Here is a 233,188-nt window from a genome sequence, read left to right on the forward strand (position 1 = left end):
ACTTGCTAAAGCATGGATGCATTTTACATCACCATGCAGTCACTACAGCAAATCGTCACGGGAGAAACATGACACAACCCTGTGCCCAGCGAAATAAGCTGATTTTTCTCCCTTGCCTGCCTTGGACTTGCACAGAAAAATCCATTAGGTTTCAATATTGCCGCGGGGCAATTATTTTTTCCAGGGCACTCTTTGGTGATGCTCTGTCACTGTGGAACATCCTTGCTTCACTTGGACGTTTTGCAGAGTTGCTGATGTCTGTTTGAAAAAGCCAGGCTGCCAACCGCTGACCCTCCCCGAGTCTGAGCACCAAACCTCCCAGGACCACCAAGGCCACCGGCAAAAATGCCTCCATAGACCCGCAGCGTGCAAACTCTGTCAGGACTTGAATCGTTAGTCCTTTTCTAAGCTACCCCTTCTCCGAATTTGGATGTGGCAAGCAATTTACTCTGAACAAGATTGATAAGCCCTTGAGTTTGTTGGTTTAGTTTTGTTGTTGTTGGGTTTTTTTGGTTTTGTTTTTTTTTAAGTAGTCAGATTATTTCAAATTGCCTTTATCATTTTCACATAAGGTCTCGTTTCAGGTTGTTCCATCCAGTAACTTCTTTCCCCCAGTTGCTGTATGGTCTCTGCTCTGCACCAGACTCCCTTCCCACCCACATTTCAACCCCACAGACATGACCACATCAGGAATCAGCAAGAGGAAAAACAAGTTCTTCACCTTTGACTGCAAGATGCTTGGGTCCCAGCTACATCTGCCTGGGTTCAGCTTGATTTTGGAAGCAGACTGCCACCACCTCACATTTCTCATGTCCAGCACTCTACCCCCAACTTTCTCCTTTCTTAATCATCATTCAAAGAAAATTCTGAAGCTCAGTAAGGATTTCACAGCCACTCCAGCACCCTGATGGGAAAAGCTGAAGATGACCGTGTTAAAACTTGGATACCTGCTCATCTACGGTAAAATTTGGATATATCCGCACATCAGCCAGCGTGCCTCCGAGTACTGCCCAACCTATATTCCTTCTGTAAAAAACAACCAAGGATGTGAAAAAAACCCTTCATTTGGGTGGGAAGTGGTCCTTCTTGAACAAGGACCTACCTCCTGGCCATTATCAGCTTTCGGGGCTGCACCGCTATCTGCCAGCAGGGGCTTTTGGGTCCTTCCCATACCCCTGAATGAGGCAGCTGCGGGAAAACAAAGCGTTCATAGGCCAAGATACATCTCCTGAACCCACCAATGAAGCATTTTAAAGACACAGACAAGAGCAAGATTATGGCTAGCAGAGCAGAGGCCAAACAAGCATACCCAAGAGTTGGTTTTATTAAATCCCCCTGGCTCTGGTACTCCTACAGATACTTCCTTCAGTAGCATTTCGGATGTACAAACTTCATTTTAAAAGGCCATCGGCCTTGCAGTGAAAAGCATAACAGAGTTGTCCACAACCTGCCATTTTTTTTTGTCTTTTCAATTATTCATCCCTTGCGTTACCAGTGGGGTTCAATCATCCGATGCTCCTGGACTGCTTTTTCCATGATGAATTCATGTTTTGACAGGCTTAAAATTTGAAAGTTTAATTCTTCCACAAGAGCAGCAAATAAAATCAATAGCAAACATAGCATATTTAAAAGACCACAGCTTGATAAAAAAAAGTCCAAATTCAGTTATTTTCCTGTTCCAGAGAAAAAGCAGTCAATTCCCAAGAAAGATGTCATTGTCGCTGCCAGAGATTTGTTTTAAAAGGGATGCGTAACACCACTGGCAGCCACCCATCGCCCAAGGTCTTTGCTTGTTCATGAGAGACCATAGGGCAAAAAAACAAATCTAACCACGGCACGGCTCCGATCTGCGCTTTTAATGCCAAAGCTTATCGTTCCCTCTTATTGCAGGATCTGTTGTCGACAACTCTCTCTGCTTTTTGTTAAATGTCAAGGCCCCACGTCGTGCGAGAACAGCAGCAACCAGCGACAGGAGTCTTGGCACAGGTTTAAATTCCTATCGATTTATTTTCACATATATACCAGAACTGCAGCAGGACCGGGCGGGGACGGTGCAGATGAAGGTTGCCAAGATGCGAAGCCTGCCCGCGCGGAGCTGGGTGCTTCGCCCTGGGTCAGAGGAACGTACGCACGGAGCAACCTTCACCAATCAATGCAGATTTAATGAACATGATTTGATAAAAATAAGCAAAATGTGATTTTTTTTTTGTCATCATTTTTATCTCCTTGCCTTGCAAACTTTAAGAATTTATTAAAATATATTTTAATTTATCTTAGGTCAAAATACACAGACAACCTGGCAAACTGCTTTTCCCACACTTTGGGGGTGAGGTTCAAAAAGCATTTGGCCTAGCCTTTGCCTGCAGAAAAGACTGATTTCTTTGCTAGTTTTGAAAAATCTGACCTTTCTTCCCAGCCACAAAACGAGAAGCATGAGCACTTATCGCATAAATGGGTCTTAAAAGATATCCAGAGAGTAGAAACCCCAAAATGATGAATAGTCTCATTGCCTTCTTCAATTCACAGACAGCATGAAGAAAGCATCATGAGAAATGGAAAGATATTTCTGTAATTATCTAAACGCACCCAAAAAAGGGCTTATTCTGCCAGCGAGAACATAGGTGTCATCCTGGGGAGAAACAGCAAGACCCCTGGCAGCTGCTGAATATTGAAATTAATTTTCCATCAGAAGGTGACACACAAAATATCCAGATAACAGTCTTCTGTTGGGCATGGGAGCATCATATTAGCCTCATTAGAGCTGCAAAATTAACTTGAAATCCTGCAGATATGACAGGTTTACCGCTGGCCTGTGGGATTTTGGAACAAAACAGCAAATGGAGCGTAACACAACAGCAAACAGCCCAGGCACGCACTGAGCATCTCCATCCCATGGGCAGCAGTGGCTGATGAGGAGATTGCGCGTTAAGCTGCCCCATCCTTCGTGGAGGGGGCTCAGTACACCAAACAGGCTAATTTCTGCTGATGGAAAACGCTCCATTACTGTGGAGCCCTGGTTGCCTTTGCTGCTTCCAGTAAAAGTTTCCAAGGATAAAAATGAAGCTAAATTTCGTATTAACTATGACCTGTTGTGGGCAATGGGTATTGGCCACAGGCACTTGCCTGCTGCTGCCCAGCTTGTAGGTGCTGGGGAGGCGTGACAAGTCTTCAGTGGCTCTGTCCCAGCTCTAAAGTGAGGCTGAACAGTCTTCATATACAATTTAAGAAATTAAAAAAAAAATCTATTGTCATGATTTAACCCCAGTCAGCAATCTAGTACTACTCAGGTGCTCGCTCACCCTTCCCCTCCTCAGTGGGATGGGGGAGAGAATTGGGAAGAGAGGAAAACTCATGGGTTGAGATGAAGACAGTTTACTAGGACAGCAAAGGAAAATTATGATAATAATAAAATATACATAACTAACAATGCACAATTTCTCACTGCCTGGTGACCCAATGATGGATACATCCCAAGCAGCAATCATGGAACAAAACCAAAAGCAATCCCGGAATGATCCCAAGCAGCAAGAGAAAGAGCAAGAGGGCACCCCCACGCATTACAAAATCCTGCTGGGAGCCCTCAATCCAGCAAACCAGGACAGGGTATTTTCCATCCAGTGCTAATTGATGTCCTACCCTGTTATTTGAATGTTATGGACCACGGAGATACCATGGGTCCATCCAGTGCTGATCTCCAAACATGAGTGCTTGGAAGAATACTGAAAGTAGAGCAAACAAGAACAACCTGTTTATGTGACATTAAAAAAAAATACCCCATACCTTAAAAATAAAATGTATTTTTAGAAAGTCTTTACATTTACAGAGTACAACAGTACAGTCATTACTGAAAAAAACTTCAAGAGTGGTTCCTTTCAGCTTCAGCAGATTTCTGAATAAATAAATATGAGGCTTTAACCTTTACTTCAGTTTTTTTTTTTTTTTTCTACATTTGGTAGAAATTTATTTACATACACCCAGTAAGTTTCTAAGCTGTTGGCTATGGGGGTTTGGGGTTGTTTGGGTTGTCCTGCCCCGGCAAGACCACAATTTGCATTAGAGCTGGAGTGTCTTACAGAGGTTCTCGTTAGAGACTTGAAGGTTTGCGTCATCCACCATGCAGTGCTGGTTAATTATGCTCACCCCTAAATGTTGCCAGTGCCTCTACCGCTCAGTTTTCATTTTCCATTTCCCATAATTTCCAAACATTTCCATTTTCTGCACGCTCAAAGCCCTTTTCTTTATACCAATATCTTCTCATTTTACCTGAGTTTTTCCTTAAGGAAAATATTCCTCTTCTAAGTAAGATAAAGTTAGATGAATTTTTTTTTCAATGGAAATAATTTGGGCCACTGAGCAGCAGTTTAGCAGCTCATAAAAGGCACAAGCGGGAGAAAACAAATTGCGCTATTCTAAGATCAGCTCTCTGTGCTGCAGTTAAGGCATAATTTAGTTTTATAATAAAGCTAAATTCTTATCACACTTCGTGAAGGTTTTGAGAAACAGTCGGACAACTCTACCAATTTCCATTCTAGTCTAATTGCAAGCCAACTGCATTTATTCTGAACACTTCATTTAAAGAATCATAACAATTAGCTGGATGGGAGTGAAACGGACATCCAACTCGGCATGGATGCGCTGGACCGCGGCTGAACCAAGAGCAGGTCCTGTGCCAAGCCATACGCCAAATCCCCAGTCACAACTGCCAAAGGCAGCCAGAAAAACCACCACTTATTACCAGGGGCTCCCTGCCTCAGTTTGCCTTTGTACAACAGCATAAGGAATAACATCAGCCACCTCTGCAAAACAAAAATTTAAAACACACAGAGAGATTAGGGGTAAAAATATTATTTAAATTAAGCACAAAAGTATACATGGTACTGTTGGACTTAGTGAAAAATTCATATTTCAGTTTAGGAGCAAGAGGAAGCAGACCGTGATAAAAACTATTTTTATCCCTGCACCAATTAATTTTTCTGTTTTATTTGATCTGAGCATATTTTATTTGGAAAATAAAACATTTGAGTTTAGACTTAAACTGTTCGTACTCTCTGTCCTTAGGATCTAATTGCTACTGTTTATCTGGCCAACATTTTTCAATACCACGAGCCTACTGAAATGCTATTTTTTATTCTTCAAATCAATCCAGTATTCGTTGAAATAAATGCAATAGCTTCAATTCTATTTTTGCTTATTTTATATTTAACCCCATGATTAAACCAAAATTCTCCAGTCATTGGAAGCCAAGTTTCCACGAGGAAATGTAATGCGTTTCTACACAAGGAAGTTAATTCTTGCCCAAATATCAAAGCACAAAGCATAGTTGCTAAAGCTCTTCATCAAAGAGCATTATTTTGGGCCAAATACATTTTTGTAAAAATATGACTAATGCACCAAGGGTGACCTTCACCACAACTATTGGTGGGTTTGAACGTTGTTAAAGCTCTCCAAACCATGCAAAGTGGAGCTAAGCAGCCTGGGGAATTGCAGTATGAGCTGTACCCGCACCCCACCGTGAGATCTTCACCCCAGCCACCGGCTCAGCCCCACCCGGCACGATGCAGCCCGGCTTCGCAGCCACACCTTGCCACAGCCCTTTTGTCCACGCTTGCTACAGCAACGTTGGGGCATTCCCATGAGCTGCACATCCAGTGTGTGAAAAATGTGGTTTTCTTTCTTTCTGTCGTTTATGGCACAGGAAATTCAAGGACCAGAAGCCAGAAAGAAGAACCTCTCTCTACTCTTTGCTAATGCTGTCCATCCTCCCAACTATAATTTCCTTATGGGGGACAAATTTGCCAAAATCCCATCTTCCCCATCCACTTGCAGCTCCTAGCAGCCTGCAGGCTTTTTTGGGGATGAGTCTTTAATTTAATTTCCATGGTTGATTCCAAACTGAAGTAATGCAACAGGACACGAGAGCCCCCAAACTGCACCCAGTTTTGAGGAGCCTGGAATGGTGGATCCCCAAAGAGGTCAGGGTGCAGATGACACCCAAAGACAGACACTCCCACCTCCCCCCTCCATCCTTCTTCGTTATAACCCAATAACGAGGCTTCACATGGAGAAGACAAAGCGATTTTCGCAGCTCCTACACTGGTCTATTATTCATTGCCATATTGGATAGAGGGTTACACAACTCCCTAGCCTTGGGTACCTTACAACACAATAATAAAATACAATAAACTCTGTAAAGTACTTTTCCTGCCTCACATCCCAAGGCACCATACAAATAAGATTTAAGAGGTAAGGGCCATCCTCGTTTTATGAGGAGAAAGCGCAGTAAACCGAGACTGAAAAAGGAACCATGACATCAGCCATATGTTACTCTAAATCTACATGGAGCAAGGATGGGGTTTTGTTTTAAAGTGTATTTCAAGTCTTTTTTTCCCCGCACCTTTTTTTCTTTAAATAGGGAAAAATTAGGAACTTGCCATAACCAGCATGAGATCGCACGAGCACACAGACAGCATGAAGCATCTGCCCACAACAGAAATTGCTCAAACCTGGCAAAGTTCCCAGGTGTAAAAGTAAATTCTTCAAAAATTGTCAGTCAAGTCTCAGAGGGCGCAGAGGGGTAGATAGGAAGATGGCTAAGATGCTAACTAGAAAAAAAATAGCTTTATTGAATTGATCTCTATTAAAGGGAAAATGACACCTCAAGGGCAGCAGACGCGCAGCACCGTCTGCGGCAGGGCTGTTTTCAGAATTAGCCTTAACCAGTTTTGAAACACACAACTTTGAGTGTCCTTGAGCAGAATCACAGTGTTTTGATGCCACCACGCAGATCAGCAGCAAAAGCCAGCCACATGAAATTAAGGCTTAAAAGTTCATACGTGGGTTACGATGGGTTTCTTTTGGAGGAGACCAGACCAAATAAATAAAATAAAATAAATCCCTCAGCCTCCAGCGGATAAGTCCTTTGTAAATATGGGAAGGAGCGATTGGGCAGCTTGGGACACAATGAATAAGCAAAGCCAGGTGCTGGGGCCAGAGTCTTGGGGACAGCAAGCAGCTCCAGCATGACGGTGCTAACAGTAGGGCAATTAGCCTAGTCTTAATGAAGAGCAATAGCAATACAAGTGTCAATGTTGCCGATCCATCTGTCAGGGGATACTTTGTGCTCTGAGCAAATGCCCTGTGTGTGTAAGAGATGGAGCAGGACCACTCCTAAACACCTAATCCCTAAATTTAGAGCTGCCATGGCACGTCTATGCAAAGCACGGTGCAGGGAGGGATGCCAGCAGGCACAGAGAGCTTCCCAGAGGGGAGAAGGGAAAAGTTAAAAAAATTAAAAAATTTAAAAAATCACAACATAAGGGTCGAAACACACAAATAATAGGATGAGAAGTTTAGGATATTTAGGATTCTTTCCCCCAGCGATAGCCAGTTTTCATGGTATATAATAGAAACAGTTATCTTTGAGAAACACAGACCTCTTTCCAGTAGGTCTAAAATTGGACCATGTGTCCCAAAGTAGAGAATGAAGAGCTGGGACAATATTATCCCACTGAAAATTAATATTTAGAGCCATTAATTTGCAAGACAAAATACATAAGAGCTGGGCTGGGTTTACTGCTTTTCAAAAATACTGCACTACAGTTAACAATGTAGGTTACTTATTTTCAAGTCAAACTCAATGTCATCTTAGATTTTAATTAAACAAAATGCAAAGATAAAGCATGTGTGAAAGCGCTGCTCACCTGATATCTTCAACAAAAGGTGTTTCTGTTTTGACCACAGTGCAGAAGTGTTTTCTGTCACCATGACCCTCATGGGACAGAGCTTTCAACTGAACGAGCCCAACCTCAAGGTTCTTCTCCATGTGTTCTTGTGAGCTCGGGGGTACCAGCACCTGGGGCCAGGGCAGAGCGTACCCCCATCACTCCCTGTGTCCCATCTAGTGGTTGGTTTCTGCTCTGAACCCTCACTTCGAGCTAAGCAAAACCCACAGCCAAGCCCCATGAGTTTGGGGAGAGACCTGGAAAGCACTGCACACTGCCTTCTGTCGCTCTCCCTACCCCCGAGGAGGGATGTATTTAGAATCATAGAATAGTTAGAGTTGGAAGGGACCTTCAACGGTCATCTAGTCCAACCCCCCTGCAAGAAGCAGGGACATCCCTGACTAGATCAGGTTGCTCAGAGCCTCATCCAGCCTGGCCTTGAATGATTCCAGGGATGGGGCATCCACCACCTCTCTGGGCAACCTGTTCCAGTGCTCTACAACTCTCATTGTAAAAAATTTTCCTCATATCTAATCTAAACCTACCTCCTTCTAATTTAAACCCATTACCCCCTGTCCTATCACAACAGGCCCTACTGAACAGCTTCTCCCCATCTTTCCTGTAGGCCCCCTTGAGGTATTGGAAGACCGCTATCAGGTCTCCCCGGAGCCTCCTCTTCTCCAGGCTGAACAGCCCCAACTCTCTCAGCCTGTCCTCATAGGAGAGGTGCTCCAGCCCTCTGATCATCTTTGTAGCCCTCCGTTTAGGATAAATGCACCTCCCCTTTCCAACTCTGCCAAGCCAGGTTGAAGCAGAGCTAGCAAAAACCAGATTAGATTTGAAAAGCGTCTTTTTCCGCAAACTCTAGCACGGGAGACTGGAATGGGAATAACAAAACCAGTAGTACGTTGTCATTGCGCTCCCAGGGTTTGATTTATACCGTGGCTTTATGGTGTACGTTGCTCAGAAATATGCGTAAACACAACTTAGAATTGCCCTGTGAAAGTAACCGAGCAAGAAAAAAAAAAAAAAAAATCGAGCACATTATCAGAGCTGCAATACATGTTGGCACTGCACCGCTGAGAGCAATTTAAGGGTTGATACCTATTTGTGTCACTATACAAATTACATCTTAGCAGCAAAAAAAGCAAAATAGGAGACACTGTGATAAACCAGTATTTTGTTCCGATTTCTTTACTACCTTTAGAGGTGAATAAAACCAGAGAACTGTGGTTTATTTTCTGCATTAGTTTTACTTTCTTTTTCTTTGCTAAAAAAAAAAGTATACTTCAAATAAGTCAATAGATCTAAGAACTATTCCCCTCCTACACTGATTTTCCTTTACAGCATTCAAAAACATCACTTTTGTGACTGGTCACAGAAACATAGCATGGTAGTGTTCCCACCATCCTGTTTAAAGAGCAAGGATATCTTCAGTTTTTGCTCTTCAAATTTAGCAAATCAGCAATAAACACCAGATCAAGTAGTGTATTGTTATGACAGATGACTCCTTGCGCCTCTACTGAACGTTACTTTTCAGGGTTTTTTAAAATTATGAGAAGTCAAACATCAATGACAAGCAGAAACCAAACAGGATGACCACCTTTTTCAGTTTCATCAACCATTTCTGATGAATAAGGAGTCACAAACCTTAGGCTCATCTTCTGTGAGAAAACCTTGAAAACTAGGTTCCAGGAGGACCAATCTCACAGACCAGCAACAATCAGCAGCGAGAGGTACGGAGTGAGTTTTCCTTCACTTTTCTGTAGCCACCTATGGCAGAGAACGTACCTAGCCGCTCCATCACACATGTCTGTAAGCAGTTGGGAACCCATTTCCATGAGCACCGTGCGTGGGGTTTTTGAGTCCGGGAGAGGGAGAAGGAGACAGGAGAACCATCTGCCATGGAGCACCTGGTTGACCTTGGACCAACTCCAGCTGCAGCAAGCGCACAGCTCCCACTTTTTTTATAAAACATCATCTAAAGACAGAGTCATATGCCCATCAGGCTTCCCTCCAGTTATCTCACTGCAAATACTGTCTTTATTCCACTTTTATAGCACTTCTGGAGTGAGTCTTAGACAACACCAATGATCTGTTTCAAGAACTTCTGTCATGGTTCTTCTCAGCCTGGCAAACCCAAGCCCTGCTAGCAAACAGAGCTGCCGAACTCACGGCCACAGCTTCACAGCTTTCAAACCATCGCTGCTGGTGTTGACTACAGGCCATTTGCCTTTGCATAAATCAGAACAAAACCCTACAACTACAGCTGTGCGTGTGTGAAACATCACATTCCAGTTTTACATCCAAAGCAGTGTCAGTCATCCATCCAAAGTCTCCCAGGAGCTCCAGTTTACTTGCTCAAAGGCCAGCTTAGTGCCCACAAAATTAACACATTCTGGCTTATTAAACAAATAAATTCATGTTTTTATACCACTAGGTCCAGAGGGCTTTAGCCTAAGAGTGATGAAAACCTTGCTCAAAAATGTTATGAGCCACTTGTGTTTAATTTAAAGAAAATACTTCTTCTGGATACACAACATTTTCAGTCATAAGAAACAGGCATGTCAAATAAATCAAGTAAATTTAAGAAAAGTTGAAGATAGGAAAAAAGAGATCATGATAGCTAGAAATCTACACTCTTTCATACAAGTTGAGAGTTAAGGGAACAGGTTAGCTCAAAAGCTACATTTTTAAGTAGACCAGAAATCTCAAATTTTCCATCTGTATTTGATTTTTGGTCACAAAATGGTGAAATAAATACAAGAAATCCCAAAGGAGAGGTATACCAAGATTAAGACACATTGAGGTGCTACATTTGACATGAAAGATGACTGACCGTATAACCATTGATCTATTCACCGAATCAGCCTGGCTTGGCTGGGAGTTCACCACATGATTTTGCTTCCAGAATGACTCAGGGGATTGGTTTTGTTTGAGAGTTACATGCACAAACAGCAGTAAACGCATCCTGAAGTAAGTTGCTTTATTGTACTGTTAATCAACGTAAAAAGACAGATATACTGTTGCGACAGACCTGAAACAGGCAGGCAGGCGCCCTGAGAGATGCCAGGCAGCAAGTGCGAGACACCCAGGAGGAGCCGCGTGCATGCATCCCACTCAGCAACACCCACGCGATTGCGCGGAACGTCGCACCGGCATGCTCCAGTATGAACCATCTAACGCAGCCCGTGCTTGGAAGCCTGATTGAACACTTTGAAGACGGGCATTTCTAGGCTGGTTCACGTTTCCCATGGGGCTGGCAGCGATGGGAGGCGTTAGCGGAGTATTTACGGCCTATTTTACATTACAAATTGCCAACACGGTAGAAGCAGAGACGCAAGCCTACCAAAGCATGCTTGGTTTGGACCAACACTATACGCTACTGCGTCCCTTGATGCGTTTTGTCTATCCTCTGCCATGCCATGGTTCTCCAGCATTTATTGGAGTTGCTAGCACTGCAAATGGTCACACAAGGACTCACCATGGGACATCATCTGTAGAACAGGAGTTTTTAAAAAAAAAAAATAAATAAGTGTTCCAACTGATGCAACTCCATAACGCAATTCTAGCTCCTAAAATCTGTCCAATAAAGCCACCCATATCAGCTGTCCCCAGGCTGACCAAGGGAGCAAGCAAATGAGAAAGTCTATCGGCTCATATATACATGTACATATATATTTCGTTAGGTGAAACGGGCTGGCAGCTGGGGTGAACACTCTCTCAGACATGCTCAAGCTCATCCTTTTGCACGAGGACAGATGTTGCAACAGGGCCTAAGTACTTTTCCTAAGCCAGTTGTCCAGCCCTGTACAGCTACCGCTTCAGGTAGCAGCACCTCACAACAAGGCACAGAAAAGGGAAAATGCCGTTGGCGATGGACGGAGGTAGCAGGAGGAAGAAGGTTTAAAGCAATCAATGGCAGATTGATGCAACGGAGCTGCGACGCATTTGCAGGCGACATAACAAAAGGAATAAATTCACCTGTGGCCTGGTTGCAATGTTTAGACAATAACGCTAAAAGAGTTCAGAAGGCAGTTTTATTACGGCATAAAATAATATGATAGGAGAGAGCCTTCTTTTTTGCACATAACTTTTAGCTGGGTAAATCAAATTTTTAAAGCCTGGATCGCTACTGCCAAGAGTATTATCTGCACAAGATCACGGTCCGTCAGCCCTGTCACGCGTGCAGCTATTAACTGCCTTCCCTTCATTTTTAAGCTTTTAAACTGTCTGCTTCGCGTTGTACCTTTCATCTTTACCCTTTGGAAAGACATGCCCTGTATCTTCTGGCACACCGCAGAGATTCACAGCTGACATGCGGTCCCTAATGCCAATGGATTTGGGACCCAAAAACCCAATGGAGAGCACAGCACCCACCCTGCCAGAGACACGCAGGCCCAGCTCCGGCACTGCACCGGATGAAAAGGTGTGGTGCAAGGGTAGGGTGCCCACAGCACCCCCAAAATTCTCCTTCAAACCCAACGCCAGCAACAGGGAAGGCTGAAGGAGCCCACATCAGTCACTGCCTCCATCCAACCCCAAATATTTAAGTATTTCCAAGAGATAAAGGTTGCCTTTGTGCTCACATTCAAGGGTCCCTATTTATAAAAAGCAGGAATTTACTCCATGGTTTGGAGATCATCATTTTTCACGGGAAAAGCTACTTTCACTGCGTACATGTAGCATTTTCTCGGTACCACCGCTTGTATTAAGAGAATTAAAGCATTTGTTTGGCAAAACAAGTGAGCTATTAATCAGTGGTGGTGACAGCCACTGTCAGCCAGGTAACGATGAGGGAACCTTATTTGCATTACCCAATGTGAAGAGGAAGGGGGGGGGGCGGGAATCAATATATACTTCTCTAAAATGGCATCCTTTTCCTAAAGTGCCATTTTGACAGTACATCGTTCTTAATATTTAGGACAAGAGAAAACGGCCTCAAGTTGCATCAGAGGAGGTTTAGGTTGGATATTAGGAAACACTTCCTTACTGGAAGAGTGGTCAGGCACTGGAACAGGCTGTCCAGGGATGTGGTGGAATCACCATCCCTGGAGGTGTTCAGAGAACGTGTAGATATGGCACTGCAGGACATGGTTTAGTGGCCATGGTGGTGTTGGGTTGATGGTTGGACTTGATGATCTTGGAGGTCTCTTCCAACTTTAAAGATTCTGTGATTTATTTTACCCCCAGGTTAAAGGATCATCACCCACCTCACGTGACTGGGCTAGAGGAGCTAACAGCCCCCTTGAAGTCCTGCGTGACACCCCAGCCCTTCTCCCACACCCCCAGCCTCCCAACCCCCTTCCCCTGGTCACCCGTAGGTAATTAGGTGCAACATGGCTTCCTTGGGGCAGAGACTAAAAGTCAGCTATGTTGCAACAATTCAAAATGAGACAAGGTGTGAGAGCGCGTGGACATCTTTCCTATTGATGTGGAACAAACTCAACACGCTAAACCAACTCCTTGGTTAAAAATCATTATGGCACTCGTCTCTAAGGCGCTCCAAACACACCCGCTGCCTGCAAGGAGGCCCTGAACAGGCACAGCAGTTTTTCAAAGCTGCTTCTTTAAACAATTGACTTAATTAACATCTATTAAGTACCCAACATCGAGTTGGCAAACAGGAGTCACGCTCTCCTCAGAGGAGTCTGCAGTGTGCTCTCCAAGCACGCCCATGCACATCCCTTGGTTGCTCGGCCGTCAGCTCGGTGACAGTGTCTGCAGGGGAAGGAAAACTCACGGGAAAGGTGCGGAGGAGAGAAATCCCTCCCTGGAGCCAAGCAGGACTCGTTAGGACCCTGTGCAAGGCTTTACTTTTATTTATGTCCAGCAATACGTTGTTCTTTAAACAGCCTTTTATCTCAGAAGTCAAGGAAGCTGCACATAAAGTGAAAAACATTGCCCAGCGCAAGAAAGGGTGGTGAAGCCTTGTCCAAGCCCAGCAAACGTGGCGGTGTGGACTGAGCCGCCATCCATCAACGCTGCGTCCAATCACACACCACCAGTTAACGGGGTGGCAGGGTCGCAGTGCCTACCTGGCTTACAACAAGGCGGCAAAAGCACCAAAACGTTTCCAGCTTTGCTTCAGCCTTAGCGTTTCTACGGAATGGAGCCCTCCATGCCCCTTTTCCTGGGAAGGAAAGCTGGCAGAGGGGAACAGAGCTCGGCACCAAGGAGGCACCGCTGCTGCAAGGAGCAGCCTGGAGAGCAGAGATTAAAAAGCAGAGATTGTTTTATAAAAACGGGCTGTGGCGGCAGGCTGGGAGCTGTGGGGACCAGAGGGGCGATGCCAGAGCTGGCTTAATTTTTAGTAGAAGATACAGGATGAAAGGAGGGGAAAAGAAAAAGAAAAGAAAAAAAAGGAGATAGCTGTTCAGTCATTTTCACAGCTTAATTAAAATGAGAGTACAATTGTTCAGAGCTCAAGTCATTTAGCGCATGTAATTAAGCTCTTTGGTCTTACCTTGGGAACGAACAATTGTTAGAACAATTCCAGATTTTGGTCTGAAGAGCTGCCTGTTAGGCTATTCCTGCGCTGCAGCTCGGTGAACAGAATGGTTACTTTTGTAAAATGGAAGCCCTTGCAAAAATCTGACCTACAGAACATTCAGATAATGAGAGTTATTTAAAAAAAAAAATGAATAATGTTTGTGGATAGGCACATATCTTCATTGCCACGGTTATGTAGAAAAAAGGGTTCCAAGTTGTTTTAGTAATGGCACTTTTCACAATCTGAAATACTTCTGGTACTACAAAAACAAACAGTTACAATATTATCCTCTACCATTTTAATGAAAGCCAAGAGCTTTTTACAAAGCCCACACAACAGCAAGATACTAGGTGCTGCAGAAAAGAAGCTGCAAAAGTAGAAAATTACCAATTATATCGTGCCGGCACCTAAGGGCTCACATCCAAAAGGTGTGTTCCACTGTGCTAGCTGCTGTACCAATGTATCAAAACAAGCTTACCATGAGGAAACTACAATTAAAAATTAAAAAAATTCCTTGGGGTGAACCACACTGGTTTTTAGTTGGAGGTGTAAGACAGCGACTGTTGGCCATCTGCACAGAGATGGCGGGGAGACATGCCAAAGCTCAGCTTGGGCAGGAGTCACGTTTGCCAACGGCACAGCCTAAAATCAGGAGTAACCCCTGGAGCTGGGTGACGTACCCAGTTTCCATCATCGCTAAGACAAGCCGGGAGCCTAGTAACTTGGCACAGACCGGCGCGTGCAACAGGTAACCTGGAAAGAATCCTTTAATTACTAAAAACTTCTTACTCCCACAGCAAACAGCAGTTTGCATACCTATCTGCCATGGGATTTTCTGGAAGTCGCTGCTGTGATGTTTCCCACTTACTGCCAACGTAGCGCTAAGAGATTATCAGCCCTGATGTGTTTGTACAACATAAGTCATTTTTCATCACGCACAGCAGGAGAGGAGCCCTACACACAAGGGTGATGGGAAGAACCTGCAAAATGGCAGGAGGAGGGCATTCCATCTTTGTGGTCAAAGAGCCCTGGAGCTTCCTTCCTCTTTGCCTGGATGCAGCCCCTCGTTCTTCACCAGAGCATCGCGTGGTCTTCAGACACCAGCGTACGGGAGCTGGATAGGGTAAGCGTAAAAATGCAAATCACCATGCTCAGACAAGGCTGCACTCATTGGGCTATTTTTAGTTTCACAGAGCACTTTAAATCCCCTCTGGGTTCAGCATAACACACCAGCGATCTTTCAAACAGGCTCATTCACCGCATATCATCAACAACAGCCGATGGCCCTGCGGGGCTCCGGCCAGCCCTTTGCAACACGGGCACCCATAGAATCACAGAAGGGTTTGGGTGGGAAGGGACCTTCAAAGCCCACCCAGCCCAACTCCCCTGCCAGGAGCAGGGACATCTTCAACCGGATCAGGTTGCTCAGAGCCCCGGCCAACCTGGCCTGGAATGTTTCCAGGGATGGGGCATCCACCACCTCTCTGGGCAACCTGTGCCAGCACTCCACTACCCCCTCAGCATAAAGAAATTTTTGCCCACCTCCCACCAAGTCACTTTTAGGTCCTCCCTCACCTAACTGCTGGTCCTTCACCAGCCTCACATAATTAACAGGAAAGTCAGCCTCAACTGGTTGTCAATACACCTTCTCCCGATAGCATCGAAGCAACAGGCCATCATCCCTGAAGCCGTTTATCGATGTGGCGCAGGGCTGGCACGTGGCTTGGCCGGGGCTGAGGGATGCACTGTGTGATGGACACTGCCGTGCAGAGCATCCCCCAGTGCCACCATCCCCACATGGGGCCGTGGCCTCGTACACCCCTCCCAGCCCCACTGCAATTGCAACCACCCAAAGGAGGAGCAGGAGTGTGGTGGGGTCAGTTTGGTCTCATTTTCATCCAAAGACCTCAGTCACATCTGGTGATTCTTTTTGTGGCTTGAGACGTCACTTCTCCATACAGCAGAGGCCTTGGGGAAATTTGCTGTTATCAGAGATTATTTTTAAGAAATACCTTTTAACCTGTGTTATTCCAGCCTATTAACATTTATCTCTAAGGAGAAAAGAAGGAAATAACATGAAAGTCCATGCCTTGAAATCCTTTCCTGCAAGGACACCTGGACATAGGAAATCTTGTTGTTCTGGAAAGACACTGTCAGGAGAATATTTCAAGTTAATATTAACATAATATTGCCCCTGCTTTAAGGGCATACCAGGACAGGCTCTGCTCCCTCCTTTTCAATGACAGTGTCAGTCCCACTACTATTTCCTCATCCCACACAGTTTCTTGAGATTCTTGGGTAATTTGAACCATTAAAAAATGTCAGATATATTCCTGACACCTTGAGTCAGTCTCCTCTTTCCTCTCCTTTCTGCCCCTTAACATCCCCAGACACCTGAGAATAAAATGCCTGAATTAGGATGAGAAAATGAGAGTGAAATAGTTCTGTTTGAGAGTTTCTGATCTTTAATGCCCACTTAGCCAGCAGCAAGGATCAGCTGAACATCGGCTGATCTGAGGAAACCTGCTCCATCAGCTGTCTTTGCCCCTACTTCTGCCCCAGTGTGAGCAGGGCTGAGGACGGTGACGCTCATCACACACCAGAGGAGCATTGGCCCATCCGAATCATGGTTTAAAGGGCGCAGAAGCAAAACAAGATGCTCTAGATTAAAGTAGGGGTTTGGCAGTATCCAGCCCAAGCAAAGATGGCAATGATTTACAGCTGTGAAAATTCACAGATGGGTTTGGAGTGAGCTCCTGAATTGCTGGAGTGGCTTTGCTGCTCATCCCAACCGAGGTGCTCAGAGAGCTCTGGCTGAAGCACCACACAGGCTACACCACGCCAAAACCAAAAGAACAAAACCACTCCAAATCAAGGCACTAGCGCTTCAAATCTTTAAGTAAGCAAACTTTGTCCGTAAATCAGAGCTACACAAAACCTGATCCAAGTTCTACACCTTCCTCAAGCAGCTGATTTATTCGTTATTCAGAAGCGGGGAGGCAAGGGCTCTATAACAAGTGGTCACCTGCTCTTTTTCCACTTATTTCTCCTACATTCCCCAGACAGGTCTGCTGAACCCCCAGCCACACGCGTTGCTGTCCACACAAACGACAGCATTAAGTAATTTGTGAGTGCTGATGATGCTACAGTTTGTTACGAGTCAATGCTAAAGGAGGGGAAAAAGCAAAACAATGAAGTCGCACAAGGAAAACAGCAAGCAGAAGTCATAAGGAGACTGCATATTTTAAGAGCCCCTGCCTGCTGGCCCTCACGGAACCTCTCTGCTCCTCTCTGCCCACGGCGGAGACGCAGAGGAGCAGAGGGTTTAGTGCAGATAAGCCAGCGAGTCGAGAGGACGGGCGTCTGCCACGCAGGGACATGCTCTGACCGCATCCACGCTCTTTGGCAGAAGCCATCAATAGACATCCGTGCACAATCGATGATGCTGGTTAATGACTTTGTGGTGCTCTGCAAGGGGCAATTTCATTAATGGTTTGTGTTACAACTCCGAACAGCGCAGCCCAAAAAGGAAGCACACAGCCAACAAACCCAGGCAGCAGTCACACGTTTGATAGCCTTCATCATGAAGAAAACCTTTCCCCTGCCAGGAACCCACACTTTGGGTTCATCACCCCCATTTTGGGCTCTGCAGGCACTGCCCCTCCCGCAGTTTTCTGTAACGAGGGATGCGGAGGTCACAGCATGCCCCAGGATGGGGCCCATTTGGGTGCCCGATGGACAGGGACCGCTGGGACATCCACTCCACCAAGTGGAGAGATCCAAGATGTGGGACTGCCCTTTGGTTAGCACTCGTAGGAACATGAAAAAAAATATGTTATTTCATAGCAGACCTGTGTAACAACTACACTGAAAGGCATATTTAATGAACAAACATAGTGAGTTGCCCACACTTTTGAAATGTGCCTGGTAGAACAAGGAACCTAGATTTAAAAAAAAAAACCAAACAAAAAAACCCACTTCTTCCTCCTTTCCCAAGCTGCAGATTAGCCACCAGAGCTCTGCAGAGCCAGCTCCAGGGCATGCTCATGGCTCCTGGCTCGTACCGCTCGCCCACCTCCCCTCCTGCAAGCACAGCTTGAGGGAAACTGCAAGAAACATGATGTGCAGATGACACAAAGTCAATGTAATCCACCCGTACGGAAGGGGAAAGACAAGGGACATTAGCTGTCACAAAAAGCTTTCAGAAAAGTGTCACAGAAAATCAGTGGGTTGGAGAGGAAAGGAATAGACTTTGGATTAGGAAACACTGTCCCTGCCGAGCTTCTGGAAGCAAGCTCCTGCGTGCTATGGTTGAGCTGAATATATAACTGCAGACACAAAAATAACACATTTCTGAATACAGGTATTAGCTTTACGTCAAAGGGTGCAAATGGTGACGGTCAATGGAGAACATCATCCAAAGATTACAGGGACACCACTAAAGCACATCAGCCTGAGCGATACTGGTAGTAGGACCCAAACAAAGCAGTCCAAGCACCTGCAGTATGCTTACAGGAGGAGGCAAAGGTGGGGTGGGCTGGTCGGCAGGTCGGTCAGCCACATGATCCCTCTGCACACCCATGGCCATGTGCCACCACAGGGACGGGCACTCGGGACAGTGGTGCTTGCTGTTCCCAGCATGAAAAGCCAACTTGCCACAGCAGCATATGGATGGATGTCTTGAGACTACGTTACTTCCCAGTGAATTCAATACCAGAATTTTCCCTCTTCCCTTATGACACGTTTTACCCTACCTTGCTCTTGAGTTTCAAGGACAGCAAGAGCTGTGTAACACAGCAGAAACTATGGTGGTGTTTTATGATCACGCATTCCAGAACATTAATTGGATGAATTACAGTTCTTATTTCAGCCAAATGGACATTTTAGTCATAGAATTGAAGATCCATAAACCTACCAGTACACCTCTCTATTTTATTTAGAGCACCTAGAAATTATCATTTCCCGTATTTTCATTCCAGAGGCCACAGTGCAATTTATATCTTGGAAATACATTTCTTCAGAGGTCTCTCATAACAAAATTCTTCTTTGACAAGTTGTCCATCAAAAAAATGTTTTCAGCTGCAGCAATGTCTTGAGCCACACAGCAACCCAGAGATCCTGACCTGTACGTGTTTGTTTCTCAGTCTTGTCAACTAGCCGCCAGCTCATTCAATGGTCTGTAAAAATGTCTTCTCAAGAGAGCAAGTATTTTTCTAGGTTGCTTGGAAGAATGGTTCTTTTTAATCAGGGTATAGCACAAAAGTGTTCCTTCTCTCCTTCCCATCATTGCTTAGTTTTGATTTTGTTGTCTAAAAATTAGTTGAGATCTAGGCAACGTCAAAATAAACAGCTAAACAGAACACGCAATGACACATCTCTGGGTAATTTGTTCTGTGAAGGGAGGAAAACAACCTTTTTACACTGGAGTCAAATACACTGATCATAAGTTTTCTTAACCTAGACTGAGGAAAAACTGGGTAGGATCAGATAAAAAAAGACCCACTAGAGTTTCGTTGGTCAGAACAGCTGACAGCCCTTAAGAAATACTGACCAGCTCTGAGCTGAAAGACAAAGGGCATGAGATCATCAAGTGATTTATCCGAGTTTAAAAAGTAAAAATAATGCTTAAGTCAAAAAGTTCTGGGTAGAGAAGGGTGTGTCCCCATTTTGTTAATTAGACGTGGGTATAGGTGAGTTATTGATCTAACAGCCAGGTTTTTAAGTGTGGAACTAGGAGGGCTGGGGCTTGTGCCTACATTTATTATAATCTTGGTGACAAAAAGAAAACAATAAATATATATACACACACCTCATCCTCAAAAACATTCAGATAGTCGTGAATATCAAATACTAAACTTTTAAGGCTTAAGTAAAAGGCAGATATATTTTCCTCCTCTTTATCAGTCTGGAAGTTTTCAGTGCAAATTCCGTTCCCAGAGGTTTGATTAGGATAATTAGACACAAACCCCCTTTGAAGCTGATAACAATCTCGGCACTGGCTCAAGAAAATAAGAGAGCAGATCTATGTAAAAGTCACTATCTTGAAAGGTTTCCTTTCCTGCATACAGATTGCCTTATTCTTCATTTCTATCGAGTCTGAGAAGAACCGCTAGAAAGAGTGATGAGGGATTAGCTTTAGAGACAGGACATTTCATTTGGTAAGCAACAATTTCATGTGTGTCTCTGAGATTGTCAATTAACTTGACGACATTATTAAAGAATTCACGAAATTGAAAAGCCGTTGCCTCGGCGAGGCTGGAACGAAGCGAGCTCACAATATCTCGGGTCTCATCAGAGAGATGAGCAGCAGCAGTGGGAGATCACTCCAAACACTCATTTCTAATCAGCTCTGTGAGGCTCATTTGCAGGGGAAATTTTCCGTTTTGGTAACCGTACAAAATGTCACATCTTTCAGGAGAGCCTTATCAGAAGAAAAACAACAAATAAAATGCCACATTCTGACACCGGAAAAGTTCATTGCAATGAAAGCTGTGTTTCATTACTTTACCTCTGAAAGTAACTCTACACCCAGACCTTTAATTATGATCAGCTACAGCGAAAAAACAAAGGAACATCCAATGGACAAGGAGTTGTGGGAATACGCAGATGTGATCCCAAAACTCAATATCCAGGTCTGGAGCACAGATGTCCCAAAGCCAAGGAGTGTCTTGAAGTTCTCAGCCTACCAGGTTTAAGTTGTTGAGGCTCAATCTCACCTAGTGCAAGAAGGTTTTGCAAAAGATATTGAGTAAAAATGAAGCATTTGGGGAAAAGTCTTATTGCCAACAGATTGGTTTCCCTGAGAAGGGCATAGAGAAATAAGGGCAAAATAGATCATAATCAACTAAACCAGCCCAAGGCAACAGAGAAAAGAAGTTGCAGAAGTTAAGGAGCCCTAGACCTGCCAAAAGGAAGGTCAAGGAGCCCAGCCTGCTGAATCACACCCAACCTTCCTGCTCACGATACATTACTGTTCTGATTCAATAGACCAGGAGAATTATTTAATCTGAAGCCTGAAAGGATGTGGAAATGTAAAAAACCAAAAACTCTAATAAAATGGCTTAATGTTGCAAACATCATCTTAGTGGTCCAAAACCAGAACTTTCTAGAAACAACTACTGGGGAATCTGAACTGCTTCCTAACAGGTATTTATCAAACACTAGAAAAAAAAACGAGAGTTCTGTGGTTTGGTGAATTGTATCCTCTAACCTTTGATGAGACCATTCTGCTTTTATTCATCAGTACAGAAAACAAACCTGCAACAACAGAACATTGCCTCGAAATGAGCAATTGCCATCGTGTCATTAGAGCTGTTCAATGAAGCTACTTATCTCCTGAAACATATAATGAGGAAACTTTACATTTTGAATCAAAACAGAGGGCTTAGCTACCGGATTACACACCACAAAACCCTGCCCTCGCCACGACCGGCAGAAACTTCACCCCCAGCTTCAGCAGAGCCATAGCAACAGAATCCATCGTGGTTTATGGAGACAGAGAGGGTCACTCACAACAGGAAAAAGCCTGAAGAAAGTTGTATTTTATTGGCATTTGTTGTCCCTATCCAAGGAAACCTTTATGCTAAAGGTTGAAGCCCTGTTGTCTATCATTTCCCACAAGTTTACAGAGGCCTGATGGGCTCACCGTATTTACATAAAGAAGAAAGCCACTCTACCACTGCTTATAAAATTTCACTGAGAACCCATCTTTGCTGATCTTTGTCTTATCCAACAAGGCAACAACCCAATTAAAAGCCTTTATTCCCTCCGCAGTGAAGCCGATCCCATGTTTCCCAACAAACCTCAAGTGTAGAAAAGCAGATTTCTCAGGCCATCTTTTTATCATTATAGAAGAGGCAAACAAGGCCGTCCTGTACCGCTGCAAGTCTTGCTAAACCCCCCTGCCTATTGCTCACAGTCTATTTGCTTCCATTAAATCAGCAACTCGTTGCTGATTTCCACAAAAAAAGAAAAGAGAAACATGAATCAGAGAGCAATTAAACGTACATAAGTCCACTTTTCCTGCACACACAAAGCTAATTTGTGCAGATTTTCACACCACGTCTCTTGCTGACGAATACAACGGCACATCCGAGTGCCAGCGCCACGGGCAGGTGAAGACGGGATGCACCCTTGGCGTCACCCGAGCTGCTTCTGCCTTGTTTAGGAGCAGCACAAGTGGTGTGATGTGCTCATGAAAACATTAGTTAGATAAGATTAGCAAAGAGACCTAGTAGCAAAATATCAGTTGACTGGAACATACCCAGAAACCTTAAAAAAAAACCTAATAAAAGTGAGGCCACCACCCCATGGCTTAGCCCTGAGTTACTGAGGCGCTTACACTAACAATGTATTTATTTTTACCCAGATCCTACCTTGAGCAACACATTGATGATGCCAGGGCTTTTTATTGCTTCAGCATGGGTAGGTAACATCGGATCGGTCATCTTCCATGGCGCTCACAGAAAACCAACGTTAAGAGTTTCTCTCGTGCTTTGTTAAGTAGCTGAACATTTTCTAATTTTTACTACAATTATGCTTTGCTCAAATCGGAGCTAGGTAGAGCCCCACATGTCTTTCCAGCACCTTATCAAAGGCTCGTGCTCCTTTTGGAGCTCAGTCCTGTTTGTCATACATAAAGCAAGTTTCTCAAACTGTTTTCTCTCATTTAAAGCCTCATCTCAGCTTGAGGATGCGTCCCCTCCCGTGTCTCAGCCAGATCTTTATGCCAGTTCAGTTAGTCGATAGCACTGGGTTTAATACATCCTTAATTATGACTAAAGCCATAACAGATCTATACATCACGGAGGAGGAATTGTGTCACTATGTTTAATTGTTATCTACAGCCAGGTCCTGCCGGCAGGCGCCCAGCCGCACATCACGCACAGCTCTGCCCGCATCCCACGGAAAGAGCTATCGCCGCGTCCAGAACCGCAGACGTCACGCCACGACACGTTTTATTCTTCCTCAGCTACAGGGAGCATCCTCTCCCCTAAACGCCTGTAACGCCACTATCATTACGAGACATCGGAGAGAGTAAACCCAGACTGTGGCATACGTTATTTACAGCCCTTGCTCCATTCAGGGAGGACGAATACCTTATTCAGCTACAACTTGTAGACGCTTAGTGCAAAACGCCCCGCTTTACTGCCTTAAATTAAGTTAGTTTTGAGAGCAAGGATTTATCTATTTGGTTTAGTCTGCCACGCGTCTGGCCGTGTTTGTTTTATCAGGCTGAACGCAGCAAAGAGCTGAGTAAGTACAATTACCCACAGCACATGCTGATGATAAACTGCATCCTGTGCGCCTTATTCAGACAAATTCTTTGGGATTTCAGAGCAAATTTTGACCAAGTAAGGCATCTGAGTCTAAACTAAAGCTGAGCTATAAACCTTATGATGCCATCTCCTGATTCCAGGGATTTTCTGGTAATTAAAAGACGACACACAAACGTAGCCTACTGCTGATTTGTAAGGACTACTGTGGTATTCCACCAGTGGAAGACGAGTTTCTTGTGAAGAGAGCCAACTGTTGAAGCATCAGAGCCGGGCGAGCACTGCTGGGTGCATCCCGCTGGGACCCCGCCAGCCCTCGTCCCACAGCTCTGCCCCATGGGTCAGGACCAGCTCCTGCAGGGCAGGGCTGCGCTTCCGTAAATACGATCTCACCGAGCAGTTAGCACACACCCAGGTTTACGGAAAGGAATATCACCTTCCCAAATAAATACAGAAAAATCCTCAGAAATCAGGGATGCTCCTACAGATGTGCTTCAGGCATTGCCAGTAAGGACAGCTCAAGATGAAAGTCTTTTTTTGGCACCTGGAATTTCACAGACATGCGTCCAGCTCAAAGGCACAGCCATTCAACTCACACGCACTGCTCATTTGTAGCCCAGCGATTCAATTAGGGAGGAAGCTGACATCCATGCCTTAATTGCACTTCCCATTACCGCCGCTGCTCAGACCCTGCAACCCTCCCTTCTCCTTTCCGGCAGCGCTGCCAAGAGCCGCGTCCACTCCCCGGGATGCTCATTAGCTAAAAGCCCACGTGCCAAGCACTGGTACACTTTTTTAATTTTTTTTTTTTTTTTTAATAGCTGGGCCTATTGCTGTTTCCCAGCTAATTACCCAAGTAGCTCAGGACTGAGGTTTCCTGTGACCTGACCACACGTAGCCACTCCAACCCCACCAGCATAGGTTTACGGATTTTACCCACTTTTAGCGTTACTCGTCCCCCGGGGAATAAGCTCTAAGAAAGTCCCCTTAGCTCCCCGCTGTGACTCTCAGTGCAAACTCAAATCAGCCTGGAGGGGCGAGAGGCACAGCCTGTTTCCATCACCTGGCAGCGGTCCCCACAGCTCTCTGCCCAAACCTCTCCCGCAGCAGCGAGTTGGAGCAGCTGGGCCTTCAGTAGGAGCTGTCTAACAAGCCTGGGTTGAAATGAGAAAGGTGAAGTACATCACCCCCTTCCATTTCTAAGACAAATTTTGGAGGGGCAGTAATCCTCCAGGTTCCTGGAGGATAAGCACAGGAGAGCTTCAGACCAGAGTAATCATTTTAATGTGTGCAATTTTGCTCCATTAGAATACTTATCTGTATCTCTCAATGCACATAAATACAGTGACCCCACAAAACCCCTCTTTTCCACCGATCCCAGCTGCACAAGCCACCTCTGGGTAGCACGACAGGCCCACAGAGCCTCCAGGCAAAAACCCACCTTCCCAGGGTAATTATTCGGCTCAACGTTTGATGCCACAAGGCAACAATTGGGTTTCTCGTTCATTATCTCAGCATGCAATTCCTCCAAAGACAGTGCAATGACACAACTGAGGGATGGGTTAGACCCGGTGACACGCTGGTAGTTTTGTCCTGGACGTTGCATGCTGAGATGTCAAGCTGCAGCATCCCTATCTACACTGGGTGCTGTTTTTGTACCTGTTAAGTCCAGACTTTATTTTCCCTAGAGACTGAAGTCCCCCCAGCCACAGTCACACCTCTGCTTCTCAGAACCAGTTCTAAAGCCGCTCACGGAAACTTGGTTCCTTGTGCTGAAGAGAGAGATGGGCAAAAACCACTGCTGCTCTTGAGGGAAGGGCAAGCCCAGTTATTTATTCCAAGAAGTTGATCAAGACTGTGACAAGTGTTCATGAAATGAGGCCAACGCTCATACTTTGAGCTCAACCAATGTCACATACATCCCTCAGCTACAACTGGTGAAAATACACCCACCCTTGCCTTGCAGAAGAGTTTATTGGTAGAGCATTGGTTAAAAACAAGCAAGCATCGTGCTGTTTGAAAACACAATTAGGCTTGAATAGTGCTTGCTCACAATTCTGTCAAAGATTCAAATAAAACTATATGTAAGAGTTTGATGTGTTTAGAGATTTTCTGAGAGAAGGGTTTGGGGTTCAGCCCACAGTAATGCTTCTAAAAATACTACATTGATGGAAAATTTACTTTTTGAACTAAAATCCACTAAATTTGTTTTTAATGTTCTCCAAACATTTTTTTATTTCAAGTGTCAGAGTTTGGCCACTGGATCAAGTTAGAGTGCTCGCCTGAGCACCAAGAAGCCAATGAGTGTTTGGATGGGGCAGGCTCTGGTCCTCCAGAAGTGAACTCCATCTGATATTTACTTAAACTTTCAGTGCTTTGCTGTTGCTTCTCGTGTTCTGATAAGTTCTGTTACCAAAGTCCTAACTCATTTAGCATGGATGCTAAGAAAGGATCCCTCCCAACAGCACAGCCTCAGGTCTCATAATTCCCAGCAGGAAAAGTTAATTGAACAGGCTCCTGGCTGAGACATCATTTGATTTTCCTTTTTTAAAACCCATCAGCATCTGCAGGTGTTTTGGCCACTTTCTGGGAATAAGTAAAGGGGAAAGTGCTTCCATTTCAGAGAGACACATTAGCTCTGATGAAGACAATTTGTAAAATGGCAAGCTTTTTACAAGAGGGGGAAGGAAGGAAGAGTGTGATAATGAAAGTCTGGTAGCCCGTAGGCTGACCAAGAGACTGAATGATATTGGTCCAAGGGAGAAAGTTCAATAAAAGTCAAGGAAGGGAGTAGTGGAAGAAAATAAAAAAACCCTACATCTGGAAACAGATGAAGCCAAAAAATGCATATTTACTGCACCAAAAACTACATGGATCTTACTAATTGCTGAAAAATTTGTTGTTCCTGCTGTATCCTTTATTTAACATCAACTCAGAGCTGATTATATCAATTCCACTCATGACACACGGGCATCATTATAAACCACACACAGTGACCTAGGAACAAGAGAACAAATTCAGAGGTGGTGATCTGAGATAATACAACGAGCAATTAGCGCAGTCCAGTGACATGCCGCCTGATAAGTTTCTTGCGTGTTAGCATATTGCATGGTTTTCTTAAAGAGCAATACATGATTTTTGGAACATCACGTGGTGCAGTTGCGCATTGCTCCCAACGGAGAGCAAATAATCCTGATCATTATGCTGTGAAAGCTCAGCTGCAGCAAAATCTAAGAAACACATTTGAGGTTTCCTGTACATAAGTAGGAGAAATTATTTCATTGAGGATGTTGAAAAGCTACAAGCTGGAAAGATCTGATACTTTTCTGTCTTAGAGGAATCACTTCAGGATCAGTGGTTTACTTTGTCCCCTCCAACTTCTTCCCCCATCTTGGCTGGCAGGCTTGGACCATTTTAGAATCTAACTGCCAAAAAACTCCACTTAATTTTTGCGATGGTGGATAGTCAAAACAGCCTTTGCGATGAGCATTTCACCTTATGCTGTTTACTCCGTAGGTGAATAAGGTACTTGAGGGTCCAGCACTACATACACCATACAGATGGGGCTTTTCCCACCCGTGGGATCACCCAGCCGACCCCCACAGCTCTGTACATCCTCATGATGTTTCATGAGGTTTCAGCCGTCACCCAGAATGCACACCCCCATGCTGAGCTCTCCTCTGGGTACCAGAGAGCTTGTCTTAAATATTGAGACTACTCAGCTCTCTGCCCTCAGACTCAAAGTAAAAAAAAAGCATGACTTATTCTTGGTATTTATTTTTCATCTGTAAGTATCTTCTGGTTTGTCATAAAATAAATTCCATGTTAGACTCAGAAACATTTCAAAGCTTTACATCTTCAGGGGAATGGATGGGGTTTTCTTTATTTCTCCCAGGAAAAACATCTAAACTTCTTAAGGATTCAATTAACTCGTGAAACTTACTGTTTTTAGAGATGATCAAACATAAAACTGAAAAGATTCAAAGGCGTATTTAGTCATAGGACTAAGCGAAGCCTTCTCAAAGGGCATGAAGCACACAAGACGTCATCCTCCAATTGTCGTCATGCACACATATATGGCACCAAAGCAGATTTACGCAAGTGATCTCATTTCTGGTGTTTTCTAGAGAGGTTTCCTCTGCCAGCCTACACAACTGAAGCCCACAATGCCCCAGGTGCTCCACAGCCAGGCTCGCTCCCACCCAGATCTTGCTGCTTTCAGAGACACTCCTGCAGCATGTTTTTATGCCAACTGACCAAATTCTAATAAAAAAAATTATTTCAGCCAAAATTCTTACGACTGGCTCTGGTCCAACACCAAAAGAACAGGCTGCACTTGTCCATGTTTACTTTTCCCTTTGATTCAGAATTGATTTTATGGCTCACAAGAAGTGCCAAGTGGATTCCTGAGAAGATACAAGAGCGTTTCCTGGTCCTGAAACAGGAACGTGCAGGGGGAATTGACAAACGCAGCTTTCCTCCAGGTTTTTAACAGAGAAAGCTGCATTCAGTGCACAGATAGTTTGCTCCCATGGTTCATTCGTCCTTGGGTTTTTCCAGGTATAGAAGTGCCAGCAGATGCAGTGAATGACAGTTCAAGATCAATTAACTCACAACTTCTGACATTACACAGAACTTGGGTTATTACAAGAGAGCACAAGAGTGAAAAGCAGCAGCTTCCCTCATCTTGTAACATCTTCCTTGCAGACATCAATATCCAGGATTTCAGGGGAATCCTAAAGTAGTCACATGCAAAGTTACCAAAATTTTGTTTTGGCTAAAGACGCTGGTCCACAAAATTTGGAGTCAAAGCCAAATTAGGTAGAGCCTACATGTTGGGGTGAATTTATGCAAGGATCAATTCCCTTCCCAACATTCCTACTATGCCCTAGAAGCGTCTGTTGGCAGAATAACCACCTCATCTTCCTCACTGATGTTCAGATGTTCGTTATGTTTCCCCATGATCCTCAAAGGACACCACAGTGCTCTGTCCCCAAGAGGACCCATCCAAGAGCTGCACCGCTGCAGAGCGGTCAGCAGGAAAATTGGGCAGGGGAGACCAGCCACTAGAGAAATTACCAATTACAAGGTTTACTTGATGACAAAGACACAGGGCACCCACATCTTCCCTCCTACCCCATTTTGCTGCCAGCCCCAAGAGCAGAGCACGAATTCACGCTCCCTTCACAGACGCGCCCACTGACAGTTCGCCAGCTTTCCCTCTCTAGTTTTGAGCGAGGAGTTTAGAGGAGGAAAAAGCTTCTGGGAGTATTCTTATGATTTAGGCTTGTCTGGAAACCTGGAATGACTTACATGTGCTCATTAAAATATAAAAATAAAAGATGCTGGTTACCCGCACAGACCAAGTAGGTAGATTAAGCACTGTGTCCTCTCAGTCATGGAAAATTGACACTGCTAATGCTCAAAGCATCCATCTCAAATTACTTTGTGAATCATTTTCCCTTCTGGGGAAGGAGGGGGGGCGGAAAGCAAAAAACCCACACAACTACGCAGCTCTTTTCTGTTTCTTTTTAATCATTTCACCATTGCCACCTGCTGTGCAATATTTTATGCTCCATTTCTTCCAGTTAGGCTATTTCTAGGTTAAAAAAAGTAATTTATTTTGTTCAGGTACGGGAAGTATTTATGTATTTTTCTACAGTGATGGACACCTATGAAATCTGAAGAACAGGAACCCTAACCCAGCACCAGGGACATCAGCCCTATATGCAGAACAAGCTTTAAGGAGGCTGTAACCAGTCTCGCTCCCTATTTTGCTCTAAGAACTGGAATCTTCTGCTTTACGATTTCAGGAGAAACACAAAGAAGAATAAGACTTATGTGAACCAGCATAGAGCAGCATGCTTCAGCCTGTCGCTATTCCAAAGCGGCGTCTTTGAAAGAGATGACCAGCCTGGGACGTTTCCCTGACCCACAACCAACCGCAGCCATGGATCCATCTCCTCTGGACTGGCAGCTGCAAGACTTCCTCCTGCTGCTACACAGAGCAGAGCTTCAGGGCTGCACTGACTTCCCTTCATTTCCAGCCCCAGTGATGAATCTGATGCCTGAAGCCCAATTTTCTTCTTTTTTTGGACTCCTACCAAAACAAACCCCAGAAAGCCTGTCACTTTCTTTATAACCTCAGAAGAATTATTACAGCAGCTGCTAACTATTCTGGGACACGGATACGGTTCCTCAAAACTACACATTCATCTTTACAAGAGAAACCTAATGATTTTTTTTTCCCCAAGCAAATATTATTCTCAAAGATTCAGAAGCATATTTTATTTAACAGTAGGACTGTAAACAAGATAACCCCTGCTCATCACACTTCATGTTGCTAAAAATAGAGGCTGTAGAGCCACCCACTCCATCTCTGGGATGACAGAATTAGATGACTCCACTTGTGCTCAGCAAGCTAACGCCATTGCCCACTGTGATGAGTGGGATGCGGAGGAAGGGAGTCCCAGCACCGGCATGGTGTTTTGACAGAAGGGCACATGAACCATCACAGCTTTGCAGCCATTTAACCAAAACCGTGAAAGAGGACACATTTTTCTCTCCATGTACTTCGGGGACTACATCACTGTAAACATGTGTACATATTTACCTGGAGACAAGGGAATTCTGAGTAATGAAAGACAGTCTCACTGACTAACCACTGATGCTACGATGTTCACTCAAGTTTCTCCAATTCCTGGTTCTTCCAGGGTGCCGTAGCTAACAGTGCAGCAACAAAAGAGTTAAGTGACCAAGATGAGCAACTTCTAACACCTTTTTGTTGAGGCACCTGATGTTGAAGCTAGTCACCATCACCCTTCTCCTTGCACCAGGGAAAGATGCTCAGGGAGCACCAGGGTATTAATATTTTTGTTGTTGCTGCCTAAATAACCATTTTCATACAGCAGCCAGTATTTATTACTTCATTAGGTTTTTCCAGGCAGGGGCTGGGTAACCCTGCAGCATATCAAAGCCCTATCACGCCTTTCCGGTACTGCACTAGCTGGCCCCTTGAGATGCTGGTTTTCCTGGCTAACCAGAGGGAGAAGTGCTTGCACCAACCCTGGCACTCAAAAGCCTGAAAGAAAAGCCCACTGGTTTGTAGTGGACCTGCGAGCAAGGGATCCCCAAAACCTGCATTTTGGTCCAACTCAGCCACAACTAGCAGAAAAAAAAGACCCTGGGCAAGACACTTGGCCCTCAAAAATAACTTAATTCACTGAGGATGTAATCAAGGATAAGAGTTAAACTGAACACACGCATTGAGTCTAGGTGCAAATTCTGTTTTCCTGGCCAAAAACAGTTTGGCTCACAGCAGGCGAGAGCTAATATTGAAATCATAGCAGGCGAAGGCAGAGGCTTCGTTGCCCGCATACCAAAGTGACAAGGAAATGACAACTCGAGGTAACTCGAGTAGGGTGACATATATGGATGACACAGGATTTGACACGCCCAGCTTTTACTGAAGAGCAGCTCATCCCCAGAGCTCATATTTTCTGTGATGGGCTTGGTTCCTCCTTCTGCTTGCAACCAAGCAACAACCTCTAAGATATTGGACTAAATGAGGTGTTACAGAGTAAAACCCCTGTGACCAGTTTTTTTAGCTTTATCCTATGAGGAGGATCTTTTATTTTGCACAATTACATCATTTTTGCTGTCCTCTGTGACCTGAAGTTAGCTAAACAAAGTCTTTCACGCCGTCCTCTTGCTTTTCTCAGGCCTGCTATGGATGTTTAAAGGTCACTTACAGCTGTGTTTTAGGAAAAAAAACACTTCTCTCCAGCCTTCCCTCCCCTTTGTCACCTGCCTGATGTTTCTCAGATGAATTGTGTCTTCTGTGCCCTCTGTTCGACCGCTTCATCATGTTGTCTCCTTGGGTGAAGCAACCTGGGCGCAAAGCCCGAGCACCTCCCCAGGGTGGTTGCAGGGATCTTCGCTGGTTTTGGAGACGCAGAAGCTCACATTTTGCTGAGGCACCAGCCAGCAAAGCACCAAAGAAACTACAAAACCCTCTCTGAAGGTTATCAAGATGCCTTGGGTAGCTCACCACTGAAATGAGGAATAAGCCATAAACCACCAAGGGGGTCAGCAGGCAATGTGCAAATGGTTCCAACGTGCAGAAGGTTCCATTTTCATTCTTACACGGAAGGAAAGAAGATTTTAAAGTCTAGGTAGTCACTGTGAAACCACATCATTGTCCTTCAGCCAAACCCACGTTTTACCCTTATGTGGGCACAAACCACTCTTACAGCACCTTTAATGCACACCCAACAGCTTCTGCCCCATTCGTTCTGCTCTTCTGGTCCTTGTTTTTGAAATACGGCTGCTTTATATTACAGGCATAACAAGGATAAATATTGAGTTCAATTTCTGAGGGGTATAACAGAAAATAACATTGAGAAGCAGCTTCTGCGTTGGTTTATTTTCAACAACTCAGGGGAAAAAAGCAATTCAATGAATAAAAAAAAAAACACTTCTGTCCATCAGCTCATCATCCACTGGCCTGAAGTCAAATTTATTCAGGAGGGAAAGGTAGTTCAAGAGCTCGCTGCCTTCTAAGACCCTTTGTCGCAGGTTTTAAACAATTTCCAGGGAGACCAACACGAGCATGCTCTCTTAAGCTTATTTTTCAAATGGCTCTGCCAGTACATGCTAACCCAACACTTGTGTTTCTGGATGGTAAGGAGCATCACAGAATTAAGTCAAGGCAGACTTGTTAAAATTGGAAGCTAATACGAATTCCATGTCTCCAGCAAGGAACCAGTGATGAGCAGTTAGTTCTCCACAGCTTCCCTAACACAGAGTAAAAGGGAAAATAACTCTGATCTCACCTCGTAAACCCAAAGCAAAGAGGTTTAGCACAACCAAGTGACACACGGAGTGATTCACCACAGCAGGCTGGAGTCAAGCGCAGCAGCTGGGAGTTAAAGAGGGACATGTCAATCTACAGACAATAATGAAGCATGTGTCTACGCATGATGAAACACAATTAATAAAAAATATCACATCTCCTGCTTCAGTGTGGTAACTTATTGCTGTAAGGATGAGGAATTAAATTTACTCTTAATTCACTGATTAAGTGATCATTGCTGGAAGCCAGTACCCACGAACAACAGGCACAGATCTGACCTCAGAGGCCACGTTAAGGAAGTGCCAGAATCTGACAGGAATGATGAGACATCAAAGCAAACTTCTTTCCTTTGTTTAGTTTGGATATCTGCAAGTCCTGAGGTGTTTCTGTTCATTTGACATACAAAGCGAGGTCCTATACAAATTAAGAGACCTTTGAAGAGTTAGGAGGAGCATTCTTTGCCCAGGCATCAGTCTGCGGTGAAGTCACATCAAGGTCCTTATCCACACAACAAGACACGTGGGGCAGGACATGCCATACCTGCTGGTGCCAGCTGTGCCACAGCAGCATTGAGGGGCAGACGTGAAGAGCAGCGCACGAGGCCAGCCCTTCAGTCTGCTCTTTGGGACATGCACCAGCTTTCCTGCTCAAGGGACAAAGAAACATGGATCAAACAGCTAAATATCAGGTGAGGGGCCAGGGGAAGCACTCGCACATTGCGTGCCAGTGTAGACTCCTGCCCTTCACTACACTGCCCCAGCTACTGGCAAACGCTGACCCAGCGGGTATAAAGAGGTACTGCTTAATCATCTTCAGCAAAACCACAGAAGATGAAGATTTAGCTCAGCATTTTTGCTTAAAACCCAATAACTTGGTCAATACATCCATGCAAACCTGTACATAGCTAGTGCATGCAAGGGTGTTCTCATCATTACGGCTACACATAACTCAGCTCCTCCAGCCCTCCCACATTTCTAGCTGGCAGCGAGGCACACCACTTGCCAAATCCTTGGTTCCTCAGCAGTATGGATGCTAAAATAACCTGGATAGCAGGCCCAGAGGTGTATCAAACAGTATTAATAATAAACAGCAACGAAGAGCACTGACCTTGTAGAGGGCTGAGAGAAAAAGCCATGATGTGAATCAAATTATTCCCAGCAAGTTTAATGGGATTCATATCAGTTCCAATCTGAAAAGCTATCTAAACGCCATTGGAACAACCATAATCTGCCTGTGCTGTCCCCCATGAACAACAGATGAAAAATAAGACACTAATTTACACAAAGCTGTTTTCCTCTGCATATTTCACCTTCCACGGTGTTATCTTCACTTTACTCAAGATAACATCTGGAAAATAACCAATTGCCTGTCATTCATACCTATGAGTTGCTTGTATATTAGTTAAATTTTCAGTGCAGCTTTGTAGTAAGGATCTTTTGCAGTATTTCACCTTCATTAAAAAGCACAGTTTTCCATCTCCCCCTTTCCTTTCCCCATGCAGGCTGAAGAGAAGTTCATTGAACATCTTCGGCATGCCAATACAATGGTCATCTCATTTTTTTCCTATTTCTGAAGTCTATCAAATATTTGGCTCAAAAATATTACAGCTTTCTTCCACCTGCACAGGGGGTGCTGGGCCTGGAGAAGCGCAGGAGCACCGCAGGCTTATGCGCGACTCAAACATTGAAGCAGCAAAGAGGTTGTTTCTCAGCAACTCTCCCAACACCTCCCTTCTCCAAATCAGCTTCTGCATTTTCATCAAAACACTATTGATTACCTTGGACTAGATGTCCTTTAAAGGTTCCTTCCAACCCAAACTATTCTATTATTCTATTCTACTTGGGAATAGCTAAATATCTATTTGCAGGAAAAGGATTCCTTTTTGAACACCCCCTCTCCAAGAATAGGTTACGGTGCTGAAGGCAAGAGCAAAGCCAGTTCCTCTCCGGGCTCTCACGCTGATGTGATCTGTCATGGAAAATCCCTCCAGTTTCATCATGAAACCCACCACCTCACTGCCTTTTACAGTATTTTGCCATTCCTCATTAAGTTGTCTCTGTTCTCCTGCATGCTAAAAAGCAGGAATCTAATTTTTTAGGGGAAAAAAAGCTACAAGATAGATTACAATGTTCTCCCACATACTGCTGATAAGAGAATAATGGTCAAGATACACTTGGGAAGAGAAATACCAGTCAACTCTAGAGATGGCCACTTTCTTCACTGTTTTCTTCCTCATTAAGGTGCTCGAAATGCTTAATGTTTACAAGGCACATCAATTGCTATCAGTTGTAAATATTAAACAAAAAATTTAAGATCTGCACAAACACATACATTCCCCGTCATCCAGCATGGAGATCTCAAATGTTTCCTCCAGGTCACGAACAAAGGTACAAGCAGGACCTGTGTTCTCAAGGACGTCCACCTAAAGCCTTGATCTGTTCCTTCCCCATTTGAAGTCACAACTCCCTGGGATATCACAGCTGGTTACTACAGAAGTTAGTTCTGTGCCCCAGGCATTGAACTTGCAATGTACCGATGGGAAGCATCCAAGAGTAGCGGGAGCTTAAGGTAAGTCATACCAATAGTATTTAATCTAAAGGCCGGCAATGTGTGGAGGGCCAGGGAATCTCATAAAATCAAGATTAGCCTTTCCTCACCATAAAAAGGAAATATGTATATATTGGAGACTTGTTTTTTTAAGAGCACTGCTCAGATAAAGCCCAAGTCGTCCTCCCTGGGTAGAAATCACCAAAATATAATCCTGTAAGTATTACTGTTAAAGGTAGAAAGGATGATTCATGCACTGAAACGGAGCCAAGTCAGATAGCACCTTCATGGAGCAGATTTCTCAGGCCGTTAGCAAGCCGCAGATGACTCGCACATGATGTCAGAGTAGCATCTATGCTTTGTCAGAATTCAAGACAAAAAAAGGAAATTTCAGAAGACGTTTTGCTCTACAGCACCCATGTCTGCATCCTCATGTCTCCTCAGTGGAAAAATCTTTGTGTTACAGGCAACCAGGGTTTGCTGCCATCAAAGAGCCAAAATGGAAGAATAGTTTTAGACTTCTGTTGACAGGAAAGTTGCTCGTAACGAGTAAACAACAAAGTCCCAGAACTTATTGACACATACCCATTGCCCAAACAGAGCACCAGAGGGCTGTACCTTGTTGAGCGAAGAATGTAATGGATCAGAACTGAAAAATGTCCGTGCATTTGAGTAGAGAAAAGCAGAATGCTGTGCATGCCCTTGGAGAAGAGCATTGGTCTTGACTGGAAGCTCAAGTTGTGGATCAAAGCAAACGCTCTCACCACCAGCCAAAGCATCTTCTACATCTGCATTTCTCAATTTATCGTTCTAGCATAGGAGTTTTTGACAGGACTCAAACTCTTCCAAGTATGAGAGAGGAAGAGAGGTGAAAATTTTGACAAGCCTTATGGAATGGGAATTATCACTTTTACCAGCCAGAAATGTGTCTACCCTTTACAGTTAAATTGGTACCTAATAAAAATGCTAAAAAAAATTATTACTTGGACATATTATTTAAATAATATTTCTGTAAAGGGCAATTGGCAGCACACTCAGATATAAGATTTCTATTTTTCAAGACAACTTTGTGCATTTCCTGTAAATTATTTTATACTCCATAGTGAACTCTCTTGCATGAGGTGACTCCATTTTGGAGAAGCGCATACTGAATTAGCCTCCAGTTTCATCTTTTGGAACATCAAACCTTGTTCTACAGACTCAGTTTATTACAGAGGTGTAACTGTTCGGGAAGAAAGTCAGCAACAGAAAGACAAAGTGGTACGTCATCACCAGTTAAGTGGCAGAAATAAAGAGAAATTCTGCATGAAGAGATCTGTCTCTAAATGTACTTTCACTGAAGATTTTAATATGCATTTAAAAAAAAATCTTGCCTCATTATAAGATATACTTAATTCCTTGGTGTCAATCTTTAAATTACTGCAAACGAGCAGAAAAAAATTCATGCATGGACACTAAGGAGCACATTGTAAATACATGTGCATCTTTGCTGTAAAGATAAATAATATTTATGTGTGACCTCTCAAAACAGACCAAATCCTCATGCACAGCAATCACAGCATCCGTGCGGAATAATACCACGGACAATAGCTGTGGCTGCTGTTAAATGTGGGGAATTTTAGGTTGAATTAAGGCTTTTATCCCTTTTGTGCAACTGAGCAGTCACAAAGCTGTCAGGGACTGCTCACATTCAGCTAAGGAAATGCTCCAGAAACAATCCCTTCTCCCACAGATAGCTGGGATTGAGGGACTAAAGCCTTGGTTATCAGGGAGCTGCATCTTGGCTTGGCTGATTGAGCCAGGCCGGTTAAAACGCAGCCTCCCACCGCAGGTTTAGCACTTTGCTCCCTCCTTTCGGCAGTCAGCTCGTCCTTTACAACAGGGCTTACAGCAAAGGCTCACGGTGAACAGGTGTATGGCATCAAGACATTTTCCAGTTCACATTCTGGTGTTGTGTCACCATGCCACATCGCTTTTCTTTGCCTGGAATAAAGGACAGCGGGTCGTGACCACCATGGCGGAGCAAGAAACCGGAGCCTTGCTTTGGAGGGGACAGTTTGGGAGCAGAGGTGCAGGAAGGATGATGTACACAGACAAGCATTTATGTCTTCCCCCCATCCCCAACATGCATCCCGCCATTCAGAGCCATCATCCACCTTCTCACCACACTGTAACCAAGAACCTCTGTGGCTGCTCTAACTTGCAGCGTTTTCACACAGCTCCCCATCAGCCGCACTACTAGGCAAAAACCCACCTATGGTTTGGGTACGCAGCTACTCCTCTCCCCAAACTGAGCACGCACAAGAAAAAAACACCACTTTTTTTACCCTGACCTTTCTAGGAGGAGGACACACCAAGTGGTATCTGCAGATGTGACAGCATGACCTAGCTGGCTCATTGTCTTCTCCACTTGTAGCTCCACCAAGCACCCAAATACCTTGCTTACTGCTGAAAGTTACCTCGTACATACTCCAGGTTTCAGGCTAGTAGAATTATTTGGCCAAGCACCTATCTCCATGGAGATCATTTATCCCCATCAGTATGCAGAATCCTTCCGTACTGCAGCATGAAGGGAAAAAAAATTGCAACAACTTTGGAATTAAGACCACTTGTAATCCACACACTGCTGCACCTAGCATGGGAAATCAATGCCAGGCTGCAAACCACATTTTTTTAAACACCAGTTTGTAGTTGTATACTGAAAATATCACCTGGGAGTTCCAGGTGTTGTTCATTCCCTAGCTCATAATGCAAGAGCAGAGTAGGTTGTTATTTCTCACAAGTGCAGAAATTCAGGATTAGCTGTAGTTAGCCAAGGCGCACATTGATAATGGAATAATGAAAAATAATTAACTGCCACTACCGCTTCCTCCTGCCCTGCCATGGGCCCTCGTTAGTGTCAGCTCAGCATTTTATCCAGTGGCAGGATACACTATACTCTTAAACACTACATTGCCCGTAATCCTTAAGTTGTCCACAAATCCAGCGGCTATCAGTCTGTCAGACAAGCAAGCCAGAGTCTGTCTTAAGGAGCAGAAGCTCTTATCCTGGCATTTGACAACAGCTACAGACGAAGCCAAGTACAGAGAGCTCCTGGCACGCCAGGTTCAGATTTCCTGCCTCCGCTGCGGAAGGTTCAACGCCAAGCTCCTGTCTCCACAGAGATGGGCTACCGATCGATCGCAGAACGGCACCGCAGCGCAATCAACTCCTTGCTTTCAAGGGGATTCAGATACTCTCACTTCTCCTGAAGACACTTATTAAGATGTCTTGTTCTTCTAAATATCTCCCAATTACATTTTCTGAAATACCACACTCATTTCACAAAACCTCCCTTAAATCTTATTTCCTCAATGATTCAGCATTATAATTCACTCCACGGGAGGCACAGGAATATAAAACAGTGGAATAGATACAAATCATCTCAACATCTCCTCATGACTCAAGAGGTCATCTGCAAGATTCACCATCTAGCAATAAGATGAGTTAAGAGATCGCTGCAGATACTCTAGTCATTAACAGCACGTGAGCTTTACATGGAGCATCCATGAAGCCTGTCTAGGAGGACACAGGCTATTCTACCTTTATCGCTGTCAAAACCTCTATGTGACTAAGTGAGGCATGTCATAACATGAAGCAATGAACTAAAACTTAAAGACATCACCGTAGCATAGGCAATTCCCAACCTCTGTTGCCAGAACACAGGATACTGCATAACACAAATAAATCACCACAAGCTGTACAGCAGAGAGTTTATCTTTAGTGAGTTTGCCCAAAAATTTATCATTGGCAGGAAAAATTGAGGGGTTTTGCCCTGTGAAGGAAAGGCTCCCACTGCCCAATAAGGGATGCTAAAAATAAAAAAAAACAAACCTGGTTTTACCTGGTTTTGTGGCAAATCTATTCTGATATTGCTACTTTGAGCAGCTTTTGAGTCACCAACAAATCTCATTTTGTGCCAAAAAAGGCTTAGTTCTGTACAACAAAAGCACAATAGCATTGAGGCCAAAAGAAACCCCCAGAGCCAGAAAACATCACCAAGTTCATACTAAAGTAGTCAAAAGAAGAACAACAGCCTACCTCGCACTACAATTCTCATCAGGCAATTCAAACTGCTGTCATATCTTCACATACAGAGTTTGAAAACTCAGAAACAAAGAGAAGGAGCCAGGGCAGCATTATTTGGGGAACCAGTGTCTAATGATAGAACACACAGGGCACATCCCAAAAGTTTAAGTGCTAATACACATTTTTCACCCCCCCTCCCCCCCCCCCAACTCTTTTTTCCATCCAGTTTTCTAATTCTTCCCTCTACTCCAGATCATACCCTATCTTGATAACATTCCCTACCCAGACATCATCATCCTCCAAGTCCCAACAAAGGCAGAAGCAGAACAAACCTGTGGCTGCGGCAGTGCCGATTCTGAAAGCCAACATCAGAAGCCATGGCTAGGCTGGCCTCCTCCACACCCAGCAAACACCTCTCACCACCACCAGCCTAACTTATCTGGAGAGGAGCTACCAACAGGTGGAGGCAATGATCATCCCCAGCCTCCACCCTGCGGAGCTGCCCCTGGAAGGATGGTATTAAAAGCATTATCACAATTACCAAAGCCTGATAGATAACATCTGTGTTTCTGCAAAAGGCACCCTTCACCACTCAGCCCAGCTTTCTCACTTAATATTTGGAAAACCCCTCATCCTGCTCCCGTGCCTTCCCAGCTCAAGCGCTTCACAGAACACCATCATCATCGTCTTGTGTCATTTTTCATCTTAAGGTGAAAAAACCCAACATCCAAGATGCCTCTGACTTCAAAATGGACAAACCCACATGGTATTTGTGCAGGTGATTAATCATTAGCAAACAACTTGTTAATTAATGTTGCTGACTAAAAGATGTCAACATCAAAGCTGCACCTGCTTCCTAAATTGATCTCCGTTAAAGTGTAAATATTTTATCCATACAAGATGGGAAAACAGAATGTCACCGGTGTTTAATCTGTACCGTTCATTACGGATTTATATTAACCTTTAGAAAAGCAGTGACTACAGCCCGGGATTCAGGATGAACCGCTATTAAGAATAAGACCCGAGTCAATTAAAAATTGAAGGATGGTGCTCTACTAAAGGACAGGAGATTATTACTATTATTATTATACCATTGCAAGAGCAATCCTAAAGCTGCAGTTAAAGCAGGACTTTCCTCAGTGTTACGTTGTCGTGCAGATAGAACTTCAACCCAAAATTTTCAATCTCAATAATAAGGTTTGGTTTTAGCACAGAGGGAAGAAGTTTGGTCAAACTCCCAGGTGACCATGTAAGATGACCCCAAAGCAGAAATCCCTTCACTCCACCGAGTCGAATGCAGCTTAAAAACTCCGTGGCGATAAGATGTGGCAGTACATAAGGAATAACTGCCTAAAGCCAGCGATGATATTAACATGCGTGAGGTATAAATGCTTGGAAACTGTAGTTTATAACATCTATAAAATGATGCTATTGATACGAGGTATGGAGGAAGCTGATAAGAATTATTTCATGTAGAATTTCTAGATTTCACGTGCGAGAGAAACAGACACACGGAGTTCAGCGTTGGGAGTACACCTTGCGCTTTGGCTGTAATTACTTCTCGAGAAATGTGACGGACAGAGAGGCCGCATTTTGAGGCGTGTCCACAAGCCAGCAAAGCAAAACAAAGGTAAGGGCCCGTGTGAGCGCACTGAATTTCGGGACCTGGCGTTGTTCTGATGCAATGCTTCATTACCCACAAAGATGGAGAGATGCAGGAACGAGACAGGAGTACATAATTACAGTGTCAGAGGCTAAAAGACGCCTGAAAACACAGGCTAAAATGAGTGCTATTGCCTAGTACATCATCTTCTAAACCCAAAATGCCAATAGTTTTACTGCATAATTGTGCTTTTACTGTTTTACTGCACTCATTAAGAAGAACAGTCTTTTTCTCTTTATTCCTTTCTGACTACTTGTCTCCTGGCTGCTGGCTTCAATCCCTCATCCAAACTTATCTGCAGAGCAACCGGCAATGGTCTGGAAATAGCTGGCTGGTCCCGCGGCGCGTCCCTTCCCATCGCCCAGATGCCAAACCCCGTTTGGAGACGGCTCAGCGTGCTCTGAGAGAGGCCCCGGCACCCATTTCCCATGGAGGCCCTTGCTGTCATTGGCATGAGGAGGTCACTGCTGTGCCAGGGGGAAGGGAAATGGTCCGTGCAGGCAAGAAGGTGGGAGGCTGCAACCACGGGACTATCGTACGTGCCAGGCTTTCACCTCTTGAAAGTTTATTTTTGCTTGACAACCCAAACGTCAAGATCTCTTCGTTTCTTTTCTTTTTTTTTTTTGGCACAGCTCACTCTAGCACACGTGGTATCAGACATTGTAGATGGCATTGTATTTGTGCACGCAACACGGAGAAATCTCTGTGAGGATTACAGTATTCTTGCTGCTGCAAAGGAAAAACGTGAACCCAACCTTCAAAGACAGGTACACCAAGGACAAAGCTGACTTGCTGTGGCAGGCTGGTCCCCCACTGAAGGAAGAGATGACTGTCAAGGGAAGAAAAAACTCTTACCCTCACATCTTTGTAAAACATCACGGACTGAAGTCTCCAGTCCTGCAGTCGCTGAAGTGGTACTTCGTCAAAGTCAGTGGGATTTTGCCTAGTTTTGGCAAAATCATGTGATCCTTTGTGCGAGGCCACATACCGAAGGAGCAGGAGTCACTGCAGGCACTGGGGACCGAAGCTGCAATGCCCTGGCAGAAGCATTTGCATCCCCTGCTCATCAGAAGAACGGCTGTCACTTAGTGAAACGTCATTTTAAATGAGACCCAGGCCAAATCTGGATGCACTAATGAACAAATAAATTATTGACACTAAGTGCATGGCTGTACTTGTTCTGCTAGTCTTGAGGGTTAAGCTTGCTGGAGGAGATGAAGAGTCACAGTTTCGAGGGCTCGTTATATGAGGCACAATCTGGTTATTCAAGCGCAGGTCACCCTGACTTGGGCCGAACTGTTTACTGAGGAGTCACGTACATGCCTGAGGAACCCGTTAAGTCAGACCCACAGGCTGTCCAGTTTCTAAGGTGAGGCATGACTTGTTTTTAAAAAGTTGTCCCTACCCACAGCGCTTCATAAATAATTTCTCATAAAAGATGATCTCTGTGTTCTCATGTGTCAGCAGGGTCTGAAGGGTGAATGGCAGAACGAACAGACTGATCTCCTTCTGTGGCAGCCAGCTACAAGACGTTGAGGTGAGGCACAACAGGATTGAAAAATATTAGATATTTTTGGTAGAGTTAGGATCTAAAAGTTAGAGTAAGCCTACCAGAAATAGTAAGTTTGACAGAAAACAACAGAAGGGTTGATAAAATCACTCCTTAATAGCACCCTGCTCACCTGCTTCTTCGGAAGCTTTGGAAGGGTTGATGAAGCTGGGCTCCGGGGCTGAGGACAAGACCAGGGGGTCACCGGGGAAGAGATGCCCACCTACGGTCAGAGCTCCTGGGGAGGCCAGGCTGCAGGCAGCGGCAAAGCACTAGAGAAAACGCTACCGAAGAACCTGATGAAATTTTCTTCCTTTTTATTGACATCACATTTTTTAAGTGGCGTTTAGAAAACTAAATTGGAGCAGATTGTTCTTGCTGGTAATAAGTTAATGGCTCAGAAAAGTCAAGAACAATAGCATCTGAAAAGACAGTAACTGCTGTGGTTTGTCTTCTTTTTCAACATTTTGGTTTCTGTAGGACGTGATTTTACTTCCAGGTGCTCAGATAATGCAGCCCTCGCAGTGATTATCCATTTTCCTCTCTATTCTGCTCCAGTACCTCACCAACGCCTGGCTAAATCTTTGCTCAGCATCAACTTCACACACAAGAGGGTCAGCTCCTGCTGAGCAGATGTCAAAGCAATTTAGACTCAACCACTGATACAATCAATCCCAGAGCTGGAAGTCCTAGAAATGAAAAAAAATCCTCTAACCCAGAGTCAGTTTCCCAAGAGGGTATCCCTGGCTGGTGTCCACCAACACTTACACAGGGTACGCTCCTCTGCACTGGTCTGGTCCAGATATACAGGGTTTAGGACCTGCATTATTTTGTAGGTTAATATTTCCTCCTCGGTTATTTTATATCTTTATTATTTACCTTGTTAGTTTTATTTATATGTGAAGACGTTTACAAGAAGGAAGCATCAATAACTTAACAAGTTACTCCCACATCCTGTATCCAACAAAAACATTGAAACTAACAGCGCCGGCTATCGAAAGGTTCATATTCACACTTAACGCTTCTCGTCTCCGCATCCCAAATTGCCACGTGGGATAACCAGGCACTGTTCCTGACAAACGACAGAGCAGGAGTGAGGTCAAGCAGCCGCCCGAGACACGGCACCGACTCAACGAGGCAGCTGAAAGGATCTTCTGACTGCCAGCCAGGAGACTGTGCCCTAATAGACTGGGTCTTGCAATATAATATTTAAAAAGAGTCGCTCAACGTGCTTGAGAGTAGGGAAGTTGATATTAAGAGCATCAGTCAGGAAAGCAGCAATACATTATTCAAAGAGTTTCTTGAGCATTCAGGTCTCTGCCGGATGCCGAGGCAGCTCTCCAGATTCTATTCTTTCAATATAGTACAAGAGCTGCAGGAAAGAAAAAAAAAAAAATGGAATCAATAATCCAAAGCCATGCTCTCTGCTATTAAAATGAGAATTCAGAATATTCAGAATACCAAACTTGTAAGTCATTTCACAGACTTTTGTTAAGTTTCATCTTCGATTTCAAGTTCCCTGTGCCTGCAAATGGCACACAGCTTTCCCAAGAACTCAATAATTCATTAAGAACTGGTCTGGACTTTGATCAAGACTAGTAATTTCTATTTGATAGTCCAAAGCCCACAGAGAAAGTCCTCAAGAAACACGGGCAGGCAGAATTACAAGGCAGTGTCAAATCCCATCATCTTTAATAACTAATTGAAAATAATAGCTTTTTGGTGGTGATGTCCATACCATCAAAGCTTTACAATTGGGTGCGAAAGAAGTCAAAATGAAACCAAACCAAACAGCTCATTAAAAGCCAGCAGCGAAAAAGACTGCAGATGGAAAATAAGCAGGCATAAGCCAATCCAAACCGTAACTTTCCGGGAGCACGGATATTCTTACATAATTTTGGCAGAACCTTTTCAGCAAATCGTTTCGCTCACTTTGCTTGCATGGCCTGCTGAAACCAAAGCAAACATTCGCCTTCCTCCCACACGGACCCTCTGGCCGACATCCCCCTCACAGCAGGCTTCAGGCACAGCTTCCCAGTTTGGCTGTTTGGCTACTGGGAACTCCTCCATCACTGGGAAGCGGGCGCTGGGACGGGGACAAAGACCTCGTGCCGTGCCCAGTTCATCGGCTGAGATCCAGGCAGATTTATTAGGCTGTTATTAGACATCCACTGATCACAGAGAGATTTAAATTTTCACATCTGAAGTAAGAATTTAACCCAAACTGTCACATCAATGCAGCTACAGTGTAGATTATGTTATATTTACATATACTGTGTGTACATTTTACTCTCATATAAAAATTCGTGTATCTGATGTGTATTAAATCATGCACTACAAAGCTGAAAGTCTTTAAAAGTACAAATCCATGCCTAAAATTAACTAAAGCACTTGTTTTCACCGTGAAGCCAGCTGGCGAAGTAAGAACCCGTCCGTACAAAGGCACACGGTAACACATTAGCCCCGCAGAAAATAAAACAGAACGATAATGGTGACCTGAAAGGGAACGATTGTGAAACCAGGGTGGATGATTTGATGCCAGACAAATAGCCTGCCTAAAATAAGGTATTTTCACAGCCAAATACTAATGGAATCAGTCAGCCAACAGAGAGCTGCCTAAAATATTTGCTCTGCCGGATTGTAAAGTGTTTTACGCTGAGGGTGGTGGAGCACTGTCCCAGGTTGCCCAGAAAGGTGGTGGATGCCCCATCCCTGGAAACATTCCAGGCCAGGTTGGCCGGGGCTCTGAGCAACCTGATCTGGTTGGAGATGTCCCTGCTCCTTGCAGGGGGGTTGGGCTGGGTGGGCTTTAACGGGCCCTTCCCACCCAAACCCTTCTGGGATTCTATGATTCTAAAGTTTCTAGGTTCTGACACAGCTCTTCAGATCCAAACCCCGGATGGGGCAGGACCCTGTCCGGCCGCAGGCAGCCTCCTCTGGTGGAGAAACGAGAGGAGAAAGGCAGGGAGGCCAAGGGTGGGTCGGAAAACTGTGAGCCAACACCACCCCAAAGGCTTCCTGGCTGGCTGGCATTACCCTTCTCACGTCTGCAATTCCCCTTTTTTTATTTCTTTCTTTCTTTTCATCCCCGAAATGCAGGCATGGCACATCACAGCTCCCGGGAGATGGCTGAGGAAGCAGATGAAAGAAGATGCTATTATCAGACAATTTGTGTTTCGAGGGAGGCCGTGGTACACGGAGCAGAGTCTTCTTGTGTTTAAAAGTCTGGGATTTGTCTTCTCTCCGTGTGGGATGTGGTTTTGTGTAACGCTCCTCCCTCTCCCAACAGGAGACAAGCTAACCCCACAAAACAGCAATGCTGGGTTTGGTTTTTTTTCAGTCTAACACCATGATGCCCACTAAACCATGTCCTGGAGTGCCACGTCTACATGTGCTTTGCCCACCTCCAGGGATGGCAACAGTTGACAGTTGGACTTGATGATCTTGGAGGTCTTTTCCAGCCTTAAGATTCCAAGATTCTATGATTCTAAGTATGTAAAACAGTATCCACACAGTGTTTTTCCCCATGCACACTCCGAGGAAGGCAAGCACAGATAGCAAGCCCTAGTGAAGGCGGCTGGCAGCGCTCTGCCAGCACTGCCCCACAGGTGGGATCAGGGCGGGTGCTGGGTGCTCGGAGGAGCGGGGGCTGCCTGCGCCCATCCTTCCCCTTCACATCCCTCCTCCCAGCTCGTGGGCACAGCGCTGCGGTGTGTGCTCAGCCACAAACACTTCACCAGCAATTAATCTCCCAGCACTAATCAGGGAGTGAATATTGCCCAGGATGTGATTTCTCTTTGTCCTCCTCCACAGCTGGGGTGCAGACAAAGAGCCCCAAACCCCCTCCTCGTGCCAGACACGGCCCCCAGACTTTGATCCTCATCTGGTCTAAGGGGAGCCAGCTGCCAGCACGGCATTAGTTTCTCTCTCGTGTGTGGTGGCGTCAGCATCTGGCAGCAGCTGAAATCTCTGCCCTGGCAAAGTGAGTCCTCGGCCGCCACAGATGCTGCACATCTGGTGACGACTCGTTCTGCTGCCCTGGGACACACATGCAGGAAACATGGGATGAGAGGAGCACAGACAAGCCTGCCGTAGAGAGGGACGAGGACCAAGGAGACAAAAAGTGAAGAGTGGGACTCCAGCAAAGACCTTTATTTGGGGAACAACTTTCTGAGAACTAGAAAAGAGCACTGGCTTTGCTCGCTCTCCAGGCAATGCTGTTTGGGGCCGGGGCGGCCAGAGGCAAGTGCGGCTGTAGGTCCACACCCAGGATCTGGCCCCACAGTGGCCACCGTTGCCTTTGACCCTTACGTCTTTCAGGCTGTGCAACATGTACAACAGAAGAACTCAGAGATGCCCAACAACATGTTTCTCAGAAACTTGTTTACGGCATCTGTGCACCACCAGCCAAGTTTTCTTGGATCACGTTCTTGAATTTAGCTGTGTAAAGTGCAGCCAAATTGCACTTTCTGGATCTCATTCCAAGAGTTTCCTATCAGTGAGGAATTTTAACTCAGTGTGGAAGAGCCAGGGATAAACAAAGGTCACATCACTGGTGGTTTTTGCTTTCTGGCCACTGTAATAAAAAGCAGCATTAAAGCTCTCCCATAAATGGGCTCTGCAGAGACAATATTTTACATCTCCCTAAAGATTCCCCCTGATGGAAGTGCTGGTGATGGACCAGCTGGAGGAGAGCGGCCACGCGCTCAGCCCTGCCGGCCCCAGGTACCAGACAGGGATGCAGCGAGCCCAGGTTCTTCTTTGCTCACACATCTGCACAAGTCCTGCCTAACAAAACTGGCACCTGACACCATTTCAATTAATTTCCTCGCTCATAAAGCTGGCAGCGTGGCTGACATGAACTTGGAGGGTGGCTCTAAATGTGGATTCGTACCAGACTGCGGGTAAGAACTGAAGCCGGAGAAACGGCAAGGGCAGAGGAAGCCGCAACGCGTGGTGCACCAGATGTTCTGCGGGCTGGCTCGCTGTGTCCTCTGACCGCTTTGACGTGAAAACTAGCAAAGTGACAAGAAACTCATCCCCAACATCAATATTGTCCTTGAAGATGTGAATTGCTGTTGCTGGTTTAAATTAGGACATAATTCACTGACAAATGATGCACAGTAATGAGCGCTCTGAACCACGGCGCTGCTCTTCAGGCAACTCGGCTGCTCCAGATGTGAACTGTTAAACACAGGCGGCAGAGATTCTGTTTTATTCTTCAGATAATCTTCAAATAAAGCCCAGATTTGACTGAGAGTGCTCTCACTTTGCAGCATAGGCTCCTAATATGTAGATAAACCACTTTCTGGGGGATATTCATCAGCGAAGGGATTATCTCTACATTTGTCCCTGTAGCCATTTGCAGTTCTGACTGAATCGCCAACAGGTTCAGAAACAGCGTGAAGAAAAGTCTCCAGCCCATCCATTGTAATATGGGAGATGATAGGATGCTATTCATCCACCTTCTCTACAAATATCACACAGAGGGTCTTGCTGGCGGCTTGGAAGAAGAGGAAAAAGAAAAATATGCAAGGGGGGAAGGGAAAATAAATGTCTCCAGGAAAAACGTTTGGTAAGAAAGGTGATGGGCTGAGTTCTTCTGCCAGGACCTTGTGTCCAAATCATCACTCACCAGTGTAGACTGAGCTACTCTAGCCAACAAGGATGGCAGATGGACCCAAGTCACCGTCGTGCTGCCAGAGCACCCACTTACGCTCTGCAGACCCCGTTTCTGAGCCCCGTTCTGCAGAGACATAAACGGAGCTGTTTTCCATCACAGCAAGGTGCCCTACACATCACACTGTGCAGGAACCTGGGGGACCTGCTCCCAGTTGCCTCTCTTCATGCAGTAGCACTCCACTGAAATAAATATTTCTCAGAGATGAGCCCAGCTCCTTCAGCATCTGTCACCTCCAGGCCACAAACTGCTCTTTACAACCAAATCAGACAGAACAATCCCACCAAGGAAAGACAGGCACCCCACCACCAAATTCCCTGGGGCATGAGAACTCCTGCATTTCCACCTACCACCCGTCAAGCCGAGTGAAGGTTTGGGAATCTCCACTCCAGCCCTCCTAACCCCTGCCGTAGCGGATCTCCCCGCTGCTGTCTGTTGTTTATAGAGGTGGTCCATGGTCCGCTCCGTGGGGCGTGCTCCCGGTCCTCAGCCCAGCTCCGAGGCTCCGCAGACGTAGTCCTCAAGCCCCAGCAGCCCAAGAGGCAACGGAAGGCACCTGGGAAGTTTTGAACTGTAACCACCTTCGTGCCTTATGTAACTGCAAGGACAGTTACATTTTATTTGTTAGATGTCTAATTGAAAAGGGCCCCTTTCCTCCACCTTCACCGCTGCTTAGGACACCATTCCGGTATCAGCCCAGGTTATTGACTTGGGCAGCGTGAGAAGTGCAGGAGATGCCCGCAGTTACGGGACAGTGATTCCTGTCTCCAAGCAATTCGCTCGAATTGTTAAAGGGTCTTTTTGCTAATTTGGAGAGACAAAATTCATCAATACCTGGATAAAATTAAAGCTCTGCTTTTACTAACAGCCATTTCTTTTGAGGAAACTGCATTTTCGGTGGACAGCACGTCAAACTGTGCCATCAGTCCTTTCACTCCTCTCATTTTCTGCCCTTGCTTTTCTTCTGTTACCTACAAATACATTTTACCTTTTATTATACAACTGGATGTACTGACGGTGTTTTACTTAAATTTATTTTTGTTTAGGTTCTCCTGAAGAAATTCCACAAAGACTAACAGCAAATTTTACAAGAAGAATTAAATTTTAGGGCCTTTATAACTGAGATAGATAAAATTAAAAGACACAGATGTAGGTTTCGTCAGCCAAGAATCGTAGCCAAGTTGAATAAATCTTCATTGTATCCTCCTGGTATTTACAGCAACAGGGAATAAGTGGGAAAAGCTGGTTATTATTGCATTACCTTATGTTATTGTCATGTGAAGCAAAGGGATAAACAACTTTTGATGGTGATCTCTCCTACGAGTAGTTTTTCCCAGGAGTAAGTGATCGGGCTTGCTCCCACCATTTGATGTTACAGTGAATTATGGAGATTTATTGGGTGTCCTTTGTGCTCTCCACAGCCCAAAGCTTGCTGTACATGCTAAACGAGGCCGGGGGCTATTATTTTGGAGCTTGTTTTAGAACACAAGTACTGTGCAGGAGCAGCAGCCACGCCATCAGGCATAACCGGAGCCCTGCTTAGCGAACGTGTGAGGAGTTTTCAAGGTGCTTAGCAGAGTACCATGGGCAGCACCCTCACGCCATTGAAATCAACAGCGACATTCCCAGACATTTCCACAGCTGCAGCTTTTCCAGTGATTTCTTACGTTTGGGTTTGTTTTTTTTTTTCCCCAAGCAATTTGTGAATCTCCAGCGGGTCAGGCTGGAGCTGCTGTCCGTAAAGTTGTTGTACGCCAGGAGAGAGCAACCCTGGCCGTGCTCAGAGCCGTCTCCTCCGGGCACTCTTGGACTCCTGGGTTAGACACAGCCATCCAAGCTATCAACGTTTCCTCTTACAGCCCGGTTATTAAGACACAGCGTAATTATCTTCCACCCTTCGCATTTTGGCGGTGCCAGCTAGGCACTGTAACGCTATTCCCGCCACGTTTTGGGGAGACACGCCAAGCGTAACGCCTGTGCTATCAGCCGAGCCTAAACGGCGATGCTATGGCTTAAAACAGGCGTAAACACAATGCAAATATTGATGGCATTCCTTGGCAGGTCACTCGGGGAAACGAGGGCTGGCAGCAGCACTGCCGTGTCCTTCGCAGCCCCCCCTGCCCACGGCTGCTGCTTCCCACCTCCGCCCTCCCTTGCTCCGCTCGGGTGATTTCTGCTGCCTCTCTTTACCCCTCGGCCCTCGCCGCTCTGTGGGACGGCTGCGGCCTCTTTCCCTCAGGTCTGAGCGACGAGAGCCCGGCCGCGCGTGCTTGGGGCTGGGACCCAAAGGGCGCTCCAGCAAAGAGCACGCCCGGCCCTGCCCCACCTGGCCCCAGCTCCAGAGGTGTGAGAGGAGGGACCATTGTATATTGCCATTGTGATTATTTGGTATTTAACAACGATACTCTATACTCCTTGCGATACAATAGCCAAAGCAAAAAACAGAACCTGTATTCTCCAGCCCAGCACAGGTGTACCATCTCCGCAGCTTAGCAAACCACAAACACTGCTAGAGCACAAAAGCGCGGAGCAATTCGTTACAGAAAGCCTCGTCCAACACAGCTCGAGGCATTTTGGATGCCTCATTTTCATCAGAAGTTAACCCTGCAGTTAATTGAGCCATCATCACTCAACTTTGTGATTGTTCTCCGTAGGACCTAACCCCGAGAACACCCACTTCCATCATTCTGATGAGACTGAGCCTTTTAATCAAGCGTCGCCGTTTGCAAGGACTGCGGTGTTACTTATCTGTCATAAATAGTTCATTGCCAAAAAATTTCAGATCGTTTCTGCAATATTTATGTTGAGAAGGCTTAATGAAATGAGCATCCTGGCAGCAGCAAAGGGGCTGCTTCAAAAAGGCTGATCCTCAGAAAGTTCAAGGCACCGTAAACTGTGGGATACGCGGTTTAAAAATACATAATTCTCATGTCCCGTGTGCTGCAGTGTGCATGGTGGCCATGAAAACAGAGGGTCTCTTGGTTTTTCTGCCCTCTGGTCATTTCTTAATTTTGGAGCGGCCGCGTGGGAGCCCCTAACTCAGCCCCTCACTCCACATCCCTGCCCCAGGGAGGGGATCAGCACGCTACGAGTGATTTGAGAGCAGAAAGCTCTCCAGTCTGGAAAAAAAACAGACTGTCCTGGACCTAAGATACCCTTAGCAAAGAAAGAGATTTTTGTGGCAATGAGCAATGAACGAGGAAAAAAAATGCTGCCAAGATCCCAGCAAATTGATGCTCCCTGCCCTCTATGCTTTCAAAAAAAAAAAAAAAGAAAGAAAAAAAAAAAGGAAAATGTCTGAGAAAAAGCCCCATTAGCTGCATCCCACGGGCTGACAGCTCAGCTCTGTGGTCCCGTCGCCAGCGAAGGACCAGGCTCAGCAGCACCCAGGTCGCGCCGGGAGGGCTGGACCAGGAGAGGTGGCGATGGCGTGGTGCAGGGGAGCGGAGGGGGGACGCTGCCCAGCTGCCAAGAGACGTAAAAGATGAGTATCGGAATTTTAAAGAAGCCAATCTGCAAGATAACGTATTCCTGAATGCAAATCATTAATATTAATCCAGCAAAACCAGCAGGCTTACGGGGGAAGCATTATTAAAACGGTGGCTATTAGTCTTTATTCATGCCCTTCAGCATGATAAACACCCATTGTCTCCTGAGCCTACCTAATTGCAACTGGAAAATTGTTGCCATGGATGCTGCTCAGGTATGCAGATCGCCAGTTCCAATTTTTCAATCTGTTCCCATGGCTCTTTGTACGACACGAGTGGAAGCGCCACCGGAATCCGGGCAGAAACGAGCCGCTCGCTGACAGACGAGGCTCAGCCCCTTTGCCACCGGACAAAAGCGGGACACAATGGGTTTATATCTCTTGCAAAGCCTTTTGCGGCACCCCAGCTGCTCCACCGGCAAACGACGCAGAGGGAAGGGAAGGGAAGGGAGCCCTGGTGCGCTGGCGGCGGGCGTGCGGGGCGGCCCGCCTTCGCCCTCCCGTTTCACCCCGCTCTGCTGCGGCAGGAGTCGGGATACGAGCCAAAAGGTGGGTTTAGCAACGTCACCACGGGTTCGGTTCGCGAACTGAAGCTCAGGGGAGCAGCCGCTGCCCCCAGCAACCAGCCAGCCAACGAAGCAGCCAACGACCTTGGCCAAAGCAATGCGACTACACGCAGTTTAGTTTGTCAGAGAACGGGAGAGAGAGAAAGAAAGGGTGTTTCTGTATTTTCCATCACCTCCTGCTTCTCATGCTTCTCCCGCAAACTGTTTACCTTTTAACGGAGGAAGATGTGGCACAGATCTCCCCAAACTGAACTTTTGAAAGGTTGCTATAAATCAGATTACGGCCACAATAATCAGACACACGGCTCACTCCCTCTCACTCCTCTTTCTCCAAAGAAAATCTGTTTGTATTGGCACCGCAAGGGATGCAGGAGGCTTGGCTTCAAAACCATAGAATCACAGAAGGGTTTGGGTGGGAAGGGACCTTCGAAGGCCACCCAGTCCAACCCCCCTGCAAGGAGCAGGGACATCTCCAACCGGATCAGGTTGCTCAGAGCCCCGGCCAACCTGGCCTGGGATGTTTCCAGGGATGGGGCATCCACCGCCTCTCTGGGCAACCTGGGCCAGTGTGCCATCACACTCAGTGTAAAGAATTTCTTCCTTATGTCCAGTCTGAGTCTCCCTCCCTCTATTTTGAAACCATCACCCCTCATCCTGTCACAGCAGGCCGTGCTGAACAGTCTCTCCCCACCTTTCCTGCAGCCCCCTTTGGGCACTGGGAGCCGCTCTCAGCTCTCCCCGGAGCCTCCTCTTCTCCAGGCTGAACAGCCCCATCAATGTTCTTCATCTCAGTTACAAAATCTGCTCCCACATGCAGGACCGAAGAGAAACAAAATAAAACATTTTTCTTAATTATTTCCCAGGAAAACTGCTAGTTACGTCGGTGGCACCCTACACTTGGTTCTTCCTCCTATCCAGGCTCTCCTGAGCCCGGCAGTCCCATCACGGGTGAGCCGCGCAGCCGCCCGCTGGGTTTCCTGCCCGGGAGCCGGGAGCCGTAACAGCCCCGGCGCTTACCAGCCACTTCGCGCGACCGTTCGCTGCACCGCGTTTGCAGAGAGCTTTGGAGATACGGTTATGTGAAGAGCAGCCTTCAGGAAATCATTTAATATCTATATATAAATTTCAACACAAAGGACTACTTAATGCTGCTGTACAAGCATCAGTGCTAAAATTTATTAAATGTCAATGGCATGGCTGAGCCGCTTTTTCACATTAGAGACGGTAGGGTATTTAGATAAAAGCCCTGAACAAGAGACGTTTCTATTTATTTATATCAAATGCAGAAAAGACTCAGCAAATTGCATTTTAACCATTGAGATAAACGGTTTTTAAGTAGTTTTCAGTGCTGCCGATCGTGTTGTTGAGCATCTAACACCAAGGAAGGCGGCACCACTGCTACACGGCAGGGCCGCTGATTGTCCAGCAAGAGCAGAAAGGGAGCAACAGGGCCTACACGAAAGCTGGAGAGGGACTTCTGACAAGAGCCTGTAGCGACAGGACAGGGGGTGATGGCTTTAAACTGGACAAGGGTAGGTTTAGATCGGATCTAAGGAGGAAATTCTTCACTGTGAGGGCGGTGAGGCCGTGGCCCAGGTTGCCCAGAGGAGCTGTGGGTGCCCCGGCCCTGGCAGTGCCCAAGGCCGGGCTGGACGGGGCTGTGAGCGCCCTGGGCCGGTGGAAGGTGTCCCTGCCCGGGGGTGGGATGGTCTTTATGGTCCCTTCCACCCAAAGTGCTCTGTGATTCTGTGACTCTCACTGCCAGGTACCTACACCACCCCGTCGGGAGAAGGGTGAGATTTCAGTCCACCAGCACCGCTGCCTTCTCCCATCAAGAGCCACGTTCCGGCTTTGTTCTCCAGATCGTGCACTGCGTGGTTTTGTAATGCATTCTTGCTGCTCAAAAAAATAAACCAGCAAACATCTCGAAGTAGAGATGCACAATATCTCGCTGCTGCCAAAGCAGGACAGCAAAGGCTCGCTTTGAATGGCTGTAAGAACAAGAAATTCTCCTCTGCTGTGCACAGAACTTGCAGAGCGCTATATTGATGGATAAATTAGCTAAAACAGCATCGCTTGTTTTACCTGCAGCTTTTGAGGACAATTTGCTTGTTTCCACATGGTGCAGTCAATTAGAAAAATGCGAATCAAATCAAGGAACAAGGTTCAGCTGCAAAAAGAAAAAGCGATCGGGTGACATTAATAAGTCTAACAAAATCAAAACGAACAGTGCACCCCAGAGAACAGCCTATTTACATGAATATTTCACTGGAACATCACTTGCTTTGCTTCCACGCTCGGCTCTTCGCACGGGCTCTGCCAGCCAACACGCCGAGTCAGAAGTTTGCAGGTGAGCCCACTTCTCAACAGCTCAGCTCGCGGTTCCCACAGGCCGGATACATCGCCGTACCCGTTCAGTCCCTCTGAGAAAAACGCAGACGTTCGCTGCAGTAACAGCTACAGGGATGAACATTTTGGAAATGTCCACGTTGCCGCTGGCTGGTGAGGAAGAGGGGGACTCCCATGGATGCTGCACCTTTTTTAATGGTGGGGTTGATCGAGGGGTCTTGTTTTAGCTAGATCCTGCCGAAACACCTCACCAGCCGCAGCTCCTCTGCCTAACCAGGGTTTGCTTTTAAAACAGGGAAAGAAGCTGGAGTAAGAATTTCTCTCTCTTATCTCTGTTAAGAGGCCCGTGAACCAGCTCCTCGGGGACAACTGCTGTGAAATGGTGGTTTTGTCCTCACGTAAAGCCAACACCAGCACTCATCTGGTGTCCTCAGACTGAACCGTTCTCTCTCAAAATCAGCGCAGCTTCCTGAATCTGAGATGTATATTTACAGCTTTTATAATTTTGTAACATATATTAATATTTCACTGGTAAAGAACAGGTCCTGAGGTGTAAAGTTTGATCCTGCTCCATGTATTCATGGCAGCAGCGGCTGCAAACTTATATATAAATGATATACAAAGATATATAAATGCTGCAGCATCAGCTGCTTTTCCAGTTACTATTCTTTAATTCTTTCTCAAAAAAAAAACCTCTCTCCCACATCCATTATAACCCAGGGCAGCGAGCGGAGACTTTGATGCAACATCCTTGAGCCTCGTACCTTTACGATAACCATTTTACCTTTTCTGCCCCTTCTCACCTTCTTTCCTCAGTTTACTTACCGGTTTTATTTGGCCTGCCACAGCCCTTTCCCTGACCGCAGCGCAGGCCAGGTGCCAGAAGGGGAGGAACGATGGGATCAAAAGCTCAGTCTGGATTTCCAAAGTACTCTTGCATCTACAGTATGTGCGAGCATTTGAATAATTCATTGCTTCGGATATGATCACACACTTTTTGTAGGTCACGCGTTCCAGCAACAGACGTTTAGCACACACCAACTGCTTTAAATTGCTACGCAGAGTGAAATTTAATCCAAATCTGTGAATTATTTGGAAAAGCTAAAAATAAACTTTAAAAAAATCCCCTGTGGATGCTAGGCATGCTCTAGGAAGGATGATTTCACACACTGCATAATACAGAAATAGTGCATCACCCACAAACGCTGAAGAGGTTTCAGACACATCCAGGGGGATGGCGTTGCGTGGAGTGACCAGGGCTGAAAGATCACCTTTTGATCCACAAATGAGTTAAAAAAAAACACAGCCAGAAGGGAGAACGCCACCCGAGCACCATGCATTACCCCTCTCATGCTCTTTCAGCGGCACAGGGTCTGACCGCATCGACTTTCCTTGCCGTGCGCTTCTAGAAAGCTGGGTGGTGAGAGAAATCTTAAAGCCAGAGCGAGAACAGACTCCGCTCAGAAAGAAGGGTGCAAGGGTCGGTGGCACGAATGGGCAATCGCCACCAAACGCGGCCACAGACCGCACAGCGGCCTCGGAGCCGCGCTGGAAAAGGCTTCCAAAAGAATTGAACCAGGCTCTGCACAATCACATTGACTTTAAAATGTATTTATTTCTAATTCTTCCAATAAGTGACAGTCAGGAGAGACTTGAAATGAAAGCAGCAGTTTGTTTCCCCACCCGCGACATCGGCAGCTAGAGGAGGAACAGGAGAGACTTTGTTTGACTGCTTTGTATAACAAGTATAAAAACTTGGCAGAAGATTTCATTGCCTGTATGAATAAAAATGTATTCTTACACATTTTTAATTTGAGCTGTCAGTCATAAAATACCTGCTGTGATTACGGCTGCTTTTCAGTCACATCTTTGAAGACAGCGTCCTTGACGGACGCATTTTCATGGTTACCCCGGAAAGCACAAAGCGTCGCTCGGACGGCATGCCGGGTGGCAGAGCCTGCAGGCAGGCAAGATAAATTAGGGCAACACCTTCCTCGGAGGGATCCGGTGCGAGGGAAAGGCACCACTGCCTGGCCACCAGCCGAGTCCCAAGAAGGCTCGGCTCTTCAGTGAGCTTGCACCCGATACCACTGCGATCCGTGCCCAGGCGCTTTAGCAAAAGCAAAAAAAAAAAATCCAGCACGCTCTTTTGATAGCGTGGCAATTTACTCTTTTCCAGATCAACCACCTCATCAGGCAGCGATGCTAATCAAGGCCACTTCATCTGTGGACTTTTTCCTTCTTGAACTGTAATAAGCAGCACGCAATGAAGGGCAAACACACAAGGGGTTGCTCTATGAGGGAACTGGGCACTTTTGGCTGGCGCTGTCTCTGCCGACCAAACCTCACCACTACTCACCCTCTGAAGGAACCGCACTTGGCTGGAGGGAATCCCAAAGGGCACCGAGAGGCACGAAGGGAAGGATCACACCTACTTCACGCAGCACTAGGAGGGTGTGGATGGAACAAGAGGGAGGTATTAATATGTTCTATAGGGATCTCGCCTCCTTCTGAACTTTTCACAAGCCAAAGGAAAAGCCTGACTCTCAGAGAGCGCACGTCCGTGCCTATTCTGCCTGAAACGCTCTGGAGAGCAAGACCTGGAGGGGTGTCCGGGCTCTGGACGCCGGCAGGACCCCAGCAGAGCTGTGGGCGAAAGCCTCCCCTGTGCTCAAATTGGCGTTTCAGGCAAAGACGGCGCTCGCTGCACGGTCCGGGGCCTCACATACAGGTAGTGAGGGGTACAGGCTCACCTGAGCCCGCGTTTAGTCTCTCCCGTACACGTGCCATGGGGCAAGGCCGACCGACAGCAGCTGGTAGGGGCTTGCATCGGTCGTTGCAAACGTACAGCGCTTTGCAGGCCATGCCTCCTGCAGAAGGGCTCAGAAGGGAGCCTGAGGATCTTCTCACCAGAGTTTTAACACCAAACTGCGTGGACGCTGGACGTTCTGGCTGTTGAGAAGTAACAGTGAGTTATCCTGCCTTCACTCCCAGATGATGGCAAGGTGAAGAGCAGGCTGTAACGCCAACCTGCCTGGATTTTAGGCGCCACACTCAGCCACGAAGTCATCCTGGAGCTGGCAGCCAGTCCATCAGTACCTGCATGATAAAAGGAAACCGGAAGTCTTCCAAACCCACCCACCACACACACTACATCACAGACATTTATTCTATTTTATACAGCCATTGAATGAAGAAATTTAATAAAGACACTATTTAAGGAGACCACTTTATGTTTACTAGACTGCTGCTGTGTACATAGACCCCAATTCTGCCCGAAGTGGAGACAGTAGGAATTACAGGCTGGAATAATCCCAAATTGTTTGGAAGCGAGGAAAGGGCCACACGGTTAAGGAACGCGGGGTGGAAATGTGGAAGTGTTCCACCTGCCAGCAGTGTTTGGAAAAGTATTTACAAACAAACCGACAATATTCTGGAACAATACAGGTCAGAAAGCACAGGTTGTTAACAAAGTATTTCCATCTACAGTGCAAGGTGAAAAAAAGGAAAGCACTGCATTTGTCACCAGCTGTATGTACAGATTTACTTCGCAAAAATTCCATTCCATGTCCATGTGCTTTCATACAGAAACAGGTTTCAGCACAAATAGTTTGTGCTATTCGCAGCGCAAATATTTTTGTGTATTTGATAATGGCAGCACACAGCTGCATTCCTTGCAGGTGAATATAACATCAGGTAGCTCACGCGCAAGATTGAGATTGCTTATAAACACACAGGAAAGGGTAACTTGTAAAATCAGACATAAAATAAATCATCTTTTTTCTGAATCCAATAAAAAATGTTTAGGTAACTTCTTCCCTGCAGTGTTAGGAAAGAGAAAACCAAACAGTGCTGTATAAATATCAGAGAGCCCAAGTGCTTGACTATATGAACTGAAAATTGCTGATTTTTATCAGGTATAATTTAAACAGCGAGAGCTGGGAAGAAAAAAAAAGTTACTGGACCTCATTAACATCTTTAACTGCAAATTAGTTTTGTCTCCTTTTACCCACACCCTATAGCACAGCTAGAAGCACAGACAAAAATACCACAAAAAACACCCAGGAAATATCATATGGGTTTGAAACACTGTCTGTTTTTCTGGAAGATAAACAGTCATACTTTGTAGGTAAGCAAACCTCCCCTTTCCTTTTTCCTTACCCGCTATGTCTGAGGCTTCATCTGTGGATCTGAAACAGAGAAGACCAAACTATTCTACTCTAAGACCCGCACCTTCGCTCTCCACAGTGTTATTTAAGGCATCAAACTCCATCAGCTGGCTCTGGGCGCACCTTCCGGGAAGCGCTACCCAACGCCATCGGCTCACCGCACCAGCGTCGGGCACCGTAAAAAGACAAGAGCAGACACCACGCCGTTGGGGGCCGCCCCAGCGCAACTGGTACAGCAAGAATAGGCTGCTGGTCCCTGCAGAAGGGAATCAGAATGCTAATTAATACAGCAAAAGTCATCGAAACAAATTCACTCCAAGCCTTTCCTTCCTTCAGTCTCTAGAAGACGGTACTATTTCAACAGGTAAACGCCATCGTCTCACAGGCCCCATTTTATCAGACAGGAAGCCAAAACAACGACCATCTGAAGGCTCTGCAGGAGTAGGAGTTCAGAAGTCAGTTTGGTTGACCCAGCTTACAGGGAGTTGCCTGCAGCCACCAAAGTGTGATCGCTGCCCATGGTGCGGCCGAGCAGAGTACGAACAGACTGAATGGGCACAGAGACGCTTAGGAAAGCAAACATCTTGGATTATTGTTTTAAAACATCCCAAAGCAGCTTTAGAAAGAGGAAAACACAGAAAACATTTTTATCCAAACAGAAACACTCTCAGATTTCTACAATGTGCCCTAAATTTAAGCTCCTTGTTGGCAGATGCTTATGCTTCCACTGGAGCTACCACGTAGCATAGCAAATAAATTTAAAATAAAATTTGACCAAAACAGCACAAAAGAAGAGAACCTTGCATGAAAACCCGATCAGTACATTGACAAGAACAAACACTAATTAAACTCTTCTTCCATCATCTTCCAGGCAGCTGTAGGACCCACATTGAAAGAGACAATCCGCAATCATCTCAGCTTTGCCATTTAGCGACAGCACTGCCAGCAGCCGCTAACAGCAATCTTTATATAACGTGGTCGGGATCCAATCTTCCACCCCATCGTACGCCGTGACTTCAGATGATTTTGAGATGTTTATTTAGAACACATTATCTTCGAGGTCTTGCGGCATACTTGCACTCGCCGCTCCTTCCCGGTCCGCAGCAGAAACAAATAGCTCTGATACATAATCAGCACTGCTCGCGCCTGTTGGGGTCTGTACAACGACGACAATAATTCAGAAGTAATCTTTGTATAGGGCACATTGAAGCCACAAAATTGTCACTGTGGGATTCAGGGAGAAGGTCTGATTGGGAAAACTTTTTACGTTTTAAAAAAAGTGCACTAGTCCAAAAGTAGGAGTCCCAAAACCAAAACACAATTAAGGACCACAACCAAAAAGCCTCTGACTTTACACATCACGATCAGATCGCTGCTATGGCTGCTGGCAGCTTTGCTCTGATCTAAACCAGCTATTTCAAGGCTCTAAAGTACTAGGGGGAGAGAAAAAAAACAAATATGATTGCCACATTTGCTGCCCACTAGTGATGAAACACCTCTATCCTCAGCATCCTGTTCTTGTAGGAATTATTAGCTCCCTGCCCAGCATTTGCAGACTAACTGTCCCACTGCAGGACCTCCGCCGTGGAACCCAGCCGGACGAGGTCTCCAGCGAGCTGATCTTCAAGGACAAACGCGCCGCAGAGCTGGTCCTGCTCCTGCCTGGCCCCGGGATTCTTTGCTCAAAAATGGATTCAAGGGCATTCACGAACACAACCGATCATACGATTGCTTTCTGAAAACACACAAGAACTCTCTGAAATTGAAGTTGTTTAAGAAGTGAGAGGGGAACAATGAAAATGGACAGCATCGGTGCAGAACTTAGGCCCAGCTGAACCAAGTAGACAGTACCAGAATTAAAATACAACATATTTTATTTATATTTTGCAGAAAAAACCCAATTTTTTAATTTATACTTAACACCTTTAAATATACTTACAACTACTGAAAAATTCTTCAAGATCTCTTCCATAAACACAGTTAACTCTATCAGCCTAAGAAAACGCTTAATTACCTTTCTTAATGATGACACTAATCTTTGACTTGTCAGCTTTGCCCATCTGCAGCATCAGCCGGTCGCCAGGAGATGCCTCTCCTCCAGTCACCCTCACACTTCTCCAAACCCAGATTTCGGACAAGGTGACAGCCCCGTGGGCTTCTGCTCCCCACGACAACGCACAGCTGGCAGAAAGCGGTGGCTGGGGGACAGGCTGCTCGCCATCCACGCTGCCCGGGCTGCGAGCACACCCGGCAGGAAGTGGTGTGCCAGCAGGAAAATGGGAAAATTTGTCTAAAATTTTTAATGTTGGCATCATTAAAAAAGTAGCCTCCAGCAGACTTTTCCGTTGTGCGTTAGGAAGAACAGTAAAGCTGCTGAACGGTGCCAAGAGCAAGCAGGTGTACAGATAACATTTGGTACTGTCAAACTGATTTCATTTTCCACTACGCACCATGCAGAACGCCTGTACACTTGAACACGATGGAAAAAATAAGGAAAAACACTTTACAGCAAGGCAGGCTGGAATTTTCACTTTCTAAAAAGGCCTCCTTAGCAAGGAGCATAGCAAACATGTAAGCCAAAGTCAAATGAAACACTATAAAAGTGTTTATTGTAAGAGTCATTTTAAGCTGAACAGAAACATGGCAGGATGACCAACCGGGAAGCATTGGCTCGTTCCAAAGGGATTATTGGAAAATCCATTTTCAATTTCCCCATTATTTCATTCTGCAGGCATACGTCAGAATAATTAAAAAGCTTTTCCAAGTGTCTACAGAGAATATCCCTTTGGAGATGGCGCTCCTAACACCCCTGGGACAGGGCTCTTCCCAGGTGTGGGACACCATCAGAGCAGGAACCTGCCTTCCCCCCGTGCCTACACCTCTGCCCACGTTCAGCTTATTTCTCATGTTCAGCATCAGACTAACACTTTAATTTTAGCTCTTTTGCTCCTCCCATACTATTATTTGCAGGATTAAGTAGCAGATTAGAAAAGGCTCACCATTAAGTAGGACGGTTTCTTTCAAACATATAATCTGTACTCTCGGTGACATTTGTTCCCAAAGGTAAGCCTGGACCTTTCCTCACGACGAATTCTGAACAGGACCCACTGCAAAGTAGGACCAGAAGGTTTAGCTACAGCAATCCAAGCAGACCCTCCTGCTAGGCGATAGCCCATTTTTGAATCACCAATGCTCTGATTTTACATCTTTGAGGAACGAACCTCAAGTTCCATAAAAACCTCTGTGACAAGCAACGACTTCCACATCGACTGGCACAGCAAAATACCACCCTAGGAAGCGAATACAACCAACAGGAAGATTGAGCTCATTTTTATGCAGCAGTACTATGGATAAAGCCCACTTTCCGCAACCCATAGGATCAAAATCTAAATATTCGTAATACCTTTGATTCTCTTATAGCAATACTACTCATTCCGTGCTTACCCATGCGAGTTCAAATTGGGGCCGTCAGGAAAAAGGAAATACATTTTCATCAGAAGCCTGATGAACAACATTCTTCTGCGTGGCAAAGCTCCATTTACCCTGATTTTCAAGCTTAAATTCACAGAAAACAATCACCCGCGGAGACAACTTCCTGGATCACAACAAATTTATTCCTTTCTCGATGCATCAAGAAGTTTTCCTAAGAAATTAACTCCAGGAGTGAAATAAGGTACATAACAGGATATTTGGAGAGGGGAAAAAAAAAAAAATAGCGTTCAGAAAGATTATTCAAGAATTAATTTCCCGAAGGACGGGCCACACGTAGGTACGGAGCGAGCTGCATTTCCACAACCATTTCCAAACACACCCTTCTAGGGGTTTTGTTCTGACTTTTCCATCACACTTGACATTAACTTGAAAGGCTGTCTTTGTTTTTCTCTCGACTAAAGACTCCTTCCTGCTGGCAGGTGCCCTGAAGTGAGAGGAACCACCTTCAGAAAGGCAGAGAATACCCAGGCATTCGGCCGTTTCTCTCCCTGCTGCTACCGGTGTTTGTGAATTAAATGTGGCTCTGTTGCCCTTTAAGCTTTATCCCCACGCTTTTATCTGTAGCTTCATTAGTCTCTTTAGAACACATTTCAGACAGGCTTCAAAGCTTTCCCATGTAAAAAATAAAAAATTTCAGATAACCTGGGCTGCTATTTTATTCTGATTTTTCTCACATATTGTTTTGTTGGTTTTTTTTTTTCTTTCTGCTTCTATTTCCTGTATCTAAAGACTTCAAAGGTTCATAACTGTTGGTTCAGAGGGCTGGATGCTATTAAGCAGATGCCATTACTCTTTGTTTTTTAACATTTCTCTTGAGAGATTTTTTTTTTCCCCAACTTTAATCCTCTCTTATGACTTCAGGATTTGTTTTTCAACCAATAGTCCGGAGTACATTTTTATTTCTAGCACTTGCTAGTAATGAAATACGGATTATTTGTCTTAAATCCATGAATTCATCAGCTATACAGCAGTAGGATCAGGCACCAAGCATTACTGATCTATGTTACATTGCCTGATTTTTATGAAACAAAACAAGCATATGAACACAATAAAGTGGGATACACAATTATTTATCACAAAATCCCTTATTAGCTTTATCAAATCAGTAATTAGTCGCCTGCGTCAAATTTTAACAAGGGTTCTACTAAAAAGCAATCAAGTGAAGTCCAGCATTTACCACACGAGGCCTGCAAGCACACAAATTATCCATCCCGGAGTGAGAATTCCCCTGGGCATAACACCACTCACAGAGCTGTAAGCTACCCCAGCTGAATATAATTTTTTTTTTTTGTCACATACTTTTGCTTTGCATTTTGCCTTAACTTGGCTACAGCTGCCTCGCATCCTTCATTCGGCACCGGGTTTAGGATGTGCTGCTTCTGACACCTACGCTTGTACCTTCCTGAGCCGACAGAGAAGTAGGGATTCAACCGATTGCCCCTGAACCTGAGTTTTCCAGGCTCCCAGATTCCCAAAAAGCATCTCAGGAAACGGACACCTCCACGATGAAGACACTCAGCGGAAGTTTCAGACCCCCAAAGCTGACCCCTCACTTCCAGAGGCACTCCCCTTCTGTTTCTATCGCACAAAGCGCTCCCCAGAAATTGAAATAGCACTGCAGTCATTCCCAGCTTTGGAGTTTTTTCAGGAAAAAGTCAGCCACTCTGTTACTTTTCCCTCCGCTGGACTGGTGCGCGTCCAGCCCGCTCTCGGTCTGACATTGTCCATGGCAGCAGCGCAAGGGGATGCAGAACACAATCGTGCTGAGATGCCACGATAATACAGCACCCAGCATAAAATACAGTCCCACCGTTTATAGCGCAAAATACACCACTGGAAAATTTGAATACATTTTTCATAGACTAAAAAGTAGAAAATAAGAAAAATTACTCAGAGGAAGAAATAAGCTGCAAAGAATACATTTGAAACATGGGGAAAAGCTCCCTACAGCTCTTTTCGAAAGAGACTAGGGTTGTGCGCTGAATATATCCAACTACAACACATCAGACATCCCTGGGACTCCTTGCAAGGCGTGGGGGGGGAGGGGGGAAGAAAGAAAAACAAAACCACCCTTACCACAACACCAAAACTGTATTTTTTAAACACAATTCAATTCTTGAATAACTTAGGAAGCTCTAATGGGAAAAAAAAATAATAAATCCTTCTGTGAAACTTAGAGCACATCTGTTGTGGAACACTCAGACACACCAGCAAACCAGAACCGTAACTAGTGTCATGTAGAATATGATTTCACTTTTTTTTTAATGTCCAGAGAGATTTCTTTCACTCAGCGTGTTACAAACCAATAGTTCTGATCTATCCAGAAACTAAGACCATAGTTGCTAAGGCAACACTGCCTTTTAGCCCCGCGTGCTCTTTGCTTAACATGCCAACATTTGAAAATATTTTACCAGTGCATATGAAGCAAGACACAACTCTAAATGGCACTCCAAAATTAAAAAAAAAATAATAATCTTACAAATGTTTTTTCCTGAACAAGCTGCTCTGTTTTATTAGCTGAATCCCAAGCCAGACGAGCTGGAAGCTTCCCCAGTATTTCCTTTTCCATTTGCAGACTCCAAGCACATTCTGCGTACAAGCCCTCTCCCTGCTGGCCAGCCCACGGACTGGCTGTGTCTTGGAAACCGCCGTCCTTCCGAAAAATCACCAGCTACACACACAGCGATGGGGTCTAGGAAACACGTGAGAGAAATGTGGTACTTAGTTTATACATAGAAAGCGTAAGTGCATTTCTAAGAGCAAAAATAAAACACCACTGTGTGTTTAACCCCCTGCTGAAGCTACGGTCACAGTACAAAATCAAAAGCAGACTCAATTGCCCTGAACACAAAGGCAAAAATCGATCGCATCACTCCTGCAGGGTGGGGGTTCCTGGGCAAATCGAGGTTCTCGCCCCAGGCAAATTCACATCTGCACCTGAGAGGGAGAGGGTCACAGCGTGGGGAGGCAAAGCCACGCGAAATGAGGGTGAAGTGCTCACACAAGAGGGCGAGAACTTCCATCAGGTGTCCTTGTTTGGGAAGACGTGCCCAAGAAATGAGGAACCACACCTCCAGCTTACAGTAACCGGCACCTAAATCCCTCATAAAGCACAAGGCTAAAGAGAGTAACCCGGGGAAGGCTGGGCAGAGCCAGGAAAAGAAGGATTTGCATTCAGCTTTTGAATGAGACCCCTCATCTTCTCGTATGAGGTGAGCAGATGTTGTTCGGATAGGAAGGAGCTTCAGATTAAAGGGGATGCTTTAGTAGCACCACTGGTTCCAGACAGCAAGCACGAGATTTTAAAAATTCATTCCACCGTGGCAGAAAAATCTGGTGAAGGCCTTTTAACATTTGTGTATTCAGAGACTGTTAATTTGGACTCTGCCAGAGGTGCAAGGATTATGGTTTACGGCTTTAACTCCAGTTTCGAGGTGAATTTTGTAAAATAGTGATTGAGGAGCTATTTCACACAGATCAGTACCTCCAGCCTGAAGTGGCAGCTCTGGCTTGGCGTGGGACTGGAAACAGTGAAAGCACCGCCCGTTCCACTTTCAGCCGAAGGTTTTTAACAGTATTAATGCTCCCCTGTTTGTAATCCACCTCAAGCACTTGAGAGGCAATGTCTACAAACAGGGTGAAACTGGCCAAATACTCAACAGAAAACATTGACAAATTAGAGATGCCAAATAAACTCCTCATCAGAATACCTTTACTTCATATACTGACCAATATAAAAATCACAACATAAATCGCATTCCTTCAATACACGCACGCACACACAAACACACACAGGGTTGAATTAAAATTATACAAGCTGATTGCATTTTTAATCTTATCCACAACCCAAGAACTACAGTGGATATTCACAAAGAATTTTTCCTTGATCCCACGATCCAAGAAAGATTAAAAGGCAGAGAGTACTCGCTCACTTCCATCATCAGAGCACTGTAAGACACTCAAAATAGGTCAGGGGAGAAAAGAGGTCTGTAGGGGCTCACCCTAAGCCACCTGGACCTGTGCCGTCCCCAAACTGGGAAGCAGCCACGGAGACTGGTTCCCACTGGGTGCTGCTGCACCCTGCCTCTTACCAGCTTCAGAGCGACGCTAACCAGCCAGCACAGCATCTTACCTAAACAAGCTGGTGTCTGACTGCAGAAAATCAGTTTAAATCTCCGTACCCTCAAAGTGCAGTGTTACTAGTGCTTGATAGCGATGGAGGTGGCTGGAAATCTGATAATATTACACAGGCGCCAAAATAAAATACATATTCCCCGAGTATCTGCTCTCTACACACGGGAAGACAATGTAACGAATGATACACAGTGTAATTCAAGTAGAAGAAAAATGTATTACAAGTTTTGCAATTATAGGAAGTACACCCCAGTCAGAACAGCGACAGAAAGATAAACATGACATCCCTCTGACAAATAAACTAACGCTAACTAAGGGAGCAGGTCTGCCTGCTTTTTTCTTTAGTTCTTACAGAAATTATTTCCAGAAGTTTTTTTACTAGTTGTTAAATTTCAACTCTTGTTTTAGCAGTACCTCCTCTCAGTGAAAGTTAAGAAAACAAGCCTTTGTGCTTGACAGCGCCAAGAAAATAGCGCCAGCTTTTCAATCCTAAATAAATCATCACCCTCCAGCTTCAGTTTATAATAATTTTTTCAATTAATTTTTCATCTGAATGTGTCACCATTAGAAGTCAACCTCAGAAGCCGCTGTCTTTGCACAAGGAACGCGTGTGGCAGCCGCTTCTGCGCAGCATCTCCCCTCTGTGCTACTCACCTCAGCCTGCTGTTCGTTCAGATCGTTTAAGATCCCAAGCAGATCAGTCAAAGCCACCCCAGCGCCGAGCACGGCACAGGTTACTCTCTGGATCTCTTCAACTACACTCCCGTGAATTTCAAGACAGCCTGTTCTGCAGCACCAGGACACTGTCAAGTTCAGCTTACGCAGCACCTCCGTCCTCTCCTACACTGCTGCTGCATCAGCTGTCTCCACCTGAGCAAACAACCTGCATCACAGCTAAACTTGCTGTTGCAATTAAGTGGCAGAAATCAAAATCATAAATCATTTGGAATTTTTCCTCCTTTATCCCCCCTCCCGCCCTTCTCCCATTTTATTGAAGTATCTATCCCCCAGAGTGGATTGACAGGCAGTAGTTTTAGTATTAAGGTCCCATTAAATTATTTCTTACATATAGTTTCACCTGTACATTTGTATTAGATTCCTTTGTTTTCTCTGAACCCAGAGAAAACATTAAACTTGTCTAAGTTTAATGAGTGCGCAATATTTTAAATAATACACGTTTCAGCAATAATCACAGCACCTAAATCCCTGACACTAATTATAATGGCCATATGTATTAACCGCCGGGCTTTAACAATTGTTTAGTGACTCCCTAGCTTACACACCACAGTTACTTACTGCTACTGTAATACAGATCAACTTTAGTTCCTTCCACTCATCTGAAAAGAAAAAAAAAAAAACAAAGAAAAAAAACCCTAAAAACCATTCTAAAGGCTTCCAGCTATTCTGGCAGCCCACATGGACGACTCTACGACATGTCAAATCACAGGGCTAGCTTTCGCTGAGCCCCCTTCTCGGTGGCTTGCTAATCAAGCTGTCTGCTGGACATATTTTACCAGTGCAGTCAGCAAAAGAAGAGCACACCCTCTGCAGACTAATAACGAGAGCACGGAGCAGCTGTAACACAGCTGCTTCTGTCCTGCTCCACTTCGCAGGATGATTTTAAACAAGAACTTAAGCAAGTTCCTCATTTCTAGCAGATCTCTTACCTCCATTGTCTCCAGCTTACTGTTCATTTCTCTCTGTCTCTCTTGTAAGTTTTGAGCACACACTGGTAGGCTGTTATAGCGATTTCCTGGAAGTTTCCCAGAACTAGCCAGGAAGAGACGCTGGTTGCCTTCACTAAGGGCACAGCATGAGTTCCATCCTCCCTAGAAAACAGAGACATCATCCAGGAATGCATTCACAAACACAACTCTGTAGAAGTTAAACTTTGTTTCCAGTGCTCAAAGCACTGCTTGCTCCTCCCTTATTTAAAAAAAAATAAAATAAAATAAAAAATCATGAAATTATGTCTGAAACTGGTTTGCCTGTTTTACACTGTGTATCATATTAAAGCAAAAGCACTGTTACAAATCAACGACTCAATATTTCTGCATCATTATTCCTGCTTTTTAATTTCCTCTTTTGGCCCTGGTAAAAGTTAACATCAACCTGAGCAAATTCAGCGTGCTTCTTTACAAAAGGGTAACTAAGACCCAATCCAAAAGATGCTGGAAGTTTGAAGCATTGTATGTATGCGGTTCAAATACCATTTGTCTCCTTGAAAACACAAATATGAAAATTTACTTCACATGATTAACTTTTTTTACAAGTACACCTAAAAAAAGCCAGCTGAAAGCATCAAGATAACGCTTATCTACAGTAATTTGACAGAGCTGCACGCACCATCCTGCTCTCCTCAGTGCTCACGGGACAACTGGTTGGGAAGTCAATGCCTTATTCAGATGGGAACTCTTAGAGACTCTCACTCAAGCCCGAGGACATCAGACATGTTGTTTGTTCAGCCTGGATACGGTGTTTTGTATTTACAGAGTTTTAAAGTAATTTGCACATTTCACACAAAATAAATGAAACTTTGGTCTATAGGCGTCGTTCCGTATTAAGGGATAACGAATTGATTTGACTGGTACAGAGAAAAATCAGCCACAGAACTGGAAACGGTTTCTGCCAGCAATTTCCAAGTTCCACCACACGAGTATCACCACGGCGGGATGATCCCATTGCAGGGTCACACAGATCACAACTTTGGATCTGCGCAGGATCCCATCTTACACAAATCCTACTAGAACTTACGCCTACTCTTAACCAACCTTCTTAAGTGACAGCAGCAAGGCACCCATCCAAAATGCTTCCCATTTAGAAGCTAACACTTACTTGCAGTATCAAAAAAAAAAAAACCAAACCAAGCCAAAACAACCTCATACGCTATTAAATCCGAAGATTCACATTTGCAAGAGACTTCAAACACCTACAAAAAGGTATATCTTGTGCTCACCTCTACTTGCAAGTTAGATACTGAAACGTAAGACATGGAGTTGACGCTCTCTATATATATATATATAAAAGACATACATTGTACAATTTTTAGTTTGATTTATAAATTAACTCCTTCCTCCACACCAAAACCATTTCAGTAGGTGTATATATTCTTATGAAAAGCTACCTACATAACCTATGCAAAAAAAAAAAAAAACAACAATAAACCAGTTTTACACAGTTCTTATCATTTTATTGAAAACCAAGAGTTACATTTTTACATTTAATTCCAGTTGAAGGTACAGTGAGTTTTAACACTGGGTCAATTTTCAGCTCTTCTCTTCTGGCCTTTTCCCCTCCCCTTCTCTCCCCATTTCCAGCACTGAATCTGAGCACAGATTACGAACGGGGCAGAGCGACCAGGACAGTTACTGCTGCAGGACTGAGGCAGCAAGGCACGTTCCGATCTGAAGCAGGACAGAGGGTAGAAGGAAAGCAAAAACACAAAGAAACAGGGCAAAACTGATGTTTAAGACAGTCTGTTGGTTCAAGCCAAGTTATCAAACTTGGTTTATATTATCTAAATAAAAAAAAAAAAAACAGGAAGTATGGTGGGGTTATTATCTTGAATCCTTACCGATTCCATCATATTATACTATCTATTTTTTAAAAAACTTACTCATAAAATATAGGTTAAATAAAAATGCTGCACAGAATCCGAGAAAGCATCAACACGTTTGGATTGTCACACCTTGCCCAACCTCGCCTCTCCTACTCGATTCTCATTTGAGGGGAGGAATGGGATTCCTGAAAAGGATGAAACCTCTCAGGTTTTTCCCGTGAGCCTCCTTGTAAAAGGCCAAAGGCTTCAGTGCTTGAAGAATCCCAGAAGGGTTTGGGTGGGAAGGGCCCGCTAAAGCCCACCCAGTCCAACCCCCCTGCCAGGAGCAGGGACATCTCCAACCAGATCAGGTTGCTCAGAGCCCCGGCCAACCTGGCCTGGAACGTTTCCAGGGATGGGGCATCCACCGCCTCTCTGGGCAACCTGGGCCAGTGCTGCACCACCCTCAGTGGAAAAAAGAAAAACCTCTTCCTATTTTGTAACCATGACCCCTCGTCCTGTCCCAGCAGGCCCTGCTGAAGAGTCTCTCCCCACCCTCCCTGCAGCCCCCTTTGGGCACTGGGAGCCGCTCTCAGCTCTCCCCGGAGCCTCCTCTTCTCCAGGCTGAACAGCCCCAGCTCTCCCAGCCTGGCCTCGCAGCAGAGCTGCTCCAGCCCCCTCAGCATCTGCGTGGCCGCCTCCGGCCCCTCTCGCAGCGGCCCGACCCGCAGCCCCCGCCATGGCGGCCGCCCCGCGCCTCCCGCTTCCTCCTCAGCCGGCACCTACCACCGCGCGCTCAGGACGGGGGACAAGGAAGGCGCTGCCGCCCCGCCGCGCGCCTCCAAAAACCCCGCTCGGCACGTACCAACCCGCACCTACGCGGAGGGGGGAGGAAAATGAGGCCCGGCCTCCGGGCCGGCACGTACCACCTGCCGGAAGGCGGAGGGGAGAGCGGCTGGCCCCTCCCGATTCACTTGAGCTGCTGGCGAATAACGCGCTGGGCGCTTCCCCCCCTTCTCTTTCCGACGCTCGTGGCGCCGCCCGGCCCCCAGCGCTCCGCCCCCGGCCCACGTGAGCCCTTTCCCAGCGTTCCCTCTGCGCGGCCCCCGCCGCAGCCGCTTCCTCCCGCGCCAGCTCCGCGGCCCGCCGGGCCCGCGCCCCGTCCACCCGTCGGCAGGGGCCCGCTCTCGCCGCGAGCCTCCTCTACTCGCCGCCGCGGCTCCGGTTTGACCCGGCCTTTTTTTTTTTCTTTTTCCTCCGAGGCGGGGCCTCTCTCCATCCGCCCGGTCCTTGCCTCCCGCCAGCGGCTCCGAGCGCCGACGCGAGGAGTAGGCGGAGAAGAGCACCTCGCGGCGAGGCCGGCGGCCAAGATGTCAGGTGCGGACTCGGCGGCGGCGGCTGCCACCGCCTCCCCGCAGCCGCTCCCGTTCTCCTTGCCGAAGCCCCCTCCCCTCATGCAGCTGACGCCGGGGGATGCCGTCCGCCCCGTAGCTTCCGCCGCGGACCAATCGCCGAAGAGCACCCGACTGGCGGGCCGTCCGGATTGGCCAGCCGGGAAGCCAGTCAGCCTGCTGGCCCCGCTGCTCCCGCCCCGCGGGGAGCCCGAGCCGCTCATGCCCTTTGGCCCCTCGTCGCGCCAGCCACTCAGAGGGCGCCTTCTTGGCAGGTGCAGCGGGGGCAGCCTGCTGAGCCCCTCGATGCGGCCCGGCGGCGTCGACCGCGGCTCCCTCATGGTGAGTGGGGGGCTCCGGCGGGGGTCGAGGGGGGAACGGCCCGGGCCGCGCCTCCGTGCCCACCCGGCCCCGTCGGGCTGCTCGGGCCGGAGCCGCCTCCTCTTTGTAGCGTGAAGTGAGGCGGGGGGGGGAGCGGCCTGGCGGGCTTCCGGCTCCGGGGGCGGCGCGTCCAGCCCCGGGAGTGGGTGTGCGGCGGAGGGGCGGGGAGGGGAGGGGAGGGGAGGGGAAGCTCAGCCGGTGCCCTTCGCGACGTACGAGCCCCCCAGCAGGCGGGGGCTGGTTGGTGACAGGCGGCAGGCGGGTGACAGGTCCCTCGGAAAGGGGGAAAAACCGCGGTGAGGCTCGGGGGAGGGTCTGAGGAGACGCTGTTCTGCCGCCTCGGGTTGTTCGGGCGGCATCTGAGAGGCGGCGAACGGGCCGGCTGTCACTGCGCGGCTTGTCAGGCTCCAGGATGCGGCAGCGGATCCAGGATTGCATCCGGAAGTTTCACGCTTGCCCAGTTTTTTATTTCTTTGTGTGAGCCACCCACTCCCAGCTTCAGAGAGTCTGCTGGTACAAAGAAATCATAGAAAACTTGGCTTTGAACCTATCAAAAATAACTTTTTTTTTTTCTGCTAAGGACCTTTCCAAAATGGTATTTTGCTTAAGAGTAGTTTTCCTGTTAACAAACTAGTGCAGTTTTCTAACGCCTTTCTGTATGTGTGTATTTAAGTTATATATTCTTCAAAGTAAAACGTTTCCAGGGTTTGTCCTAAGGTACTCTTAGAGCTGTTGCTTATGAGCAGAATAGAAAGCTCTTAATATATTTTTGTAATTAAAAAAAAAAACCAGGAAAAAGTGCCCGTATCCATTTTTGTACTAGCAGTGTGACTGTAGCAAGTATTAGAACAGCAGCAGGATTGACGTTTTCAGGAGAACGCAGACAGGGGTGGCAGGCAGTGTAGAGGCTGTTTCAGACTTTAACTTCAGGAGAGGAAGGTGTTTTGTTTCTGATTGACTCTTGTACTACGAGGTTTCTTGGGTTAATCATAATTGGGTGGAAGAGCGTACAGAAATAGTTGCATTCCTGGTTGGTTTTGGTTTTTTTTTTTCCATTTGAATGTTAGTTTTGAAATTTTAAATGGATTTGTTAATTATGATTAACTCTGGCTCTAGAGGACCTAAAAGAGTGAACGATCTCGCTTGCTGTTTTGCAGTATTGAACAGAAATTGCCCAAATAATTTTCAGTTCCTTGCTGAGCATGTTTATGTCAGTAATGCTTTTGTGGGGTTTTTTGGCTTCGTGCTGATTTTTCTTGTTTGCTGCTGTCTTTCAGATGGGACACCCAGGCATGCCACACTATCCTCCCATGGGAATGCACCCTATGGGTCAGAGACCGCCAAATATGCCGCCGGTTCCGCACGGAATGATGCCTCAGATGATGCCACCCATGGGAGGACCACCAATGGGGCAGGTAAGGCAGTTCTACAAGATTCTTTTTTTTTTTTTTTTCCTTCTTCCCATAATGGTGCCAGATAATCCCTGAGGTAGGTAAGTGTTGGTGAGGTTAATAACTTGGGGTATTCTGTGCCACAGTTCCCATCCGTGCAGAAACTCTTCTCATTTGTAACTGGTAGTTGAGACACCTCGTGTGTAACTTTAATTGCAAATAGCCATAGGTACGAATCCAGAATCTGCTTTTTCTTAGAGCTTTTTGGTAGTTTTCTTTAGATTTTGAAGAAGTAAGGGTGTCTTACTAATACGTACAAGAAACATAAAGTAACGGCTCTTTTCAGAGGTAGTCATGGTAGAGAACTTCATGGGTTTTTAATTCTTGGCCAACTGTTATATCTGCATGGATGAAAATTATAGGGAGATACAAGGGAAGAAATAATTACGATTTGAATCTTTGCAGGATTCCTTCTTGAATCCTAGGGAGTGGTTTACAGTTCTGTGGAATAAACTGCTGTTGCTGGTGTCGTGTGATTGAAAAATAATCTTTGCCATTCAGACTGACAGGCGTGAACATGGCTTGACGGGTAGCCGGAATCACATTGGGCAAAGCTTTTTATTTCAGTAACCAAAGATCCCTTCCCATGTTCTCTCTGATTAAATTCTGAACTCCTAAAAGAAACAATTCTCGTTCTGGATATAATAAATCTTCTAGTGGTACTGCTTGTGGTGATGGTTTACATAAGTAGAAACTGAGTGGCATCGACTAAACCAGAGGGTTAGAGCAGACCAGAGCAGACAGAGGATGGCAAGAAATATTAACCCTTTGAGAGCAGCCCCCAGGGTCGTGCTGGCACCTCGTGCTGGCTGTCTTCCTTTGCAGTTACCTTGGATAGAGCATGGATCTTGGTTTTTTTCCTGGTTTTTGTTTTGTTTTGGTTTTTTTTTAACCTGGTGTATAAAGGCTTGGTAGGAGTAACGCAGTTCTAAAATATGAGGAGGATTTGACCGTTAGCGTGAGCCTTTGTGCGTGTTCATTAGAAACTTCAGTAGCAATTCTATTTTATTCCTCTACTTAACAGGTCTTTTGTAGCTTCTGTTCCACTGCTCTCTCTCTCGTGTATTGACTATTTCAATCTTTAATATTTTAGTGAGCAATGTAGAGAACTCGGGACTTTCTGGTAGATGTAGAGCCAAAACCTGAAGATAAATGGCATGACGGAGAGCGGATGAGAGGCGCAGTTACCCTGCGGCTGAAGGATGGGACACGATGATGATATTCTCACACCTGAACTATTGTGCTGGAAATGTCAGCCCGTGTTGTCTTGTTTCCTTGAGCGATAAGCTCTTCCTTCCAGCAGATATCGGAGGTTCATTTGTGAGGCTTTGCAGGGGGGCATGTTTTGTGTCTTGTTTCCTCCTTTCTGAGGTGAAGCCCTGTAGGACAGGTGACTACTTTGCATGGAGAATAGCAACAGCCTCCTGTCAGCATCATTCAGAGGAAGGTCTTTTGGAAAAGAATTAGCTCTCCTTCCCATTTTTTTTTTCCTTTGCTGACTTTGGGTTAGTGTTACGTAGAAACTGAGCAGAGCGCAGAGTTTCTTCAGGACCTGAGCCAGGGCTTTTAAGAAGTTTCACATGCTGAGAGCCCCCTTAGTTGCAAGGGGCAAGAGTGCTTTCTTCTCCTGCTTCTACAGGATGGCGAGGAATAGGAGGGGCCGCCTTCCAGTCTTTCCTTCCTCCCTCACCCTCCCAAGAAAACCTTGTGGATTTGAGGGTGGAGCAGTAGCCCTACCACATATCCCTCTCTCCGCACGAGATGCAAGATGAGGAGAGTGGTAACCTGGTGCTCCCTGAAGATACAGGGGGATGGGGTCACTTGGCCAGCCTGCCAAGGACAATAAAGGTAAAGGGGCATGACCAAAAGGTTGAAGGGGGTTGACTTCTCCACACCTGTTTGGGGTGAGTGGCCAAAAGTTCATGTTCGTAATGACCTAGATTACATTTTTTGTTCATTTTGCTGCCTTTTTATGGCTTGTTAGTTCTTAAAAGCCAGGATCAGCAAAAATAATGGGAACCACGCAACATATTGAACACTTTCAGTAGTACTTTTGACATGTTTTCAGTGCATCACTTCACCGAGGCATAACTTCTGCCTACCTGTCCCTTTGAGACTATAAGCATTAGTGTTTGAGCAAAAGCTAGCTTATCTGAGTAGCAGTTCTGTGGGGTTTTTCGGTCTCATTGGGCGCTCAAAAAACTCAGGTACAAGTCTAGACTCAGAGTTTTCGTTTCTGTGTTGTGGTATGTCGCCATTACCGAGTTCACACTGTGGCATGGTGTAATACTGCATGTCTATATTAATGGTTTTTTTTCCAGACCTTTAAAAAAATGGTTCAGGACTGTTTTAGAGCGTTGATGTTTAAGTTTAGTAGCTGTCTTCATCTTGAAGTTGTTTGCAGAAATTCATTCTTCTAGTGTCCCTGTAAAGTGTTTCTTCCTTTTTGTGAGGTACGAAGAAAGGGAGACAGGCTGGAAGTTGTCAAAAAGTGTGAGCAGAACTCATCTTAAGTTCTGAGTTTACCTTTCCTTTGTTTAGTTTGTTCTGTATGGACTTGGAATTTTGCAGAAATCTTTCCCAGCCTTTATTTTCCCCGCTTTAACTTAGGATTTCAGTAATAGCTTATTGACGGATCACACAACTTATCATTTGCTGATGTTCTTTTGTAGTTTAAATGATCGTCTTTATTAATATTTCCTATCAGACTTTGGAATAGTGTAGACATGTTATTCCTAATGTCCATTTTGTAGGAGTGTAGTGGAAGGAATGAGAATTCTACAAACCTATCTTACTTCTTGTTGACAAGTGCTTAAAAGAGTTTTTTGGATTAAAAACTAGTACGAAGTAATTATTTTTAAATAAAAATATAAAAATCCTCATATTTTATGTTTAAAATATCATGAAATATATCTGAAATACTGTTTATTTATAGATGCCTGGAATGATGCAGTCGGTGATGCCTGGAATGATGATGTCTCACATGTCCCAGGCTGCTATGCAGCCCACAGTTCCGGTGAGTTTAACTAACTTTTCTGGTTTTTTAAAGGTCTTTGTGTCAGTTGCTGTTGTTACTTCAGCATGGGTATGCCTTCGTTTTCTTGAGTTGGATTAGGAAAAAGGTATTGGTAATTGCAGTGAAGTTTGATCTAGCTCTTGAGTTATTGTGAAAAGTAAGGTTTCTGCAAGAGGTGGAGCTACTGATGCTTGGTATCCTGTGGATTTTCAACAGTCTTTGAACTCTTCTCTGTATCTGTGTCTGCTTTTCCCTTCTCTTTTTTTTCTCTGGATTCTGCTTCCCACAGTGTTTCCCACACCCCTAGCCTCCTCCCTTATCCCACACCTGCTTGTAGCTTGGCAGGAACCCGTGTGAGCTCTGGCTGTTTGGAGGGCGGGCTGATTGTCTGACCACTATATATCTGATTTTTCCTAGAAGTTTCTGAAACTCAGCGCGTTTGAGCTCTTGAGTAAAGTTTGCTGAAATCGGTAAAAGATGTGAAGAAGGTATTTGGGTGGAAATGGAGAGGGAAGAGTTAACAGATATTACAGATGAAGTCTCTCTGAAGTGGGAAAGGCTAAATTTCTTTCCTGTTAACTTAATCTCTTCTGAGATTTAAAGTAATTGTAGTTGATACACTGAAAAACAGTTATTTCCACTTAAATTTAGAAGTACATTATTTTTTTTATTTTCTTACCGTGCAGATACTACCTCCCCAAGTCAGACTTCATCCTTGTAGAACTCTGACTTTTTCTGTAGTGCTAAGCACAAAACCTTTGCTACTGCTTTTATTGATTATTTTAAAGAATCAATTGGTTAATACTCATTTTTTTCGTTAAAGGTTTGCTGAAAGAGATCTTTAATTCATCTACTAAATATGCCGTGTGGATGCGTTAAGCAGTCCATCCACTCCCTGAGAAATGAGAGAAAAATCACAAAGATAGAAAATTACATGTACTAGGTGACTGAGAATTCGTACCGGAGGAGGGATGTTAATTATCCTAACGGTGGAGAAAAACTCAAGTCTAGTGCTTGGGCTTTGTCAGACACTGCAGAATCTGCCTGTTAGTTACAAGTTTGTTTCTCACTGCTGTTCTCTCTTTAATGCAATGTTGAGTGTGTGTCACAGCCTTAGTGTAATTTCAGTAAGAGTCAGTAAGTCCTTAGGAAAATTCTCGGGAACCATGCTTCATTAGTTCTTGTGCTCATGTAGCTGCTTCCTAATGCGCTAAATATTTTGGAAGCTACTGAGTAGGAAGGATGTTAGTGATTTTTGTCCATTTCCCATCCAGAAGTTACGAATTTCTGACAAGTGGTGATGATGGAAAATTTTGAAAGAATTTCAGACCTTCAGAGAAGAATCTTAAAAATGCCATGGCCAGAAGAAACTTAAAAGAGGAGGGAGGGATCAGCGTTAAAGTCAGTCTAATTCTGAGTTCTACTCTATATTTTTACGTCTTTTGGCAAGAAGGCAGATCATTTGGTTTTCTAATACTGGACTGGGAATAAGTTCTGATTGCATTTAGTCTGTGGCTATGTGGTATTTAGGAGGTGAAGTAGCACAGGGCTCCAGCTTTTAATTTTGCCCTTAAACCCTCTCAGCAGTGCTAGCAGGAGCTCAGACCTTTGTGCGTGTATAGGAGAAGGCATTTGTCTGTCACGGCAGCTTTCGTGTACCTCTCTGCTATCACGTGTACCACAGCCTGAAAAGTGTTTCAGAAATAAAAGAATGATTTTACTGCTTCCTAATTTAAAATAATTCGTAGATGAGTAAAAAATTGTGACCTTCTTTGCAGCCCTGATGATTTGCTTGGTAAATTTTGTGAGTTCAAGGACTTGTTAATAGTTTTGGCTGTGATGGAAAATACCTTCTCCAGGTGCAAAATACAATCGGGCGCTCACTGAGGCGAACTGAATGATTTGTGCTGATGTCAGAGCTCTTTGGTCTTGACTGTTTCACCCGAGTGTGGAGGTCTTTCAGACCGCTCCTGTGCAGGTTCACTGTCTGTTCTGTGAGCTACAGAAGTGTTTGCTTCCAGAAAGCTGATCAGAACCGGTGTCATTCTTAAAAGTGATTATTTTAGCCAGATTAGTGCTCTTGCAGTACATAGGCAGAAGAAAAGGAACGTGTCAGAAGGATTATTGACTGGAAACGCAAATTTCATTACGGCCTTGCTCGACTGACAGTGCTGAACACTCACAGACGCATGCACGCACAGAGTAGGTGAAACGTTTTAATACGCAGAATGCGCTTTAAAGGCCTGCGTTCTGTTGGTTATTCACCTGGTTTAGTCCTGTTGGATAATACCAAACATAATTGGTCTGATATCATTTCTCTTTTTATCAGATTTTGCTTTTTTTTTACTTTAGGAGTTTTTTTGTAAAGTTTGTAGAAGAGAGCTGAAAGATAAACCCTAGCAAAAGATAAGCATGCAGGCCATATTTTTACCCACAGAAAAAGGAGATTGGGAAAACTCTATTTAAATTCTGTTAATCTTCTTCCTTAGTTTGAAAGAATTTCAAGAAGAGTATTTGTAAGAGCTAAAAGCCTACTAAGCTACATCAGCAGAAATTTCCTCCCCACCTACTCATTTGGGAGATAAAGATGGGTACTGGAATTATGGCAAGGGACCCGCTGGGGTAGTTTATTGTACATATTGCCTTTCTGAAAAGTATCGTGATGTTCTTAATTGCTTAGTTAAGGAGCAGTAATAATTAAAGGGATGGTGGGAAGCTAGGAATCTGTATTTGAGGCAGTAGAGCATTCTGTTGCTGAAAACTCTTGTTTGGATATGTACTGTATTTATTGATATACTTAAATGTCTGTTGATTGTTTCTACAGCCAGGGGTGAACAGTATGGATGCACAAGTAGGTAAGTATAAACAGTTTATTACCATTTCAAAATATTTCAGCAGAATTAGGTGAAGTAGTTAAAAAAAACAAGCAGAACTTTTCTGTAAAATGTGATGTAGCATATCAGTTACTGACATCTTCGTTGATTCCCAGATTTTTTTTTTTTATTTCAAACATGGATTAATAGGAGTATTTATATAGAAAAGTAAAGCAACCAACCCTTTTAAATTTTTGTTTTGTTTTATTTTATTTTTTTAGGTGTAACACCTCCTGGAACTCAGGTATGTGAAAACCAAAATTCTAACAGATCGTAATGGCAGGGTGGTGTTGTGTATGCATGGCTTTACAGGTTTAAAAGAAAACGTTGTCTCTTATTTTTCTTCTCATCTGGAGCTTCTTCGCTTACAGACTGTCAGTAATTAATAGCTAAAGTAGGTGTCTTTTCTGTTCTGTTTCCACTAATTTCTGAGCATTGCAGTCTGTTTGTTTCTAGTACTTCTGGTGTGCGGGGCAGCAATATGAGATGTTTCCTGTGATGTTGTTAGGTTTTGTTGCCCTACCTGAGCAGCAAGTGAATACTAGCCTCCATACCTATGTTACTTTAAAGCTCACTGGTTTCGGATTTAAATCCGCGCAGTGTTGGGCTAGATCATTAGGGTTTTATTTGCACTGAAGAAGACTGAAAGTTGTTCCTCTTTCTGTGTTTGGGGTTTTTTTTGTGTTGGTTTTTTTTTGGGGGGGGGTTATTGTTGTTGTTTTTTTTCCCCTTTTGTCCTTGCATATCAGTGACCAGTTTACAAGCAGATTTTTATTTGACTTAAATTTGGGTAACTTTTTGCCTGTTACATATTAATGATTGTTTTGCTTTGGTGCTTCTAATGTGTATAGCAGAATTCAGTAGGCAACGGTGAAGTCTTCATCACTGTTCCTTGGTGAACCTGTGCTTAGCGGGAGAGGCCAGGTCAAGGTTCTGCTATTGTTCGGTCCCGTGTGATTTATTGGAACCTTTTTTAGCATTGTCAGCTTACTGAGAGTTACCAAACACTTTAACAATAAAAAGAGAATAGCCTATATAGTTACCCATAATAATTTTGAAAACTTCACTCTATTTTTTGAAGAATATAAAGCAGTAACCTCAAAAGGATGGTTATCACCACTTCGTCAGTTTTGCTGTTCATTGGTAATTTAGCTTAACTTCCCCCAGGCCCAGATGTCTTGACATTATTTGAAATCTGCTTTTCTTAGTGTCTCCTTCCATGCTTGTGGGAACACAGCATAATTGAGTAGCTTAGGTAGGAATAAATATTGAGTAGGTTGCATGGAAGGTGATTTAACCGAGGTTGAACTTGTAAGCAGGATGGTGGCTTACAGGCCAAACTTAATTCGTTAGGTGATTTTTAGTAGTCTTCCACCATTCCATCAGGTGGGAAACAGCTGCCGGCACACAACTGGTGCTGTGTATCTTAACTTTGTATTGAGGTAGGCAGCTCATCTGGAAGCATGCCTGGAAACTGCCAATTAAAAGCACTGGGAAGGTAGTCCTGATTTCACACTGAACTCTTGAAATCAGGATCTTCTTGAAGCAAGTTGGTCTTAGGACTTTCACTTGCAGTTGTTAGGGCCCGATCACATTCGCTTTTACTTTCTTTTCTAATGGTAATTGGCTGCTTTGGATTGCTCAGTGGGAGGGGTGTTACAGAGACTTAATAGCTCGTGTCACAAAGTAGTTGTTTAGATTTCAGCTTGCTGTCTTTCCTTTGCTGCTGAATTATTTAGTATGTTTAATATACACATGCAAATGCAAAACAAATATTAACCAGAATGTCTTTTCAGAGCTCTGTTTTGTTTCGCCCTCAGACAACGCATCCCGTAGTTTGTGCAGCCCAGCAAACTGCCACAACCAACAGTTCTGTTAGTGAAGAGCACTCTAAACAGGTTTATCAGCTTTCCACTTCTATTTTAACGCTTTACTGGCTTCTGATAGTGTCTCCATCAGTGATTGTTGTTTGTCTTTAATGGTGTCTTGTATTTTTCCTAGAAATCTACATGGACAGAACACAAATCGCCTGATGGAAGAACGTATTACTATAATACTGAAACAAAGCAGTCGACATGGGAGAAGCCGGATGATCTCAAAACACCTGCTGAGGTAAACGAAATTCGGATAAAGATTACTGTACTGTGTGAGTTCGTGTGCACGCAAGAATTTACAACCATAACTATGGTGCAGGAGGATAGCTGTGCCAGTAGATTTGGTTGGTTTGTTTGTTTTTTTTCCTTATCCTGATAGGAGCACACTCTTAAAATAAAAAATGTGGCCAAAAATGTTTATATCACATTCCTTACGTTTTTGGAACTGGAAGCTGCAAAATGGACAAAACTCAACAGTTTTCATCAATTTTTAGATAAAATTTTTTTATTAGGCAGATTACTTTCTTTAATATTTAGATAACTAATGTGTTTGTTTATCACTAAGGAGGATTTTCCTTGGGAAATATATGCTTAATATTCGTTGATCCTTAAGTTATTTCTTGGCATAGTGTTTCTGGCTCACTTTTAGCTATCCTTTTAATTTTAAAACACCGTTGTAAGTTTGCTTTTGTGTTTCTGTTTTCTATCCATTAGCAATTGTTGTCGAAGTGTCCCTGGAAAGAGTATAAATCCGATTCTGGAAAACCCTACTATTATAATTCCCAAACAAAGGAATCGCGCTGGGCAAAACCCAAAGAGCTTGAGGATCTTGAAGGTAATGTTAAGAAAAATTAGTAGGGAGAGTGGGCAGTGAGTTGCAAGCTGTGCATATGCGTGACTTTTGGCAAAAAAAAATGGTATCAAAGCATAGCATCACACTTCTGTTAGAAATGAAATCTGCTGAAATAAGCTGTAGGTAGTAGAGTTAATGCAGTCTGGTATTTCGGTGGAGCAGTCTTGTCTCCTGTGTCCGCACCACCGTCCCTTTTTGTGTTACACCCTTCGTTATTTCCTTATTTAGTAGCAGCAGCAGCAGCTCCCCCTCGTGTCCCTGAGCAGGAACTGGATTAGGATGGGACATGCTGTGGCTGGTGCAGGGCTGTGTGCATGCTCTCTGTGTTGGCAATAGGTAGTGCTTCCAGTCTGCCTTCATTTTAGGGCTGTTGTAGGGTCTGAGTCTCACTTAGCTAGCAATCCTTTGGAACTTGTAGGGACTTAGTAGGGTTTGTGAATTAAAATTATTGGTAGTAACAAAAATATTTAAAGCTTTGCTTTTATTGAATCACATTACCAGTAACTTTTTACCATGCATATGTGAACTATTTTTGAAGCTATATTTTGATTGTTTTTTTCCCCTTTCTCCTCTAGCAATGATTAAAGCTGAAGAAAACAGGTATGTTTTTAGTGGCATGCTAATGTTTTTTACCTTAGGCTGACTATTGTTTCTTTAAAACGAAGTCTAATTCATGAATCTTAAAACATTCTCCTTGCAGCTTTTCATTTCAAATAGTGGCTTAATATATAAAACCTCAAATATTATATTCTAGATATCTTTTTAACTGTGATTGGTCTACATAGATATACAGTTTCAGTAAAGCATTTCCTTTCTCTGAGCTAAGATTGTTATGTGTTCTTCTGAGACACGGTCTTTGTAACTAGACCTAAAGCTCTTATTTCCTACTTTATTCACTTATTTAAACTGCAGCTTTCCCTAATCCATTAAGTTGTCCCGTGCTGGTATGTGACTGCTCCTGTTTTTTCATACCTGTAGCACAAAGCCTGACGAATCAACTCCAACAACAGCTGCTGCAGCAGAAGCAACAAACACAACCACCACAGCCACGACCGCTGCTGAAACTGCCGCGGCTGTTACTACCACCACTACGTCTGCGGCAGCAGCCTCCGACGCAGAATCTGCTGCAGCTTCTGTGGCAGAAGGTGAGAGCACTGGCACAGCTGCAGCTGAGGAGCAGGGACAAGCAACTTCTGCGCCCGCTGCGCAGGAACAGAGCGGAGAAACTGCAGCTAACGCAGCAGATGACTCTTCCAAGCAGGAGGCTTCAGCAGAGTAAGTGAAATTACAAAGCATGTGGCGTTGCTGCAGTTCTGTGTTTCTTCTGGGATCTGGTTTATCTTCAGTTGTAGGTGGCCAGGCTTCTTTGACAGTTAGCAGTTTTGTTCAGTGAAACGTGAACACGAATGGATGGCAGCAGAGAAGAGTGAGTAAGAAAGAGAGGAAGGAATGTTAAATCTGTTTTTAGAAAAATTAACATCCTCCCCCAAAACTCTTAAACCCTACAGAGAACACTTGTGCCTCAGACACTTCATAAATTTTTGATAGCTGTAAGAGTTTTCCTGAGGAACGTTGTATGCTTACTCTGTATGTTTCCTCTTCCATAGCTCTGTGCAATTCACTATCCTTAGAAGAAAATACAATACTAAATAGATATTTATCTCTTCCACCAGAAATGAAATCCCTTGTTTTTTAATAATGGAGAATTGATTATGTGGAGAATTATAGCTCATTATTTTTATCGTTCAAACAAAAAACACACACTGTGGGGGATTACAGCCAGCAGGAGATAATTAAGGGCAAGAGGCAGATTTTTAGGCACTCCTCTTTATATTTTTATATAATACATTAAAAATATTCTTGCTAAATTTCAGCATTATATTTTTATTAGTCACTTCTAGGTATCTTGAGCAGGTAGCCAATTGCATAAGTGATAATACTCTTCTGAAATAGTTTGCTTTTTTTGATCAGTTGTCTATGGTGTCTGTAAGGAGAAATCTTGTACAAATTGTGGTGTTTAGCGTATGTAGCATTATTATTTTTCTTCTAGTTCCTATTTTAAAAACTCATTCTATCGGATTATGGTGGTTTATGATTCTTCAGTGGCTCTAACTTAGGAAAAAATGCTTAAATAATAAAATTATTGATTTTTTTTTTTTTTTAAATGTAGCGCTGCTTCAAAGAAGGAGGACGACGATGCCCAACCAGTTAAAAAAACTTATACATGGAATACAAAGGAAGAAGCAAAGCAAGCATTTAAAGAACTGTTAAAAGAAAAGGTATTTCAGTCAACTATTCTTAATGCTTTTATTCAGCGTTAAAACTGCATTTGCCAGAAATTGCGAGATTTTTTTTTTTGTGAAGAATTTCTCACTGTTGTGGAAGAGAATTTCTGTACTAGACAGGAAATGAGGGAAAAGAATGCTACAGTGAAAATAATAGACAATTTAAACTTGTTTTCAGCTCTTTGGGTGAGTGGGCAGGTGCTGAGTTTTCATCGGGGCTCTCAGTTCAGTTTTTTCTTATTTTCTTCGTTTTACGTGATCCTCACACTGTAATGCAAACTTGTAATCTGGTCTTTGTCCAAAATTCAGACTGGAACGGTGAGTGGTTTGACAGACCGCTTCACTAGATGCTTCAGAGACAGACAGTGCAGAGGTCCATACGGAAGAAGGACAAATTAGATTTAGTATGCAGTGTGTTTCCATAAGCTGGCGTGGTTTAAAGACACAGTTTTCTTCCCTATGAAGTAATAACTCTAAAACTGTATTTAAACGTTGTGGAAATTATGGTTGCCAGTATTTTTGTCTGACAGTGAGGTACGCTTCTAATAAAAGTGTTGCCTGATTTTCTGAGCCCTCAATTTTTTAAACTTTATTTTAAAGGTGGAGATGAAGTGGGAGTAAAATGAGACTGGCTTTGATTTTTCCCTCAGAGTATGAGATCTGTTTGTAGTTTGCTTATGGAGTCAATATAATTGTATAGTAGACAAACTTCCAGAAGAATTTATTGTAGAAATGGCAAGAATCCCAAAAGTACCTTGTTTTGCTTTCCATGTTGACTGTTAATAAAATTAAAAAAAAAAAAAGTGACAAAGCCTCAAACCTCAAAAGCCTTAACCTCAAAAGCCTAGTGCTTTTTTTTTTTTTTTTTTTTCGAAGAGCTATTTTTCAAGGATTCTGTCCTTGTATGTTGATTCCATATCTGATTAGTTAATGATTTAATGTCTTCACAGCGAGTACCGTCCAACGCTTCTTGGGAGCAAGCTATGAAAATGATCATTAATGATCCGAGATACAGGTACTACTTGTTTCTTTCCTCACTGCGTTTCTACACAAATACCATTTTAGGTGGTCTGACTTTACTGATGTAAATTTTGGTTATAATCAATATTTCTGCATTTTTGAAAATGTGCCATTGTCAGGGAACTTGGTTCCTTTACTAGATAAAGAAATGCAAGTCCTAGGCTTAATTTTTCGCTTGGAAAAGATGTGGCAGTTGTTGGTTGTGTTCTCTGCTATTTATATTATTTTCTTGGGACTAAAAGCACGCATTTACAATGACGGAGCTGAAGACTTTCTAGGTTACTTTTTGAGATGAATGGCTGCTGTAAGCATTGGCAGAAAAGTGGTTTATACCAGTGATAAAAAAGTATTGTAATGTGAAATGTGTAAGTGCACCCTGAAAGAAAGCATGGTAGGAGCTTGTGTTTCATTATTAACTACTTTTATTAGTAAGCGCTTGTTTTTATTGCTTTTGATAAATGATCTTCAATTAATTCCTGAGGGAGAGACAGAGCGATGACTGACCATTTAGATGATATTTAGTTTTGTCTCAAAAATTTGAGTTGTTCAAATCTGTTTTATCTTTTGCTTCTTTGGTTTTGTTTTTCTAATTTAATTCCCTTTTGCATAATTGACATTGTTGTGTTCTTTTTTCTTTGATACAAAGTGCTTTGGCAAAATTAAGTGAAAAAAAGCAAGCCTTCAATGCTTACAAAGTTCAAACAGAAAAAGAAGAGAAAGAAGAAGCAAGATCAAAATACAAAGAGGCTAAAGAATCCTTCCAGCGTTTTCTTGAAAACCACGAAAAGATGACATCCACAACAAGATACAAGTAAGACCAATATTGAGTGAAGTTCCGGCCTTTACTAGTTTGCCAAGTTAATAATCACATCTTGCTGATTTGCTCTTGGTGAATGCTAGCCTTTGTATGTGATCAACCTGGAAAAGGCTCTGAATGAAACTTTTGTATTTAAGACACAGGCAAAAAACATCTCGAGTGATGTGCTGATAACGGGATGAGCTTCTAATAAATAGGAATGAAAGAGAACACTGAGGAGTTTTGTATTACATCTGCCATTCAGAACAAAGTAGTTCTGATAGCTTGTTCCTGGAGGTTCATGGGCGAACGGAAGTATATCTGACAAGCTTGTTGTTGAAAATTTCATACATCTGATTTCATGTCATGTTTGCTAGAACAGTGACCTGAACATGTGCTAGCCCTCAGATAAAAGTACTAATGTAACGCACTGCAGGTGAACTTCTCTTTCTGTGGAGAGAAGTGCATAGTGCCATCAGCTTTAATTTTTAACCATTTCCCTTTTTTATAAGAGATAGAAAGGTGTCACAGAAGATGTTTCCCAAGGGAGAGAATAAGGGAGATGTCGTACAAAAGGGTTACTACTTAAAACAGAGTTCATTGCTGTTACCGTAAGCCGGTGGGACAATTTAAGTCAGTGTTCACCAATAAATGATTTTTTGCTTTTTCTTTGTTTTGTACAGAAAAGCTGAACAAATGTTTGGGGAGATGGAAGTCTGGAATGCGATATCTGAGCGTGATCGTCTTGAAATTTATGAAGATGTCTTGTTTTTTCTGTCAAAGAAAGAGAAGGTAACTTTCTTTCAAACCTTTTTTTTAACTTGTTATCTGTAAATTAGTTTATACCTCTTAGTAAAGAAATCTTGCAAGCAGTGCAGTTCTGAGTGTTGTTCAGGGATGAAACTATCATGGGCTTGTTACAGAAAGCTGTGTTTCCTTTGACCTTGTTGCAGCACCGACAGCTTACTGAATTTACTGGCAGTTTCCTAGCAGTATCTCTGAAAGGTGAGCAGCCTTTGATCAGCTTTTCCCACCTGTCAGGAACAGTCAGAGTTACGTAGTAGTACTGAAATGGTTTATCTGTGGATCCAAGCGATAATAGTGTTTAGAAATTGTATGTAGGTCCAAATTGCATTACATTGCTTTGCGTGTAATGGAATGTTAATTTTGTGAGAACAAACTTGGAGTCATGTATTTTTTGTCTATACAACCTCAAATTTAACAACAACAACAAAATGCATTTTCTCCTCAGGAGCAAGCCAAACAGTTACGGAAGAGGAATTGGGAAGCTTTAAAGAACATACTGGATAACATGGCTAACGTCACTTACTGCACTACTTGGTCAGAGGCTCAGCAGTATCTGATGGACAATCCTACATTTGCAGAAGATGAGGAACTTCAGAGTATGTAAAAAGTTTGTGTTTCTTTTGGAGGAGGGAACGGAGTTGTCTTTAGTAGTGTACGACTCGCTCTTGCCCAGTCCAGAGCCGCTGTGACAGCTGCCGAGCAGCTTGTGTGAAGGAACCTGTCTTGTTTCAGTCTTAAGAGATGAATGTCAGCTTCAAAACCATTACTGATTAATCTTGATGATAAAGCAAAGGATACCTTTCGTGGGGATTGAACTGCCCTAGTAGTTGTTAGCTTTTGAAATTTGAAGAATTTCATCTCAAAGTAGAAGCTTTCTACAGTTAGTGGAAAGAAATACCTAATTTTTACTTTTATCGCTCTGTTGTTATCTGTTGCTAGACATGGATAAGGAGGATGCACTGATCTGTTTTGAGGAACATATCAGGGCACTGGAAAAAGAGGAGGAAGAGGAAAAACAGAAAAGTTTGCTAAGAGAAAGAAGACGGCAGCGTAAAAATAGAGAATCTTTTCAGGTTGGTGGACTTTCTTTTTCTATCCTGGACATGTCATGTGATTGGATATTCTATATGGGTTTTTTTATTTCTTAGAGTGGCTGACAGGTGCATATAATGCATCAGTTATCAGTGTTATAGCATTTTGTCTGCTGTGTAATATGTCTGTGTGCCAGAAAGCTGCAAGAGCAGGGGAAAGTAAGAGGAAATAGATTTGAATGGAAAGGTCATGCAATTAGAACATTGTAAATGGTGGAGGAAGGCAGGAACAAATAATAATGTAAAAAAAAAAGACTTTTTCAATCACATTTTAACCAAAATGGAATTCCTGTTCTCGAGAGTATCCATTCCAGCTGTTAGCCAAGTAAAAGTATGGTGAGTGACTACAAATTTCCATTTTGCTTGTATTTTGTAGCTATTTTTAGATGAACTGCACGAGCATGGACAGTTACATTCCATGTCCTCCTGGATGGAGTTGTACCCAACCATAAGCTCTGACATCAGATTCACCAACATGCTTGGTCAGCCTGGTAAGAATGCTGTCTCTTCCAGCCCTGTAGGCGGTAAGGTAAAGGTCTTGGATCTGGGGCAGAAAAGAGCAGGGTTATTTGTTTATTTTCTAAATGCCTGAAAAAATGCAGCTCTTGTATTAGAGCTAGCTTTTGACTTATCTAGTTTTTTCATCAGGATCAACAGCACTTGATCTTTTCAAGTTCTATGTTGAAGACTTGAAAGCGCGTTACCATGATGAAAAGAAGATAATAAAAGATATCTTAAAGGTGAGAGGGGAGAACGCTCCGTTATATGGCTGCTTCTTTTAATGCCGAATGTATCATTCCAGTGAACTCTTTGCTGCTGGGAGGTGGGATTTCACATTGTGTTAATGTCATGTGCATTAGCGCTGAAGTGAGAGTTCCTGACTTGCCTGATACCAAATAAACTATTTTCTTACAGGATAAAGGATTTGTGGTTGAAGTGAATACTTCTTTTGAAGATTTCGTTACGGTCATCAGTTCAACTAAAAGAGCTACTACTTTAGATGCAGGAAATATCAAGCTGGCTTTCAACAGTGTGAGTATTAATTTATAGGAATGTTTGAAAACTTACAATATGAAATCTCATGTAAAAACAAGAACTGGCACTTATCTTCACTGTATTGCTGTTACCTTCATAATATTTGAGAGAAATGTGCTTTAGAGTTGCTTATCCTGCTACCAGTTCCCAAAATAAAGATTGCAGAGGTATATCTTTATTCAAAACATTCAACTTGAGACATTCCGTGGTAGGAATTAAGTAGTGTTTTCTCATTTAAATGTAACTTTTCTCATTATGGGTTTTTTCTTTTAATGTGTGCATTTCTGTCGTTCTGACTTGCATGATGTAGTAACTATTTTAGATTCTGTTTGAGAAACAGCAGTTGCGTGCTTTAAAAATAGTTGGTTGATTTTCGTGTACGCCCAAGTGACTAATAGAAAACTCTAAAGGTGAACTGTCACTGGGCTTTCCAAAAATCCTGTTAAACTGAATTATTAGCCTTCTGTATTGATATTTTTCAAATGATCTTACAACTTTTGTTTGGTACAGCTGCTAGAAAAGGCAGAAGCCCGTGAAAGAGAGAGGGAAAAGGAAGAAGCTCGCAAAATGAAGCGGAAAGAGTCTGCCTTCAAGAGTATGTTGAAGCAAGCTACTCCTCCAATTGAACTGGACGCTGTCTGGGAAGATGTATGTATCATCACTTCAGCATGAAAGTCCTTCCAAATCCGTTTAGCAGGCTGCTGCCTGCTAATGCGTTTTTAAGTAAACCTAGATTCTCTAAGCTCTCAGTGTTTCTGTTTTTATATAACTTAAACCCATAAAAGTTGTCCTGTCATTCAGTAAGGTTTGAAATTTGAGGTGAATGTCTTCATTCTGTTGATACTTTTGTTTCAATACAATTTAAAACAAAACCAAAAAAAGCCTTAAACCCAACCAACAAAACATCCCTCGCTCCCCCAGGAAAAAAAACTGATCACACAAAGCCCCCAGACTTCATTTAAGCAGAGATAAAGCACTCTGCTTAGTTAAAAGCCTCTAACTTTGTTCTGGTAAGATAACCTTTAAAAACCTTTCCTCGCAAAGTATACCTTATATAAGAATGCGTGCTTTAACCAACCCGCATGGCTTAAATGGCGTGTGCAGGAAAAAACAGTCTGACTCCGCCTGCCTCCATCTGCTACCGTTACCGTTTTGCTGAAGACGGTTTTGGTTGTGAAGCTGGTATAAAAAAAAAAAAATTATTTCTCCAGTCGAAAAAGCCATTGTACTGTCACAAGGCTAAACTTTTTTTTAATTAGTATTATTTTTTTTTTATTTCTGAATGGCTGTATTTCATATTAGTACTTAATTGCTGTTTTTCTACAGATCAGAGATAGATTTGTGAAGGAGTCAGCGTTTGAAGACATCACTCTGGAGTCTGAAAGAAAAAGAATATTTAAAGATTTCATGCATGTACTAGAGGTAATGATTACTTTACTTTTTCCTGGTTAGAACATATACCAAAAAAATATTAGCTGACTGATTATTAAATTGTGTGGGAAGAGAGAGAGATTTAAGAGAATTCTAGTGATTTCTGTTACAGTGGACAGTCCACGTTACCTAAAATTAATGGATACTAAAACCTCGTTTTAAAAGTAAGGAACTGAAGAAACACATTGAAGTTACTTGGTATTGTTTGATACACGGTTGGTCTTTTAATCTACTTCCTGACAAGAATTTCTGGAAGTTAACATCAAAATTTCCTGGTTTATTTTAGAAAAACTGTTTATTGCCGTGATTCCATTCAAAATGGGATGAAGGTGGAAATAGAACTCCTGCAGTATTTTATTTTTTTAACCTCTGCTAGCTGTAGATGCCTTGTAGATGATAAGAAACATCGTTACAGTTCCTTGCTGTGTCCTGTAGACCAATTATAACGTTTTCCTTCTCTTGTACCCTAGCACGAGTGTCAGCATCATCATTCAAAGAACAAGAAACATTCTAAAAAGTCTAAAAAACATCACAGGAAGCGATCACGTTCCCGTTCGGTAAGGTGTTCCGTGATGTCTTATATTCTACTTCTGTAACTGTTCGTAATGCTGCCGCCTCCTAACCTCGACGTTTTGTATCTCAAGGGCTCGGAGTCTGAGGATGATGATAGCCACTCGAAGAAGAAAAGGCAGCGTTCAGAATCTAGATCAGTTTCTGAGCGTTCTTCCAGTGCAGAATCTGGTATGAGATAGTTTGGTTTGGTTTTTAAATTAATGTTACTGTTCCTTTGCTGAGTCTTTATCGTTTTATTGATGTATTCCTGTTTCTCCATACTTGTGCAGAGAGAAGTTACAAGAAGTCAAAAAAACACAAGAAGAAAAGCAAGAAGAGAAGACATAAGTCTGTAAGTGCCGTTAACTTTTTTGAGTTGGCTGCTGGCCACCTTGACACCTCAGGCTATCAGTGATCCTTTTCGGGCTCCTGTAATCATCCAGCTGCTTTCTGTAACTTCTGAGCAGTTAGCCGTGCCCTTCGGGGAACGGCGCTCGCAAGGAGGGAGGGTATGAGCTGTCAGCCGTGCAGTGAGGTACTAGTGCTGAAGGGCCGCAACGCGAACGGGGTGACGTGGAATAAAGCCAGTCGTGCCCTCGAATCCCCCACAACGGTTACCAGTGCAGCAGGAGCGCAGCAGCGTTAAACTGTTCGAGTATGGCCAAACAGCAAACGTTTCCCAGATTTCGCCCTTTGCAGAGATCTTACTTGTGCACAGAAGAGATTCCTGGTGTGGCACCCAGCGTGCCCCGTCTCCGCACGGACCGCGAGTGGTGAAAGTTCTTCCCTGTTGAACAAACCTCTCTCCTTTTCTTTTCCAGTCGCTTTAGTCGTGTTTTTGCAGTACTTCTGCCATGGATGTGTTTAATTAGTAGCCGCATTAAGCAGTCTTTCTAATGTGGCCTACACTGAAATGAAGTCAGACTTCTCTGAGGTGTGGGTATTCTATAAATTAATATTTAACATATTTCATGTCAATGCTTAATTATTTCCCCTTTATTTACACAGGATTCACCAGAGTCTGATACTGAACGAGAAAAAGACAAAAAAGAAAGAGATAGCGAAAAGGATAGAGCTAGACAAAGATCTGAATCAAAACATAAATCTCCTACTAAAAAACGGCCTGGAAAAGATTCTGTAAGCTTCCCTGTTTCTTTTTTCTCCAGCGCTTTGGGCCTCATGGGGTGCTGTAGTGCGGCACGCAGGCTTTATAGATGTCCCTTAGGGTGCTGCAGCTTTATTTATGTTCCAGTTCCGTTTGTGTATGAAAAGGACCCAACGTTCAAGCAGAGCTTCATCATACGGATCCTGTGCCCTCATTTCGTGTTTTGTTACTGATGTGTGAAATTACTGCCTGACCGGATGCTCTGTGCCGTTGCTCGCTGGTGTGGAGCATGAGTGCGGCACGTCATTTGTAGACAGCGCTGAGGGGTGGTCCGTGCTGTGGCAAAGCAGTGTTCATGCAGTAATTTTAGAGGCTGACACCGGAAAAAAATGTGAGGGGAGCCAAGTTCCCCGATCCTTGCGCTTTTCAGGCCGCCCTGTGGCAGCGTGCTGGTGACTGCAGCCCTGCTCTCTTAGAACAGCGTTTTCAAAGACAGATGCAGGTGTCTGAATGAAAAATACCGACTTCTTACCGTTCTTTTGAGGTCTCTCTGGGGGAGTTATTTGCCTCGCTCTGGTTATTTGGATTGTGGTGGTGGCGTCCTTCTGGGTAACGCCCCGCGTGTTCCGCCTTCCGAGCGGACACAGGAGGGCAGATGTCTGCTTTTTATATTATCTTCTTAAAATAAGCTGCTTTGGCCTCCAGGCGCCTTTGAGAAAGCCAGTTACGTGGCCTAACGCGCGCATTGTCTGTCGGGAACGTGAACTCAGGTGTGAGTGAGCAGTGGCAGCCCGCAGGAGGATCTCAGCTCAGCTTGCGCTTTCCCCGCTCGTTCCGGCCGCTGCCGCCGCTCGCGGGGCCCCGGAGCGCGACGCCGAGCGGCCGTCTGTGCTGTGAGGGTACCGCTGGGGCCAGCACGAAGGTAAATCCTGCTTCCCGCTAACCGTGCTTCTCTCCGCAGGGGAACTGGGATACTTCCGGCAGCGAGCTGAGCGAGGGGGAGTTGGAAAAACAGAGGAGGACTCTTTTGGAACAACTGGATGAAGATCAATGAGAACGTTATTTATACCAAATATGTTTACATTGCGGCATAATAAAAGAAACCGATGTCTAATTCAGGGCGTGGGTTCTGCTATCCTGAGTTCCATTGTTGAAATAACAGTGGGGTTTTAATTTTACCACATCCATACATCCCAGTTTCTCTAAGTACGGGCCTGGCATCAAACGTAGAAAAGGGAGTGAGATTCGGAGCGCAAAGCTGTGTGTGTCCTGGGCCTGCTGGCAGGAGGGAGCCCTGCACAGGGGACGCCGCCACGGCAGGCGGCTCCCCGCTCGCTGCCTCGTGGCTGCAGGCCCAGGGCGGCGTTGGCACCTTTCTCGCGAAGCATCGCTGCAGCACGATCTTTTCCTAGAAAGGTGGCAACGGGGTTCTCCTGGCCGACGTAGGCAGATAAAATTTCACTTTTAGGAAGAGATTGTTAATATAGTTTCTCGTGGTTTAATTTGTTTTATGGATTTTTTTTTTTATTATTATTTTTGGAAAGGGGAAGGCAATGAAAGGGGAGTAACGAATCCTCTTCTTGATCTGTACTGCAAAAAAACTCGCAGATATTGGAATTGCTCTCCTGTGAACTGTGGCACTGGCCAAACTGCTGTTGAGCTTTTTTACGAAGCAGAAGCCTTGACTTCCTGGCGATTGTGTCCGAGCACCGGCTCGGAGCGTGTTTTCTCAGTAAATTCTGGAAGGCCTGGCAGCACGGTTGGCGGGGACGGGAAGGGCCCTTCGCTGCGGTGCCAGCAGAGGGTGCTCCCTGTCACAGCAGCACCCTTGAAAAAAACTTTAAAATCCCTTTATGAATGAATCTCTGTGTGTTGCCTTACAAACCTGTTGGAGATTGTGCCACCAGCTTCGGCAGCAGCCGCCTCCAGAAGGTCCCTTACCGAGGGAGAGGGAAGAAGCGGGCGCCCCGTCTCTGCCTGTCGGTCGCCTGGGGCCAGTTTGCTTTGCCAGCCCTGCTCGGTGACAAGCCGCGGCCGCTGCGGTACGCGTGCGGGAACCTCGCTGACGGGAATATTTTTGTACATTTTTATCGATTATTAAACCTTGTCTTCTAGTGTCTACTAGTATTTATTTCCAGTTTGAAATACTCTGTACGGCACTGGTGAAGCATTGCTGCCTGCTGCCTGTTGGATTTAAGCAACGTGTGCACTCGCAAAAACTCCGTGAAGCCCGATTTAGAGTTCAGCTTCCTTTCCCGTGCCTTTCTTTCCCAGTGTGACAGCTGTACTAGCGCAGACAGCCCCACAGGTCTGATTCATGCAGCGTATTTTCCTGCTGGGCGGTTACGCGGCTCTTATTCTTGGGACTGCTCTGAGATTGCCGTAGTCATTTGAAGTACAAAGTGCTGGCGCCAGCTGCTGGGCCGTGCTCAGCAGGACGTGTTTGAGGGAGGTGATGCCGGATTTGCAGGGTGCTCGGGACAGAGTGCGGCACGACATCGGTGTTTGTTCGCAGAGTGCGTGGTAGCTGCTCACTGCCCGTCACGTAGCGGGGAAAAATACTGAGTTTGGCCAAAAGGGACTCGCAATTCTGCGTACGCAGCGGTGTCTCACGTCCAAATCAGGGAAGCTGCGGAAGCGTGGGCAGCGGCTTTGTCGCAGAGTCCCCCGTAGCGAGTGGACAGCGCTTGGGGCTCCCAGGACCACTTACAGCCCGCTGAGACTTTAAACCCGTGTTTTGCTAACCCTGAAAATTCACTTTCTCGATTTACATTTAAACGCTCAAATGCATAGGCAGCGGAGCAGCCCGCAGCGCCCGAGCGGAACGCAGCCCAGCCGCGGGCACAGACGGGTGCCGGCTGATCGCGGCGTGCCTGGGTTTCACGCCGCTGCAGCGCTGAGCAGAGGGAGAGTCTGGCCAGTCAGAATGCTCTGCAAGCACCTTACAGCCTGTGAGTGTATGACATTTGTTATTGCCTTGCGTAACGCGCGTAAGGAAAAAGTGTGTCTAAGTAAATACGACTTTTTTTAAAAGTTAGCCTTTATTTTTTCTATTAAAATTAAAAAACCTGTAACTGTAAAGTATCCCAGTGGGGTTTTTTTGTAAGTCTGAATTAGATCTTGCACAAGAAAGACGTCTTGGGAGGAGGCTGCTTTCAAAACAACCCTGGCAAGGCAGAATTTAGTTTTTAAGGGCAATGAGTTCAGGCTTTTTTTTGCAGGTTGGTGGGGTGGTTGTTGGTTTTTCTCTCCTCTTTTTCCTGTGGCTGATGTGGCAGAACCACAGTGCTGGTGTCACCCAGCCGCGCGCTCACGCGGTCACCTGCGGGGACAGCACCGTGAAGCTCTGAGCTCGAACTCTATTTCTGCCTTGAAAAGGAAAGGCGATTAGAGAGAGAGAGAGAGCGCTATATATGGTGGGGTTTTTTTTCCCAACGATGGGTTATTTTTGTGTTACTGGTGTCTATCAATCACACTGTTTACATTTTTCTGTATTTGTGCACTCCTTTGTGCCCACTTTGGTCCAGTCCCACCCCACAGCTCCCTTCGGGCCGGCTGCTCCCGCTCTCGCTCTGCCCCCCGCTGCCTGCGTTAAACCCTTCTAAAAATTAAACCTTCACTTTGGCTTAAGTAAGTATGACAGTGTTCCTTTTAGAACTTAACTTACTTAAACACTTGTGCTGTTGGGGGATTTTTGTGTATTGACACAAAGCATCACCTGCCACTCGCTCTCAGGGAGGGACCGGCGCCTCCTGCAGCCCCAGGGCTGCCGCACCAGCGGCTCCGCGCCTGCCCCAGGGATCTCGCAGCCCTCCCGCAGCTCCGGCAGCACCAGAGATCACACTGGAGGGGAAAAGAAAAATTAAAAAATCAGTAGGGTGCATTTACAGTCACTGAGTGACTGGAGGTACCAAAGCAAAGGGTGAGTGTGTTTGAAAAAAACACTAGAACATGCTAAACAAAAAACAAAAAAGAAACTGTGTAGTAGTGTAAATAGTTTATTTGATCTTATGCCAGAACAGACCAGGAAAGTAACATGAACTGCTTTTATAAAACACTTCTACTATTGCTAAGAAGCAGGTCTAGCACTAGAAAAATAGTAAAGAGAACATGCCAGCGTTGAACTCCAGCTGTGCGGTCATTTTTGTCTTCAATTAAAAAAATACCTTTGAGCTTAAGAAGGTGAGAGCTAGTGCTTTTAACCCTTTGCCTAACCATTTATTAAACTAATTGCCAATTTTTCTTACGCAGATTAAAATGCCCTTCTGTCACTGGCAGTGCAGAAAGAGGCGCTGTGGCATGTTCTCTTTAGCGCGCCGAGTACGCGGTGCCGTAAATGCGAGAAAGTGGCGGTTTTTAACGTAAACGTCCCGTAACTAGGTAAGCAGAGGTCAAGGCGGTAACGTTGAGCCCCAAACTGTCCATTTAGTTAAATATAAAAACAAAAACTATAAGTTAAAATAACATTCAGATTGTATAGCACAGGCGGATGCATTTTTTTTTAACAATATTTACAATATTACCCAGAGGCTGAAGTAGGAATAAAAGAGAAGTGTAAAAACCATAAAAAACTGCACCAATTTTGTAGCAAAATATCTGTACATTTAAAAACAGATTATCATATAACTACACATTATCCAAGGGGAAAAAAAAAAAAAAAATGGGACCTTCACCAGTGGTTCACGTAAGCACAACATAAAAGAAAAAGAAGTTCAGTGGTTAAATACTATACAATAAATTTTACAATTAACACGGTGGTGCCGTGAGCCCAGGAAAGGGAAGCTGTGAGCGAAGGGGAGCTGGGGAAGAACAAACGGCTCCTCAGTCCAGTTCCTCACGGCCGAGAAGATCGCGTACCCTGCCGCCGCCGGTCCGGCCTCTCCTCGCCGCGCTGGGCTCCTGCTGCAGCCCGGCGGCCGGGCGGTGCACAGGGGTGCGAAGGGCTCGCGTCCCTTTTTGAGCTTGGAAAACGCAACGTACAACCCAGAACGCAGGGGGATTTGGTTTCCGGCTGGGCTTCCCTTCGCTGAGCGAACGACCCTCAGCAGGGACTGTGATGGGGATTGTCCAAGGAACGTGGAGCTGGAGCGGGGAATTAATCCTACGGAGCAGGGCACGGGATGATTCTCTGCGTGAGTAACGAACTGCAGCGCTCCTCGGGATCCTAATACCGATTACTGAGCTGTTAATGCCTTAGTGCTAATTAATAAATAGGCCGTTATTCAACCGCTGCCTCCAGCTGAAGAAGGCAGCGCGTGCCTTAGCCGCCCTCCGCGCTTTGCGTCTGCCCCCTCCCGCACCCCCGTGCCTCGGCCCCGCATCGCACACCGCAAAAAACCGTCGCACCCTCACCGCGAAGCCTCGCGTTCGCGTGCTCTGCGTCTCGTGGTCACCGACGTACAAGGTACCGCAGCCGCGCTGCGCTGGCGTGCGGTGGGAAAAGGGACGGGTCTCTGGGAATTAGGTCCGCGTTACATAGAGAAAGCCCTTCAATGTCTTCCTTTTAAAAAAAAAAAAAACAAACAATGCAAAAAAAAAAAAAAAAAAAACCCCCAAAAGCGGTTAAGTGCAGCTGCAGCCAAGGTGGCCCCCTCGGCGGGCAGCACGGGAACGCGTTTAAAAGCCGCGCACGTCCAAGCGTTACCTGTTCACACCAGGCGGGTCCACGGGAGACCAGTCACTAAACCTTTATCTAGTCAAACCAAACACCCAAAAACAACACGTATTTTACATTTTGGTTAAAAATACTGAATAATGTATTGGTGTAAAAAGATACCCAATCAAATCAAGTCCTATTGCTTCGATTAATTTGAGCAGGTACTTCACTTTTAGGCACTTGTTAGCTACGCTGGAGTGGAGAGCCCGTCGCTGACGTTCCTATGCGGTTTTGCAGGTCTCTGAGCCCTTTGGAAGGTCACCGGTCCCGTTCCCAAGGCCGTGAGCGAGCGGCAGGACGCGGAGTCGACACGGACGAGGCCTCAGCCGCGCGCCCCCTCTCCCCGCCGCCCGCGGGCTCCAGCTCACATGGTTATCTCAGCACCGTTGGCAGAGCGCAAGTTCTGATCGTCAAAGCGCCGCCGGACGCTCCTCCTCACCGCGTCGGCCCGTCGGTACGGCTGGTTTCTAAGATCTGCGGAGAGGAAAGCGGCGGTCGTGAACGCGCGCGGCTCGCCCCCGCGCACACGCGCGCACGCACACGCAGGCTAGCCAAGGAAAGTCCTGCTGGAAGCCAATCAAAGCAGCTTGTGTAGGAACAGGAGAAGGGACGGCAACCCCAGGAGAGCAGAAGGCAGCGAATACTGACCGTGCCCTTTTACTACGCACCCAAGCAGCAGGTAATACTGGTGAAACGCGCCGAGATGCTGGTGAAATGACAGGGAGCTACGCCCTCGCGTCGGCGTGACCGTCTCCCACCCCCACGGGCCGCCAGCGCTCGTTAACGGCGGCGAGGACGGCAACGTCAACTGCCAGCCGTCTGCTTGGCGAACGCCCTGCTCCCTCACGCCAGCGTGAGCTGGAGGAGTTTCTACAGCGGGACGAAGCTCGCTGGAGCCGTGGCACCCCAGGTACGACGGGTCTCTGCGCCCCACTCATTTAAAGGCGGGCGCCCTGGGATCAAAGCTGGTGCGTCGCGCCTGCCCCGCTGCCACCGCCTCGCCCGGCCGCAGCCACGGCTCCTCAGGCGAAGGCGGCCGAGCGGCCAACGCCTTCCCTCCCCCTCCTCCTCGGCGGAGGCCTGACCTGCCCTGCTGCGGGGAGGTGGCAGGGAGGAGGAGGAGGAGGGAGCGCTGGGCACGCCGTGGATGGAAGGGTGGAGAAAGCTGGGGATGGCGGTGCGGATGAAAGCCCGTGATACATGTGCAGATGAAACATAACGAGCACACGTGGGGCACCTCAAGACCAATTAATTCAACTGATTCCTGGGAAATAAATTTGCGTTGGACTGGGCAAACCCGGGCCGAGCTATGTCTGGGTTTCACTGCAGCCCCATCTGCCCAGCTCTGGGCGAGCCCAGCAGCAGGTGCCTCTGCCTGAGGCCGCCCTCTCCCCCCTCCACGCCCCGAGCCGCTGGCTGCCCGGCTCTCCCGTCCCCTTCGGTGGCCGCAGCGGGACCGAGACGGGGGCAGCAGGATATCCAGGGACCAACCCGGGGACAAGGCCCCTGCCTCGCGCTAAACTTGCGAGAGACGGGGCCAAAACGGCGAGAGGACGAGTCACCGGCCCACGGCCAGTGCCCCTGCACCGCGGAGGGGGAAGCTCAGCGCCCTCGGTCTCCCCGGCCTTTGGGCTCTCACCAGTATTACGCTTAGCCACAGCTACCCACAGGCTGCCTGGCGAACAGAGAGAGGAGGAAGCTAAGTAAAAAGTGATGCTTGCCAGCTCTGTGTATCCTCCACCACCGGTGTGCTAGAAGAAATCCTTACCCTCGAGTGAACATTGGGAAATTTAGTGATATTATTCTTCTTTAGGGCTAAACAGAAAAAAAAACAAAACAGAAACAAAACAAAACACAAAATGATGGTTAAGTAAAAAATGGGATGGAAAATGAAGAGCAAGTCAACTCAGCGTTCCAAACTCCCAGGCACGTTAGGCACCAGAGCGAGGGGTCAGGCCTGGGCGGAGAGGCGGTTAGAGACGCAGCGCAAAGGACGGGAGGGCCACCCGCGCCGCTCGCTGCCCCAACTCCAAGCTGCTTTGAAGATTGGCTCCAGGGAGATCACACAGCGATTAACTCGAAAGAGCAAAGAACCGGTGAGCTGATTAGGGTTTGCAGTTTTATTAGAAGCATTCACAGAAATACATCGCGCAAGAGCGAAACACCGTTGTCTTCTTAAGCCGCTGAGCCCTTAATCCAAGACAACGGCGTTCCGAGGCATGCGGGGTTAGAGACACCCTTCTCACCACACCACGTCGGTCCCATGCCACGCTGCTGAGCGACCCCGGCTCTGCCCCTTCCCCACCGCCCCGCTCCGCGCAGCGCTGCCGCTACGGAGCCCAACCCCAGCACCGCACGAATCCAGGTGACCCGGAGCCGGGCAGCACCCAGTAAACACCCCTGGTTTTGTTCAGGCGAAGCTGGCATGGAACTGGAAAGTGTTAAAGGATGGATGTGACCGAACGAGAAAGGATTGCGTGCTGCTCCCTTTATCGCGTGAGCTCACGTGCAGACAAACATGCAGGTGCTGGTTAGGAAGCCCAAACCACGACACTCCTCGCAGAGGACACACGTCACTACAGACACCCGTCCAAGCCCGAAAGCAAGCCCCACGGAGGTCCCGCTCCGTCCATGCAGCCCGGAATTCCGCTTTGGCATACAGCTGAGGTACCACATGCATTTCACACGGGCAGGCTGGCTTACAGAGGAAGATCTGCAGGCCAGGAGAGATGACATAGAAAAGCCAAGTGAACTGTCACTTTCTGAGCGCATTTGGTCTCCTCGGTCTCGTGAACGGCAGGAAAGCCGCCCCAAACCTAGCGTGACCTCCGCCACTTGCTGTTCTATGGCATTTGCCGGGAGCCATGCCTTTGAAACGCAAGCACCAAGCGCAAAGTCGATGGGATGGACTAAAAAGTTACTGGAACACAGGAACATGCAACAGAGGTGACACCAATACAGCTTCAGGTGGACGCTGGACATTACTAGACACTCAACATTCACACGATCCTGGCCGAGATCCGTACAAACGGAGAAGTGTCAAAAAATCTACAGCAACCTTGCTTTTTTCTAAGAGCATCAGATGTGAAAGAGGGATAGTTTAGTAATGGAACTCCTCAGTGAGAACAGGTTCGCAGAAGAACCGAGAGCCCCGCTTGGCGGTTCGAGCGGTAAAGGGCACCGTCTTCAGCGCTGCATGGGAATAACAGCCAAACAGACAAACAGAGCCGTGAGAAGCGCGCCGACGGCGTTAGTTCAGCGTTAGTGCCCGGCCATGCGTGCCCGGGGACGGCCCTGCACGCTCCCCCCAGCTGTCACAGCGCCGCGCTTCCACGGGCTTTGCCACAAGGCCGCTGTCAGTCTCAGTAAGAATTTCTTGTATTTACACCATTTTCAACGGGTGCGAGAGACCACTGGTAAACGCGCTGCAGAACGGGGCGCGGCGTCAGACGGCGCCCCGCGCCGGGGCAGCAGAGCCGTCCTCTGCCGAGCCACCGTCCAATTTAAAACGACACGCTCGCCCCGTTCCGTACCGCCGACGGAGATCTCACGGGCCGTACCCAAGTGACCTCCGTCCCACCAGACGTTCCGGGCCTCACCTTTACTCTGACACGGCTTGAGGCCCCCAGAGACACCTCCGGAACGGGAAATGGTGGGCACAGGGCCCAGGAAATGTTTAATTTGGGTCTGGCGCTCCCTCCGCCCACTGCCTGTTGCACGTGGGCGGTCACCTGCCACACAGTCTGTTTCTCCCACAGAGCAGGAGAACCGCGCTACCACTCTAACGGGCTTCCAGGAGTCCAGAGGAGTTGTAGGAGCAGTAACAGATCAGATATTCGAGCGATTCCGCCCTTTAAATAAAGAATATTGCCTCAGGAAGCTATTAAGGTTAAAAAGAGTTGTGGAAGCTTCAAGCATTTCAGCCCTGTCCTCTAGCTGGGCAGAAATTCCCCGGCCTTCCTCATTCAGTGGTAGAACAGCTCTCCTGCAGGAAAAACTCCTGTGAAAAATATTCAGGAGCGGCAGGCAAGGAAATCCTGCCCAAAGATCTTTTTTTTTTTTAGTTTCTATGCAACGGAAACAAATTACTGCAAAGCTGTCGAAGCGTTAGAATCGTGTTCCTGCCACAGCACGGGTGACGAGCGTGCAGTGAAATCCAAGCGCTGCGACCGGAGCAGCTGTATGGATTAAAAATTATTTGGCTCTAGGCAAAACGCAGTTTCGATGGTGGCTCTTCCCATCAGCAAACATTTGCACCACAGTCCTGACCGCGTTTGGCTAGGACAGCGGGCTCTGCGCCTCTCCTCCAGCCCTCGGTGGGGACCAGGGGACTTTGCCTACCAGTCTGGGAAGCGGGCAAACCAGAAGCGGTCCGGGGCCACAGATCATTCAGGTCTGCCCGAATGATCTGCTGGAACCGCGCAATAACGCGGTGCACTTACTGTTAGTAGGTTTTAATGAAAATTTAGGCTCTTAATAATGTTAAACATCCGTCATTCGTTCCATTTCTGGGGAAAAAAGGTTCCTGGGGAAGATCTGCGTGGCATGCACATCCCCAGCGAGCAGCTGCTCAGACCGGGCACTGAGCTGGCTGCTCCAAGGAGCAGAGAACGAGTACGTCCCCGCGCCCCGGAAGAGAAGAACTAGGAAACCGCGCGCGCGTCCGAGCTCTGGCACGCAGCACCGGCAGCGGACGCGCCAAGGCAGGTTCCTGGGCTTTGTTTGTTAAATACCATCAGCAAAAGCGTCTGTTCTTCACGCCAAACAAACAGTGTCCTAGGCCGCGCTCGAGTTAACGCCCCGTTAAGCGGCACACCAAGCACTTACAACAGCTACGAGGCAGACAAACACGTCTATCCTTCGGGCAAGGGCGGCCAAGGGGGCAGACCGAGAGGCGTTACCTGTTATAATATCTTCAATAGCACCGTCCTTCCCCTCGTACACGTGCCGGTTATCCTTGACTTGCCGCCGCCTGAGCTCCGCTATCAGCTCTTGCTGCTGCCTCTTTGTTTTATGGGAAGGAGACTGAAAGCAAAGAGGAGAGGAGTTGGGAGGGCTGACCCTCAGCTGGCCTGCTTCCCTCCTCCTGAACGCGAGTCCCACCGGCGGCAACCAGCAACTGCCAGTTTTCTGCCCAGTTTTGTAAGACCGGGAGAACAGACGTGTGCGGTCAGCTCAGGTCCCACGGAGGGGACGGGCAGTCACCAGTCAACCTGGCTGCCATGCTGCCTCCCTTTCTTACTTTTGTCATCTCCTTCCAAGCCTTCTCCTCACTCCAAGCCGGAGCTCCAAGCTCTCACCTCTGACAAGTGTCAGGGGAACAAGGAGGACAGGCTTTCCTTCCACGAGAAGAACCTCTGCTGGGATTAACGATCCCCACAACAGAGCACCACCCAACAAAGTGGGTGTCTTACAGCCACGGGAAACTTCCTCCCGCAAACCTGAAGTGGCACCTCCGAAACAAACCCCCACGTCAGGAAAATACCCGTAAAATGGTAACGTGGGGCTCAGTCCTGCCGGCAGGCTCGGCCAGGGAAGGATGTGGGGAGGATGGTTCCCTGCCCCTGTACGCGACGGGCAGCTCTGCACGCTGAGCACCAGCGGGGTTTAACAGACACCAGGCCAGAGAACGGAGTTGAGCTCATGGCAATGTGGACTAGACCTTCCATCCATTCAGTTTTTCTTAATTTTGAAGACTTCCAAGTAGCAGAATGATACACTTGCACTCCTTCAGCTTATTTTGCTTCTCTCCCATACGGGGAACACCTGCAGAGACTCCCTTTATAGACAGCTCTAAGCTGGGCAACTGAAGTTCTTACGGAGTCGGGGTTTCTGAGCTACCAGGAAACACAGGAACATCACGGCTCCTGCCTGTCAGCTTTATCTGTTTCATACCTTTTGGTCCTGCTGCTCCATCAATGCTTCTTGCTCCATAAGTTTTTCCATTAAGGCCTGTTCCTGTTTTTTTCTCAACTCATTCTCCTCTTCTGCTTGCTATTTATCACAAAAAAAACCCCACAGGTTAGAGCTGCCAATTGCTACAGGCAACTTAAATACTACAAATGAGAAACGCGATCCCGTGCAGCCACTGGGCTCTCCCAGTCCCAGTGGATGTGCGCTCAGGGTTAAAGGTGTCAGACATTCCATTGCTGAGGATTCCTCCAGGGTCTCAGCCAGCCGTGCTGTCTTTCAGCCCCCAAAATAATCCCAAACCAGCTGTGTGTGCTGCCCCGCCGTCGGGGACGGCTCACATTGTGTCAAAGCTAGCGGGAGCCACAAGCTGTTTTGTTGGGAGCTCCGAGCCACGCAGGAACCACACCGGGGTCAGACGGAGAGAAGAGAAGAGGAGGAGGCTCCTGTTTACCTTGTAGGCCTTCACAAACCGGACAAACACTGGGAAAAAGACTGAGGGCGGTGTCGTCTTGGGATTCTCCCCGAAGTACTTCACAGCATCATCAAAGGCATCCTACAAGAAGCACAGGTTCACTGCGTTGCACGTATTTCAAAATAAACTCACCATCCGGTCCTGCAGCACTCAGAGTGAAGGGTCCGATTTCCTCTGCATGTGAGACCCTTGCTCAGACCAGCACATCTATCTCTAGCGCGTGAATTTGGGAACAAACCCCCAGCCTCTCCTCCCTGCTGTGTCACTCGCTGTGTCACAAACCCCGAGAAGAAAGAAATACCTGGGCTATTTTGGCGTCATCCTGCAGTTTCTTCAGCTTGCCCTCGTTGTTCTGGATGAACTCCTTCAGCATCGTGTTGTGGTCGTGCATGGTGTACTCGCGCTTGGTCAGATCCAGGCCTCTCTGCAGCTCCTTCACGTCCAAGAGGACGTTTTCGAGAGACACTAGGCAATAAACCAAAAACGCCGCTTCGCTCCTGCTGTGCGAGCACCCGAACCCGCAGCTTGAGCAATTCCCCACCGAGGAGGGCCCCCCCAGTCCCTCGCACGACATCCACGCCACCTGCCAGGCACGGGAGGGTGACGGTACCTGCGGCAGCCTTCTCCACGTAATGAAGCTCGTTGTAGAAGAGGGACACGTGCTGGTACTTCTCCTTGACCACATTCGAAATGTAGTGCAGCAGGGTCTGCTTTCGGTCTGTCGACTTTGTTTCGAGGAGCTGGGGAGAGAAGGCAAAGCGGTCGCTGGGTGGAGGCGTGGCAGAGTCCCACCTGACTCCGACGGCGCTCGCCTTCCCCCGGCCTTTCTCCATCTGACAGGGACGGCTGTAAAAGCTCCTTTAACTGATGAGCACGTGGTTTTCAAGCTGGTGGTCTGCAGAGCCTCTGAAGACACGTGCCTTCTCCTAAGGAGCCCCCCAAGCCAACGATGGGCAAACTCACACCGCCTGGCAGGGAGTGCCCTCCCCGCCGCCGCTCTCCGCTCTCACCGGCTGGAACGCGCCGACCGAGCCCCCCAGCAGCCCCCGCCGCGTACACAGAACGCGTTCCCACCCGCTCCCCGCACGGCACCTCTGCTTTCCCTACCAGGTCTAAACTCTGCAGCTTAAATCCATACACGGCCCCTCGTTTACTGCTGTTCATGTAGTTTCCAAGAGCCAGGATGATCTGCCAGGATGAAACAAGAGCGGAGCGTGAATTTTCAGGACAAACCTCTGGAAGGAAAGCTGGTGTGTCAGCATCCAGGTGTGATTCCAGTGTACAGAAGGGCACGCACCAGTGAGTGATGGAGCCATGGAACGTATCTAACATCAGACCTACCTCCAGTATTTTCTTGAGCTTCTGTGACGACTTGATTGAGACAGATGCAGCTATGATTGCATGCAGTTGCTGCAGGTAAACACAAGGAGAGCTGTGGTTAATGCACGTCCAACCCAAGAGAAAAATTACAATCTAAACACTCACATTCTGAAAAAAACCCTCTTGTTTTTCATCCATACCACGGGCCCTGGCATGAACGTTGTCCTGCCCTGACACGTCAGGATTTCAAATAACTCATCTGCACCGCTCAGATGTGGCTGGCTAAAAGAGTATTTACATTTCAATCCCTACGAGTGCGAAAGAGCATTGGGCTGAGTGGGACACACTTCAAAGAGCCCACAGACCAGCACTGAGAACAACTTTCCCTGATGACACAAACAACTACATTTTCATTTAAACCGGTTTTAAACTTCTACAGGGTAAATAATCAGAATAGTATGGAGCAGGCCAGCCTACAAGCTGCTGTGCGAACAGCACCTGGGATACTGGAGTCACCAATCAATGAAAATACAGCTACAAAATCACTTTTTCATTTGTGTGTTTTCTCTTTCTGTCCCCATGGAACTCGCAATCACCCCACAACGCTGAAACCGTCTCTCCGTCTTAGAAAAATTAAAATCTCTGTAACCTTCTCCGACTGCCCCACGCCACAGAGTGCAGCTCTTACGTGGAGGTTGAACCCCCAGGAAACCCCAGTGCCCCCAGGGACTGTCCCTCACCCACCGGGGTCAACATCTGGATGCTTTCTGCAAAGTTGCCTATAAAGGCCATGATGGTCATCTTCTGCATCAGCCTCTCGATCTTGCTGAACTGCATCATGAACCGGTCTTCGTCGGACAGGTTCTCGATGGGTTTCCTCTCCCGCTCGTAGAGCCGCAGCACTTTCACCTCGTTCTCAGTGGGCAGGAACCGCATGAGGCATTCAACAAAATCCACCGGCAACGTTTTCAGGTCAAACCTGCGTGACGACAAACCAGAAGTAGTGGTGTTACGACAAGGCTCTACACAAAGTGATCGGAAAGCAGCAGAAGTGAGAAAGCTGCCAAGGCAGGACCTCTGCCTCCTACGCTGCTCAGCGACCCACGAGGGAACCTGATTTCTGGGAATTCGGAATGGTTCCATCCTTACTCTTGGATTTTTTCCAGGCGCAAAAACATTTCCATCGACTGCCAACTCAAAATCATTCCACTGACCAAAAATCACAGTAAATCTGAAACGCGATTTCTTTGCTGACAAGTGTTTTACTCACACGTGAATAGCTTTGCATATTTCATCCGCCGTCTTTCCAGCTTTTCGCAAGGTAATGGCCAGATTTTTGGCCCTGTTGGCATCCAGTAATGTGACTTTGTTTGGCCCTTTCTGAGTTATCTTTTGCTTGCTTGAAGTAAGATCAATGGCCGGACCTTGGGCTTTTGTTTTGAATATTTCTTCAAACTCATCCACGTTTAAATCCTAAAAAAGGAAAGAACAGGATTTATCCCTCCCGCAGCGAACACTCACACCCGCGCTGCCCCATATTGTGCCAGAACTGGAGTAGGAACCCCACGATGCTCTGCCAAACCCGGACTGGACCAGCAAAAAAAAATTAAAAAAAAAAACCAAACCCTGCATCTTCCTCATCTTGGCTGATCTGTTCTAAACAAAGGCACACAACAGGCAGGCACCCTTTATAATCGATACTACCCTGCTACCGTCCCTAATCCCCAACCCACGCTGACCTACTGCGTACCACGGCCACCGGGCAAGCAGTTTGCCAAAATAATCGCTGCCGTCTCTCCCCGCAAAGACCGATATTCCCTCGCGTTACGGCCAGAAGTGGGAGGCGGGAGGCAGCGAGCAGCACTCATACCTCCAGGATCCTTTCGTCGTCTATTTCATTGAAGACCGTCCCGTTGATCTGGTTGGGTTTGAGGGCGACCCAGTTGAATACCGGCATGCGGAACTTCGTCTTGATCGGCTTCTTGATTTTCACAGCTAAAGACAGCAGAGGAGAGGAAACGTCAAATTCCCCAAGCGCCAAAAAACACCCCAGCTTCCGAATCGGCGTTTCAGCACTGGAGGAAGAACTGGCCAGAGCTACGTTATCACACTGGAAAGCCTGGAAAGATCTCTCTGCCTCGACACACAGCGCCGAGAGGCTTTCATCCAGCCTTAGCTGTCCCAGGCTCAGCCTCTGCAGAACTGGACTGAATGCCAGAGGCTGCGAAAGCTTCCCTGAAGGAAATGTGGTATTACTTTATCACTGCATGTTGTCTGGATGGATTTTAAAAGCCCAGGCTATTTTTAAACGCTACGGAAAATGGAGAGAGTGGTCGAATTTAACCCTGTTCTGCTGGCTGCACAACTGATCTGTGATCCGTGTCACAAAACTCAACGCAGAATAGGGCACAAGAAGAAAAAAAAGCCCCTTTCCCAAGGTTTTTGGGATAGGGAACGGCCTCTCCCATTGCAGAACCAGTGAACGATTCAGTAACTTCCACAGAGAAGCCAGGAAAATGAAGATTGACTGCTTTCATTAATCTGTGAACAGAGCACCAAAAAGCAACGCGGGAGCAAGGAAAACAGCACTTTTCCGTTCTTATCCCTAACAAGTCTGGAAGGTAGATGAATAATTTCTGTAATTCAGTTCTCATTTCTTTGTACCTCGAGGTAAACATGAAGTTGTGGGTTGCTACAAAAATCAGGATCTTCATTAAAGTGACCAATCACTTAGAAAACAAACCGTTTCTTTCCAAGCTGCACACATGAAACACAAACCCTGGTCCTTCCCCTCCAGTGCTGGAGAGAGCCGCCCAGCCCGCAGCGGCCCAGAGGCACGGCAGGGGATGCTCAGCCCCGCAGCGCGCCCGTGCAGGCTCCCCGCGCCCCGCAGCCGGGGACAGGCCACGGTCACTTTGGTGAGGGCACGTCTGGCTCAGTTCAGGCCAGCGTTTGCTCCCGGCTCCTGCCTGCCCCGCGCCTGTACCAGGAGCAGGCTCGCTAACCGTTCAACGGTCTGTAGAGATGCTGGGTTTCTGCCCCTCAGTTTCAGAAGACGGCTGGGTTCCCCGGTTGCAAAGCACTTGAGCAAATAATCATTTTGCTCTCCCTAACGATTCTGTACGTATGGTTTTGCCAGGATAGAGCCAACCTATTTCAGGGGACAGCCCTGCTGCACACCGGAGCCAGGTGAATGCCAAAAACATCCCTCTCGCATTGTCACTCCGCTTTTCAAACCATTATCCAGATGTGTGTCCGTGTCCCTTTCCTGCTCGTGCTCATTCTGCAGGGACACCTCAAATAATAAATTACTGGCAAGAGTGTTTGCTCGAAACAAAGACCCGTAAGCGAGTAACAGGGAAACACACAATGTTCAGCTGCGTATTTTGGGAATCGTATTTATCCAGCTGGAAGACGTGAACACATGTGACCAGCTTCTGCCCAGCTCAACTGAACAGTGGTACTCTCTGCTTACTTAATGTGGTTGCTTCAAAATAATTCCTAAAATAAAAAAAAAAAGAGATAGCTTTTCCTTCTGAAACACCCAAGAAAAAAAATCATTTTCCACTGGTGCATACATTAGAATAGATTATTAACTGCTCCTGGGTGATTTCAGGGCAGGAAAGGAAGCTCACGGCCCCGGGGGGCAGCTCCTGATGTAGCTAATGAAAATCTCTTAACATTTCCCTTCCTCCTCCACCCGGCAGGGCGACGTCCCCAGGAGTCATGCCGCTGCCGGCGGCGCGGTGGGGACACGGTCTCCTCGGAGCACCCGGTGCCCAGAGAGCGGCTCGAAAAGAAACCGCGCGTCTTAATGACTTGCTGAAGTGCTTTGCTGAACCCAGGCCTCCCGGGCGCCGAACCCTGATGGGTGGCAGCGTCCCCAGAGCTACCGCCTGCTCCGGCTCCGGCTCCGGCCAGCCCTGCCCCAGCCTCCCCGCTCCCCACCGCGCACACACACGGGCACAGCACAGGGGGAAACGCGGTACACAGGGAAATACTTAGCAGAAAGCAACCTACAGAAGAGCTTGATTGGCCCGTCTTAGCAGGAAGCAGAGAGAACAGAGAGAAAAATGTTAGCAATGGTCAGAAAAGCAGAATTTGTTATTGCACCGACTCCCCTCACACCCAGAAGGTTCCTGCCCCGAGAAACGCTCCTTTCTGCGCAGCCCTCGCACCAAGAGAAGGCGCTTGCACTCTGCCTCCCTCTCCTAACCCAGTGAGGAACAAAACATCCGCCCGCCGGCCTTTGGGCAGCCCACCCCAGCCAGGACGTCGGGCGGGGGGCTTGCCTGCTCTGCCCAGCCCGTCGGGGAGGGACCAGCCTGTGACCTCGGCTGCATCGCGTCTTTTCTCCTTTTTTTTTCCTGTCTTACACCCTGGGACCCTCTAGTTTCATGAAACTTTAAAGGCTGGAATACTTAATCAGTTTTTTTTAAAAAAAGCTATTAATCAGAGCTCCTGGGTCTCTCTTTCTGGACTCACACCGTGCTCTTGAGATTTCCACGGGGGGAGCAGCGTGATAGCAATTAGCATTTACTTGCTTGGCACATGTCAGAGAGTGCATAAAAACATGATTAAAGGCAGTCTGTAAATGTTTCCTCCTTCCAAAACATTACAAAAAGTTTGCCATTTTTTGCACAGACGTTTCTTCATCAAGTTCTCAGAAGAAATCAAAACCACGAAGCTTCGCGTTTCCTTCAAAACCACACTTTGTTTGCTTAAAGCCAAAAATGATCACAACTGAAAAATATTTTTTGGCCATAGCTTTAGTTTCACTGGAGAAGCCATCTCTTCCAAGCCAAAAGCATTCCGCTGATAAACGCTCTTCGCTTTTATAAACTCCTCCCAGTATAATACCAGTAGGAGATAACGGGTGTTATTTAGGTGAAGTCCCACCTCGGTGCCCTGACCTTGCTTTTGCTTATTCCGCCAGCGATGGGCAGCACGGCGAGGGGACGCGCGGGTGCTGTACCTGCAAGCCCTGAGTTGAACACCACGGTGGGAGAGGCCGTCCCGGGCAGGGGGGGCGCCGACGGTGGGGGCGGTGGGGGCAGCGAAGCCGCGGGAGTCGTCTCCAAAGACGGACCCGGGAGAGGAGGCGGCGGCGGCGGAGGCGGCGGTGGGGGCGGCGGAGGAGGCGGCATCGGCACTGACACGGGACCGTTTTGCACTAGGAAACGAAGGAAAAACGAGGAATTGCCAGGATCGCTGACCACAATGTCACACGTACCTGCAGAAGAAGTCACAACACCCACAACACATCTCATCTCCACCACTACGCCGGCACAAGCATTTTGTGGACCGTTCACCGAAGCACTTCAGTGTATTAACACAGGAGGAAACCACTCTAATGAAAGAAGGTAGTATTTTTTCTGTCAGCCGGCTCAGAAATGGATCAGACAAACACAGGAGCCACCCGTGAGTGCGAGCGTAAACACAGCCGGGGACCTCAGCACCTCTGGCTGCTGCATGACCTGCACGCTCGTTAAAACCAAAGGCGTTTTTGTCAGCGTAAGGCTGCTGTGACTGCCCTGGCACAACAAACCCCTCCTCCAGCTCCAGCCAGCCCATGTCTCGGGGACAAAACGCTTCTTACCTGCCTCAGACGCCGCTGCTAAGGCCGGTAGTGGTGGCGGGGGCGGTGGCAATGGTACCGAAGATGCAGCTCCAGCGACCGGCGCGACACATGTGCCGGCCACAGCCTCTGACCCTGCCGGCACCATCCCAGAGGCCAGCGCAACAGGAAGGATGGAGATGTCCCCATCACCCTTCTTCTGGATCTTAATGGTTCCCTGCTTCTCCAGTTCATGGATCTTTTTCTCCAGCGTTGACTGTCGCTGGATGGCTTCTTCTTTTTCTTTCACCATTTTTCTCAAGGTGTGAACCTGGGTATTTGCGTCTTTGTAGATTTCCTGAGAGTGCCGCAGAAACAAGGGATTCGCACTTGTACTCGCAAAACGGAACACCAGTACCAGAAACAGATCAGCCTGGCAGGGGGCAGTCACCGCCAGGCTCTACCTCCAAACTCCAAACACAGATACAGACCTGAGCAACGGGATGTACCCGACTCATTCACTGATTTGCCGGCACGTTCAAAGAGTTCTACACCCATCTTTGAGTGCACGCACTAGTAAATCTACTTGTAATCTGTCCTAGGAAGCTACCAGAAGCCACCTGGCCCGTTAAAGGAGTCATCACTTCCCACAGACCAAGCGCACAGGAGATCGCGCCCCTCAAGCGTGGCGCCCAGCCAGAGCTTTCCCATCGCACTCACCCGAATCACATCCAGCTCTTTGTTTCTCTGCATAAGTTGTTTTTCCAGTTCCACAATCTTCGCCATGGCTTCATTCTCCGTATCCTGGAGCTTTTCGGATAACTATCATTCGGAAGAGACATCGATTAGATAAGTGGTAACGGTAGTTTTCTCAACCAAAATGCCAGGAACACTTGATGGAGCAGTGGTACGTGGTAAATTATCGCTATTCCACCAAACCCTGACGTCTTTTTTTGGAAAGAGAAAGGGTTCCTGCATGGGATCAGGGGGTACTAAGTGCCCCGTTAAAGTTCCTCTGATGATGAAACATTACCCTTCAGCTATGATCACCAGGTAACCCGGCTGGACCATAGCTACGAACCTCTCCAGGTAAGAAAGCCTACTCTACAATAAAGCACTTAAAACACAACTGCTTTCACCCGCACTAAGTCTGATCTGAAACCCCAGAACCTCACGGGATACCACAATGGCACTGTTGCAAAACCAGTAGATGCCAAAATGGTGGAACCTATAAATATCACCCCTCACAATGAGGCTAATTTGATTAGTAACGAATGAAAGAGTTTATTTTCCTTTTTCCTCCACTGTCTCTTGATTTATCTTTATTTTTTGCCAGCCCCACGGACCCGAGACCTGAAAGCCCCGCTGTTCTCGTTGGCTTTTCCATCACCACCAATCACGCCGGCTCAGGCGAGGCTGCGGAGGCAATGAGGTGGCACCGGTCGCTGCGTTTTTGAGACAAAAACTTCTGCAATCCTATTATGAGTATTTCTGCCAACACAAGACAGAAAATTCTGTCCGTACTCCTGGGATGAGTCTAGTTTACGGAATATGAGATCGGAAGCAAGCCCTTAAAAATTTGCCAGCAGAGTGAACGATGAAGTTTCTAAACAGCTAAAAGGAGCAGATCTACGATGTGAATGACTTCTCTCTAGCAGCAGGGCGCTTCAGAGGGGCAAATATTCCACAGCAAGTTGTTTTAAGAACATATTTATTCATGGTAATATAGGAATGGTATGGGAATGATGATCCTTTTATGGTTGGTTTTTTTTAAGTATGGAAAAACACTTCAGCTTTTAAAAATCAAGTTGTGTTTTCTGGACTAAAGTAATCGACACCAAGAGGGTACAGGACAGGAAAGCCGCGAGCAAACAGCAAACTGAGCAAACACTGGGTATCTCACAGCGCTATTTTTCAGTCCCTTCCCTCTTGAGCCCAGTGATGTGTTTTAAGACGTACGCAGAACCGTTATATGCTCTATTCACCGGTGCTGCATTGCTGAGGAATTTACAATTTTACAACGTGAACAAGCTTTCCCAGCTCCTAAGGTAACTCGCACCGAGCGACTCCACCCGGAACGGCAACCGAAGCGAAGCCGAAGCTGCAAACCTGCCGCGCCAGGGCCTCGGGGGTGCGACCCTCTGTGCAGCTGGACCCCAGCACGGCGGGTCACCCCCTCCCAGCTCGCCACGGCTTTCGGGGGATGAACCGCACGATGCTGTCGCACACGAGTGCTGCAGCCACAGCCACGTAAGCAGGGCCGAATAGTCCCTTGACGTAGGCAGAAACGGCGTGTCAATCCCCACATTAACTCCTTTGGAAGAAGCTGGGGGTTGGGTCAGGTAGGAGAGTAAATAAGATGACAGAATAAGACATCTTCTGATCTTCTGATCAATAAACAGCGTACGAACAAATCTTATTAGCCAGTGGAGCCACCCATTAACTAAAACAGGCAGAATATGAGGCTCCAAATATAGGATGAAAGCATCCAGGAGGTATACCTACCTGACATCTCCCAAATCCCTTCATTTGCCTGATTATTCCCCAATACCAGAGCACAGTAGCCCTATGGCGTTTTCTAAGTGAACCTCACCCTAACGGCTGTACCCCGCTGTGCCTGCGCTTCCACCTCCCGAAACGGGCAGCGGCAAAGCCCACGCGCAGAGCGGGCTCTGAGCCCTCTCAGAGACAAAGGTACCAAAGTTTGGTACTAACGTGGGAAATGTTCTCTTCCAGTTCTTCAACTCTTTCCAGGGCCGCGTTCTTGGTTTCAGCATCCTCCAGCAAAGCTCCCACATCAAACACGTTATCCAGGTAAGCCTGGATTTGCACCTGCAGTTTGTCGCTCTCCGTGTGCTTCAGTTTCTGCAAATCCAAGAAGAAGAGAGTGTCACTCAGCGTTTTGAAGACCAGCCCTCCAGAGCTTTCAAATAAAGCTGAGCAGTGCCTTATTTCTGTTACTATTACTGCTTTCCAGCGCGGCGGCCCATAAGCAGGGTGAGGCCATCACGGGCGTTTTCGTTCGAAGCAGCCGTGTGGCCTGGAGCAAACCCAACATCACGTTGGGTTTGCCGCGTTCAAAGTGAGCGTGCTTCATCTCCAAAGACCACACCAGAGCACACTTTGAACTGCTCTGCCTGATCCCAGTGGATTGCAGGACCCCAAACAGACCCGCGCTCGGTATCGCCATGTGCAAATACTTCTTGCAGACAGCAAAAAACCTCCCGGTTACCGCTGAGCAGAAGTCAGCAGGGTCTCAATCCCTCGTCAACACAAGCACTGCTTCTCGTGCGTGCGCTCCCAAGGGCGGGGATGGGGAGAGAGAGAAAAATACAAAAGGGAAAATAAAAAAGCAGCTTGCTTCTGAAAGACAGCACTTCCCACAGGACGCCAGAAAACGCCTGGCTGTCAGGAGAAAACTCAAGGGAGGATTTTTCCATATGGAGATGGAGGGAGCCCTGGCAGCACCCAAGCTGGGTGCTGGAGGTCAGGGACGTGGCGCGGGCGAGGACAACTGCGGTTCATCCTCCCTTTGTTATAAGGCGAGGCTACAAATTTAGCTCCCAGTCTGTAATTGCAGTTCGTTGCAGCTGATTTCTCTCTCGCAGGGGTGGCTCCAGGCCACAGCCCCCAGCCAGCAGCCAAGGCACTGCATTTTTAGCAGAGAAAACAGGACAACCCTGCTCTGCCCTCCCAAAAGCTCTCAAGTGGAGGGGCTTAAGGGGGTTTAAGGGGGTTTCTCCCTCGGCTGGGCAGCGGTGGCACTGGGGGACGTGGCGTGGACCCGTCATGCCTGCAGGTGGGCACACACAGACCCAGGCCGCGAGGCGGTGGAGAACCGGGTGATACTCACGTCCAGGTACTCGTCCAGGCCGAGCTTCGTAAATTCGTACTGCAGGTGGACTCGGAAGTTCATGTCCTCCACCGAGTGGACAACGATGTTGATGAACTGCATGCAGGCCACCTGCGAGGAGAACGGCGGCACGTGAGAGGAGGCGACGGCGCGGCCCCGGCTGCCCCCCGAAAGCCCCAGGCGCAGGGTCGGAGCGGGCCGTGCGGGGCCCCATGGGTCAGACACAGCGACCGACCGCATTTCCTCGCGGTTACTGCGAGGGGAAACCATGATCCGCTATTCTGCAGCTTTTTTTCCAAGCCGGTGCTGGATTGGGGCTTACGGGGTGTTTGCCTGCTGCGATAAAGGCAAACATGGGTTCCAGAAATTAAGTCATGTCTGCAGCGTCCACCTTTACTGCATGCCGGTGAGCGCCTTCCATGCCAGCTCGCACCGCCAGACATTGTACAAGCACGTAAGCTCTTAAGAAAACAACGCCGTTTCTGAAACAGCCCATAAAAGTGAGATTAATTTTGCAACTGGAACCCCCAGCTTTGGAAACGGGACTTTCACAAAAAGGCGCTTTGTTGTTTGCAGAAAGCCGATTTCCAAAGCTGCGGTTTGGTAACTGAACAAGGGACCGGATCACAGGGGCTGGCGTCCAAACGCAGCCCGACACAGCGAAGGAAAGGAAAGGGCTCTCGAGCGAAGCAGCGGGGGAAACCTCCTGCAGAGCAGCAGGAATCTACCAACCCCCAAAGCTCTGTCCTGTTGGCCAAATCCTGCTTTGCACAAGTATCCCCTGCCCTCCTTCACCCCCCGAGCTGCTCTAGAGAGGCTCGGCCTAGTCCCGGCTGGCTTTCTCAAAGGCTGAGCTCTATCCCGCTCGCAACACTGCAACAGGGTACCACCAGCTTCTCAGCATCTACCGAAACACCTCCCAGAACGGGCCAGTTCTCTGGGATCTGGTATAGGGCCCAGCAGATAAACTCAGGAGCAGGCACCTGCTGCGTGGTGGCCTTTGACTACAGGGCTGGCCGGGACGTCCAGAGCTCCCAGCAGCCGCTGCACTGCCATCAAATCTTTCCTGGCTGAACTGCCTGGTTCCAAAATTACTTTAACGCTAGATGAGGCAAAGTTGTGAGACTGAAAGCAGGGACAAAGCCAAGGAAGAGAGGAAGGAAGATGGTCAAAATCTCACCCAGGAGCTCCGGTGACGCCTCATCCCCATCCCTCAGTGCATACCCATCTCTTACACGAACAACCCAACCATGCAGATGGAAACCTGACTTCAGGTTTTGAGTCTTTTCAGGACTCTTTCCAGTTCCTGTGGCGAACCCTGATTCCTCCTCGTGCTGGTACTGGCCTTGGCCAGCTGAACCCTGCTGTCCTGTCTATCACCCAGAGCCAAATTCCCCTTTTTCAAAAGCGCTTTTGTTGTACTTGCTTTGGCTCTGGCAGCATTAGGGCCAAATTCTCATTTCCTTTCTCAGATCCTTACGTACACAACTAAGGAATTCATCAAGTCAAGGAAAACTAATCTAAGAAAGTCGCTTTTAAAATGAAGCAGGTCAACGTCAACAACAGGAACCTTTTCTAAATACTTTTGCCGTTCTGTTGCTCTTTCCTCCCTGTCGATCCATGCAATTAACCGCAGCCCCTTCCAGCTCCAGCTTCCCAGACAGCTCTCGCCGTCTCTATTCAGGGCGGTCCTGCAGGAACGGCTCTTTGTTGATGTTCAGTCATTACAACTCCTTGAATTACTTGAGCTTCAACGTCCTGGAGCCTGGGCTCCGGCACACGTTTTATCCCGCCCTGCGGCAAGGAGCGATGTCTACATCCCTACAATACGCCATTTCATCTCCTAAATAAAGATGAGGAATGATTATTTTTCTTAAAAAACAGTGAACAAACCCCGTCGCTCACAGCAAGGTGGCTGGCTGCGGGTTGCTGGCACCATCTTGCTTCCAGGCTGCGCTGAGCTGCTCTCCCGCTCCCCCAAAACGATTACTGCTCCCCGTGAGCAGGGGAGAAACGACCCATGGTCAGACGTTGAGGACTGACAAATCTTCCTGTTGAATTACAGACTGAACTGCATGTACAACTGCCTACCAACATGTCCTGACTGGGGCTGCGGTAATGAGGAACAAAAACCAACCATAACATGTCAGAGCGCAGCTTGCTAACTTGCAGGGATCACTGTAGGTTTTTTTTTTCTTTTTAAATACAAAAAAGAGGCCATCGTGTCTCACTCACACCACCTCCCTTTTATTCTGCTGTCCCGTCGAGGGTGCGAGCCTGTCCTGCCCATCAGGGCTGCCAGCCACTGACACCCAAGTGTTCAAATCCCGTAGGAAACACCACACCGGGTGCTCTAACACCTCTCACGTGCTGCCAACGTGCAAGCCGGCGCCGGTGCCTGCGGGTGCCAGCCAGAGCTTCCTCTCTCGCCGCCCTCCCTCGTGCTCCAGGGGAAGTGGATGTGGTGAAGAATCATGCATACGCACACTGAGGAACCAAAAGTGGTGCAAGCTACTGCTATATTTATCAGCAGCTAAGGACAGACAGCAGCTGCAGCGTGTCTCTCCCACACCGCCCTGTCTGTGACTCCGGGGACATCAGCACACAGACAAGAACACGCATCTTGATATTGCAGAAGCTGCTGCTTTGCCGCAGTGAAACAGCACGCACAACCAAAAGGCCACTTTCCTCTTACCTTTGCTATGGTACAAAGCATCTCTTGGATTGAACGGAGGCTAAAAACGAAACGTAGTTTGGAACATAAAACACTGTATGATGGTAGCTTCAGGCCACGGATCGGACGGCACGCAAATCCCTGCCTGCGCCAGCAGGACCAGACACAGGAACACAGAAACCGAAGTCTGCCGACGGTAAACAGCACTCACCATGAAGTCGATATTGTTGTCTTCATTTCGGAAGTGCTCCATCAGCTTCTCAAAGCGCTGTTTCTCTCCACACACCTACAAAACAATCACCAGGTGTTTGTTAAACCCCAAGAGAGCATGAACACCATTCCAAAAGCCGCTCATCTGCTTGCTCAAAACCTCTCCGTCCAGGTTCCCTCTCTTGTGAAAAACATCCTTCTTTGTGACAAATCCAGCGGAGGAATCACACTGTGCTGCAAGTCTAAGGGGTCAGGTACAATTATAACGTAACTCTTTGCATCTCTTTTCCCCCTAAAATGTTAATCATCCCCACTGATGGTACCAATGTGAGCAAGAGCCGCAGCACGCCATGCCCCAGGAAGACGCGGCCTCTCTCACCGTTCAGAACTGGCTTTCTGCTGCGAAAATCAAATTACAGGGAGGAAAAGAAGAAAATTATCACCAGCTAAATGAGGAGTGAAATACATCACATAACCATCAGCCGGTCAGAACTGCAGAGCTGTGACAGAGGGGCGTCAGCAGGAAACACAAGCCACTTAGGGAGAAATCAGATCTAAGATAAAGCAGGTCTCAGGATGTTGTTTAAGCCTTACTACTTCCCAGTAGCTTCTCTGGCTCCATCCTACTTTACCCAGCACACAAACGATCTAGAGTAATCCACACCAAAATCACAAAACATTAAATAAGCTGGACAGTGAAAGGGAGCAGCGGTGAGCACCAGGAGATGCACCCATTTCCCTGTCCTCCCCACTCAACAATTCCAACTCCTCCATCCCTGGCGCATCGTTCCAGGGATTTTTTCCATCCCCGAATGAACGGAATACACCGCACACCCAAGTTGCAGGGGTAGGAGCTCTGAAAATGTTCTCTTAAATGTCCTGAAACACAGAGTCCGGTCACCTGGGGAACTGAAACTTCCCTTCTGCTGAGGAACAAACCCCTCGGTGAGCCCACGAGGCTCCTTCCTTCCTTAACCAAATTCCACCCAAACGTCCCAGGAGCGCCGGCTGCTCCTGACCAGGAGCAGGGGGGACAGCAGCGGGACCTCCAACCCAGGACATCCAGTTAGGACTAACCTCGCTGGGTTAGTTGTTTGTACGTATTTCTGGGGCTGGCTCTTTGTACGTATTTCTACGTTTGTGACTCCTACGAGGAGACCAAATCCCCAGCTGGGGTTTCCAGATACTCCTAAAAAGCAAGCTTTTCACAAAGTATGCGTTATTATTACTACTCCCACATCACCTTGCCCTTTCTAACCGTTTCTACATTACAGCACGAACCTACCCAAAGAGAGCGGCGCCGAGCACACCTCACCGAAGGTCACCTCAACGGAGATGACCACGAGACCTACAAAGCACTGCGAGCAGCGGTCTGCCGGGCAACCTCTCGCCACGCTTTCTGCTGTCTGTTACGACTAAACAAACCACGCTTGTGGCGTATGCGAGACATCTTCTGGCATTCCCAAAATTGCCACAACGGAGTTATTATGCAGATTCTTGTGGTCAGTACCTGACGTCAATGGGAACTCTGCCACCAGAACTCTGCGAGAGGACGGGGACGCTGGTTGCGGTGAGCTATCTGATAACATTTCCATCAATATTCGTGGCCACAATCCCACAAGTTGCAACGGACGCGCTCCGTGCAGGCTCAGCAACCCCTCCTCGCACAGCTCGGGTAGGCAGGGCGCTGACGTCGCACACAGCTGAAGCTGTATTTAAATGTTTCCAGCTGCACCTTAAAGAGTCACAAGGTAGAATGAACACACTTCAGCAACAAAGCACGCGCCCTGCTCTTATCAGTCAAGCAAATTATCACGATCTTAAACCCAAAGGACTTGACTCTCTCTACAAGTGGCTTTGAAGCATAAAACGCCTCTACATGGGCTGCTCCATAAAACACAGGTTAAGGTCTCAGAGTAAACCAGAGCTGAGATGGACTGGCTCTTGGATGGAGCACGTCTCCTTGGTGCTACTTGCCCCATAGTTGTGCAAGGGGCGAAGCACGCACAACTTGTCTCTCTGCTTAGCAGAGATGGGGTGCCCGGGACACGGAGAGGAGAGGTGAGTTTGGAGAGCCACCGCCATTCAGCTCATGTCCAAACTCAAACTCAAATGGCCAGGAGCATCCTTGGGAAAACAAGGCATTCTGCGCCCACCAGCATCCCGCACGGCTCCCCCAACCCGACCCGCACAGGACCAGGAAACGTCTTGTCGTGAAGAAGCTCAAGTTCATTGAACATGACGCAGCAAAGTGACCTACTCCGGGCACCTAGCACGAATGCCCTACCAGGCACCCTCTTCCCAAGGGCCCACCAAAAGCAGTGCTGGCAGGGTGCAGCCTGCAGGCGCACGGCTCTGCGGCGGCACACGACCCTCCTGGGGCACGTAGGCCCCTCAGGAGGAAACGCTGTGAAGAGGATGGCCTCCATCAAGAAGAGCCAAAGAGAAAACCAGAATCTGGCCGAGTTTCAGGAGCCTACTGGCACTGCAAGGATGCAAGGCAGCAGCTGCCCGCCAATATAACTTGATTTTGGGGGCGTAGACTGGGCCTGATCCAACTCCTGCTCAACGCACAGAGCCTTCTCCTTGACTTGCACCACAGGCTGCTCAGACACACTCGTCCCTACGGTGTTATCCCAAGCCATGTATTTCCCTGCTGTAGTAAACGAGACGGTATTTCAGTCCAACCAACTGGAAATTCTGCCAGTTCTCCCCTCCTCCCAAAATAAAGAGTCAACATAACAAAAGAAATAAAGTAGGTTCATCTCAACTTTGAGCTCTGAACAATCGCGTCTCTCTTGTAGCCACTTCAAAAAAAAAAAAAACATCAACAAAATCATGTCTTGTGGAAACAAACCCAAGGATGGTGTACACCATCGCTCAACAATAAAAGCCAGGATTGATTTCTGGGAAGTCCAACATAAACTGTTCCACATGGATGAGCAAAGCTGACATCAACAACCATGAGCCATTTACGGTAGACTAATTAAATCAGGGAGCAGCCCCAAGTGACGGAGCCCCGGCGGAGCGCTGCCGATCCCAGGACGCAGGCAGCTGAGAGCAGGAGGAAAAGCAACACCGACCCACGGCGTTCAGTGGCTGCTTGTGGATACTTCACACTATCATCAGATGAGTCAGCGCGGGGAACACGTGCACCTCAGCTTGCATGAAATGATATAATTTATCCTGGAAGATTAAAGAGAGTGAAACCGTAGATGAAGCCTACAGCCTGAAGATTGGCCAAAGCCCAAGACGAATGCTGAAATCAAATCCCACCACATAAAACCATATGTTGCCATTTATATTTGAATAAATTTCCAAGGTCTGTCATTTGAAAGCATGGCTGGGACTGAGAGAGCCCGATCTTTCTTTTATTAGCATTATTTTGTGTAAGAAGCAAGATTAAACGGGTTACCACAGCTATAAAAAACCCTCTGTCTCTGCTTCGGCTGCGAGAAAAAAACAACTTTCTAGGTTGCATTAAGCCCACGTCATTCTAGAAGAACAATGTGGCTTTATGGAAAACCACCCACGAAGGGTCCTTTCTCTGGAAAGGCTTCGGGTGCTAACGAAGTAAACCCCTCACAGATCTCCTGCGAAGGTACAATACCGTCCTATAAGGATCCGTTAGGAAAAACGCAGTGATGATTACATCCATATCCACCTGGCAACACTCTCGGGTCACACAGTTCACACCCAGACCACCCAAGAGCAAAGTTCAACTACGCCAACCCTCGCGTGGCTCCCGCTCACGTTACTGGAAGATGCTGCAGAAAGGCGTCCTGGGCAGACAACAAGGGTCTTTTTGAGAAACTGAAGATGTCTCCATGTGCAGAAAACGAAAATCCAGGCTCAGCGAAGCACAGCCACCGTCCTCCTACCTCTGAGTTGTCTAACGACACAAAGCACCAGCTCGTTTTGTTGGAGGATGGAGCTCGGAACTAAATCTCACCACAAGCAAATATAGCACACTCCCATGGAGACGGCAGCAGCTTGTTGGCCAACAGTAGGGAACACACCCTGCGAGACACGGCAGCCAGAGCGCTATCGCCTCCACATCTGGAGGACGGATGCTCCCAAGCCTGAGAGGCAGTGCCCCATCCAGACACAGAAACTGCCTACCGCAACCGCCTGGATGCGCGCGTCGGCCTGTCAGCAGAGGCGGGCAGAGCCAACGACAGCTCCGAGCTGGCAACATATGGTCGTAGAAAAGATGTTCACCAACTCACAAGTCCCCCTGTGGCAGGAAGCAGGTGAGGCCGGGTGGTCCCAGACTCCACACAGAAAAATCAAATCATTTTAGCTGCGTTTACACTTGAGGTGAATCTGTTTTGTCATGGCAAAGTACCTCAGTGACCTCAAGGCAGGGAAGACAACTCTCTGAAGGACCAGACTTAAAACACTTACACGTTAGGCAAGGCTTTGCAATACAGGACACTTTCTGCCGGGGCAAAATGGCCGTCTAACCACGTGTTGCCCAAAGGTTGTTTGAAGCTGCTGCCTCCTTCTTCAATAACTTCGACAGGCTGAGAGAGCTGGGGCTGCTCGGCCTGGAGAAGAGGAGGCTCCGGGGAGAGCTGAGAGCAGCTCCCAGTGCCTAAAGGGGGCTGCAGGGAAGGTGGGGAGAGGGAAAGCAGGGCCTGCTGTGACAGGACGAGGGGTCATGGTTTTAAAATAGAGGGAGGGAGATTTAGATTAGATATAAGGAAAAATTTTTTTACACTGAGGGTGGTGCAGCACTGGCCCAGGTTGCCCAGAGAGGCGGTGGATGCCCCATCCCTGGAAACATCCCAGGCCAGGTTGGCCGGGGCTCTGAGCAACCTGATCTGGTTGGAGATGTCCCTGCTCCTTGCAGGGGGTTGGGCTGGGTGGGCTTTAAGGGGCCCTTCCCACCCAAACCCTCCTGTGATTCTATGATTTTTGAGTTCAGTAGGAGCGAGAAGCGGCAGCACCGTTTCACGGCAAACACGCGCCGTGTAGACGAACACAGCCCGTACTGGACGCAGTGTCATGAACAGCCTGATGTACACGCAACCCAAAAACTCATGGGACCCTTTGTGAACCTTTTCTCCTGTCTGAGCTCCTTTGTCCGGCGGCACAATGCCGGCTTTCTCTCCCCGACAAGGGCCCACTGTGATCAGCAGATCCCACCACCGGCAAGCAGCGCTCCACAGGAACGCTTTGTTTGGCCGGATCACGCTGGCGTTTCTGCAGTTTGTTGAAGAACAAAAAATCAGTTTTCCCATAAGTTGCTGGTTAAGTAAACAGTTATTTAATACTTACTAGGGTAAAATACCTTTTCCTCCTCTACCGGCAGGGCTAAGGCACTCTCAAAATACTGCCGCCGTGCAAAAGACAACAAACATCTTTACATTTTCAGCGCTTGCAAACAGTTTCTCCTAGCACTGAGTTATTTTAACGGCCCATCAGGATAATTCAGAACTGCTGTTCAAACAGAGGAATCCGGCTCTGAATTAAGCGCTGTGAAAACGCAGGGCTGGACAAGGCGAGTGAAGATCGATGGAGGCAAACAACGAGGTTCACTTGCCGTCCCTCTGCCTTCCAGCTCGCCGCCCAGCAGTTCGGATGAACCCGGCCTCCGTAAGCTCGGCGCTAACAGTCGTAACCAGGGGCTGCAGCTCTCACCTGTCAGTCGCTGCAGAGCAGCAGCTGTGCAAACACCTAACTCAATTAAAGCGAAGTCAGAACAACAGGGAGTCCTGCCGTGCCCGACCCCGCTCCTCTCGCATCCCCCGGTCTCCAACAAGTTAGGCCAGCTCTTCTCTCCTCAGCACGTGGGGAGGTTCAGGCACTGGAACAACCACCAGATGATGAGCTTCCCTCAAGTTTTCTGGATTATCTGATTTCCAATTTATTTTTTGGCATTTCTCCTTGTCTTGAAGCAAAACAAGGCGGCTTCTTGAAAGGCATGGTTCATCTCAGGAAAAGCACCTCAATTCTGGTTTTAGTTTTAAATACCGAAATTATTTCCCACACGGAGAAGCACGCAAGCACGCACTCACCTTCCCGAATTCAATTACTGTGTGGATAACGAGCAATCCAACCGCTTTGCTGGAGGAGAGCCAGAGCCAGGCAGTGCTCCCCGCAGAGAGCCAGGATTGTTTCTGGCTGGCTTTCTGTCTCACGACAGATCCCAGGCAATGCTTCTGCCTCTTCACTTTGGATCTGCTTTAAAACTACTATTGTGCGTATTGGAAAAAAAAAAAAAAAAAAAAAAGAGTGGTAGAGTCCTCTGCTCTTTTCCCAGAAATATTTATTGTTGTTACTAAAGTAAACTCTCCTGTGTTTAAAACAGAGATTAACAAAAAGTGTGCAAGGGTCTAAGATCGCGTTCCTCAAAATGTCAGTTCAGAGTGCTGTGAAGTATATTCAAAAAGTGTCATTTTCAGATCTTCACTAAAGCTGAGGAAATTAATATTTGCAAAAAAAAAACAAAACAAATTCCTTTGTACCTGTTTTCACTATGCAATCACATCAGCGCTGTTGGGTTGTGATCTTTTCCAAGCCCTGTACACTTCCTGCAGCTGCTACGCTTTCCCTAAATGAAAAACACGCAGACCGCGTAAATAAACCAGCTCACTAGAAACGCCGCAAAAGCTCTCCATTTTGAAGCAAGGCCATCAGTGAGTTGGAAAACAGCTTTCTGCACTCGTAGCCTCAACAAGCTCTCACACTGTGGAAGGAGAACTTTTGTGTCATTCCTATTTCTGGATGTTCTCACCGGATTTCGTAACCTTGCTCACAGTTCGCCTGCTCAAACTATTTCCGCGCCTCAGCTCTGAGGAATCTTCGTTTAGGTCTGGGAATGCCACACCCTGTGCCCAAGGGTGCGGTCTCTGCGCTGGGGAAGAGGCTCATTTCGGGTGGTGGGACCACGGGAGGTCTCGACGCCTGCGTCCCAGACCTGAGCCTGGAGTGCAGCGAGGCCAATTCAGGTATTTCTGGGGATATATGGCGCACTGAAACCTCTGCCTCCACGCTGTGCCAGTGAGGTCTTCTGCAACCAAAGAGAAATGAGCTGAGAGACTCTGGCTCCGACTGTGTGCAAAAGTCCGTTAAAATTAACGCAGGAGTCAAAGATTCACCCACACACACGTATGTTTGTATATAAATATTGATACATAACGGGCAAAAGAATTATGCAACTCTTGCTAGGAACACACAGCTGTAAGAAAGTTCACTGTGAAGCAAAGCCAACCCATAGCAGAGCTCAGAGCTGGCCCAAGGCGTCCAAGCCACGGTCTCCATCAAGGCAGCGCTCGGTCACGTCGTTATCCGGATCCCATCCACACTCAGTTCAGGCTCCCTGGGAAGGGGCTGTGGGAAAAAGCTGCCCCCAGTTAACAGGTCCACTGGTCTTCAGCAGAACATGGCACAGGTCAGCCGGGAGAGCGGACACTCCTTCATGAGCTGTGCTTCCAAGAGGGATGCAAAGCAACGCAGGGTTTTGGCACTCAGATCAGAAAACAAACAGAAAAACGCACAGCGAATTTAAAAACCCCGAGGGGCTGCATTGCCGAGGCGCGATCCGGAGCCCGACACGCCGCTCTGCACCAGCAGACGCCACGCCGCGGCGGTCCGGCCTCCGAGGGTTCCCCATCTGCCCTGCAGACAGGGCCAGCCAGCGAGCAGCCGTCCGCTATCCCGGTCACACACATCAGCAGCGGAGTTCAGGGCTTTGAAATTTCCCTGTTGAATATTTTGCTACGTTTATAATGGCTTTTCTCCCCAGTTCAAAATGCCAGCCACATGGAAAGCAGAATTTTCCCAGGCGCTGTTTCACGTCTCCTGGACGAAGAGAAATCCTGACACGAGAAGAGCAGTCTTGGTTATCTTCACGTTCTTCTTCTCAGCTTCGTAAAACCTTCCTCATCTTCCAACCGCAGCAAAACCGTTTTCTACGCAATTCACGCTCAGCGTTTATTAGAAGTATCCAGCCAACGCCACTGATGAGTAAAAGATCTTCTCAATCTGCAGAACCCTAGGAACATCAAAACACCCTTCCTTGACAAGGCAGCAATGAACGAAGGAGTTTTGACGACGGCAAGCTGCCAGAGAAATGACAGAGCGCACGAGCAGCTTTGGGAGGATGCTGCGGAAGGTTACGCCGCGGTTCAAGCGGCAGTCTCCGCGCCGTGTCTGCACGGAGCGAGCAGGAGCGTGTGAGAACCCGCACCCGCGCCCCACGCTGGATCTCGCCGGTCCTGAGGGCAGGTTCACCAGGACACCGGCACGCCTACGCTCCAGTGCAACACGCCTTTGCACATTCAAAACAGCATTTCCAGGAAAGAGCAAGGGGAGTAAGCAACGAAATAACAGTAAAATAAAGTTCTATTATTGGCAGTAAAAGATGGCACCCGAATTCTCTGTATAGCCACACATGCAATCACACTATTAAAATGAACTAACTCTGAATAAGCATGAGGAAAACCAATCTTGTTTTCCAACAGTACACTTGCTTGAATTTCAAGGGGGCACAAGCCCCCAGCATCTCAGCTGTGACCCTCAGAGCCGCCCAAGGCTGCCTTGCGGCTAACCCCGCTCTCCTTTTCCTCCCTGGCACTCTGCTGAGGCGCATTTGCTCGTCCTGCGACACAAATCCCAGGCAACTCAGATAAAACCGCGTAGCCAGTTCTCACAAATCCATGGAAACAAGCACAAAGGGCCGGGAGCTCGGCTAAGGAAGCCCGCCGGCCAGGGCTCGCGGCCGTGCTGCAGAGCTCACCTCGGCGTGGCTGCGATATCCCATTCAAGCAGCGTTTGGTGCTGCGAACACGAGGTGGCTGCAAACAGAACCGGCAACAGGCCAGAAAGTATCAAAAAGACAAGGGAACGGGCAAACGCCCCAGCTATTCCCGTGGGTTACCTGTGGCACAGCAACTCCAAACTATTTCCCATAAATACGGCGGAGTTCTGTCAAGCACCGCTCAGGAAAAGGCCATTTTCCAGCTGCAGAGAGCGGGCGGCTGGAGCACACCCGGAGCTGCTCACCGCAGGCAAAGGCAGAGCCGTGCTCCCGTGGACGGGGCCTCCAGCACCGCCCCAGCCTCCTCGCACCTCTTCTGCGCCGGGACCTTGCAGAAGCTGTTTGAGGCCTGATGACACTGAGAGCAGCTCTAGCCAAACCAAAATGTCTGTGGGCCTTCCTGGCTAACGGAGCTCCTCACGACGAAGATCCGACAGTCCCGCACATCCAAACTCAGCCGAGCAGCTGAGGCTTACCTTGACGTAGAGCTAAGCAGCACATGGACTTCAAAAGCCACGAGAGTTATGAAAGCAACATCTTCAAAAAAAGAAACACGAGATGGTGTAAAAATCCACCTTGCTCAGCAACAAGCAGGGAGAGCGTCATCCCAACCTACTCCTTCCCTCTCCTGGTCCCCATTCCTTGTCAGTAACAACGGTTCCAGATTTTTTTTCCAGCTTTATCCAATTCCACCTGAAGCTCCTAGTTTGTAGTACCTTCTTGGTGTTTCTGTTCTCAGAAGTGACCTCTTCAGCATGATCTTAACCCTGTACTGAAAAGTGAGCACTGGGCCGAGTCTCCTGTGAAGAGGAACGACCTGCGCACAAGAATCGGCGATTTCAGGTGAAGCAACAGGACAAGAAAAATTTTCAAGAGACACCTTAACCAAACAAGCCTGAGCCCAGCCAGAAAATACTGCCCTGTAAACTCATTTTCAAATGAAAAGTCATTTTCCAAAAGAATTCTTGGCAAGATTCAGATCAACCATGGTTTTCCAGCTCAGTCAGACCCTGAGAACCAAATTCTGTTCTCACTTACATCAGAGCAAAGCTCAAAGCCGAATGAAATACTTGAAGTTCACCCTGATGTAAATGAGAGCAGAATTTGGTCCAAAATATCCTGTTTTCCCTACTGACTTTATTACAGGGTGAGTGTTACGCAGGAGTTCAGGTTTCTTTTGAAGTTATTTCACGGCAGGGAGATAGAGCGGCAGAGATCTAGTCCGACGAGTCTAATCCCTCCTAAATACGCACGCAGCGTCTGCTGAAAGAACCACAGTGGAGCTGTGGCAGCCCTGCAGAACCCACACAAATATTACGGAGCTTACAGCAGTCTAAATTGGAAGTATACTGCTACAAATCCAACCCTGGGTATTTTACATGTCAGCAACTCAGAGATTTTTAAGACAGCAGCCAAATGAGCTGTAAACAGGAAAACTTGAAACCATTACCGAAAACTTGCCCAGGAGGAAACTGGAAAACAATACCACAGAGCAAGAAATGAGCAGCAGAACTGGATAAAGCCAAATGCAGAACTCAGAAAGGTCAAATCCGCTCCCTGCACGCTCGCTTCACCTGCCACATCCGACAGTTCCACCACAGCGAGCAACTCGATCAGACGCAGACAGGGACGGAATAAAGAAACAATGGCCAACAAAGTGAACGTGTTACGTAGCAATTTTTGAATGTCAGCAGGAGAAAAGAGAGATGATAGAGCACTTGGAAGAAAATAAAGGAATATAAAGGAATAAAATAAAGGGAATATAAAATCAAAAAATAAAGGAATATAAAAATGTCAGGAAAGTGAGAAAGCAACGGCCTCGGAGAAGCCGTGCCATTCCCATTCCCTCCGTCCTCAGGCGGCTCGACACACACAACACAGCTCACATCTAGGACAGGTCTGGTCTTGCAAAGCCGGGGTTTCTAAAACAGGCCCGCGCTGGAGACTACTTCAAACCTTCTGCTCTGGCTCCGTATAATGAGGAGCGCCTCAGAAATGCGGTTATTTGTCTACGACATGCAAATATCCACAGTGGCTGTAAAGCAGAGATCGGTATCTCCCTACCAGAAATAATTCCCCAAACACAAAAAGTAAAAAAATTAACAACCTGGCTTGTTGATCGTCTGCGTTAACCCACTTACAGCAGGAGCCGCACTGAGGGAAAACACGCTACCTGTTTACGCACAGTCCAGCTGGGACTCATCAGCTCTAACAATTTTTGAGCTGGAAAGTCCAAATTCATTTTTTCTCTGAGAATAAATCCACACACACATCCAAGATTCAAAATAAACTACAACAGCAGCTTTCTAGGAGTTGATTCCCCCACCAGTGCTTCCGAACCGTCATACGATGTTCGGATGAAACATGCGATCCCCCTGAACGTGTACACCTACGAGTGGCACTGTTCCGCCCACCTGAGCCAACTGGGATACCTGTATTAAGTTCAGCAGCCAGTGTTCCATCACAAAGTCTTGATTTTGTAATTGCTTCACAAATACAACTCCTGCTGACAGTAAAACCAGGACGTTTGCGTTTCAAGGCCTTGTGTAAACAGCTCTGAAAACACCGCTCCTGGTTGTTTCAGCGACAGAAGAACTGGAGTAAAGCTCTCAAGATCTCCATCGGTTTTCCACTTCAGGGACACACCTCGACTGACCAAAAGGTAAAGGGAGCAATTCCCAGTCTGGATTCATCTTGTTGGGATTATGGCTCTTTTACGCAAACAGGAACTAAACGGAAAGCTCTAGCCAATAGCAGGAGAACTATCGACACGTGCACCAAATTCTATTAAAGCAGAACAACGTACCTCCTTGAAGTTATCGAAGGCGGATAAAATGATTTCATGTCCTCCTCTGACAAGGCAAACAGCTGCTAAAAGTTCTAAGACAAGGGCCTTTGTCCTGTGAAGAAAAGAAACGGTGACAGTCAACGGCCACCCCATGCTGAGCCACCTTCTCTCGACCTGCTTGCGAAACGGATGGGGAGACGCCGGGAGCCGGAGCTTGCATCCCGTGTGTTTTGAATCCCTTGGAACTGGAAAACTGCAAGATGCACGATGCTGAGCACCACGGGATCCAGGGCATCCTGACTCCCCCAGGACCATGCCGTTTTCCTCCGTTTTAACACTTCTCAAAACATGCAAAACTTGAAATCACAAATGACACTTGTAGAAATCCAAGCAAACCAAAGGCAGCTGCACAACTCCGGTAAAGGCAGACCACGTCAGCCTCGGACAGCTCGCACTCCCGCACGTTCACCTGCGCAGAGCCGGAGCGGAGGCAGCTTGACGCAAGCCAGGATCACCGCACAGCAGCCGTTAGTCAGCTGTCGTCCCCGCAACGCAGCCCGCGTCCTCCGAACCCCGTTGTTAATGAATGTGCTTATAATTCAAATCTGTATTTTTCCTGATACAAATTATTTTATACGATAATTTGTATTATTCATAGCCACCAAAAAAAAAACCAAACCACCCAGACGCTGCTCGCTGAAGTAAATACAGGATGCCTTAGCACATCCTTCCCCTCTTGGATCAGAAATCTGGGCAACTGATTGACAGCAGTGCTAACACAGGCATATTAATGAGAGAAGAAACCAGATTACTGAAGAAAAGCATGCAATAGGCTCAGCGTAACTCCAGGAGCAATAAGCCCCGGTACTTTCTTTCAGGGTTCACATAAGGCAAAAGCACCGACTGGACTTTAGGGTCAGATGAGCTCTGAGCAGATATTAAAATCATGCAGACACATATGAAATTAGTCACATGCTAAAGCCATGACTCAAACCAGATGTTACAGAAAAATAAATACCTTTTGGCTTTCAAAGTGTCAAGGTTATCTTTGGAAACCAGATAAAATGTTCACCTTCCTAGGAAATTTTAAATGTGTCATTTTCAATTCTTACCCAGCATTTTTTTTTTCCTGCCACAAGAAGAAAATCCAAGCTCTTTCAGACAGGATCGAGGGGTTCTCACCACAGATTTTCAGTGACATCCCCCAAACCGCGTGTGCGGGGAGAAGGGAGAGCGAGAGCGGAGAGCCCGGGGGGATGCCCAGGTCTCCGACGTCGGCTCACTCGCCGGCTGCCCACACACCTGGGGTGGGACTGGGAGAGGACAGTTACGGCTGTGTTGGCGGCATCTGTCTGGGCACAACCAGCGGAGACGGATTCCCTGCATCCACCCTCCACTCCTGCGGCACTCGGCTCGGCAGCGGGCACGCTCTGGGGACAGGATTAGCTCTGCAGCATCTCTCAGAGCTGCCGCGTCCCTTTTCACACATCTCGGCCAACCCTACGCACTCAAACCTCCAGTTGCCTCAAAAATTATGATGGGGCTAAAAAAAATTCCATTTTGAACAGCACTAGCACTAAGTTTTGTCTTCAGATTATTTTAGCCACACTTGAAAGTGGTTTTGTTTTAATAAACAGAAATCTAAATAACCCATTTCTTTTAAAAATAAAAACTTTGGCTCTCTCTTGATCACCTGATTTCCAGGCACAGGACACGACAAATGATAAAAACAATAAACTTCCCACATCCTCCCCATTTATCTTGTCCCTAAACTTGCTGACTTAGGGCTAAATAAAAGAAAGGAAGGAAGCATCTACTTCCATTAGGACAAGATTTCAAGCAGTGCGCTGTAAGGCAAGCGGACAGCCTAAGCAAAGGCTATATATATATATATACACACACACACATTTATAGTGCTGTTCAGTTTTGCCTCATCCCCCGGTTTTACCTTCCTTGTGAACATCAGTATGTCAGATTTGGTTTCGTTAGACATGCGAGAGGTCTGCAGGCCCAGACACAGAACAGGAACGAAACCTTCTCTCAAATAAATTCAAACCTAAGGACCCCTGAGACAACACCCCGTTAAGAAGATTTTCCTGTTCTCCAGGAAAACCCCACGCTGAGCTGCTCATTAGCAGCAGGGTCGTCTTTGCACCGCAACGGAGCCGGAGCGCTCAAGTAGTCGATTTTCAGCTGGAGAGTCAGTGGCTCCTGAAACCATGGAACGAGGTGGCAACCGCTCCTCTCTGTGCACCACAGTACAGATCTAATCCCACTCTGAGGGAAGTCTCATTTTTGCTACAGGTTTGTGCACAAACATATCCCCGAAAATCCCCTTCTGTGTACTCTTTACTTACCCACTTCTTAAACTCTCTAAAAGCAAGCGCAGCCTACCTGGGGTTCTTGTTGTTCAAACTTAGTGCAATTTCATTAACGGCATGCGGATGCGACATGACCATATTGAATCCATACTGAAAAGAGAAGGGGAAAATATCATTTCGGTCTGGAGACAGAAATTATTACTTGTAAAACCCAACAAATTGCGTCTCTCTGACCAGATCTGGTGGCTCATCCTTTCCCCTCCCTCCTCTTTTTATTCCTGCCAGTCAAGTGCATCACTTACTCTCTACAGAGGAATTTGCTGCCAAAATCACCTCTTTTCCAGCACGAGTGCTGCCACAGAGCAACGGCAGCATGCAGTCATTGCAAGAGTACTGCTGGCTTTGCTCTTCAAAGATGAAAAAAGAACTGCTCTGGAAAATACTGTGCTGGTTATGAGTACAGGATCATTGTTTGCATCCCTCCCATCAGAGGCAGGACATCCGTAAACCCCAGGGAGCTGGTATCCCCGGGGCAGAGCTCACATAGGCAGCCGTGTTCGGAATACCTCATACGATCCTACAACTCACAGTAAAGGTGTTCAGCACAGCCTTTCTTCGAAGCATGTAACTTTTGGCTGCTGGAGTTTTAGCAAAAAATCCCAAGTCTCTGAAGCTACCTGGCCATGCCATTTGATCAGTTTTTCCTTAATAATTCACCACCAACCTTTTCCTCCCCCTTCCCAACAACAAAATGGCTTTGTGGTCCAAAAGAACAAGAAGGGAAATACCTGGTAATTCATTATGGCCCGTAAACACATGATGCAGACATGAACGTCGTCCTTCTTACTCACTAATCTGGAATTTTTTAGTGTTCTTCGGCTTGGCAAGGTGTTATACCTGCGAACAAAAACAGCTCTCATCAATCACAAAACGATTTTCAGGGGGCAAGAACGAAGGAATGGAAACACTCCTCCACAGGGTGAGAACGCAGACACCTTGCCGTTCTGCAGGGCGGACCACACACATGCAAGGACAGCAGAAAAAAAGGTCACGGGCTGTTCACGCCACCATCGCCCAGCCCGGGGCCGGCATGGACCACGAGCTGCCGGTCGCAGCCGATGCCACCAGCCACGGCGTGACCCGACCAAAGCCAGAGACCTCCACCACTCGCGGCATGCAACGGGGAAAGAGCCATCCACCCGCAAGCAGAGGTATTCCACACTTTTTTCCACGCGCTTTACTCCGCACGAGCGGCGCCACAGACTTGTAATGGAACTGAACGTTCGCAGGCATCAGCAAATGTATTAATTCCCGCTGCGCTTCATTTAAGAATGGGGCCTCTCTTCTACCCAGCAGCTGAGCTTTCTGAAAGCCCTCCAAATTATTTGAAGAAAACACAGCCCTTAGGAACTTTCCCAAGAACAGAGGTATTAATTATTTTAATTGTAACCCCTAACTGGCAAATCAACCTGCAATTCCATTAAATGAGTACAGGGAATAAAAGGGAAAATCTTTACATCTGTCACTTCTATGGCACAGTAAATGAAAAGCACATCTCGGCTCTTCCTGAGATATTGCTTATTTTCTTTAAGACAAAACACACCGCAGGAGCTGAGCATGGGGAACTGGAGACAAGGAGACACATGAAATACGTGTATGTTCTTATATATGTGTAATTGAGTACGAGAGGATGAGGATTACGGTCAAGAAACTCTCTGGACAGCGATGCGCTAACGGCCGCAATGGGCCGATGGTGGCCAAGGTGCCACCGCGCTGTCCCGGGACCAGCACACCAGGCGGGACGAGCCCCGCGCAAACTGCGGGGTGGGGCTGCGGGGACCCTGGGCCGCACCAGGGAGGCACGGCCATCCTTTGGCATTTCCAACTATCACACTCGGGTCTGAAAACAGAGGAAGAAAGACTAAAAACCGGCTGATGGGAAGACGGAAAGAAAAATAACATGGTGCACGTGCAGTGATGTGCAAATTGTGACATTTGTTACGCAAAGAGCAACTGCTTCATAGATGAAGCCTGGCTGGTGGAGTAAATCCAACCTCCCTCAAAAACAAGGCTTCTTCAGACAACTGCAGCTGGCCTCACGCTTGCCAGCGCCACCTTCGCAGCCTGGAGAGCACAGGCAGAGCCAGGCTTTTCCACCGGAGAACTATCCCAGCACTCCTAGGCAGTATGAGTGGCACAGAGGGAGTCAGCGGGGAGCAACCTGTCAGTATTTCTTGTAACACAGAAAATATGTGACACTGTGTATAATTATCAGGTGACAGGATCAAAGCAAACCCGGCGATTTCGGAGGCACGGCTCCACACAGCGCTCCGGAGAGCGGGAGCTCTTCGGCATGACTGCTGCGGAGCCCGGAGCTCCAAAAGCACTTACACCAACTCCCAGAGGAAAAAACTCCATCAAGAACTATCAAACACAAGATGTAATCCTTAGGTCAGGACCCTTAAATCTATGGACTGCTGGAAGCAGGAGCGCGTACCTGGAGAAGCATCCCTGGGTACCTGCCTTGCTCATACTAAGGAAGAGCTCGAAGCATCTCCTGCACCAAGTGTCCGCTCCTGGGCAACGTCGGAGAGGGCGCAGATACCGCTTTGGTGGTATCACACTTCACCCACTTTCTCTGACTTCTTCTGCCTTATTTTTAGTGCAACACGTTACCTCCGGTGCAGGACAAGAGCGGAACGCGCGGTGAGCTCCAGAGTGCGGTGCAAACCCACCCTGCCCACCGAGAGCCGTCGACTCCCAGGCTTCAGCAATTTTCCGGGAGCACTGAGATGAAAGAAATCCCCAAATTCAAAGCAGAATTCAGCCAAACTGCTTTTTTCCCCCAGTATGTATGAACGCATAAATCAGCTCAGGGCACTCCAGACAGATTTCAGGTTTGCGGGAAGCATGGCCCAGTTTTTCCTGAGAACAGCGTGTGGTTAAAGCAGGGGAGCTGGGTTTTGGGGAGCAGACCCGGAGGCTCAGGACAGGACTAGGCCACTCCCCGGCCCCAAGCCACCACAAGTGCTTTGGCTGGGGGGGTGCGCTGCCCCACGCCCCCGGGTTCTGGGACGCTTTGTCCAGTTGCTCCCGGTGGGAACGGGGCCGGGCAGGGAGCACCGGCCATCCTGGCTGCGTCCCACAGACATGCCCATGGCCCACACGCAGACCCTGTACGCGGGGGCTCAGTCTCCTCCCAAACCTCCCTTCCTGAGACCCAAGAGGAGCAGTTCAGCCTTCAATGGAGAGCCTTGCATCGAATCCGAGCTGGGAAGCGCGGACGCCCTGCCAGTGTTGGCTGGAGAAGGCGTAACCACACCGCACTCGCATATTTCCATACATTCATTTCACTAAATACGAAAAATGCTGCCGCAGAAAGATGTAAAAGTCATTTCTAGTCATACAGAGATCGTTCCTACCATGATTCATCTCAGTTTTAAACTACTAAAGGCTGCCTACATCATTTCCTTTAGATTTTAAACAAGCAGAGTAATTATATCTTTATCATGCCACTGGAAGAAGAAGGAAAATCTTCCTCAGTGCCCGATATATCAACTCCTTAAATTTCAGAATGCCTTTAAACATCTGACAGAGTTTTGTCAGCTGTAACAAGTCTCCTTAAAGTAATAAAAGACGAGCACGACGCCAGAGCCCTCCCGCCATCCCCGCATCCTTCGCCGGCAGTGCGTTCCTCGATGGCGCTCAGAGCTCGCAGAGCTTCCACCCGTGTTCGCTTACGATCAGGCTGCGAAACGGGTGCAGAATATGCCATCGAGAGCTGCAGTGCAGAGAAAATCTCTCCAGCACAGATGGGATTCTGCCCTAGATTTAAATCGCTTCCCTTCAGCAGATGCAAATTTCTTCACACAGACCTGAATGCCAAGAATTAATGAGGATTTTTTTTTGTGCAGAAACTCTTTTACGACGACTCCGCACACTGGAACTGAGGCTCGAGATGCTTCCTCCGTGTTAGTGGCAATCGCAGTGACCCCTGATGTCGTTTCCTTCCGAAAGGCGGGGTGGACTGGCGGTAGCTCTAACACCTCCCTCTCCACGACGTGAGCCAAAGCAGGGTGGATGATCTCCTTTTGCTTTTATTTCATTTCTTGTTACCAAACACGCGGCTGATCCGAGCATCTGGCTGAATTGTTGGGTTTGATTTCCTGTCTGCTGCAGGTCAAAGATTATGTCACCCAGAGTATATTTATCCTGGTAATTAAATTCAGATGGTTCCTCTTTTATTTCCTCCGCCCCTCCTTTAAAGAAGAACTAGAAAACCTTACTTCTGAAAAAAGCAGAAACAGAAAATCTGGCCACGGGCAAGCTCCTGCAGCGTGGAACGCTCTCCTCCCGCCAGCCACCGGCGGCGGGTATGGGCCGTCCCACGCGGGAGGGAGCGGCTCCACGTCTTCGTGCCTGTGCTGCTGGAGGCTGGGGGGAATCACGCAGGATCCCGCGATTCCACAGCCGGGATGCTGCACCGCGTGGGAAAACCAACAACTGTTAAAAGCGAGGCTAAAGCTGTGCTGGAATACATGGTATGAGTTAAGGCTCTTTCTCTCACCTAACAGAAGTATATTTCTGGTCCAGAATAAGTAATTCATCATTCTTATTCCATTTATTAACAACTTAGTTAATTCGGTGCTTGTGAAGGTGCCGATGTGACGTCCGTGGTGACCAAGCTGCTCTTTCACCCACCAGTCTCCTACAGAAAGGTGGGAAGGACCATTCAGCCCAGCCAGCCTGAAGAAATCAATTTTGCTGAACTACTCCCGCCTCCGTGCCCAGGCGACTTTGTTCACGTGATCAGCCAAAACGGTTGAAAACATCCCCAGTGCCCCGGACTCATCCAGCGCTTTGTACAACTGAGACGTAGAAAACGCAACACGCAAGGGCGTCTTCTGGTGCAAACCAGCTCACACGGACACTGAAGACCCACAGATGGATAATTACAACACCTATGCAACAAATTATGATGTTCAAAGTCAATAAAAGCCCTTTCCACCACGGTAAGTGAGCACAAATCTCAGTACAAACTCCTGCCGTCTCCACCAACTTCAGTGGAAGGACTTCATGCCTAGAATGAGGACACGTGCCCAGTCCAACGGTGTCGACTTTGAAGGCACCACATTCATAATGAACACAATTCCAGCTGGTTTCTCTTAGCATTTTTATCTTATTATCTGCTAAAAAATATCATGCCCTCATTTGTGTACGCTGGCTCCCTCGCAGCAGGAGGAAAGAGAGCAGAGGACAGCCCAGGGCGGACCTCACCACCGCCCCGGCTGCTCCTCCAGCCCTGCGTGGGCTGGGACTGCTGGTTTTCCTTGGCGTTTGCTGGTTTTGGATTGCATTCCTGCGATTTTGCTGTTGCTGGCTTGGAGGCGGTGGCGTTTCTGTTAGGAACGTCCTGACAGCAGAAAGAGACTTTGGAAGAGGAAGGCCTTGGCATCTCCCACAAACTTTGGATTTCTCCTCTTAGAGCAAGTTACAAGCTGGGTCTGCTGGATGTGGGGACCCTGAACTTGCACCCCTCCGCAGGGGATGAGGCTCGGAGAGGGAAGGACCACGAGTCCGTGGCAAGCCAGAGCAGGTAGCTGTGCTGCCCGAAAATATCTCCTGTCTGCCACTTCAGACAATGGTGACGAGGCTGGTTTGTGCTACCAAATAAAGAAAACAAATGAAATGTAAAGAAAATAAATGACTTCCAGCCTGCCAGTTTTGTCTTCGTCTAAAAGAATATGGGAAAACTATTAATCCATAAAGCTGAGGAGATCTTTGTTGCTTAAAAAAGGCGAAAAATGAAATTGCTCTGTTAAATTAGCAAGTATCTGACAAAAATTATGCCAGCAAAGTCAGCAGGTCTCTGAGCAGTGAAAGTGTTAACGGTGAAGCCAACTCACCGCAGCCTAAGCAGCAGTGTCAAATCGGAGTCCAATTATTGATTGCACTCAAAGCCCAGTGATGGATTAAGATACACTTGCCTGGATCACTCTTTCATTACAGACTCCACAGATTTTGATGAAAGAAACGAAGTTTCTCAGTTCAGTCCACATAAAAACTGAAGTATTTGACTGGCAAGAAAGGGAATTTCTAATGGGCTGGGACATTACAAACTCGGCATTAATATTTATCTGACGGGAGGGTACGACTCTCATGTGCAAGTAATGCTCTTGCTCCCCAAAAAAGCAGCAATAAAATCCCAAAGGTTCATCCCCGTTTTTATCCTCCTGCCCTCGTTTTGCTGTTCGCTTCCCAAATCCTTGCGCCTCCTCTTAAAAAAAAAACAGCCCTCAGTTGCCAAGGAAACCCAGCGAGCAGGGAGCTGGCAGGGTTCAGCCCTACTAAAAGGAGCTACGGGAAGCCAGTTAAAGCCACAACTGGAAATGGATAGCCTCCGCCACGCAAACGGACAGAGCGCGAGCCTCCGCGCCGCTACGACCTCGTGTTGTTTCGTGCTTTTCCCCTCGTTTTGCTGTAATTAAACGTGCACACCGCACAGCGGCTGGGACGGCGCCGGGCTCCGAGGCTACCGCAGGTTTGCTGCTGTTGAGGACAGGTAGGAGAGCTGGTGTCGCGACACTGCCACACAGGCAGCACAACTGGGAAAAAACAGTGTGAAAGCTGGCAGGAAGCGTCGTCTCCCCAAATTTTCTTGCTGTTTTAATAAAGAGGAATCCAGGTCAAACCTGTTCCCATTTTTCGTACTGCTATGGCATAGCAGGGCTGAGGCCAGCTCCTGAATTTTAGATTACCCTGGGAAGATTGTCAGCCTTCTCCTTTTCCACCCAAAAGGGAGGACCACTTCTTCCTTTCTCTCCATTTTAACGTTGTTTCTAACAAAGAAGAGGAGTTTCCAGGCAGAAGAACCTATGGCCTGGGTCTCTGCGTGTCCCAGACACGTTATTTACCCCGGAATCTCCTGGGTTTGACCAGAAATGCCATCCTGCACACTCCTCACCTAGCTTGCTCTCAAGAAAAGATTCTGTTAATTTAATTAAAAAGATTTCAGTCAAACAATATTTACTAATTACACACACAAAAAAAAATATTCTTAAAACCTTCCCACCTACCTTTAGCTTTTACTTCTTCTAACACACATAGTCCCCAGGTATTGAAAAAGTACACGACAGAAAAGCAGATTTTTTTTTTTAATGAAACCCAAACCAAAGTTGCTAATTGATGCTAATCTATTCTGTGATTCTAATTCCACACGATGCTGGACAATTTCTGCCCACGCTGCCCCAGCCAGGGAGGGCTCTGCAGGCAGGAGAGGGCACTTGGCTGAAAAACGCTGTACTGCTACACTTCTGTGGCAGTGCTGGCGGAGAGAAGTCTCTATTTGTAATAAAAAAGATGAAATAACACGGACAGTGACTAAGGGCTCTACGGCTTAGGCACAGAACTAGTAACACTATTCACAATACGATAAACTAGTATCGTGTTTCAAAGTAAAACGCATTTTATTTCCTTTTAGAAAATCCCACTCTACGGAAGCAAACTACACTTTGAAGTTATAATGTGATAACCACACGTTCTGGAGGCTGACAACTCCTCCCGACGCTCGGGCGGTCGCTCTACCGAGAGGTGTGATCACCAGATTATAAGGCATGGGGCGCGGCGCTCGCCACGCGGCCCCCATGCCCTGCACGGCCCGTGCCGCCGGTCACCTCGCACCTGGGACTTACGAGATTTTCCGGCTCGAAGCCTCATCGGCAGAGCGCAAAGTGAGGCCGCTCCAGAGGCAGTTGGCCGAAAAGCAGCTCTGGCGGCGTTTGAACTGAAGTGGCTCAGGCAGGGAAACCGATCTGATGGTATGCGAACGGCGGAAGAGAGCAGGGGAGGGAAGGAGGCAAGAGAATTGGAGAAGAGCGTTTGAAAGAGGGAGGGGGATGAAGGATGCAAGGAAGGAGACATTGAAATGGAAAATAAGGAAAAAAGGAGGATGTGAAAAAGGAAAAAGGATGGAAGGAAACGAAGAGAAAAAATGTAAGAGACATGTAATGCACACCTGACTTCTGCATTTCTGGTGTCTCTAACCACACGCACGCCTCCCAGAGACAGAGCGCAGAATCACCCTCGTGCAAGCACAAGACTCTGCTGCTTCTCTGCCATAGTAATTAAAGATCAAAGGAAACCAAAAGCACTGGGAACACCTTTGCAACATTAAAAAAAATAATCAACTGGTCAAGTGATTTTGCTGGGCTCTGCAGCCTGGATTTCTTTACCAGAACTGTCTCCTCCTCTCCAGGTCTGCGAGCTGCATCTTCCAGGGCTCACATCCGCCGCCGCTCAGGCTGTAGGTGGAAGGCACTCACTTCACATCAGCTAAAGAGCCAACACTGACCGACAAACTGAAACTGAGCCTCAACTGGAGGATGTAGGAAAAAGCTGCAAGTCCCCACTGGCTCCTTTTTTGGCTTCTGCTCTGCTCACGGTACTGTGTAACAAAACTCCATGAAAGCCAAAAAAAAGGTCAAAAAGCATCCAGCACTCTGAGCTGCGCCCCTAGGTACCAGTATTGCCAGTCTGAAGGCGGCGTTTAGAATGTTTTGTGATAGTGAAGCATCAAAGGAACGTAACAGAGTTGACTGCCATTCAGTCCTGGGAAGCGATCCTGCCTTTTCCACCAACTAAAAATTTAAAAAACCAGTATTTGGAAAGAGAGACTTCACAGCAAAGCCCAGTGGTGCTAGAGTTAACAGCAGGTTTGAAGGATGGAAGTGGCCTTTTAAAAAAAATAAAAAAATCTTGTTCATAGCAGCACAGAAGGAATGCGCTGTTAGAGGAGACCTTTTTGGATGAGACACCAGATCAGAGCCCCAGACTGGCTGGGCCCATGGAAATCCTGAGGCATTCTTTGGAGAAGTGGATTTGCTTCCTCTCTGCAAGCCACATTGTACCTGATGGAAACGAATCGTGCGTCCTTAGATCATTCTGCCCCTGGAAAGGGAGGCAGAGCTATTCTTGTCATTTCCTCAATTGCTGTGTGATGCTGCCCCGCGTTACTAGCTTAGCACTTCTTTCCACCTCAAAACCGCCCGTACCACGACACGTTTCCTACATATATCAAGCCCATGCTGTGAAAAGAGGGCAGATGAAAAATATTCTCATTGGAAAACCAGACTGACTCTTCTCACTCCCCGCCTGCAGGTCACCCACCGCCTGGTTTCGCTCCTCACCGTAAAGTCGAGTGTCTGCCAGAGCGGGAAACGCTGTTGCCAACCGGCGAGGGGAGGTTACTGCCTCTGTGGAGGTCCTCGATGGACCGGCTCCAAGGTTTGGACTTGTCCATCGAGTTTTCCACATTGTTCTCCAAACTTTCAAAGTCAAACCTGAGAGGAAACAGAAATTCCACCGCCGGCTTAGACAGAAAAGATGCACATAGCGTTTTCCTTCCTGTTCCACATCTGCAGGTTTTAGCAGGTCCCAAAAGATTACAAAAAGAAAGGAAAAAAGCAATGCAGGCTAACTTCCCTTCAGCGTGAGCCTCGAACCGACGCACGGTGCAGCAGATGTGGACAAAGGGAGCAGCTAACCACAAGACAGCACAATTTCAGAAGGCTCAGACATTGTTCCAAAACACAAAATAAAGATGTAGGCCACTCTGCTGAGGAACAGCCCTGCCCTGAAGGAAAGAGGGAGAACGCTTAAGGCTGCCTCCATTTTATTTCAATACATTAAGACACCGTGCAAGCGCTAATTCAGTTTCCTCCACCAGTATGTGACTCCGGCTCGCTGGCCCTCGCCAACCCCCCGGCATATGTAACACATTACCGTAACCATTACGGATTTTCCCTGATTCCTGACTCGTCGCCCGCTGTACTGCTATTTCAAGCAAAAATTGCTTGTTCCCCTTACAGCTTTTGAGGTTATTACTCATGTTTACCACGTTGGAGAGGGGAAAAACCCAGCAAGCTAACTTGCGCACATTTGTATCATTTTAGGAAGAAAGTCTTCATACAAATGCTTCTTTTTGCTGTGCGCAGTTCTTTCCAGTGTTAGCAACGTTTTAAAACATATAATTTTCCTTCATTAATGTTGCTGCAACCCCACCAAAAATCTCTTTTCTGTGCAATGATATATACATACATCTGATGGCATCTTCTCTAGAAATGAAATATCAACTCCCCTCAGCTCCAGTTCCCAACCGGGAACCTTTAACCTACCACTTCTTCTCACACAACTTTGTACAAAAATCTACGGCTACGATATCCTGAGGGGAAAGCCCGGGGATACACGGAAACAGCTCCCCAGCTGAACCTCTGTTTCCAGCAGTGCGATATAACGGCCGATTGAAGTTGATTTGTTCCCCAATTAGTTTTAATGGTCATTAACCAGATTTCATCAGAGGCATTTCGCTCTCTTGCCCTGTAGAGATGGCAGGGTTCTTGCTTTGCATGCAGCATGTCTTACTTACGTGACTGCGTACTGCGCAAACGACAAGTACTCCACCAGAACATCCAGACCTTTGTTTTCCTCATTCAGGAACTCCCTGACCCATCTGTTAGAAAAATCAAAATAGTCAGACATCAGAGCGTTGCACAGGCTTTGCGCAGTTACTGGAACTCTTGTCGGATGAACGAGAGAGAGACCCACTGCAGGAAAGGCAGCCGAGCAAAACTTTGCCTTCTCACTCAGGAGAAGAGGACTTTTAAAAAATGCCATTTATTATTTAGCAGACTTTAAAATAGAGTCCTTTATCAATGCAGTGAAACAAGCTTTTTTGCAGCACTATGAGGGGAAAAAGTATTCCACCAAAAAACCCCATTACAAGCCCTCCGCAGCCTCTGCACTGCCCAGGTCCATCTCCTCCCGGGCACACGTCGCTGTGCAAACCGCCCAGCAGCGGCTCCAGCTGCCTTCCAACCCATGAGTCGCAGGGATCCGCTTTCTTTTTTTCCCCCATCCCAGTCTCTAGCAGTCTTTCAAAAGCACATGGACAGCGCGCCAGCAAGGGTGAGATGTGACATCCTGGACGTACACTGAACAGCCATTTTGCCTTCTCTTTTTAAAAGACTCTAACCTATTACTGTGAATTTTGGTCCCTGAGAATTACGCAAAATAATCTTGCATGCAGAAAAGCCTATTATCTTCCAAAGCTTTCAAAACTCAAAAAGAGTTTGAAAATCCACACATCTAGGGGCAAACCCAGGTGAGCAGGGCTCCTCAGCACAGCCCCAGCTCGGCTCTGCTCTGAAGCCTCCTGTATTTATCTGGTGCCCCATCACGGTTCCTTCTGCGCGCTCGTGAGCTGTCGTAAATCCGCAGGGCCTCACGTGCTGGACGCCCCGAGTCTCTGGTGGGGAATTCTTCGTGTTGGAAAGCAACGGGAAACAAGGTGGGATTCAGAGCAGGTGTGTGGGAGAAGTTTGTTGGAGATATTCGTGGGGACAGTCCCTCACTGCCACACACGCTGTCAGCGCACACTGCGCTGGGCAGCTGGATCCCACAGAGAGAATGGCTGCTCCTCCCGCAGTTTAAAATACCCCTGTTTCCATGAAATAAGAGCAGCATCCTGTAAAATCGATGTAATTGAGCTGGACACACAGCGTGGTCATGAAACAAAAAGCTGAAGAAACCTTCCTGGCTGACGCACCAGCGCTGAACTGGCTCCTGGTCCCAAGACCCAAAGCAGAGAGGTGAGAGCAGCAGAAATGCGGATGGGAACGGCATGTAGGATAAAAAACTGGAGTTTCTGGTGACGACTTCTGCTATTTGAGAGGAATTTTGTGTTTTGTAGAAGTAAAATCCTGGTAACACTACTCACAGCCAGGCTTCATGAACTGCATCGTGTTAAAGCTATAAAGCAGCACGGTGGCTTTTATAGAGATATTTATAGCCGCAACGCTATTACTATTCTAGACACAATCATGCTCGCTGCTGCGCTGAGTGACTCCGGGCGAGCAGAAGTTGACTGCAATCTTCTCGCAGCCTTCCCAGCGAGGTGGACGGACCCTTCCATGAAGGGATTAAAGGTGAGTTATCCTCCTGAGATGCCCAGCTATCCCTTAACTGAGCCCTTCAGGCTTTAATGATCAATCAAGGGGAATCACTGCTTGGCATGCAAAGAGATATTTTCTCAAAGGCATCCATCAGTAGATGTAAAAAAAAAAAAAAAATCTTAGACTAGAGGTAGTCAAAAATTCTTACCCGATGTGGTTTGTTCTTAAAGAAATTTCCAGTTCTCGGAGCACTTGAGTAGACTCTTGGACTCGTCTTCTGAATTTCTGCAATTAAGCAAGCAGGCAAAAATAACAATTGGACTCATATGATGTTATTAAAAATATCAACATCTCACACAGTGCAAAATGAATAAATAGAACATGAAGGTAAACACAGAACCCATCTAAATCCTGAGGAATGCAACACCACCACTCCAGCAGTCAACAAAAACATACCCAGAAAAATAACTTCTGTTTCCACGCACATTTTTTCGTTTCCAGGATTAAGAAAATTAAAAAATAAATAAACATTACCTTACAAAACAAGCTTTGTTTTAGTATCAAACTCTCCACTGAGAACGACAGCGTTTGGGCTCTGTTCTCAGCCTGGTGCTCCAATCTCGCTTCTGCGATGTTACACCCGCACCAAAAACCTGCCGTGATTTCTGGGTGCTTACCAGACCCGCGAGCGCGAGCCAGTAACGAAACACACATGTGCCGCCATCTGCACACTTCAATAATTCGCGCACGCTAAACTGCGTCTGCAAAATCAGACGCTGGGAAAAGGCCAGAAGGAAAACGCTGGGCAGCAAGGCAGCAGAAAGGAGATGCGGTTCCACGTCGTCTCCGTGCGGGAGGAGGAGGGCGACCCGGCAGGACCTCGCCGGGACGCGGTGAGAGCCCCCCACCACCCCGCGGCTCAAAGCCGGCACTGCTCAGAGCAGAAGACCTCTAAACGCACAGCGGCTCGTCTCGAGCCGGGCCGCGCCTCTCCATCCTCCGCAAAACTCGCTCGCAGCAGGGCTGCCGTCGGGGCGCAGACGGAGGGAGCCAGCCACGTCTCCTCCTCTCCCAGCTGGAGAAAAACCATCGTCTTCTCTCCTGCCTGGGGGTCCCTGCCCGCGGAAAGGCAGCAAAACAGCCGGAAAAATTACTCTGGAGCAGTTGTTTTGGTAAGTTCTCATTTGTGACCAAGGTAAATGAGAGCAGAAGTGGATGGACAACAACGATCATCTTGAATTGCAGTACTTAATGACCAACCTGGTCATCAGCCATCACACACACAGACCTGATGCGTTCGGAAAGGGGTTGTAAGCGCTTAGCACACAAGCGACACTGCTGCAAGCAGGACTATGCTCTAATGCTAGGGAAAAAAAGGATGTGTCCTCGTTGCACCACAATAAAACCAAGGGGATTACCTGGCAGTTAATAATTCTCCTAAGTTCATTTATTGAGGCGAAGCTGATGCAAGAAGAGGATTTACCCTGTCTTGCTGACCGACCTGAAAATGATCAGCTGCCTTTTTCACCAGGGTTTTATCACCTGTTAGTTAGCACCACCAGCTTACTGGAGGCAAGACCAAATCCCAGCTCGGAAAGGCCCTGGCAGACTGGAATAGATGTCTTGCCGTAGAGTCCTAGCAGACACAAGGCACTATTAACGTTTACTTTGGAGATGGGACACACGGCTTCTCTGGACCTCAGTCAATTGAAAGCTGAAGACCACATTTTGCAGCGGTGTGCGGAGCGAGCCACCCTCTCCGGGTCACGCTGGGGATCACCAGCAGGAAGGCTGACACCTCCTCCATTACAGCAATAATCCCAGTAAGACCAGCTCTCTCCGCACCGCGCGTCCGTCCAGAAGCCCATTTGTAAATCTTTCCGCCCCGCCGCCCCGGCTGAGGAAAGGCTGCTGGGGACAGAGAATAAGGCAACAAAGGAGAGGAACTCAGTGGAGTTATTTTTAGGCTCCTTCGGGTTTGTCATTTGTCATGGGACTCTTTATAGCGGTATGAGGATAAGAAAGGCTTCAATGTGCGCCCACGGAGTAACCACAGAGCAAAGCCAAACACTAAATGCATTTCAAAAACCCTTCAGGAGAAAAAACACAAAGACCCTTGTTCACCATTTTTAAAAAAAGCACTATAATCAGCTAGAGGCAAATGTAAAGGTTTCCTACAAAATGGTTTCCTACTCCTTGTCAGAGCCTCCAACAAGAGAAGCACTGTCAGAAGCCATTACCGCAGCCCTGAAGACACGAGCGATGGTGCACTGGAAGCACTGGGTACCCAGTGCTCACCCCTCGCTCTGTGCTGGGACGAGAGGCACCTCCGCCGCAGCCGGCCCCGGCCTGGAAGCCCTGCATCAGGATATGTATTTTACCGCAGGGCACCAACCTCAGCTAATGGTACGGTGACACAAAGCAGCCATTGTCGAGGACAAGGCAGAGCCAGTCAACAGCAGGATCTGCTACGCTCTCACTGCCTCTTTTTTGATTTTTGTTTCATTTTTTTTTTTGAAGGCTATTACAACTATCAACACAGGATATGAGCTGATATCCAAAGTGGTTAAATACCAAAGGGTCAGCGATGCTCCTCTAAACGGGTTTACGGTTACTCTAAAATCCCGCAGGCCATTACTAAGCCTGGGAGAGCAGTGCAGAAACATCAGCACCAGCCACAAACACATCCCGGTACAGAAGCCACGTTCAGGGACACACGGCGTTCACGTGGAAGGCCAGGTGAAATGCCTGAGTCTTTCACGATTAACAAACTATTTTGGACAAAAGAACAGGCAGAAGGATGGATGAGGCTCTGCCACGTAAACACATCCCAGGTCATGTCTTTACTTCACGGCTCTGAAACCCCGGAGGAGACCGCCAGCGAGAGGTGAACTGTGCCGGCTGTACTGACCTGCTGTCGCGTGAACGCCCAGACGAAAGGGCTCAGAACTCCAGCATCCCCTTCACGCGGGCGAGAGAAGTGCCATCCAACAGAGCTGTGATTCGCCACCAGCGCTGCCCCCAGGGTAGGTCAGACCCAGAGCACAGCTCGGCGATAATTTGTCAGACTATTTACTGAAGTTAAAGTTATTAAAACAAGTTGTTTCATGTGTCAGATGGCCCTTCTCTTTGCAACATCTGTTCTCCTTCCCGAGCTGCGAAAACCACAGCGCCTTTCCAATTTCTCTTTGCTTTGCAGTTTGTTCCATCTCCGAGCCTCTTCTCAGAGATATTTACAGAGCATTTTACACAAAGGCAGGAAGGAACCCGGACCCCTGGACCATCCTCGCCGAGGAACGAGGGACAGGCAAGAGGAAACAGGACGCTCCTCACCTTCCTGGTTACAGCCGGGTCCAGATAGCCCTTCAACTTCTGGATGTACGTGTGGGGAGGGTTCTTCACTTGAAATCTTTCCTGCAAAGGATACAAGGATAAACATCAGCCATTTTAGAACATCTTCTGTATTTACTTACTCCATATATATATATAAAATGCATGCACACACATATATATTCAAATAGCGTATATTTATAATACAGTTTTATATGTATATATATACGACAATTTTGAATTCTAGTTACACATCCAAACACAAACATCTGAAACAACAGGGTTTCTGCTAGCCAGGAGCAGTGAGAGGAAAGAGAAGCGTTGGAAGCGTGGACGCGTGTTCCTGTTCGACCGAAAGCCATCACCAAAAGCTGAGACCCTCTTTTTATCATTTGGAACACGTCTAAAAACATGCCTAGCCATGGGAGAAGCCTCATCATTTCATTGTCTGGATGCTAGAAAAATGAATGCAAGAGTAGAATGTCAGCAATAAACAAGTAATCTCTCTTTATTTCCACTACAACGCACCAGGCTGGCCAGCTCTCTACGGACCAGATGCCCAACGCCGTCCCACTGGGAAAGCCCGGGAAACACCATGTGCCGCTCCGCCCCGCTAAGGCTGGAGCCCCACCAACCTCAGGGCACGGAGGAAGGCAGGTTGTCTGCAATCCTGGGCTTTACCCGTGTAAAACACCTCACCGCTCACGCCTGCTTTCTGTCACGCGCCGGCAGCATCCCTGATTTCCCTTCCTCATCGTGCTCACCTGCTGCCAAGAAATCCCCACCTGCCTTTGAGACCCGATTTGGGATTTCCCAACAGCCAACCTGACAGGAGGCCACTTGATCTGCAATCCAGCATCAGCCGTGTTCTGAACCGAATTAAAGACTTTAACGACAAATACAAGGTCTGTAAGGTTTTGATTCTGAGACCTGCTTCATTTTTCCTTGCTTTTTCACCACTTGCACAGCCAGCTTGAAATTTATCCTACAAAGCTGCCGGGAAACGCGAGTTGTTCTGTGAGGAGCATGCTGTGTCCAAACCTGGTAAGAGCATTACCAAAAGTCCTGACGGTGTTTGTATTTTGGAAGAATTTTCAACTATTCTGCCCGTTCCCTTGGGGAAAGATCTCATAACAATTTCCTCCTGAAATTTTGCATGTTGTAACTGATAGCCAAAACCTGTCTTTATTAGGTCAGGAAGCAATTTTGACTACATTATCTGAAAGTTATTTCATAATGACCAGGACACTGCTGCCCAGTTACCAGAACCTACACCCACACACGTTGACAGCGACTTTAAAGGAAATTTAAAAAAAAATTTTAAAAAGCACAGAAAATAAAACAGTAAAAGGAATAAGATGTCAACATTCAAAGTACCTACCCGTTAGCTTAATTTTTGCATTTTTACAACCACTTTTAGGTTGGTTTTTCAGTCAGGCTTAGAGCCCCCTCAGGGTACCGTGGCGTTACAGTGGGCATAAATACAAGTTATTTAAAAGCTATTTCCATTCATTAACCCATTTTAAAACTCCTTCACGCTGGCAGACAGACAAAAAAAAAGCCTTTTGCTGTAAATGAGCATCTGGCCCACTGCAGACTGAGGTATCTGGATGTCGGAGACCACCACCACTTCTCATTTTCCCCCTCCACAGTTTTATATTAGCTCCAGAGACATCACAGCATTCGAATAACCACGTCCTTCTCTACAAAAATCCACGAAGGCAGTGGTGTTTTCACTGTGCTGCTTGATAACCATGTCCAAAAGTTATTCCTTGCATCTGCAGGTGATGGGAGGAAGCGGCGGAGCACCAGGCCGAAGAGCGGTGGGCGACCTCCTGACGGCAGAGGCCCAGGCTAACAAGGCTCTGCGTTAGCTCTCCGATTTATTCCTGCTCTTCTTTGGGGTTATCTCACGCCGACGTAGCTCTGCTGTGCCTAGTCTAATCCTCCAGAGAAGCTATTTCACTGGTATGGATCTCTTTCTCTTGCTAACTAACCAGTCACCACGAGCTTGTCCTCACTGCCACTTTTCATTTCTGGAGTCTTCAAAATGAAACACTTAATGAGACTCAACGAGCACACGTAGTAGTCTGTGCTGCAGATATTACATGGTTTTGTTTGGTTTTTTTAAACCTAGCTGTAATTATGTCCTTATGGAATAATCTCTACAGTGACTTCATTTAAAAAGATGGTGCTCATTACCGTATGGTGGAATTATTTGGGCTGGAGGATTATAAAGCCATTATCCACGAACAGCAGATACCAACAATGCTCTTCTCTAACTAGCGACCAAGAACCCATTGTGGCAAACATCTCCTAGTTCTGGCAACACTTTATAGCCCCTTAAAGTGTTTTTTCTGCTTTGGAAAGGCATGAGGGATTAGCCTTTAAAAGTGCCCTTTCCTGGCTACGATTACTGTCTCGGTTTGTCCAGCTCTGACTGGTTTACATCAGAGGCCGATGCGTCGCAAGCTGCGAGGCGACGGCAGCCCGAGGCTTCCCGAGACCTCCGGGACACCCTGAGCTCACAGCCACCGTCCTCCCAAAATCCACTTGCCTTAAATGCCGTAAATAACGAGTTAAAAATTGTTGCTTTTTCCTGTCTGCTCCTCCCCTCCACTTCTGGCAATTTGCAATCGCTCGCCGGCCAAACCTGCTTTCAAAATAAGAATTTAACGCTATTTGAACGAGGAGGTTGGGGATTCTCACCACACATGTATAAAGTTTAAAATCCCTATTAGAGTCTCCAAACCTTGCTGAGCGAAAAGCGCACGCCAGCGGGTGACATCACGACTGGGCCGCGGTGGCCTCCCCTCCCGCTCGCCCCAGGACCAGGCCGGTTCAGACACAACAAAGTTAATAAATCCCAACGAAACCTATTTTATCTCCTCCTCGTGACTCACTCGAGCACCAACACTATCTACCGCCCTGAAAGGAGAAAGGCGCAGACCAGCAATAACTCGACCCAGCCTTTGTCAGCCACCTAGAAAGCAAACTAATTTAATTTCCCAAGGATAAAAGGCCCTTTCTTACTTGGAAAATTGCTGAGGCCATAAGCCTAAAGGGCAGACAAGCGCAGAGAAGCAGCACATGGCACCGGACCGGGGAGCGGTGAGATGTCCTGGTCCCCAGCACCTCCCTTTCGGGTAATAAATGGTGAGAAATCAGGGAAAAACCTCGAACGGGGGAGCACAACGCTGCCATCTCCAGAATTAGCACTTGCTTTTCCTGACGGACACCCAAAAAAGAGAGCTGGGGGTCTTCAGCAGCAAAGAGGAACCGCCGGATTTCTGCAATTCCTCTTCCATGTGATCCTGCAAAGAACTCGACACATCTCTTGTTCACTCCAATCTGGAAAACGTATTAATTCCGTAACCAGGAAATTGTGGCTTTTCCAGAGATACTTTCCTTCCAAAAACATTCAGGGCAGTTTCTGCTTTAGTGACATCTGTTATTACTATTATTATCACCCTCGCTAACTTGTGTCATTCTTAGTATTCATGTAGGTCAGGTAAGCACACGCTGCATCCGACTCAGAATCCCAGCCCGAATCCAAATCCAAAGGACAGGCCGATATTTGTTGGCAAGCCCCGGTGCGCCAGACTTCGACCAGTCCACAGTGCACAATCTCACAAAAAAACCAACGCAAATAAAAAAAAATATGAAGAAGCTGCCTCCTCCCAGGCCTGGTTCATGGAGGGGAAGGCTGGGAAGGCCGCACGCCATTTTCCCTTTGCGGAGCTCGATGAAGAGTGGCGCGAGGAAGGGCGGGTGGGTGCGCGGCACATGCTGGTGCGCACCAACCTCTTTTACGATAGGACAGAGAGCTCAGTGACCAACATTTGTGCCTCATTTAGAGAAGGATCAAGCCAATAATCAAGGATTATTCCCCACACACACCCCCAGTGTCTCCAAGGGTGAGGACGTGGTGATGCCCCTGCCACAGTTTGCCGTTAGAGGGCAACGAAGAACTTTGCAAGGTGGCCCCAACAACCTCAGGGCAGGCAGCTGGGGGACGCCCAAGGGGTGGCTGGCCACCCCAGGGAACGGCATCCTCTCCTGCCCGCATCCTTCCCAACCCTCACCCCACTGACCCAGCATGGCCAACGGGGAATACTGGTTTTGCTCTTTTCCTCCTCCTTGTACGCCAAGCCAGAGAGGTAGGGAGCTCTCAGGAGATGATGATTTATTATCATCATCATCACTGTAATACCGGTACCTTCCCACTTTCGTTAATCTCATTTCTGCAAAAGTGAGAGTTCCTTTTGGGGGCCAAGCTCTCTCCTTTAATATTCTCAACATATTTCACAGACACACGGTCAGGATCTACTTTACAGACTATTCAGAAAATACCACTTCAGAGCAACTTCTGAGCCCTTTTTCCTTGCAGACCTAAGTTGAAAACCAGCACAGGAGGGTAAGGGTTAATTTCCTTGCTACATTAATTTACATCAATCCTTCACTAAGCAAAACCAGGCAAAAATGGTGTAACAAGTGATACCAATAGAAAACAGCAGCCAAAATTTGCATCCACGCTAAACACATACATTCTGTGCAAAATCTATTCCTGGAAGCACTCTTAGCCACACGCCGTAATTACGTGCCCAGCTATAAATACTTCACACCCCATACGCCGTATGACGGAGTTTTTGCAGACATCTGCTCCACGCTGCTCTCATTTACCGCGGCTGGCGAGGGGACACCAGGGCGGCCAGGGAGCCGCGACAGCACGCGGAAACGCAGCCCCTTGCTGCACGGGGACGGCTGGACCCTGAAAAGGTGGCACGCTGTCACCTCCTGTCCCCTTCGGGACCCTCGCAGCGCTGGGCTCCACCGTGCTGGTTACAACAGTCCCGCACTACTTCTCTGCCTGCCCTCTCCGAGCAATGGGAAGCAGACTTATCCCAACCCGGGGGCGGACCCTGTTGTGCAAGGCGCTGTTAAAATACGCGATGACTCCAGATTGCCAATTTCCGTCACCGCGTTTCCATCTGCTCATCCCTCCCGTCCTGCTGTAGAGCTGGGGAGCGAAGCAGCGGCAGCTGCACGGTGCAAAGGGCGGGTCCGCTCCAAGGTGGGAGCTGGCCCAGCGAGGCTGCGATCTAATTGCGTCCGCCTAACATCACGCAAACCGAGCACGCAGCCCCCAGCGCGCACGCTCAAAGCAAACACCCATGAAACAAATCACTCGCAGCAGATTAAGCAATTTGTTCAGTGTCTCACTAACCTGAAACTTTAAATAGCTTGACACTTCAGGTTTTCTGCACAGAAAAGTCATGGAAAAAGCAAGCAAGCCGTTATTCAGCTTTCCTTTGAGGTAACTGGATTCTAGCATAGGCTCTGCCACTGTAATAGCTAAATAGGAAATGTCCCGCAAATCTATTTATGAAAATGTTCCTGACCTCACAGCACGACTGCACCTTCTGCCAAACTCTCATCCTGGGACTGCTGCGTTTACATTTCAAGGAAACACCCTACTTCCTCAGTCCCAGATCAATTATTTTCATTAGCGACCACTTTTGAAGTTTACGGCAGAACCTGCTTTGGCTGTTGGCTCACAAATGCACATCCTACCTCTCGCATGCTTCACTTTCTCTAAATAAAGCAGTTCTCTTGTCACCACCGCAGAGCCAGCCTGTTAATTGTTCTACGCTGCTGCCAAGCCCGCACGCCACGGCGCAGCTCATACACAAAAGGCGCCTCAGCATATGGTGCCGCCTAATCCGAGGTTGTTGTTCAGCCTCTGGAGGCGAAGAGGAGCTCAGGCTGCTTCAGCATCGCAGCTGAGTCTACGACTCGTTACCAAGAACGGAGAATAAGGCCAAAGAAACGAAACTTTTATGAAACTATTCAAATACTTGTCCTGTGCAGGGTCCCTTCCTAAGCCCAGGGACGCTGCTGGGGAAAGGCAGCTGGTGCTCTCAACGGCACGGCTGCCAAAAGCCCTCGCGACCGCCCTTACCTGGTCACAGATGAGCTCCCACTTCTTCTCGTTGTCGTACTGCCGCAGCAGCCGGGCTTTGTCGGGCGGCAAGTTCATGGCATTCTGCGGAGAAAGAGAAAGCAAACGTGAGGGACCACAGAGGGCTCGGGCTCCGGAGGAGTCAGCCGTGAGCAAACCAAGGCAACGCGGCTGCGGTTGCTTTAATTGTTTTATGCGAATTCCTGTTGACAGAGTTATTCAGAAACATTCCCTCTAAATGTCGTCTTTGGCCCCAAAAACGCCAGTGAATCACACAAGTGGAGCTCAGGACCAGCCACCTCTGTCTGGAGGAGAGGACAGGGCTTTCCCGCAGTGCCGTGGCACGGCAGCCACCTCCCACCCTAGACGGGTCCCGTGGCACATCACATCCCCCCTTCCCCTCGCCTGCCCCGTGAGGGAACCGCGTCTCCAGCCGAGGGCCAGGGGCTGCAGGACTCCAGTTCCCTCCAGACGAGGTCTTGAAACACCACTTCACTTTATTTCAACAGTAGGACGCTATCCAAGTTTTTAAATGTCATCATCGCAACCTTATCTGGATAACACAGATCCCGGCGGTGGGAGAGCTGCTGCCCGTCGTGACGCTGTGCTATGCGTACGCAAAGATAACGATCCCAAGACCGTGAATGACAACCTGCAGTACGCAGTCAGAAGGCGGGGAGAGGCAGCAATTAGAAGATGCCTATCGCTTGCTGGCTCCCCTGATGTCAGCTGAGGTGTCTTTCCCATGGGCAGCTGTCTGGGGTAGGGTGGCACACGCCAGCTACGCGCTCCCATGGCAGTTTTCCTGAGAGCCGTGCCTCTAACCGTGCCTGTGGAAAACCCCGGAACAACTCGAGAGCTCCGCAAACACCAAGGCTGGAGAGCCTCTCCATCAGCCCAGCAAGGTGAAGTGCCTGAATGAAAATCCCACTGAGCACCTCTTCATTCCAGCACCGGCCCAGTTAGCCCCAGTCAACCCATCAGGACCACAAACCTCCGGCAGTCCAGATGGGAGCGAAGCGCTGGCCGGGCCCCGTGGCACCGCGCACGGCAGGCGGGTCAGGCCGACGCTGCGCACACCTCCAGCCCCGGCAGATGCTACCCTTCCACGTTTCTTTTGAAAAAGCTGCAGGAGGCACAAAAAGAGGCCAGAACCAAAGGCTGACAGACAATCCCGCAGCAAAGCAGCCGTCAAACTGGTGTTTAGGTGCCGAAACACTCGGCTCTAGGAGCATCCATCCCCACAGTCTGTGCACCAGGCAGCTTTACACATTTATGAACAGCAGGCAGACCTGGGGATCCTCAGAAACGCTCCCAGACCCGTACTCACACAGCCTGGGCCCAGGCCTCCTCCATTTCCTCGCACAGACCCTCTCCCAGGTCACAGAAGAGGAGGGACACGGATACCCCAAGCTGCCACAACCACCGGCAAGAGCATCCGTTACGATGAGCCCAGCCTGCCAGCTCCCCGCGCTGCCCACCTGGAACAGTATGCGACAAAACCAACATCTGAGTGAGCCCTAGCCGGCATGCATCGAGAAGCAGCGTTTTTAAAGCACGTCACAGAAACGCGCTCGGCTCCAGGCACGGAAGAGACCCGCAGGCAGCGGCAGGGGGGACAGCAGGCGGTCCCGTGGCACTGGGACGGCGCGTACAGCGCTGAGCACCCCGATGAGCTGTGGGGGACGAAGGGCCTCAAAGGAAAGCTGTGAGGTCAACCGGCAGCAGCTGGCCATCAGCGGCAAAGCTCTCCAGCAGCATTTCTGGCTGGCTGAGCGCTGCATCCCCACTGCAAAGCCATACCCCCACTTCCTCGCTCATATCCCAGTGCTTGAGTATGACCTGCCTTCCTCCGCAGGGCTTTCGCACCCTGGTTGCCTTGCTCACTCACAGGCCAGGCTGTCAGCCCAGTTCAGCCCAGCCCAGCCCTGGGGCTGGGGCGGGGGGGCAGATCCTCCCAACCCAGCTCCCTCCAAGCTGCAGTTTCAGATTTCCCTCTCCCTGGGTTTACTCCTGAACCCCGTGCTGGAAACCAGGAGGGCTCGGGCGCGATCCAGGAGCAGACGTGGCATTCCTGCCCTCGGGCAGCGATAGCTGGGAGGAGGAGGCCTGGCAGAGGAGCGGAGGCTGCTGCAGCCATCTGCCTTCCCCACGCCGGGAGGGAGCAGCCCTGGGGATGCTCGGCGCAGGAGGTCCCCCTCGCCCCGCGGCATCCCCGGGCCCTGGCGTGATGCTCCCACCGCCACGCTCTGCCAGCACCCTCCCTGAAAGCTTGGGAGCACAGGCAGGAACAGCGGCTCATGCCCCGAACACCATCCTTCCACATCTTTGGTGTGACAGTAAATGGTTCTCCTCACTGGGAACACTGCGGACCCTCAAGAGCCCCCTCTGGTGCACTTCCCTCTGCCTCCCGGTCCACGCGGGACCACCGAGGGAGGCGAGCGGAGCACAGGTCTCCAGCTGATCTCACCATGTGCACGTTGCAGATCTATCTGCTATCGTCCCACAAGACCTTATCTCCCTCCATGCCGGCTGACGAGCGTCACCCGCTCCTGGGATCCCCTCCACCACCCTGCTGCAGCGATGACTGCTCTTCCTGAAGCTTGTTTTCCATCAGATAACAAACACTCTTCCTTTTGCTCATCTGTGCTGTCATGTTGACGGTATTTACAGGCGGTGATCATATCTGCGCTTGATTCTCCTCTCCTTATCAGTTCTACTTATCATTTTAATGCACTGCTTGGTATTTTTCCTGGGGCTCCTTCAAGCACCATTCCTTACCTCTGAGGATGGAAACGTACTTTGTAGTGATGCTAAATCTCAGCTGTAGGAGAAGCTTCACTGTTTACCTCCAATACAGCCCTTGCCAAACTCTGATCTTCTTACAGCTCGTCAGCTTACCCAGCCAGGCTGGCGCTCGGACAAGAAACTTGCCTCAAAACCTCTGCAGAATTTGGTCATGGTGAGGGTTCAGCACAGCTGAAAGCCTGGAACAGGGAGAACAAGACCCAGGCGGCAGGTTCCAGTGATCTCATTTCAAAATGAATTAAATCTGATCTCATTCCAACATGCGAACTCCTCCGTTCTGCTGTACACAACCATCGCATGTATCTCAACAACGACTGCAGCTCCCTCGCCCTGCTCCGACAGGTAGAACTATTTATGAACACACTGGGTGCAACCAGGTTCAAATCCCTGCATGCAAGCAGCAGACGATTTGCACCTACTCACTTCTCAGGAAGAGATTTAAAGCCGTTTTAAATTAAACCTGCTTGTGAGCAAGTCCATCAGCGCGCGATGGACCACGGCGGGTCACCCCAGCAGCCCCTCAGCCCCTTCCATCGCCTCTTCGCAAGGGAACCGGGAAGGAAACTGTTGCTTCTGCTGGCTTCTGCCTTTCCAGCCTCATCACTCCCACGGCAAGGAGGGAATGCACGTGGACCAGGGCTTTTCACGCTGGCAGAGCCAGACTGACATTAACTTTACATTTTATACGTAAATCAGTCTGAATGGGTTTCTTAAGAAATGGATCAAGTCGCATGAATTTACTGGAGACTACTGCACAACGTCCTCACTCACAACCTGCGGCTCCCTGCTTGTCGCGCAGCCACGTTCTGCACCATGAGCGCCCTTCTGGTTTCAAAATAGAGGGAGGTAGATTCAGACTGGACATAAGGAAAAAATTCAAGGCCAGGCTGGATGAGGCTCTGAGCAACCTGATCTGGTTGGAGATGTCCCTGCTCCTTGCAGGGGGTTGGACTGGATGGCCTTTGAAGGTCCCTTCCCACCCAAACCCTTCTGTGATTCTATGATTCTCCCCATTTACGAGAACCCTACTCAACCTACGCCTTTGCCAAGGCTGCCAGTGGCTGTACCTTGTTTCTTTGTACAAAATAACGCGGGTACAGATCACACCTCCTCTAAAGCCTGGACTGACGCTGCTTTCCAGCTGGTCTAACTGTTAACAGCCGTTCCCCATTGGAAAACTAGTTTCTAAACCATGATATTTTTACTTAGACGGGAAGCCATATATTTTCTTTACGTTTATGCATGGCACTACACCAAGCGGCTCTCTGAAATCCAAGAGTACCGCACCTAATTGCATAGCCTTCAGCTGTTGCACCAGTAACTGCGGCGGCTACTGAACTGGCTGGCCTGACCTTACCGGTTGCAATGGTTTTGACTGCAGTCATAACTAACCAGCTGCATCAGTGCTCTGGATTTCTTGCTCTCTGCAGATCACTGAAATGACTCACATATGTCTCCTGGCCCCTTCCAGCTCCTACGACTGCGGGCTTCACCCAGACCGGCATTTTTCAGTTAACGACAGGTCTACGACCTGTGGTTTCTCTTTCCATCTTCACCCCAATTAGAGCCCATGCTTTGAAGGCTCCTGACAGCACAGCTATTCCACTCCTGAAACAATCTGAAGCCCTGCTGTTGCCCCAAGGGATGGGTCCGCTCTCTCCCCTCCTGTGTCCCCAGCCAGGTCCTCACTTACCGTCCCCCGCGTCACCACCAGTACTGGTGCGGCTGGGGACCCTTTGCCAGCAGAGCAGACCTCCATCAGCTCAGGAAGAACTGCACTTTTAGACTGGAGATCCCCTTCCATCAGGATCCCATTTTGGGCCAGAACAGACCACTTTTTTTCAGTGGCCACAGGAGCTGGAGCAGCCCCACACCCTTGGATCCCACCGCTCTGCATCCCCGTGCTGGACCACGCAGCAGCCGCGACACAGCCTCCCAGCGTTTGGGTCCCTGTCCCTCGCACCCTGTCACTACCCGGTGACAGAGCCCTGCGTAGAACACTCCTGCCCACCGCTCCCGGCCAAGCGTCCGGTGAGCTCCGCGGCTTTGCTCTGCTCCCTCTTCCCGTGGATCCGCAGCCCTAGGACATCAAGTCCCACCTTCCTCACCATACCGCACATTTCCACTGCGTCACACCGCTTCTAGGACTGGGGGGAAAAAAAAAAAAGCAAACCTGTGGCATGTCATTCTGCCCCGCTGTCCGGGAGGCCATAGGAAACGGGTGCACACGGCCGCTTTGCAGCCTCCCAGTGAGCTTTCCCACCTCTCAGAAACACCTACAAACACAAACCTGGGGCACCGCGCCGCAAAGCAACCACGGCTGGATCCGACACGGCATCGTGCTGTCTGTGAGGGCCCGTTTCCAATCGTATCTTGGCTCCAGAAACACATAACTTCTCCTTTTCCCCACAAATTCCAAAGTTATTCATGTCTACTGCGACGTGCCAAATAATATAGGTAAGGTTTCCACTCCGTTTGCTCCAGGCTGGCATTGTAAAGCTAGAACTGAAATTAATCGCAGTAGCAGATGGAAAATTGGGGGAAATACTAGCAGACCTACAAAATATTAAATTGCTTCAGAGTTAAAAATAAAACTAACAGCACATCAAGGAAATATATGTATTTTTAACCTATGAAACAAAGCTCAGCTCCTTCCAAACCGGCAGCCCCGACAGCGTCTCCGGAGCACGGGGCCAGGCGACTCAGTAGCGGCGCTGTGTACCAGGACACCTCGAGATCCGGCCTCATCCCGAGGAGATGATTCCACCCATCTCGGTGGTCCGGGGCACGAGAACGCTGTTTGCCACATGGCAGCGTTATCTTCTGGCCACAGGCAGAGGAAAGCAGGATGCTACTGCAGGCACCTCAGCGTTGCACTTCACATGCCACCTCCAAAAAGAAGAGTGAGTAAGTAATCCCGTTGCTGAGAGCCGAACTCCTCCGTAAGTCACAGTAAAAGCTGCCCTGTTCAAACCTGACCAAATTTTGTGCCATCTGTTATGACTGGTTGTAACCTTCTCACCTCTGTCCTCCAGGAGTCTCCACAGAAAAGCAGCTTCAGATTAGCTCTTGAGTTGACAGAGCATCTGAATTCACTACGAAAACTGCGTAGCCTCCGTTTCCACTTCTTGGCACAAAAACCTAGGCTTTTTAGACCAATCTGCAAGTTGGGTACCATCACCATCGGCCTCGATGGCGATCCGCACGCTGCCTGCTTCCATGGAGAAGCGTGGCACGGGCTCAGCCCACGGAGTCGCAGGTGGCCACGTGAGGTGGCCCTGGCCACGGGGCAGAGTGCTGCCACAGCACCGGTGCCCAACGGGCCGAGTTTATTCCCATCACAGAAACACCAAACCGTTCAGCGGCATCTGCGGTTTCGCGGAGGAAGGCACCAGCAGGTAACCACAGGTCTGAACCGCAGACCGGGTCACGCCGGCGTCGGCGCTGCGCGCTAGATGCTGGCGGTGGGATGACTGAGCTGTCTTTTTTCGAACGTATTCCTCGGTTTAATGAGAATTAAAAGGCGCGATGTTTTGGAAAACAAGCATAGCAGCAACTGGACTGACTCAAAAGCACGAGCATTGCTAATTAATAGCGTTAGGCTGTTGCTCTTTCTTATTAATCTTATCACATGGCATTAACGTGCCAGCAGTAAACGACGACGGAGTCCTCCCGATCCATCTGTTCCCAGGAACGGCCCTGCACGCGTCAGTAAGGAGCACGTGTACTCCTAAAATACGAGATGCTTCCACCAGCCTGCTCCCATCCGCCGGATGGTGATGGGAAGCTCGCCCTCTCCACTCGCCCTTCCTCCGATCAGGAATATTCCCGACCTGCACTACTACCAGAGAGACAGAAAAACAAACTCAAGTAGATTTTGGCTTCTCAGCCGTATCGAAGAAAAGGATCAGGGCTTTGAGACATTAAAAGCAATCTTCTTGGCCCTTGTAAATGAGGTTCAGATCTACGTACCGACATCAAAGCTCTGCTCGTTACTCCAGCCACCGTGGACTTCAGGGACCCCCTATCCCCACCTGGAATTTCCTAATCCGAGCTTATTCTCCAGCTCATCGTTTCAACTGCTCAATTCCTCGCGGAGTTTCCTAACAGCCGCAACTCCCGCACTTCGCCTCCAGCTCTCCTGGTTTTATCTCCGCCGTCTCCACCGTCATGAGCTGCGACCTCAAGTTTTTCTGCATTACAGTCAGGGCTGTTTTAAGGCACAGCCTGAACTATTTTAAACTTTTATGAATACCCAGTGACTCCTGACAAAGTAGATCCAAAATCGGTTCGTAACTCAAATCCATACCTCCCACCGCCGTAAAAGGGAGAACGAGCAGCCTGCCGCCCTGGCCAGAGCACGCCTGGGAACCAAAGCCCCGCTCCTGAGTGGATCCAGGTTTGCTTCCTGGCACTGTGACCTGCCTGTGTCTTCCCAGAAACCCGGATCCAAAAGGAACCCAATTCCAAATATAATAGAAAGACAATGGAAAGAAGCGTAACACGCAGTTCAGCTCTCCTCATGTAGACACTGACGCTGTCGCCCTTTATTGTCAGATACGTATGATTTTTGAGTTTGCAAATGTTCCTTCGCGTTTTCTATACTCAGTCAGTGGGAAAAGAAACCAGTTTACAGTGTTACAAAGAGAAATCTTCTTTCCTGAATGGTGGATGCACAGGCAGGGTTCTGTACCCATCCTTTACGGCTTGAGCGATGACGGGTGACTCGCACCTACGCGGCTCCGGTCCTCCGCCGGGACACCCGGCTCCAGAGGGGACGGCGGCCGTTTCACGCTGACTCGCGGCCACGAAGCCGTCACGAGTGAGACCTCCTCACTCACCCCACTCACTTAAGTTACGTCTGACCTGAGGTCTACCGAAGCTCAACGACATCTCCAGCCTTGGTACAGCACCCTTCATCTCAAAACACTCCCCAGGGGAAACACACGCCGACCCGGCGCCGCAATGCGGGAGGCGGGAGGCAATCCGGTCTGTTTAGCCTGGGGTAAAACTCCAGGAGGACCAGACCCCGCTCCCACGCTCGCCTCACTGGCTGTCGCTGGAGAAAATCAGCGCTGCCCAGGTGGAGACCCCCCGCCCCACTCCTCACCCTGCCCCAAACTCTGACCCCTTCTGCAAGGGAAAGAACGAAAAAAAGTCTATTGCTAACTTCAGTAGCTGCCCAGTAAAACAACCCTCAATATTTTTGTACAGTATTAAAATTGAATTCTAGGATCCGGGCCCTAAAACAGCCCTCAATATTCTTCTGCAATATTAAAATTTAACTTTTTGCAATTTTCTGCGCTACTTAACTTCTGAGTCCCACTACGGCGTGTTTATTTAGGAAAGCCAGAGGCAAGTGAAGCAATCCCAAAGTTCATGGACTTTAGGAGGAATCAAGCTAGGCTAAAATTAAATGTACTTATTGTTCTAATTCTCCTTCTCCTTTTCTGTTCTTTTTTTTTTAATTAAAATGGTCTTTGATCTAAAAATACCGATGCTTTCCCTGCACGAGCCCTTTCTCCTCCTAAACGCGCCCAGTCTCTGCACGGAGAGCGCTGGGAAGAGTGGGGTCGGACTGGCCGGACGGGGTGACCTGCCGAGGGCTGCAGCGTCCCCGCTCAGCGGACACTGCACACCGGCTCACCAGGGCCCGCGGCCGCGGAGGGGACGCTCGCGCGGAGCTCATCCTGGGAAACCTGATGACTGGAGAAAAACACAAAGTGAATTCTTTAACTCTGGATCCGTGATTCTCCACGTACGTATCGGCGGGCACGACGAGGTCATCCAGCAACGTCTACTTTACAAAAAAACCTGGGATCCAGAAAACTGCTGTGAGCACCTGTGGCTCCCCAGCGGACAAGGACGGACCAAAGCATCCAGAAACGCAGCGGCAGGGAAGGGTAAACACTCCTTGGGAGGTCAGTCACCTCCTGGGTGCTCACAGACCAACAGCCCCGCTGAATCCCGACGGAGCACAGCCCGGAGACGTTCCCAGCGAAAGAGCCGAGGGGTCCCTGCCCCACACAACATCCACGCGTAGCTGCTGCTGCGCACGAAGCCACAGGTGCGAGCGGGAATTCCGGCGTTTCCCTGCTGCTGCTCCAGGCTCCTACCCTGGGTCAAAACCCCCTCGTCTCCCGGGGGGAGGATGTGGCGAGCGGGGTCGCGCTGGGCTGTCGCGGCACCGCTGATGCCGCTGCTGAAATTCCACCCGGGAAACCTCTCGAAGCTTTTGGTGGCCAAGGGCGACTGCTGCTACCACAGGGCTGTTTTGCTCCTTTCAAAAATTCAGGAGTCAGCCTAATGTGGTTCACATTTTGGAGAAGCTGAAACCTCATTAATTCACCACTGAAAAACAGTTTCATGCTACAAAAACTTCAAAGTGCAACTCACCGCTGACTCACCCAGCCGGGAAGACCGCTCCAAGCAAACCCCGGAGCTTTATTAAATCATTCAGAGGCGCTGGCTTCTGATAAGGCAAACCACAAAATCCAGAATTAGAGCCGTTCCAGCGAAACGTCTGAGAAAGTGCCTTCCAAGGAACAACACAGAATCGCTGAAGGCTGTGCTGGGACTTGCACGGCTCGTGCTCAGCCCACACGGTCCCGGTCGCTCGGGGCGAGAGGTGCCCTTGCCGCAGGGCAGCCGACTGCGGCACCGGCGGACGCCGCAGGACAGGGAGACGGTGGAAGACACACAGACAAGGGCTTTCAGCCATTTTTTACATCTTTTCCAATCCCGCGCTAGCACACAGCCATACAGAGAGAGGGACAAAGTCTGAGCATCCTGTCAGCTATCCCAAACATGCCGATGGGTTTCGGTTGTTCTCTTAAACTTTATCCAGACCTCACTGAAAGAAAAGCTCTACTGTAGATCAGAGGATCCCATCCCCTTGTGACGTTGTTCACTACAAACCCTATGGAAAGAAGAGCAAATGTTGCAGAGCTACGTGCGTAACCGAACCGCCGTTCATCAATCACTCTGCTGAAAAGAAAAATTGAAATTAAGGGCAGCAGCACCCATCAGCTGCTGCCAAAAACCGTCTGCCATCTGCGCACACAAGACACCCGCAGAACCTCAGCGTAAAAGCAGCTGCGAGAACAGTCGGTTCAAAGGCCGCGTTCCTTCCTAAGGTGTAAATCTCCTCTGCGAAGGAAAGCGGTGCCGCGTAACAGCCCCTGGATTTCGGGAGGAGGAGAGGCAGCCCCCAGCACCCCGCAGAAAAAGCCGAGGCGATGAGGGACGCGGTGACCGGTGGTGAGAAGGATGCTGCCCCCGCACACGCCATTTTGTAGGACATCTCTGAGGACGAGAGCAGTCTTTCCTCTCACACCCCTGTATTATCGCTCCCCCGAGCACCTATACAGGAAGGAAACCACAGCTATTCCATCAGGAATCTGTAAGAATGTTTCTAAGACACAGAAGAACTTGTATTTTTCACACTAGTGTAGGTGGAACGAAATAAGAAAGCACTCCCTTTCTCAGCCTCCTATGGGTATCACACAGAAGGTTACAATCGCACAGCCGGATTTGTACGGCAGCGCAACTCAAAATGCCCGAATTCAGTGAAAGCATGAGCAGCTTCGCGTGTATGGACGCACCTCTTCCCTACGCACACATAAATACCTGTCACTTATTCTGAGTGACCTTCTTTTGCAAACGCATACCGCTATTTGAACTATTCTGTTTTAACATGCTCGCAGAAAAAAACCCCCGTGGCAAAATCCACACCCCATCAACACACCAAGATGTGCATAAAGCCCCCCCAGACCAGAACATACGGTGGGCACAAAGTGAAATTCAGGATATTGCAGTAAAAACGCGAGAAGGGACGATTCCACACGGCACGTGGTCGCTGCGGCAGGGTGACGGACGCAGCCACCTCCATCTCCCCCGGTTCAGCATCGGCCGTGAGGACCCGCGGTCCAGTCCCAGCCCACTCTGCTCCTGTTCAAGCAGATTCACATTTAAAACAGACGAGAAATGAAAACTAAAATCAAATAAAACCCGCCCAGCCACGCGGTTTAGTCCTAGGACAGAGGAAACAGCGTCGGTTGGCAGCTTCACTGATCGATGTTGGTCTAGAAACAAAACCTGCATTTGAATAATATTAAGGGTCTGAAGAAACCAAGAAAAATAAATGAACTCAGGGATAAGAAGCCTGGCCCCCGTCCCGGTCCCAGGTTTTCTGTCTCCGACGGATGTCAGCGCGAGCCCGCCTTGCAAAACCGCGTCTCAGACAAAACTCCTCTGCCTCCGAAGCAGACGTGAACTCACTGATGGGACGCTCAGAGCTCACTGAACCAAGCAGCTTTGGTGCCTATTTCTAATTTTCCCTGGACGTGGCTGGGCTCTCTTCTCTGCCGGACAATCCTCCCGGATTCCAGGTGAGCCCAGGTCTCCATCTTCACGCCGCCCAGAAGGGAGCAGGAAAGCCATAAGCACTTTTCAAAAATTGCAAATTATTTACCTCCCTTTTTTTCTGCCCTCAAGGACCTGACGGCTGGTGAAAGGAATTTATCTGAAAGTTTGTCACACGTAAAAATGTAAACACGAGAAAAGGCTCTCACACGCCAAGCTTCAATCCCAAGGGAATTTTTAAAGGCGAGCTATAAACTCTGGTTTCTATTGGAAATATTTACAGGTCTAACTACTGCAGGCACCACCGCAAACCAAGAGGAGCGGTGCGCGGGCAGCCAAGGCAAACCGCAGACGTGTGACTGCCTCGCCGTAACGAGCAGACCCTCGCACAGCCAGCCTGCCTCGTCCCCTGCTCCGCTGCGAGCGCGCACCGAGCCTCCCTGCGCGACCTCCGCCTGCGCTGGGAACCACAGAGCCGGTGAAAACACACAGCACGCAAGCACACGCGTGTACACACGCACAGCCAGCGAGTAAGCTTAAGTGCCTAAAAATTACGCATCCTCAGGCTACCAGTCCTGATATTCGCTGTTTCACCAGCCACATCTTCACGGACCCAGGTTTGGGAAAGGCCGACCTGCCGCCCGCGGCTCCTGGCAGGCAGGACACGCACGACGCCGGCCTAAAAGCAAAGTTTCCAGTGCGTGCCGGTCACTCACACCTCACAGACCTCCGCCCTCCTTGCACGGCTTCGAGTTCGCTTCTGCCAAACTCCCGCGGGCAGCCAGGGAGCCACCTGCGACACGCGTTACCTAACGCCGGGCTCAGTCGGGAACCAAACAAAGCGTTGTTGATGCAGAGACCTGTGCGTTACAGTGACTTGCTCAAAGCGCGTACATTGGAAAATGATGAGGCAATTCTGGATTTTTAATCTCTGGGAGAAGATGAACACCAAACTTCTGGAAGCTTCCCATCTGTACCGCACACACACGCACACCTACACGCAGAAACACAGGCTGAATCCTTTATACGCGCTACGCAGAAATAGCTGCACCGCACACCCACTGCCACGGACGTCTTTCTTTTCACAGTTTGCCGTCCTTAGCCTCGCTCCTTACTGCAGGGCAGAAGTGATCATCCCTCACGGACAGGACGTGCCAGGACACAAGGAGAAAAGTCCCTGCCCTGAGAGCTCGCTCCCGCTGCGGGCCGTCTCTCCAGCTCCAGCCACGCTCCCAGGCTTGCCTTTATTCCCGATTCCCGCAGGACTTCCCACCGGATGATAACACCTGGCCTACAATGGCCTCTGTTTACCCACAAATACGTTTATAATTTAATCTTTTCATCTCAGAGCTATCTCACCTGCTCGCTCTCCAAGATACCCACCTCGTGACTTTCCCAGTGCATAAAGACTGTAAACAGAGGAGACTTGTATTTCATCAAAAAATCCCTTTGATGGATGTTTATAAACCACAGAGCAACCGGAAACGCGGCAGAGCGCTACGCTGCAACGCCGCGCGCGTACGTCTCCTGCCTGGAGCACACCGAGGATGCTGGCTGGCAGGGCAGGAGTCAATTGCCTAAATATCCTAGCCTAGCCTAGCCTAGCCTATCCCATCCCATCCTAAATCTAAATCTAAAAGTAAACCTAAAACTAAATCTACGATTCCATGATAAATACCGGTGTCTCTTTCATGATGGACTCCGGACATCCCGGAGTTCCCAGGATGGGGTGGGCAGGTAGGAAACAGGACTCACCGTGCACCTGCGGAGCAGGAGCTGGAAGCCAGGTCACCCATCGTGCTGAAAAAGATGTTTAGGTGACCAAACCTCTGAATCCTCCTAAAATCCCTCCCTCACTGCCAAAGAGACGGAGAAAATCCACGAGTGTCCATCAAACTCAGGTGATATTGGTATCAGAAGAACATATACACATTTTATCACTGTCTAGCTTTGGAAGCTGCATCCTGCTTGACCACAGACCTCTCTCTCCGAGCTAATCTGAGTATTTTCCATTTAACCTGGGAAGAAGCTGTAAAGCCTAGGCTCTGAGCGGATTCAGTGGTCCCTCTCGCTGCTCCAGCTTCGTCTGGGCTCCCGTGGCAATGCTACCAGCTCCCAGCGTCGCCTGGAAAAGCTCCCAGCAAGCCCGACAGCTCTGCTCCTCCAGCTCTCGGCTCTGGCGAGGGGACAGCATCAGTTCACATCGGCTGAAAATCCCACCGGCCGCGTTACAAGCCCTCCACGCTTTGTCACTGAGGCCAAATATTCAATCGGGTAACAGCGAGCGGGAGGCTGCTACACAACCGGCCCACCAGGACGTCCCGGGAGAACCTGGGCGGCTTTCCTGGGAAACGCCCTGGGGCAAGTGGCGAATAGCACGCAGCCCTCCCATGTCCCTCCTGCCATTCCCTTTTTATGACCTTGACACTGTAAATATCAACAAAAGAGGAGAAGAAGGAAAAAAAAAAAGAAGTTAGGCTACCTGCTGCCTTTCCAGAAGGCTCTGCTGCTCTGCAAGAGCCCCAGATTAAGCAGTAATGTACTTTTAATTAATTCCCATTAACAAGAAGGCCTTTTGCAGAGGTTTTTAAGTGTCTCTAACTGTGAGGACAGCGAAGAGAGGGGCTGGTCCATGCCCGCCCACCCTCGCCGTGCCCCAGCCCAGGGAGCGGGCTCAGGAAACTGCTGGAAAACCAAACTCACTGCCCACTTCCTTCGTACAAGGGTTTGGATTCATTTAAGCCTTACTGCGAAGCCTCACAACTCCAGCAGCACGCGGAAGGAGCTGCACGCCCGTGGGGTTTCGTCGGCGCACGCGGGCACCGCTGGCACCTTGGGGTGCTGCTTGGCAGCAAGTAACAGCCCGGCGTTGCCTGCCTGAATCCCATCTTCCCATTAGGACAGGGCCTTAGCTCAGCAGTGCCCCGGATCAGCCAGGGGTCACAGACCCACACGCTGCGCGAACGGCCTTCCATTTTACCGCCAACGCATCTGCGTTACCGCTTTTTGCAAAAGGGGTTTGGGGGGTCTGCAGGTTCTGCCCATGCAACGCGCACCCGAGCACACGGACTCGGCAAAATCGTTACTCCCAGAAAAACAACCTCCCATCTTTTCAGCAGATTCCCATCTTTTCAGCTGATTTCCTCGCCTGCTGCTGCTGCGCGGCACCCACAGAGCTGCGATCCTTCAAACAAGTCAGGACAACCCAGGCGAGCGCCTGTCCTGTCCTTGTCCCCAACGCGGAACCAGCGTTCCCTCCCCAAATCACCCCTAAAACCACACACCCAGCACTGCCAGGCTGAGGTTTGCCAGCAGAGACCTGAAGCCAGCCCAGCCGTCCCCATTTAACGGCCCGGTTCTCACGGAGCAGCAAACAGGCCCGCGGGCGCTCCGCTAGCCACTGAACACCCGCGCTCCGCACCACGAGGCGGCACAGCCTCGCGTCTGTCGGGCCGCGAATCCGGCTACTGAACGGAGAAAACCCTGGTTTTAAAACAGCTCCAGCAATCTTCCTAACTTTATTTATTTCCTGAACAGATGCTACACACCTCGAGTGGCACCGACGCGCAAGGGCATCATCACGCATGAGTGAAAGCCCGGGTTTTTAACGTCTAGGTCACCTGGGCACGCACGGCAGCCAGAGCTCGTCAGAAGGGCTGAAATGAAGATCTCTTCGTCAAACGGAGCTCCGGCTTCCTCGGCTTCCCTCAGCGGGAGCTCAGGCCGGCCCCAGGACGGCGATGAGGTGAAACAGCGCAGGGGCTCACGCTGCGGCAGAGCACGGCACTGAATGAGACCCAGCCTGCGCGCGAGGAAAAACTCTCAGCTGGCGTACGACTGAGGCAACCAGCAGAACTAACCCCACGCCAGCACCGACAGCAGCCTGCCCTCAGCCTGGCCTTGGGACAAGAAGCAATGGACACAGGCTGAAATACCTCAAATTCCACTTAAACTTTAAAAAAACAAGCAAAAAGCCACTTTTATACGGTAAGTACGATCCAGAGCTGGCACAGGCTGCCCAGAGAGGCCATGCAGTCTCCGTCCTCGGAGGCCAAACGGGACCCAGCCCTGAGCAACCCAACCCTGCGCCGGGGCTGGGACCACCTCAGCCCATCAGCGGTCGAATGAATCTGCCAGCGATGGGAGACGCAGCACCGACCCCACAGCAAAGCACATCTTCTCTGACAGACAGACCCAGAGGAAGTCTCATGCTCCAGATCCCAAACAGCCTTTACCCTTAGCTGGAGTTGGCACGGAAAAATATTTCCTTCCCAGCAAACATCCTTATCATACTCACGCTTCATTATCCTTATCTGCAGAAGTCAAAGATGCTATCGGCCAGGTCCCTACTACACACTTCCGTGGCTGACGATGCCTCAGGGAAGAAATGTCAAAAAAAAAAACCCAAATTCATGTGTATGAGTTCAGCTGTACTTGCTTTCTTCAGCATATCTGAAAGCAGCTCTCCTCCCAAGCCTCGGCACAGCTCCCACCGCCCACAAAAGCTCCTGGACCACGACGGAGACGGCTCCTGCCGGGGGGCTGTGTGCTCCCTGGAGCTGCTGTGCTTCCATCAGGGTGGTGTGCCAGCTCCGGCGCTTGAACAGAAGACCAGCCCGTGACTTCTGCATCTCTTAAAATCAAGTGACGGTGTCTGGAAGCCTTGTCTGAAGTATTCCGATGGGACCTGAATTTTGGGGCCCATGCAAAGCGGTGTGGCACGTACCCAGAGAGCGCTGGGAAATCTTGCCCTGGTGCTTCCAGCCTCCCCCAGGCTCCTCAGCTGCCCTTCCAGCTCTTGGGGAACATCTACGGGATGGCCGGCACAACTTGCAGGTTAACTTTTGCAGCACAGGAGAAAAAGAAGAATATCAGAAACAAAGGCAGAGCCGTGGGTCTGGCCAGCACCCACCACAACTTTTCAGAAGGCTTCAACTCCTCAGCCACCTTCGGGAGCGTCTTCCCAACCCTGAGGAGCACCAGAGATTAGTGGCAGACTGTAAATCCCAGCATGACCAAGGCTGCAACCAAATTGCTGCTAATAACGCCCCCTTTGAACATATGTCCAGCCTTCTGTCGTTGAAGACAAAGCGGGCTTTGAAAGCAGGCAAAGCAGAACAGTACCGGCAGTGGTCCCACAAACAGGATTTCACACTCCGGACGTGAGACACGGCGTTCGACCAGCAGCACCCTCGGGCCATCCGCATGCCCGCACCTCTGCCGCAGAAAGGACAAAGCAGGCACTGAAAGACTGGGGTGAAAGTTCTCAAAAACTTTAGCTTAATAAGCTAAATTCAGGTGTTAGTGGCGTAAAGGCTTAGGACGGGTAATTCCTGCTACACTGAGCACAGACAGAGGTACGGAGAGCCGGGACCAAACGCCTGACTTTAAAACTGAAGACAGGCGAGACAAATCCCATCCTAACGTCGAATCGACCAAGTATTCAAAATAACATCAGCGGAGAAGGAAGCTGAGGCCGACGCTTTGGGAAACGACTGCAAAAGCAAGCATCATAAAGCACGCTTCGAATAAAAACTGCGTGTTTTTATAAAAGACAGCATCTCCCGGTCCTGCCGAGGCGCAGCAGGACCCGCAGAGGACACGGCCGGCCAGGGAGCCTGGCTGCGCTCCCAGGAGCGGCACACAGCAGGCCCACGCTGCGCGCAGCACAGGCTAATTAGTCAGCCTTTCCCTCTAAGCTAATGAGGGTGGGAAAGGAGCGCCGCACTGTCACTGTGATGTCTGTATTGCAGGGCGGCCGACGGGAAAGTTTTCCCGGCTTGAGCTGCTCGGCGGAGTAAAGGACCGGGATAAGTTCTTCCGCCCAGCGAGAGGAGACGGGTCCTTGCGTGGGAGAGAAGCAAACCTCTCTCTCCGTGTTCCAAAGGCGAAGAGCAATTAAACGTGCCGCCCTTACACACAGGATCCCTTAACCAGTCCACCTTCTAACACACATCCTCCTATCCCCTTTGGTCCCCACTGGTTTTAAAAGGCCAGTGGCTCAATCCCAATATGCTTCTGCATAATCCATTTTATGGCCGTGTTTCTCTCATTGCATTTTAGCCTTCTAAATAACGGCAAATAAAGCCACACCTTTAATCCCTCTTAAACGCCTGCCTTTCACAGGGGCTGGCGTGTACAGAGCTGCTCCCCGGACGTACGCTCGCAGCCAGAGAGAGCACGGGGCAGCCCCAGGACACCTTCATCTCACAGGAAAAAAAAAACATAGAGAAGCAGGAACCCAGGATGGACAGGCGAAAGGAAAGGCAGCAAGCAGACAGTTTCTTTGCACTTCCTTTGAAAACGATGTGGCATCAAGACCGACCTTACAGGAACACTGACTGTTGAATTAGGACGGTGAGAACTCTCTGCCTTTCAAATCCATGCAGAATGCAGGGAATTCAACCCCAACCCTCAGATCCACCGTCACCTAAACTCCGGGGAAGTGAGGCTGCACCTCCCAACGCAGCGCTCACGTTCTGTTTCTCTAACGAACCGAAGTGCTGTGTGTGATTCAAACGTAAGCAACTAAGGAACAGTTGAGTCAGGGTCTTGAAAGGTACGCCAGAGGCCCATCTTCCCAAATGCCACGCACCAGAATACGCAGTTTTCCGTCCCGCCGTCTGACGCCGGCCCTGCTAAGGCTCCCAGGCTGAGCGCAGGAAAGCCAGTGAGCCAGCACGACAAAGAACTCGGCCACAACTGCTGCGAATGCTTAAAAACCCAGGTTTTTTATCCAGCTCCAGGAGTGAAACGGTGATGTATACAAACCCATGCTCACTTGACACAAGTGCTGTCAGCCTACAAAGGATCCACAGAGGAACAAGAAGAGCGGCTGGGACCGCTCCAGCCGGGAAATGGGTCACCGAGAGAGGACTTGGTTCACGATTAAAACCCCACAGAGCAGACTAATTAGTCTCCTCGGAAGGGCAGAAACCACCAGCAGCAGCCGCCAAGCTGCGGAGAGTGCTCGGCGTGCTGTCCCTCCGCTCCCGTCAGGTGATGCAGCCGTCATTTGCAGATCTCTCCAGTGTTTTGGGTTTGTCTGTAAGACTGGAATACAACCAAGGCAGAGTGTCTGGGGCCTAAGCAACTGGCCACTTCTTTCTTTAAGGCAGTGAAATAACTAAAGCAAACCTGGTATTTGGAGAAAAATGTAGCTTTTTGGCTCCTAGGTGCCCAGCACTGCAATCCAGGCTCTGCTCTGCCTCCTCACCTGCCTCTCAGCTTCCCCGTCCTCCTCCCCGGCTCACGCGGCGGGAGGGAAACCAAGCATTCCCCTTGGGAGAGAGCCAGGGGAACGCTCCCTGCCTTGGGCTAACAGGCCGGGAGGCTTCACTTCAGGGAAGGCTGAGGTCAAAATGTTATTTTTATAAATATTTGCAGAGCCTAATAACAACGGAAATATTCAAAACATTTTTTTTCCTGGTAGAAAGCGGCAATCGAAACCCCTTGTTAAAGATTCCCTTGTAGCACTCGAAACCCAAACAAGCAGAGCACCGCAGGCGGCACGCGCTGAAACGCAAACCCTCCAGTGCAAACCCTCCATAAACAGTTAAAAGCAAAAAAGCGGAGGCTGAACCAGCTCCTCTGTCCAAACACAGACAGGAAAACAAGCCCAGATGAAAGCAAAAATTAGGACAGAGGAGAAGGAGCGGCGAAACTGCTCTGTGTCGGTCCAGAGGCAGGTGGGTGGCCGGAACGCCGCTGCGCTTGGCCAGGCAGAGGGGAACACCCTCACCCTGGACGGACACGCGGCTCCATCGCGGAGCAGGGGACCGCACCGGCGTGACAGCAGCACTCGGGCACCGCATCCAGGGCCGTCAGAGGATGCTGGCAAACTCCAAGAGACCGTCCACCCACCCCCGGGTGCAGGACCTTGACTGTCTCCAAAACACCGCGATTCTCCTCGCCCCGACACGCTTTATCTGGGAGCGGGCTCCACCACCACTCCCATTCCCAAAACAAGCCTGGGCGAGGCTGCGGATGCTGCTGCGGGGTGACACCAGCCAGGACCGTCCCCAGTGCTCCGGGATGCTGGGTGGCCCCGGCTCACCCCACGGACGATGCTGTGCCACGGGCTCAGAGCCATCGGGGCACAGACAGGCTGCAGGTTACCTTCCTTCCCTCCAAAAACGCCAAACGCAGATTTTCTGTGATCTGCAGGAATACAAAAGCGGGCTGGAAGCTCACGAGGCTTGATTTAATCTGCCTTGATGAAAACCCGTCCTGGGCTCACACCTTGCCCACCAGCTTGCAGCCAGCCGCAAGCCAACAGGGTTGAGCTCCAAACCCCTGAAGATCCAGGGCTACCACAGCCACACCAGACAGAGCCACAAGTGCAGACGCACGGTCGGCACTGTGAGGGCTAGGAGAGGACAGACTGTCCCAGGAAAAATGGGAACGGAAAAGAGCAACGTGAACTCCTGCTTGCTGAATGTCTGTTATGATCTCACAGCAAGTACTCGCACCACTAAAACGGGTAGTTGTACTGCTCAGTTACACAATTAATACCAGCTAAAATTATGGGCTGTTGGTTTAAAATGAGACGGAGAGTGTTATAAAACCAATGTGAAGTCCTCCAAACCCTGAATCCATCTCAATTCCTCTCCGCAGGAGCAAATGCAGGATCTAGCCGGGCAATGCCCATCCTAACGCTTTCCCAAGAAAAACACAAAGCAACCAGACACGTTACAGCGTTACGGGATTAGAAAAGATGCTCAATTCCCAAATCACTTAGCTCAAAACATCGTAATTAACGCTTCTGCCAGGCAGCCACATTCACTCCCAGGACATCAGGGAGCTCATGGCCAGCAGCCTGCAGCAAACGACTTTTGGAGGAGCAGCAGGGACCCCCTGAGCAAGGGAACCCCCATTTCTCTGGTGGCATTCTTAATATCATCACAGATGTGGCCACGCTCACTTGCACTTGCAAATTCCCTCTGCCAGAGCAGCAGCACAGCAAACCGGAGGAGGCAACGCTGGGAAACGACAGCTTCCAGTCCGTCACCCGCGGTCTGAAAGCCGTGCTTGCAGCTGAAGAGCATCTACATACCCAAGAAAAGCCTGTATTCCCTAAAATGACAAAGAAATAGCAGAAGACATGCACGATGAGACAAAAAAAAAAGGTGACACTGGACAAAAAAATAGCCATCTGTGAAGGAGGAGAACAATACACCACTGGTCTTTAACGTATTTCCTGCATCTCCCTCTGCGCCTCTGTCACAGGGCTGTGAAAACCCCTCTCTCAGAGTGCCATTCATACATTTTTAGCAAGCGCTCCAAGCTTCCAGATGTAAGGTAATTCCTTATTATTGACACCAGAAAAGAACTGATTGGATCATTTCTGGAAACACGGAGCAAGGGACATCCCTCAGATCACTGCCCGACCCCGCAGACGTCAGCCCCGCGGCCCCGCGCCCCAAGCCGGCTGTCCGGGCCCCCGCTGCCGGCGGTGATTAATCAGCTTGTGCAATCGAGATCACCACCCCCCTGAGAAACGCACGCCTTTGTCCAAAAGCGTTTGTCAGAAGAAAAACAGAACCACCCAAAATTGAACATCGCTCAACTACTTAAAAAAAAGAAAGGGTCAGCAAGCAGGCAAAGGCAGGGCGGACGCCTTCAACACCAGCAGTCCGAGATGCCCAAAACTAAAGAATGGAAAAGCCAGGAGAGGGATTTCTGCAGTGTTTTCTGCAGTTTGACAACATTTACACCAGCAAAACAGCTTCCCAACAAGCAGGGCCTGAGCTGACAGTGGGAGTCATACCTTCCATGGAAAGGAAAACAAGAGAAAATATCTTTATGCTCAAGGCACCAGATACAAACCGACTGCGACGCTCACCACTACAAACCTCTCCAAAAGTGGGACCATGGAACTGCTTGTGTCTGTAAGGAGAAAGCTGCTGCACTACAAAAAATACTTCTATGAGAAAAAGCATAAACAATGGAATTGCATTTGAATCTCTGAACCTGGCCGTGTTCTCCCTTCCCCACCACAGAGCACCAGCAGCCAGCGCGACGGCGGGCATGCTGAAACCGCGCTTACGGGGTCCCCAAAGAAGACGCCATGAAAACACGCAGCGCAAAGAGAGCCCCAGCCTGCGCTGCCACGCCACACCAGCGACCCGGGAAGATGCTCGCTCTGCCAGACAAGCGGGACCCGGCAGAGCCGCGGTCATCGGCGTGCGTTCGGGATACGGCAGCTCCCGGCACAGCCCGACGCTGCGGCTCCAGCCTCTGCCCAGGTACCTGCGCACCTGCCGGCGCGGCCAGCCCCGTTGCGAAGGATGTGACTTCGCCAGTGTGAGAAAATCCCGGCGCAGCTTTCACAGCCTATTAGCCGAGGCGGCCCGCGGCTCGCAAACCAAGCGCGGCGGCCGGCTGGGAGCGCAGCCCGCACTCCGGCTGGACCCGAGCTCCTGGCAGATGCACCCGCGCAAACCTCAGGCCAGCGAAATCCGGGCGGAGCCCTGCGGGGATTTCGGCCGTTCCTGCGCTTCCCATCTTCCCTGACTAACACTGTGTCTGCAGAGAGCCAAGCATGAGGGCAGAGGGCTATTTTAATAAAACATGTTTTACCAATTAGGACCTCGTGATAGCCATCAAAACATCCAGCGGAACACAGCAGAGCCATTAGCAGAGCCCGACACACGAATCGGGGTTTTACAGACCCAGCTCAGGCCGCGGGTCCTTCCTCCTCCTGCCCGCAGCGCTACCACCAGAACCCCTCAGCCCTGCCTGGGGGGGTCAATTAATCGGAGTCTCTCGTTACCCCAGTCACGTTGTTTCCCCGTTCAGGTATTTTTAGAACTTCAGTGCTCTGTTTCATCCTGGGATTTCTTTCCATTGCAGCTTTCCATACACAAGCTTTTCTGCTCCGAGAGGTAGGAAAACCTCAGCTCCGAGCGGCCCAGGGAGGGAAACGGCTGGCCTCTGTACCAAACACCTACGTTAAAGGAAGAACAGGAGGGAATTCTGAAGAACGCAGAGGTATTAGCATCGATCAAGGCCCGTTAGCATAAAACGGGAACCATTCTGCCCATTATTAACACCAAAACCCCCTTCCATGCCGTGCTGCCCAATGCAGTGTAACAGGCGCGCGCAGCCTGACTCCAGGCCGGTGGCCACGGCTGTTCCCGTCCCGTACGAGGGACGACGGCGGTCAATCTGCCTGTAGATGTGTCAGAGCGCAGGGCTCTCCTCGCTTCCACAGCTCGGGTACGCTGGGGACCATTCCTAAACGCTTTGACGGCACCTCAGTAAAAATCACTACAATGGCAAACGTCCTTGGGGACGCAGCGTACAAACGAGGCCAGGACACAACCGGGCTCTGGCTTCTTCCAAAGTTAGAAGACACTGCTAATGGCATCGCCAAGTAGATCTGCAAACTAATTTTTTTTTTTTTATTTTACTATCACCTGATTTCAGCACAGTTTCAAGGTGGATACGCTGATCTGTATTTAGCTTACTGTTGTTCTTACTGCAGTCTGACAGCCTTTCTGCATTTTAGCCCCGTTATGGGTAGTACAGACGGGACAGCCGCCCACCCCGCCTCACATCGAAGTATTTTACAGATGGGAATCCATTTCAGCCTGTTCTCTTCTGATTTCTGGACCCAAGCTGCATCAGCCGAGCTCTTACGGCACCGGACCCGTCCCGCACATCAAATCCAACCCGCGAGGAGCCCAGCTGTGCGTTTAGTTCCTTTAATGCACTATGAATAAAAAGGCAGGTAATTTTCTCAGGATTCAGTAAACAGTCTTCGTTTGCCAGTTATGCAAATTGCATGTGTATTTATCTTCATAAACTTGGCCAGTCTTACCAAGTAAAAACAAGCGCAGCATCTCGATCGTATCTCCCCGTCTCGGCTGCTCCGGACGAGGGGACTCGGAGCCAAAACCGCGCGGGCGCCTCGACACGCCGGGGAGGCGCTCCCCTTGCTGCCCTGCGCCCCCGAGAAGCAGCCCACAAAAAGGAGGCACATATCACACCCCCAATTTCCAGCCACACCACACCTCCACATCTTTATCGCCTCCAGTTTGCGTTTCAAAGCTTTCACTCGCTTTTTCCCCCAGATCCTCCAGCGCAGCTCCGCTCTCAGAGAAGCGATTACTGCATCGCTCAATGAGCCGCCGCCGCACTCCCCCAGGAGAAGGGACATCCAGACGCAACGCCAGCTGTGGGAGCGATGCGACCCCACTTTGAGGGGCGGTGGGGACCAAACGCCAAGCCCATCACCTTCAGCACCCTCTGGGCACGTACCCGCAGGCGCCGCTCCTCCCCGCTGCGAACAACTCACGCTGTCGACAGGCTTTGGCACCCTCCATGTGTCACGTCACGACTTCATTGCTCAATTCTCCTGCAGAACATGGCTCTTATTTGGAAACGTATTCCATTGATTTCCTGGCACACGACATCTGTCGAAACGGGCGTTGATATTAGTTTCCTGTCTGAGCTGCTTTAAGCCGAAGTCTCGGAGTTCCACTGAGGTTCGCATTGCTAACATGTATGTGTCACAATTTAAAAAGAGTGGATTTCTTCTTCTTTAAAAAAAAAATAATAATCTGTAGAATAATTGCATTACATTTCTTAGGGTTAAGAGCTACCTGGCAAACCGTACGCACCAAAACCTCCCATGGAAGACAGCAGAAGTCTTGGCCATCCTGGTCACGTTCCCAACCAGCACTTCAGATGAGTATCATTCCCTACCCTTACACGTAACAACTCACCCCCCTGTAACTCACTTTGTGATTTCACTGCATTCACACACACATCGGAAAATCTGCCTTGTGAGATATTCCAGATGAACCCTTCTGGAGATGAACACAGCCGCTCCCAGGGTCACACCTGCAGAAGATGGGACCTGAGGACTCAGGGCTCCTCCTCTCTTCCTGCTCAGGCAAACTTTGCAAAACTCCTTGAACGTGCTCCAGGGACAGGACCAGGACCAGGATGTCCTCAAAGGAGGCCTCAGTCCAGCTGTCAAAGTTGGTTGCTGACCAGATCTGTGCTTAAGAACCTAAAGACGCTCCGTTGGGAAAGGAATGTGCTTATTTAGGTGATCACATACAGGTTTAGGAGCCTATCTTCAGAGCCCAGAAACTCTAACTGCTGATGAAGCAGCAGCCAAATGGCTAACATGGGTGACAGGACAACAGACAAACAATCCGTGAAGATCCATCAGACGAGATGTATCTGGACAGACTCAACATCCATTGCTTTGAGGCTGGTTCCTTGGATGACTGCTCCCATGCTCTGCTCCTTCCAGCCAAAGCTCCTCTTCGCCCCAAAGCCCTGGGGACCAGGAGAGCCCAGAGCTCCCCACTCCCACACGTGCCAAACGCGGAGTTAAAGCACCTCGCTCCACGTCATATTCCTAGTGGCCTAATCTCCAAGCTATTCTCTGACCTCCCCAAAAAAATGTCTTCAAAAGAAACAACAACAAAAAAAGTAAAATTCAAATCATTAGCAAATTTTTCACCTCCTGAGAAAGCATCAAAGTGTGAAACTCCACGTAGGCACGGCCATGGATGTAGGTTACTAATTAAAATACGAACAGAAAAAAAAAAAAAAAAAACCGAACCTTCTTAAGAGTCCTCTTTAATTAGATGTGTTTACTACAGCAATAGCACCGCTCTGGAGATATTCCGGGAAGCCTCCTGCCAGGAGTGATTTACCTTCCCGGTGGGAAAGGTCAGGCAGGGTGCAGATGGAGCACTTTCATGGACATCTGCCGATGCATCCGGAAAACAAAGGAGGAGGCAGGAAAGGCTGGAGTCAGCCAAACCCTCCAAAATACGTTATTGTACAAACAATTTTATTTTTTTTTATGCATCCCAAGAACAATAAAGTAAACTTGGCTGGGTGTGTTTCAGCGCTTATTAAAACTGGCGGCTCGCTCTCCAAATTCTGGTTTTTGCTGTTGCGAAACCCGGCCGGGGCTGAGCGGTGATATCAGGCTCCAACGCGCCGGGTGAGCCCGGCGAGGGGACGGGGTGGGCGCAGGGGAGAGGTGCCGCCCGCTCCCGACCCGCTCCGAGAACCCCAACACCACAGCAGTCCTTCGCCGGCTACGAAAAATAATCCCCACCACGGCTTGCCTATGAAGAACACAAATTAATTACAGCAAAATACCTCCACACACAGGGTAATTGTCACTCGAAATGGTTCACATCTGCCGAACGCCTTTCGTTCTTGGATCAAAGTTCTTCATAAACCTGACTCAGTTCGGCCTCACAGAGCCGCCGTGAATCACGCACCGTTTTATTAATATTTCTTCAAGCAGAGCTTTCTGCCAAGCCGAGTTTGAGAGGAGACACGCTGATACTCCTTTGAAGGTTATTTACTTGCTCAGGATCACCGAAAGTTCTACAGGGTGTTTCCAAAAGTCACAAGTTTACGGTGAAAACCGCGAAAAGACAGGACCCACCTGCAATCCAGCCTCGTGCCCCGACACCACCCACGGAAGGCGCATTGCTCTCCATTTCTTTCCCATAGTTAAACCCGCTCCTTAATTCTATTTGCATAACTAATTACCAGGCAAGTTTTGCCGTCTTCCAACTTTAACAATCCTTAGGGCTCCGTTTCAGGGCTAACACACTTGGACGGCCCGAACCGGGCTAACACACTTGGACGGCAGCAGGGTCAGCTCCAGCGCGCGGCCCAGGTGACAATGGCTGCCCATCGCTGCTCCAACGCTGCCGGTGGGTCAAGTTCCCACATCTCCAGCCCCAGCTGCAAGAACGGCACTGGAAAACCCGACCACAGCATCGTGCTCAGGAGAAAAGCATTCCCAGTAAGCCGGAAAAAAGCAAAGCTGCTACTCCGGAGCGCTCGGGACCCACCACCAGCTTTCACCAGCCCAAAATCATTCCGGCCAGCTGCCGGTGCCACGTGTACGTATCTGCAATGGTAAAGTAAACAATTGCTTTTTGGATAGAAATCAGAATAAGTAACTGAAAAGTTAGGCTTTTGGCTTTATTTCGCCAGGAGCTCGAGGCTGAAACCCCTCCCCGGCGACGCGCAGCTGAGCAGCTCTCCTCACCCGCGCATCCCTCGCGTGCGCCCCGCAAGACCCAAACTGCCAGGACCACAACCGACGCGAAGCAGTGCAAATTCACCAGGAATCCATTTGGCTTTTTATTACGGCTGCTGTTGCTGCTGGAGCTCCTCGTTTCCCCAGCTAAGGCACAAATGTTGTTCCTGACCCAATTAACTGCCACCCGAGACGCCAAAAGGTGAGGAGAGCGTAGGGAGCAACCTTGGGCTCTCCCACAAATCGATCTAACACATGGCCCTCCTTCCAAGATAAATAAATGCAATATGCAAAGAGCCTATTTAGCCAGCTTATTGATTTAGGTGTTTCCGTGGCTCATCAGAACAGATTTACATAAATAATTACAATCTCTTAGGTTTGATGTTCCCTGCTCTCCATATACTTCCTTTTGATGTCACTGGGGATTTTCCCCGTGCGGGACTGGAAGTCAGGCTCACACGGACGCAGGAACCGCTCCGTGAAGTCACGACTGGTCCTCTGCAAGATGGGAGGTGGCCCTTAAACTATAACCAAGCCTGGAAATTTGTAAAAAGTCTGAGTGGAGAACTGAAACCCTGGCCATTGAGAAGAAAACAGCAAAAATCCCTCTGAGCTTAAATTGAGCTACGATTTCGTTGCCTGGATCTAACACTTTATCTTCTTACTTTCCTTACCAGATACAAAAATATCTCCCAGTTTGTGTTGTGACTGTTTTTAACAACAGCTACTCTTGCGACAAACTCTCCTTTATCACCCACGGAAAATTCTCAGTGCTTCAGTGCTCCCAGCACCATTTAACTCTCGGACGCGCCAGCTCTGCCTTCAAAACACAGCCTACCTTCAGAAACCCTCCCTCCACGTAAAACCTAAAAAAAAGCGTGTTCAGCCAGCGAGGTACTGGTCCTGCACCGCGGACTGGAGGGACCGGGCTAAATCAGAGCAAAGGGGACAGAGTAAGAGCAGGATCTGCCTTTACGCACCGCAGCCAGTCAGACTGGTTTGGCCCAGGCTGACGTGAAACATGGCAGAGCAGCTCTCCTCCAGCGGCAGGAGAAAAGGCAACGGCCTCCTCGGTGGGAAACACGGTTACTGTCCGCAGCCGTGAACCCCGCGTATCTAACCAGCAGCCTATCCAGCACGGGGTACGAGGAAAGCCCACAATTTCACGACTACACCACTGCTTTCGCTTCCATCTTTCTAAACGTCCTTACACGCACGTTCCAATATTCTCCCAGCGGAAAACCTGGCTGGAGAGGACCTGGGGGTGATTTTGCACAAGCCCATCACATGTCTGACCAGGCTTCTTTTCCCGAAGGAGGCAGAGTCCCCGTAGTCTCCTGCTCCTGCCGCTCCGGCTTCCCACCCACGCAGCCTCCGCTCTCCTCCCAGTCCTCTGCCTCCCCCAGCTCCCCGTTCATGCTGGGAAACCAGCATCGCACTGCTGAACCTGCTCCAGTGACCGTGAACGTCGGTTTAAGATCTGCCCCGCGGAAAAAGCTGGTCTCTAAATACAAGGGGAAATACTGTCAAATCGGTTGTTTTCTTTAACTCGGCTCCATTTTGGGGGTTCAGACCCCCTCCACCCCTTCGTGCTGAGCATCTGCATCAAATAAAAGATTGGCATCTATGAGCTCAGGAGAGGGAAAAAAAAAATGCATGAAAAAGGTCTACTTTCCTGATCCTGATTCCAACAAATCCGCAGTAACTTGCTACTAACTTCTAATCTGTTGGAGCATCTCCTCTTCTCCTTGCCCCCTCCACTCTCGGGAGGATTCACTGAGATCACCGTCTAGCTCACTCCATCATCCGCCCAGAGAAGTGGGTTACGCCTGTCTGGGAGCAAACCAGCCCGTTCACTGGGACCTTCCGCGACCTGTGAGGGACTGCTCTGGGGAGATACATCTCCTCCACGTGATAAGTAAAAATTATTTTTTAAAAAAATTAAGGTTTTTGTACGTCATGCAATAAGGAACGGGTCCCCCCTCTCTGGGGCCAGACGCCGCTGCGGGGTGACGGCGGCGATGTTCCTCGCGGCCCTCTCGCCGCAGCGAGGTCAGACTGGCAAGTTCTCGGAGGCAGCCAAAAAACTACGGATTGGAAACACATGGCAAAGCGGCTCGGCTTCCCGGGCCTCGGGCCGGCCAGCGACGGCCGAACACAGCTGCTCTCCTTCAGCGGCGCGTGATGGCCGCACCGCTTCACCCAAAGCCCCTCCGCTGCGGTCCCGTCAAACCCCCCACCGTCCCTCCACAATACCACGCGCTTTTCCTTCTTGGCTGAAACCTGAGCAGCCACGCCGCCGTTTTTCACCGCTACAACACCCCACCGCGCAGAGCGGCAGCAAGGGCCACCTGCACGAAAGGAGGCAGCTCCGTTTTTCAGTTTGCCTCGTTAATTATGAGCCAATTTTCGGAGGAGAAGCTTTGCGTGCTGCAGAGCTGCAGGCCACGGACTCCGCTCCACGGATGTAAAATGCAGCGCAAGGCATCCCTCGGGATGGAAACCAGGAGAATAACGCAGGGCTCCTCCGGACTACGTTTTCCTCCGTTTCTTAGTATTTAGGAGGTAGATACAGGAAAAGAATTCAGGGGAAAAAAAAAAAAAAAAAGAGGAAAAATAGAAAAAGGAAAAAAGGAAAAAAAGAAAAGCGTAGCAGAACCACTGCTGACATCTGCGCCACGACAGACAACCCAACAGTTCATCTGACAATTTTAGAGCAGGCCAGGGAGGGAGACCAGCAACTTCCGCGGGCACCTTTCATGTGTTTTGTAATAAAGAAGCCGCGCTGCTCATTAGCGGGGCTGACGGAAGCCATGTGAAGGCAGCCACATCAAGCGAGGACGGCTGCAGCTGCGGAGTCGGCAGTGGAGCCGCGGAAAAGGGCCAGGAGGATTAAAATGGGGGAATTTCGCTTCCCAGACGGAGCCACCTGAGCCACAGGGTGCCGAGCGGCCCAGCCGCGTGCCGCGGGGATGCTCTGAACGGCGGCGAGGGAGGGGCAGGGCGGGATACGGATGCAAGGTGTGAGCACCATGGCAAAATCTTCCTCATTTGTCACTCCCCTTCGACACGGGGCTTCCTGCAGCAGCCTTTCACGCATACGCCGCACGGGTTCAAGCATCTCCGCAGGAAAATACATTTTCTTTAATTTTCCACACTTTTTTTTTCTAGAATATAAAGGGACAACAGACACCATGTTCCTCCTTCCTTCCTCGGGCAGTTCCACCGCACGGGGGTCTCCACTCGAAATGAGGTAATTACTGGAGAAGAAAAGCTTTTGTGACATCTCGCTCACTTTCTGTTCCTCAGATTCAGTATTTTTAACAGCAATAATGCACCATTCCACTTACAGACTATGTTATGGCCTTTTATTTTTCATAAAATTCCACGGCTTTCAGGGGAAACAGAAAACATTTCCAGTACTAATTCAATGAAGCCAGCAAACTAGATTACAGCCTCTTCAATAAGTTTAACATTTTCTTTTGTAGATGCTTGGTTTAAGCATCTGCTTACGACTACCCACACAGCCCTCTCACCCACGAAGCACTTGGGAACTTCAGGGCAGATGACACTGAACTCCAAGGCAGATGATGTTGGACTCCAATGTGGGTGACGTTGAATTTCAACACGGACGACGATGAACTTCAAGGCAGATGACGTTGAAGCTGACAGAGCACAACAGAGACGATGGGGGTCACCTCCCCTGTAGACTTGCCCTCTCCCCACAGACACGTACCTCTGAGGTCATGGTCCTCTTGGGCCAACGCAGAGGAACAAGCACGTCCAGCATCATCCTCCCGCATGCAAAACCAACACAGTCAAACCTCTCACAGCCCCGAGCGCCTGTTTCTCCCCACGCTACAAGAGGCCAGTTCAGACGTAAACAACCCCACCACTGACTGCAGTGGGAGAGGAACGCCCTCCCTTTGCCGGGGGCGCGCAGTTCCCACCGGCAATTACGGCCCAGCTGGAAGGGCTCAGCATCTAACGCGATCGGGATGCTTTGAAAATCCGGTTGTTCATTTACTACTTCAATAGCTGAGCTCTTTTGAAAGTCCAGCCCTGACTAGCCACTGAGCTTCGTTAGAAAACTGGTCCCTAATCTCTCCACATCTTGGTTTCCTCACCTTTAATTAAAAGCTATGTAATGTGTAAAACTCCTCCGCGGGGCTCCATCAGGCAAACTGCACCCAGTGTCCTTTCCTGGGAAGAACTGTGCAAGTGTTACTTTCAGTGATACGCAGCGTGGCACTGCTCAAAAACGTACGCTCCCCAAGAAGAAAACCAAGGGGTACACCCCGCAACGGGAAGCACGTCGTTCTGTCTGCGGGACTCATCATTTCACGGCCACGGCACAGTAAGACCGCAGGCAGCGGGGTGAGAGGTTTCTCGTCCCCGCAGCATTCCTTCAGCTCCTCATCGTGTCCAACAGACAGGGAGAAGGAGAAGGTCTATCTATACCCGTTGGTGGTGGTCACGGAGGGCTGCACTGGTTCTCCAGTGGTCTCCTACAGCAGAGCTGCAGGGAGAAGAAACCACGGCGGAGGTAGGAGGCCTGGTTAGCACATCCACCGGCCAGGGAAATGGATGCAGAGATGGATTAGGTCACTAATAAAACAAGCCTTAAATTAATCCCAGCGGGGATATGCATCCCAAGCACAAAATCCCCACGTGTTCTGGCACAGATGAAAATCTCTTCCCAAGAAGAGCTGTGGAGGGAGAAGCAGGGATGGGGGAGGGAGGAGACTGGTTAGCCTGGACCCCGCAGCACAGTCGTGCAAGGTCGCCTACACCAACGCTCGCAGCCTCTCACTTTCTCAGGCACAAAACCGCTCCGTATTTTAACCAGAAAAAGAATAAACGATAAACAAACAGACACACCCCCCACCAGCCTACCCGCATGCGGAAAGGCGCCTCTGACCGAAGGCTGCGCGCTCGTCTGGGGGAAGACTGCTGCTGCTGCTGTCGGCGGTGACCACATCCCCTTGGCAGCAGCCGCGGCCCTGAAATCGCTTTCCCCCCGAGATGGGCTCCGCCGCCAGCCCTCCGCCGAGGTTGCTGTTGCAAGACTCCCACAGCCGGGTGTTCTCGGAAAGCGTAGATTGTTTCCTGTCACCCTCGTCTTACCTTAAGTACCAAACCCTCCTCTCGGCATCCAGCAGCTCCTCGGGCACGGGAGCTTCTCCCGCTGCAGAAGCTGGCCCTGATCACACGTCCTCGCTGCCGCCCCAGCAGGTCCCCAACACCAGGAAAAACCCCACACCAGGAGCAGGAACACAAGGGGTCAATGCCAGGAGCCGGGGAGACTCAAGGGGGTCATGAACTAGTAATTAATTAACTTTTGCAGCACTGCAGCTACACCAATTAAATACGCAGTGCGTGACCACGCTACCCAGTTCCTCACCTGGTGTAAAGAGGTAATGACGCACCAGAGTGAACGCAGCCACACCAATTCCTACCAAGCCACCATCTGTCCCAGACGGGTAACCCATGTTTTCCCTTAGCACACACAACCCACACCGGGGGATCGACCTCGCACCTTCGCAGCCCACTCCCATCTTCAACCCCCCCCATCCGGGCGGTGCCCAAGCCCCAGCTCCACAGGGCAGCGACTCCAGGAAATAAGCAAGCAGGTCCCCGTCTTTCACAACTTTCATTCCCTCTCCCATGAGTCAGGAAAACAAATAACTTCCTTTGAGTCTTCCATGGAAAACGCTGCAGCCTTGTTGACCCCTCCATGAGATGCTGCTTGCTCCTGCTGTGACTAAGGACTTAGCGCATCCTTGCGTGTCCACGTTAACCCACGCTCGTCCCCTCAATCCCGTGTTTCCTGACCCACGGCAAGGCAGGTCTCTCTGCGGCTGGCACACACCTCCAGGACCGACCCCCGCCTGCCCAACCCTCTTCTGCCAGGCTGAGCTCTGGTTTGCCACCCCCGGCTCGGGGCAAGGCCAGCGCCCGCGGCAGGTATCAGCGCTCGCAGCGGCACTGCGGGACAGGGCTGCCCGCGAGCCATACACCCAAATCACGGCTTTGCGTCCTGCTCCGCTCCTCCGTGCCTTCCTCCCCAGGGTGCTTACGCCTCGAATCCCCTTCTCCAAAGCACCACCCGCTCCCCAAGGAGTGCACGTGTCTGCCGGGCAGCTTGGACGCCCCACTGCTCTCCCGCCGCAGAGCTGGTACCCGCTGAGGCTGAGGCAAGCTGGAGGAGGAGCGGCGACTCAGCCTCCTTCCCAGCCCCAGCACCCAAAAGATAAAATTGCCTCTGGCACCGTAGAGATCTCAGCTGACGGCAGGCGCCGCACCCAGCTCCCCGCAGTCTGATGGCACCACAGATCTGTCCGAGGATTTCTATGCGCGAAGGCAACAGCATCCCCCTCTGCAAACCAGATCCTAGTGACTTATAAAACAGCATTTTCACTGCTCTAATCCTTCCCATGAAGTCACTTCAGCTCTCATCTGTTTTGAAAGGAGTGATTATCGCCGTTGCTTCAAGGAGAATAATATTCCTATTAAAAGTGAAGAAACAACGCAGGGTTTTTCCTCAAACGTTACAAGCGGTGACAGAACCGCTATCAAGTCGTAGCCTGTCCTGTCCTAAACGCAACGGCAGAATAAAACATGAACCTGCAGCTACAGCACACGGGAGGAACGCCACGGTTTCCCAACCGCCCAACAAACCCGTAGGATGCTTTTATTGACTCCTTCAAACATTTCTGAAGCCAGCGTTCACAGGCTGGGAGTAGGAACGTTTGCCCGGGACAGCGAGGGGTTTCCACACGGCTCTCCCTGGGCAGCCGGAGAGAGCCTGCCCCCAGTCCTGCACAGGGGCTGAGTAACCACCTGCACCTCCCCAATTTCTTGGGGCATCCCTCGGTCCAACGGGCTGGTCTCAGGCGTTGGGGACGGGCAGGCGCTCCCAGGGCTGCGGCGCGCGCGCTGCCAGCTGACTGGCATTTCATTCCTCCCCTCGAAATATGTGCGGGGACCACGGCATCAATACTCCCTTTGTGATCTCCTCAGCTGACTTCATTCCTAACATACATCCAAATGGAAGGAATTAAATTACATGACAAATCCACGACATTTTACATCTGATGAACGCTGAGAAGTGTACTAGCTGGGATGAATTACGTTTCTCTGCTGCCAAGCATGTATCTTAAGGAAACTGATAGTTATTCTGCCAAAGGGTGGGGGGAGAGCAGATTCCCTTCCTGTCTGTAAATATTTTTCTGCTGCTCTGCTGCCTTACACAGAGTTCTTCCAGATTTCTGTCAGAGGAAAGGAGAGCTGGGGCCGACCCTGACGCAAGCCTGGCGCAACTCCAGCGACATCAAACACGAGAGCAACACCGGCGCGAGGGAAGAACCGGGCATAACCCACACACACGATCTCCTCTCCTCCCAAAAACTTCCCCCAAATCCCTCTGCCGGCCTCGCCGTGCCACCGGTGGGCAGCCCCACAGCCCTCCCAGGTGGCTGGGTCACGGGAAGGTAACGCCGTCCCATCCAGCACGCCGAAGATCTCCGAGGATGCTCCCAGGTCCCTTGTCCAGGGCTGGACTTCCCAAATCTGAGCGGCAGGTGGTCGGGAATTGGAAAATAGGAAGCCTTAACCTGCCTGCTGCATTTCTGGAGCCTCCACGGTCACCTCTGCAACGTGCAAGAGAGAGAAGCCCAGCAAGATTCTCAACATCTTCACCAGAAGGGAGGTCTCCAGGTCATATTTTTAGAAAGCAAGCAAAGAAACTACTATGCAAACACTGGAGGCTCGTACCTTCAATCTGCTCACCAGATGTGAACTTCAAAAAGGCTCAAAGTACAACTTCGCTGGAGAAAATAGCTGAGTCCTGCGCTGCGTGCATCTGACCTACAGCCCGGCCTCGCTCCTTCCTTCTTCAGCAAAACTTTCTTTTTTTCACTTGACCTCTGACTGTTTCCCGTTTTATCCCAAAGGCTTAAAAGCCGTAAGAAAGTGCATCGCTAGCAATTTACAGGCAAGGAGGAGAGGCGTACCGCTCAAATGCAAACCCTTCATTTTCCTGTGGTACCCTCCAGGGCCGAGCATTTCCCAGGCAGCCATCTAGCAACCCTCTCCAAACAAACCCGAGGGGCTCTTGGGCACAGAGGCAGCCGAACAAAGGCCTCGCTCGCTTTGTGGAAGTGCTAGGCTGAAATCTTCTCCCCAGGTGCTCGGAGCAACTCCTCCATGCCCAGGTACCGCGTTCGCAGCCGCGACGTACGCAGGCGTACCGAGGGATGGGCAGGAGTGAACCCGGGCAGGCGTCCCTGTCCCGCCCACGCCACCCTGGTCCTTCTGCACCTACCGCAGGAAGTTATCAGGCCTCAGAAAGAGCTTCTCGACACCAGGCCTGGGAAAAAACATGGCATGATGCCATGCAGCTCAGCACTAACCTGCTTTCTCTCTTATTTTCTCGCAGGGATTTATTTGCATCACAAGCACAGATACATGCTTTATACCTTTGTTTTTTTCTTGCACTTTATGATGACAAATTCCAGGAGCAAACCTTACAGACACAGGCCTTTCACTGCAAACCCTCCAAACCAGAGTTTATTTTCATTTCTCTGAAACAATACAGACGCAAACATTCAAGTACTACCAGGAAGAGTCTTGTATTTCTGCAGGGTTACATCTGCAGCAAAGAAGCGGAAATTTTCTTCTTTGCCACAAATCGGCCGCGTGGACACGGACCCAAGCCCCTGCCGTGCCGATGCCCTACAAGACACTGGGACGTGTTCCCCGACGAGGCGGACTCGAGACAGTCCAGCAAAACACTAACCGACCACGCAGCAATGTGCTGGACGCTGTCCCTGTGCTTCCTTGGGCACTTGGAAGGAAGGGATAAAAATTTAATCAAGGCACTTGGACAGGAGCAGCTCAACAGGAGCACTGCCTGCTTTCAAAGTCCCCCGGGGGTGACAGCAGCACTTATTGTCAGGTTGTGAGGAGCATTTTTACGCAGCCCGAGCCCGGCACGGGTTCCCGGAAGGACAGGTTTGACAGACAACACAAAACACCGTTCCCACGTTACGCGCTGCTGCTGGAAACCAAACTGCAAGGTGACTGTGACCTTGTTTTATAGCCTGCACCAGACCCAGCGAGGAGCTAGCATCACTGCCCCGTCTGCTCATCCCCCTAAAACTCTGTTATTAGTGATAAGCCATCCAAAACCAGGAGCAGCAATGCTCAACAGAGCGCAAACACACGCTCTGGTACCTCGTGCCATCCTTGAAATCCCGGCCATGTTTCAACAGAAGCCCTCGTCCCTATGCCACTGCTCCTCCCGTCGTTAGGAGGATCCATAACCCGTTCCCATAGGACTCAATGGCACAAGGACCGAAAGGAGCCCAGGGACTCCGGGATCGGCCGAGCTCTTACGGGAAAGGCAGACACACACTCCCTGGTCCATCAGCATACAAACCCACAACAGAAGTGCCGGTCTGCAGGGGGATTTTTTTTAATGAAAGAGCCCTTTCAACTCCAGAAGGTACGACGAGGAAGTAAACACGCACGTGGGCGTAAGGAAATAAAGCCTTTTCATTGCAGCAACACTTAGCATAATCTCTAAAACAACAAGAAAATCCAGGCGTGCTTCTGCCATTTTGTACTCGGTCAGTCCGACGTCCCGCAGCGCGAGCGGGTAGGGGCGTCTGAAACACGCACAAAGCCCGCACCCCTCCGTTACCCCCTTAAAACCTCCTTTCTGCTGGGGATGCACCTACCAACTGCAGCTCTGGGCTGACTTTAAAGAATTACTGAAGCCTGATGGAAAATCTGGGGAAGAAAGACGATGTTGCGCCTCTTCCCTTGTCTCCATCTTAGCCAGAGACATGCAGGAAAACAGTCCCGGCAGCTCGCTCCAAAGCCGAGCTCTCGCTGCAAATCCCGTTTGGCACAGGCCGGAGGATGACTTTGCACTTGGCCGTCTCTCTGCCCTGCCTTCAGACAAGGAGAAGTCAACACCCAGAGCCACATCACTCGGAGACCGGGAGGGACAAGAGGAGTTCAGTGTTAATGGCTTCACAGAACGCATCATTTCTGGAAAGGGCCGCACCTGCCGTGCGGCAGTAAGGTCTTGCACTCAGATTTTACTTTACAGGAATGCCTTTGCACTCGCATTTTACTTCCCCTCCTCAGATCGCTAAATGTTTTATTAAGATGGATATGAGCGTTACAGTATCTTCTGAATTCGAGGGGAAGCAGGGAAGGTAAAGCTTGTTTCATCGTTACAGCTGAGATTTATTAACATGTAACTTATTAATATGCAATTTAATTAATGAATTAACATGCAACTTTATAAATACGTAACTCCCAACTTTTTAAAGGTCCTCAGCCGTAACCGAGGCCGGGGTACGACAGAGTCCACCTGCTAGAGCAGACACCCAAATTCAGAGCGCGGTTTCCAACCCGCCCCGCAGTTTTGGCCAAGCCATGCCGCCACATCCCTGCCGGCAGCCCCTTCCCGAGGCTCGGCGCCGGGGCTCCGCTGCCGGCGGCACGGCAAGACGCCAGCGGCTCTGGGGACGAGGATACGTTTAGGCAAGTCCAGGGCTGAAGCTGTAATTTTGCAGGAGGAAGACGCTCCCGCGAAACGCCTTTCCGTGAAGGCGGGCAGGTATCTACAGTTATCCCAGCGCAAAAAATGCACGGAGTATATGTTCAGACACGCGGCCTGGCTCGGAAGCTCCGACAGGCTTATGGGGCGATTCTGGAAAAGTGGTTCAGGAGAGACGTTACTCTCCTGTATCCTCTTTAATTACTTTTTTAGTACAATCTTCTTTTGCTGATCCTCAATTTCTAGGGAGGACTCCATGTAATCAGTAAGTATATGCGGTGAATGGCTCAGAATGCCAGGCAGTTCGGCACAAAGCATTTTAATCACCCTCTTGCTCATTTGAAGGTTACTGACTCGTTGGGGGATTTTTTTTTTTTCATTTCCAAGCCCAGCAAATTCACGTCATTAAACTCAATGAGGCTTCAACAGGGAGCTTTTTAGCAGCATCTATAAATTACACCCAGTAATAAAGAGAAGGGAAGGAGCGAGCTGGTTTCCACCTCGCTCCAGTCCCTGCCATTCCCGGGATCCCTTCTCAAGCATGCATGTCCGGAGCAGGACGGGCACGGGCAGCCCCAGCTCTCCCGCGGCCATCCCACCGCAGCCACGCTGCGCTACGGCTCTGCCGGTTCCCCAGACCCCAGCCCACCTCTCGCAGAAGCAAATCTTCACGTCCATCACATCAAAGGGAGGCAGGACCATCGGAAGCGGCTACACCCGTCCTAACGCCCGACGGCTCCCAAGCCCTTGATCCCCACTTTACTCATCTGAAGGCAAAAGCAGAGAGGTGCTTCAAGGGCACGAAGTGAAGGCTGGTGAGGAGCCCCGTGCCAGCCCCGACGGTGCACGCAGCACGCTCCAGTGCCGCAGCCTGCCAGCGCGCATGTTGAAACCGGCACGACAGACGGCACTCGTGCCATCTCTGCCAGCAGCTTCTGCGGGCGCCAGGAATCGCAAGGCATCACCGCATCCGTCAGGCATGGCCCAGGCAGGCGAGGGTCGAGTCAGGACAAAGCCCGGCAGCTTGGACAGCTTTTCAGTGGTCACATAGGAACAAGGTCACTACTGCTGCAAATCCCCTCCTGCTCTTCTCCAGGAACTCAGATGCAAAGTATTTTTTTTTTTTAAGTGTTAAAAAGGTCATTTAGTTTTTTTTGGAGGGCTGATGTCCAGCCGTACTTGGTTTGGAAGGTGTAACCCTGACGCCAACTGAAGAGCCCTTTTGGGCTTCCCCTTCGCGGTGCAGAGCATCCCACCAGGAGAACCAACTGACCAGTTCCCAGCTGACACCCACAGGTTTGGAGACTGCACATCTGCAAGAGCCACTCGAGCACGAAGCGAAGGGTCAGGCTGCTCTGGGCCCGGTCCAGTGCACGTGGGCTGCACCCACAGCCCACTCCGCTCGGGAAGCGAGGTATCAAAGAAACGGGACAGCACCAAAGCTGAACGGAGACGCTCCAGATCCATTTCCATCTCCGCACGTCTGCAGATCTGTGCCTAGCCAGGGAACTGAATTTGGCCCATGCTTTTAAAGCCACTTCATTCAGAAGTGACAAACGTGTATCCCAAATGAAAAATGTGGAAAGAGCAACGCAAGAAACTGTTAACATTATGAGACTGCAGAATTTAAACAAACAGCACTGTTTGTGCTCTTGGTTCCCTGACCTCCCACTTCCAATGCGTTTGCGTGGCGTACAACGGTAACGGGGCAAGAACACTAACCAGATCTGTGTGGGACGGGAATAAATTTGGGTCTGAAATGAGGGGCATCTGTTCTTCGTAATGGCAGACACAAGAGATCTCCGCGAGCCAAACCGAAGAATAAGCGCGCAAAACCACGGAGAGCCATACTGGTACACGCACCCAGCTTCTCTTGACGTCAGCGAAGCTGTCTACAAGTTAACTAAAACCAGAATTTGACCGTGAATCTATACAAACTGAATGTCAATTGAACTCTTCTAACGAGGCTGTATTTTACTGAAAAAGAAAACACAGGAAATATGAAGGATGAAACTGATTACTCAAGAGAAGCTACCATGGGGACAAAATTTCCATCCTTCCTGAAAATAAATCAGAAGTTGCATATAGACAAATCTAACTCTTTTGCACTGGCTAGAAAATAGAAACACTTCATATATGTCCCTAAACTTCTTATTATAGCGTTCCACAGTAACAAGACACACCATGATATTATGAAAAAAGTATTACATTATGCCATCACCTCTCATGTCCTACAGAACAGCAGAGCACGTGGCAAGAGCCTGGGACAAGAGAGGCTAACCCCAAAGCACCGCTGCGAGAGATACCGCCCAGAAAAAAAAAAAATCATAATAAAGTGTGCCTGGATCCCCTGGGCAAGTGCTCGCTTCCGCCTTGATGGCCACAAACAAAAGGTGGCAGAAGTGACCCAAGCCTGGCTCATCCACTGTACAACTATTCCCAGATACAGGATCGCTACCAGGCTCACACCCACTCAACAGAACGGGAAATGCCTTTCACTCTCTCTTGTTGAGTGTTAGCAAGGAGAAAAATCCCCACTAGTCTAAATTGGTAATTACTAACACGTTTTCAGAGAGAACTCATTCAGGGTAAGTGCTTTTATTCGGTTTTTATTTATTTTTTATTTAGTTTGGTGCTACTGACACCAATCCCCACTGCTACTCCGGAAAATTGGAAAGGACTCACTCTTCTGCAGCTTGCTTACGCTCTGGGGTTGCACCACCACCTTTGCTCCGAGCCCCTCTCCTCCGCAGAGCTGACAGGGCCCCCCGGCACCGCGCGAGGACGTCGAGGAACACGGCCGGTCGTTGGAAAACTGGCTGCAAGGTAAGAGCAGGTGGCTGCTCCGGCTGGTGCCCACAACCAACGCAGCAGGAAGGCCGCTCAGCCACCGACCGCGAGAGCCTTTCCGCGTAACGTGAATTTTCAAAGTCAGCGGGCTGGCACAGCCGCTTGCCTGAGCCCTTCCAAGAGAGGAGCTGCAGAGCCTACGCAGCTACGGGAGGCTTTTGGGTCACGATCCACAAATTCCAGCCAACGATCCCAGGAAAAGATGTACCGGGGAGGTGGACTGACAGCACAGGAGCAGCGCGGGCTCCCCGAAACGTTACGGCGTACGCTTCCACGGAAAAGAGAGAGGCCGTCGCGCTCCGTGTGAGGAGCGACACAGCAGCACGGCACAGGGCGAGCGCGAGGAGGGAGGAAAGGTGCTCTGTCCCGGGCATGGGAATGTCACTTCCCACTGCATGCCTCCACTGAACGAGTATGATGTCAAACAAACATCACTCGGTAGAAACGCGTCTTCTAACCCAACGTCAAAAAAGCTTTATTCAGGGTTCGTCTCCTCGTCAGAGCTGTATTTCCTCCTGCTCTCCTTTAAGGGAGAAGGTAACACCAGCTATTACTATTACAAACTTCTTGGTATTCAATTACATTTTTTTTGTTTTCTTTTCCTTTCATATCTGAAGTGATTATGAAAGAAACCAAAAAGTGGGTAGGGAAAAAAACAAAAAAAACACACCACTGCAAATTTGGTATTAGCCCTCAAGTTGTGAGAACTCCCCTAAAGACGGGGAGAGCGCAGCGAGGATTCACTCCGGAAGACGTATTTACGCCAGCACCGTAAAACATGCAATGGCAGAGGGAACTGTACAGATTTTTAAATATATATATTATTATTATTATTATTATTAAACACCCCTCGAGCCCCCTGAGGCCAGAAGCTTGCAGGCATATTCAGGCCCAATATGCCTGCTGGACAGGAAGATTTCCGAGACCTGGCCAGGCGGGGAATTTGCAGAAGGTACCGGCACCCGGGTACATCACTGCAGGCTCTCCCCACAGCGCAGCACGGCTCAGGGCGCTGGCTCAGAAAAGACGGATGAGGAAGGTGAAACCTTCCCGGATTCCTGGTTCCTTTGTTAAGCAATAACAGCAAAGAGATTTCCCACCGCGCTTAGGGAAAGCCGATCAGCTGGACTAATCCCCAGCACACACACCGCCTGCAAAAACATTGCCATGGAAATCCCAAAAGCACTGGTCTTCTGAGAGTTAAATGGAGGGTCTGAAGAGAAAACCGGAGTTTCAAAGGCGAGCAGAGGGAGAGAAAAGAACCCTGGCATTTCACAAAAAGGAGCCAGAGACACGCAGTCTGAGGCTGGGAGAGAGGCCATTGTCCTCAACCGCTGTTTGTTAGCCCGCTGTCATGTGCGCCTTTTGGGTCCCTTCTCGCCCAGATAGACTCGTCTATTAAGTCCGTCCAAAACCACTTCTGCAGTGCGAGCCACTCACCGCGCAGGTTCGGGGTAGGAAGGCTCGACCTCGCCTGGTCTCGGCTCGGCCGGTCTGGCTTTACAAAAGCGGCCCAGACAGCCGGGATCCCAACGAGGCCAGGGGAGGGACGGGCAGAGGAAGGGCGAGAGAGGGGTCAGTGAACAGATGGCCAGTTGAGAAATAAGGCCTAATTAGGGTGAAATTTTTGTCCCGAAGCGTTAATAGCTGCAGCACAGCACAATACGCCCCAGAGCACAGCCACCCTTTGAAGCAGGGTGCTCTCGGTAACTCTCACCAACACGCTGCCTTCCAAATCTCTCCGTGGCGTACTCCAGCCGAGTGAAATTGCTTTGGTTACTCCCTCTTCGGGCTGAACTGAAATTAAATCCATTCCCTTTACGAGAAGATCCCGTTTTCCTGATCAACACCCTTCACGTGCAACAGCAAGCACCTCTCAGCGAAGCTGCTCTCACCGCGCCCCGCTCCAGCAGCACCTTTACCTGGCCAAAGCAGACAAAGCTCGGTACTGGTGAAAGTGTGGGTAGCGTCTTCTCTTTTCACATCTCATCCATCTCCAATCCTCCATTTTTCTTAAGTGGCCCTTAACCACTCGTGTCCCGCCTTCCCTAACAACTGCCTTCAGAAACAGGACCGTGGTGCTAGCTCCCTGCCGCGCAGCTGAGTCTGGGCAATGACTGCCAAAAACGAGGAAGGAAGATTTACCACGGCGCAGAGTCGATGAGCAGCTCTCAGTAAGGATCGTTTTGCACTGGTAAGCCTAGATCTGGGGCTGCTGTCAAGAAGACTTAAGAAACTGAAAAGTCAATATGAATTTCATGTATTTTAATATCGTTCAGCCTACATTAAAAACATTTGCTAAAATTATTTTCGTAAGAGCATCTGTTCAATTGTACCAACTCTCTGCCTCTACTATGCTAGTAGACCACTATAGTAGTAGCAGTCAACTAACGCCATTAAAAAAAAAATTATTAATCAATCAACTCTGAGTTGTGGATGCTTGTATTTACGCATTTATCCCTACTCCAGCCGAGGCCTGCCAAAGCCCACCGCCTTGAAGGGCGGGAGTTGTGAGATAGCTGGGTGAGAGCCAACAGCACCGGGCAAACGGGACGGCCGATGGAGCCTAGAAACACCCCAGCTTTTTTTCCAATCCATGCCCTAAATTAATGACCAGAAAGATTATTATTGCTGCTTTTGCGTCATCACATGTAATTAGTGCTACTGCCTTGAAAGAAATTCATGGAGATTTATCTCAAGAAACCTAGCAGGGAAGAGTATCGCTGGGAGTGTCGTGCTGCTTAGCTAAAGCATTACTCATTCTGTTAAGTTGTAATCTTTTGGAAATCCCGGTGCAGAGAAGCCCCCGTTCAGCAAACACACAAAGCTCTGTTTATCTGTTTGTGATTCACTCACATCATCTCGCCGGGCGGGTAAACTGCATATTGCCTCACAATCGCGCTGCTCTCCCAGACAGCTGTTTGGTGCTACAGCATTCATCACCAAGCATCCACAGCATTCGCTCAACAATGCGGCCTCCAGAGCAATAAAAAGCCCATTTTCATTTTCCATAGCCCAGGAGTTAATCCCAGCTGAGAAATAAAGACAAGCAGCGTGATTCATTTTAAACATCTGCGGGCCAGAGCCATGCTTCTTTACATTAGGCTGTGTTTAGGTTGGTTTCCAACCAGGTCTCTCGGCAGAAGGGGAAGGAGAGCCAGCCCCAGCGCTTCGCCCAGCGGGACCGGTGCAGCTGAGAACGGCCTGCCTCATTGCACTGCTCCTCGGTAACTCCAGACACATCGCCGGCCACGCTGCGCCTCGCTCACGCCTCTCTGCGACGCGCTCCGCTATGAAAATACAAGCTAAGGCATTTCTGCAAACGAAGAAAATATATTGCATTTTCTGCCCATTTGCCCAGGTGCGCTTGCAAGATGCCAAGCAAAGTCACGCTCGTCCCTCCACAGGCAGCGTGGTCCCACCGGTGCGCGCGGTCGCTCCGTCCCCAGCCAGGCTGTCACGGAGCAAAGCGAGCTTCAGTGCTCCAGGCTACCCCGAGACCCCGCGATCGACTGCGCTATAAATAACCCTTGCACTGAATTACGGGAACAACTGTATTTTAATTGGGTAACCCAGGAAATTACTAGAAAATTATCCTCATTTTTATATGTAAGCTGCTTACGGGACACGCAAGTAAACCTGCGGAGTACTCAACAGGGGCAGCCAGGGGATATTATTATCTGCGAGCAAAAAAAGGGATTGATTTAGACAGATGAGGATTAAGATACGGAAAAGTCGCTCTCGTCGCTCAGCCCAGACAAAAGGAGTCAGATACAACATAAAACCCTGCAGAAGGAATAAGGAGCTGGGTGTGAGCGTGCAGCAAGGCAGGAGGACGAGCCTGGGGCGGAGAGGGAGAGGAGTGCGACACGCCGCGCTCCAGATGGGAAAAAAGGAAGAGGGGGATAGTCTTTCACTGACACCGAAGGAACAGAAAGAAAAGGGAGTATCTAAGATCAACACACCTGAGAAGTTCAACACAAGGAAAAGACAAAGGAAATCTTTTCCTAGACTCCTTAAAACAATGTGCTGAAGTTGTTGCTGCGAGTGATGAACAACGTGTGAGTATTAAATAACATCTAACAGGTCTGCTTACTCACAGGTTATTTACTGTTTGGAAACAACTGGATTCCCTTTTTTTTCTTGTTTTTAAGAGGTTTTGAATACCCTCAGAAGTGGTTAAGGAGGGAAAAAATATCCCACTGATGCACACTCACACCGGATAATTTCGTGGAGAAACATGCCCTGTGATTAAACAGCCTCTCCCTCATAACGTATAACCGTGCTCCTCAACGCTGCCTCCGCCCAGGCTGGGGAACAGATTCAGCTCCGCAGCGCAAGAGCTGGGGATAAACCTGGAGCTGGGGATCGGCACAGGGCTACTCTGCAGAGGTCGTACCAGGAAAGGGCCGGCCCGCTCAAACAGCAAAGGGCAAACTTTGCCCCACGCTTGTTCCCGTTTTCTTTGCGCTGATGCTCACCAAGAGAGCCACTGCCTCGGGTCAGAGACCAGAACCGGGCTGGGATCCACCCAGCAGTGTCTTTCAATTTTCAGCATCCTGCTTTTGTGGGGCAGGCTGCTCTCCTTGCATCCACAGCATACGGCGTGACCCTGCTCCAGAAGCGCGCCGGCGGATGCCTGCGCACCGGCGCAGCCAGCACACCGTGCCCGGGGCTCAGCGGGTGGCACGCTGGCTCTCCGTCTGGGGAGCCCCAGATCAAACCCCACGCGTAGGTTTTGGCCTGCCAAGGTGGGGTTACCTGCAGCGCAGCTCCTGTGCAGAGCGTCAGCTAAGACAGGCCCATTTGTTCTCTGGGATAAACGGCAAAATCCTAATGAAAATTAATAACTCCATTAAAGAGCACATGAAAAATGCAGAATGCTCTGGCTGTATCTGTATTTAGCAGCAATCTTTTCAGTCCTCCAGTGCACAAAACCTGGCAAAGAGCATCTGCAGAAGAGACCTGCTCTTCCCTAGCTCCCATTTGCTCCCCATATCAAGACAGCCTGGTCTCACTTGCAGCTCCATCCCCAGGACCAGATCTCTTTTCCTGGATTACCTCCTAAAAACAGACAGCAGAACTCCCCCTTAAATACCGACATCTAATATAAAGCCTTTTCATTTAATACCCAGCATTTTTCCCAGGCATCTGCCCCTCATGAATCTAAACAATTTGCTGCACCTTTGATGGATTTCCAGCTCTAATATTCATATTAAAATGAAAATAATACTCTACTTAGAGAGCTGGAAGTCACTCTTTAAATTACACATTTTCCGAGACAAAAATCTCATTTGCTCTGGCGAGAAACATGACTGACTTGGGGCCGTACCCTTTCCTGGCCATCCCCCACGGCTGGCACGTTACGGTCAAATTACCGAACCCTACCAACCACTTGCATTTTTCCGCACTCTAGTGCTGTACCTGAACGGCACCAGGCTTTGCTTCTCCCTGGATTTCCACTCCAAATGATTACTAAACATAAGGCTGCCTGCTCCGGGTCTTTATCCGGGAAGCAGCTGATCCATTAGCTGCCAATTAGCACAAAGTCTTCTGTCCAAGCGCTGTCTCCACTGCACTCCACCCTCCTCGCTCGTTTTCAGGATACTAAGAAGAAAGGGAACACAGGAACAAAGCTCTGATTTTCTATTCTTCATCTCATGCATAGTACTGGTAATAGAGTTTAATACATCTCATTTGAGGTTTTCCTGGCTTCCCGATTCATAAATTAGCAAAAATCACTTCACGTTTAAAAGAACAGCTTTTGAGGATTCAGCGTGTGAAATCTGATGCCGACGTATCCTTGGCTGTAACGCAGCTCTAAGGAAAGGTGAAGCTCACACACGAAGTGCTGAAGTACCTCTCTGTAACACGTGTAATCAGCCCACGGACAACCAAAACCAAGCTGCTGCCCCAATTAACACTGAACTCTGTACGATGTATACACCAGTGCATGAACTTCTCTAACGAGATGGTCAGAAACTCTAAGTAATTTAAATTAAGATTCCTATACCATTAAATGGTTATTTAGAAATCTCTTCTACCAGTAACTGCTTCTGAGTATTAAACGCCCTTGGACCATGCATCTGGACCCCTCTTCCGCAGAATTCTCTCTTGCATTTTTCAACTATAAAATGATACCAGGAGTGTGACCGCCACACCCGAAATGTCAATAACGCCAACGATGGAGCAGCAACGGACTCGCTACAGTACCTGTCAATCTGCTCCTGCAGTTAAAACCTCGTACACTCTGTGGCACCAAGGTCACTGCATCCCGCCAGCCTCTCAGCGTCTTCTGTTCTCACCGTCCAGCTAATTCCAGCACAGCAAAGGAAAGGCAAGGGCGAAATCCCGTGTGCCGTTATCCGTGAGTGGGGCAAGCCAGGAGCAGGGGAGGCAGAGCCAAGTGCCAGGGGACATGTCAGACCGAAACAGCACTTCTTGCCCTCATGTGAAATCACCATTCCCTGCCGCACGAGCTTTAAAATAAAAGGCTGGGATTTTTTTTATTCCTGTGCCCCTGAAATAACATCTGCTTCTACCTGGTTCTCAGTTACAATATCTATTTAGAAAGAAAGAGAAAAATCCGTGCTGTGGGCTTATTCTTTGGATTACGATAATATTACAGTCTTTAGAAAGGAAGCTTAGAGCAGCTACGCTCAGGCAGGGCAGCCTGATAGCTTACCAGGCAAAGAGAATTTCTCATCATCTGCAACTTGCGCACTGGATTTTTAAAACTATTAAGCGGTTTCTGACGTACCCCGCGCTGACCGCAGACGTTCGGCTGAGGTGGGACATCATTCCCAAGCGCTCGGGGCTGCACGCTGAACAAAACCTACACCACCTTTTAGACTGGTTTAACATCAGAAAAAATACACGATGTAAAACATTAAATATGTTTTCCAGATGATTTAACTGTGAAGCAAAAGAACAGTAAAAAACTCTATAGATCCTAAATTGTGTATGACTAGGAGTGCAAGTGAAACGGTTACCCGTGTAACAGCACCTCTGCACGATATGGTGCTACCACCAGCCAGGGACTCGGGGAAACTTTCGGAAAAGATGCCGTGTGTTAAAATGGAAGTTTTATATTTTCATGTAATCTGAGGGTTTGAGCACTTAACAGAAAGAAGGAAGTAAAGGATCCAGTGTGAAACGCTATGCAAAGAAGTCTACTCATAGAGGTTTATAAGTACAGTGATTGTTTTATCTAAAGTAACATAAAATCTTTTCATTTCACAGGAGCTCATATATAACATGCTATATCCAAGACTAAACACATGCTATTCCTGTTATGGAAGGAGATAATATTGCAAACAGCCAGGCGTCAGTCTCACTCCTAAATTCCCAATTACATTTGTAGGTACGGTTACACAAAAGTCCACCGTGCGAGGCTAACAACACAATTTACTACTCTGCCCTTGCCAGCCTACGTCCAGAAGCTTCTAACTGTGACAATCACCGACCGGTCCATTGAAGTCTCTATGTCGGGTCTGTCCCAGGCCGAATATTCAGCCCAAGACGTTTCCCCCTCTTACAAGAACCAGGTGAGGAAAAACGACAGGCTTTCCCATGTTAGAAGTGCTTCGGGGACAGCAAAAGGCACAGCCTTGACACAAACCCCTTCCGATGAAACCCAACGGTAGGAAGAAGGCGAAAAACGTGGACCTGGCGCTTTACCTGACGCTACCAGAGCGGGAAGGCAGTAACACCCGCCACCAGCCCCTGCCCGCCGCCTGGGACGGAGGGACTTGCGCCAGCCGCCATCCCGTGGCACCCCCTGCTCCCCACTCCGGGCTCAGGGGATTTCAAAACGCTCACGGCGTACGTTTCTGGTGCAAATTTTCTCTGATTTAGGAATGCAGACTGTTGTCGATTAAAACAAAGAAAACACAGGCCAAACGCAGCCCTCAGCTGCAGCAGTGAAGCTCTCAGAGAACTGTGGCTATTCATGTCATCTTACACACCCAGACAAGGAAACAAAAACCACTTGTCCCACCTCGTAACGCAGAGAACTGCTGCAGTTACAAGGAAGACTGGATTTTTGACCAAGAAGGAGGAGCAGAGACCACCTCTGGCATCCAGTAACTCCTCCCAAATGTATCAGATTAGGAGGAAATATTAGATTTGCACCCACAGGCACCCTCGCCAACCCAGATACAAACATTTCTTGCAAGTCAGTGCCTTTTGCCGCTGTCGCTCCTCGCCCCCAGCACAACTTTACACAAACCGAGGGCCCAACCCTTACCCCCCAACACACCCGTGCGTCCCTCTGGAAGTGGAAGAGCCCTTAACGCCAGCGGAAATCAAGGCTCCCCGGTGCATGAGGGCACCTGTACAAGGCTAACTTCTTTACAAACATCGTTGTTGCTGGAGCAGACCCCTCACCGCCGGGGACCAGTCAGCACGGTCGAAGAAAGGCAGGTCCTGCTTGACTAACCATCTCCTTCGATGACAAGGTGACCCACTCACTGGACGAGGCAAAGACTGGGGATGTCGGCTACCTGAAAAACGCACGCTGCGCTAACGCACGCTATGAAGACGATGTGCAAACGCCACCGGGTTTCTCATGACAAAAAACACAGGGACAGCGCTCAAAAAGCCTAGCTGTTTTGTAAGCTACAAGCTGCTCCAATCAAAACCAAAGAGAAAGAGAAGTGTAAAGTGAATGAAAAGTATAAAAGCAATCCTAACGTGACATGAGTGTGGCATCACAGATCGCATCGCTTATCACAGGACAGACGTCCTCAGCTGACAGGCAAGATAACCGCACCAGCGAAGATGCGGTTAAACGGCACTTTAAATCGCAGCATCCCCCGAAGAGGAGCATTGCCTCCCACAGCCATGCCAGCCTCCTGTCCCACTCACGGTGCCCAGCGAGGGAGGGCTGCTCCAGCCAGCCGGGGGCTGGCGCGGCTGTGGGATGCTTTATCACGACGACGAATTTTTAGATACTGTCAAATCGCTCCCCGCTGCTCAAACGCACAGTAAGCAAGATCCCTCCCTCCATCCACCACCAAGTACACAAACAAGACACAAACACCACAGTTCAGCCTCCTACTAACGCAAAAAATGTTAAACTCTGCTCGCTAATGAACTCTACTTGCTCATGGCATGTTGGTATTTCTTCAGCCGCATTCCCTCCCACAAAGTCAGAAATGCCTTCAAGATTACTGAGAGCAGAGCAGAGCAGGCTGCTCTCTAAGGTCCTCAGCCACGTCTGAAGTGTCCTGTTAATGTAAAAATCTACGCCTGCAATGAAGCCAGGGTGCCCTTCACCTTTCTAATAAACATGGAACATGCCAGCTCACCACCCAGCTCCTCCTAACTTTTCCATGCAAGACCACAACACTTCCCACATCGCCACATGGGTCCACAGCCAAAGCACAGCAAGCCAAGGCCAAGCCTGCATTCAGGCCAGTGCTCCTGGAAGTACTGGAATGCCTTTAAGGTTCCCACGGGTAATAAATAATGCTTGTTGGGTCTCTCCTGCTCCGCAAGTTCAAGAGGAGCCAAGGCCACCCACCAGAAAGCACCACTTGGTAGCTGGGAGATGCCACCTGGTAAAACTCCTGGAGCCCAAGATGCAAATGCAAAGACTTGAAGATCTCAATCGTTTTAAGAAGCCTCTGTCCGGCGCCGGCAGTTACCGTGGCAGTAACAGCGATGCAAACACCGCCTTTGCTGAAAGCCAAACTCCGCTCTCAGCTGTGCACAACTGAGAAGTCTCCGCGGGAGGGACCTGCACAGACATCTCCAGGGATGGAGTCTGGCCAGAAAAATCCATACATCTACTCATCTGCTCTCTTTCAACCGCTGCCTAAAGCCATTATTATTATTATTATAGTGCACCGAGGTGCTGCAATAGCTGCTGATTCCCGCTCCTGGGAGGAAAGGGAAAGTTTCAACCCAAAAATTGCTTATCAAGGGAATAAGCAGAAAACTGAAAATCTCTACTAATTGAAAGAGGAGGAAGGAGCACACAGCCAGGCCCCTGGCACCTTGAGCAACTTGGAAACCAAAATCAGGTCACTACCGAGCGTTGGAGAGTCAGGGCATACAGCATCCACAGAGGAGCGGCAGACGTGTCCTCGGACGTGGTATCACACAGCACAAGGTCAGCCACGCTAGAAGCTCAGCGGGATAAGAGCAGCCACGCTCAAGGCCTGTTTTGGCTACGCCGCTCCACAGTTCAGCGAGAGACTCCCTGTTTTTCACCGGTATCTTTGTGAGAAAGGTTCTGGCTGCAGCAAACGGCGGTGCTCAGGGTTCACCAAAGCATTAGAACACGGCTCTCCCGCCAGCCGCTGGGAAGGGCAGGCTCGGGCAGACGCAATGCGTGCACCCACGACACAGAGCTGTCGCGGGAGGGATATCTCCTTAACAACAATTCCTAAACCCACCATTTCCGAAGAGGGAATAAATCCAAATTGGAACGTTTTCCATGTTAAAGAGGAAGTGGTTTGCTCCTCACACGTCTTTTCTGTGGAACACGTTTCAGCACAGCAGCAGCAACTGGGAGAATGTACCCTAAGAAGCTTGCAGGTTAACCTTAAAAACATTAAAACAGCATTGTTTTTTCTGTTTCCGTGCATCTATACAGCTAAACGCTTACTTATGTATACCATCTGGGTTGTTTCAAGACAAGAACTGTGCTGTGTACTAGAAGCACACGTAACGCTCTGGTCTACACAGGCTATCAACCTCAAGGATCATGGCTTCCTCAGAGCACCTACAACTATTTTAACAATTTACTGAATGCCTTACAAGTGCACCTGGGTGCTTTCCACTCCACTTGCTAAACAGAAGGGATAATTCACCTTTAACAGATTTGCCAGCAGACATAAAATAAACAGCAAAGCCAAACAACAGCTTTGAGCTCTCTAAGTAAAAGCGCCTTTCCCTTTCAGTTGCGCAACCTTTTGTCTCTGAGCCAAGCAAGAGTTCACTGCCTGAGAAGAATTTCATGCTTAATCGATTTTTGCCTCACTCACGTTTGTAGGTATCTGAGTTCCTCATCGTAACTGCAAACCCAGCGCGCTCACGATGCGCTGACTGCTCTCTGTAATTACCGCGGTGTCTGAGGATGCGGGAGCAGTATCAGCATGTGAAAGCTGCGAGCTGGTTTTCCTGCCCTGCTCCACGAAATGACAAATTCATTTGCATCGCGCCTGCTGATGAAGGATTCTGCTGCTCATGGAAGGACTGAGCTCATATAAGCTCTTGCACAATTTCTTTTATATTCTAATTGAAGCACTTAATCTTCTGCCAAAACCCTTCTCCAGCACAGAGAAGGCCCACCTGCCTCCTGGTGTGAGCAACAGTCTGGGTGTACAGGTGGACACACAGCTTTATTTCTGGAAAACGTCTCTGTTGCTCACGTACCAAGCGATGGGCTACAAACAGAGAGAGACAACCACGGTAACGATACGGTACTGTACCGATGATGTGCCGTACAAAGCTCAGAAAGAAAGGGCATCAGTCACATACCTGAGTGTGTAAACCTTCATGTGCGCTGATCCAAAAGGTCATTTCACTTCAACCCGCGCAGAGTCTGAGGCTTAGCTTCCCAAATTCCTCTTCTCCCATTCTTTTGCCATTTGATCCGAGGTAGCTGAATCTCTTACTTTTCATGAGCGCATTCAGCCCAGTAAACATGCACAAGGAAAACACTGTTACCTGTCTATCCCAGGTATTACAGGTTCTCATACAGAAGGATTTAAAAAAGAAAATATTGAAAAGAAAAGCATTTCCCCCTTGGTGTTTTGGGTACTTCATTTATCTGCTCATACATCTTGACAGTAAAGAAATTTTTCTGTCTTTTACTGATAGAAAACACAGAACTAATTTTCAAGTCAAGATGATTCCTCAGACCCTCACAGCTCCCTTCCATCCTCGTTTTCTCTCCTGAAACAAGCTCCACCACAGCTCTGCTACTGCCTTTCCCTCTCCAAAAGAGAGGTCTTCTCCGTGGCACCGGTGTGGCAGCACTTCGCAGGGTGTGCTGAACAGACTGCAGTGCCAACCAGCTTTTCCAGACTGAAGCATCTGTGGATCAATATCATCTCTCCTACCTTTGTTTGGACTCACAGGCCAATTATCTTTGGAAATAAGCCTTCTTCAAAACCAAAAAGAAGCAATCCACGTTTCAATTCATACACGTGTGCATACACAAAGAGGGACAAAAATCTCACCTCATCTCCAGAATAGAACAGAAAATTGAAAACTAGAAGTGAGAAGCAAGTAAAATCATTAACTCTGTCCCAGCCAAGATCAGTACAAAATGATGTTTTTTAAAAAATGAAAAGAGAAAAGATGCCCTGAAACACCAGAAAATAAACAAACCTAAACATTGCTCCTCAGCTTCTGTGTAACTGAGCCAGACAAACGCCGTAAAGTACAACAGTTCTTGTTTTATTTACCAAATGGAATATTGTACATTTGCCACGCTTAGATATTCATTTACATGATCAAGAGAAGAAGCATTTGTACTGACACGCAGCAGAACTGCGTCTTCGGAGATGTGCTGTCGCTTCCCCACACACTGGGAGAGGATCGCCGAGAAGACATGACAACCCGCAGACTATTTTAAGGAGCTGCAATTTTTAGAGAACAAGATTCACAACAGTTCATCAGCGCTACCAGCAAGCTAGATGCTATCACAAAAGGATTTAAATTATTACCAAACGCTTCCTGGCTCCATCCACAGCGCGCTTTAATAATTATCGCTGCATCACACTGACTCGGTTTGCCTGAAGAGCGTTGTTGGCCACCCGCGAGCCAATGCCTTGTGCAGCGGTGGCACGCCAACCAACCCCACAATCCTCCAAAGCACGGCTACGCCGAGCACCGAACTGCTCACCGGCAGCTCCCCGGGAAAACTCCGTACGCCGTGTTTCATTTGGATGCCTAGGAAGGTGGGACACAGTTATTTAGATTCGCAGCATTAGGCTTAAAGATTCTGAGAGAAGAGACAAACACAACGTCGACCTAGCATATCTGTGAGCGCACAGACACACGGAGGCAACATCAAAGCCCCTATCTGACCACACTTTAACTTAAATATTTGTGCTGGTTGATTTATTTGATCTTCTGTATTTGTACGGCTCGGAGCTGGGCAGGAAGCCGTTTGAAGCGCTCCCAAACGCACTGAATCGTTGGAAAGGTTTGTCAGAAAACTGCTGCCTAAACTCCACCGAGCCACCTCCATCGCTGCCCAGACCCTTTCGTGACGGTGCCGCCGGAACAGCCGGCTTCAAAACCGCCGGAGGTGGACGTGAGTTACTCGTTCGCCTCTCCCGGGAGATGGAAAGCAGGACGCAAGGAGTCAGCAGAGGGACACGCCAGAGCATTAGATGGATAAACAACCCGAATTTCTGGACCGAACAATTTGCTGCTTCATTTTAATTGCTAGCTTCTGAAAGACTTCAGAAACTTTGCCAATTTGTGCAACTCTCTATTCTTCGCTTTTGGCCTCGACTGTACACTCGTTTCGCAGACAAACAAGTAACAGATGTACAATCTATATTCACCCCAAGCCCTTTTATAGTAAAATGACTTCTGGCCAAACAATGTACATTGAATAAATAAATAAATAAACAAACAAAACCCAAACACAGAAACCACCCCACTAACTCTTGTATTTTAAGGTATCTCCCACACACTAAAAAAACCTAAGATTTCTTCATATGCTCCTGGAGGCCTCAAGGGTCTTCTGTCCAGGAGCACCTCTGCCCTCGGCCAACACCTGCATGGAGGAGAGCGGCCAGAAGAGGCCACACACACTGGAGAAGGCAAGGGCAGCTCCGTGGGCTCCTGCTGCTGTCACCACGCACTTCTGCTCGCCGGAGCGGGACACAACGTCTGTGAGGCCACGGTTAACGGGCGCTCTCTGTGCTCAAGAGAAGTCACATCTGCTAGGGGTTTTCCCGAGGATCAGTCTGACACGGGAGTTTTCCCAGGACAATTCCCAGCACCAACGGCCGCAGGGTGCCCGCGCGGAGGTGTCCCCGCTCGCCCCTCCGACGCTCCAGCCGGGAAGCGGTTGGGCACGGTTCCAGCTCACCATCAAGCACACACAGTCGCTCTCAAGAGCTGCCATGCAGAGTCCTGGAGGTCCACGCATCGCACAGCACTCCTCTGAAGACCATTCATCTCCACAACAATACGCCTATTATGCTGCTTTATGAATATCCTCCCCAAATATATGTTTAACGATGCACAGTTACAGAAGACAAACGCTTGTTTTGTTAGAGATCCTATGGCAAATTGAAAACCAACACATGTCAAATTTCTACAGTAGGTTAGTTGTAACAGAGTATGGGCAAGTCATACATTATCCCAGCCTTCACGCAACGAAACGCTTGTGAAAGACAGCAAGAGACTACTTTAGGAAGAGACAAAGCCTGGACAAAATACTGCTTCTATTTTCCAATATATCCATACATAATGTTGTGTATCTGCAGTCATTAAAACGACGCAGCAGATGATTGTGATCAAAATAATCAGTGCACATGAAACAACATTCAGTTAAAGCAGCAGCGCACTTCATGTACCTACAGATCATAGAATCACAGAATCACAGAACGGTTTGGGTGGGAAAGGACCTTCAAAGCCCACCCAGCCCAACCCCCTGCCAGGAGCAGGGACATCTCCAGCCGGATCAGGTTGCTCAGAGCCCCGGCCAACCTGGCCTGGCATGTTTCCAGGTCCGCGAGCCGTTTGCAGAAGGAACTGGGAACACGGCGTTTCTCAGTGAGGATGCGACGTGGGTAAGAGCGCAGCCCTTCAGCTTCCACTGGCGTGATGGCAGGAAGTCCAAGCGCTGAAAACCTGCTCCTTTTACTGCACTGACCCTCCAGAACTGAAATTGGCAGGATGTGATAAATGGGAAATTACTGGTTTTTAAGCAGCAGCAGCTGAAAGTGCTTTTACCTGCCTAGCCTCTGGCTCCAGCGATGCCGCAGCTCTAAGAGCAGGAGGCTTGGGCTAGATTATTTTTTTTTTTAACATAGTTATAAATCAAATTGGATGAGCTGGTGTCACTTATTTCCCATACCAAATTCCCAAATGGACCCTTCCAAACAAACAAAGAAGAAAACAAACAATAATTCAGTTCAATTCGGCTAAAGCTGGCACAGCGGCCTCGCAGCCCCCGCCCACCAGCGCGTTTCAAACCACTCCTCTCGGAACAGGCAACGTACGGGTTTGCTCCCCAGCTGGGTCCAAGGTCTGATCTTCTCGTTACCAGAGAAAATCGCATTTACCTCTATCACTGCGTTTTTCTCAGTGGTGAAAAGACCTCTTGGAGCAGGGCGCACTCCATCCGCAAGCACTTGCGGGGGACCAGCCGCCACGCTGCAAAGCCTGTCGGAAACAGCCCTGCCTTCCACTGTCACACACACCTCCCGAGGACGTGGCACCCAAAAAGCACGGGGAAAACCAACCGCTTCTCTCGCGGTTGTTGTTTTATGGCTTCCTGCACTGGGAAGCATTTTGATCCCAATCATAACATGCTTACTGCAAACTCAAGAGGCAGCCCAGATGCTTAAAAATAAACCGAAGAGTGTTGCCGCATTAGCATGTTTTGCATAATTCATTTCATCGCGCTGCGGAGAGCTCTTCAGCTCCCGCGCCACGCAAGGTCACGATGGCAGCGCGGGCACGTGCTCCTTCACGGCCTCCTCCGGGCACGACCGCGCGCCAGCCTTCCCCGTCCGGCCGAACGGAGCCGAGGAGGAGACTGCAAGCCAGGCACGGGGCGGCTGCGGGGATGCTGGTGGCACTTCCAGGCCTGTTCCGTTGTCTCTCCTGGAAGAGCACCCTTGAAAACTACACGCAGGACAAAGAACTTAGCGCTTTTTAAGGAGCACAGACCCTTCCCCGGCCACGTCCCGCTCACGAAGCTGCTGCTCAAAAGCAAGCACCATGGGCTGGAGAAAGACCAGCAGTCGGGGCAGCAAGGAAAAGCAAAACCGAAATCAAGCCCACGGATTTTCCACTTCTGAAAACGAACAGTAGGCTGCATTCATTCTCACTTCTCTGTTACTGAGCTGGAAGCAGAACAGCAACACTACTGAAAAATGAGCAGAAATACCAAAAGCTCAGGACTAAAAATGTATTTGGGGGCACAGGAAGGAACTGGCACCAGGTTTGCCTTTTAGTAACACCCCAGTGACCAAACAACAGATCAGAAAGGGAATGTCAGAGCCTAGTTTCCCTTCAGATGCATTCCAAAGTACAAACAGCGAGGGGAAATCCCAGCCTCTCCTGTAGGGTCTTTCACTCCCTTAGCCAAGATCGACAGATCCAAATGACAGATTTGAACCACCTTTCCAAACAGACTGGGGAAAAAAAAAAATATTTTGTTCAGCAGGTCCAGGTCTTAAAATGAGAGCAAAAGCCTGCCAGGACCCCGTCAAAAAGAGAGGCGGTGTTGGCCCGAGACAACGGTCCCTTTAGCAACTGCAAGGGGCACCCAGACCCCGGCAGGGAAACACGCTCCCCTGCTCCTCTTCTGTAGCCTTACAGGCACAGGACAAGGGCTGGTAGCCACCATGCATACCTTCAGATAGCTGTTTTATTTTTAAAAGGATTCAGACTCTTTAAAAAGGTGCTTGGGTAATTTACAATCTTTGCGAAAAATGCAGAAACACAATAAAAAAAAATAACAAGTATCACCAAATCTGAATTACCCGGGGTTCTTTCGAACAAGGGAGAAATCCATCATCTTTGTTTGGTTGTGTGTTTCTGCTGGGTTTTGCTGTTTAGGGGAGGGAGAAAAAAGTTTCTGTAGACTTGAATACCTTTTCACACAGAACGAAAAGCTAAAGTGATTATTTTTTTTTTAATGGAAGATGAAAGGCAGACTCCAGCGGCTCAAAGTCATTCGATCGTCAACCAAAAACAACTCTGCTTTCTCCAAGACCACCTTGTAAACTCTGAATTCCACTTTGTGTCTCTCAAATTCTTTCCCGAGCATCACCCACTACATACAGAACTGCAGAGGAGACCATTCAACACCTCAGGGTCAAGTTCTGCATGACCTCGCTTATGAAGACAAAATAAATAATTAAAAAAAAAAAAAAATTTATCTCGCACGCAAGGTCAAGGAAGTCGATAGAGATGCTTGATAGAGCTTCAGCGCACCGGAGGAAAGATGATGGTGCGGGTTAAGGGTGAAGGCAGGGAGGCTGCTCACTCTCTGCGCGCAGCGGAAGGAATTCGGCACCCGCAGCAGCAACCGCCCCGCGAGCCCGAGGGTCACTGCACACAAACCAGCCCAGGACAGGGACCTTACCCTGCCAGCGCTGTGCAGGACAGCACAAAAAGGATCAGGAAATCTCTTCGTCGCCGTGACCGTAAGCGGGTTTGCCGACTCAGGCTTTCGCACCCACCCAAGGTGCCCCAGACGCAGCCCCGTCCCGGGCCAGCCAGGCCCTATGGGGAGGGCGCGGGCTCAACCCCGCTGCGTGGGCACCCAACCGCCATCCCTGTCACCTGGGCTTCCCACAGAAAGCCTGCTGCTTTCTCCCGGGCTGCTCGGAGCGTACGAACAAGTGACACGCGCAGTGTGACAGAATGGGTTCATACCTCCGTCACTACAGCCCAATAAACTAAGGAGATTATTTTCTATGGGAAAACCATACACAGAAAAATATATGCATTCACATCAGCTTAGCCATCTTTTTTAAGTCTTCCAGGATCTGAAATTAATTTTAGGAATGTGACTAACCTGCTAGTAGCTAAATACCCAGCACAGTATCCTTGTATTCTAGGCAGTCAAAAAAAAAAAAAAAAAAAATTAAAAAACACCAACCCTTTTACAGAAATAGTCTCCTGTGATATCTAGGTGGAAAAACTTACAAATGTCCTCTGCAGACTCACACGGCAGATTGACAGATGTGTCACCACCAAGTACCACTTCCCTCTGTGAATTTAACCCGTCAGAAATGCATACATTTAACAACGTGATTTATTAGTTTCTTCAAGCAAAAGGTGTCATTGCTTGAATCATTTAAACGCGACCTCGAGGAAAGAGCCCAGAGGCAGAAGCCTGTCAGGGACGAGGCCTGAACAAGAAAATACAACAGCTCTTCTCACTATCCAAATTTTAGAAATCTCCTTTTTTTTCCTGAGGGTGGTTCCTAGGTCTGACGTAGTGTCTCTCCACTTCTATCGCATTGCTTCCAAATTCCACAAAAATGATACGAATTAACCCCGATGTGAGAGCACAGGATCTCAACTGAAATTCGCCCCAAGACGGTTCTGTTACATTTAGGAATCCCAAGAAGGAATCCAGCGCCCCACCAAGCCCACCGACGCGAGGGAACCAATACTACCTCACAGATAGCTCCTGCAACCATGTCACGCTCTTCAACGATTCGCAGACTCTAAACCGTGTATATTATAAAACAATGCAAAACATATTTGATAGAGGATTAGGAAGAGGAATGGAAAACAGCTGGGAAACGTTACCGAGTTTTCACACCGAGCTTTCAAATTCTTCAGCAATAGACACTCAAACTCCCTTGACTGGTATGGAAAACGATGCTCAGGCAAAATCCACTGTGAGGAAGGAAATTCCAGCGGAACGAAGAAGTTCCTAAGTTCCTATCGGCAAAGCCTCGCGCGCGTTCAGCAGAAGCAGAGCCAATGCCCTGCCTCGAGGTAGGAGCCATCTGTTGAGCCGAGGACAGAGCAGGGCCGGGAGCGGGACGGCAGAAACACCTCCTCCTCCACGCTCCCCTCACCCTTCCGACGCTCCCCTCCCTCCTACAGGACCGGGCACAGAAGAGTCCTTTGTAAAACAGAACACTTGCTTGGTGGGGGTAAGAGGATATTTCCTGTTAACCTCACCGCAGATTTGTAATCCAGCAGTCAAATTATGTCAATCACAGCTCATTAGGCAACAATTCACCCTGCCAACTCTGTCCCGGCTGCTTCCTCCAAACCACGTGTCATTTGCAAACGTGCGACCCCGTTACTGGTTCACAGAGAGACCACCCTGCTGCAGGAGCTGGAAGCCTGGCTTCTACCCCCACCTCTCCAAACGGGCGGCTCGCTGCATCGGGCGGCAGTGCCATCGCGTCTACGGACGCGTTCGGCGCACTCGGTTCGCAACGGCGCTCGCATGCGCTGAACGATGGCGTCCTACGCAATAAACTAGGGTTGGTGACCAGAATTCATGATTTACGCACGCTCGCCCCATGTGTCCAGATGGGAAAGCCAGGGGAAACAAAAAAAAAATCCAACGCAGCTGATGCGGAAAAGCAAGCATGTTGGGGAAAGGACAGCGGCGGGAGGCTCCTATGGATGCGTACCCAAGGGGCTGTGCCAGTGCTGGCAAGCTCAAAGCCAGCGCCAGAGCCGGGATCCAGCTTTCAGTTTATGCAGCACCCCTCTTGGGAAATGGGGAACTCAGAGGCAGTAACACACCGCCACTTCCCTGGACTTTACACTCTTGCGTAAACTCGAAACCGAGGGAATTATTTCACATGACCTACCAAAAGAGGAGAACTGACATCAGTTGGAGAGGATAGAAAAACAGATCCGCAGCTTACAGACAGAAACCTGGATCTCTCTCAGGATATCCTCCACATTTTCCTCTTTGAAGGACATCCCATCAAAAATGATGTCTTCCTGAAACACATGTCAGGTGAGCGTCCTCGCTAGCAGAGGTGACTACAATCTCAGCACGTTTACTACGCCAGTCCCAAAAAACAGTAGCACCAGGCAACACAAACCCACGGAGAAAATCCTCTCGTGTTATTTACCCTGCGGACCGAGAGGAGCGACGCAGCAAAATCCTTCCCTTCACCTCAGTTGGGCACTGCCACATGCGTTGCTCAGCGCATCCTCCGTAATGCCGGCAGCACCGTTACGGACCGGAGGAGCGTATCAGCATGGCACGATCGCAGAGCTTCACTGAAAAAGCCTGACCTGGAGCGCTTCCCGTCGTCTCCTGCAATTTATGCATCTCCAGCCTCAAAGAGCGAGGCTAACTAAGGAGGCAGCAAGGCGACTATGTACGTTTGAAGTGGACAAGCTACTTCACCAGAGACTTTCCTCAAGACTAAGGCTGCTAACAACCCCGCAAACGGAAGCCAGCACACAAATGCATCGTCTCCAAGTGCGCCGCTGCTCATCCATCCCCTTGCTGAAGGGACCACAGAGCTCCTGGAGAAGATCAGGACAGCATGTTCAAAATGGAAAAAAAAACCAAAACAACAGTCAATGCCACGGTGCTCGCAGTAAAAATGCACCAAACCTGCGCTCTCCTCACAGACACACGCATGTTTTGGATGGCTACGGCTCACTGTGCTGGATTTTGCACAAGGAGAGAAGAATAAAACTTCAAAACACTTTTGTGAGGCTGCAGAGGAGGAACCTTTCCCACTCAGCCTCACTCTTCACATGCAGAAACGGAGAGGAACCGCTCAGCGTGATGGCTGTGTACCTGCACATGGCTGCAACTCAAGTGAGCTGCATGCTCACCAACATCAAAATCGGTTCTGGAAATTTCATTAACGGTACGAAAATTGCTCCTGTCAGGAAAGCCCTCCGGGACCTCACCAGGGCTCTCCGAGTGTGTGAGCAACGCTTGTGCCAGGCTAATTTCTTAAGACAGTGTGTAAAGAAGGTGAGATTTAGTCCCATAACCTTCAGCATCTCCTTCTTCATACTGTCATCTCCTGGCTAATCCTCTCTCCCTACAGAAAATATTCCTCATCTTTTTTCCCCTGACCGCCATTCCTTTCTCATTAATCCCTGCTGTTCTGCTGCCTACCCCGTCCTGGGGTTTGACCAGCGGCACAGTCATCCTCCCCTCAGACCCGCAGAGGAAACAAAATAATAACAGCCTAAGAGTTTACTCTTTCATCAACCGGTCAGATATTTCCTGGAAGCTGCAACAAACGTCAGCCATCCTCAGCTGGCTTCGCGAAGAGGCGGAACGCGATTCCTGTCTGTTCCAGCAGTGGTGTTTGGGCCCCATCTTGCAGCTCCTCCCGATGGGAGCAGAACACCCAGCACCCCATTTGTACAGGCACGCATCTGCTGGTCTCTCCAGCAACACTACAGCGCCCGTCCTCTGACCCCGAATTTAAGTCTATCGGCTAAAAACAGATGACATCCAATCTTTCCAAGGATCTCAAGAATTACAGGCGTGGTTCTGTTATCTCCCATATTTACGTTACACGGATCTAACGCACTCTGCTTTCCCCAAGTGACGTCTCTTTCTTTTACTGATCTCATCAATCAGTCCTAACGCAAAACCGCTGATTTTCTCCCGCAGACCATGTGCGTAGATTAACCCGGGCTCCCTTTCGCTAAGTTAGGATGAACCAAGACCCGATTCGGAGCAATGCCCTGCCCTGGGGGCATCTCCCATCTGTAAAACGACCACGGGTTTCCCCGACAAGAGCAATGTGAGATCAGGCTTTTTCCACTGTGCCTAATAATCGTAACATCTCACTCGCCATTTGGCTCATCAGTGGGGGTTCCTGACTGAATAGGCTTATTCTTTTCTTAGACACGATAATCTAATTGGGTCTAACCAGAAATAATCCCCAACACACACCAGTTTGCCAGTCCTCGCTCAGCACCAGGAGCATTTCAAATACCAGGGGAGTCGCTCTCATATCTGATACGGGAACCACTCTCGCGACGGCTCGCCCCTCCGGGTTTCACATGGCGGTACGGAGAACGCAGGGCACGGCACGCACATGGGTTTTATGTGTTCTCCTCCCTAGCTTCTGTTTTTTCACCTTAGCGTTGGACAAAAGTAGGAAGGGCACAGAAGACCAGATGGGTTGTTACAGGCTACTCACACTGCTTGGGTACCTGAAAGAAAACGGGACGCTCGCCCGAAACGCTCCCGCGTAGCTCCAAGGGAAGCACTGCCCTGCCTTGGGAGGCGAGCTCGCACACCCAGCCCGGCGCGCTACTCGGGTAAAGAGCCAAAGAAACCCCAGAGCCCGACAGAAAACGCCACACGCGTGCGGCCGAACCCCACACGCGTGGGGCGGGCGGGGCTGCCGTGTCCCGGGATAGGATGGGGGGGGGTCCCACCGCCCCACAGCCGCCCGAAGGCCGCGGGCCCCCTTCCAGCCCGGGCCCCTGGAAGCCGCCGGGCCGAGGCGAGGCCGCCCCGAGGCTCCCGCCCCGGCCCCTTCCCCGCAGGTTCGCCGGCGGGGCGAGGCAGACCCCGGCGTGGAGGAGGGGGGGGGAATCGCCTCGGCTCGGGGGAAGGCGGCTCTTTGGGGGCTCCCGAGACAAAGAGCCGCAGCCGGCACACACGCCTTTGCCCACTCCCCCCTCCCCGGCCCCGGCCCCGTCCCGCCGCCTCCGGCCGGGCCGGGAGGTGCGGGCGGCACCGCCCCGCCGAACCCACCTGTGCCGCCGGCCCCCGGCCGGGCTGGGGCGGCCGCCGGCGCCGAGGGGAGAGCGCGGCGACGGGGCAGCTCCCGGCTCCCAACTTTTCCCCCGCCGCACGCCTCCCGCGGGGCCCCGCAACTCCTGGCCGGTCCCTCCGCGGAGGCCCGGCGGGCGGAATGCGGCGGCCCGACCCGCGCTCCCCACAGACAATGGGGCCGGCGCTCACCAGAACGACGGCGAAGCGCTCCTCCAGCTCTCCGGGCTCCGGCATGGGCAGCTTGAGGGGGACGCTGTGCGCCCTGAACTCCGTCTGCTGCGAGTCCACGCTCCCCGCGTTGCCCATGGCGGCGGCGGCGGCGGCGGCGGCGGCCCCTCCGCGCTGCCTCCGCGCTCCGCGCCGCCGAGCCAGGCGGGCTCCGCGCCCCGCGGTCGCCCTCTAGCACCGACGGCGGAACGCCGCGCCGCCGCCCGTCATGGCTCGCCGCCCTCGCCCTCCCCCCGGGGCGGGCTCGCTCGGGCTCCGGCTGCGGCTCCGGCGCTGGGTCGGCGGCGGCTCCCCCGCATGCCGCCCCGCTGCCCGCACAAAGCCCCGCTCCGCCCCCGGCCCGGGGAGCGCCGGGACTCGTAGTCCCGCCGGCGGGGGAAGGGGCCGGCTGCAGACCCGCCGGGGGCCTCGGGGGCGGGCGCGACCCCTCGGCCTCCATTTTACCGCGGCGGGCTCGCCGGCCCCTGCGGCCTTCGCCAGCCGGACCGGGCCCGGCCTTGACCCCGGGCAGGAGCCTGGGGGTCTGCATCTGCCGGGGCAGCGGACGGGGTGTATCTCACAGAGCGGTCTGGGCTGGAAGGGACCGTAAAGCCCATCCAGCCCAGCCCCCTGCCCTGGGCAGGGACCCCTTCCACCAGCCCAGGGCACTCACAGCCCCGTCCAGCCCGGCCTTGGGCGCTGCCAGGGACGGGGCACCCACAGCCCCTCTGGGCAACCTGGGCCAGCGCCTCACTGAGAAGAATTCTTCCTTATATCCGATCTAAACCTACCCCCGTCCAGATATCTCCTCTCCAAACACCTGAAGTGTCAGTAGTTGGGCTGACAGACACGGCCTCCGCAGCTCAGGGCCGCTTGGCTTCGAACAGCGGGGCAGCTTTCTGCTGCACTGAGGGGCTTTCAAGGAGCCGCGGCCCCGCTTGCCGTCCCCACGGCCCGCGTCTTGATTTACTGAAATCGTAACAACAGTGTGATAATCTCCACAGGTTCAGGGTGACACCACCCAAAGAAATGCATAACCGAGACACCGCCGCAGCACAATCAGGAGGATCATCCATCCCCGAGCCTTTCAAAGCCGCCTGCACTTCAGATGTTATTTTCCATTTCTTTACCACTCCCTGCAAGTTCTCTCTAGCACAGTGTTTAAGCATCGTGGTGGTCAGACCCAGGACCCGTTAATGTTTTAATCCGGACTGTTGTGCAGCGGCTGTGTTGGAGACACCAGCACCACAGTACCTGGGTACCTCGCGCCGGTTCGAAGAAAATTCTGCGGCTCTGCTCGAGCTGGTACTGACTCACTTGCGCTGTATTGCACTTAGATCTCATTTATTTATTCTCCACTCCAAGACCTAATTCCTTTCCTGTCACCCCCACCAATCCATCTCCCCCTGCCTTATCATAACGTCCAATTATCCTTCCAGAGAAGAACGATTTTCACTTGGCTTTCACCCTCACAATGACATACCTACTGCTGTTCCTCCTCCTGGTCACCACTGCCTTCGGTCCGTCCTCGCTTTGGCGTCCCAGCACCTCTTTGGTGCTCAGCGTTCTGCCAGCCTCACAATTACCGATAAAATTAACAAACATCATTGAAGGCTTTCAGTGATTATCTGTGAAGTTCTGCCTTCTGCTGCCAGCCAGCTCAGGAAATTCAGGAGATCTCCTGAATCAAGGTACACGATGATTTACTAATGCTGTTACCTGACGGCTGGCAGTAAACGTACCAACGCGCTCCGCAATGGGATTTGGCCGGATCCGTACATTTCTGCTGGGATATGGGAGCATTCCTGGCTTTGCCTGGTAGGAGATGGTAACTATCCACATGGAGATTAATTTGGAGAGAAAAAGGCAAGAAGATAAGCATTATTGTTTAGAAAATGACCGTTTCTTCATTTACGTTATCCAGGATGACAGTTGTGCTAGAGGCACAGCTTAGGAAGCTGCCGCAAAACCAGTGCGTTGGGAGTCGCATGCCGCGACACACGCAACCCTGCAGTCGGAACCCAGGGAAGCGACAGTAAGCTTTCCTCTGTGCGTGCTCCAGTCCCACAGCATTAAATGTGCTCGTTCTCATTAAGAAGACGTCATACGTTCACAACTGGGACGGTGGCACCTTGCCCACGGAGCGTCAGCCAGCGCGGGACCTGTCCAGGGCCCCCAAGCGACGCTGAAGGTGTGGATTCCCGCTCCACAGGCGCTGGCGAGGGCGTTACCCCAGGGACAGGTCAGAATTTTGTACAACTGCTTTGTTAAAAGCCTAATATTCTTGCAATATCCTTAAAAAACGAAGTTTTAAAACCCTGGACAGTTCTTGGGAGTTAATAACAATGTTGTTGTTGGTAGTGAAGGAAATAGTAATAGATACTTCGCCTGATGTCTTTTATCTAAGTCTATCACAATTCTTTGAAAGATTAATTAGTTAATTAAGCTTCCCAGCACTGCTGTGAGATAAGGGAGCGTTAGACTATCACAGATAACAGATGAGGGTCAGGGTGCGAGGCGCTGAAGACAGACTGTAGCCAAGGATCCTTCGCTCTCCCAGCAGCGGATTGCGGAGCAGGACCCGGGCTGGTGTTGCGGAGCAGGACCTCAGAGGCTCCCCAGAGGGGTCCCAGCTGCCCGAAATTGGAAATCACCCACCACTAACCCTCAGCTCCCTTTCCAACCCGGCAGAAAACGTGTCTTCCCAGCCACAATGGTTGTGTGGTGTAGGAGAGCGTTGCTGTCTTTTATTACATATGGGAAAGCGAAAGGCATGACACGGCTTTACAAATAAACCCGCTTGTCGCTGTTAATTACCTACGGCGACAAATTGACTCCAGTGTGAGGAGTCCCAGCATTTGCCCAGCCAATAACTCCCACCATGGAAGCACTCCAGACCCTTAGTTTTCTGAATGAAGGCAAAATCACCTCAGCATTTTTAAGTCCCTCTGGACGAAGGGAGATGTTGGGGGACCGGGAGCCGCTGCTAGCCACACATACCTGGAAAGGTTGGGATAATTGCAGGGCAAGCTGGATTCTTCGGCTCATGTTTAGGCAAGAGGCCAAAGGCAGCTTGGAATCACGCTGTAAGGCATATTCACTTCAAAAGCAGGCTTGCAAAATTTGTAATGAGACTAACCATCCCTGCGTACGGCGATGGCTTAACATCAATGCAGTACGCGCAAAGGAGAGGAATCCTTTTAAGAGAACAAGATGATTTTTGAGCAATTTGTTGTAGTCTGCAACTGGGATGTCGACATGTGCAAATGTCAAAATTAGTGTGGCAGCGTTGCTAAATAAAAAAGCTATTTAGCAGGCTCACGGTTAAGCTAAAGAAATTATTCTGGGATAAAAATTAATAAACAAGACCTTTGTTTTCACATGTATTTATTTAAACTAAATAACCTACACAGTGCGCAATTTACAGAGCTCATCCCAGTGGGTGATGCCACCAGGGACGTCATTGTCTGCTCTGGGGTTAATGGCCGTACCAGCTCTGCAAGGGCTCCGTGCCACGAGCGCGTGTGGAATTTCACTGGAGAATTACACAAATACTTCTCCGCCTCTGCTGAAGCTAACTGGTAGCTCTGTTTGTCTCCAAAGTCTCCACATTAAAGCCAAACTGGAAGTTTGGGACCAAGCCTTTCTTCAGTTCCCCTGAACCAGTGTCTATTTATCTATGGAAGAAGCTCTGACAGGGAAAAAGAAGATCGCTTTATGAACCCCCGTCTTCTCCCAATGCTCAGCATTTCCCGGTGGATCCTGAGCTGGTATTTTGGTGAAGTTCCAGGTGAGCTGATTTAATGGTCTTGAAGCTGGAGGGTCAGCGTCAGGCTTTAATAAACAGCTAGATCCCAGCTCAGCAGCGGCAAAGGTACAAATTCATTTGTAAGAAAGATGTAGTGCAACCATAAACTCCATTGCCAGAGCTGAGCAGTGAACACTGAAGAAGAGATTATTGATTGCGCACATGAACAGCTGACCTTGCCTAGAAGATGGCAGAGGACTTTTTCTGTAATAAATATGAAAAAAAATAATAGGCTGCTTTCTGAGAACAGTCTTCTCCAGGAAGGTCAGCTTCTGCAGGGATTTCCTGATGATGGGAAATAAAAGACTTGATAGTCTTTATCCTCATGCACATCCACTGTTAAAGAAGAGTTGGTTTCACTTGATCGTGTTTTGCCTAGGACAACATCTCTGCTATCTACTTCAGTGCCTATTAGCCTTTTATTTACAGCAGTTTCCCACAAGTACCAGAAACCTGCCTTATCGAGCCCCAACAGACTGTAGAAATCAGTTGCAAAATAATGGTCAGGCCTGTTAGCCTTCGTGTTCCTGTTACCTTACAACAGCACGTATTTTGTTTGAGAATTAATTACCTACAAACGTAAAAACCACCTGGAACCTGGAAAGCTCGCAGTCCTTCCGAAGGACCTTACCGACTGCCAGATGGACATCTGTTCTACAGTCACCCGTACGGCAGCGCGTAAAGCCTCCTGGGCTCTGAGCCTGCCTTCTGCCACGTCGGCGGGCATGCCTGCCGGTCTGCCACCATCGCTTTTCGTGCCTGTGTCCACGTCCTCCTTGGATAATTGCTGCTTCTGCACCTTGTGCTGAGACTGGAGCTCGTGAGAACAGATGGAAGAGCTCGGTCCCAGTACAGCGAGTTATTAGGTTCATCTCTTATTAGCCCTCTGATTTTTCTCTGTCTGCTAGAAATTAAATTATTAACTTGAATCTGATTTACTTGCAGCAGCTAGGCTCTGGTTTAACTGCACTGACGTCCTCGGCCTTACTTCCAACGCTTGTTTGTGTTGATCATCAAAGCGAACTGTGATGTCCATAGCGATGAGGTCAGCCCCAGTTCCTGCTCAGGACCCCTCCCCTGCCAGCAGCAAGCACTGAATATCGCCCCGCATCTGCTACAGGAGGGCATGTGGAGTTACACTCGCTTCATCCAAGACCCATCCATCCTTTCAGTCTCGCTGCTTCTTTCCGAGGCGCGGCGACATCTCCCACACAGCAACACGCAAAGAGGGTTAAGCGCAACCCTCATGGTACCTACATAAAAAAACCTGGTTTTTTTTCTCAGCTTTGAGGAGAGGTACCATGATTTTGCATCTTTCTTCTGACTTTTGATGTGTTCCTTAAAAATCCGTAGGCTTAACCGGTAAGCGAGGGCCGTGAGTGCGAGGGCAGCGTGGCACCAGGAGAGCGGGTCGGGGCTCAGCCGTAAGAGCCCTCGCTGGGCCAGCGAGCGGGATTTTCAGAGGAAGCCCGAGCAGACGCGTTTAGCGGAAAAGCCGCAGTAATGGCAAACAGCCCAGCTTCTGCCACTGCCCGTTCACTGACCTGGGCTCCTGCGAGCTCAAGTAAGGCCCCCAAGCTCATTTGCCCCCAGGTTTCTCTGCGGGGCCCAGTCCCACCGGGCCGCTGCAGAGGGAAGCCGGATCACAACCCCGGGATCTTGGCAGGCAGGAGCAATACCGGGGCCTGTTTATTTTTAAAGGTGAGGCCACGCTGTTTTGGCAAAACTGGGATCTTTCTCCTCGATTGAGTGCAAACCTGCCTGGAACCATGGGCTGCTGAGGACCCAGTCCAATTTATTTTTAGCAACGCTCAGATTATTATTCTTCTCAGGACAGCTAGTCTGAATGATTTGCTATAGTTCAGAGAAAAAAATCAGTTAGAGAAAACAGCGTGAGCATTTGTTCTGTGGGATGGAGCGCAGAGGGCGTCTGCTTTTAAAACATGTCCCCGAGAGAGGCACTAATACACAGAGTGCTCGCTCATCTGTCACACTTCGTCAATAAGTTAACGCAATTTAAGGCTAACATTTTGCGTGCACTGAAAACGAGAGGACATAGATTAGGGATCCTCGCTCAGCCTGTCTCTGTGCTGCCCGGGAGATGGTGGGAGAGCACGCGGCGGGTTTGCTGCTGGGCTGGGCTGCCCGATGGAGGAGGTGAGCTGCTGAGCAGGGTCCGGACGCTGGCAGCGGCTCACAGCCTGCAAACTTGCTCAAATGAAAGCAAACAGCGAGCCAAGGAAGCTGAGCTAAGGGGAGACGCGGGATCTCCCCAGCACGAGAACCCCAGATGGCGCACAACCTACACATCCTGCCTCCCACCTCCTCCTAACGCATTGCGAAGGACTTGAGCGTCCTCCTCCCAAACAGAAATCCCCCCGAAGAGCACCGGGCCGTGAAGACGTGCACCCGCGGCCGGCAGGCACCCCGCGCCCTGGAGCCCTTGCCGGCCTTGGGAGCCTCACCGGAGGAGCCCCCGGCTCCGGGATCTCCGTGTTCAACCCCATGCCATCTCACTCGCCAGGAAATGTAACACGAGTGTTATTTTCTGGTATGATGCACCCCGGCCGGCAGCTCGTTCATGATTTATTGGCAGGAAGGCAAGCAGACAAAACACAACTTCTGAATTCCCAGAAAGGCAAAGGATTGCAAATGCTAATGAAACTGAGATAATGGAGCAGAAAATAATGGTAGGGAATGAGTCAATATTTAATAAGGCTCATATCTGAGCGCAAAGCAGCGCTTTCCGCACCCAGACGGAGAGAGAGGCTAGGCTAGATGTGTACCTGCCTCCCCATCCGTCAGCTTTAACCTGGCTCTAAAAAACATTGCTGGGGCAGAAGTGCCAGAATAATTTTTTAAGACGAGGACGCTTTCTAACTGTCCTCTCTTCGTTTTTTTCCCAGAGCAGTTACCGGTGTGTGGCATGGAGGGGCTGGAGTCCAGTTGGTTCCTCAGCCCTCCGAACGACAGCCGTGGGACAATGCCGGCCGTTGTACCGCGGCAGGAGAGAAGCCCGGTGTGCTTCCACGCAGGCTTCCGACAGAAACGCCGCACAAGTTTCCATTGTTTTTCCACCAAAGGCTCTTGACAAAGAACTCCCGAGGATGGTTAAGCAAGAGGAGTAAAATTAATTTATTTTTTTTCAGCAGATAGAAGCTGTTTAGAGGCCCTAAATGGGTTTCAGAACTCATGAGAAAAATATGGATTTCAATTTACAGGACTGATTAATAACATTTGTCTCCCAGCAAGGCAGGGGGAGGGGGAGGATTTGCAAGAGCGGGCGCTGTGCAGCCGCTGGAAACACCTTTTCCAGACCCTGCGTTGTAAAGCACGTTTTCTAATCTCACCAGCTCTCCCTTTATCGACGTCTCCCTGCGGTCGAGGCTCCCAGCAGCGCTGAGCTCCCCTCCCCGGGGCTGGCCATGGCCCCTGCCGCAGCCCCCTCCTTTTTGCTTTTCTTTTAAATTTAGGGACTCTCCTGCATTTCCCAAGTGAAAGAGTTGCCTGCATCCGCGTCTGCGCCCCTGGCAGCTGGAGAAGGGTGGGCTGTGGGCTGTGCTGGGAACGCTTCCCGTCACCCAGTAAGCAGATGATGGTGTAAAGACGGGGTGCGGGGTCCCCGCACGTTGCTGTAGCCCCTGAGGTCCCACCCGCTCCCACGATGTGTGTCGGGTCGGTAGGAGGATAAGCGGTGTCACGGGCTTCAGAGGTCTGATTTGCACCGAACTGGTGTGGCCGCCTTCACCTCCGAGGGCCTGTTGGTAGTGGGGATGAGTCTGAGGTTCATCAGTCTCAGCTGATGGCTTTTCAGGGGAGCGAAAACCACTGCCAGGCGAGCTCAGGCACACGAATCTGGCATTCCTCAACTGCCCACTGGGCTTGCTGGGAGCTGGACGCTTGGACAAGTCATTGCTTCGCTCCTGACCCGCGGCCGGCAAGCAGGCAGAGGCATGATGTGGACGGGACCATTTCCCTCCAGGTCCCACAGTGCAACGTTTTGTTGCGATGCTAAGTGAAACGAAAGGTCGACAATGCAGGTTTTCCCATAAAACAAAAATTTCCCCTTTCCAACCAACTCGAAACATCTCCGCTTCTGTTACAAGACAAGGATAACAGAAGTTCACGCTGAATTATTTACGGAAGCAGGGGACTGAAGGCAGACTGGCTCGCTTCGCCTGAACCCAGACGAGAGTGAAATGATGTTAGATGCAGGGAGCGTGAAGAAGACTTGCTGCATCTTTAATAGCTTTTTTAAGAACCCAGCTGTGAGGGTTTGGAGATCCCAGCTGACAGAACTTCCAAAGTCCCCGTTGCTTTCTGCCCCACGGTACAGCTATGTCTGATGGTTACGGTTGTGCGCGTGTGGCAACACCACCGTGGGTACCAGCGTCGCCGTGGAAAGGCACATCCCAAACCCTCTGGCATCTGGAGGGACGCCTGTGGTTAGCCAGTGATGTTGCTTTGCCAGCCTTCATGCAAAGTCTCCAGGCATCCCCTACCTTAGGGAACCTCTCCATGCGTGCAGCTGCGCCCATCCGGCACCGAGACACCCGCTCCGGCGGCTCCGCAAAGCACGGTGACGGAGTCATCCCGTACCGCCTCACGCCCGATTCCTTTCTGACTGATGGAAGGACCAAACGCTGAAGCACCGCTTTGCAGCCCGTTGCACGCTCTCCTCCGCTAACCAGCAGCAGCTGCGCGGCCGGAAGGATTGCACCTCGCCCTTGACCCTCCGCGCTTTCGGCTGACAAGGCGGAGGAGCTCGCTGCGCTGCCTCCCCGGGGATGAAGGCGTAAGACAGAGAACGCAGCTTGCCGAGTTGCTGGTAACATAATTAAAGCACATTTCCCAGAAAACAGGACGGGCTGACAAACTGAGCCTCCTCTTTGCATGGCGCAGAAGTCAGGCTAAACCAAGACGTGTGCGTGTGCGTGCCTGTTGTATATTTTTGAAGACACGTGCCTGCACATCCGTGCGTGTTAGAACAACAAGCTTTGTAAGGTTTCGGAGGAAATGAAGCTGTTGCTAGAGAAAATATTTACAGATGGAGTGCAGTCGCTACATCCTTTTGGCTGCTGTTTGAATGCACGCATTGCAAATCATATCATTCAGCCCCCAAACCAGGCCAAGCTGGTAATTATTGTTCGGGATGCGAAACGGGGATTGAGTGTGAGCAGTGGCCATGCAAAGCGCTGAGATGTGTGTCGGAGAAAATGCTTATTCAGAAGGGTTTGAAACGCTGTCCTGAAATGGACTGCAGCAGCGTTCTCCGACAGCCATTTAACGGAGCGCTTCTCCAGCCATGACTGCGATCCGATTCCTGCCGACTCAGCTCCTCTTTGTTTTGCCTCTCCTTGCTGGCTAGAACAGAGATGCTGCAGTGCACGATTGGGTGGGTGACCTCAGCCTCAATGCCAAACAGATGACTAAAATGAACACAGAAAACACAATGCATTGTCTTCTCCCTGAAATGCCAGCTTTGTTCCACGTGGAGCTGCTGGCTTATCGCTATAACCCCTTCGACGCTGCACCGAGATCTAAACTCTGCACTCCCTGCCCGGTCGTTAATTTAGCATTAATAAAATTAGTGATGACTTATAAAGGCTTGTTTTGCAGCTCGCAAATGGCAGATCAAGTGGGATGACTGGGTGGTGGGAAAGCAACTCGTCCTGGCTGTGCAGAGCATTCACAGTTTGGCCCAAATCCACCCAGAATCGGGTGTTTTCATCTCTGGTTGTGGCTTAGTATGTGGGCATGGGCTACATTTTTTTTAACCGTCCAGAATTCCGGTCGTCACAATCTTGGCAGTCGCTGGGCCTGGTGCCCTGCAGCAAGCAGCCGGAGGAGCGGCGAACTGGGCATTTCATGGAGTGTCTCAGTAGCAGAGCACTTACTGCGGAGCGTGGGACGCTCGAGCCCTCTCCGCGGTGAGCGCCGTTCCAGCAAAACATTCAGGGCTGTGAATCCCACGCGGCACTTGGCATTCCGGATTTAGGGACTTAAACCCCGGAGAAGGGTTAAAGTCAGACTTTGCCCTCCTTCTTTTCTCGTGCCCAAGGGGGGCTGCTGTTTGCTGGGCAGGCAGCTTTCCTGCGTCCGTATCAGACGCCTTCGTCTCTCTCTGGGCTTGGCTTCGTGGCGGGGAGGCCGGCACACGAGAGATGGAGGCAGAGGGACGGGAGGGACGCTGAAAGGCTTGGGGCAGAGGGATTGCAAAAGGTGGGACATCTCCGTCTGCGAGAAGATGAAGAGGCCTGTGATAAAAGTCTGTACAATCATGGGAGGCTGCTCACTAATTCTCAAAAATGATTAAATTGTGGGATTGCAGACCGGCTTAATTCATGGAAGAGAAGGGTTATTCAGCAGAGCAGTGCAAGTGCAACCTCAGAGTGAGAAGGTCCCACCCCTGGACCGCAGGATGCTCGAGGTGACAAATCACCAGGGGAAGAATCTCTCTCTTTTTTGTACATTTCCCAGTATATCTGCTACTGGCCATTCCCAGAGGCAGAAAGCTAGCTGGACCTTTGGATCTCCCATCTTCTCAATCTTAATCTCTTTTCCAGCTGAAATCCCCTGATTTTAAGTGTGGACAGAGAATGGAGCCCATGCTGCGAGGTCAGACCCCGCCAACCCACACCAAGCACATCCTTCTCCGTGTCCACTTAACTGTCAGGCTACAAAAGACATCTCTTTGGGTTTACGCTAAACATAGCAGGTGACATTTCCGTCCTACGCGGGTTGCTGTGGTTTCCCGGCTGGTGGGAAGCTCCTGGGCTCCATCGCTCGGAGAAGCACGAGCCTACCTCCTGCATCAGACATCGCTTGTAGGAACGGAGCTGCGGTCCTCGCTTGGATTCACGTGAAATCCCTCTCCTGCTTATCTGCAAGCTTGGGAACGTTCTTGTCAGTCTGCTGTTGAATTTTCCAAGTGCTTTAACACGCGTCTAGCAAGACTGCTACGGGGTCCCAGAGAGAGCACGTGTGCAGCTGCCTTTGAAAAGAGCGTGATGTGGGCGACGTGAGGGGGACTGCGCACAGGGGTGACGATCTGCGTGTCCCTCTCGCGCAGCACTCGCCACATACACCCGGTAAAAGGTCTTCACGTGAGAGCAGCCGTCGCTGTGTTGACAAGGACAAGAACTGGATTAAAAGCAAGGAAGATACAGGGGTATCCCACTCCGCGGGCGGGTTTCGCTGTCCGTCAGTCCGCTCCTGCCATGTTCAGGACAGACGTCTTTTGGGCACCCTGATCCCCGCGGGCTGGGCAGGGAGTTTGCCGCTGCTCGCCCACCCGGCTGCTCCCGGCCAGAGACATCCCTGCCTCCCTGGATGTGCCAACCCATCCAGGTCCTCGTTTGGGAAAAAACAGTAAATAAACAACCAACCCACACCAGAATCCACCCTGGCCAACTCCTCGCATCCTCCCTCGGTGAAAAGCGGGTTCAGAAGAGTCAATGGTTTTTCATGAGGTGGGTGTGATTAATGAACTTAATCACAGGATACTTTGATCCGTCTGTTGTTTTGAGAGGATAGTCCAAAACAAGAACGACTGCTCCCCTTTGTGCTTTTGTAATTTCGTTAATCATGGAAACCAGTGAGGCTTTTGCATCATCAGCACTTGCATGCATTATAAAATATATTTGCAAAACACAACACCACTTGCTTTTATATTCTGCAGCCAGCGAGCATATCCTAGTTGGCAGAAAGCTCAAAGGAAATTTATGAAGACCCAAAAATCTTGCAGGAATTTAATTAAACTTTAATCTTGGTAACACTCATACATATCTGCTTATACAGTGTCATCTGCGAGCAAATCTGCTTCGCCAATATTTATGTCTCTGGGTCTTCTTGACGCAGTTTGCTGGCCGCTCGTCATCAAGCCCGCTCACATCTTCTCACAGCTGGAGAGGGTCCCGCGTGAGCCAAGTCCCTCCGTCCCTGGGGTCCCGTACTCCCTCCTCGCACGCAGACCCACCGGGGAGAAGCTGCCTTTCCGTGCGCAGCGGGGCACGGGGCCGTGCTCGTTGTCCTGCACACGGCGCTACTGAGCAAGCGAAGTCTGCAGCTGGCGAACAGCGACTGTGAGTTCGTCTGCACCTTGTTGGGCTGGTGACGGAGGGGGCCACGTCTGCCACCTCTCGCGTGGCGAGACCCACCAGTGCCACCATCACCGGGGATGGGCGGCACGCGGTCTGCCGGACCGCAGTGTCACCGACATGCAGCTCCGTCGCCGGGCCGTCACGCGTCCTTGGCCTCACTTCCGCCTCTCGACTGCAGCGTGTAGAGTTTTAGTGTCTTTCAGGACAACGACAATTCCGGCTCCCCCTGCCCCGCGTGCCGCAGCCCGCCAGCCCCGAGCACCCCCGAGCCCGGAGCCCTGCTCCCCGCTGTGTGCTGAGAACAGGCGAGGGATTCGGGTGAACCCCGGCTGAGGTCAGCCGGGACCCAGCTGTGCCCCCAGAAAGCAGACAGAACATTGATGTAAAGGGAGGAAATTTAGACTGAAATTAAAAATTAAACTTTTTAAATTAGTAAATACTTTACTGCGGACCGGTTTCCATTGGCGAGCACATGATTCCTCATTGCTTGGGGGATTTAAAACCAGACTACTCTCTGCTCCAAAAAAAGTGCTATAAGCAACAGTTCTTTGCTTATAATGAACTGGAAATACTGGCAAGTCTCCATCCCCTTCAAATATTTTCCCTTGTATCTTCAGAGGTTAAAATAAATTATTCTGAGATGTAACAGATGTAGAATGCAGTCGGTGACATTGCTCCAGCTTTTCTAACCGAGTTTTCTTTCCTCTAAAATACGTCAGAAGCAGCAATGGTTAACCTCTTCCCTCTGGCCGAGATGATCGTCCCCTCTTCCCGCAGCATGGCGGCGGTGCCCGGCAGCGGACGATGGCACCGCCGTCCTCAGGAGCTCTGGGAGATGGCACTGGTGGGACCCGCCAGAGCCAGAGCCCCCTCCCGTCGTGAACCCATCAAGCCACACACTGAAACAAGGACAACTCTATTTCGGGGGCTGATAAGAAAGATGAGGACAGGCTTTTTAGCAGGGCCTGTTGTGATAGGACAAGGGGTGATGGTTTTAAACTAAAAGAGGGCAGATTCAGACTGGACATAAGGAAGAAATTCTTTACTGTGAGGGTGGTGGAGCACTGGCCCAGGTTGCCCAGAGGCAGTGGATGCCCCATCCCTGGAAACATCCCAGGCCAGGTTGGCCGGGGCTCTGAGCAACCTGACCCGGTTGGAGATGTCCCTGCTCCTGGCAGGGGGGTTGGGCTGGGTGGGCTTTCAAGGTCCCTTCCAACCCAAACCCTTCTGGGATTCTATGATTTATTGCCTGAAATATCAGTCATACAAATAATTCCTGCACATTAGCACCGGTACTAACGAAGCCACTAGAAAACCCCTGTAAGAGTGGAGTTCTTCCAGCAACCTTCCATGATACATTCACATCAATAATTGCAATAACAATGATAAAAGCAGTAATACCCACGGCTGCGAGGAACCTGTGGTTGTTCACTCCCGTGCCAAGCCGTTGCCGCGAGCTTTGCTGAGCCCTTGTTTCTGAGTTCGGAGCAGGAGCAATGGAGCCATTCAAGCCGTTACGGCATTTTCTCAGGGGCTCAGTTGTCCTGTACCGATGTGACCCGTCGGCACGGTTCAGTGAGCAGGCAGGGCCAGATCCTGCCCTGAGTGTAAGCCTGGACTAGTTCAGCTGAAGCCCACCATGGGACTTTTTGAGGCAGCGGGGGCACAAACACAAGAGGACCTGGAGTGCTTTAAGCGCAGAGCTATCTTACACACCACCTTTAGGACAACGTTCATTCTTGGGGAGTTACTAAACGCACGCCTGATCCTGTCCAGCCCGACAGTCACCACAGCGCCTGCTCTCCTCCCTGGCCAAGCCGGCCAAACCCACTCTGTGTCCGGCAGAAAACGTCCTGCAAGCCTACTTCTGGAGCAGCAATGAAATAACATCTTCTTAAACAACAAGAAAACTCGCGTGAGGCAGTATTTCAACTCCTACACTCATTTACTCGTTGCACTCATTTCTCGAGACACTGGCAAGGGTGAACAGTTTGGGTTTCAACACGAAGAAGAGCCAGGGAGATGCGAGAAGAGGTATTCAAATGGCCCATCCAGTACTTGATGGGGAAATGCAGCCAGTTAGAAGTGGTTAAACAGGAATTGTTCCACACCAACAGGTCTAGATCAGGCATTTACACGTCTGGCTGCTTCCCTGGTAAGGACAGCACGGGGCAACCTTCCTCCCCTCTCCCCGGCCCGGCTCCGTCACGGCCGCAGGGCTGCAGCAGGCAAAACCCTTCCCTGGCCGGACCTGGGGAAGCAGGGGCTAAGCCAGCAGAAACCGAGCTTGTTCTGTTAATTAAATAACTCCTGATAAATCACTGTCTCGCAGAAACGGAGCTGGCTGTGTCGCTGGGCTATTCCACACACATTTCTTCTATGTATATAATCCAGCTTGGGTTTATTTAGAAATAAAGGGAGAACACAAGATGGACCGCGTGAGTGCATTTTCTTGGAGTTGCTCGCGGGCTGGAGAGTGGAACTGGGAAAATGTAGGAGAGTTCAGTACAGAGAAAATTAAAGAATTTATCACAAGAAAAGATTTGTGATTCTTAGAATTATACCAGAATCGCCATAGGTTGTAATGTTACAAAATGCAGCAAAATGTTTTTTAAAAATCAAATAATTAGTCCTGGTATTTGGAGGAGGGCTCAGACGGGGAGGCTGAGCTTCGGTTACAACCAGGACGGGTGACACTCGCCCCCAGTTCGTGCTTTACTGGATTTCCAGCGGCATGTCAGAGACACAGGAGCAGGCTGTAGCATATCAAATATTTTGGGGAAGGGAAACCTTTTGATTCTTGCCCTCTCCTTTTTCTACAATAAAAATAAGAAATATTCAGCAAGTTCTGAGCTCGGCAGCCCTGGTTCAGAAGCACGGGAGTGAGCAACCAGCCTGCTCGGACGCAGTCCCCCGGGAGAGTCTCCGCTCCGGAGAGGTGAGCAAGCCAGCAGCACCGCAGCTCTGCCGCGCTGTGAAGTCAGAGCTGCGGTTGCCCACGCGTAAGTTCAAAGCTGTAACCTTTTTTGATGACATGAACAAAACGGGCAGCAGCAGCCTTTCTATAATTTAAACAAGTCCTCGAATCCCTTGGCCCTCTTCCTTTTTCTTTTTTTTTTTTTTTTCTTTTTTTTTAACAAATGCCAGAAGCCTTTTCTGTTGAAAAATGAAAATCGCCGGTGGCCAAACCACCAGATTTGTGCTTTTGGTGCGTGTCCTAATGGGGTGTTAGCGCTGGCTGCTGCTTCGGCCGTGGCAGATGGCCGTCCACGCTGTTTAGTTTGCATTTTTCCCCGTTCGGCCGCAGCACCCCTGTGTGCGCCGTGTCCCTTGCCGCGGGTGGCCAGTTTTGGTTGCCAACTCATTGCCCCGTGCCGAGCGCCCAGCACCAACTGACGCGCAAGTACGGAACAGGAAATAGTACAGTGGCTCTTATCAGGATTCATTAATTAGATTAAGCTGTGGTTATGCTGCCTTCTGTTAAAATATTACAGAGCGCAACCTCCAGCGCGCGGAGAACAGCCTGTTTCTGGAGGGGAGCTCTGCTGCTGGTCACCCACCCGAGCGCCCGAGGAGCACCACGGCCCGCGTGGAGGCTCCTCATCCTCTGCCCTTGGCGGGTGCCTCCCCGTGGGCAGGCTGGCCTCCCTCTGATCGCAAAAAGGTTTGCTGTACGTGCTGGAAGGAGCCTCCAAAACGCTCCGACTTGCTCTGCTTGGGGCTGGGGGGAGCTTCTGCCGTTGCAGGAAGGAAAACTCAGAAAGCATCAGCCCAGGGAGGGGACGCATCTCCTTGAAGGAATCCAGGGGGCTGAGATGGAGCGCTCCCTGCGACAGAGGAGCCCAGGGTGGCCGGGTGAGCAGCTCACGGCCACCGAGCCATGTGCGGGTCCAGCCCATTCACCCGCTGCTGCCTCCGGTTAATTATTGATCAGCCCGCTCTGTTTGCAAAAACGGCCCAGCAATAACTCATAAACTTCCCCGACACGTTCGTCGTTTGCTAAGTGCAGCGCGTGGGCTGGCTCTGCCCCGGGCGGCTCGCACCGATTTCGGCTTTCCGACTGCGAGAGCGCACGCAGGAGGAGGAGTGAAGACGCGGGCTCCCAGCTCGACTTGCACAACTATTTGAATCGGCTGTTTCGGTGAACGGCCCCGTAACAAACCGTGTCTGCCATAGTTTATGGGAAATAAAGGAACAAAGTCAAACTGAGCCGAATTGATTCCCATATTTCAGTTACCATTTGCAGGAAGCTTTCTTCTAATGTTGTGTGAATACAGCACAAATAGAGAAAGAAAAGAAGGAGAAGGGCAGCTAAAAACAAATCCGTTTTCTGTTTTTAAAACCTAGAAAATAAACTTAGAAAGGCGTGTCTCAGTTCACGATAAAATGCTGTCTATCTGAGTTTACAGCAATGGAGGGAATCCTGCGTTTTGAGCCCCCAGGATGGGTGATGGAAACCGTTCCCAGACCGCTTGTGCGATCTTGCCCTCCTCAGTGTCTCCTTGAATTTAAAATTATCTGTTTATGAGGTTAGAAACAGTTTGGCAAACTTCTTATTTTGCACTCATAAATCCTTTTTCATCTGAAGATCTCAGAGTAGTTTATAAACATGAATGAAGCCACAAAACACCCATGCAGGGCCTACCCTATCCTACTTGTCCAACCAGTGCGTCATCAGAAACAGAGCTTGCCCAGGTTTCCACAGGAGAGGACATTTCCTCACAATCTGGGGAATTTCCTTTAAGTCATACTGTGGCAGGTTTGAAATACGTACAGAAAAAGCAAGACAGGAAAACTGAAGGAAATATTTTCCTAGAGACACAGTTAAAACGGGAAATTCAGGCAATCTTCTCTGATGCAGTGTTAATTGCAAACCGTGCCAACGCAGCGTCGCTGATCCCGAGGCAGGAGCACCCTGGCATCACCTTTGGGTGCCGGGGCAAACCTCTTCTTTATTTAACTATCTCCCACTTTAATCACCTCGTAATTGGAAAAAAAAATAAACCTTGGTATTTGATGTCATTTAGTAGAGGAAAAGAGTTGCTGGGGCAACACAGTACAGGAGGTCCGACATTTCAGGTAAAACTCTGCGTCACCAACAGCACCAGGAGAAAGGCCCTGACCCAGGGAGGCGGCGAAGCCCTGCTGCTGGTGTTACTGCCGCCCTCTGAGTCCCGGCTGCGCGGACACAGCCATTTCACCCGCCCTGCGCCGCCCTGGTCCAGCAGACCGCACGGAGGTCACGCTCAGGATCCTGCGGATGAGTTCGTCTGGATTTGTAAATCATCTCTGACGGGGATCCAGTGGGTAATTTATTGCTTTCTTTTACTTCCCACTCCATCCACCGCTGTCAGAATGGTTCCTCTTTCCCGACACCTTTAATTTTAACCTGTGCTGCTAGTTACCTGCAGGGGTTAATTCTGTCGAGCTTGCTCATGTGTCTCATGACCTCCCCAGTCTCTTCCTGACATGGTTCTGTTTTGAGTTGTTCCGGTTTTCTGTTGAAGAACTGGAACTGGAAGTGGAACAGCACAAACCGGGCACGTTTTGTAATTCGGAATCAGCTGATCGCTGAGCAGAACATTCAACGTGCAGGATGGTGTAGGTGTCGCTGACACAATGGCTGTCTGGGTGTAACCGTGGTGCTTTGTCCTCTCCCCTCCTTGAACATCCGTATGGGTGGCTGTATGTGTTCAGAACTAATTAAAAAGGTATATTTGCATATTCCAGACTGCCTTGTTAATGACACGCTTCAAGGCACGGCATGCCTGGATACTCAGTCTTGTGTTGGGACGAGTATCCCAAAATAACGCACAATCTTGTTGCCCAGCTCTGAGTTCTGACTATTTGCAGCCACGGCTCTGACAAGCATGAGCCAGACTTGTAAGGCATTCTCAAAAATTCTGTATTTTTGGGCTATGTCAGTTGTGAAGCAGTATAAAGCTAGAGCTGTCCCAGTACACTGCATGCAATCCCAGACGGAGACGCAGACAGATCCAAATCTGGTCCCCGCTCCTGCAGAAAGAATCGCTTACACGCTGTCTGGGCGCGTGCTGTTATCGGGTAACGAGATGCAAAACAGCGTACCGGCATTTTTCATTCAGAGCATAAATGCTCGCAGTGAAAGGACATTGAACCCTGGAGCTCAGGAGAGGAAGCATCTGATCCGAAATTTGGCTGGCACTGTGAAACAATGGGGACTGCCCGACAGCCGCATTCCTCCCTGGCGTACGTTTATTCAGGCGAGGGGACGTGGCCGGGAGGCCATATGGTGCCAAAGGGAGGCAAATTTGTTGACAAAACCTGGGACGCCGGTTGAGTACCTACTGCCATATGGGAAACTGCACGGAAACTCCTCACCCGACCCACCGCTGAACAAAACCACCTCTGTGAGGGAAATTTACTGGGTTACCAGAGCACTTATCCCACATGCCAAAACACTCATTTCCTCTCGATTGCTGGCTGGAGGGGATGGGGGGGGGGTAGGAAAGACGGTACCGTAATGAGCCTAACCCACCTGCCTCTGGTCTGCTGCCGTGAAAGAACAACAGACGGGCAGATGCTGTAAGCATCTCCCAAAGACTCGCGGAGCAAGGCCTTAGACAGCACTAGACATGTCTTTACTGTAGAGTTCCTCCTGGAAACAGGGAGTCCAGAGCTGTGGCTCAAGCAGCTGCCTAACGTCTCTCCCTCCTTCTTCTCTGC

General features: G+C 48.9%; 2 protein-coding genes across 14 annotated transcripts; one reads left to right on the top strand and one right to left on the bottom strand.

The window, feature by feature from the left end:
- The first annotated feature begins 70,835 nt into the window (after positions 1–70,835).
- PRPF40A (pre-mRNA processing factor 40A) lies at positions 70,836–93,663 on the top strand. Of its 4 annotated transcripts, none has more exons than XM_086750468.1 (26): positions 70,836–71,318; positions 72,635–72,772; positions 75,744–75,824; positions 78,649–78,679; positions 78,919–78,941; positions 80,494–80,595; positions 80,699–80,809; positions 81,286–81,406; positions 82,000–82,024; positions 82,403–82,699; positions 83,595–83,703; positions 84,660–84,724; positions 85,376–85,540; positions 86,209–86,317; positions 86,778–86,928; positions 87,272–87,405; positions 87,800–87,914; positions 88,060–88,163; positions 88,339–88,455; positions 88,969–89,106; positions 89,785–89,880; positions 90,360–90,446; positions 90,534–90,630; positions 90,732–90,793; positions 91,450–91,578; positions 92,508–93,663. In XM_086750468.1, exons 1-26 carry the CDS (start codon positions 70,956–70,958, stop codon positions 92,598–92,600), a joined length of 3,063 nt encoding a protein of 1,020 aa, XP_086606594.1. In that variant the 5' UTR covers positions 70,836–70,955; the 3' UTR covers positions 92,601–93,663. The 4 variants fall into 4 exon arrangements, with proteins under 4 accessions (XP_086606594.1, XP_086606596.1, XP_086606595.1 ...); XM_086750470.1 differs by having other exon boundaries at positions 80,518–80,595; XM_086750469.1 differs by having other exon boundaries at positions 88,072–88,163; positions 92,508–92,662.
- Positions 93,664–95,528: 1,865 nt separating this feature from the next.
- On the bottom strand, positions 95,529–214,753 carry FMNL2 (formin like 2). 10 transcript variants are annotated; one of them, XM_086750990.1, is made up of 28 exons: positions 214,556–214,753; positions 152,318–152,401; positions 146,359–146,439; positions 143,234–143,310; positions 141,501–141,584; positions 140,263–140,415; positions 131,866–131,974; positions 131,151–131,227; positions 128,775–128,868; positions 117,203–117,277; positions 114,318–114,428; positions 113,180–113,329; positions 111,185–111,286; positions 110,507–110,822; positions 109,883–110,080; positions 108,928–108,948; positions 106,778–106,902; positions 106,178–106,380; positions 105,652–105,886; positions 104,929–104,997; positions 104,695–104,775; positions 104,198–104,327; positions 103,889–104,052; positions 103,567–103,668; positions 103,098–103,196; positions 102,104–102,227; positions 98,924–99,017; positions 95,529–97,676 (listed from the first exon to the last, which is right to left on the bottom strand). In XM_086750990.1, coding segments are annotated over exons 1-28 (3,276 nt in total). In that variant the 5' UTR covers positions 214,673–214,753; the 3' UTR covers positions 95,529–97,675. The 10 variants fall into 10 exon arrangements, with proteins under 10 accessions (XP_086607116.1, XP_086607123.1, XP_086607115.1 ...); XM_086750993.1 differs by lacking the exon at positions 98,924–99,017 and adding an exon at positions 100,261–100,394 and having other exon boundaries at positions 97,556–97,676; XM_086750994.1 differs by lacking the exons at positions 95,529–97,676; positions 98,924–99,017 and adding exons at positions 99,046–99,303; positions 100,261–100,394.
- Positions 214,754–233,188: the final 18,435 nt, after the last annotated feature.

The sequence above is a fragment of the Chlamydotis macqueenii genome, chromosome 6 (assembly GCF_036417535.1).
Source record: "Chlamydotis macqueenii isolate bChlMac1 chromosome 6, bChlMac1.mat, whole genome shotgun sequence".
Lineage (NCBI taxonomy): Eukaryota > Metazoa > Chordata > Aves > Otidiformes > Otididae > Chlamydotis > Chlamydotis macqueenii.

Coding starts and splice junctions, on each gene's coding strand:
- PRPF40A (XM_086750468.1), top strand. CDS start 70,956: ATGTCAGGTGCGGACTCGGCGGCGGCGGCTGCCACCGCCTCCCCGCAG. Junction 72,773..75,743: donor GAGGACCACCAATGGGGCAG/GTAAGGCAGTTC, acceptor GTTTATTTATAG/ATGCCTGGAATGATGCAGTC. Junction 91,579..92,507: donor AACGGCCTGGAAAAGATTCT/GTAAGCTTCCCT, acceptor TTCTCTCCGCAG/GGGAACTGGGATACTTCCGG.
- FMNL2 (XM_086750988.1), bottom strand. CDS start 214,672: ATGGGCAACGCGGGGAGCGTGGACTCGCAGCAGACGGAGTTCAGGGCG. Junction 152,402..214,555: donor AGCGCTTCGCCGTCGTTCTG/GTGAGCGCCGGC, acceptor CTTTCTCCGCAG/AATGCCATGAACTTGCCGCC. Junction 104,053..104,197: donor CGTGGAGAAGGCTGCCGCAG/GTACCGTCACCC, acceptor TTTATTGCCTAG/TGTCTCTCGAAAACGTCCTC.